This window comes from Ursus arctos, unplaced genomic scaffold (genome assembly GCF_023065955.2).
Source record: "Ursus arctos isolate Adak ecotype North America unplaced genomic scaffold, UrsArc2.0 scaffold_3, whole genome shotgun sequence".
NCBI lineage: Eukaryota > Metazoa > Chordata > Mammalia > Carnivora > Ursidae > Ursus > Ursus arctos.
The window spans coordinates 100,888,072-101,176,429 of record NW_026622985.1 but is presented as its reverse complement, the minus strand read 5'-3'; the positions used below and the strand labels follow the sequence as shown (position 1 = coordinate 101,176,429).

General features: G+C 50.0%; 2 protein-coding genes and 1 non-coding gene across 13 annotated transcripts; 1 reads left to right on the top strand and 2 right to left on the bottom strand.

The window, feature by feature from the left end:
- Window positions 1-34,678: 34,678 nt before the first annotated feature.
- DNAJB6 (DnaJ heat shock protein family (Hsp40) member B6) lies at window positions 34,679-106,080 on the bottom strand. Of its 10 annotated transcripts, none has more exons than XM_057304206.1 (11): window positions 105,949-106,080; window positions 80,882-80,972; window positions 78,337-78,446; window positions 76,210-76,269; window positions 75,337-75,447; window positions 65,048-65,179; window positions 63,133-63,274; window positions 62,553-62,623; window positions 45,543-45,758; window positions 37,453-37,556; window positions 34,679-35,822 (listed from the first exon to the last, which is right to left on the bottom strand). In XM_057304206.1, the coding sequence occupies exons 2-10, from the start codon at window positions 80,944-80,946 to the stop codon at window positions 37,495-37,497; spliced, it is 969 nt and encodes a 322-aa protein (XP_057160189.1). In that variant the 5' UTR covers window positions 80,947-80,972; window positions 105,949-106,080; the 3' UTR covers window positions 34,679-35,822; window positions 37,453-37,494. The 10 variants fall into 10 exon arrangements, with proteins under 10 accessions (XP_057160189.1, XP_057160190.1, XP_048068810.1 ...); XM_057304207.1 differs by having other exon boundaries at window positions 37,494-37,556; XM_048212853.2 differs by lacking the exon at window positions 105,949-106,080 and adding an exon at window positions 88,484-89,097 and having other exon boundaries at window positions 34,679-37,556.
- On the top strand, window positions 57,547-57,652 carry LOC113241542 (U6 spliceosomal RNA). The gene has a single exon (XR_003311619.1). It is a non-coding gene; the product is annotated as a U6 spliceosomal RNA (small nuclear RNA).
- Window positions 106,081-160,072: 53,992 nt separating the features above from the next.
- UBE3C (ubiquitin protein ligase E3C) lies at window positions 160,073-277,513 on the bottom strand. Of its 2 annotated transcripts, none has more exons than XM_026479227.4 (23): window positions 277,041-277,513; window positions 254,055-254,108; window positions 250,178-250,252; window positions 249,625-249,771; window positions 245,897-246,012; window positions 245,327-245,484; window positions 241,590-241,743; window positions 240,730-240,950; window positions 239,985-240,139; window positions 236,304-236,491; window positions 228,254-228,340; window positions 223,823-223,980; window positions 223,440-223,672; window positions 214,681-214,785; window positions 212,623-212,710; window positions 211,450-211,547; window positions 210,248-210,380; window positions 205,261-205,508; window positions 184,281-184,493; window positions 176,660-176,848; window positions 176,499-176,565; window positions 169,457-169,587; window positions 160,073-161,860 (listed from the first exon to the last, which is right to left on the bottom strand). In XM_026479227.4, exons 1-23 carry the CDS (start codon window positions 277,104-277,106, stop codon window positions 161,690-161,692), a joined length of 3,255 nt encoding a protein of 1,084 aa, XP_026335012.1. In that variant the 5' UTR covers window positions 277,107-277,513; the 3' UTR covers window positions 160,073-161,689. The 2 variants fall into 2 exon arrangements, with proteins under 2 accessions (XP_026335012.1, XP_048068749.1); XM_048212792.2 differs by lacking the exon at window positions 277,041-277,513 and adding an exon at window positions 269,699-269,853.
- Between the last annotated feature and the right edge of the window lie 10,845 nt (window positions 277,514-288,358).

The window sequence follows — 288,358 nt, the reverse complement described above, 5'->3', positions numbered from 1 at the left end:
CCACGTACTTCTACGTAATCGCGAACGCCCTTTCCCACCGAATGTGCGCAGACTCGATGGGGACGTTCTCACCTTAAAAAGGTCCCGTATTTGTTCGGCAGATGCGTCTGCGCCTTGCGGCCCCTGGAGACACGAGGCACCTGTGCGCGGACCCTGGCCCTCCGCCCACCCCGCGGTCCTCCGTGTCGGGCTCAGGTGCCACATTCCGGGCGCCTGTGTTTGAGGCCGCATCTTACTGGATCCGCCCGCAAGCCTGTGTCGAGTGCCGGCTGCGCTCGCTGCCGGGGACAGAGGCGAGGGGCCGACGATTCGGAGAGAGGAGCCCCCAGCGCGCCCGGCCCCCGATGGTGGCGATGCGTGATTCTGCCCAGGACACTGTGCCGCCCTCACCTGCTCCCACCACAGGGCGCCAGACGGGGTCCTGCCGGGGGCCTGCCCGCGAAGGCTTTAGGCGACCTTGGGTTAAACGGGGGCCATCTGGCTCATCCCCTGCATTTCCACAGCGTATGCAGAAATAAATACCATCAGATTCGCCTGATCCAAAAATCTGCCGGGAGAATGGGGAGGAAGCGCCCGCCATCAGGATCTGGACCTAGCTGGATAATGAGAAAATGTGCATTTAACCCCACGGAATGAGATGGGATTCGGTGGACCTGGGCTGCTGGTTCCAGGAATATGTGTGACGGAAAGAGGGGGGGCCGCTACACACACCACGTGTCTCAGGCACTGGAGTCTGACTCAGTCCAACAAGGGCACGTCCCCAGGAAGGGACCACCGAGGGTCTCACCTACAGCAGCTCTCCTCCGCCGTCCCACTCACCGGAGTGGGGGAAGCTGGCTCTGAGCCCCAGGTACATGTCCCCTCCTGCTTAGGGGGACACGCCACATCCAGAAATGCCAGACCCCCAGCGACGCCCTCCCTGTGACACCCCACTGTGACGGCTTCCCTGTGACGCCCTCCCTTCGATGGCTTCCCTGTGACACCCCCACTGAGACATCCCCATTGTGACGCCTTGTCTGTGACGCCCCCGCTGTGACAGCTTCCCTGTGACGCCCTCACTGTGACACCTTCCCCGTGACACCTTCCCCATAACGCCCCCACTGTGACATCCTCTCTGTGACACCCCCACTGTGACGTCTTCCCTGTGACGTCTTCCCTGTGACGCCTTCCCCGTCACACCCCCGCAGTGACGTCTTCCCCGTGACGCCTTCCCCTGTGATGTCCCCCTGTGAACTCACGCCCCAGGGACGCCCTCACCGTGATGTCCCCCCCAGGACGTCCTCACACACAAGTCTGGTCTTCGTCAGTGTCTCCAAGATGAAGCCACCATCCAGCTCCCCTAAGTGTTGGTCTACAGGCCACTGAGGACCCCTCTCCCTCAGCACCTGCACCCACAGCCCCCAAACCTACGACACTCAAGGTTGCCTAGAGTGAATCCTGCGGAAACGGGGTGGATCGGGAACAGGTGCTCACTTCCACTGCAAAAGCACCGCTAAAGTACCACGAGGGCTCGAGCATAAGGAGAGGAGAGCAGAGCGGACACAGAATGTGGTAATAGTGGCTTATGCTGGGTGCAGTGGGGTGTGGTGGGGTGTGCTGGTGTACAGTGGGTATAATGGGGTATGGTGGGGCATAATGGGGTATACTGGTATATGGTGGGATATAATGGAGTACAGGGAGTATAATAGGGTGCAATGAGGTGTAATGGGGTACAGTGGGATATAATGGGCTGTGCTGGTGTATAGTGGGATATAATGGAGTGCAATGAGTATAATAGGGTGCAGTGTGGTATAATGGGGTGTCGTGTGGTTATAATGGGGTGCAGTGGGGTATAATGGGGTACAGTGGGGTACAATGAGGCATAATAGATACAGTGTGGGAAGCAGTCACTGGCACTCTTGGGATTGAAGACTGGGGTGTGGTAAGAGCGTGGAAACCTGGCCGGATCCCCCGTGGAGCCAACTATGAGGTGGAGATGAGGTGGCAGGACATTTACAGGTGACCCTGGATCAGTAACTCTGGATCAGTAACTCTGGGTCAGTAACTCTGGGTCAGTAACTCTGGGATCAGTAACTCTGGGATCAGTAACTCTGGGTCAGTAACTCTGGGATCAGTAACTCTGGGATCAGTAACTCTGGGATCAGTAACTCTGGGATCAGTAACTCTGGGATCAGTAACTCTGGGTCAGTAACTCTGGGATCAGTAACTCTGGGATCAGTAACTCTGGGATCAGTAACTCTGGGATCAGTAACTCTGGGTCAGTAACTCTGGGATCAGTAACTCTGGGTCAGTAACTCTGGGATCAGTAACTCTGGGATCAGTAACTCTGGGTCAGTAACTCTGGGATCAGTAACTCTGGGATCAGTAACTCTGGGATCAGTAACTCTGGGATCAGTAACTCTGGGTCAGTAACTCTGGGATCAGTAACTCTGGGATCAGTAACTCTGGGATCAGTAACTCTGGGATCAGTAACTCCGGAAGGCAAGGGAGGGGCTGGGTGTGGTGCAGTCCCCAGAGCCCCCGCCAGCCTAGCAGGGAGGCGAGAGGCCCAGAAGAGCCTGGAGAGCTCACCCAATTGGGACAAGAGAACAGGTGGCCCCAGGACAGAGGGCTGTGGCCCCGAGGGCAGCTCTCCCAGCTGAGACCGTCCAGATGAGGCCAAGACCGCCCAGACGAGGCTGAGATGGGGCACGTAGCAGCGTCCAGCACAGACCCCCAGCCTGCACAGCCAAGACCCCACCCTCCCGCCCAGCTGGAGACAGGCTCACCTTGGGACGGCTCCCGGGGGTCTCTGGGCTCAAAGACACCTGCAACAGCTGAGGGCAGGGGACAGCTTTGCTAAAAGCCTGCACACTGAGTTATGAACCCCTTGCCCTTCAGCTTACACAGCAGACAAGATTGGTGGGCCCCTCTACAAAACACAGGTCATCGCAGGGAGAAGAGCTACAGACATGGAGATCCTGCGGGGGGATGGCGGGTGTCCCCACCCCCGCCCCCACCCCAGGCCAGCAAACTTTGAAGAGCCTGACCCTTAAAATCCACGTACATCCAAAGACGCCCAAGCTTTGGGGGGAGTTGTTTATCTATTTATTTAAGGAAAGCTTCATAGAAAATATAATTAGGATGTTCCGAGAGACAAGAGAAATATCATAGCCGTGGAACAGAAGCAAGGTGCTATTTAAAACAAGAAAGACTGGGGCGCCTGGGTGGCACAGCGGTTAAGCGTCTGCCTTTGGCTCAGGGCGTGATCCCGGCGTTCTGGGATCGAGCCCCACATCAGGCTCCTCTGCTATGAGCCTGCTTCTTCCTTTCCCACGCCTCCTGCTTGTGTTCCCTCTCTCTCTGGCTGTCTCTATCTCTGTCGAATAAATAAATAAAATCTAAAAAAAAAAAAAAAAAAAAAAAAAGTCTAAAAAAAAAATAAAAAATAAAATAAAAAAAAAATAAAACAAGAAAGACTATTCAAAGAACAAGAAGGAATTCCTGTGACGATAGAAGCAAAATTGTTAATAGAATGGAAGGAAAAGCTGAGCAAATCTCCCCAGAAGTGAAACTAAGAACTCAAATAGGACAAAAAGGTAAGGAAAGTGGATTCAGCCTAGGGGGTCTGACAGCGTGAAGTGGGAGCTCCGGAACAGAGACTGGCAGGGTGGGCAGGAGGCTGTCCGCACACGCTGCCCAGGGGAGAGCGCGAGCTGTCCCTCTGTGCCAGTGAGCGCGCGTCACCACAGAATCTCCAGCCGCCGAAAAGCAGACTGCGGGGGAAGGCAGGGACGCGGGACGGACTTGGACGCCTCCACGTAACCCAGGAAGCTCGGAGCACGCAGGGAATGGCCTCCGGGACTCCAGGGGAAAATCTCGTCCAACCTAAAACTACATCCTTGGGCAAATAACAGTCGGGGATGACGATAGAACAGATATATTTAGACACGCAAGCTCTCAAAGCATTCAGCTCCCACGCAGCCTCTCAGGGAACATCGGATGTCCCATCAGAACGAGCAACCAAACAGGATTGCAAGGTGTGGATGTGGGGAGCAGGTGAGGCTGGGGAGGGAAGCCCCAGAGGGGCCTCTCACGGCCGGCGGAGGACACAGAACGCCCAGGACTCACCGTCAGCTGTGAAACTGAGGTGTCGGGACGTATCTGGAGCAGCTGCTGGGGAGCTGGGACCCCGACGGTGCCCGACACATAGAAAACCAAGTTTTTTTTTTAGAAAGAGGGAGCACTCATTGATTCCGTGAAAAAACAAGATTTAATGCAAGAAATGAAACAATCACAGTATATTAAGTGGCCTCAGTTCTGGAGGATTTTACAATGTAATTCGCCAAGCATTAAAAATTACATTACAAGCTCCTCGGGAGTGCAAGAGAGAGGTGAGAGCAGACGCTTCCCAACGGAAGCTGATCGGGAGAGAAGGTCTCAAACAGGAGGGTCGAGAACGGCGACACAAGCTCCTTACTTACTGATACAGACAGAAATAGCAGGAGAAACGAAACGTGCCTGCCTCCTCCTAAAGTGAGTTTACTTTGTAAAACTATGTCTCTGCATTATTTTGATTAAAAAGTAAGTGGTATAGGTCAAGAACCAGCTGGAGAGATTTTCGGGCTGCAGCTGTTGGGGGCAGGGGAGGGGTGCCCTCTGGGGAGCAGGGGTGGGGCGGGCTGAAGTCATCCACCCCGTCACCCAGGCACGGGAGCCACTGGGGCCGCTGCGGCCACACACCCTCCCCTCAAGGAGCCTGGTGAGCCAATGGGCACTCGCATGGGGGTCACCCCATCATCGAGTCCCAAAGGGAGGTGTGCAAAGTGGGAGTTGATGTCATTTCTCTGCCCCTGAACTTGTATGACCCAGGTTTCGTGATTTCAAGAAGACATAAACGGGAAGCTAGTCACTGATCTGATGTTCTTTGCGGACCTGGCCAGCTGCTGAGGACTGGATCGGGCCGGCATGCTTGCGACGCGCACGGGAGAAGCCCGTCACCATCCCAGCGCTCGAAGGGTGCAGGGTCTCCTGCCTGCATCCTCAGCAGCGTGGGGGAGGGATGGGCATGGCTGTGCTGCAGGAGGTGGGAGGCCGGACCTGGCCTGCAGGCTGCAGCCAGCAGCCAGCAAAGCCCCGACTCGCTGTGTCAGGACGGTCAGAACGGTCCAAGGACATCTCCAAACAGAGTCGCGTTGATGGGCCCCTGAGAACGTGTTTGCGTCACAGTGACTGGATTCGGATGTACTCCTCTATTCTGCTGTGGGTTAGCGCTCACCTCACTGGCAACAGGGTTCGAAATGACTTGTCTGGCCTGCGTCGTGCCCCCCGAGGCATAACTGGCAGCTAACAAAGTGCACTTGATTTACGTTCACGGCTCTTGGCAAACGCAGGGCCCACTTAACCGCCATGCCGGTAAACACCTGCTGTTCCCAGCCCTCCCCAGGACTCCCGGCCCGCCGGCCGCCACTCCTGAACTCGAGGACCGGGAACGGCACGTGGATGGAGCCCTGCGTGAACGTCCCCGTGTGGGTCCTGTACTCTCCGCCAGGGCTAAGGCATTTCAGTCCATCCCGTGTGGGAATAAACCACCGGTTTAATCCATCCGCCATCTCTCGGGCACCAGGTCGTAGCCAGTTTGGGGCCGTTCCGGACACTCGTGTGTGTGTTCTCGGTGAATATCTGATCTTACTTCTCTCAGGGGAGGAGGAGGGCTGGAAGTGTGGGGTCTCAGCCTCGGTTTACTACCTGACTTCCTAAGAAGCCGCCAGCGCCTTCGGCTGGCCCATTTCGCAGCCCCAGCAGCCGCGAGGGAGTCCCGGCAGCTCCACACCGCCGGCTCCGGGTGTCGGTTTGTCTAACTGCAGCCGTTCAGTGAGCACAAGGCCGGGTGACCTCTGCCGTCTCTCGGCTACACCAAGGCCTGCAGAGGCCGGACCAGAAACAGAACGTTCTCAGCCCGAACAGGAACAGCTGGCTTACAGTCAGGAAAAGTACACCCACAGCGTGATGCTCAGGGAGGGGTCTAAGCCAGGTCGCCGGCACCACGGCCTCCTCTCACCCGCTGTCCCTGCGCTGTCGGGGAGCTGGCTCTGGGGGGCGGGGCGCAGCCGCACACACCCGGCAAACACGTCCCCCGGCTGCCTCCTGGCGAAGGGGACTGCTGGCCCTCAAATGCTCTGTGAGTCCATCCAGACCCGCCCCACACCCGAGTCCTGCCTGCGCCCCACACTGACGGCCTGAGGCTTTGCAAACACGTGTTCTGTCAACAGCTACGTGAGACCCGTTGCTCAGCTCTGGCCCAGCACAGCGGGCGACCCCGACACCCACGCTCCCCAGACGGGTGCCCCCGGGCCCCAGAGGAAGTCCCACAGGGCCTTCCCAGGGCCTCACGGGGCTGCGCCTCTACCCGGGCTGGCAAGGCGGGACCTTCGGTAAGAGCACAAATTCATGAACGTGTCCCACGTTTCCTCGTAGAATGCAGGAACGCAGAGGTAGGGACAACTTAGCGCGGAATCACGCAGCATCGACCCGTCCTCCTCTCGAACGTGTCCGCGAGCAGGTGCAGCCCGCGTGGGAGACCCGCGGCCCCCCCACGCCGGTAACGAGATGGCCGTCGGGCCGGAAGTGTCTTTGCGACATTAGCTAAGAACAGCTAATTATGCAGTGTTTAAAATTAAATAAAACATTAAATGTATTTCAATAATTTTTAGTTAAATTTTTATATTCTAGTTTGCATTGAGCCTTTTATTTTTGACATAATTTTAATAATCTAAAAGCAAAAACTTTTTGAAGACATAAATATCTTCACATTTTAATTTTTACATGTACTTTAATTTACATTTTTAATTCAAATTTGGTACCCTGAACTATAATTACATCTTATATTTTAATCCTTTTGGTCATTACTGTCAGTAGAGTAAGGTATGTGAAAATTTTTTATTACAACATGATAATTAGTTACTTTGCTGAAATAAAGGGAAGAAAGAAGAACTCTGTGGAATAAATACGTAACAAGTTATAAATTATATTTGCCTTTGAACGTCCCCGGCCTGGGGGACAGCGGCCCACCGACAGAGCGTCCAGACGTGCAGAATAAGAAGCCGAGTCCCCTCGGATGGCGCGCAAACTCCCGGTTACAGCAAAGCTCAGCGGCTCGTGCCTCCCTCTGAACCCCACGTGCTGGGGGCGGAGGGGAGCGCGGGCGCCTCGCTGTGCTCACCCCCAAGGGCGTCTCACGCTGTGGACGAGCCAGAGGCGCAGCCCACCCCGAAGCCCTCAAGCCCAAAGGCCCAGGGAGCGCGGCGCGGCTTGGAGCCAGCCTCCGGGCCCCTCCTCCAGAGGCAGGCTCTTCTCTCTCCCCTCCCCCGCCGTCTCCACGGCCACCAGGCCACCAGGGACAGCAGCCAAGCAGAGCCGACACCAGTGGTCCCCACGCGGTGCTGCACAAATGGCTCCCCGAGGCCGGCAGCACCCGGGCTCTCGGAAGCCACGGCTCCTCGCATCAGGCCTCAGGGAGGCTCGGGGACGTTCTGGGCGAGGCCGTCAAGCCCGGCCTCCAGGCGTCAGGAGCCACAGCGCCCTGAGCTCCGTGATCACGGCCCACAGCTGCCGGTGCGTCGGGGCACATGGAGCCCTGCAGCCGCGCAGGAGGAGGAGGGCGGGAAGGAGGAGGCAGGTCGCCGTAGAGGTACGGCCACGGAGGAAGGCTGTCCCACCAACACAACACAGTGTTCCAACGCTGCGAACGCGAGGGAGACAGACACGCGTAGATAAAGGCACAGCTACGGAGGGAATTTTCCGTGGATCCTTTGAAGTTCAGCCAGAGCACAACCCCTGCCCACATCTAGGGCTGCCCTTCGCCAGGCTGGGCCCGTGGGCACCGGCCAGGCCTGCACGGCGGGAGCCACAAGGCAACCGGCACCCCGAAACGTGCTCGACGAAGCGGGGGTCCCGCTGGAATTCCTCCCTCACTGGGAGTCGGTGGGGAAGTCAGGTGAAAATACCCACCATTCGTTCATCATCAGTTTACCCTGTTCAGTTGAGCAAGAGAAGAGGGACCTGCCACGGCAGGTGTTTGTCGACGACGGGGTGTGAGGCTCCCCCCGGACTAGGGGCAGCTTTGTCCTGAGGCCGAGGCCCCAGGTCTTCTCCTCCTCCACGCAGCGCCCTCTCACAGCCCCGGAGAAGCGGGGGCGTCTTCAGTTTCTCTCAAACCGTGAGCAAAGCTTGTTTGGGGCACTTTGCAGATACATGCTGACAACCATGTGCTAAATAACCTTAATTAAAATTAAACACCGTGTCTGAGTCGGTACAGGTACACAGACACAGAGTCTTAGAAAGACAGACACGCTCCAGCCGCTGCGCAGGGTCCGTGGTGGGGGGCTCCGCGGTCGGAGCGCGGCCACGTCTCCATGGCTAGTCACCACGTCCCTTACAGAGACGCCCCTGACTGGCCAGCAGGATGGCAGAAGCTGGCATTCAGTCAGAGCTGGGCGCAGGAGCAGGGCCTGAACCCTCAGGGGTGGCCAGCCACCCTTGGCACTGTGTCCCCCGTGCCCTCAGCACATGGCGCATAGAGCTGTATTAACTCCCATGCCAGCCTCAGGGAATTAGAATAATTTGCTGGACTGGACCAGTTGGCCTTTTCTCTATCTATGAGAAGAGTCTACTCGCCAAATCGGTAATAGATAACATCTGCAGAGGTTAATTTTGCCTTATTTAATAAAAAAAAGTTTAAATGCCTTAAGAAAGTAGTTGACGCGACTGCCTCAGAGCCTCGGGGTGGGTCCGCTTAGCACCCGTGTCTCATGTCCTGTCACCTGCACAGCGGTTAGCGACTCAGTGCCGAGCACGGTAGAAACCGCGAGCATTCACGCGGGAGCAGGGAGACAGGCAAGTATTCACGAGGACGGAAGTGGGTCGGGAAACCGAGAGACACGTCCCAAGTCCACACCAAGCACTGAGCTCAGAGCCAGTGAGAGGAGGCCCCCCGATCCACAGAGCCGTCTACACGGACAGCGGCTCTCCGACCTCCTCTGCCCGCGGTTGCTTCCGAGTTCCGCCCCGAGTCACAAGGTACCCCAAGAACCAGCCACCGGCAGAGCAGCCTGTACACAGCAGGTGCTCAGCAGATGCTCGAGGAGCAGATGAACACACACAGAGGGCAGCCACGTGGGGACACACGGGAACACGCCAGCGAGAGCGGCCCCAGGAGACACCAGCCCCATGACAGCGGCATCTCAGGCCTCCAGCCCGCAGCCCAGAGAGAGAAGGGTTTCTGGTGTTTACGCCCCGGCCTGTGAGATTGGGCCCCAGGCCCACAAACACTGGCCCCTGGGAGAAGGCCGCGCTCACAGTCCCTCCCGGGGCCATCGGGGGCCTCCATCGGCTCCCCCCGCCCCTGCATGGTAGGGGAGGCATCCACAGGAGTTCTGCCTGCTCCGGGGACAATGAGCAGCACGCGGGCCTTGGGACGGCAGGCCACCGTGCAGGGACGACCAACGGGCCCCATGGAGGCCGAGCCTCAGAGTCCCAAGGCTGGGGCCGGGGAGAGGGGCAGGCAAGGCTCCAGGGCTCAAGGCCGTCAGGATGTTGTCAGCCATGGGCCCCAGCAGCCGAGGTGGGCTCCTGAGGATGAGTAAATGTCCCCCGAGCTCACGTGCTCCCAGCCGCCGGCCTGGGAAGCAGGCGTTTGTCTGAATTTACCCAGAGGTGAGGGCGCTCAGGGAGCAACTGCTGAATGAACGAATGAATGAATGAGCAGGGGAGAAATCCTGAAGACACAGAGAAAGTCTCCAGAGAGAGGTCACGTTGCCCCCAGCCCACACACCTGCCCCACCGCCCTTGCGGAGCAGGGAATGAGGCTAGGGTCCCGGGAAGGCGGGGAACGCCCGTCCGCCCAGGGGCTGTGTGTGCGGAGACGCTTGCATTCACTTGGGCTCTGTGCGATGCCTGGAGCTGCCGGCTTTCTTGGCCCCGAAGCCGAGAGCGGTTGCCTGCAAGCCGCGGGCACTGGGAGGCGCCGGTAGGACGGGTGCTGGAACGCTAGAAACGTCACCACCACGATGAGTGCAGGTTGGCGCGGCCTGGGTCCTTCCGGGCGTCCTGGGAGCGGGACACGTAGGCGGGGGGCACCTGATGTGGGGCCAGGCGCTCACGACTCCCCGCGGGTGCTGGGAGACGGCCACGCACGGGGCTCTGCCACCGCGGAGAGCAAGCACCCACAGAGATGTCCTGTGGCCGTGGGGCCTCGCGCTCGGACATTAGAGTCGCCTGTCAGCTGGGCGGAAAAAAGCGGTACCGCAGGCCGGCGCAGCACCCCGCACAGCATACCCCCGTCTGGCCCTGGTGCTGCACAGCCGCCCGCCGAGTGAGCCGCTGGTCCAGGCAAGATCGGGCTCAGCGCGGGACCCAGCCGCCTGCCCCCGACTCACAAGGGGAGCGCCGCAGACCACGGAGGGCCACTCCCGCCTCCTGAAAGCTCCTCTGCTAACAAAAGCCGAGAAGTGTGTTTAAAATAAACCTATTTTTACATGTTCTGCTGAGGTACGGATGGAGAAAGGGAAACTCCCTGCAGTGGAGCGAGAGAGGCTGAGAACAGGCAGGCAGGAAACGGGGCTGCCCTCTGCACCGCCGCTGTCCCGGCCCGGCCTGGCATCGCTGGCCCTGGAGCACAGTACACGGCCACGGGCCCAGGGAAAACGTGGAGGCCAAACCACCTTCTGGACCCCCCAAAATGTCACCACCACTAAAGGCAGAAAAACACAGTTTGAGGGACTATTCTGGAAGGGAGGACCCAGGAGAGACATGAGCAGTAATGCAGGTCATTGCATCTTTGATTTTAAACATTTAAATAGTTTAAAATATTTAAAATATCTTAAAAGCATAAAAAATAAAATGTGTTAAATTATTTAAAATAATTCCTACAAAGGAGGTTATTGAGATAATAGCAAAACTTTGAAAATCACTGTATAGCAAATAAAAGTACAACTTCACGTTTCCTGCACGTGATAGTGTCATTGTGGTTACGGAGAAGCTCGTCTTCGTCCTCAGGGTACACGGTACTTACACGCGTCACAGTGCTCTCACTCTCCAACGGCTTAGCCAGGAAACACACGCGCACTGGAAGCAGATGACACGGGTCAAAGCGGCAACAGCAAATCCAGGTGGAGGTTAAGATGTTCCTGCGGGTTTGCAATTTTTCCAAATAAAACTTGGAAGAAAAGTATGCAAATAGATAAAACTTCTAATGGGGGAGATGCCCAGGAAGGAAGAAGCCGGTCAGGAGAGAGAGGCCTTCATGAGTCTCTGGGGATGAAGGTCAAGATCTGATGGTCAAGAGCAGCGAGTGTAAGGATGAATGTTTGGGGTGGGCTTGGAAACAAACAGAACTACAACGTCAGGCGCGAATGCCACAGGGGAGGGGCGCACGCGGCTCAAGAGAGCGTGGCCCGTGGTCCCCACAGTCCCCACGGTCCCCATGGTCCCCACAGTCCTCACGGTCCCGACAGTGCCCATGGTCCCCACAGTCCTCACGGTCCCGACAGTCCCCATGGTCCCCACAGTCCTCACGGTCCCGACAGTCCCCATGGTCCCCACACTCCTCACAGCCCCCACACTCCTCACGGTAGCCATGGTCCCCACACTCCCCATGGTCCCCCACGGTCCTCACGGTGTAGGAAGGCAGCCAGAGCGCTACCGCAGCCGCTGGACATGCACGGGCGCTGCGAACAGAGCAGGAATCCCAGGTTCTGGGGCCGTGGCTGGAGAGCACGCCCCGGCCGTCCAGGAGGAAACACCACGACAAGCCACACAGAATGAGATTGTAGAGAGAATCCCAATCGTCCGTGATCCCCTTAAAGGTCACTGGATTTAATCATCAGATAAAACAGAATCTCAAATCTGAAGTTTTTAAAAGACCAGTTTATAAGAACAAGTCTAAAATAAAATAATTTGAAAAACTGAAAGCAAAGAGGCTCAGAAGATAAATCAGGAACATACTGAGTATGTGCAGCCCGGGTCTGGGGGTGGGGGGGACAAGAACTCGCTGCAGAAGGCACGCCGCCAGCAACCTCAGAAAGTGGAAGCTGGGGGTGCCTGGCGGAGCCCCCCTCGCCCACGGGGTCAGGGAGCGAGCTCTGCGAGGCAGGAGACGGGCAGAGTCACTGCTGGCTCCTCCAGTGGCCAGCGTGGCAGGCAACGTGGGCCACCACAGCAGGACAGCCCCCTTTCAGAACAAGCAGCACACAAGTACCGGGAAACCAAGGCAGAGAAACAGCAGAAAGCATGAAGTCCGCGCAGACACCCCGGCTTTGCGTGGCGGCCGGAGCGTGGAACCGCACTTTGGACACCGTGCACCGTCCATGGGGCAGTGCAGGGGACCACAGACCAGTGGGCACGAGTGCACCCTCCTCCTGGCCCGCAGCTTTCCCCGACAGCACCGTCCAGCAAGCTGACTCCACCCTGCACTTCCCGCAGTCACCAGACCGCTCCTGTATGTCCCCCCGATGGTGGCGGCCGCAGCCCGAGTTCCCACGACCACGGCACCAGCAGAGCTGGCTGAGCCTTCGTCCATCCGTCAGTCCGTCCGTAGGCCTCCTCCAGAACTTGGGGTTCCAGCAGGTCTGACTCCCGCTGTGTCTGCAGCCGGCGCTCGCCACCATGGGATACTCCGTGTCCCCTTTTGCCGTCGTCGTCGTCTTCTTCTTCTTCCTCTTCTTCCTCTTCTTCTTCTTTTAATATTTAGTTGGCCATTCTTTTAATTAGCCTTTCTCTGTAAAATGGCTGGTGTGTTTTCCGTCTGTGCTAGACCCTGGACCTGCCCATGACAGCCACATCTGCATGGCTCTCAGTGGAATTCCCAGACAGAAGCCACCTACTTGCCCTCAACTCTCTGAAAACCCACGTAGAAAGATGTTTTAACCCTTATGGGGCCGGGCCTCCCTGGGGCCCGGGCCTGGGGTCCGACAGCCCTTCCCTTTTGTTGGTAGGTGTTGGGACCCCCCGTCCGGAGTGGAGTCCGTGCTCTTTGGAGCCAGGAGCGGCAAGGTGAGGGAGTGAGCCCTCCAGGTGGCAGAAGGGTAACTACTGGTATGAACTCTCCTTTGTCACACGCCTCATCCTGTGATGGGGCTCCAGCCCCCGGCTCCGTGCCCAGTGGCTCTGACCCCAGGCCCGTCGAACAGCAGCGGCACAACCGGCCCCCACACAGGCCAGTCCCAGTGACAGCATCACAGCTCCTTGCAGCACCTGCTTGTCTTACCGAGTGCAGGAGCGCAGGCGCGTCCTGGGTTCTCAGCGGAGCCGAAGGGTCACCTCTGCGGGTGCAGAAGCTCGCACTCAGTGGCCTGGGCGGACCATCCTTGACTCTTGTGTCATTTAGTTTTCACGAAAAGAAACGAGAGGGCACAAGGCTTATTTCTTAAAACATCATTTTCCTGCACGTCGCGTCTGTACAGAGGCTCCAAACCCTCACAACGCCACACACCTACCACGTGGCATCCTGAGCCCCACGCAGTCGCCCGGGAGCCTCAGAACCGCCCCCCAGCAGCCCTGCCCCTGCGCCGGGTGGTGGCCGCCCCGTGGCCGCGGCTGCAGGACAGGGGAGGCAGACAGACGCAGGCGGGAAACAGTCGCCCTGCATCACCCCCCTCCCTTCCCTGGGGTTTGCCTGCTCCCCCAGCGATCCCGCCGCATCTCACGACACCTTCAGGGCACAGACACGGGGAAGCCGAGTCCTCGGGCTTTTCTCTCTTGCTGCCTTTTAAATTCCAAGACTGTCGCTGTTCCCAGTTATTGCCTCTGGGTAGGGCCCTGAACAGAACAGGTGGACACCATATTTGCACTAAAATAGCGCCCGAATTGAGCCCTGAATTGGGCTCCCTGCTCAGCAGGGTGTCTGCGTCTCCCTCTCCCTCCGCCCCTCCCCCTGCTTGTGTGCGAGCTCTTGCTCTCAAATGAAGGAATGAAATCGTTCTAAAAATAAATAAATAAATAGTGCCCGAGATTCTGGAAACACAACACCCGTACGTTCCCCCAAGAGAAAGAAAGGACGGCTGGAGCGTCAGACACCCAGGAAGGCCTGGAAGGGTCTGAGTGGACTATTCCATTAATCCATTCTCTCCGTGACCCGCGCCTCTTTGAGATTCTCGGGGCTGACCCAGCCACTGCTCAATCAACATTAATACTGGGGCGACAAATGTAATTTTCACCTAAACTGCTTTTTCATCATTCTGGAATAAACACGTTGCTTCTTTGAAGGGAAGTTCTTTCTCTCCCCTTTCTTTCTCTTCATGATTGTGGGCCTCTGACGGAGGGCGAGGTTGCCTGCTGGCTGAGGCAGGTAATGGCAGGTATTCTCAACCGTCCTGACGCCAAGCTCAGCGCTTCTCCAGAAACTGGCTCGTTGCTCTTGGTGGCATTTGAGTCCCAAAGCTGGCACGTTCTGCCCCGTCCCTGTCCACTGAGCTTGTCGCTTCCGGCTCTGAGGAAGAACGGGGACCGGTGGGACGTCAGCATCCTCCTGCTTCCCGGGGTCGGTTCCTCCAGTGAGGCTGTCGGCCGACCCCGCTGACGCACCTGCGTCCTCCTGCGTGGAGAGAGCCAGAGAGAGAGAGCGTCCGGCCACCATCTGTGCCAATGGGGAGGCAGCACGGACCCGCTCCCAGCCCCCACCGTGGGGAGGGAAGGCCCCCCCCTGCGGGACGGGGCAGGCAGGGGACTCAGCCCCCTGAGGTCCAGGTGGCGGGGCATCCATGCACCTGGCGTCCAGGCACCACAGGCCCTCGGGAAGGCGGTCCCAAGACAAGAAGTGCGAAGCCCCCTCCAGCTGAACCCCTGGAGGGCCCCCGCGGCGGGGGGGGGGGGCACTCTGCAGACCAGAGGCCCGGGGCATTTTCAGGCAAGCAGTTCTTTGCCTCTGGGGGTGCAGGTGGGGTGGAGAGGGGGCCAGGGAGGCAGAGAGAGGGTCCTACAGGGGGGCCCCCAGCCCCTGGCACCGCAGGCCCAGAGGGAAAGTGCCCAATATTCAGCAAATGCCACTTCTAGTGTTTCCATCCCGTTTTGTCTCTGATCACACACAAACAAGAATGCCCCCAAAGGGTCACAGAGTTCAGTGAAAATCCTACAAGCTTTTCCAGAACAAATAACAGACACTGACCCCTGGCCCCTCTTTGCATGAGAATTAACATCAGCAGGCCCAGCCGCTAGCAGCAACCGGGCTTCGTAAATGCCAGCTTCTGATTTAAAACTCTGATTTTTTTTTTTCTTAAGAAGCCAGAAGAAAAGGGGGAACTTGGAGCTCATCTGCATTACAGATCAGGCCTCTTGGAGAAAATCAACCATCCATAATTCATTACGTGTTCCTGCAGGGGCTGCAGAGAGCTGAGATCCTAGCAACAGAGTCCTGGCAACGCGGGCGCAGCCAATCCGCGCCGGCCCCCTCCCGCTCCGCCCGCAGGGAGGGGCTGTCGACTTCCACACATCTGCACAGGGGCTCGTTATGGACAATTCGTGGGTGGGCATGGGGACGGGAGGCAGCAACCACGGGCTCGGCCTGAGGAGGGAATTCGGGTCTGTGGGACAGGAGCCACAATCCAGGGCGTGTCCCGGTTTTCTAGGGAGCCACGGAGCCGTGACTCTGGTCCGGTGGCGGAAGAACCAGGCCACCTCTCACCTGCATGTGGGTTTTTACAGCCGTAAGGCCCCACGGCCGAGGCTCCTGACCGCCACTCGCAGAGGCCGCGCTGCGGGTTTCAAGGGGTGGCCGGGTGAAGCCAGCCAGCGTCCCCACTCTGCACATGGCAGCGCGGCCGTAGGGCTCCGCCGAGAAGCCTTCTTGATGTGGCTTAACCGCGGGCCAGCCCCATCACCAAACTGAGAGCCCCTCCATTCTGACGTTTGATCGAGATGGGGCGCAAAGCAACATGAGAAGAGCATGGCCTGTTTCCCCCCAACTCTGCCACGGCGGAGAGCGCGGGCAGGAGCCCTGTGAGCCCCTGGAAACGGCTGACGGCTCGTAAACAGAAAGGGTGGGAGTCTGGCTTTGGAAATCATGGGTTCGCTTTGTCTTTTAGAAAGACTCCTTCAGGGGCGCCCGGGTGGCTCAGTCGTTAAGTGTCTGCCTTCAGCTCAGGGCGTGATCCCGGCGTTCTGGGATCGAGCCCCGAATCAGGCTCCTCTGCTGGGAGCCTGCTTCTTCCTCTCCCACTCCCCCTGCTTGTGTTCCCTCTCTCTCTGGCTGTCTCTCTCTCTGTCGAATAAATAAATAAAATCTTTAAAAAAAAAGAAAGAGGGGCGCCTGAGTGGCACATCGGTTAAGCGTCTGCCTTCGGCTCAGGGAGTGATCCACAGCGGATCGAGCCCCACATCAGGCTCCTCTGCTATGAGCCTGCTTCTTCCTCTCCCACTCCCCCTGCTTGTGTTCCCTCTCTCGCTGGCTGTCTCTATCTCTGTCGAATAAATAAATAAAGTCTTTAAAAAATAAAAATTAAAAAATAAAAATAAAAGAAAGAAAGAAAGAAAGAAAGAAAGAAAGAAAGAGTCCTTCACGGCAACTGTCCAATCTCCAGCTTCCTCTTGGTGTCACAATAGCTAAACTTATACCTTGGAGACCACACGGTCCTCCAGGAAGCAGGCCCTCCAGCCACTACACAGCCACGGACGAAGCCCGCGCCCACCGACAATTCAAGCCGCTGGGTTCCCGCCACAACTCTGCCGCGGTTAAGTCTGGCTGTCCAGCCTTGCAGCTCCAAATTTCTGCCATATCACACACGGGGAACACGCGGGTAGCACCCTTTCTTGCTTTCACTCAAAAGTACTGAGATGATCTCTTGTCAGCTCTGGCCGGCGCATTTAATGTGTCTGTGCTGGTGAAGACTTCCAAAGAAGGCCAGCCCAGCCGCCTCCATGCCACCCAGGGGGAGCCTGCACTCCCGCTTCCCAGACGTGCTCTGGGGCTGCCGGGCCGGGCTCGTGGGACGGCTGCGTCCGTCTCCTGGATAAAGGAGCTCATTGATCTGCCCCGGACTCGGGAGCAGCCAGGCCCATGAGCAACGGGCGGCGGCCTCCACCTGAAGCCCTCCATGTCCCGTTCACGCACACGGGCAGGGAGAGCCAAGACAACAACATGCTTTATGGACACTTCACACTTCATTTTGGGACCCATTGCCCTATTTTGAACTGTACTGAATTTAAATCAGCAAGAGCCTGGGCAAGCTGCCAAGGACGAGAAGGAAAATGCAACATCCTTACGGGTCCGCCTCTCGCCCCAAACACCCCCCCCGAGGGTGTGGGGCTTGCCTTCAGAACCTTCCTGAAAGTAGATTTCATGAGAGATTATTCCCTCACTCAAACTCATACCGATGGGTCTTCTAATCCTACTGGAAAAAATCATCTCATCTCTGAAAAAACTGGTGCTTTTTTCTTTGTTTTAATGGGTGCTTTCCCCTCAAGTCGCGTGGAAACGTCACCGGCAGCAATGACAGATCTAAAACCACTCTGAGATTTCCGCAGAGGTCGACTGGACCCCACAAAGCTCACGGCACCTTCGAGACGAGACGCACAGACAAACATAAACACGACCCACAGACCACACTGACCATGGGCCCGCGAGAAGCTGCGGGGCGTCGGAAAGCACGGCCGGGCCGGTCCTGTTCCGCCCCGCGCTTAGCCACCGAGGGAAGAGGATTTTACACGGCAGGTCTGACTTTAAGAATCCCCCGGGCTGGGGGGCCAAAGCAGCACGTGGCCTGGGTCGGTCAGGGCCATGGCCCTTCCTTCACAGGGACGTCTTCACGCAGGCGCGGAGAAGCACCAGGGTCACAACAGTGAATGCCCTTCTTTTCCCACTCATGTTGATAAAACGTTTTCATGCGAATCCAGAGATATCTGCCTTTTTTTTTTTTAAGATTATTTATTTATTTGTTTGTCAGAGAGAGAGAACAAGCAGGGGAAGAAGCAGGCTCCCCCCGAGCAGGGAGCCCCAGGCAGGACTCGATCCCAGGACCCTGGAGCCGAAGGCAGACGCGTCACCGACAGAGCCACCCAGGCGTCCCCCTGAGACATCTGCTTTTTAAATAACTGTACGTTTCTTGTTATCAGGGTACGTGTTCCCTTAAAAAAAGACCAAAACCCCCTGAAATACAGGCAGGAACATAACAGCGATTGTACACATCACCACGGTGAAGAGAGTTTGGACGCGCTTAGTCTACGATGAAATGTGTGGACGGGAACGTTGGCAGATCAAGGCTGCGGCCCCCCCAGGAAAGGTGAACCACGGGACCTGGAATGCTGTCGGCCGAAGTCCCCGCGGCCCCTCTCCACTCCAGAGAGAGGAAGTGGGAAACCACAGGAGGGGCCATGTAGACACATGTGCTGCTGGCCACAGCTGGCGGCCCACGAGGGGCCTCGATCCCGAAGGGAACTCTGTCCCCACCGGGTCACTCCCGTGGGTTTCTCGTAACTGCCACTTAGGGCCGCTCAGCACTTCTGGAAGCTCTGCCAGCATGGAATCCTCCCAACCAGGGCAGCTCCAAGCTCCAGCCTTCCAGAGAAGCCCGTCGAGGACTTCCGTGTCTCCACCCACGCCTGTGTCCAATCTCATGCACACGTGCACGCACACTCGAGGGCACACACACCCATGCACACGCACGAGGGTTTACTTCTCTGTCCCTGGCTTTGACATGCACACGCACGTATACATGTGAGCACACGTGCACACGCACACACATGTACACGCACACATACACACACGCACATGAGGGTTTATTCTCTGTCGGCTGGCTTTGTCACGCACAGAGAGTATCGTTTCCCCAGGCTTGTGGGGGGACAAGCAGGGCTTGGGTCCCCCAGCTCACAGCCCACTAGGACACCTCCAAAAAGCAGGACCTCCACGGCACGGAAAACTCCCACTGTGTGCACTTCCACGTGGGAGGCCGGCCTCCAATCCGTGTGCAGGGCTCCACCTTCGTGTGTAATGAACGTGTACACACGGGAACTACGCTAGCTAGTCAGAGGTGGGAACTGAATGTTTGGTGCATTCACCACGATGCTCCCTGGCTGGCGAGGTTACAACGGCCCTTACAACTTCTTTCAGCTTCCCTGTTTCCCAGCTTTTCTTTAATGAGCATGTGCCGTTAAAGTGCCATTAACCAGAGCTGGAATGTAAGACACTCACCTTCCTTCAGAAAGTTCTAGAATGACTATGGACTATGAGAAACAAACTGAGGACTTCAGAGGGGAGGGGGGTGGGGGAATGGGATAGACTGGTGATGGGTAGTAAGGAGGGCACGTATTGCATGGTGCACTGGGTGTTATACGCAACTAATGAATCATCGACCTTTACATCAGAAACCAGGGATGTACTGTACGGTGACTAACATAATATAATAAAAAATCATTAAAAAAAAAAAAAAAAAAAGAAAGTTCTAGAATGAGCACCTGGGCAGAGGCTGACAGAAGTTTCCAGAGGAACTGGGAACCTCCCACACGGTCTGCAAGGCCTGAAGGCAGAAGATTCCCAGCCCCCAGTAGCGGGTGCCTCGGGGGCCGTGCAAACCCCACAGGCCTTGCTCTGCTGTCTCAGGTTGTATGTTCTAGAGAAAAGCTGTTGGAGAGAGAGGCCGGGCCCTGGCCAGAACCAGACGGAAGAGGGGTGTCAGACCACAACCCCCCCACCCCCCCAGCCCTGGGGCCCTCGCACAGGGTCTGCAGTAAAGGAAGTGGCCTTGCTAACTCTGTTCCTGCAGGCGACCACGTGGCCCCTGTCCAGACACTGATTCACTTCCTTCCAAGGCCCAGGGCGTCCTGCCGTCCCAGAGTGACCCTTCATCTCCTTCCTCCCGCTCACATTCTTCCCTGTGCCCTTCCTTCCCGTCTGCCAGCAAAGCTGACACTGGGAGCCTGCCTGCCGTGGGGCTGGACAGGAGCCCCGGGAAGCCTTTCCCCCGAAGACAGACAGATGCGAGGACTCTGGAAATGGCTTCAGGCGGCGGCGCCTGCCTCCCACACACCAGGTCTCTGTCGCAGGAGGAGCGCACGAATTTTAATTCTTCCTAGCAGAGGGATGCTGAGAAAGTGACCCTTAACCCGTGGCTCGGCGGGGGGCCGAGGGTCAGGAGAGGTCAAGAAGAATGGCTCTGGGCCGTCCTCTTCACCGTGGGCCTCGGGAGTGCCATCAAGTGGGATTTTAGTCCCATCGCTCTCCCGCCCCCTCCCCCAGAAAGCTCGCAGCAGACAACACCCAGCCCACGTGCGGCAAGGCGAGTCTCAAGTCTCTGACCCAGAAATCAGAAAGGAAAGTGGAGAAATTAAATTAAACAAATCAGTACGAGGCACGGAATCAGGGGTGCCCACCGGAGAGGCGCAATCAAGACTCCGAGCCATAGATCGGGAAGGTTCTGATTAAAGAACAAATTGCCAAAGTTAAGTTTAAGTAGCTTCTGGGCGCCCTCCTTTCTCAAGCGCCGCGATTCCTCCCGGTAGCTCACGGCGCTGAGCAAACAAGGATGACAGGTGATGAGCAAACTCTGGGGGCAGCTGCCACCGCCATCCCCCTCCCTAGCAGCAAACACAGACCTGCCCAGACCCCCCAGGGGCCCAGTGGGCTCGGGCTCCAGGAGGGACAGCAGGGACAGCTGCCCGCAGGGCGGTTCAGAGCCTCGCAAGTCACCCCCCTTTCTGGAAGGTTGTTCCGGGATCATAATAGCAGATGAGGACAATGTACCACACGGTCAACGTCCCGGTCATCAGTCAGGGACGAACAGGACATCTCACACACAGACTTGGACAAACAGGGTGAGAGAGGAGGGAGAAGACCTCACCTGGACCGGCAGCTTCAGGAGAGAGGTGGGCCTGGGGGAGGCTGAGGTCCAAAGTGGAGAGGCCGTGGGGGGACACACAGAAGCTGGACCCAGCAACCTTCAAGACTGCTTCCACGTTTAGCGACAGCACAAAACCCAGCAGACGCCCGTGTGCCCGCAGGCCACTGGGACTCCACGTACTGAACTCCTGCCCTGTGCCAGACGCTGAAACGCGCGGGGCAGAGAAGGGGCCTGCCCCCAAAGAGCAAAACCCACCCGCAGCAGCGCTTCCCGAGAAGGGCAGCGCCGGCCGCCAGAGGAAGGGAGCAGGCTGCCCAAGCACACGAGGTGGGGACAACACTCACGGCACAAGGACCACAGCACGGACGTGAGAACATGCCAGGTGTGGGGAGCATCTCGTCCTCGGGGGGTGGGAGCACATCCGCAGGGGGGAGCACGTCCACAGGGGGAGCATGTTCGTAGGGGGAGCACATCTGTAGGGGGAGCACGTCCACGGAGGAGCACTCTGCAGGGGGAGCATGTCAATAGGGGAGCACTTTCTAAGAGAAGCACGTCTGTAGGGGGAGAACATCCGCAGGGGGAGCACATCCACAGGGGGAACAAGTCCGCAGGGGGAGCACGTCCACAGGGGGAACAAGTCCGCAGGGGGAGCACATCTGCAGGGGGAGCACATCTGCAGGGGGAGCACGTCTTTAGGGGGAGTGCGTCTGCAGGGGGAGCACATCTGCAGGGGGAGCACATCTGCAGGGGGAGTACATCTGCAGGGAGAGCACGTCTTTAGGGGGAGCGCGTCTGCAGGGGGAGCGCGTCTGCAGGGGGAGCGCATCTGCAGGGGGAGCACATCCGTAGGGGGAGCACATCCATAGGGAGAGCACGTCTTTGGGGGAGCACGTCCACGGAGGAGCACTCTGCAGGGGGAGCATGTCAATAGGGGAGCACTTTCTAAGAGAAGCACGTCTGTAGGGGGAGAATGTCCGTGGGGGGAGCACGTCTTTAGGGGGAGCACGTCCACAGGGGGAGCACTCCACAGGGGAAGCACGTCTGTAGGGGGAGCACGTCCATGGGGAGCACTCTGCAGGGGGAGCACATCAATAGGGGAGCACTTTCTAAGAGAAGCATGTCTGTAGGGGAGAATGTCCATGGGGAGAGCACCTCCGCCCAGGGGAGGGCCAGGGCCCACTGGGAGCCGTGGGTTTAGCTGTTATCCCGTAGCCGACAGGAGCCACTGAAGAAGTCCCAGCTGGGGGATGAGAGGATACATCTGACCCCATGGACCAAGATCGGAGACCTGGTAACAGAGAGATGACTGGTGCCCGAGGTGGGGCCTGCCGGGAGTAGGGTCAGCCCCTGGTGGGGGCTTGAGGCCCAGAATCTTTCTCCACAGGTACGAGAGTCACCTGTCTGCCCTGGATACACAACACGGGAAAAGACGCACAAGGTGCCTGGAGCACGGTCCCCGGGAGCCCCGCTCACTCCCCACTCAGCCCTGCATTCACTGGGTCCCAGCGCCCCATCCCCACCAAGCCCTGCGCCGGGCTGGAGATACAGCAGGTCACGTGGCAGAGCTCCATCTGGATCCTCCAGCCTCGGTGACTTCATGGACTGACTCCACAGGCAGATCAGCCTGGAAGGTTCAAACCTTTCCAGAAAAAACAAAAATAGATACATTCATTACACCACCACACGCCCTGATACCATAGGGCGAGGGAGGGATAGTTTAACTTCCACGGAGAGGCTCTTCAAGAGGGAGGACCTGGGCTCCGTAACCTGTTGGATGGGACACTAGCTAAGCCCCCTCGGCATGGGGACAGAGCTTAGACACCCAGATGCATCCCAAAGCCAACATCGATGGCCCAGGCATCCGCATGGAGGGTAAACGCACCCCCCTACTCCCTGCACGCCTGTGCTCCCTTCACCAGACAGGGGGACGGGGCGTGCTGGGCACTCTGCACACCCACACTCAGCCCCTGCCACCTGGGGCAGCAGCTGGGCCCATGGGGCGCCAAGGACGCATGGGAGTCACTGCTCTACATCCCCTGGGGCCTCGGGCACCCAGAGCCCCCGCCTGGACTTCTCCGGAGAAACTGGCAGGTGGAGACCCAGCCAGGGTGTCGCAGGAGGCGCAGCCCTCTCCCCAGAGGGTCACGCCCTGCTTCTCCGCCCCCCCGGAGCTCCCAAGAGCCAGATTCTTGGTGTGAAGGCCGAGCCCGCACCTCCACAAGCGGGGTGCGCCCAGCGCCGGCCTGGGGAGCGAGCCTCACGGTGACGGGCACCTGGCGGGGTCTGTGCACGGCGTGGTGGGAGGGGTTCTGCCTTCTTTTCCACCCTTGCCTTCCCTCGAATGTTCCACTGAAGAAACAGCAGGACCGAGAGAAAGTTAATTACTGAACAACATCAGCTTTAAAAAAAAAATCTTAAATAACTGAAAATACTCAAATCTCTCCTTGCATCCACCGCTGGGAGTTCAGGCTTCCACAGCAGGGGAGGCCCAGGGAAAGACAAAGCAGAAGTAGCCCCTCCCCAACGGCCCCTGCCCGGGCGCCCGGGGCACGGTGCCACCGGCTCAGACACGGCTCCTTCCTCGCGGCTGTCGCAACACAGCACAGCGGGGGCTCACGGACCCGCCGCCCCACTGAGCCCGGCGCCTGGGTCTGGGGGCCGACGCTGATGCCAGCAGGGCAGCGGGACCCCCTGAGGCTATGCTCCTGGCTCGAAGATGGTGGCCTCCCCTCTGTGCCCACCCTGGTGTCTCTCTTCTCAGGAAGATGCTGACCCCGTGGGGTGGGGCCCACGCTGTGACCCCAGTCACCTTAATCACCTCCCTCCCATCAGCATGGGGGTCAGGGCCCCAACACAGGAATCGGGGGACACAGCTCAGCCCAGAACCCCCTTCCTGGGATGAGGACAGCCTCACCTGCACATTCCCCAAGTGGATCTCCAGGGCCCCGGGTCTCCCCACAGACCTGCCCTGTGGTTCTGACGGCCTCACCTTCATCTGAAATTCTGAATGGCCCCCAGGATGCCCCACAGGAGGGGGAACGCTGGCTAACTCCACCCTGTTCACACCCGTCCCCACAAGGAACACGACGCTCCTGGATTCCTCTGCTCAGGGGGTGCTGTGAGCCCCCGCTCAGCTACGGCTGGACTCTTGACGCTGGCTTCCTACTGAGCCTGCGGCCCCCTTGCAGCACCGTCCACACGCAGAAGCAAAGGAAGATGTGAAAGCTTCCAGAACGTTCTAGGGGGTGGCGGTGAGCTGCACCCAGCTCTAGAACCATCCACGGCCTTCCACCGTCTATAGAACAAAGCTCCAACTTTTCAGCCCTTTCAGTGCCTCTGGGCCTGGGCCCCTCCCATCCTTTCAGCGCCTGTCCCCTCGCACACCTCTTCCCCCCGCAGCGTCCCCCTGGGAACCGGACACTCACACCAGCTCTCCTACCCGGACCCCACCCACCCTTCGCCTCCCGCACGTCCAAGAGCTTCCAACTGCGGCTTGCCCAGCCGATGGGGCCCACTCTGAGACCCCTAGCTCCTGGGGGTGGGGGGACAGGGACAGACACACGTTACATGCCCACAGGACCTCAGAAAACTGGGCCAGGTCGGTATTGTACCTGTTTACTGAGGCATGACCACAGCATCGAATGATGGGGCTGTGATTCAAAGCCAGGGCCGGAGGACAGGTGGTTGCAACTGCTTTGGGTGACGTTTGGCTCCATCTGCGAAATGCAGCCCATACGTCCCCTGGAGCTCGGCCATCCCCAGGCGGACGCCCGGCTTTGGGGAGGAGTTCGAGGCTCCACCAAACCCTAGGGGCAGCATGTTTGCCGTGGCCCAACACTGGGAGATTGCTGTGGAGACAGGACAGCACCCCCAAAGATGCCTACGCCCTGCCCCCTGGAACCTGGGAACAGGTTAGACTCCGGGCAAAAGGGGTGTCACCGGTGTGAGCAGGGTCCACCTCAAGATGGGGAGGCTCTCCCAGACTGTCTGGGAGGCCTAATCACATCAGGTCATACCCGGAGCCCTTGAACACCGAGACCTGGGCTGGGCTGCCAGAGATGCGGCCAAAGGACAAGTCAGGGGCGTCCATGCCACCAGTGCTGGAGGGGCCGCTGGGAAAGCACAGAACCAGGTGACCCTCCCCCACCCCCGTCCCAGCACCAGCGAGCCAGGCCCTAGAGGATCGGAACTCAGCCCACAGCCCTGGGACCTGCAGAACCCGTGAGGCGCTGCGCCCATGTGGCAGGAAGCTGCAGAAAGTGAGCGTGGCGCCCAGAGACGGTCAGCAGCGCCCGGAGACGGTCAGCAGGGCCCGCAGACGGTCAGCAGCGCCCGGAGACGGTCAGCAGCGCCCGCAGACTGTCAGCAGCGCCCGCAGACGGTCAGCAGGGCCCGGAGACGGTCAGCAGGGCCCGCAGACGGTCAGCAGCGCCCGCAGACGGTCAGCAGGGCCCGCAGACGGTCAGCAGGGCCCGGAGATGGTCAGCAGGGCCCGGCAGCGGGGGCAGATCTCACGGCACGTGAACAAAGGACACCACACCGTGCATGATCCCACAGAGATGATGAACGGTCTTGGACACAGCACATCCATGCTGGTGGCAGAATGGCGGTCACACGGGCCTGCCATGTCTGCTCTGGTCCTGGGTGCTGGCCGCACACTTTCGTACGTGTATGTTCTGGGGTCTGTATTGTACTTCCATAAATGTTTTTTAGAAGGCTGGGGCCAGGGCCCGCTCTAAGGCCCGCTGCCTTATAGTAGCAGACGCCGGGGGTGCACAGCGCACCCACCGCCCCCGTGAGACGGAGAGAAGCCTAGAGAAAAGGTGAGGAGATGAGCAAACCGTTCAGTGGGTGAATTTCCCTATTGAATGGAATCTCTGAAGTTCAAATTATTCCCAAACTGGAAAAACAGTGCTCTTACAACAGCCTGGCCCCAGCCGCGGAGCCAGACCAGCAGTGGCCCCTGACCCGAGCCCTTCCCAGGGATGCTTGCGTTGAGGTTAGCGCTAGTCTCAGCAAGAAGAAAGGACAGGCCCCCAGGTGCTGTTGGGCGGCGGGGGCACCAGGACCTGCCCCAGCTCCTCTGCTGTTTACCTGGCTCCTGCCACCTCCCCTCCTGGACCAAGGGCTCCATCCCCACAAGGCCCCTCAAACCTCCCCTTCCTCACTTCCACTGTGTAGCTGCCTAATGACCTGTTAAAGATACATTATTTCATGACTTTTCATTTAAGAACATAAGTTAAGGGGCGCCTGGGTGGCTCAGTCGGTTGGGCGGCCGACTCTCGATTTTAGCTCAGGTCATGATCCCAGGGTCCAGGGATTGAGCCCGTGTTGGGCTCTGTGCTCAGCGGGGGGTCTGCTTCTCTCTCCCACCCCCTCTGACCCTTCCCCCAGGTGCACTCTCTCTCTCCAAAAATAAATAAAGAAATAAATAATCTTTAAAAAAAAAAAAAAGTAAGTTAAAACCAAAGAAGAAAATCATCCAGTTCAAACTTTTCTTAAAAGACGCATAACAGCCTTTTTCAATCATCTGAGAAAAATGCATGTTCTCGCATTTCTTAACAACTTCACCTGCGTCATCCTGACAATTCGAGGCCGAAAATTAAGCCTGGGCCATCTAAGTGGCTCTAAAGGCCTGTGTTCCCTCCCACGCCACCTGCACCCCCGAGAGGACACCCGGGCCCCAAGGAGACGCCCTTTGTGTCCCAGCACTGATGAAGGGCCACCGGGGAGACGCCTGCCACGCACAGTGAGGAGTGTGCAGGCCCGTGGGCAGACCGGGCCCCAAATCAGCCCTGGTCCTGCAGGGTGTGCCCTCAAATCTGAATGCACAACTCGGCTTCCGTTCCCTCTGCCCTGGAGCTAGCACTTCTCCAGGCTGTGGGCTGAGCAGGAGAAAAGAAAACAACTCTCCCAAGAGTGTGAGCAACCAGGGAAAAGCTGTGATGAAACCACCAATGCTGCCGAAGGACCAGAGCCAAGACAGGGAAGGACCCTGCTGCCCACGGAAATACACACCAGCTGAGACAGAGCCTCTAGATCAGCCCTGCACCCTGAGCCCTGCTCCTGCGCCCTGTACCCTGATCTCTGAGCCCTGCTCCCTAAGCCCTGAGCCCTGATCTCTGAGCCATGAGCCCTGCACCCTGAGCCGTGAGCCCTGCACCCAGAGCCCTGAGCCCTGTACCTTGTGCCCTGATCTCTGAGTGCTGCTCCCTGAGCCCTGCACCCTGATCTCTGAGCCCTGAGCCCTGCACCCTGAGCCCTGCTCCCTGAGCCCCGCACCCTGATCTCTGAGCCCTGAGCCCTGCACCCTGATCTCTGAGCCCTGAGCCCTGCACTCTGATCTCTGAGCCCTGAGCCCTGCACCCTGATCTCTGAGCCCTGAGCCCTGTACCTTGCACCCTGATCTCTGAGCCCTGCTCCCTGAGCCCTGCTCCCTAAGCCCTGAACGCTGAGCCCTGCACCCTGATCTCTGAGCCCTGAGCCCTGCACCCTGAACCCTGAGCCCTGTACCTTGCACCCTGATCTCTGAGCCCTGCTCCCTAAGCCCTGCACCCTGAGCCCTGAACCCTGAGCCCTGATCTCTGAGCCCTGAGCCCTGCACCCTGAGCCATGAGCCCTGCATCCACAGCCGTGTACCCTGTGCCCTGTATCCTGAGCTCTGCATCCCGAGCCTTGAACCCTCAGCCCTGAGCCCAGCCCCTACACCTGTCATGGGCTCACCCCACATGACCTGTCACAGCAGAACACCAGGGAGAGCGGCCCTGTGTCCATGTTGCCGCCCGATGCTGGTCCCATGTGGGCCACCATAGCGCAGCACCACAGACTGGGCCGTGGAAACAGCAGCAGAAATGTCCCACTTAGTCTGGAGGCCGGAAATTTGTGACCCTCAGAGGCTCCAGGGAAGGGCCCTTCCTGCCTCCCAATTTCTGGTGGTGTCGGCCATCCTCGGCTTGTGGCCATGTCACTCCAGCCTCTGCCTCCATTGTCACGTGGCCTTTTTATAAGAACATCAGCCATGGGATCTGGGGCCACCCTGCTTCATCAACCTTGTTTTGTCACAGGTCATATTCAGAGACTCTGGGGGTTAGGACTTCACCCAATCTTTTTGTAGGACATGACGCAGCCCCGAGCAATCCCACTCCCAGGAAAGATGGCAGAGGCCCCGGGGGGTCGACAGCCAGGTCTGACCTGGGCGTCAGGAGAGGGTCTGGAAGACCCGCCCTCAGACCACTTCCAGCTCTGAAGACCCTCATTCTTTCATCCACACGTTCCCTGGGGGGCGGCCACGAGCCCTGACTGAGAGTGGACGAGGCAGGGCCTCTCTGGGGGCGCAGTGGGCAGTGAAGACATTTCTACCTCCAAGAAGCCAGGAGCCACTGGCCACGGATGATTCAAGGCCACTGACACGGCCACCCTTGCAGACAATGGCATGCCTTCAGTAAAAGGTCAGTGACGGTGCTCGGGGCTCGGGAAGGCTGGAGCGAGCGAGGCTGAGCCAGTCAAGGCGGTGGGAAACGGTGGCAGGGCTCCCTGGTGGCAGAGCACCCAGGCTCTGCCCCCAGGACCAGTGGGAGCTGGTGGGCGCTGCAGGCTACGACCCCGAGACACACTCACCGGAACAGTCTCCTCCACGCGAGGGGGGTTGGGGTCCTTTCATAGTCCAGACATTTCTGGAACTCTCTTTCTAGGCTCTGTCCTTTGAAAACCCAATCGCATTGTTAATCAGTTTAAAGCCACTTCCCTTAAACCCCTTCTTCTCTCCCGCCATGCTTCCCCGTCAGGGCAGGGCAGTCTGTCCCGCCACAACCCGTTCAGTAATTTCACAGATTTGGTCGTAGGCCTTACAGTGGCCGCGGCCCTGCGCTAGCAAACACGCGGTGTCCCCATCACTCTGCCCGCCAGCCCCATCTCCAAATAGCTTCTGGTGGCCGCCAAGACCAAACACCGTCCCACGACGAACCACAGCGGCCCCTCCTGATACTTGTGCTCGGCTCATCGCTGGGTCAGCGCGTCCCCTCCGAGGCGACGGCTTTGAAGGCACACGTGAGGGTGCGTAACTCAGCCTCGACGTGCGCGTGTGTGAGAAATACGGTTGCCCCCTTGGCTCGCCCCAGCGGGTGCCTGGCACCTGGACAGACTCCCCAGAAACCAGGACGCCTGAGGATGGACACATGTTTCCCTTTCACCCGAAGGAGGACTCCTTACTGGAACCTGCAGCAGAATTCAGGGGCGCCCCCCTCTTCCCCTACGGCCCCCAGGCTGTGGAGGTGATTTAAGGCCGCGATGACCTGCCGTTTGCCCTGCGCCTCCTCGCAGTGCTGATAAACGGCCAGGCTTCAGGCTGACACCTGAGCGCAAGATCGCGCCATCAGCGCGCCAACGAGACGCAGTCGGTGGTCCCGACGTGACGGCTCACGGGGGCTTCACCGTTCCACCAGGAGCAGAAACTCTCCTCTCTCGTCATGATACCGGTATTGCCTGCACGCCCATGAAGAGGCTCCGGTCACCTGCAGACGGGCAGGGGGTGCCCAGTGCCGTCGCGGGCTCCTGCCGACGACACACACGACCGCACCTGACCGCCCGGACGGCCAGCGCCCTACGAGAGACGTCTTCGTGCTGGTGGCTCGAGGCGTCCAGGTGGGCAGCTCCTCTTCTCGCCACGGGCTTCCTGTACCCGTACTTCCCGCACAAATTCCCTCCGCACTGAGACAGACGTGTTTTCACCGAAAACAACGGGGACAAAGGGGCCAACTGCACGCGCTCCCCACACACGCCATCCCGGGCGCGCTCGTCACGGCTCATTGCTTGCAAACAGCATCAGCGCATCGACACGGAAACTGTCTCTGTGTCATCAGAACCCAGTGCAGAGGGCGGAGACGAGGTCCTCAGTTTGGGGAAATTCCTGAGATCACCGGTCACTGTTTTCCTACGAGTCTCCGCAGACGGCGTGCGACAGACGAGGAGCCCGCTGCCGTGGAGGCCGTGTCACTGCGCTGGCTGCCCAGGCCACGTCATGCCACGTGGCTGCTTACTTCAAAGAAGATTCCTGCCTTTTTAATCAGATTTCAGTGTCTTCCACATGATCATATGAACTCTCAGTAAATGGCTTTTAAAATTCAAAGAACAATCAGGCGTGAAATCCGCGCGCACACCTTTCACAGGACTGTTCTAATGGACGGTTCCATCAGCCCCTGGCAATGCCCCAGACCTCCGATCCTAGGATTTCTTGCGGCAGCTAGAATACACCGCCGTTCACATCAAATTCAAAACTTCTAGAATGTTCGTCTGGGTCCCCAAAAGTGGAAATAAAAGTATATATTTCAGAGCAATTACCACCTCGTGCAAGGGATCTTATTCTAGGAAATGCTTGCCTGCTAAAGACTACAATTTACCTTCCGCACTGTCGTCCAAGATCTGACATTTGAGGTGTTCCCTAATTAAATCCAACTCTTCCGAACCGGGCTGTGGAAAATGCCGCCCGCACTGAGCTCGCAGAGTCACTCTGACAAGCCTGCAGCACACAAGGACCGCACGGGGGTCCTGTTCCCCTCGCTCCCCCCAGCGCCGTGTCAGCTGTGCAGACTGCAGGTCAAAGTCCATAAACGCAGGGGCAGCCTGGTCTGGAACAAAGCCGGCCGTCCTGCTCTAGCCGGGTGGGTCTGGGGGGCAAATCTGACTCAGGCTGACATCCTCCCAGGACAACTTGCTGCTTACCGCTCGTGTCAACGCAGCTAAAAATGAAAGGAACGCAGATTTGAGAGCCCATAAAAGGGGTGGAAAGACTAATTTCTTTCTAGACCATGTTTTTATTTTCTGGTTTCCAGTTCTGGACGATGGGGTGCAGGGCGACCAGCCGGCGTCGGCATCCGGAATGGCCGGCGGGAGCCCCGCGGGGAGTGTGCGTGCCCCCCGGCTCAGCCCGCGCCCCGACGAAGCACGCCTCTACCACGACGCTGGAGCCCTGCCGCTCCTCACAGGGTCCTGCTCTCACCTCCAACAGTTCTAAGTAAAACGCTTACGTGAACGAAGCCGAAACCAATCATAACGGGAAGAACATGTCCCCTGGACGGTGGGACCACCGTCGGTGACCACGGTGGGTTTTCTTGGGTGTCCGTCACCGGCTCAGCTTAGACGGCAGATTCTGTTCTGAGCGAAAGAGGCGGCGGCGGGCACATCAGAGCGCGTGATCCCCGCAGCCGCCGCGAGGGTTTCACGCAGGAAACGGGGGCGAGGGAAGGCTGGCAGCTTTCCCTTGAGTGTTAGTGGGATTGGGCGCCTTGGGTCTTGACCTCTGTTTCTTTCCCTTTCTTTCTTTCTTCCATCGGCTTGAGGTTTTGCCTTGGTTTCAATAATGGTTTGGCAGGAAGTGAAGGACAGCGGGGGACGCGAGAAGTCCCATCTCTGACGTTACAAAGCGCCAGGAGTGGAAGACACCGTGAGCTCAGGTGTCTTCAAAAGCAGACTCACACTCTTATCAGGATCTCACAAATCGTAAAAGTCTGGATTAACGAATCAGCTACGTTTCCCACCAAGGGCCGCCACACGATTCCAGGACAGGTCCGGTCAAGCGCAAAGATGAAAGGACTTGTCCGTCTGCTCTCAGGCGCTGGGGTGGCCTGGCACGTGCAGGGCTCCCGTTCACATCTGCTGGATCTGAACTTTCCTCCCCATCACCACCTACTGAGCGGCGGGTGCATGGCTCCGTGGGCGCCAGAAGTACTAACGATGATTTTATTTTTCCCTATTAGCCCAGGAAACCATGAATTACCATTTGTCAGGTGTCACGGAGGTGAAAAATGTGGAAATATTCTTGGCATGTGGGTGTAGGAAAAAAAATCCCAAACTTTTGGTGCAGCCTAATTTTATCTTCTCGGATTGTGTTCTTGGAGCCCTTTGATGTGTTATTTATAAGGTTATGAGACTAGAAGGTAAATGTCCAACAAGAAAACTCCCCACTCGGTCAAACTAATTAGTTTATTCTACCAAGTGTCCCCTCCCCCTCCAACCCACTTTAGTGTTGATTAATTTGAACATTAAAGTTTAAGCCTAATTTACTCTGCCACGTGTGTGCCGTGTGCGTGCGTGCATGTGTATGTGCGTGCATGTGTGCGAGCATGTGTGCACACATGTGCGCGTGCGTGTTGGGGTGAGGAGGCACTTTCGCCCAGTCCTGGTTTCCTTTATGGAGGCGCCCTCCTGTGGCTACAGAAATTATTGCACCGTAAAAATACCATCTCAAAATAAAGCACTCACACCAACGCACCGTTTATGCTGCCGTTTTTCCTCGCGAGGACGTTCGGTAAAGAAAAATTCCCACTAAGCTACATCAATATATGGAAATTTCTCAGAAAATATCCGGTTTGGGGCTTTAGAAGCTGGGATGCTCCAGCATTGAGCCGCGGAATCCATATTCTAAGACGAATTTCTGAGAGCAAGGTCCGCACGCCACTTCGGTCGGACGGCAGCAGCGTCTGGGGCGCCCCTCACAGGTCATCATGCACTGAGCACCCACAACGCTGGAGCTTGTCCCCCTGCTATCCCCAAAGCAGGACCGGAGCCCCGAGGTCTGAGATCCACGCTCCCCGCAGAGGTTCCCCCTTCCTGCCCTTTCCAGCTCCTGGCGCCCCCAGGTATCTCGGGGCTCGTGGCTGCATCACCCAGTCTTGGCCTCAGCCTCCACATGGCCTCCTCCTATCCGTGTCTGTGTCTCAAGTCTCCGTCTCCTTCCCCTTAGGACACCTGTCGCTGGATTCCCAGCCACCTTAATCCCAATAATCTCGAGATCCTTGACCGGACCATGCCTGCGAAGGGCCGGTTTCCAAACAACATGGCACTCACAAGTCCCGGGTTAGGATGCGTACTTCTGGGCCCACATCAACCCCCGCAGATGACTCGGGGGTCTCGGGGAGGGGCCGGTGAGCAGTCAGCTGTGACCGACTGGGGACAGGAGGAGACGGTACTGGACTCTGCGAGGTCTTCTGCCCAGGGAGCTATTAATTCGTCCCTCAGACTGCCCTGCTCTCAGGGCCGTCCTCTGCAGAGCAGCCCTCCCTACTGCTGCGTGCAGTAAGACTCCAGTCCCTGCTCAGTGCCCACCAGAGGTGGACAATGTGGGACGCGCCTGAAGCAGGGAGAGCCTTGCGCAGCGTGCAGTCTGTTCCCACCAGGGGGGGTCGGTGAGGGGCTGTCCCCACGCTCACAGGCTGATCACTCTGGGTTGGCTCCTCACTGGCTGCTCCCTAAGGCGCGGTCCAGGGGTATGAAGGACAGGAAGAAAGGGCTCAGGACTCCCAGAGCAAGGGTGACAGGTGATCCTATCAAGTGACAGCCAACCGTCAGGTAAGAGATCTGCCGAGTGCTCACCATGGACATGGTCCTCACTCCAGGCCCATCACTGGCCCAGTCCCCCACTGCTCACTCAGCTGAGCCCATGGGCCTGGCAGGAAAGTGGCAGCCCACCGTACTCTCCTGGACCCTCCGCGTCCAGGCCAGGCTGGCTCTGCTGGGCTCCAGTGATGCCATGTGCTCTACATTCAGCACCAGGTCCAAACTCTGGCTGTTGCTGGAGGCTGCCTCAACCTGACCCATCCCCCTGCCAGCCTCACCTCCTCCTGCTTCACCCCAAATCCTCCCCTTCTGGGGCTTTACCTCGCTACCTCCAGCCTACATCCCATTACTTGGCTTAACCCATTCTCCTTGCCTACACACCTATCTGGCTGCTTCTGCCCTCCCAAACCCACCTGTGAAGCTCCTCGATCCCCCCCACAGCATGTGCCCCTCTGAATTCCTCCTGTACTAACCATCTGAGCCCATGGCCAGGGGCATAACAAGGGTAGGGCTGGGGATGACTTATCCTGCCTGTGGACATCACCTCTTGTCCCTTCTGCAGGATGGGGCTGCAACTCTTACAGCTATGTCTCCAACGTGCTTGACACATGTTGAACATACAGTGTGAATTAGATGGATGGACAATGGGTGGGTGTATGCACGGGTAGATTGATTGGCGGACGGATGAGGGATGAGTACAGGGATGGTGGATACATGGATGGATGGTTGGGAAGATGGGTAGATGGATGGATGGACAGACGATGGATGGTTGCGTAGATGGATGATAGATGGATATAAAGTAGATGGACGGATGGATGGATGGATGGACGGATGGATGGACGGATGGACGGACAGGGAGATGGATGGGTAAATGAACGGGTGGATGGATGATGGGTGGGCGGATGGGTGGACTGATCCACTGTTGGTGACCCCTCCTCCACTAGACCAATGGCTGTGGGGATCTGGAAAGAGCTGGTGGCAGAAGCTGACCCAGGAAGAGAGAAGGGTGACCTGGTTTCCAGTCTTTGTCGGTCATGCAGAAATTAGGCCTGCTATTCCTTGGGCTTGCAGTTACCCTGAGAAATGAGAATGTGGGAGTTGTGCTGCCTTTTCATTCTATCTGTAGAGCCCCTTTTTCCCAAAGGATTTTAATGTCTCTGGTCCCTGAGCAAACTGACCTCCCTCTCCTGGCACATTCTGTTGTCACTGTTGGGGCCACCGTGCCCTCCTGAGGGATGGGGCATGCACAGGCCAGAGCGCTCTGCTGAGCCTCTGTCATACAGGCACAAAGGCCCAGGCCAGCACCCAGAGTCACTCCGAGTCCTGGAATAACCCTTGTTAAATACACATGTCCTCATGGTCACCAGTATCGTCATCCCTCTGGATAGATAAGGTGTGAGATTCAGAGTGTCCTGGGATGTGACTTCAATGGATGGAACACAAGAAAGATCTTAAAATGCGTAAGTTCATTAGGGGGTTGGAAAGAGAAAGCATTTGGCCGCCGTGCTGTCCTCGGAGGGAGCCAGAGCGCCAAGTGTTACTCGGAGCCCTGGGAAGGAAAGACGCATTTATCAGGATTCTCTGTACAAAGTGCACTTCACACACCCAGAGTGGACCCGGGAGAACTCATCGTTATAGCGTCCCCACCCAGAAAGCAGAGGGATAGCATGTCGGATATGTGGGATACAGCATCTGGGGTTTGCTCCTCGCCCGGCTCTGTGGACTCTGGGAAACGTATGTGACCTCCTGGGGTCTGGATAAAGCCGGATATCCTTGGTGCCCCCAAACCTTAAAAAACGTGGCATCAGAGTCCACACGACCCCCAGGAGGGAAGTCTGCCCTCCCAGGCAGCTGCTGGACCCGGGCCTGCTGCCCTGGGATCAAGGCATAGGGACATGGGGAGGTGGCACTTCCAGGGGCAGGCAGGGGGCTGGAGGGCTCCCCTCCACTCCCATCTGGGCTCCATCAGGCTGAGAAGAGACGTCCCCAATTAGGCTGTTGGCCAGGAAAAAGCTCAGGATCTCTGTAAGCCCAGCCGCATCCTTCCAGACCCAGACGGCTGACTGCTACCCCATCCATCAAACTCACTCTCGGGAACAGGGAAGATTCATTGTCTTGTGTCATCCGGGGCCACCCTGTGTCACCGTGTAATGGCTAGTCGGTCAGAGAAACAATAATTCTCATGCCATAAAAACTGAATTCCGTTTGTTCACTAAGAACGAATGCTGTTGATCAAGCAAAACCTATAAAACCCCAGAGACAAAAGGCAAAGAATGAAGGCTGATGCGCTGGCTGCTGACAGGCCGCAGCTAGCCCGTCCGGCGGCCAGGGTGAGGGCGCACAGGCGAGGCGGGGGCCAGGCGTCGGGGGCCGGGTCTAGAGCCTGAGCAGACGAAGGCGGCGTGGGTGTCTCCAGGAACACAGCTCGTCCCTCCCGACACGGCCGCTGTCCGGCGTCTGGGAGGGGGACCCGCTGCTGCCTCGGTGGCCCTGGCACAGTCCCAGGCGGGCCTGGGGCAGAACGTGGTTGCGGGATGACTCCCTGACTGGGACACGATGCTGGAGCTGTTTGCGGATGAACATCGATGGCGTGAGGATCCCTCGGAGAAGCCGTAGGTCAGAGGCAGTGACGAGCCAGACGGCCCTCCGCTAAGGGCGCATCCCGCCTCGGGCCGTGGCGAAGCCTGGACCCTTGACAAGGAGACGAAGGCATCAGCCTTATCGCCCACGCCACGCCCAGGCTCTGAGCGCCTTCCCCCCGGGGCATCTTGGGCGGGCACAGCGCTGGGAGGAGGCCCCTGGCCACCCCAGCCCCCGACATTCAGCTGAGAACCATGTGGACCACGACACACGTGGACGGGACGAGGACGGGAACGTGGGGGGCCCTAGCCGGCATCCCAGCTGCAGGCAAGAGTGAGTAGGACAGCTGGGGTGACCTTCTGTGCTGGTCAGCAAGCAGGGTCTGTAGGAGCCAGAGGGACACGGAGCGAGCAGATCCAAACCACAGAGGCCTGGGAAGGGGCCCCGAGCGCGGCGTTGCCGCAGGGCCCAGACGGCCCGTCCTGCTGCCCTGCTGGGAGCCCAGCATCGGCGGCTCCTTGGAGGACCATCTGAGCCCAGCCTCATGGTCTCCCTGGCACCGTGGGAGCCAGGCACGGGCAGCAGGTGCCCAGAGCGGGTGTGGGGGGCAGGCGGCCCTCGAAACAGTGAGCAGACAGGTTCTGTGCCTGAGCCTCCATTGTGCTAGGCAGGAAGAGGCCAAGTCAGGAGCCCTGGGGGTGGACTTATTAACGTCAGGACCCGCTTTTCCAGATGGTACCGTGTCACGTTCCTGGTTCTGCTGCCACCCTACCGCTCCAGGGACAGGTGGGGCCACACAGGACCCCTGGGTGCTGTCCGTACAATTTCCCGTGAATGCGTAAGGATTTCAAAATAAATGTGTGGAAGTACTTGTTCAAAGTGAGATCTGCGGCCCTTAATCCTCCAAACACTGGGGCCAGGGGGTGGCAGATGGCCCTGGGGTGTGGGGGGCGGTTCCTCACAGGAACCCAGTCCCACAAGCTCTGCCCCCAGATGGGCCCCCTCGGGGTGAGGATGCTGCCCTCCACTACCCCTGATGCGTGCCCAGCACCCAAGCGGCCCCTCCAGGGGTCACCAGGCCCTTCGACAGCCACCTGCTGAGACCCGGCCACGGCACAGCACCCCGCGTTCTGAGGCGGTGGGGCAGATGCCCCAGGAGCAGGGGTGTGAGCTCCCACGCTCTTGCGCACGAGCCGAGGGACCTCGGTGCGCCATCCGTAGCCGGGGCCAGGCCTGAGCGCAAAGTGGCGAGGAGACACAGGTTCTACCCCCAACCTGGGGAGCAGGCACCTACACTGCTCCCCGGGCCGTGGGGCATCCACTCACTGAGGGACGCGCGAGGGGGAGCAGACTGTGGGTGTGGACATGGGCTGCCCGTCCGCAGGGCCACGTGAGGACCAGGGGCCCTGGAGCCGGACGGAAGCTGGCTCCAGGCGAGGCTGGAAGACACCAGCCCACAGATGCTGCGTCCGACGGGACTGGGCTCGAAGCACAACGAGGGGCAAAGGCTATGAAACGTGCCTCACGCCCTCCCCAGGTGCCAAGAGCAGATCCCTGTGTGCGAGCACACGTCCCCTTGTGAGAGGCTCTCGGTCCTGCGAGTGCGTCTCTTTATCCCAGAATCGCATGGTTTACAGCGTGGCCCTCATCACGCTGCACCCACGGCCTGGACAGGCCAACAGTGCGTGTCCCCCACGTCCTCCACTGTCCCCCTCCCGGCCAGCCAGGCCGCCGGGCTCACGCGAGGTCAGCTCAGTGGGAGTGTTGTCCCTCACACGACACCTCACTCATCGTCTCGTCCTCCCGAATCCAGCCTCCTGCCCCAAAGAGCGCTGGGCCTCATAACTGAAATGACAGACAGGAACAGTCTTTACTCTTAATTACTGACAGCAGGGCAACATGCAGATATCAATAATGATGTCACGTTTGAGCAGAGCATGCTGCGTTTACATTTTATTTACGTAGGTAGCGCTGAAAATACATGACGCCTTCATGGGCGCATTTCCCACAGTGAGCAGTCAACCCCAGTCCACACCACCTCCCCGCAAAGCCAAACAAAGCCAGCTTCTCTGTAAGTCGTCTCAAAATCACAAAGGCTGCCTCATTTCTGGCTCTCACGCCCATGACATGGCCACAGATGCAAGCCACTGGCGCCCCTCGACCCCATCCAGGTCCCCCACTGCCAAGCGACGTGAGCACGCCCTCGTGTCAAGGGGGCGTGGCCCGGGCAGGGCGCGTGCGGGGAAGGTGAAGGCAGCGCAGGACCGAGTCAGTAAAACAGAGGGTGAAGGAGCAGCTGGCGTGCAGAGACATAAGCACAGGAAACCACGCAGAATCTTGCCAGGAAAAAACATGATGTTTGCAAAGGAGTCAATGTTTACAAGCTGAGACACTTCGTTCAGCCTCCTTGTTCCTATCTGTGTGTGCGTGTGTGTGTGCGTGTGAATACCTCACCTCTTCCTCCCCAGCATGACCCAAACTTAGAGCCAGAGATGGCACCGACCCAACAAAATTCTGTAGGATCCTGTGCGTGTGCTAAGAAGAACTAAGGGTCCAAGCCAAAAAAGATGGGATTTTGCAAAAATGAAACAATATTTGAAGTCAAGTTCAGGCTAGAGATTAAAACTACGGTAAGTATAAGGAATGGCTTTATATCTAAAGTGACTCACCCCCGGGGCCCCATGGACGTGGCCAGGCCAGTCTGTAGAGCTGCTTGAAGGTCTAGCCCCCCCAGCCTGAAGGACAAGCACCCTGGCGGCTATGACCCGATACACGACAGCACTCGGTCACCCTGCCCTTAACTACGTGCCAGCTCCCAGAAATCTACGGCCATGAGGAAGGGAAGTCATTCCGTGAACACACACTCGTTACCTGCCTGCACCTGTCACACCTCTAAAGCTCTAAGTATCTCAGGAGTCGGTGTCGTGGTTGAAGGGCTGAAAAGAAGGCGCTGGGCCCCTAACCACTCCAGAGGAGACGCCACCGGATTTAGTGCTGGGAGAAGCGAGGACAGTCCCGGCAGGCTCCACGCCTGTGCCACCGCCACCCACGACCGTCACTCCCGTCTCCTGCCGTCCCTACGCTGCCTGAGGCGTCATCCGCGTCCCGTGCTGAGCAGGCGTGGTCCTGGGACAGTGGCAAAGCGGGTGGCGCTACCTAGCGCGGGCGCACTACCGCGGAGCCAGCCTGGGCGCCAGCTCGGGCCACGCGGGCGTGGCGGCGAGTCCGTCTAATGGTTGCCTTTGGTCGACTTCTTCTTCTTGGATTCCTCTCTCTGCTTCTGCTTCTTCCTCTTGCCACCTTCTTTGAATCCTAAGGAAACACGGCTCGTGAAACACTGCGCAGAACAGTGGCTGCTTCCCCACTAAGGCAAACATGTCTCCAAATACTCCCCCGTGTTGGGAGAAACGAAAGAGAAGAAAAGACAGAAAGTCAGGCGTCTCGGCTTCTCTCGGGGCCGCGCCTGAAGCTCAAGACCACCAGCTGGGTCGTCGCAGGCACACTAAGCCTCCCACACGGTTCCACGGGCGCCACGGCCTGCAGGGGGCGGGCGCTCAGCCCACGCTCCCCTCTGCTCACCCTCCACAGCCCCACCCCACGCCCCCGAGAGACCCTGTGCACCCCTGCGCGGCCCCCACAACCACCCGGGCAGGGCTGACTCCGCCCCGGGGACGGGCTCCCGGCAGCCCCGGCCAGACCAGAGTCCCGGCCGCAGGGGCGAGCCCTGCTGAGGGGTGGGCTCATTTCCACGGGCTCTTGGGGGCTCATTCCCATTCCTCATCTGAGGATGAGAACCTGCCATTGTCCCTTTGCCATGGGCTTCACGTGCGCTTGGCCGAAGGTGAAGGAGAGACAGGTGAACACACGCCGCCTCACCCTCCGGAGAGCCCGGCTTCGGCTCTGCAGAAACAACCGGTGCAAACGGTGTGGTGGAGGCACGGCACAGACGAGCCGGCAGGCGGGCGGGACGCGGGTCTCAGGTAACCACGCAACAGTGCCCAACTGGACAGGACGAGGGGCAGAACCAGCCCGGTCACTGTGGAGCTGGGCCTGGACGCACTCGGGCCCCCGAACCTGCCCAAGACCATGTGAGCGCATCGGGATCTGAAAGGACACAGCCCCGTTGTGAGCACCCTCCCCCTGGGGTGGGACTAAGACGCGGCTGTCAGCACACGCCAGGGGGGCACGACACTCGTCCTTCTGCAGAACCACAATCCCAGGCACGCGGTCCCGTCAGTTACATGGGGGCCGACAGCCAACGTACAAGGAGCCCCAGACACCTGCCCCGGGCTTGGCTCATGGCCTCACCACCCGCTGCCAGGGGACGCCTACGAGGGCGGGCTGCTCACCCCACGACAGCACTGAAGGAGCCCGCACGCCACACCTCAGTAACACCAGGCCTCACGCGACTGACGCAGGAGGCCCTCCACGCCCCGGTCCTTCACCACCTTTCCTGCAGCCCATGCACCCGAGGTTCCACGCAACCTGCGTGTCTCAACTGGGGGCTATTACACCTGCCAGGCGCTAAGTCACCCAGGGCCGTGTGTGTAGGAAAGCTGGCTCAGAGTTCTCCACGGGAGGGAGAAGACGAAGGGCTAATGCACTCATTAGGGCAAGGGGGAGGGAAGGCAGAGGGCTCACCCACAGCCACGCCCGGAGGCAAATCTAGGGAATGGGCCCAAGCGGCCATGATTGAGGGGGGCAAGGGAGGGAGAGCAGCCTCTGAGGCATCAAACAGGGAATGAGAGCTAGTCTGGGGACTCGTCGGTGGGTCCATTACTGGACGTGGTTACACACGGGAGGTACAAAGAGGTGACACCAAGATGGCCCCATCTGGTCCCAGGTGGGTCTTCTGTGGAGAAACCTCCACAGGGAATCATTCCCATCATGGGCTCCCAGGCTGGCCGTGAGTGGTGCAGGCAGCGGCCAGCAGCTTTGAAGGGACACACAGGGAGTGGGGTTCAGAGGCCTCACGTGTGATCGTCAGAGGCTCACCCAACTGTGGGGCCCTGGCTTCAGACTCACTGTGGGCATCATTTCTTAGAGGGGAGGATGGCCTCCTCTCCCCCAAGATAAGATAACCCAAGAAGAAAAAGAAAAACCCGCTAACCTACCACTGAGGGACAGACTCTTCCTGTCCCTGGGGCTCGGGACGCCGGTCAGAGCAAGGTCAGAGAAGTCCCGTCCCCGCTATGCTCCCTGCGCCGCCCAGGCACACTCTACCAAGCTGTCGCGTCCAGGCTCCATGACGACAACCGAGGCTGAGGGAGCAAGAGGCCCCAGAGGAACACGGGGGCCATGGGGCCGCCTGCTGTGGCCCCTGACCCTCTCCCACCTCCACCACAGAGCGTGGCGGCCTGACCGCCCTAGGCCCCACTCCAGTCATGGCCCAGAAGGGACCCTGAAGCCCCAGGGCACAAGCCGGGCAGAGCTGGGCTCGGTGCAGCCGCCGCTGCTGCAGCCCCTCCCCCAGAGAACGCCTGCTGTCACAGCGCAGGGGCGGGGTGTCGACGCCTCAAAGTCCTTATTAACACGACACTTCTGCCACAGTGCTTTAAGATGACAACAGAAAAATAACTTGGGGCAAACTAAAGGCATTTCAGCACAAATGACAAGATTCTGGGGGTGTGGAGCTGGTCCACCTGTGACCCAGCTGACACGTCCCAGCCAGCAGGTGCCTGTCCCATGCATCTGGGGCACGTGGGGGACATCGCCCACCCCGAGGCCACAGATCCGGCCAACCACCTCTCCCGGTTATTCCTTCGAAGACAGCTGCCAACGGCCAGCAGAGCCGAGGAACCCGGGGCTCTCCCGCCACCACAGAGGCCAATTCCCAGAGCCGACCAAGAAAAGGAAGCTTAATTTACCCCGACAGCCAACTCCGTCTGTGGGAGCGCCAACAGCGAGGGAGCCAAGGGCCTGGTGCTCGGAGAGGGCCCAGGGCAGAGGCTCCACGGGGACCAGCCTCAGACGCCCGTCTGAAAGCGCGGGGCCCCATTCCCAGGTCCCCCCCACCCTGCCCCAAGCCACACCTGTGGCACAAACCTCGAGGGGCGTCCAAACAAACCCAAATCCACCTGCTCCCCACCCAGCCGGGCAGCGGCAAAGCAAGCTTTCACCACACGCACGGCCCTCCCCCCAGGACAAAGCGGTAGTGTGGTTCTGGGGACAGGGACACCCTTTGGATAATAAGGATCTAAAACTGCAGGGATGGCAGGGCAGGGCCAGGACTCCAAAGAGCCCTGGGACTTAGCGGTGGATGCCCAGGTCGTACAGGTGAGGCGGATGCGCCCAGGCTCCACGAGGCAGTGGACACACAGGGTCTGCGGTGAAGCAGAATCACTGGGACAGTTTCGTACAGGACCTGGGTTCCAGGACAAAGCATACAAGAGAGAGGGGCCTTCCCACCACCCAGAGTTCCTGCACGGCTGCTGCGTTCACGGACGCCCCTCACCAGGACCATCAGGCGGGCTGTGGACGGGCCAGACTGCTAGCGCCAAGGATCCCTCACGGAAAGACACGTCGTAAAGCCCTGGTGAGCGTTCTCGGCAGAGAAGCGTGTTAGGTACATAAATTAGTATCATTAAAAAGACCGACTTCAAAAGCTGCCCAAAGCAGCCACCAGCGTGCGGCGCCAGGCAGCCGAGCCACGGGTGCCACGCCGCGCTCTGCAAGGCCAAGCGCTCCACAGCAGGCCCGGCTCGCGCGCCACCTTCAAACCCCACGCACGGAAATAAGATAAAGTTACAGGATCGATTCTATTCTCTCATTCGTGGAGTTTTACGTTGAGTAACTTTACTTTTCCCTCTAAGCAGCTCCATGTTTCTGACACACCCACAGTCTGTGCGGGATCCACCGGGAAAAGCACGACCCCTTTCTCAGTCCCGGACGCCGACCATCTCCAGGAGACGTGCCATGCGCAACCCCGATGTGCCTCTGTCCCCTAAAATGCAGCAGGGCGGGCGGGACAGGAGGCCGGGAACGCAGCACGCGCACAAAACGGCCCCGCCGGCCCATCAAGACCACACCGCCTGCCACCAGCATCTGCACGGCCGTGGCCATTCCCGCCTCCCGAGCACGGACACCGCTGTTCCCTGCGCTGCCCCCGGATCCTGAGGTCTCTCAGCTGTGCTGGCCGCATGGCAAGCCCTCCCAAAAGCAACGAATTGTGTCGTGAGGAGCACAGCTCAGGGGAGAGGGGCCTTCAGCCCAGAATAATCCCTTCCCGGAGCTGCCGGGCTGCCTCCCCACCGCACGGCCACTGGCGGCCTCCCAGCGGCCCCTCTGTCTAGTGGCTGCTCCGGCCTGGAGGCGCCCAGGGAACCAAGTTCCCTACTGTGTGCTTGTGCTTAAGAGGAATCACCCAGGGCTCGGAAACACGCACCGAGCCACCGCGTGGCACACACAGGGTGTCCCGGAGGCGTCCAGGTGTCCCGAGACGAGGGCTCTTGCCGAGCTCCCGGCAAGTCTGCCCGGAGAGGAGGCCCAGCCCTCCTTTGTTACTGGCTGGCACCCAGATCTGCACCACTGGACCAAGAGCTGCAAATGGTCTGTGCAGGGAAGCGAAGCATCCTGCCGGCAGGAAGGAGACCCTGAGAGGTGACGGTCTTACTACCCTGGACGGCATTCACCAGCTTTGTGTCCAACTTTGCCATTTTGTGCCACAGTTCGTCTCTCACTTAGTCTGCTGACTCTTCCTTTCGGGCTGCTTCGAAGGTCAACCAAAGTGTCTGGCATGAGCTCACTACACATCTGTATGGAATTCATACCTTTAATTTCTGGTGACTTAACTCTGACACTCTTTTCAAGACTCCATTACTCACTGTGACTCGACAGCATCAGAAACCCCCCTGGAAGGTGCTCCGGCCATCCCGACCCCAGCAGGGAGAGGCTTCGCTCCGGGAATACAAGGCAAGCCTCCAAGTCTCTCCACAGCCCAGGAAAGGGGGCTGGACACAAGGGAAGTCCGTCCCCTGCGTCTTCTAAGACTTGTGCTGGGGTCAAAAACAGTGACTGGAGGGGACCTGATGGTGCGGAGCTGACCAAACCATGAGGTTTCAGGGAGAAGAATGAAAACCCCGCTAACCCAGGTCTGCAGTAGGGCTAACTCACTCTGCACTCACCTGCTAACCCAGGTCTGCAGTAGGGCTAACTCACTCTGCATTCAGCAGGTGTAGTCTCTGGGGGTCTAGAGCAAAGCAGCAGCTTCGCCTGGGAAGCACGGGTCTGGTTCCAAACTCAGGATATGCCCTTTGGGCCCGCTCTGCTGCTGACAGTCCCACGTCCCGGCCCGGGAGCCTGGCCGTCTGGCGAGTTCGACTCCACCAGGGAGGCTCATCTCTGCACACCTTACTCTCGGGAACTAGGATATTCCGAAACAGTACGTAGGTTTACGGTGTCCTTCCAACCAGACAGACGTTCAAACGGTGATTTGTTCAAGCACACAGTCTGCCCCCTGCCACGACCCCTGACTACCACACTGCCCCCTGCCCAACGACCAGTCAGTGTCAGGAGCTATCAATCCCAGGAAAATGTCCACATGTCCATTCAAGGCAGAATGAGTTGCAGAATTCAATTGCCAATGCAATTCAAAGCAGAATTCAAACGGCGCTTCCAATTCCCCCCATTTTTCATTCAATAACACAGGAAAAGGCTAATGTCTTTCAGCGGTCCGTCTGTGTTAGCACCACTCAAGGCCCGAGCTGGCGGCCACGTCTACACAACCCCGTGTACACTCTCTGCTGTGGTTCGAAGCCCCAGGACACCCACGGTCAAGTGGGTGGCACATTCCTTCTGTCCTCCGCAAAACCCTACAAACACCCCCGGCTTTATCTGAGGAGGGCCAGAAGGAGCTGTGAGGGACCAAGTGCCTGACAGAAAGTTCTGGGGGAGGAAGGGGACAAATCTCATCCTTCTCATGCCCGGCTGCGATGGCGTGCTCTGCTGAGACCCCCAGGATGAGCCTCGCACACACCTTGACGTCACCCTGACACAGGGGACCGAGGATGATGTCTTCCTCTACCCCGTAGCACGCTACGGTCACCGTGGCTGCTCCCCGTGGCGACAACCGAGATGGGCACAATTGCGTCAAACTCATGAATAATTCAAACTCATCTGACACCGGACTTCAGAACACAGGTCAAAGCTACAGCACAGCCATACTCTCAGAAACGACCCAGAACTTTCTATGGGGAATTCACTTCAAAGACCCATCTGGGCTCTATGAGGAACTACAAGGCAAGAAGCTGAAGGAAGGCAGAGCCAGGGCTCTAGAGAAACGGGTCGTGAACAGCCCGCGCGCCCAGCGGCAGGAAACACTGCCAGCTCCACCTGGGAGGAAGGCGGCAACAAGCTGTCCAGGAGGGGTGCTCTGTTCTGTTTTTAACCAAGCACACGTGAAGGCACCGGGGCTAGGAAGCAAACGCAAAACACTGCATCACCGAGACTGCAAGGTGCCCACGGGTTCAGTGAGCGGCTCGGAGCGTGTATCCCATCCAAGCTGCAAGAGCTCAAGCATTAAGTGCAAAGTGACAAAATGGAACATTTCAAGTAAAAGCAGCCCCTGTCATCCATGAAGATAACACACTTCATACCATCGTGGAAGACTGGCACCCCGTTTTAATTGGGGGACCTCACGGGAGGGGAGCCGAGAGCAAGGGGCCTCCTCCCACCGCCACCATGCTCTGAGCAGCCTCTCATGTGCCCCCGCCCAGCCCCACCCCGCTCAGATCAGGACACAACAGCACAGGAGCGACTTCGGTCCTCTCTGGTCTCGGGAAGGAAGGGAGGCGTCCCCGCGGGGAAGCTCCGCATCGGTTTCCCTTTGCACACCTGCAGAGAGCACGGAGGGGTCCCAGGGGCTGGTGGTGGCCCGATGTTTGCCTGGCTCGTCCTCCTCTTCACACATGTGCTGAGACTCGGGTTTGGGCAGGGAGGCCGGCCTGTGTGACCTCGGTGAGTGACCGCTGGTGCTGGCGGGCTGGGAGGGCAGCGCGCTCTGGCCTCTACGCCGGCACTCCTCCAGGAGAGCGTTCTCATCGGCCACACCTGCAAGCACAGGACGGGGCGGGTGTGAGCTCACACTGCTCCCCTCTCCACCCCGCACGCAGCCCTCTCCTGGGGGCCCCCACGCTGCTGCATCTGAGTCCAGTGCCTGCACTATCAGGGCCTGACCTTCACCTTCTGAGAGGGACGGGAGCGGACAGGCCCCTGGGCACAGCTGCTCCTGCCCACCCCTTCACGCACACAGACGACTTCATGCGTTGTCAGGAAAGTACACGTCCTACTGAAACCCGTCAGGGGCCACACTGCCCACGACAAATTCATCAAAATTGACCCAGCGGTTATCACCCTGCAAGGAAAAGCCTCCAGATGCAGCCTCCCATCCCATTCCCAGGCAGTCTGACTCCTAGCACCTGTCCATCTAAGGTGAGGAGGGGTCGGCTGGCGGGGGGGTGGGGGCCTGATGGCCCATTTCCCTGCCCGCTCAGAGCCATGGCCCCGCCCACATGGGTCATGTCACCCCAGAGACACATGCAACATGGGACAGTCCTCATTGCTCTCAAAATTGTGTGTCTACTGGTCATTTAAAAAGTAGAAAGCAGTTTTGCACATTAGGTAAACACTAGGAATAAAACCAGAAAACAAATTCTAATCGTCACTGAAGGATGGCATATTTCATTCTTTGAAGGCTCTTGATGACCAGGCGCACAGGTTAGAGAAAGTCGGTGTTTGAAGTTCAGGAACGATGCTGTCACACCCATCTCAGGGAGCAACGGACCCAGGGGGCGTTCCCTGAGCCTCGTACCTACTCTGCCCCTTAGAGGGCAGTGGGGGCGTCTACCATCCAGGGAGCGACCGTCATCAGACACCCAGACAGCCAGCGCATAAAACCCCAGGCCCAGGGAGGGAACCGAAAGGCCTCCTCCCTCCAAGCGTGACCTCCACAAGCCCGGCACAGCGCATGACCTCCCGTTCCCACGATCCTCGTCGGAGGAGCACGCGCTGTGGAGATATTCCTGAAACGCGGTGTCAGGACCGCCAGCTTTTACGACCACGGGTGTTGGCGCACCGCCCGCTCGTACCAGGTGCCAGGCTCAGCGCCGCACGAGAGCGCCCGCCCAGATGAGGCTGCAGTGCGCCCAACTGCTTCTCACGGAGCAGCTTCTGAACCGCAAGGACCAGCCGCCACGCCCTGGCGGGACACTGGCCTCAGGCAGGAGCGCCGGCTGCTGGAGTCACAGCCATTATGGTGAGAGGCGGAGGACTCCACGGTCTCAGCACCCACACCACGCACAGAAATTACTGCAGAAATAGGAAGTCTTGGGGCAGCCCGCGTCGTGCCACTTGCATTTTAGAAGTTTTTCAAGGTGAGTCTCTAGTTACGCAGGGAGCCTCTGAAATCCCCCGGAGCTCTGGACACACTGGCACCCAACACGTGCGCTCCGTGATCTCTGGCACTCGGACCCCCAGCCCCGCAGGGAGGCCTGACTAAGGACCAGCGCCCAGTTCTCTCCCGGCTACCACGCACATGTCCCACCTGCTGGCCAAACGGAAATGCTAGCCTGGGGCTGTTTAAGAGGCAGACCTTCATGCTGGGAGGGAACCTTCAGCGGTCCCGTGCATGAGGCCTGGACAGACTTTCCCATGAGGACCTCTGAACCCACTCAAGGTGTCCCAGAATCAAATCCAATGACTGAGAGGACAGGGACGCCCCAGACCCAGCAGTCACATGGCTCTGGGGCAGGCGCCTCACCCAAGGACCACCCCTTGTCTGCAGCAGGAAGGCGGTCAGTGGGGCACCCAGGAGCAGGGCCAAGGTCGAGGCTAGGGGAGCACTCGGGGGGAGCCCACCTCTCGGTGGGGGTCTGTGGTCTGATATGTGGCACTGTGTTGTTTTTGGCAAATAAAACAGAAGTATCACTCCCAGATACATGGCATAGGCCCCATGGAGCTGGCGATAAGGAATCACCACTAGATGGTGACCTGACTTCCAAGCCTGCACTTGCAGTGGGAAGTGGAGAAGGGCGGGCAGCCAGGACCTCGGTGTCTGTGGGCACCCTGGCTGCGAGCCGCACTCAGGGAGGGGCCTGTGGCCGTGGCACCTGAGCGCTGGCCAATAGGGTGACTCTTGACACCACAACCAGCTCTGGGCCCTGAACGTTACAAAGGCACATGCTCAGCTTCTCTCCACCTTGTAAGGAGATGGGAAGCCTCTGAAGGCAAACGGGCTGCCCCTCCTGGCCCCACACCACCACACCTTGTAACCTACAGTGGAACACTGGAGAAGATGTCAGCACGCGCTCAGAACACAGTCAGTACTTCTCCGTGTGGGCTTGGCTCTGTGAGCAGCAGGCCCGGACGTGGCAGAGCTGGGACCGGGCATCGGGGCACATGGGGGAGCCGCACCCTTCCCAGCTTACTTACCGCACCTCAGGAACACTCAGATCCGAGTCTCCCCACCAGCCGTTCCAGCACACGCCAGAGAAAGAGGCACCTTTTCCCTGCCACCTCAAGCACCTGCAGCCACAGCTGCCACAGACCAACCCCCACAGAAGAGCAGGGAGCTTATCTGCGCGCAGACAGCTGGCCTCGCGTCCATCACTTCCAGTGCAGAGGGGGCCCACTGCTGCCGGACACAGGCCTCCACGAGCTCGAAGGCCGCCGCAGGACCACACAGGCCACTGTCTGGGGAAGACGGACCAGGCCTGGGCCGTCCGGCCCGCCCTCGGTTCTCTCTGTACCAAACCCCCCCACTCTCCCCAGGCCCAGGCCGGGCACACACACCGGCTTCCAGGGCCACGTCGGGTTCTGGGTTTGCTGTGTGGTTAGAAACCAGACGTCTCTAAGATGTGAAGCTCGACGACATTCTGAGAATGCCTCGAATATGCAGAGACAGAAAACAGACACGCGCGTGTTGAAGGTTTCTGTCCGCTGCACAGATTCTGGGCAGGGGCGCCGCGTCTCCCACGCCTCTCAGATCCGGACACACTCGGCGCATGGGAAGCCAGGGTATTTGCGGCGGGGGCGGGGGGGGGGTCCCAGGCATGAGGCCCCCGCCCAAGTGCCCGAGCCTGCCCACCAGCTCCGGCCAGAGGCTTGGCGCCTCTCTCCCCCGTCTCCCCGCACCCGGCCTGGGCAAATCCTAGGGCCACTGCAGTTCAGGCCTCGAGCCCCACTGCACAGGCCCTGCATTGGGAATTCCGCGTGATCAGGGCAGGTGGCCAGGGCTGAGCTGGGCTGCCAGGTCCACACAGCACTTTCTGAAATAGGGGCAGGACACGCAGCTGAGCACCTGCTGTCCCTCAAGTTGCTCTCTTCCTGATCCACACGGTCGACCCTTATCGGGGACACAGTGACTTCTATGCTCCCCCAGGCCCATCACGCCACGCGGAGCTCCTGAGGTCCTCGGGTCTGGAGCAGGGACAATCATGTCACTGACCCCACGAAGTTCCCACAAAACTTGAAGGTGTCTCACATACCAGGAAAAATGATTTAGAGAAAGGAGATAAAGGACGAAAATGAGAAACAAAGATTACATTGTGGTCTTAGCCTGAAATCTTCACTGGAAAATTTCTACAAGGGCTCACTCCACATGAACTCCTTCAAGCACTCACTGAGCCCACTAGGTGTGCGGTATGCTCGCAGGTGTTGACAGGTTTATGAAACAGGAGGCCCCCATCCTCTCCCTGTTGGTGGCACGTACGACCCAAGTTTGAGGAAGGGGATGCAAGTGCTGGTTTTAAGAGTAACGAGGGTTACAATGGACTTGGAGCGTTTGGAGACCCAGGGCAACACCATCCCTCCGCTGCAGAGCCTGCGAAACCCTCAGGGGCTCTGGTCCTCACAGCACGGCTCAGGTACGGGGAGGGAAGGAGAGAGAGGAGCGTCTGGAACGAGGGCTGCCCGCGCCCCGTGTCAGAATGGACGGTGTCACAAAGGGGAGGTCAACCGCTCGTCAGGTCCCCACCGCTCCTGCCTCACGGGGACCAAATAGGGAGCTTCTGAGGGAGGGTTAGGACCACAGGATCGAACTGGCTCTACCTTACCTCAACTTCAAAGAAGCCCCGTTTACCTTCCGAAGCATTGAACACAGCACCCGCCTGCGAGACCTGGCGAGAGCACCCCCGCCTCCCACCCCGTCTTCAGAGCATCTGTTCTGGCACCTCGGCTCCAAAGCCCAGGGATGTGGCCGGGCTGGGTCCCTGGTGCTCCCACTGCCAGGCCAGGGCCGCAGGCCACACGCCCGAGTCGGCTGCGCGGCACGCCGCTGGGCAAGATTGCCTGCGAAGTAACTCGCCATGCGACGCCAACGAGCACCTTCCCGAATCCTCCGGATGCCCTGGCGTGACTTACAAGTTCCTGAGTGAAACCCAGACTGTGACGGCCACCCCGACCTCATCCCCTACACCCGTCACTCTTCCTGAAAGCAGCCTTTCCCTTCTCTCTTCTTACAGCCTTCCCCGAACGCTCCGTACAGCTTCCTGAATTACTAGACCCTTCCTCTTCTAGGGCGTCTACCAGGGTTTCAGCACTTTGAGTTTACCAGTTTGTACCGTCAGAAGGTAATACAATTACCTGGAAAACAGGAAGTCACATCCAGTTCTCCAGCCCACACAGAACTTACTATCTTGGTACCATCTCTGCAAGCCTTTTTGTGTGTGAATTCACTAAACTTCATGATGCTCACAAGAGTCCAAGCATCTTTGTCACTGGGGGAGCTAAATATACCAGAATCGGTCCTGCCCCGTAGCACCGAGTTATAAAATTTAAAAACAAAAACACGGTCTGCCGGTCTCCCGAGCCAAAGCTCACTGAAATCATCGAGAAGCTATGAGAGGAATGTCCAGCAGCTGCTCTGCGCACACAGCCGACCCATCCAATGCCTCCACTCTTTCCCCAAATGGAGTCCAGACACAGGGAGCGCTCCAGCTTGATGATATGCAAATGAAAACAAACTCCTTAGATACAAACAGAATCACTTTTCCCAAATAAGTACAATCCAAGAAGCCCTGGTTGTGGCTGCATTTCCGTGGGGGTGCAGGCAAGGCGGGGGCGGGGGGGGTTAATCCCATACTTACTCAAATCATGGATACCACGAACACAATGTGAGATTACACGAGCATCCAAAAATGCACCATTGGCCCATCAGAAGATTCATTCAAACCTCAAAGCCTGGTCTGTGCCAGGCACTGGAGACCAGCGTGGGACACGGCTCCTGTTCTCACAGAGCTCAGTGGAGGACACTAACAGAAGACGGTACCACGAGGAGGTCAGCAACACGGAGGCCCACCAGCGAGTGGGCAGTTCCCCCAAGGGGCACAAAAAGGGACATGGGAACAGCACAGGGAGCAGCATGGACCAGGACGTGCCTGGGACGTAGGGCAGAGTGGCCATAGAGAAGCATGGGACAGGAACAGGAAAACACAGGCACCACACAGAATCTAAAATGTGTCCTAAGCCGACAGGGTCCCTGAGCGGTTTTCAATAAGGGAACAACTCAATTCTAGCCAGCAGAGGGTGGACACATGACACAGGGACAACATGCAAGCCGGACTGGGAAGGCAGACGGGCACGCCTGCTCATGGAGGGAGGCAAGGACTAGTTCGCCAAGTAATTGGACGCAGTGAAAGCACACCATGGCCGATTACATGAAGGGAAACCACGTCACAGGGGGGCCCAGGCCCTGGCAGGGAGGGGCTGTAGTGCTGGGAACTCGAGTACGTGGAACCCGGATCTGGGGTGAAGGCCAGGGAGAACACGGAGGAAATTCCTGCCTAGGCCGCTCTGCACAGCAGACACGGAGCGCACGTGAACCACGTGGGGGGCCATGACAAAGTAGCCTACAAGGAAGCTGGGCCCTGAACCCCAGTGCTGCTGGCTTCCCCACTTCAGCTGAAAACCAAGGACAGAGCTCCTTCACCCGGGCCCCAGGGAGCTGCAAGCCTCCATGGCGTGGCCACCATATGCCACCTCTCCCTCAGCCAGGCCTGGCCAACTGTGCATCTCCCGTGGCTGGCAGGCAGGGGTGGGTCCTCGACGGGCCTCTGTTAAGACCTCAAAGGCTCGTGCGTGGCGTAGGCCTAATGGTGTTACCGACAGTGCAGCCGGGCAACCTCCTGATAAACACGTGGTTGTGGCCAAGGCTCGGGACACTTCGTGAAGTGGAAGGGCCTCCCGGCGAAACCACACACGGCACAGCCATCCGGAACGAACCGTGTGGATGGGCTAGGGGGACCAGGCTGGATTCCACTTACCCCGCAGCGCCCGCAGCCCCAGTGGAAAGTGTTAGAGTGGCAGGCAAGCCAAGGGCGCCTGGAACACGGGGCCATCAGCTGGGATTCTCCTATCACCATATCCTGTGGCGTCCGGATGGTATGAGGACGATCCTAAGCCAGAACCGAAGCCGAACCAGCTAGCGCTTAATTTTCTCATCTGTGGCTTGTCTACCTGGGTCCATCTGAAATCACTCTGTCTCCCTCCCCGGAGCTGGCACCGTCTTGCGACTAGGGGTCACGTCTGGAGCCCTGGCCGCAGGAGGCTGCGACCACCTGCCTACAGCCCATTAGAGGACGGAGGATGACGCCAAGAAAATGGTGCGAAAGATGGAAGGCCCCCCGCGCACAGCCCCGCGGCCCTCTGAGGTCCATGCAGCGATCCTGGCAGAGGTTCCGGGGCCACAGGGCCCTACCCCCGCTGCAGCAGGGCCTCAAGAGGACAGGACGTGGGGAGAGAGGAGGAAAATGCCACCCGAACTGTGAATGGAGCCCTCGTGCCCCGCGCGGGCTGCCGGGCCTGCGTGCCTGCCCCACGTCCTCAGTAACCGCAGCTCTGAAGCAAGACTTCACGGAGATGGAGGACAGCTGACATTATTAACAGTAACTGAAATGAATCTTGAAAAGACACATCATAAAGCAGAATAAACATTCTGCTTCCATAGGTTCAGATACTCATAAAATCTGATTTTTCTAGTTTCTTCTCAGTTACTCCATCTTCTGTGAAATATTGACATCTGTTAAATCTTTCAAAAACCTATTTTAGATGAAGCCAGGTCTGTGCCAAGAACTCCTGCAGTCATCTGCGTCAGGACGATGCACTGCGAGCAGACCCGGGGACTGCACTCCCCCCACCCAGGGAAAAGGCACACAGCGCCAGCGCGCTCCCTCCGCGCAGCCTCGCGGGGCCTGGGAGCCCAAGCTCAGCTCCCGTGTGCACGCAACAGTGAGCACCACTCACGTACAACGTTCCTATGAAATTCTCTCCAGAAGGAAATGTAAAGCAGAACTAGGGGACATACTGATTTTAAAACTCGGTGACCCAGAGAATCGTGAACGTGTGTTAGAGCCTTTCTTACAGCTCACACTACACAGAAGGCACTTCTCCCAAGTCGAAGTCGGCCCCAGACCACACTGCTCAGAGAGCTGAACGCTTCGAGTTAAGGGTATTCTCTCTCTAAAAATCTGTAACAAATTTATTCAGTGTAGGAGAATGCTCATGAGCGATTTCAAAAAAAAAAAAAATCCAAAGGCAAATTATTTAAGAATTACATCACATTTCACAGTGGGGAAAGGACAGAATAGCCATTCATATGAGAAAATAAAAACTAGACTCCATACTTCACTAAAAAATTCTAGAAGGATTAGTATTTTAAACATTTTTAGAAGGTAAATAAATAGGGACAGAAATAACTAAACTGAGAGGAAAAAACACAAAGTCCACAGAATCAACTAGGTAAAAACCTGCAGTTTCTGAACGCTTCATCCCAAACAGGTGTTTCATATTTTATAGATCATAATCTGAATGGAAATAAAAACACAACAGACTTAAAAATCATCAGAAATGAAGGATGTTTCATACATTAAACTTGGAAGTAATTTTAAAAACTCCAATTTGTGAACAAAAAGGCTGTAAATACTCAGCAGAGCAACTAACAAAGAAAACAGAAAAACGATAAAATCAGGTGTCCATTAATAGGAAAGTACTAAAAGCTAGTCTTTCCAGAATGAACAGATGTGAGGAAAGAGAAGCAACTCTCGCCACAGACTGACCAGTGGCTCCTAGGCCTCGACAGGACAGCCATTCCTCGACAGGAAACACAAGCTGCTCAACCACAAGGAGAAAACGTAAACAAACCAGGAACAGCAGAAAATCTGAAGATACCAGTAACTGGAAAACGGGCCAAGAGCAGAGGACTTTGCAGGCAAGGCACCTCTCCTCGTTAAGGACATAGCACAGAAGGTGTCCCAGTGAAACAAAGACCAGGACCGGACCTCCCGCACACTCGGGAGCCCTAGAGGACTTCAAGTCAGAGAATCCAGCATTACCACCCAGCTCTCTCATTTAACAGGAAGAAAAAGCTGCAGCCAAGCACATATTCCCACAAAAATCAACTACTAAAACCAGACTACTGAGAACAAGAGGAAATACCCCTACTCTCAGTATTAACCATTAGGTAAGAAAAAATGGGGGGAGGAGGGGACAGGAGAAAACTAGTAGGGCTTTCTAAGCTATAAAAAATTGATAGTTTTAAAAACAAGAGTAAGCCAAGGGGCGCCTGGGTGGCTCAGTCGGTTGAGCATCTGACTCTTGGTTTCGGCTCAGGTCTTGATCTCAGGACCTCAGCCCTGTGGTGGGCTCCACACTGGGCGTAGAGCCAGCTTCAGATTCTCTCCCCGAAGGCGCCTAGGGGCTCAGTCGGTGAAGTGTCTGCCCTCGGCTCAGGCCATGATCTCAGGGTCCTGGGATCGAGCCCCGCATTGGGCTCCCTACTCAGGGGGGAGTCTGCTTCTCCCCCTGTGTGCTTTTCCCTGTTCGTGCTCTCTCTTGCTCTCTCGTGCGCTCTCTCCCCCCCTCCTCCTCTGCCCTTCTCTCACCTCTAAAAAATAAAGTAAGATGAAAACAGAATAGGCCAAAAAGCACAGTGAAGGGACCAGATAAAAAGGCAATAGAAAAACTTACTTTCTCACTCAGGTATACACAACAGCCAGTTGGTAAGGAAATCAGATAGGGGTGGGTACCCAGAGGTGACCGTGCCTTTCGTTTCGAAGCATATGGAGCACCCGAGATAGGTTTGAATACAAGCTGCGCCTTCTGGCAACCACTACAAACCGACACGGGGTGATCCTGGCATAAAATAGGACCAAAAGAATGAAAGAGAGGAGTCCCAAAACAGCTGTATGTCTAATGGAAATGTGTAAGAGGAACACGGAAAGACATCTGGGAGAAAGTCAGATGTTTTCAGCACAGATATTCCACGTAAGTTAAAGAAGCAAAGACACAAATACCTGTGTAAGTACAAGAGAAAGGGAGAAAACTTGGTTGTGGAAGATGTAGCATATTAAACCAAAGGTCAAAACAAAGCCAGCTTTTTGAGATATTAAGACGACCACAGAATAAGTCCAATGAACAGATGACCACTGCAAAGGGCCACCCCCTCCACAGAACAGGCAAAGGACTAAGACCCCACCGTGACAGGAACCTATGGATCCCAGAACCGGGAAAAACATAGGTTATGCTCCACCCAATTCATTAACCAAAGAAATGTCCAGTTTAGAAATCACTGACAGTCTTTACAAGTTACGTGAGGAATCCATTGTTGACGGGGAAGTATTCTTTGTGGAAAGTGATGCCTGTCAATTTTCATGCACACGTTGCAACCCAACTATTCAACTTCTAGCAATCTAATTTAGCGCAACTACTCCTGCAAGAACAGACTGGGGGTAAAAGCTGCAAACCACCCCTACTGGGGTGCACAAGATAATCAGGCCAAGGCCACAACAGGCGCAAAGGGCGAGTGAGCACACAGCACGCACTGGGCCAGCCGGCCCAGCCAGGCACTCTGGAACCAACTGGGAATCCAATCCCTGCTGGACAGATGACTGGCAACAACTCGTAGGACAATGTGGGAACGTTTCCTCACGCCTTCTAAACAGTCCTTCATGCTTTCCCAACGCCCTTGAACACATTATCACAGATCAACGCACTCTGCAGGGACCCTTCCAACGGTCCACAGACGAGGGAAACAAGGAGAGATGGTGGGCGGGACACGCAGAGCCCACCCTTCCCTCTCTGCCAGCTCTGGATTTGATGTTAGTGCTCCGGCACCCTATCGAGCAACCCCAAAGTCTCAGATAAGAGGTAATCTGCTCACATAAATGGTTCTGGGAACATTGGACAGCTACATGCAGAAGAATGGAACTTGACCACTCTCTCACACCGTACACAAAGATAAACTCCAAATGGTTGAAAGACCTCGATGTGAGACAGGAATCCATCAAAATCCTAGAGGAGAACATAGGCAGCAACCTCTACGACATCAGCCACAGCAACCTTTTTCATGACACATCTCCAAAGGCAAGAGAAACAAAAGATGAAATGAACTTGTGGGACTTCCTCAAGATAAAAAGCTTCTGCACAGCCAAGGAAACAGTCAAAAAAACTAAGAGGCAGCCCACAGAATGGGAGAAGATATCTGCAAATGACACTACAGATAAAAGACTGGTATCCAAGATCTACAAAGAACTTCTCAAACTCAATACACGAGAAACAACAAATCATAAAATGGGCAGAAGATATGAAGACACTTTTCCAATGAAGACATACAAATGGCTAACAGACACATGAAAAAATGTTCAAAATCATTAGCCATCAGGGAAATTCAAATCAAAACCACACTGAGATACCATCTTACGCCAGTTAGAATGGCAAAAATTGACAAGGCAAGAAACAACAATTGCTGGAGAGGATGTGGAGAAAGGGGATCCCTCCTACATTGTTGGTGGGAATGCAAGTTGGTACAGCCACTATGGAAAGCAGTGTTGAGGTCCCTTAAAAAGTTAAAAATTGAGCTACCCTATGACCCAGCCATTGCACTACTGGGTGTTTACCCCAAAGATACAGACGTAGTGAAGAGAAGGGCCATATGCACCCCAATGTTCGTAGCAGCATTGTCCACAATAGCTAAATCGTGGAAGGAGCCGAGATGCCCTTCAACAGATGACTGGATTAAGAAGTTGTGGTCCATATATACAACGGAATATTACTCAGCCATCAGAAAGAACGACTTCTCAACATTTGCTGCAACATGGACGGCACTGGAGGAGATAATGCTAAGTGAAATAAGTCAAGCAGAGAAATTATCATATGATTTCTCTCATCTATGGAACATAAGAACTAGGATGATCGGTAGGGGAAGAAAGGGATAAAGAAAGGGGGGGTAATCAGAAGGGGGAATGAAACATGAGAGACTATGGACTCTGAGAAACAAACTGAGGGCATCAGAGGGGAGGGGGTGGGGGAATGGGATAGACCAGTGATGGGTAGTAAGGAGGGCACGTATTGCATGGTGCACTGGGTGTTATACGCAACTAATGAATCATGGAACTTTACATCAAAAACCAGGGATGTACTGTATGGTGACTGACATAAGAGAAAAAAATAATAATTAAAAAAAAAAAAAAAAGAGGTAATCTGCTCAGGCTCAGGGGTGATTAGCAGCGACGTTCCTAACATAGGCAGTGGGCAGAGTGGCCAGGCAGCGTGGCTTCGTAAGGCCCTCGGCATGTCCTCCCCACCACCTTGATGCCAAAGAGGGTCAGCTCACCAAAGGGAGAGCTGAAGGAAAAGACAACTGAACAGCTTTGTTCTGGTGGTCCGATTTTCCTAGTATCTTTGTTAATGTATGTGTGTAAGTATAAAGCGCATATGATACTGTGTATTCATGACATTTATGATGGAACACACCATCAATATGGGAAAATACCACTACTTCATATCCTTTTAGGGGAAATTTACCTCCAAACGTTAGGCTGGGAAATCAATGAAAGAACTGTTCAGAGTGCTTGCTCTGGCAGCGCACAGACTAACACTGAATGATACAAGGATGATTAGCATGGCCCCCACTCAAGGAGGACCCACAAATTTGTGACACGTTCCATAGTTCAATGAACAGAGGGTAAGGGAAGGAAAAATAAGACAAAAACAGAGGAGACAAACCGTAAGTGTCTGAACTCTCGGGAACAAACAGGGTTGCTAGCAGGGAGCAGGGAGCAGGGTGAGGGGATGGGGTAACTGGGTGGCGGGCATTACGGAAGACTGACAAATCACTAACTTCTACCCCTGAAACCAATAATACACTATATCTCAATTAACTGAATTTAAATAAAGAATGTAAAAATGAAAAAAAACACTTTAGGAAAGAACCACAACCACATAACTTGGTACATTAAAAACTGTACACAAACAGGAATGTTGGTGTACTGATACTCAAAACAATCTAAGTCTATTATCATAGAAACGAAATGGGGGAAATGCCTGAGAAATGAGCCTCCCGCAGGCTTCAGACCCCACACAACTCCCAATTTCACTGCATGCGTGTTTGGGGACGGAGGGACAGCGCCAGGAGCCACGCTTTTGCTCAGGCTGCCTCTGGAAAAGACTGAAGTCTAACCCACATCCTACCATCCACCCGCCCCCACCACACCAGCCTGTGCACTCAGTCCTGTTTGTGGGCGCGGGGCAGAGGGTCACACCACAGTAAGGTGGTCCTCCCAAAGCAGGAGAAAGGAGCCAATCCGACTTCTGCAACATCACCTCCAGCTCCAAGGTCCTTCCACGAGGCTCCCTGCCACCTGCTAACGAAGGCCTATGTTCTCTGTGTTTTCCTACCCATGTGTGGAACGCTTTCAGATTCAGGATGCAGTCCCCAATGGTCAGCAAAAGAGGGTGGTGGGGTGGGGAGAAGGGCATGACAGCAGACACACTTTCCTGACACATATCAATCCCGTATGGAATAAACTGCAGTTCACTGGACTGTGAAACTGAACATTTACTAGTCAGGGGTACGAACTGCAAAGAAATGTCGTAAACCAAGATGCACCCTCAAGCCTTCCGAAACCACACCTGGTCATTACTTGGCACGAAGGAGCAGGGGATGATGCTGTCCCAGGTGAACAAGGAGGAATGGAGAGGGACAGCTACTGCCATGCTGGGCTTACTCCTCGAGCACCAGCTCAGTGAGTGGTGCCCCCCAAAGGGCCTCTACTCTTCCGACGGTTCCAACCCCAGAACAGATCCTCCGTTTTCTGAATGCTCAGACACAAATAAAAGTACCAACAGTCCCCTTGGGGTTCCCCACTAAATGATTCATCGACCCAGGTAGTCTAAAGATTGCCTGACACAAAGGCAAGAACAAAGTATTTGCCACCTAAGGTCAAAAAGCGAGCTGATGGGCTTCTTGGTGCCCACGTCCACTTCTCCCTAACAAGGGAAAGTCCAAAGTCCCTGCCAGTCCTGGTCTCTGGAAATCAGTGATCGCTTTAACTTCTAGATCTCTGACTGATATGGCTGATCAGGTTAAGAGCTGTTGTAACTTTCCCTCCCTTTACCCTCCCGAATGTCAAGATGTAGGAACTAATTCAGCCAAAAAAACCCTATCTGGCCTATTGTAGTCCCAACTGTTAATCATACTCAGAACCAAGGTCTAGATCTAATTAATGCAACTCACTACAGCTCAAGGAATAGCATTCTCACAGCTGATGAAGAACACGAGGTCACCCATATGACCAGATCGGGAGAAGTATCTAAAATCAAAGCAGAAGCATTACAACAGACTGTAAGGAAACAGGAAATGTGGATGGAGAAGAAAGTGGAAGTCGATGTTTCCTGAGGGAATGGCATCACTCAAGCGCCGGATGCCCAAGCACTGACCACAGAAACACCTGCGGCGGCACGAGAACCTCCTATCTTTGTTTTTACGTGTAAGCCACTGGGTCATACAGGTCAACCCCTCTTGAGCACAGTGTCAAGTGTTCAATTTACCAAGCAATTCTGTGCTTGAAAACCTCCAGGAACGGTTAACAACTACCTCTATCCTGTGACTGCACATGCTGGTGGCTAACTTTTGCCACTACTGAGAAGCAACAGCAGAGACAATACAACCAAGTATCAACTACTGTTAGATTCTCTGAAAATGAAAATATTTTCAATTCACTATGTAGTGCTTCAAAGAAAAACAAGAAGAGCAGTCCCTGAAGAGGTTGGTGACAGCTGGAGGTAGGCAATCAAGGAGAAACCTTAAACCTTTAGAAGATACACAGGAACAACAACTGACTGGAAAGATGCTATCGCCCCCTCGAGCTTTGCCATTCTGCAAGCAACAGACGTCAGCAGACTAAGTACACCGATTACAAGAGCAGCTTCAGTCAATCTAAAGCTAACCCTACAAACGTCTACAATTTGCCCCTGAAAGAACTGCAAAGAAAAGGGAAGAAAGACAAATCGCCATTCGTGCAGCCACTAACATCATCGCCCCTTCACTATAAAGTCACTGAGTTTCCAAACTCACAGCTGTATCCTCTGGAACTGTAAAGGACAGGGAGAGAAAGCAAAATCCATTGTAACTCAATCAGACCAACTGAGGGACCACCACAGGGGAACAGGGAAATCGAGCAGCCTGACATCCCCTCAAGACTGTGCTGTCCCATCTCCCATGACGATAAGGATTTCTGCCCCCAACAAAGATATGCAGCACTCAGCAGACAGGACACACAGCGTGTGACAGACAGTGCACCCGGGACACAGGCATGTCAGGCTGGGCGCCCCGCTGCCTCTTTCCAAAGGCATCCAAGACTACAGCAACACAGAGAAGCGTAGGGACCAACAAATGACCAGAGCCTGCCATGTCCACTACAAGCTGTCCTCGCACGTCATTCCTCATGTGAGCGATGCTGCCGGTGCTGGAAGACGCCTCACGGCTCAGGGTGAAAGGGACTCCTTGAACACCTCAGCGACAGGTAAGCTCCCCACCCTATTAACTAATTCGTAAAAGGAACGTTCCTACCAACAACACAAGTGCAGAACAAAGGCCATCTTCTCCGGTGCCAATGAAGCACATTTGACGGGGATGCTCCCCACAAAGACATTTCAACAGACTCTGACGTCAGCAACCTTCTGCCTGTACCATGCGTCGTGAGGGTTTACAGCGGGAGGTGCACCCTGCAGTCTCAACCACCCCCAGAAGGTTCACAAACTTGACACCACAGTCTAGTGCAGTGCCTCCCAGGAGGCTCTAATTAATAGATTAGGAAGGACTTCTTGTCAAGCACCTGGTGTCCCTAAGGGACCATCAAGCTGCTCTATCAGGAGGTTCATCCCACCCACCCTTAATGACAACCGTAAATTCCACGTCTGCTCAGTTCCAGGTACTGACTGCGGTTCCTCAATGACAAAGAAACTGTCTATCCTAACAGCCTGAACAAAAGTAGGCTTCCTACTATCAGATTTTCAGTTTGTGAACCTACGACGGTCCTCTCTGTGTGACACACCTCCAGGTCTCTCTTATCCAGAGGCCTGGAGAGCTAGGACAGCACCTTTCCGCACCTTCCGTGGCTTCCCCTACACTTCAACGGTCTTCAAGAGCTAACTGCTTTTTTTTTTATAGTTTCTATGAAAGTTTCTACGATATTCTTTGTTTTCAACAAAAACACAATTGATTCTGTAAAAGACTCTAGAGTACTTGGGCCTTCCAATTGGGCCTTCACAGACAGAAATTTGTCTGTCATGAAGAAACCACCCTTGGTCCCCTGTCTTTCTGGCAGGACCCTATGCTTAACCAAAACAAAGTTGAGTGGGGTCATTCAAATGCAAGCCATGACCAGTTTAACAACCCTTTGGCTGGAATTGTAGTTGTCCGTGGTGACTGTGACAAATTTTACACATTAAAAAAAAAGACCTTTATTTTTCTTCCCATCTAGGTCACCCCACGACTTTGCCATGCATATCACATCTTTAAATGAGCTGGCATCAAACGTGTCCTAGAAAACTAGAACCTACTTAGAAAGAATGAAAAAGTTGTATAGCCATTTCTTCCTTCCCCGTAAAAATGTTACCATAGGAGAAGCTTCAATAAACTGCTAATCGTTATATAACATGAACAGGAAAATCTTCACCAACCCTTCAAATACGCTGAGGAAAAGGAATGCATGTCACTCAGTACCGGCGTCCACCCTGAGGAACAGAACTCAACAGGAATGAAGGGACACTGGAGGCCCAGGCACAAAATCATACACAGACACAAGAAGGCTACAGGCCCCACTCAGGAAAGAATGCACCAAACACATTCGCATTTATTTCTTTTTTAAGCAAATGACAAAGACCCAGTTTACCAGCTTTACGTTTTTAAACCTAAGCTTAACATTACATATTTAAACAATTGTCAAATCTTACTAAGTTGCCAGCATTCATGCACAACTAGAAAAACATCCTCAATTTATTATTAAACGAGAAATGTATTACCATTAATGCATTAATATCTCTCACTACTAAATACTGAAAAAAATTGAAATTATTTTTTGTGGAAGATTCATCCTGGCAATGTTAACTTCACAGCAGGCTGACTCTACTTGGCTCACGTTTCAAACACAATGGAAAAGCAGGTCCGTGCTGGTGTTAGTGTACGAAAGAGTCACGGCCACCTTGGATTACGTTTAATAAAAAAAGCAAAGTGCATACAGAGATTTACAACAATTTTAAAGACAAAAAAAAACCAAAACAGAACAAAAACAAAAAAACAAAACAAAACAAAAGCCAAAAACAAAAAAAACCCCAAACAATGGTCCTATTATGTGGTCCCAACAATAAACTCAAAAGTCTATGACAAATAGGGCTCCGGTGAGCTGTGTATAAATACTTTAGATTAGGTACAGTTATACGGAAAGTTGAGTTCGTTTGAAATCTTCAAAAAAAAGCGTTCCTGTCAGTCCTCAACGGTGCCCGTTACAGCTAACATTCCTGCTACACGCGTGCGTTGTTACTTGTTATCCAAGCGTAGCAGCTGCTCCTTACCATTTATCATTAAGGACTTTAACTGGCCATTCTCTTCAACTTCCACTCTTTCTTCACCATTATCCACAATTCTGAAAGAAAAAATGCATTTCAAACCTTTCTTTAAAGTCAATACATGTGATGTATCTATTTTAAAAAACCATTAATTCCCATTGGCATATATGAAATCACTAATCTTGAGGGTAAAAACACAGGTAAAGCAACCTGACAATTCTTTTTTAAAATGCATTTCGTCTGACAGATACTGCACAGCTCAACACTGCATACGTAATACTCATGAAAATGGTAGATGTTTCTGGGTTTTATGGCTCTAGCAGCGCTCAAAGTTACTATACATTACGATGTTGTTACACATTTTAAACGTGGCTCTACGTAAAGATTACCCCACTATAGAAATATTAAGCAGCAGTTCAAAAGGCAAAGCTCTGACATTAAAAGTAAAAAATCCCACCGGTGCCAGATTTAACACACAACCTATACTTTACACTCGGGGCGTGTGTGTGTGTGCACGCGCAATGGACATGTGGCACCTGTGAAACAGTACACCTACTGATTTAAAAAGTATAGATAACCACCATACCTCTTTGTAGTGATTTTTCTGCCATTAACCATTTTAGTAGAAGTCGATATAGATTTGAAGCTGCCCATCCCGCTACCACCAAATGCCGTGGAAGAGAATGAAGTGATGCCCCCGTGACCTGGTGACGCGAAGGAAGTAAATCCTGTGGGAAAACAGGAAGATTAGCGACCAATGTGTCCAGTACTAACGTAACCAAGTATGAGTAATGGGAAAAGCACGGAGGAACGGATGAAACCAAGGAGAGCACTGCCTGAGCAGAGCAGCCTCAGAACCACAAGGAGGAAAGAGGGCATGTGCTCCTCTGGAGGCTGGAGAGCAGGAGAGTCCCCCTCCCCTTCTTGCATCCTATTTCCTCCCCCTCTTTCCCCAGCACTCTGCTGAGCCCACTGGCAGCTCATCCCAGAGACAGGCGGCCAGCTCGGCACCACACGCCACAGAGGAGTGGGATGGCAATAGGCATCGTTATGTCGCAGGGGCAGAGCGGCTTCGCCAGCACAGAATGCCAAACCCAACCTGCTTACCTTCTCCTTGCAATGTGACCAGGAAGGGGTGAAACTCTGAATTATTAAAAACCTCAAATAATTTTAGGAAGAATACCGCAAACAGTTACTAAAAAAATATGGATCTACGTAATTCATTTGTGGACAACATTTTCAATTATGGTAATCACGCTACAGACGCTAAAATCCCTGATTTCCACAAGTTACACAAAAGCAAACCAACCTCTGATACTGAGAATGGTTTGCTTGTTTCAAGAAACTACTTGTCCCACTTTGAAAATATTCACATAAGAACAGATCTCCATACTCCCTAAACATGACTCTTTACAAGGCTCCCAGAAGTAGGGTCTGCATCCACACACCCCCCTCACAACACATTAGCCACGCATTTCTTAAATGAAGTACCGTTCTGTGGATGTACTCAACCAGCTTTCTTGGACTCCCCCTTCAGCCTGAGCAAATTCACCTTCAGCAGACCGTGCGGGCCCTAAGGAAGGTCTGCTGGAGAGAGGCCGTCGGCAGGAGCCCTCTGCACCCAAGTGCAGTCAGACCAACCATTTACCTGCGTGGGGCCAGCACACGCTTGAAGGGAACAACACTGAGCTGTATGTTGCAGGGCAGCCTTCGTAACAAGCACTGCCAATTCTTCCCATGTAGCATTTGAAATAAAAATCAGAGAATCAGAAAAAACAAGAGCTCCTCTATTAAGAGGAACTATACGAACTTCAAAGAAAAGATTCTAATTCTTCAGATAAAATACATAATTATATCATGCCACATGAATATTACTCTGGTCGATGAGCTGACTTTTTTTAAGATTTTTTTTTTACGTAACCTCTACACCCAACGTGGGGCTCAAACTCACAACCGTGAGGATCAAGAGTCGCGTGCTCCACTGACCAAGCCAGCTGGGCACCCCAGATGAGCTGCTTTTCAACAGCCCGCTGCCGCTGTGGGGCAGGGCGCTCGCACACAAGGGCGCCCCCAGTGCACTCTGCGTGGCCACGGGCACTCACACACAGTGTGAGAGCTGCACCTTCTGATCCCATCAACCTGGACCCTCCTGGAGTACTACCTACTGTTTTTATAGCTGCCAAGAAGTTAGACAAAAAGGATTCAGGGAGATTGTCTACAAGTGGGTTTTTTCAGAATTACTTATCCCAAATCAAAAACTCGTTTTAACCAGGAATTTCATTAAATGTTAACCTTTAAGAGTAAGATTAGAAGTGGATTTTCAAGTAAAACATTCTTAGGAAAACTGGGGGGCAGTACAGGTTACAAACTACAGATCTTGTACACGTGAAACTACCGACAAACCTACAAAGCTATTCTAACCAAAAGAAACAGACATTCTTCGAACTGCTCTAACGGAAACTGCGATCATGTGTCGGACATTAAATCTAAGGATTTAATACCTGTATCAAAAGAAGGAAACCCTCCTCCAAAAGATGGAAATCCACTGAAGGCAGAGAAAAACGACCCCGTGCCTCGGTTCCTGCTTCCACGGGGGCCTCTTCGACTCCCAAAAAAGTCCTCAAATGGGTCTTCTAAAAACAAACAGATACAGTTTGTAAAGTCTTTATTCCAGCTTACTTTTTCATGGGAGAGCTGCGATAAGGGGAACTGGGTTAACACCTCATGTTATTCCATCAGAAGAAAAAACTTATCAACAAGTTGTAACAAAGCTTATCTACAGCGCAACCAAAGTTCATCTAATAACCAGCAGCTTTACTTACTCGTTTAATTCAACTACACCTAGAATACATTACGGAATAAATAGCCAGACTGTTGATACAATCACTCTATATAACAAATGTAGAATTCGGGATCACTCATGTGCGCTTCAAACTCAGGGAGCGGAGTTATTTTTGTGTTTTCTCCTGTCAAGACTTTATTTAAATTCAAGTTAGCACAGATACTATCGGTCTCAGAGAGAGAATTTACTGATTCATCAGTTGCATACAACACTCAGTGTTCTTTACGTTAAGTGTCCTCCTTAATGCCCATCACCCAGTTACCCCACCCCACCCACGTTCCCTCCAGCAACCCTCAGTGCGTTCCCTGGAGTTAAGAGCCTCTTAGGAAGCTGTTTGTTTTTTAAGATTTTATGTATTTATTTGAGAGAGTGCGTGCGTGCATGAGTGGCAGGAGGGGCAGAGGGGGAGGGAGCAGCACTCTCCCCGCTGAGCAGGGAGCCCAGCATCATCACCGGAGCAGATGGCACCGTCACTTAGCTGACCCACTTAGCTGACCGAGCCACCCAGGCGCTCTTAGGGAGCCATTTTAATATGGCCTCTGAGTCACAATAATCAGACACTGTCCCTGCTGCCACCACTGGAAAGATTAAGGTGGCTTGACACTAACGTGACTGTATTCCATGGAACCTGGGCTACCTTCCCCAACGTAACTAAGAAATAAACACAGAAATGGATTATTCCAACATTTATTTACGTAACACAGAGACTGCTGTAGCAGTGAGGCAAGATTTAAGCACCTGCTGATTCTGGGACACAGGGTTCAAGAATTCCATTTATTTTCCTGTAAACTTGATGTCTCAAAAAGAAATCTTAGAAAGGATTAGTCAACGTCAAATCTGAATAATGTTAACTGGCAGACATCAACGATGTGCTCTATTTTAACAGAAAATTACTGATACAGATAGGCGTAGTATTCCCATTAGACATACCAAATGCTCCTAAAAATAAAAGTAAGATTAGCCCTGGTATTTTGTTTGGTTATCAATCAATGGCTACTAACTAAAAACATAGGAATTAATACAAACTTTTTAAAAATGCACTGCAGTTCTGTGAATTATCAGTGTTGTAATTTTTTCGGGGAAATAGAAGAGCTCTGCACGAAATAAAACAAGGACTCCTGCTGAGTAGTAAGAAAAAACACACGCCAGAGAACAGAGACGCACCGCACGACGCACCGAAGCTACTGAACCGGGATGGCATACTACGTACGCCTGGGCAAGAGTGACCAAAGCAGGGAGTTCGCGGAGCTGAGTGGAGACAGGAAGGCGCTACGGCAGTGAGCACTGGCCCCACACAGAAACGGAGTGCACAGACACGCGTGACCTTCATGGCGAACTCCATCACAGTTCGCAGGGACACGAGGAGGACCCGCGAGTGAGAACAAGTGGCTAGGCAAGGCTGAGAGGCAGCTTCGAGAAGCTCAAAATAGGGCCTAGGAAAGAGCGCGGGCACAGTCTTGGCCTCTTAGAGCTGTTCTCAGTGAAAATCGGCTGGTCTGCGTTACCTAATGCTACGTGTAGGAAGATGGGCCTGAAGGGCACATTTAGAGAACTGGTTACTGGTGCCTTCCTGAAAAACCTAGAGAGGAGGTGCCAGAGGAAGGAGGAAGGCCTCTGTGCAATCCCGGTGCGGAGACATGGCCCCATCGGCCCCCAAGGAGCCAATGCGAGAGTCACAGAGGACGCTGCGTTAGAACTGCTAACTGCGGGCAAGTCAACCCCCGGACGGCTGGTAGTGCCACTTCACTCCCCAGAGTCCACAGTAAACGCTGCCCTTCACAAAATAATTTTTAGGACAATCATTTATAACCTACTACTTTGTAAATGGGGCTGGGCTTACAGTCCACTGTCGCAGAAGTATGAATGCAAGTTCTTCGTGAACTTTATCTAAAGCTAGTTAATAGCACTTTGTGAATTTCTCCAGAGACTCACCCTATTCAAGTAAAACCCAAGCATTCTGTTCAGAAATCACTCTTCACCTTAATACCACAGCCTATACAACTGCGATACCAAATTTTGTCAGAGCTACCCTGATGTCCACCACACATGTGAAGAAACAAACATTACAAATGCAATTTAAAACCACTGTGCAATTTCTGACCCTCCCCTAAAGCCACCTTAATCAGTAAGAACTTACGTGGCCTGCTTTAGACTTTCACGACCCACACAGGAATCCCTAACACCATGCTGTTCTGTACCTGAGATTTCATTTACACTGAATCCTACCGTGTTTGTTCTTCTAACATACTCAGTCCTAACTTCCGGAGGCTCACCTGGCGATCAAATCCTTAGTGCTGTTCACAGGCTTGAGTGCAAGATCCAGGGGCCATATGGTACCACCATCAAATACATGGGTTCAGATGCTCACACTCTAAGCTAAATGAAGACTTGCATAATTAATTACACAATTCCAATCTTTAGAAGCTACTTCGAAAGCTGGTTTAGAAGTAGGAGAAAGGCCAGTGGATTTTCAGTTTATATATTTTTTTAAATCTTCTATCTTTTTATTTTTTTGTTGATACTGTACATGCTTTTCTACAATTCTACAATTCTACAATTCATATAGTCATTTTACTCACAGAAGTTTATGTAATTTCAAATACTAAAGTTACAAAAGTTTAACCCTGAAAATGAAAAGTCTCAGTTACAACAGTCACAGTCACATGAAGAAACATATTTACCATGCTTATGTTGTTAAAAGTTGCCACTGTGAAATTAAGACAAATCTTTATTAAGAGTTTCTTATCACTGGTATTACTGGTTTGTACGCTTTCAAAAAGCAGTTAAAGAGTGTGTACCATGACCTTTCAAAACCTTCAGCCCCAAACTAAATACAATCAATTTCTAAAAACTCTTCAATCTAGCAATTCTATTTCAGGGAAATCACTCATCTCAAACAGGGAAATACTTCACCACACCAAGAGAATTTAAAGCATTAATTATATACTGAAAATTGAAAATGAGCAAACTTTCCAAAAGAGGAGGAGGTAAAAAAGCGTTTTAAATGGACATTTTTAAACGGTCATTAAGTTTAGGCTTTAAATAAAGGCAGAAGAGAACATGCAGGTAACACGTTACTACTACAATATGTGAAAAATGTTAATTGTTAGCAAGACACATGTTCATCACCCCCCCTCGACCTCGTCTATAGTTCCCAAATTCTTGAGGATGCATCATTTTTGAGATATATAAAGGCTAAATATTTTATTTTTTAGTAAGAAAACTGTAATAAGACAATGTAACATAACCAAACATGCTACCAAGTATGGTTTTATTTTCAGCCCAGTGGGCACACAAACCACAGGCAGTGAGGTGTCCAGGCTGAGGACACAGGGACTGTGCACAGGAGGAACAGACCCCTGAACAATGTGGGGTTGGGGGTGCTGACCCCTCACACAGTCAAAAATCAAAGTTTAACTTCTGACTCTCCAAATGCTTAACTGCTCACAGCCTACGGCTGACAGGAAGCCTCACCTAGAACACAGGTGGTTCACATGTTTTGTATGTTGTAGGTATTCTGTATTCTTTCAATAATGTAAGTTAGAGAAAACCAAGTGTTAAGAAAATTATAAAATACATTTACAATACTGTAATCTATCAAAAACCAAACAAACAAAAAACCTACCAAAAGTGGAGGCACGCAGTTCAAAGCTGTGTTACTTACAAACATCAGCTGCAACCACACGTGACCCCTTCAAGAAGTGAAGGCTGCCGTGAGTAGTCCCTTGTGCTGTTACGAAGGTCTGTGCACACGTTTTCATACGTTTAGCAAACGTCGTTTTCCCACCTCTCCTATCCCCTTACCATGTAACCTAAGACATACACTTCTAATCACAGTATTTCAGGACCCCACCTCCCTATCAGGGAAAAAGGTTAGTGCATTTTTGGGCATATAGAGGATAGCTATTCTCATGCTAGGGAAAATTATGACCGTGCTATTGTCTTACTTGGAGATTGAGACGAAGTATAGTAACTTAAGGAGAGGAGTATGGGTACTGAGTTGACAGAGGGTGGGCCTGTGGTGGTTAATTTCACATGGCAACTTGAAGGGCCCCCAGGGTGCTCAGATATTTGGTCAATTATTATTCTGGGTGTGTCTCTGAGGGTGTTTTTGGATGAGATTAACATTTAGATCAGTAGACCGAGTGGGCACATATTGGGCTCCCCAGTGAGGGTGGGCCTCACCCAATCCCTTGAAGGGCTGAAGAGAACAAAAGGCCACCCTCCCCCAAGTAAGAGAATTCTCCAGCCTGATGGGTTTTCAACTGGAACACTGGCTCTTCCAGCTGGATGGCCTTTGGACTCCAACCCAGACAGCAGCTCTGCAGATCCTGAACTTGTCAGTCTCCATAATGGAGTGAACCAACTCCTTAGAGTGAAACTTCCTCAGATATGGATATACAGTTGGAAAGAGAAGTATGTAAATGTAGACCCCCCCCCCATGTTGCTTCTCTCTGGAGAAACCTAATACAGATTTCAGAAAATAAAACCTGTATTCTCGATCATTTATCTACAAGGATCTTTGGGCAGGGGAGCTACCAAGGCAACCTGAAACAGGCACAGGTCTGGAGTGTGAGCCAACATGGTCCCATCACGGCTCAAGGCACCCGAGCTCGCACGTGTATCAAGTACACCTCCTCCACCTCAGAGATCCTGCTAGTCCCTCAGAAATAGGAAACCAAGTCCTTGAAGGGGTCAGTGATACCACACTGTGCTCTCCCCTAGCCACAAAGAAAAACAGGGAGGGGGGACCGAACAAAACAAAATAAAAAACACAGCATGGGCACTTCGAATAGAGTGTTGCCCCTGTTCGACTTCCCTACACTCTCCCAGAGCTGCAGCCACAGAACATCTTCTCCAGGTTCCAAGGAAGGAAGCGGTTCCCTCAACTAGAGAGACCAAAACTTCATGTGGAAGACATGAGGAGCCAACCTACGAGACATTCCGGAAACTGACCCAAGCAAGGCCCACAAACTGCACTGAAAGTTTAAGAACCAACACAAGTCAAGGCTCTGGCTTCCCTTGGAAAGTGAAACCGCACGTGGAGGGCCTGGCTGTCACGTGATTCAAACACAGCGTGCAGACCCTCATTACGGGCTTCCACATCCGCAGGGGGGTGGTCAGCACGCTCTTCTCCTGGCCCAGAAAGCAGTTCTCAGAACCACCTTCTCCAGAAGCCAGCCATTTCCTCTCCCCGCTGAGGGTGCAGCTGAGGGGCTGGAGGGAGTCACAGGAGCAAACACCCCGAAATCCCTCCCAAGCACATACTCAAGAACTGAAAAGCCGAGGTCAGTAGCACAGCAGCCACCCTCATTCACCAGCATAAGTTTAAATGAAAATCAACTATTTCCGAATGCCAGCTCCACAGAGCAAGAGTTCTCCAATACGCACATAACGCTATACTGTTATGTTCTCCAAGAAAACCGGACCAGAGCACTAGGCCTCCGCCAAAGAGGAACAAGTGGAGAAGCCAGAGGGGCAACACTGACCCCCCCTTACTCATTCAGGACCATGGGCTCTGTGGTCGTTACACAAGTTACATGAAAACCGTCTTTACTATGGCCGGAAACCAGTTTAACACGTTACATATCTATGTGGATTTTTAAGTCCTACTCCTTGCCTTCTTTCAAATTACGCGTGTGCAGGGATGCCCGAATATGACATTTCGTCCCTAAGGAATTACGGAGGGCACCCGCGCCTCTCTCACCTCCGCACCTCCGCCTTCTGGTTTCTCTTAGCACATCTCACATTTCAAAGGCTTCCCCTTATTTCTCCTTCCAAAATGGGCTGCTTCTAGGGTATACAGACAAGTCTTTAGGGAAAACTACTTTACTGGATGGCTTGTGGCCCTCCAAAATGATGTGGAATCCCAAAGCCCCAGACTCCATGAGTGTGATCTCATTCAGAAGGAAACAGGGTCTCCGCTGGAGACAGAGTTAAGATGAGCTCGGTAGGGTTGGTCTGAATCCAGGAGCACTAGTGTCTCTATGAGGGGGAAATGTGGACAGTGACACACAGGCAGAGGGAGCACAATGTGCAGACACAGGGAGGAGACAGCTACATGCGAGGACCACCTAAGGCCGCCAGAAGCTGCTCCCTCCCAGGACCTGGTCTCCCGCTCCCGGCCTCTAGGACCAAGAGGCATCAGTTCCTGTTTTCAGCCCCCAGGCCCATGGAAGTGTTTCGGCCACCCCAGGACACCCCATGGGCCTAAATGCACGGGCTTCTCGTTCTACAGGACAGCCAGCCTCTGGGAGCTGCCCCGCCTCTCCTCTGGGGCATCCACCCCTTCCTTGTTTCCTCCACTCCCTCCAGGACTGCTACACTATCTAAGCAAGGACTGTCTCAGGCACAGTCAGTAATGCACAAACATTTTATTCCAAACGCGCTTCCCGTTGGCCAGCCCCCCGCCCCCCCCCGCAAACAAGGGCACCCCCACTCACTGCCCCACGGGCAGCCCCTCCAGCTCCGGCCCGCTGTCCTCGCTCAGCAGCTCCTCGCACTCCTCGCTGAGCTCCTCCACGTCCCCCGGACTCGCCTCATCCTCACTGGACACAAACTCCAGCTCCTCACTCGGAAGCTCGCCCTGGCCCCGGCTACAGCCTTCACTCGGCTCATCTTCACTACAGATATCAAGTTCCTCGCTAGAGATCACATCCAAAACCTCGCTGTCCTCTTCACTCTGGGCGTCTTCCGCCGAGTCCTCAAACCCGGGCTCCAACTCCTCACTCGCCACCTCCTCGAACCCTGGGAGAGCAAAATGATGGGCTCACTACATTAAAGTTAGATCTGGTTCAGAACAATTAGCTATACCCTCCTCGACAAAATTCCACTTCCCTCCAAAAGCCCGCTTTCCCTGAGCTGACAGGCCCTATCCCGTCTCCATGGCCATGGCAGTTTCTTTCACAGACAAGGCTTACAGGATTGATGCCCTTACGATGGGAAAATGGGCTGAATTGAATGGGCCCTCAGGGAATGGTTTTAGGTGTTAAAGTTCGGCTTTTACTTTCTAACAGGAGAATAGAAGTAAATAAAAATGTTAGGTTATACCCAGACAACTCTTCCAAACATATTTCTGCTGGGGCTGCAATGACTACGAGACCCTAATATTAGTTACTGGTCCATCTTAGAACGTTGAGGAATGGTGTCCTGTAAAAGTAAACAATGAACAGATCACCCTAACTCAAGTTAATGCAATCCCTTCCAATCGACGACTGGACAAGAGCTCATTTTGGTATGCTCAATATTTGGGGAAGGATTTAAACAAAATCAGCTGCCCGCAAACCTATCACTTGCACCCTCTCTCAGGGCCAGGGAGGGCTCCATGTAGGTTGAGGAATCCACATGACTACCTCTCCAGGGGACGGCAGTCGTGGTCACCGGGCCTTCAGCATCAGCAAGGCCCCAGGCCCAAGCGCTCTACCACCACCTGACAATTCTCACTGATTGGTCCTGGGGCACAGAACTGCGTACAGTCTGTCCAACACCCTTCACACCTCAATCCTTCCCACCAGCTCACTCACTAGCTCTTTCAAGTTTTGTCCCCTTTCATTTAGGGAGTCAGACATGGAATTTTATATTCTGATACCCGCAAAGTGCAGTTCGGAAGGTCTTAGATTCTGACCTACTTTTCTCAGAAGGCAGAACAGGAGAGGGGAAAAAAAAAAGTAAGTCATGTGAAAAAATTAAGACTAAAAGTTACGTGCTACTACAAATGGACATCCTAACAGGGCTAAGTAAAAAAAAAAAAAAAAAAAAGATGCAGTTGCGGGCTACCATCAATGACACCACTGGCAGAGCAGAAACCCCCAGCCCTGCATGAAAATCCAGACCACACATACCCCCGGCAGGCTGTACCGTTACTTCGTACATGTAGTAGCCGTGGAGAAGCTTCTTTTCCTGTGTGTAAATCCTTAGAGCCTGAAAATGGAAGTCACCTAGAACACCTACAAGAATGGATTGAAGAAATATCACTGCCACACTGATCATGGGAAACATAAGGGAAATGCCTATTCTTAAAAACTGAGCATCTCAGTATCTAAAACGGAGGGCCCGGTGTCTAGAACTACAAGACTAGTTATCTCTTAAACAGGAAACAAGAAATTTCTGCTAAAATGTGCCCCGTGCCCACGACCTCAGTGAACTATGCGTGGATAAGACACCCATACACACATCTCACAATGTAGAAAACGCAGAAGTCAAGAGGTTAAATAGCGTATAGCGGGTAAAAAACTGAAATCACGTCCTCATTTACACCCAATTATCATCTCTACACCTTCTTCACTCTAGAAAGAACTGCTCAACGAACACCATTCTTGAGGAAGCTCGGCCTGTCAGACTATTTTCCCAAGGAAAACAAACTCTGGCTACGATTCAATCACTAAGGGACTCCTCCCCAGAGTACACCATGAAGATCTAAGGCGCGCCTGGCCTCTGGCTCACAGAAGTCAGTCTGCTTTGCCAACCCCTTCCCCCCCGGTTGAGGTGCGCTAGAACCGAAACCCTTGGTAGCAGAAGATCCTCCCTTGGCCACGAAGACATACACCCAACATGGCCCTGCTCCCCCAAAACAACACATGTGCAGTTCGCTAAAGGTTGTAATGAGACACAGAAGTAATTTTACCACAGGAAAGATCATGAAATTCTTTGTACTTTCCTTACGGTAAGATTTGTTACATACACGAAAGCCAATTAATAAAGGATGAATATAGTACCTCGTATGTTAATGGGGAGGCTTCCCGATCCATGCTCTGTGGCAGCAGTATTAAAGCAAAAATCTTCGAAAGACCAATTTCCTCTTCACCCCTAACTTACCCTCACTGTATTATCCGTGGATGAAAAAGCTAATCTATGCTGATATATATTTTACCACTACCCACCTCCCTCCATCAGCTACCCTCTTCAAGTCAGGCCATACCACAGTAAAAAATAAGGAAAACCTCTCTGAATCCCCATCTGAAATAAACTCAAGGGCCATACCATTTAAAAGGCCCCAATACCTACCGGACATGGCAGCGAATTACTCTTCTTCATGCCTAGGATGGGCAAGGGTCCACTCATTTCTCCCCTGTTAGGTGTAGACAGAAGCTCTCTTCTGGTTTCCCTCCTGGAGGGGTACAGGTGGTGCTTGGGCTCTCCAACCAGGTTCCAGGCCACAAAGGATGGAAGCACAGGCTGGGTCCCCCACAGTGAGCCAACACAGAAATGGCTGGGGCTGGACCCAGCGCGCCCTGGCCTCCGAGTTTCCCAGCACCCTGGGGCAGCTCCGGCCACCGCGGAGAGGGCACGCTCTCAACAGGCGGCGCACACGTACTCCCCACCCCACCTGCGTCGGAGACACGAAAACCTGGCATCAAGCATCGGTGCTAAGAGGTGCAGTTGATGGGACAAGCCATTCTGCAATGACACAGCAGCTGGAACACCACGATCTCCTTTAGCAAAAACTACTCTCGGCCATTAGCATCTGCACTGCCTTGCTCTAGAGATGTCTAGAGATGTTCTTTTCACCAACTGTGAACTCAACAGTCACAATGCACCATAGTTAGAGAAACAGAGACAGGTTTATAGAGCCAACGTCCTCTGAACAAGATCTGCTACAATGCCCAGTGTCTACCCAGAACAACTCGGGCCAAATTCACATAGAACTCCATGCTCAACAGCCAGCAGCACCTCCAAGCCCCCAGAACCTGCATCCTTACCACTGTCTGAGGGAAAAAAAGGGATGTTAATTGGGGCCATACATTATGAAGAAAATAAATACGTTCAAAGCTTTATTATTTTCATGTGCAAGGCGCTCGTTCAGAACCCTCTGCTGAAGAGGAGGAAACGGGTTTCAGAGCCCCTACACTGCTTCAACAAAGATGAACAACAGTGCACCATGGCGATGGAGCGGAAAAAGATGCCCGTCTCATCGGAGTCATGGACATGCCCACGGAACAATGAACTTACCGAAGAAGTCGAATGAAAACGGGTCCCTTCCACCAAAAAATTCCCTGAAGACTTCATCTGGGTTACGGAATGTGAAGCCAAACTCGAACGGACTGTCGAAATGAACTCCACCTACATAATATAATAGACCTTTTAGTTTCTGAATTCTTGCACTTAGTAGGCAGTTACTCATCTACACAATATTCTATAAATCGGGACCTAAATAAAAAAGTAAACGACTCATGCACCTGTGGCCGTTTCACAGCCTGTGCACCCGCGTGCGGCCTTCGCGCTCCTGAAGGTCACAGCAGCGTGGCCACTGGTACTTTCTCACCGTCTCTACAACTGCCATCCACACACAGGAAACACAGTTTTCCCTTCTGTCGTGAAGCGGCATGTACCCCGGGCATAAAAACATTCGCTCGTGCTTGTCACCCAGGTCTGTGCTCAGTCTGCAGCACTAAAATCCCAACGCCCGCTGATCAGGCCGTCACAGGGACTGCTGTCAAACACGCGCCCCCGTGTGAGGCCGCCGCCACCGGCTGTCAGGCTCATGGGTACCGTCTGCTCTCTAGGCCCTGTGAACATTCTGACCCGGGATGAGGTACAGATCTGGGAGCACTAACTCACAGTGCGGCAGCACAGGGTCATAACCGACTCCGCGTGCACGAAAACTACCTCAGCACACACTGGGTCGCCTAACACAAGGCTGTTCAATGTGGCCCACCTTGCCTTCCCGCCTGCAATCCAGCCTTTCCAGGCTGCATTTGTGTTTCCTGAAACATGCCCCAGTGCAAGAAAACTGACAAATCCAACCCCCTGTCAAGACCTCCCAGAGCCAGATGGCCTCCTTTGCTCACTACAAAGCCAAGAGAAAAATCGACATTTACGTACCTCCACCTCCACCATTTAACCCTTCTTTGCCGTATCTGTCATAGATGTCCCGTTTTTTTGCTATAAATTTAAAAAGGAAAATCAGTAAAGACGAAGCTCTTTCCCCTCAAAATTCACCTAAGTATTTCCAAATTGTAAACCAAAGAACCAATGCAGTTTTCAAGGTTTCACAGTTTTAAGGAGTTAGGCCTCTCTTACTTTAAAGAAAAAAGGGGAAGAGGGGAAATCCAAGTATATCTCTGTAAAAACTCAGGAAAATGTTTAAGTAGAAGTTTAAAACGTGATTATAAAGTATTTCTTTCAGCCTACTGTGCACAGAGCATGTGGCTCATGCATCCACTAAAATCACACTGCAAGTTATGAAACTACTCCAATTCTAGACGTGTACCTTCTTACTACAAGGTCCAACTGGGGGGACAAGATCTGTGGCATGGAGAGGAACAGGTGGCCTTGGTGAGGCAGGAAATCAATGTACTAAAAGCCAGATGAGGAGCCAACTTTAACCCCGCAGGCTTAATCCCCTTGGAAGAACAACGGCCCAACCAAGCCTTGATGATGCCTGCTGTCCTCTGTCCTCCATAGTTACCCTCTGGAACAATTGACTGCACTGCAGCCCTGGATGGACAAGCGCCTTCTTTTGATGCCATGCGTTTTCCCCCCGAATACCAGGTCCTACCAGACTGTGAGGTAAAATAACAGGCGTTATGGGGAACCGTGTACAAGCAAACCCTGAAAGTCAGTTTATGGTAACCAAGCTCTAGTAAGAATGGTAACCACACTATGAAGGACTTCCTGGCTGGAGGCTGCGTAAGAGAACGTGAAAAACACTCTCCCTCAGAAAAGGGGAGAAAAGAGAAACAACAGCATCTTTATGAAAATTTAAAGGTTCTCTTCCTGACAAATATCAAGTTTGAGTTCAATTTTTTTTTTTTTACATCACCTGACCAAAGTAAGAAAAACAGTTTGGGTTTAGTCCTCAATTTTTCTCATGCTCCTGGTCTGTGAATCCACAAATCTGAAGTGCTGGATCAGCACACACAAGGACCAAACAACAAGATAATGACACTGAGGTCCCACAGTGCTCCCCATCAGCCCAGTTCAGGAAACCGCTACCAGGGGCACCTGGGTGGCTCAGTGGGTGAAACATCTGCCTTCGGCTCAGGTCATGATCTCAGAGTCCTGGGATCAAACCCCACATCGGGCTCCCTGCTCAGCAGGAGCCTGCTTCTCCCTCTCCTCCCCACTTGTATCCTATCTGTCACTACCTGTCTCTCTCGCTCTCTCTCTCAAATAAATAAAATCTTAAAAAAAAAAAAAAAAAAAAAAAAAAAAAGCCTTTCTCTGGTGACCCTGACAGCGCGTGGACACTCGGAGCAAGCACCCGCACCCTGCAGCCGGTGCCTCCTACTCCAACCTGGTGCCTCTGCCCCGACTCACACCAAGTCATTCGGCGCTGCTTCCTGGTGAGTTCCTGGTGAGGCAGTGAGAGCAGATGACCAGTCTTCTAACAAGCTCCACACTGCTCTCCCAAGCCCAGGACCCGCACACTTCTCCTCACCAAGAACCTGCTGACGGAATCTGGTAACAGCTCCCCTTCCACTTGATTCAGGAAACCAGGCTAATGGATGGGACTTTCAAAAGCCTATGCTTTCCAACACCTATGCTCTCGAGCTGGGCCCAGGAACACACCCCTCAAAGTTTGGAAGTCTAAAGCTCAGCCAGATATTCCCAGAAACTAAGGAAGTCCTTGCACGCAGTGAAAAATCAATACATTAGCCAAGTGTCTTTAAGCAGAACGGGGATGAGCGATCACTGCACCACCAACAGACTGTGGCCGCCGCTGCCACACAATGACCCAGATGGGATTCCTATGCCCTGATCTGTCCTGTCAGTCCTCAGACCAGGCTGTCAGTCCTGTTTAAAATAGCCATCCTGAAAGAAACTGCTAGAAGCCAGGGTGCCCCACAGCACTCACAGCTAACTGTATCGAGTATCTGCCAGGAACATGAGTCAAAGCTTCACAAGAAAAGAAAGAAACTTCTTTTCTCAGTGCCCAAAACCTCGGCCAGCCACAGACATACTCCACTGGCCCTGGGGACAATCTGAGCTCAGGGTAGGTTAACTCACCATCTGATAACACCTCATACGCCTCAGCTACTTGTTTGAACTTCCTCTCAGCTTCTTCTTTATTCTCCGGGTTTTTATCTGGATGCCACTTCAGTGCCAGTTTCCGGTACCTTGAAAAGAGTCAAAGGGCAGTGGTCACATCCATGTGCAGAAATCCAATGGCTGTGGAACATCATGAGGCTGGGAAACGGATGCAGAGCTGTAAACTCGTGAGATGAACATCAATTTCAAGAGTAAAAACTCCCTTTCCCCCACCACGAAAGAAACAAGTTCTCAAACCCACCTAGCAGAATACAGGAACGTGAAAATGTGTGAAGACCAACGTGTGCAGAGTGAACTGGTCGTGCAGCTGCGAGAGCACAGCACACAGGGGCAGAAGGCAGCCCTGGTAACGGGGCAGGGAGGCCCCGCAGCACTGAGCCGCCTCGCTCGTCAGCGCGCCACAGGGGGGCTGTGCCAGCACCATTCACAGAGCACCCCGTTCTGCATTCAAGACTCACTGAAGGCTCCAATTAACAGTAACAATTACAGGCTTTATGTTTATTTTTTTACATGCTTTTTAAGCACGCACACACACACACAAAATCTTTTCTACTTAGCTAAACATAAGCACCCCACCTGTGGGGCGGGGACGGGATTAACACAGGAGGGGCATGCCCCTCAAAATCAAGATTAGATGACGAACCAGGCGGTCCTCCTAACACTTGACAAGTTGTTGACGTAAGGTTGCTGTGGGTCAATTTAATTGTAGCCTTTTCATCAAAAACCTTGGCTTGAACTTAAAATCTGGTTGACAATGGACACTGGACTCTACGACACTAAAACAGTACTTTTCTATCTCTGTGGACCTAAACAAGCAACAAGCAGACCAAAAGCCCTAAAGCGCTACAAATCCTCAGTAAAAACTGGCAGACCATGGAAAAGACCAAAGAGAGAGAACGGTCTGTTTGCACTAGTGTGTTGGTGTGAAAACAAAGTAATGTAGGAGAATCCAGGCAGGTTTTATTTGTATATACAGGTTTTGTAAAAGAGTACTCAGTTTGTTTTTTAAGAGTCAAGGCATAGCACATGAAGTGCGTAGCGTATCAAGTTGTCTCTCGCTGTCCGCCTTGAGACTGAAGCCTGGCTCCACACCAGGACTTGCGCATCAAGGCAGGCAGGCTGTCACCTGGAGAGAGGGAACACACAGGGCCCATGACTCCCAACACAGGTAAGACTGCGGGAGGGCAGCCACACAGTCACTCCTCCAACAGAAGTTTTTCTCATCACTGCACATGAACAAAGCCTGGAGTCCACAAAATGGACTGAGAACACGCACCACCCATGGGTGCAGTTTTGCTCATGAAAAATTAAAAAAATAAAAAAAATTTTAAAAAGGCTGGAGCGCCTGGGGGCTCAGCCAGTTAAGCGTCTGCCTTTGGCTCGGGTCACGATCCCAGGGTCCAGGCACAGAGCCCCATGTCAGGCTCCCTGCTCAGAGGGGAGTCTGCTACTCCCTCTGTGTGCCACTCCCCCTGCTTATGCTCAAGCATTCTCGCGCTCTGTCAGATAAATTTTAAAAATCTTAAAAAAAAATAAAATAGGGTGTCCGGGTGGCTCAGTCGGTAAAGCATCTGCCTTCAGCTCCAGTCATGATCCGAGAGTCCTGGGATCGAGCCCCGCATTGGGCTCCCTGCTCAGCAGGAGCCTGCTTCTCCCTCTGCCTCTGCCCCTCCCTCATTCGTGCGCTCTCAAATAAATAAAATCTTAAAAAATAAAATAAAAATAAGACTAAATTCAATCTAAGTTAAGTCTTTATTTAACCACACACTTAATGGGAAACTCTTACTCCATTTGCAGGTAACAGCATTTTCTAAGTTCATACATCAAAGCCATCCTGCAGACACTGACTGCTCTTGATTGCAGCTCAGATCGTGATCTCAGGGTTGTGAGATCAAGCCCTGTGTCCAGCTCTGTACTTCGCACAGTCTGCTTAACACATTAAGGTCAAGTGAACCAGACAGATCCAGTTCTCCTTGAGTACCACCTATGCCCTCGGCTTTGCCCCGCACAGGGGCCAGGCCTGGTCACAAAGGCATGGGTAAGGCTGACAAACCGTATTGGGGACCAGATGGGTTCTAGAGGTACAGGCTAGGGCGACTCGACAAGAATTTTTTAAAGCAACTATACCAAGGTATATAGCACCATACTCTAAGAATGGCGAGTGCAAGACAATCCCATTCCAAAGTCCAATGTCAATGTTCTCTGGGATTATTTCACATCCTCAGTGTTTGATGTACTTTAAGCAGCCAGCAGGATCCACTGTCCCAAGGCAAAGTAACAAAGGAAACCAACCTTCTTATCCCTCAATGACAAGTGACAGGCTGGGCCTAGGTCTGAGAAGGCAAAAGTTAATTTGTTAACTACTCTGTCTGAAGGTAAAATTAAACAGCAGCATTCAAACAGTGTTATGTAACATGGCCCATTTCAACATATAAAAAGTGACAACACCAAGGACCAGTGCACGGGAGCACAGATTCATTATTTCATAAATACAGTTACTTACGCCTTTTTAATATCCTCGGCTGAGGCATGTCTCTGCACGCCTAGAACTTCATAGTAATCCACCATGTTTTAACAGGCTGTTGGCGTGAATCCTGCAATTAGAAATCCACGGTCAATGACAGGATTGTCAAGGTTGGGTTCATCGTGGGGGAAGGAACACAGCAGGAGAGGGAGGGGCATGTCATCTCACCTGAGCACTAACCACTAGTCAGGCTGGGCCCTTGTCTGGGAACAGATTCCAAGACTTGTGCCCTAAGACCCTGCTCAATATAGAATAAAAAGCTCTGAAAGAACCTAATAATAGCTGCCTAAACTAAATAAAACGAACAGGTGACTCAGAGGCAGACATTCAGGGCCCACTTGACCACCAGCTGACGGGCCCTTTGTGAGTATCTTGTTTTCCTGACACGGGCCGTGCTCAGGGAGCTTCAGTTACCTCCTTCATTCAGTGCATTCCCGTGCCAGGCATTGGGCAAGACTGCACAGCCACCAGGATGAACACACTGTCCCTGCAACGTGGGAGCCACGCAAAGACTGGGAACGCGCTGACTTGCATCGCCCCTTCACCCTCCCCCAAAGTCTCTGGGTAAGAAAAAGGAAAGGTCTCTGACAACACAGCTATCAGAGTACCTTTACCCTCTGGCTTCAAACTCCCGTCCATCCACAAAACAAATGTGGTACTGCCCTGCTGTCAATCCGAATTAGAGAGCGTCCCTACAGATCACGCCTTCGGTGGGAAACTAGCAGCAGCCATTTGCCTTGCAGTTACCCGTGTCACTTCAGGGGGCAGGACAGTGAGAAGCGGTTCTACTTCTGCCACCTCTAACAGGGAGGGCCGTGGGTCCCACAGACCAGCCACAGGCATGCTACTTCTTTAAGTGAAATCTGATGAATGCACTTCTTCAATCTGGGTAAAACACTTCATTCAGCCACTGACCAAAAACTTACGAAGAAGAGGCCTACCCTCTAATGGTACACACACACTTCCCCCACTCAACTATCAGACCTGAGACACTCTGACTGGGAGTACATGCAGTCATCGTCTTCCTAAGGCCACCGTGCCGAGGCTGAACGATGTCTAGGTTACATGATGCCACAGCTAGCAATTTTTCCACTGCTCAAAACAAGATGCATACAGTTGTTGCCAAAGTTTGGGGACCAATCCATCGTTAAAAAAAAAAAAAATTTTTTTTTTAAATCTAGTATTACATCTTGACTCAGCATCTGCATGGACCAGCCAAGCGTTTACAGACAAACTGTTATTTACAGGGTCAGAAGGGGGCACCTGGGTGGCTCAGTCAGTTGGGAAGCGGACTTTCAGTTATGGCTCAGGTACCTGATCTCAGGGTCCTAGGATTGAGCCCCACATCCGCTTCCTGCTCAGCGGGGAACCTGCTTGGCCCTCTCCCTCTGCCCCTCCCCCGACTACGCTCCCTCTCTCTCAAATCTAAAAAGTAATAATAATAAATAAAGGGCCAGAGGAAACACATGAAATCTACTTGTTACTAATCCAGGAGCTCGACACAAGAAATAATTCAAAAATACCACAGGATGATCTAAAATAAACGAGATCCCCACCACCACCTTGAAATACCTAGAAATGTTAAAGTCCAACAAACACGTTTGAAGAAGAAAGCTGAGCTGCCAGAAACAACCAGGGAGTTTACACCAGAAGTGGTAATCCCCACATGGGGGAGGGGGTCCTGTGTTCTCAGGACAGGACCCGCTTCTGCAGCACAGGAAGAGCGGCTGCACTGAAGATACACACATACACACACACACCCTCGTATTGTGGCTCCCAAAGGGCTGTAACTGCAAGAAAGGGGGAGGAGAGAAACCCTCTTGGCCCCGCTGCAAAGAGAAGGAAAAGCCCCCCTGAGCACTTGAAGCCTGAGGGCTCACCCAGAGGTGCAGAACGGAATCTCAGGACCTTCTTACCCTGCGATGCTCCACGCTCGGCACAACCACCAAACACGACCCCGGATGGTGGGGCAAATGCAGGTGCACCTGAGCACTAAGTACCTCTACGGCTAAGTCACACACATGCCAGCAGAAAACACAACCCCTGCTCAACAGAAGCTGACAAACTCTAGATACAAGGAAAGCATCAGGAGGAGTGAGAACACCTCCGAGAATCTGAAACAAAAGACATGAAAGGGAACATATAAAAAAAGCACTCAGGGGCAGCTGGGTGGCTCAGGTCATGATCCAGGAGTCCTGGGATTGAGTCCCGCATCAGGTTCCCTGGGGCTCCCTGCTCACTGGGGCGTCGGCTTCTCCCTCTGCCCCTCCCCCCACACCCCCACACCTGTGCTCCCTTGCTTGCGCTCTCAAAATCCTTTTTTACAAAGTTAGTTAATGAAGACAGCATTCACAAAATAATCACAATAACCAATGGAAACCACACTGGAGGTGGAGAGCGATCTGTTCTGGAAATGATTAAATTATTAGCCTGCCCATTTAAAAGCAGATTAAACCGAGCTAAGGAGAGTTTGTGCTGTGGCGGTGAGTCCTGAGGAAGTTATCCAGACGTACAGGCAGGGAAAGGGAGGAAGAAGCTCACACACCAATCTAAGGAGAAGCAGGCCGAGACCAGCGAGGAGACAGAGGTGGTACTCGACCTGGCTACTCATCTCCAGAGCTGACAGAACCACAGCGTGGTCAGCTCCTCCTGTCCCAGCTGGACTCCAGTATGACAAAACCGTCGAAGGTGTACCACAGGTTTGGATAGACGCGTAGACGGTAAAAGGATTACAATGAAGTGAATTCACACATCCATCACCTTAAATAGATACCATTTCTTTTGAGAGGTGAGAACACTAAGATCTCTCTCAGCAAATTCCAAGTATTCGGCACATTATTAAGCAGCGGTCAGCATGCTGTACCACAGGAGGTCCCCAGAACTTACTCAGAACTGCAAGTCTGTACCTATGACAGACACAGCGGCCGCTTCCCTTCCCCAACCCCAGGTGACCACTCTTCCACGCTGTTGCTATGGAGTTCAGCTTTCTGAGATTCCACACACGAGATCACGCAGTGTTTGTGTCTGGCTTATTTCACTTGGCGTAACATCCTCCAGGTTCATCCATGGTGTCACCAACACCAGGGTTTCCTTCCTTTTCAAGGCCGACTAATATTCGGTTCCACAGGGTCCTTTCGTTATGTGTGGGGCGCGCAGAGCCGCACGCTGTCCCCCAGACAGCAGGAGCAAGCGGGCACGGAGAGAATGGCAACAGCAGGCCCGCAGGGGTATCGGCTACAGAAGGCACAAGAGGGGAGCACACACCAGAGGAGATGGGTCGTACGTGGAACGTGTAAGATCCCAGCCAGGGTGCTGGGAGAAGTGGGGAGACGCTGCTCAAGACGCGCAGACATGCAGTGAGGATTCTGTTCCGGAGTGTCACGCCGTCAACACTGCAGTAAATACTTCAGAGCCCCTAGAAAACGTGACCTGAAGTATGTTCTCACCACAGGAAAGAAATGGTTATTGTGACGTGACAAAGTGTTGAGGCGGCTGGGGACCACAGTGCAACACAGAAGTATCTCCAATCAATTCCATCTCCACAAAAACAAAGAACACAACAAGCACAATTCTACACGTTCTACTAACAAGAACTCATTTAATATTCAAATACTTCAGTAAACATAACTGTAAATAAGATTAAAGACATCTTAAAATTCTATTTTGTTTTTATTTCTCCAGTTTCACTGAGATACAACCAAACAGAACACTGTGTAAGTTTAAAGTATACACTGTGCACCATAATTTGATTAAGTTCTTTTAAAAGCCCCACTGTTTCCAAGAGACAGAAAAATCCAAACTCCCAGAACCTGAAAGATGCACAAGGCAAACACTAGGAAAGTTTCCACAGCAACGTGACTCTCAAGAAGGATCCACCAGAATGAGAACATTATCAGGAACAAGGACTTTGTGAGGGTAAGAAAAGGAATTCTGCAACAAACATGGCCTCAGAACACCCAACTGAAAGCAGCCGACAAGGCAAACAGAACTTTCCGAATGCCAGAGGCTGGGGGGAGGAACTAGCTAGCGTGAACTGGGCAGTTCTGAGGCAGGAGGGGAGAGAGATGTGGCAGTAGTATGCTTTAATGTCACTGACCTGCACACTGAAAAACTGTTAACGGTACATTTTAGGTTATATAAAACATAAACTATGTTAAGATTTATAAATAAAGGGGTGCCTGGGTGACTCAGTTGGTTAAATCATCTGCCTTCGGCTGAGGTCATGATCCCAGGGTCCTGGGATCGAGTTCCACATCGGGCTCCTTGCTCAGCTGGGGAGCCTGCTTCTCCCTCTGCCTCTCTGTGTTCTCTCTCTCAAATAAAATAAAATCTTTAAAAAAAAAAAAAGATTTATAAACAAAACCTTTTAAAAGTTTTTATAGATATTTTAAGTTATATACATGTTGTTTTTATAAATAAAACTTTCTTTTTTTATGGGGGGGGGGGAGCAGAAGCAGAATCCCAAGCAGGCTCCACACCCAGGGCGGAGCCTGATGCAGGGCTCCTGCCCACAACCCTGAGGATCACGACCTGAGCCAAAGTCAAGGGTCAGATGCTTAACCCACTGAGCCACCCAGGAACCCCAATAAAAGTCTCTTTTAGGTAAACTCTACCCCCAATGTGAGGCTCAAACTCAGGACCCCAAGAAATCAAGAGCTGTATGCTCAACTGACAGAGCCAGCCAGGTGCCCCCAAATAAAAACATTTTTTAAAAGGCCCATCCACAGTCATGTCATTTAACAAACCTCTTGTAGCTGACATAAAATAGGGCCCTGCAGCTAACAATTAGAAAATACACGTTCTTGGGACACCTGGCTGGCTCAGTCGGTAGAGCATGTTACTCTTTACCTCAGGGTTTTAAGTTTGAGTCCCACGCTGGGTGTAGAAATTACTTAAAAATATAATCCTTAAAAAGAAGAGGGGGGAAGGAAAAGGAAAAAGGAAAGAGAAAAATCCATGTTCTTATCAAACATGTGCCCATTTGGCCAAGCAAAACTTAAAACATCTAAGCTTTGGAATGCTTACAAAAACAACGGAATAAAAATGGAAAACAGAAGCACAAAACCAGAAACGAACAACTGGAAACAAAACTCGTTTTCAGAAAGCCCTTGGGTCAAAGATCTCATGAAGGAAATTAGGATATATTTAGGTGAAATATCCTATCAATTTGATCGCCTGACGGAGAAATTTAGAAAGGAAAGTATAACCTCACATACAGCAATAACAGTTCTAGGGGTTGGAAGGTTAAGAACTCAGAAAAGACTTGAACAAGACTTGCCATTTAAGAACACCGAAATATGTACTTTTCTCAAATAGATTCCCAGGATTTTTTTTTTTTTTTTAAAGATTTCATTTATTTACTTGACAGAGATAGAGACAGGCAGCGAGAGAGGGAACACAAGCAGGGGGAGAGTGGGAGAGGAAGAAGCAGGCTCATAGCGGAAGAGCCTGACGTGGGGCTCGATCCCGTAACGCCAGGATCACGCCCTGAGCCGAAGGCAGACGCTTAACCGCTGTGCCACCCAGGCGCCCCCCCAGGATTTTTTTAAATTACAAATCAGGGAGAGAAAACTATATGGTGAGTATTTTCTCGTAATTTCTTCGACTTAACGTTAAAATCCAATTAGCTGTGACAGACACATAAGAAAGAAAATGTTGGGGCGCCTGGGTGGCTCAGTCGTTGAGCATCTGCCTTCGGCTCAGGGAGTGATCCCAGATGGGATCGAGCCCCACATCGGGCTCCTCCGATGGGAGCCTGCTTCTTCCTCTCCCACTCCCCCTGCCTGTGTTCCCTCTCTCGCTGGCTGTCTCTCTGTCAAATAAATAAATAAAATCTTTACAAATTAAAAAAAAAAGAAAGAAAGAAAGAAAATGCTGCTGTGGAGGAAGACCTTCCTCGGCCCTGGGGTCCTTCCAGCTGGGCTCAAGAGCCACATCCACATTGACAGGAGAAAACTGCACGTGACAGGCATGGACAGGAAATTCCAAAGACAGTAAGGCAGCAGGAAGCTTGTAGGAGCTCAGGAGAGGGGAGGGTCTGAGGACAGGAAGGGGAGGAAGACCACTAGCAAGAAGGAGAGAGGAGAGGTTTGGAAAGACAAGGTTGCTCTGTATGCACACGAGTTCCTTAAGCAAAGGGGAGTCTCTGTTAACAGAGCCCTTCCTGGTGCAGGCTCTCCTTTCCGATGTAAACTGAGGCAGCTTAGGGGGAGGCAGAGGTCTTTTCCTGCATCTGCTGGGGTTTGATTACTTTTTACTCCAATATAGTCTCTCTGCAAAAGTGGCCCATCCTGGGGCAGCCTGCCATGAACCCCTACAGTATTAACAGGACAATGTACCCATGAGAACGTGGTTGTTCACAACATAGTTTTTGCAATTCTGTCTGAATATGTCCAACATAAAATACTGAACTATTTGAAATGCAATCAACTGCACAAGACAGGAGTGAGCACCCATTTTTAAAAGGTTTCCTTGCTGGTAGTTACAACATTCAAAGCATACTGGTCGGCCAGTGACAGCAGCCAAGTTCAGTCTCAAAATTACTAGCCACAGAAGAGGTCACCGATTCTCATGACCAAGAAGCACAGCAAGCTCGTATCTTCAGGAAGTAAACACCTGACCACTACCCACAACACAGCAAGGGCAGCCAGAAGCAGCAGAAAAATCAGCATCCTAGCATCCCTACTTCAAAGGGCTAATAATTAACTACGCCAGCTTACTGTCCCTTGTGGGCTCCAGCTGTTGCTGCACGCATCTGGGGAGCATCCTGGGATTGCCCCGCAGTGACAGGACATGTCAATCCACGGTTACCAAGCAGAACAGAGGGAGAAATCTCAGGACTAGGCTCCCAATTCATAACAGATGAATCATCACCAGAGCCACACGTGGTCAGAGGTCATCCACTGCATCAGATGCCACTGCCTCAGGACGTCCTTGGTACCACTTCAAAGCTGGTATGCAAGTCCAAACGGTTGCTCTTTATTTGCACGGATGTACCTGTCTCTGTGCAAATGATGGTAGCGTAGCAGCAAGATCAAGGCACTCAGTGCAGAAGTGGGTGGAAACGTGGCTTCAACATGCCATGCAGTAAATGCCCTGGTCACTTAACTACCGACAACATCCCCCCGGGACAGGCCTGGCTGGGGGGGGGGGGGGGGTGCACAAGCACCATCAATTAGCAGAACCTGGGAAACAAGCAACACTTGAATGACGGCTAGTCATCTTTCTAAAAGGCTGCTCCCTGAAGAAAACGCAAATGAACTCAATGAGACCAAGTATCTGGAGAGTCCAAAACCTCACCCTCCCGTCACCCCTTCAGCACAAGGCTGTTGGTACCGCCGCCACCTTTCTCTGCTCCTGCACCCAGTCCCGTCTAGCTCTCCCCAACACCAGTACCACCGCTTGAAGCTCACTCTCACTAAGGTCAAGAGGAAAATCTAGCACAGTTCGACTCCCCAAAGCCCTCAGCACACAGGGGCTTTCCAGTCCTGTCCCCGTCTTCTGATCTGCTCTCCCAACGAGCCTTGTGAACACAGGGTAGGGAAGCTAGAGTTCAGAAACCTCTTCTCATGCTATACTCACGTGTTTTCATCCACTCCATTATGCAAAAATACCATCTCTTTCGCAACGACTCCCAAATTTAAGCTCCAATCCTAGGTCTCTCTTTGGCACTTCAGACATGAATAGACAGATGACTACCTGACAGAGCTACTTGGCGTGTGACAGACCTCCCAAATAGAACAGGACCGAATTTCACTGGATGCTCCCTACTCCACTCCTTGTCTTTCTCTAGTAAATTCTGCCTTCCACTTCCAGGCTTTTGACTGGAAACTTCTGCCCTCATCAATACTGCTACCCACCCCCGACATACACACAAAGTAATCCACAGTTCTGTCTGGTGTGACTGCCAACTACCTCAAACCCCTTCAACTTTTCTCTATCTTTAATGGCACCAGCCCCTCCTCCTGCTGGAGCCTCTTAATCATACCCTCTTCTCTCACAGCCAAGGTAAGCTATAAATACACAGGGGCCATCACAGCAGATACAATATGATGTCCGCACTGGACACAACCAGCTACAAAGGACACGGTCAGCTCCACTGGGGATCACATGGAGTGAGGCTTGACTTCACTGGCAATGCTTGGCTCTGGGGCAGGAAAAGTACAAGATGAGCCTAGGACATGCTACTGAGCAAAAAAGTAAAGGTGCTAGCAAAAACTATAGGCCTGATCAAAAGAAAAAAAAAAGAAGAAGAAGAAAAGACCAGAACTATAACATCCTGGAGGTGACTAAGAATAAATGGCAACTAAATGCCACCTGGGCTGGTGTGTGGAGCAAGAGGAGGGCAATACTGGAATACTGGCAGGATGCGAATCAAGTTCATAGTTAACAGTATCTTAGTAATGCTGACCTCTCAGTGTCAGTAAATGGACTGTGGCTACACAGATTACTAAGGAAAGCTGGCTCAAAGGTAGACAGGAAATGCACATACTGTCTTGATGACTACTGTAAATCTGAAATCACTCCAAAGTTTAAAAAAAGGGGGGGGGTCAAAAAGAGAAAGTACAGCGGGGTCAAAAGGACATCAGAACAAGAGTGATGTAGCACACACGGACCAGAAGGGAATCAGACCACCAGAATGACGGTCACTCATTTAACACACACAGCAGCGTGAGAATCAAAGATTTCCTCTGCCGCCTTTCTCGTACAAACTACATTCACAACCAAATAAATGCCAAGCCAACATTCTAAAATTCCCACTAACAAATGCAGAAAAAAATGCTAGAATTAGAAGTTTCGGGGCGCCTGGGTGGCGCAGTCGTTAAGCGTCTGCCTTCGACTCAGGGCGTGATCCCGGCGTTCTGGGATCGAGCCCCACATCAGGCTCCTCCACTAGGAGTCTGCTTCTTCCTCTCCCACTCCCCCTGCTTGTGTTCCTTCTCTTGCTGGCTGTCTCTCCCTCTGTCAAATAAATAAATAAAATCTTAAAAAAAAAAAAAAAAAGAATTAGAAGTTTCCCTCTGAAGATAACCTAGTGCTTCTTGAAGCACAGACTTGGGCCAGCAGCACCAGCGTGTCCTTGCTAAATAAAAGGACCTTTAAGTAACCAAGTTTCAATTTTGCCTCATAAAGCATACCCACTACAATAACTACTAATTAGTCCAAACTTTCTCTGCCTGAACAAACTCTAGGGAGCAGCCATCAACGGTGGACAGTTACTGGATTCTTTACCCTGAACAGAAGGGGCTCCAGGGAGTTGTCACCCCTTGGTCCCTGGTTCAGGTTACACAACGCAGGCTCAATTTCTCTTTCACACAGAGGTCTTCAAACATTCAGGGGCTTTATCTTCACGAATTTTTCACTCTCTCGACTAATACGGCCTTACATTTCTTGGCAGTCCCTCCTAAGAACACGGCTTTGAGCAAGCTCCAAGGCTCCAAAGTCCTTAGTACCCAGAATCCAGCACAGATGATGCAGGGATGGTCAAAAGTCACCAACGAAAGGTAACAAGACTACCGTACTTCTCTGAACCTGGACCATCAGTGCTAGGTCAACTCTCCTAGGAAACATTCCTGAATTCAATCATCAACATAAATTGAGCTATGTGCCTTTTTGAGTCTCTCGTCACTGTCCTGCCTCTCATTACTGCCTCTGTGCAACCACGGCTCTTCGGACAAATGAACGTCAGAGTTTGCCCCATCTGTTCCACCTTGCTTATGCTGGCCCACTGTTCTGATCAATCAAAACCTTTCTGATACCAATTCTACCATCAACATAGTTACTCTCAATGAAAACAATGACATAATTCTGAATGAATTTAATCATACAAATTTACTATTTATAACAACTGTATGCTAGCTTTGGGAATAAGTCACCAAGTTTCAAAGTCAGACACGTGAACAACTTAGTCATAGACAGTTAACACAAATATGCGAAGAGTGTGGGGGAGAGGGTATGGAGACAGCGGGGCAAAGAAAGCGTGAAAGAACACTGCCACTTCCTGAAGAACTGGAAAACAGAAAGCAGCTCCCTGTGCAGACAGGTCAAACCTTCCCAACTGGAGTGACAGCACGCACAGACACAACTATGAAAGCACGTGGCCCACGGGAGAAGCAACAAGCTACGAAGGCAAGACTTTAGAGCCTACCTGGGAGGCTCAAGAAGATACAATTCACCAATAATCTTAGAACATGCCGAAGAAACAGGACTTTTCGACTATTAGAAAAACGGTTTTTAAGCAATGATCAGGGGTGTATTTGAGAAAATCACTTGTAAGCACAAGATAGGTCAACTTTTTTTTTTTTTTAAGATTTTATTTATTTGACAGGGAGAGACGCAGCGAGAGAGGGAACACAAGCAGGGGGAGAGGGAGAGGGAGAGGGAGACCCAGGCTTCCCACTGAGCAGGGAGCCCGATGCAGGGCTCGATCCCAGAATGCTGGGATCATGACCTGAGCCTAAGGCAGACGCCTAATGACTGAGCCACCCAGGCGCCCCAAGATAGGTCAACTTCTAAAGGAAATATGAATGGGTGGTGCTGGGGGAGATCCGTTAAAAAAATATCTCAAATGAAATGCGTATCTGAATCAGAAAAATAACAGTAGGAATGAAAGGGAGTAGTCAAGGGGCACCTGGGTGGCACAGTGGTTGAGCGTCTGCCTTCGGCTCAGGGCGTGATCCCGGCATTCTGGGATCGAGCCCCACATCAGGCTCCTCTGCTATGAGCCTGCTTCTTCCTCTCCCACTCCCCCTGCTTGTGTTCCCTCTCTCGCTGGCTGTCTCTATCCTGTCGAATAAATAAATAAAATCTTTAAAAAAAAAAGAAAGAAAGAAAGGGAGTAGTCAAGGGAAGAGAGATTCAGGAACCCCTTAAGGGTCACCCACTACAGCAATGAGATTTCGTTAACGGGGTTCCATGCACAACCACAATGAAAGCTTTTCTTCAATTTCTATTGAAAACAGTATTAAAAACGTTTTAATCCACATGATAACAAGTTTGTACTAGTGAGGTTACGTTCAGTTTAGTAATAATTCAGGCTGCGTTATTAGCCTATTCAGGAGGAAATGTGTCCCTGTCTCATGCCAGGCATTACAAGTACATATGGAATCACACCACAGCTGAGGGGCTCAAAGGAACAGTCAATCTGAATCCCCAGTTTGAGCGGAGAACTCTCCTATCAAGCTATGCTGTGAGTGTGGGAGCCAAACAATGCTATTCAAAGACATGCCTTACATCTCAACACTACCTCTTTAACAAATGCCAAAAAGATGAACAAGTTTTACCATAAATTCAAAAACATGCTCTATAAAGACAATAAAAGGAAAATACCCTAAGGTCTACAAATAAAGATCCAATGAGGCACTGAGGACCCTGGGCATCGCGTCGGGAAGCTGCAGAGCAGGCTCAAGTCCTGACACCACCGCGTCCACCCACAGTGTCAGCCCCAGGCTCAGTACCTCCCCCCCCCCCCCCCCGCGTCGGAGCAAGTAAGGGTAAGAGGAGTAAGTTAAACTTAACAAAATCCACCAATTATCGATGACTAACCTCAGAACTTTATACAAAATAAAATGCCATGTATACATCTGCATCGGTCATTTCCCTACAGAACGCGCTATTTTAAAATATTAACAGCATTTTCTAAAACAAGGATGTAAACCCATACACCAAACGTATGGCCAATTGTACAGTATAGGATAAAAGCAACCTGGAAACAGAAATACTACCCAATTCCAAAACAACTTTAACTGCTGCTAAACCAGAAGAGATGCAGATAAAATGAACATTTCACATACAGATTATTTCCTTATCCACAGATGAACTAATTCAAATATTTAATCAATAATTTTCCTAAAGCATCAAATACATTGATTCGCAAAAAAAACACCATGTGTGGCAACAAAACATTTAAAACGGCCTTTACCTACCTCCTAAGACCAGCCAACCGTCCTTGCTCCCCAGCTACAGCTGCAAGAACTCTGAGAAGGGTCATGAGGCTCTCACCTAGGACTCCCGGGACCAACACACATGCCAGAGCCCTACATTCCCCATCTGGTCTCCCAGGGGCAACTGCCATTACAGGGGACAGGCAATACCAGAAAAATAAGAGCCCTTGGAGGGGCTGAGACACCCACCCACGTGCCTTCTCTTCTCAGGTGTACCCAGCATCAGGGAGGATTCCTCCCGCTATCTGCAGACACTGCCAGGAGAAAGTGGCTTCTCTCCTGCATTCAGGTGCCAAAAAAGAAGCAAACGTATGTTGAAGAGCCAACCATGTAAACTAAAGTACAGGTGCCCACAAAGGCCTCGGGCAGGTGGAAACTGCACCCAGCACACACGTGAAACTGCGTCTGCCTCACGGGGGTGAACTCTTCCCAACAGGCAGCCATTAACCCTGAAATCATTACAATGAAACAATCTGAAAGCTCAGTCCCTTGGTCACATTAGCCACATTTCAAGAGCCCCACAGCCACATGTGGCTACTGATCTCCACTCTGGAAAGCACAGGCAGACACCAGAGCTTACAGCCCATGGGGCTAGTCTAAAACAGCCTAACAGAAATCAATTCAAGATTAAAGGAAATTTAGACGAGGAGTGGGAAAAGAATTCTCTCACTACATAATCTTTTCTAGTGCAAATTCTGAAACTTCTCTCATTTCCCACTAACAGGACCTACTACTATATTTTAAGGGAGCTACAGAAAAGCAACACTTTCTATTCTTTCAGTTAAGAACAAATACTTCTGGGGTGTCTGCCTGGCTCAGTCGAAAGAGCATACAACTCTTGACCTCGGGGCTCCAAGTTCAAGCCCCACGTTGGGCACAGAGATGACTTAAATGAATAAAAACTATTAAAATAAGGGGTGCCTGGGTGGCTCAGTCGTTAAGCATCTGCCTTCGGCCCAGGGCGTGATCCCAGGGTCCTGGGATCAAGCCCCACATCAGGCTTCTCTGCTAGGAGCCTGCTTCTTCCTCTCCCACTCCCCTGCTGTGTTCCCTCTCTCGCTGGCTGTCTCTTTAAAACAAACAAACAAATGCTTCTTAGGGCAACCAGTTTATTAATCCACGAAATTTCCAACAAAATCTGCCTGACCAAGGGAAAAAAATTAACTCCATCTCTTTAGTAAACCCACTAACCTAATCAGCATCAACCAAAAGGATTACACCTCCTCCAATAAGCTTCATAACCCACCATGCCAGGACTTCCAGAAAGCATATCACACAGGTCACTGGTAGCTAAACACAAGTGAGTACCATCTCTCCCTCTGTTTTTTTTGTTTGTTTTTTGTTTTGTTTGTTTGTTTTAGATTTTATTTATTTATTTATTTGACAGAGAGAGAGCTTGAGCAGAGGGAGCAGCAGGCAGAGGAATAAGCAGACTCTCCCCGCTGAGAGGCTTAATCCCAGGACCCTGGGATCACGACCTGAGCTGAAAGCAGACACTTAACCCACTGAGCCACCCAGGCTCTGCTCGATCTCTCAAATAAACACATAAAATTTTTAAAAATAAATAAATAAACCAAAGCATTCTGTTCTTCTAGAGGTCTGCCCTCAGGGGAAACTGTTCTACCAGAGCCCCATCTTCCTGGGGCAGGGAAATACCCAACTCCAGTCCCCTCGAGCCCTCCCTGGCCCGTGTGAGGGAGGGGAACTGGAAAACACTGGTGAAGTGGACCACAAGGCGAAGACCTACTCCTGGGACGGTGGAAACCTCCCTCTCCCCCCACCTGGCCTCCACATCACTGAAGGCCTGCAGGCAGCAGCTGCTTTTGCCCGGTCCATCACGCCCACCTCTAAACTAAACAATACAAGGCACACTAGAAGGCGAGACACAGTCTGACAAGCCTAACCAAGCATCAGGACAAGACAGACACAGCAGAAATGTTGGAATCATCAAACCAAGAATTTGGTAAAACTAGGATTAATACGCCAAGAGCTTAAATGGAAAACGTAGACACCTTGCTAGAATAGATGGGTAATGTAAGCAGAGGTGAAAATTCTAGGAGTGAAAAAGAAATGCCAGGGACCAAAACCCCAGCAAAAATGAGGAATGCCTTTGATGAGCTTATTTGCAAACTGGGCATGGCTGAGGAATCCGACAGAATGATGGGAACTCGGAAAACTGGACAAGGGGAAAAGCAGACTGACGATGGCATGCCAACAAGCTGTGGGACGAGCAGGGACCGGAGTGGGAGAAAGGAGTGGAGACAGTGCTCTGAAGCATCAGTCAGCTCTGAAGCAATGGAAAGCAATAAATGACTGACAACTTCCCCCAAATTCATGTCAGGCACCAAACTACACATCCAGAAGATCGGAGATCACCATGTGGGATAAATGCCAAGAAAAACGACACTTCAGCATTATCACGCTCCAACTTCAGAAAATCAAAAACAAAAAAATCTTCAAAGAAGCTAGAGGGAAAAAACACCTTACCTATAAGGAAACAAATATAAGAATTGCACCCATGCAAGAAAGAAAAGAGTGAAATAGTTTTACGGGGGCGGGGGGGGATGAACGGGACAGGGATGGACACACCAACCAACCTCCAATTCTGCAGCCTGCAAAATTATCCTTCAAAAGTTAATAAAGACTGTCTCTGACCAACAAAAATTGAGGGACTTAGTTGCCAGTAAATCTACCTTGCAAGAAATACTAAAAGTCCTTCAAAGAGAAGAAAAGGGATAGGAGAAAAACTCAGATCAACCCAGACCAATATAAGCAGCATTAGAGAAAGGGTAAGTGGCTATAAAATAAACTTTCTCTTATTCTTAATTAATCCAACAGAGAACAGTTCAAATTAACAGCAATAATGTACTTCTGCGAAGACATGTGTTTAGGTGTAAGTGGAGTGAACAGAACTCCACCGAAGGAGGGAAGAATGAGGAGCTGCTGTCATAAGGCACCTGTCACGTGACTGTGCACTTAGGTTAGTTGTAAACATACAACCAGTAAAAAAGGTAAAAAGGGTAACATGCTAAAGAAAGAAAATGGAATCACCAGCAAAAGCCATGAACATGAACAATTTGTCTGATGTTAATCCAACTAAATCAACAGTCGCCGCGGACGGACATCAACGGCCTGAATAAAGCACTCTGAAACCCGCCTGAAACAATGTCTCCTGTGCTACTGACTGACCCACTCCATTCTCAGCCAGCCTCCTCTCAGACACCCTGCCACGCCACGGGCTTTGCCCACTCACCCAGCTAACCACATCCGAAACCCAAGAGCTCCTAAGAGTTAACCCCCTCCCCCAACCTCCATTAACTATTCACCTACTAACCCACCAGTTACCCCCTCTATCTCCCGTACTTTTCCCTCTCCCCACCTAACTCCCATTTAACAGACTTTACCAATTTCTGGTCTGATTTGTACTTTTCATGCCTCTCACCTCCAACATTTTAAAAAATCAATTTATTAATGGGTATGCTGTAATATCCACAAAAACCACAAGTTAGAAATGCTAGTTATTTTTTTCTGCAACAATTTGGATGAAAAAAGTTTCATTAGTTTACTACCAAAAACTATCACGCACATCATCTTGCAGGGGACACAGCATCAAAGGCTGGCACCTGATTTCATCCTATGTGCAAACCAGACTTCGCCTTCTGTCTGCACTCTGGCCTGAGTGTATCCTTTGCCTGGAATGCTTACCGTGTGCCCCTCCCAGGTGCATTCTTCATCCACACCCAGAGTCAAGGTTACCTCCTCACCTGAGGACACACTTCCAGGTAGCCTTCTTGACACTGGCTTGCATCTTGTACATGCCTCCATTACAACGTCCATCAGCTTCTCATACCCATAGGCTCCTTGAGGGCAGGACCCACACCATATTACCTTTAGAATCTCAGTAATCCATCTCCCGACAAAAAATGAGGCTTACTGAACTAGTAGGTCCAGAGTTACTCTGCACTACAGAACTTCAGGGAACTAGTGAAGTTCCTTTATGTTCCTTATGTTCCAATAGGTGAATAAGCTGAAGATGCAGCTGTTCCTCAGTATGTATGCTACTCGGTAATGTGAACGTCGTCGGTGCACAGAGGGTCTGCAGTCCCTAATTAAACCTTCCAAAGGTTTCGCTTTTACGGAGACTTCAGCAAGTTAGCAAAAATCTGACTGGCTGTCACTTAGTCTAGACCAGGATCTCTTTCAGGTTAGGTGGGTCAGTAACACTCTGAGGACTCTCCGGAGGCCATCACGACCTAGTTGCCTGAAGGTCAATTCTTGTACCAACATAGGAAACACCCCATTTTTCCCAATCTGTGTACAGCCAAACGACACTGCATGTGACTTGAATGCACCCGCTGCCTATAAGGCTAAACCCAGGCAGTGAAAGCCATTTAAATTAGCATCTAATTAAACTTTTCAGAGAGCACCCAAAGTTGAATGTGGCAAGTAAAAAATACAAGTATAAAAGTATAAAGGTGTTAAGCCACACAGCCGTCATCACACTGCAATATACGAATGTATAAAGCCAACACACACACCTCCAACGTACATCATATGCCAATCTCATCTCAAAAAAATTAAAAATAAAGAATTCAGGATTAAATCATCACAATGAGAAAACATAAGTAACACAAGAACACACACGGGGATGTGGAGGCAACCAGAGCAGAGTTCCCCATCTGCCGGAGAGCAGCCAGCTGACGCTGCAGAGGCCCTTGGGCGGCTCAGACACCGGTGGCGCAGCTTCTGTGCTTACGGTGAGAACGGTGCCAGGGGGCACGGGCACTGTGGACAGTGAATACCCGGACACAGCTGACACCGGAGCCCGTCCTGTGTCAAGCACTAGCTCAGACACCAGAAGGGCAGGACTACTGTCCTTATTTCTGCGTCAGCAAAGCTGAGGACCCGAGCCAGTACCCACCCAGGGCCGAGAGCTGCCCACCCCAGTGCTGCTGCACCAGGGGTCCAGATCAGACCCCAGCCCTCCACGCAGGCACTGCCCTTGTCACCACCACGCTGTCGCACAAGCGTCTCATGAGGTGCGTGGGTACGTGTAGGACTTTCTGGGACAGAAAAATGTGTAGGATGCTGCCTACCCACCTTCCACAAAGGCTGCACCAATTTACATCCTAACCGGGGTCAGCAGCCTGAGTTTCCCCAGCCCTCGGACACAACACTAACCTGTTTAACTTTCCAACCGGTTAAGTGACGCTTGCTCTGTTCTGCACCCACAAAGCGAAGCACCTTTTAATGTTCAAGAGCTATCTGACGTGCTTCCCCCTGAACTACCAGGTCTACGTCCTTCGCCCATTTTTCCACCTAACTGTTGGCCTTCGTGATTTTTATTTTTTAACCATACAAAGGCCCCTAGAAACTAAGCTTTAACTATTCCCCAGCTGGGTACCACACATTGCTAGGGCTGAAAACAAGTGGTCAGTCAATACAGAGTGCTCCTACCCACGTAAGACGGAGTACAACTAGACTCTGCAAGAGTCTGGGAAGTACAGGGCAGGCACCACAATCTGCCAGCGCAGGGGCTCCAGAGAAAGGAGCACGTACAAACAGAAACCTATAAAGATGGCGGCCTACAGAGTCCTACTATGCATGGGGAAGGAATAAAACTTCTCTGAGGATTCTTAGGCCCGATCCAAAAGATGCTCTCTCACCTAACACTGTTGGCCTATGAATCTGCATTTTAAACAAGCACCTCAGCTGAGCGATACAAGTACTGATCTACAATACAAACCCAAGGTTGCCAGTCTACTTATCAGAAGGAATTCTGACTAGGCCAAATTAACAAAATATTTAAATGTTATTGCATGCCCAATATATGCCAGATACTGTATATCCTCATCTCATCTTCTCAAGGAGAAGCCTGCACCCATGACGCTGTACCCAAATGATCATGGACTAGTTTCTCTCTAGAAAGATGAGTTCCTACTTCATTTAGGCTACATTTCAACAGTCCTGTCAACACAGACACAAATCCTGTGGTCTAAAGCTTTGGCTCATCTGAGAAGACAGCTGCTGGAGTAAAGAGATTAGTCCTCACAACGCACCTGCCCACTAAGTGTGAATGCCTTCTCCTTCCCAGATAGTCTTTGGATTAAGGGTCTCTTTCGTCTTAACTCCTAAGGGTCCAACCCTGCCCATTAAGATTCTCGCTTTCTCCAAGTAGATGTTACAATTTTGAAAAATGAGCTGGGGTATAAACATACGCAGTACCCAAGATGCTCCCTCAGAGTGAAGACTGGTATTTCAAATACCATTTCCCTACTGTGGCTTGCTACTTTAGCCCATGTACCATGACCGGGATTCCGACACAGCGAGTTGTGATTCCCAAAGCAAAGCCAGCTACAATCTCCTACAATTATTCTACAGGTAAATTAAGCCATTATTATTTACGTTTACAAGTTTTATTACTAGAGAATTCTTGACGGTAGAATTCTGGGTAAACTAAGTATGGTCCTTTTTTCTAAGTATCTGAGATTTCTCCTTTACTATCAAGAGGAAAAAAATGCATAGATTTTTCTTTCTTTTTTTTTTTTTTTAATGTGTGCCCTTTGACCTACATCACTGGAATAGGGAGGTTTTTTGGTTTTTAAAGATTTTATTTATTTGACAAAGAGAAAGACAGCCAGCGGGAGAGAGAACACAATCAGGGGGAGTGGGAGAGGAAGAAGCAGGCTCCCAGTGGAGCAGGAAGCCTGATGAGGGGCTTGATCCCAGGACCCTGGGATCACGCCCTGAGCTGAAGCCTAATGACTGAGCCACCCAGGTGCCCCAAAAATGCATAGATTTCTCACCCAAACTGCCTTCACTAACTTTTATTCCTGGGTATCATTGAAGAAGTACCAGAAAGGCACTCTATGGGCTCCCAAACCTCTCAGTTACCTTCAAAAACTCACTTTATTCACTTTAAGACTTCCTCTGACCAATCTAACCACCTCATTTTCCTCTAAATACATGGATAATTTCTAAGAAGACAGCCCCTTGAATTAAGTACTCCTTATCATTTGCAGGCAACACTCTGCAGAAAAGGAAAAACTCTAGCTACAAAGAGAACACTCCTGCTCCAAAACAAAGATTTAAGTTCAATGTAACAAGATATCCAAGGACACCACTAAACCAGTACAAATTTACTACCCACTCCAAATACCACCTCCCCCTCCACCCCACCCCAGAAACAAGCCATAGACAGAAATGATCTCTGCGGGATAAGGCAAAGATGAGGAGACAGCATGAAGTTTGGTCTCAGAGAAAATGTGGGACCAGAACCCTCTCCTAATATTCCCTTCACCTAGAGGACCTTATGTGATTTCGGAGGCACTGCTTAGTTTCCATGTACTCGTCCATGAAACCTCTCTACTATCGGCTCTGACTATAAATACATCCGTGTTATTTGATGAGCTATGTGAGGTGCTCCCGGGTGAGTTAGCTCTAAAAAGCCAAGCGTTCTGCACAGCTTAGTTGGCCCCCTGCAGTTACGAAACCTTGCTTTTACTATTTTCTAAAAGAGAGAGAAACCTCAAGAACTCATGTGCCCAATGTGACTGCTGCAAATACCTCATCCTCCTAGACGTCTACAGACCACCCGAGTCAAGGTCCTCAAGTGTGGTATACGACTTAGACACCTTCACATTCCGAGGTGTTGTTACTCTGTATCTCAAATGTTGGCCACCCACCAAATAAGAGGTTACTGGACAGAGGTGACCCTCTTTCCACAAGACCTTTCTCAAATATCTCTCCACCCAACCTCTAACAAACCTTGCTCTGATTGCGGGGGGGGGGGGGGGGGGGACAAAAACCTCCTTTGTTCCTTTCCAGTATGAGACTCAACACTGAAAGTGGAGAAAACCCTCCTTCTTGCACAATGCCTTTTCTTATCCACCCACAGACTGCCGCTCATTATACAATATTTTAACAGAATTCGAGGGGAAGGTCATATATCCACTGAACACATTCCCCCTCTTTAACAACCCAGCAAATCAAAATACTCATTACTTCTACTAACTCAGAAAAAGGATAGGGACACTGGGCGGCTCAGTCAGTTGGTTAAGCATCCGCCTTCAGCTCAGGTCACGATCCCAGAGTCCTGGGATCAGTCCCGCATCCAACACCTTGCTTGGGGGGGAGCCTGCTTCTCCCTCTGCCTGCTCTGACTGTGCTTCCCCTGCTTGTGCAGGCTCTGACAAATAAATAAAATCTTAAAAAAAAAAAAAAAAAGGAATAATTGTAAAGAAACTTTTAATTTTTAAGATTTTATTTTCAAGTAATCTCCACACCCAACATGGGGTTTGAATTTACAACCAACCAGAGATCAAGAGTCACACTCTCTACCCACTAAGCCACCCAGGTGCCCCAAGGAACCATTTTTTTAATGTTGAATTCTTGTGTGGCATCAAGCTAATTTAGTGTAATGCTGTTTGCTTAATGGAAATGAAAGCCCGCAAGATGTTTAACAAGAAACAAATCTGGGGGCATCTGGGTGCCTCAGTCAGTTAAGTGTCTGCCTTGAGGGTCCTGGGACGGAGCCCTGCATCAGGCTCTCTGCTCAGCGGGGAGACTGCATCTCCCTCTCCTTCTACTGCTCCCCCTCTGCTTGTGCTTTCTCTGTCAAATAAAATCTTTTAAAAGGGAGGGCAAAGGAGGAAAAGAAGAGAAGAGAGAAGAGAAACAGATCTGGAGGAATTTCCTATGTGTCATTTCTTTACCTGAGAATTCCCATAAGAAAACATGGGGGGGAGGGACTCAGAGAAGTGAACTACTATCACTCCTTATCACAAACCATCCACTTGTATATCTATCTTGTTACCCAGTATGCCCTCAAGTATTCCTGAAACAAACAAGGAAACTACTTCCATTGAACTCAAGATCTGAGACCACTGATTGCCAAAACTGGTTATCAACTGTTAGACACTTAACAGGCACAACTAATTTCTTTTCGTTAAAATAAAATAGACACGTGCAAGTACCCAGTCCTGGTACTTGTGAACTCAAACTGGATATTTTTGCCCCCAACTTTCCTAAAGTCTGGATTCCATTATTAATCACAGGGGGTAATCAGGACAAAGAGAAACCATGAAGAATCCAAACCAAACACGGTTTTCTCAGCACTGTGGGTCTGGGACGACGCCTTAGGCACAAAAGGAGCACAGAGGTGATGATTCCAGGACTACCCTAGAGGAACACACAGGAAGGTCCTATAACCCTGTTGCTGGTTTAAAGGAGAATAAGAATTTTAAAGGGTACAAATCACATGCTACCAGAAGAAATCACCCTTCCAAACACAACCGATCCTTGCAACTGAACTTAAGAATCCTAAAATAACTGGAGTATTTTGATAAACAAATACATGCCAAAAAAATCAAACCACCACCCACCACCTCACAACCCATGAAGTTCTACTGCCTCACAACCATCCGTGGTGGCTGCTGTGTTTTACTTAGGATGGCGAAAACTCCTTACCAATGTTGAGAGGGTAAAAGTTTCGAGAAAACCAAGCTATGCCCAAATAAGCAAGAGCTTTTGAAACAAGGTATTAGAGATATAAATAAAACAAACTGCTTGCCACTTTGACATATAATACAACCCTTAGAAATTTAACTACCTTTATAATTTTTTTCAAGATTTTATTTTTAAGTAATCTCTATACCCAACATGGAGCTCCAACTTAAGACCCTGAGACCAAGAGTTGCACACATCACTGACGCAGCCAGCCAGGAGCCCCCAACCTTTATAATTTCTTTTTCAGAAATTAATTTTCCCCACCTTAAAAATGAGGTAGTTAAAGAAATAGTAAGAAAAATAATAGGTATTTTTAAACTTACTTCTTTCGTAGGTAGGATATTAATACAAAAGGGTCAACTGTGATTCTGCATGCCTCCCTAAAAACACGAAGTTTGAAAAACACCTATAATCCATACATAATAAAAGCATCAAAGTTATCCAAGCTGAGTTACCCATTAAGTCATTTCCTCCAATTAGGTTTTAAATGGTCTTTCCACACCACCTGGCCAACTCAGTTGGAAGAACATGTGAGGACTCATCATCCTGGGGTTGTTAGTTCAAGCCCCAAGTTGGGGGTAGAGATTACAATCAATCGTCCTTCATACCTACATTATCATTTCTACCACTATTCTTATCTTCACCAACCTTGCTGTTCTTCTCTTTACCTCCTGAATTTGAAGTTCTCACAAATCCTATTTATCAAAGGACAGCATTTGTTAATCCTTGCCACTGTCCCCATCCTAATTCCCTAATAAACCTGCAATTACACCCATGTCACCACTAGGTGGTGTCCTGGACAAATTAAAAGCAAACCAGATTTCTGACACAGACCACCCCCACTCTAAACTAGATTCAGTTCCAAGATAAAAGCAAAAAAAAGGGGGGGGGGGGCTTTTATATATTCTGTTAAAATATCAACTTACAAATAGAGGCTGATTCCATTCACTTGATCCTTACCAACAGACATCAGAAAAGGTATGTAATCACCCTTAAGCATTAACCAACACAGCAGCTGAGCTTTAATGGGCAGGCCCATCAACTGTACCCTCAATGGAAGGTACAGGAAACATCACCAAGGTGACACAGTCAGCATTACATTGCAACCCTGAAAAGCTGAATTTAAAATAACTCACTGAGGGCGCCTGGGTGGCTCAGTCAGTTAAATGTCTGCCTTCTGCACGGGTCATGATCTCAGAGTCCTGGGATAGAGGTCCAGATAGGTCTCCAGGCTCAGCAGGGGAGTCTGCTTCTCCCTCTGCCTCTGTCCCTGCCCACGTGCTCTCTTTCACTCACCCTCTCTCTCTCTCTCAAATAAACAAAATCTTAAAAAAAAAATAAATGAGTTTTAAAGTGCATATGCATACACCATCCCACCCCAAACCTGGTTTTTGAGTTTGCTAGGTCGGAAACTACTGAGGGTGGGAATTTGTATTGTATTTGTAACAACTGTATTTGCTTAAAACTGTCCAAAACGACTTTTAATACAGGGGAAAATGGGGGCGCCTGGGTGGCACAGCGGTTAAGTGTCTGCCTTCGGCTCAGGGCATGATCCCAGCGTTATGGGATCGAGCCCCACATCAGGCTCCTCCGCTATGAGCCTGCTTCTTCCTCTCCCACTCCCCCTGCTTGTGTTCCCTCTCTAGCTGGCTGTCTCTATCTCTGTCGAATAAATAAAGAAAATCTTTAAAAAAAAAAAAATACAGGGGAAAATGGTTCTCCTCTTTAATTCTTACGCCTACAAAAAATAATGGGTTTGCTGAAAGAGAAAAGCTATTGTATGCCATTTAACTGCAGGTACACTGTCATTCCATGTCCATAATTTAGTCTTCAGAATATTACTCAAACAATACTCCCCACCCAGCCCTCCAGATAAGTCTGTCCTGCAGCCAGAAATACCTCTCAAGTATACCAATGTCAAATCAAGAAAGTAAATTTAAAACACTGATGTTTTGGGCGCCTGGGTGGCTCCGTCAGTTAAACGGCTGCCTTCAGCTCAGGTCATGCATGATCTCAGAGCCCTGGAATCGAGCCCCACGACGGGCTCTCTCCTCAGCGGGGAGTCCACTTCTCCCCTCTCAGTCTCCATCTGTGTTCTCTTTCAAATAAATAAATAAAATCTTTAAAAAACAAAATAAAACACTGATGGTATTTTCTTTGAAAATGGTGAATTCATCTTAAATTCTTTAAAGCCTCCTAAACTCCCAATCTTGCCATCTTCCACAGCAACAAGTTGAGGCTGCTTTGGCCCAACTCAAAATCCAACTTCTTAGCCTGCACACCTACAAACCACTACACCAAGCAATTTACTTCCCGAATTCACGTGTGCGTGAGCTAGAACATTCCACAGCTCACTATATAATATGCATAAAAGGCACTCATCTTTTCGTTACACAGCATACAAATACCCAAAGAAGCGAAAAGTCTAAATTTACCAGAAAGGATCTGAGGGTGGGGTGGAGCCTGGGAGAGACAGGAGGGAAATACATAGTACTGAAAACACTTTTGATGAGCGTAATTACTAGAAAAAAATGATTAAACCTGAAAAATAATCAGCAAAAAGTCAAATGGTAAGGTTTTGTTATCTTTCCTTTTGTTGGTCGTTTAACCCGACACTTTACTAACTCAACTCCAAGTCTTCTCAGATGCCAGCCAAAACTGAAACAGAAACGCTGAGAAACGCAGCGGCCGCGATCCTCCGTGGTGGTGACCTTCGCCCACGGGCACTTCCCTTCCGAGCTTACGTGAGAAAGGGACAAGGTTTACATCTCTTACTAACAACCACGACTCCCTCAGAAAACCTTCTCGAGGCAACACAAAGTCTGCAATTGACTCTTCCTGAGTCAATTCTTTCCTTACTTGGGCAAAAGTTGATATAAACTTCAGTCTATAATATAAACTACGGTACACTTCGAAGTCAAACAAACCAAACTGACTTTTTCGGCTGAAATCCAGGCATTTTGCTCAACAACAAACTTTTGGAAAATCACAGGGAAGTTCCGGGAACGCGGCTTCGCGTCTCCTGGAGCCGCTTCCTGGTCTCCGTGCTTCGCAGCGCTGCCTCCCGCGAGGCTTCCACTCTTTTTGCAAACCTACCTCGTTTCTGGCTCTAGGATCATCCACGTGGGGCTTTAAAAAAAAAAGCAATAAGGAGCCCCTCACGCAGCAGGGCCCCTGCCGCTGCGGAGCCCGAGCTCGGGCCCGCGCCCGCGCCGGCCACCCGCGCTCCGCACGGGCCTTGGCCCAACCGCCGGCGCGGGGCGGGCCAAGGGCGAATGCCGCTCCCGACTCCCAGGGCCTCCGGCCCCGCACCGGATCCCCGTGCGCCCCGGCCCGACGCCCACCCCCGAAGCTCCCGGCCTCACGGCCAATGCCGGGGACCCGACGTCCACCCGCGGCCGCAACCCCCGCGCCCCCCGCCTGACGCCCACCCCGACCCCACAACGGGCCCCTGGCCACCGACAGGCATCCCAGGCAGACACCCACCCCGAAACCCCGGCCCCACAGCAGGCCCCAGGTCCCCGACCTCCGGCCCGATCTCCCTCACCGGCCCCACACTGGCCCGAGGCCCGACCCCCGCCTGCGGGCTACCCTCACCGAGGACAGGGAGCCGGTGGCGGGCAGGAGGTGCGGCGGGGCGGCGGCCCGGGTCCCCTCGGCTCCGGCACGGCGGCGCTGGCGGCGGTGGCGGCGGCGGCTCCTCGCGCTTTCCTTTCTCTCCTTTCTCCGACAACAAACAGGAAGTGCGTCACGCGGCGGCGGCGCGGCGACGTGCACTTCCGCCCGGCCCTGACGCCGCGCATGCGCCCCGCCCCGCCCGCCTTCCCGAAGGTTCGTCGAGGCCGGACTTCAGGCGGGGGTGGAGGGGAGGAGCCCCCGCGAGTGCTGTCCCGCGCCCCCCAATGCGGGCTGCGGCGGCCTGTCGTGGAGGCCTGTCCCGCGCCTCTGCCTCCGCCGTGGTCCGGCCCGCCGAGGCCGCCAGCAACCTTGGCTGGCGGGGAAACCCGCGGCCCGGGACAGGCCTCTTTGACGTTGATTTAGCCTAGGCGGTCATGTTTAAGAAACCGCAGGCACAGGTGTCGGTCTGAGCGGAAGCGATCCCTTTGTAAGCGGCCGTTGCTGGACAGAGGGGACGTCGGCGTCCGAACGTGTCCCCTCCAGTAGCAGGAAGAGAGGGTGACCTCGGCTCTGGAGAGCGCAGACCTGCCCCGCCTGCTGTGCTGCTCCAGCTCCCCTCCTGGAACTGACCCCCAGCCCCACCCCTGCGTGCTGTGCCTCTGCAGCTCGGCTCCTGGAATTGAGCCCCCACCCCCACCTCTCCTCCCCTCCTGGAACTGACTCCCCACCCCAGCATCTTCGGGTTTCCGCTCACGGGCGGTGTTGAAGGCGGGGTCTTGGGCCATTTCAGTGAGCAGCTCGGTTTTCCTGGGGGTCTCCTATGTGTGCAGAAGGTGCACACATTGTTAGACTTCTATGGGCTTTCCTCCTGTTACTGGGTCTTAGGTCCATTTAATTAGTAAAGGAGCAAAGAACAACTCTTCTCCCCCACTCCGCCAACTGATCTAAGCTCTTGGGATCCTTTAGTAAAAGATACTTTCAACGCTTTTCATTTATAACATCTGATTAATAACCTTCACTATAGGCATCTGGAAGGCTTAAGGAGCCCTGGCTCTCGTTTTTCCTACTCTGGGGGCTGAGCTCAGGCTGCCCAAGCTCGGCCTCTCTGGCATGAAGATTATTTTGAGCTGAAGGCAATGGAGAGACCCTGTGAGCTCAACAGAACTTTTTGCCCCTCCCTTAATTGCATGGAAGAATCTAAACTGGGAGTCTTTCCAAGAACAGTGGTTATTACCAGAGATAAATTTTATCTGAGTGACCCATCGAATGGCAGGACAAACATCTAATTAGCAAACGTTTGCTCTTTTTCTTATTGCCCTGTGAATTACATTCCTTCCCTTCAAAGTCCCAGACCCTTACCTTTTTCTTAATTCGGGATGATATATATACCTCATTTTGTCTGACTTGTCTCTGGAATTTCCATGTCTCTGTGGATGCCCCATGTGTAAACTACTAAATCTGATTTTTTTTCCTGCTAATCTATCTCATGTTAATTTGATCCTTAATCCAGGTAGAAAAACCTTGAAGAGAAGAGGAATTCTTGCTCCCTGACACTACTTAAAAACAAAAGATTGTTTGGGGCGCCTGGGTGGCTCAGTCTTTAAGCGTCTGCCTTCGGCTCAGGGCGTGATCCCACGTTCTGATCCTGGCGTTCTGGGATCGAGCCCCACATTGGGCTCCTCCGCTGGGAGCCTGCTTCTTCCTCTCCCACTCCCCCTGCCTGTGTTCCCTCTCTCGCTGGCTGTCTCTCTCTCTCTGTCAAATAAATAAAATATTTTTTAAAAATTTGTTTTATATTGTGTATATTCTTTTCTTGTGTTTCTTAAACATTCATTGTATCACTACACCATAGTTTTTAGCAAGTGACCTGTTAGCAAAAGAAAACAAAAAAACTTATTTATCTGAGTCAGTTTCCTAGTCTTTCTTTTAGTAGGTTATATAAATGGTTAAAAGGAAGGAATAATACAATATTTGCTTTTGGTATGGACACCTCATGATAAAACCCAAGATAATCTCAGCAGAGAATGGAATTTCATTCAGGTATATGCACAGTTTGGCACTGTCACATGTAAGGGTATATACCAGCCGCTGATGGAGTTTCAGGTCCCTTCCAGTGTTGACAGTACTATCATGTGACATTTCATGTTTAAATAAGTCCCTACAGCAAGTGTGAGCTAATCTTGAAATGCGGACAGGACAGAAACATGAATTTTAAATAGTAAGTGGCAGGCTAGCCATAAATAACTTGTTCATCCTCCCTCCAAAAAAAATAATAATATTTATTGAAACATCTGTCAGTGCAGTGAACTGTATTATCAGAAAAACCAAGTGGGAAAAAAAGAAAGAAAGAAAATGTAGAAAAACAAGGCTCCCGCCCTGATGGGATCCACATGGTGCTGCGGGTGAACAGGAATAAACATTAAATGATATGACACTAAATGACATTAAATGACATGGCAATATTTAAGTGACTCTTAAAAAAACTTTTAAGTAAACAACAGGAAGGATATTTCAAAATAAGATTGAGAATTTATTCCAAAGTTTATGTTAGCCCAGATGGTGATGCTATTGGAAACCCCAGGCCAGAGTGCAATCACCTCAAAATGGAACAGCAAGGACTTAAACTGGGGTGAAGCACAGTTAGGGCAGCGTAAGGAGGCAGAGTGCCAGCACGAAGTCAGCCTGCGGGGACAGGGGAGCGCCTGTGTCCGCTCGCCCGGACAGAGGATTCGAACCCCAAGGACGGGACGTAATTGCCTGTGTGGACGGCAAGGACTTTACCCCTTATCTGGTGGGAAAGGGAAGCCAAGCACAGACACACCTGTGGTTTGCAGGATGGGTAGGAGAGTAGGGGGACTTCACGACCTGGTTCCCTCATCTGTAAAATGGAGATGAAAGGCTTGTGGTGAGGGGTGATCGGACGCGCTCATCTCAGCCTGGCTCAGAGCAACAGTCAGTGAATGAGAGCTCTTCTATGTCACGGCCTCTTTGAAAAACTGATGAAAGGTACAAACTTCTCCCCAGAAAAACATGCACGTGACAGGAAGGAACCCGCAGACAGCACGCACACCCTGCCCAGCCCAGCCCAGAGTCCAAGAACCCAGCCGAAGGTCCTCAATGCCAGCTTGGCAATTTTTATCAAACTGTGAAATTCATGTTTGATTCAAGAACAACGTTTATAGAAATTTCCCTAAGGAAATAAATGCAGGAAAGAGAAAAAAGGGTACATACAAGGTTATCAATCACAGCTTTGCCGACAACCAGCTCCTCCTTACCAGGAAGTACCAGGCCAGCCATAAAGATAATTTTTATATATTTGAGAGAAAGAGTGAGAGAGAGAGAGCACAGGAGCAGGGGCAGAGCCCAATATGGGCCTTGAGTCCAGGCCCCTGGGATCACGACCTGATCTGAAGGCAGACACTTAACCAACTGAGCACCCAGGCGCCCCAATGTTGTTCTATTTCTTAACAACCAACATTGTTGTCAAAGATACATTAAGATAGTGGGTATAATATGAAACCGTCTTTATAAAATTATATTCGTGTGTGTGTGTGTGTGTGTGTGTGTGTGTAGGTGAAAAGTGACCTCAAACTTTCCAGTGGGTTCTTCTCTCCAGCGGGTCTCTTGGCTGGGGCGGAAGACCCTGAGCGCCAAGCATCACCCTGGTGGGAAGTGAAACTACCCCCTGGAGCATAAGGACTGCCCTGGCCCAGTGAGACCCCTGCGTGATTGACTCCAAGACAGGGATCCGGTTGACCTTCAGTGCCTGCGGGCACGGACCCACCCTTCTTTGCCCCACACTTTGCTTATATAAACCCAGAAGTAGTTCTAGCATTTCGTGGAGTCTTTGAGAGACACTAGACCGCTGTCTTCCCAGCGTTGGCCTCAGTGAAATAAATTCCTTTCTTCTTTCACTGCCACTCGTCTCTCTACCTTTGGATTTTGTCAGTGAAAAGTGGCCGAACCCAGTGTGTTTGGGAGCCCCGGAACCAGGTGCTCACGCACCCCCCAGGCCCAGCTACATTACGGGTAAGAGGCTTCTCTGAGGAGAAGAGCATCAGTGTCAAAGTTCACAAGCTTCCCCGATGACAGTGGGCAGCCAAGGACCGGGGCGGACAGTGGAGGCCTTGCAGAAAGGGCATGCAGCCCTAATGTGTGGTCACCAGACTTTTTCATTCCTTCTGTGACATCTCAAGTCGCAGCACATTATAACCTCTGCAGCCCAGGGTCTGCTTTGCAAGTGAAAGGGGACCTTGAGGAGTGAGTGTGGGGCAGAGTTCGTACTGAGGGGCAAGCAGCCTGCCGGGGGTCCCTAGAAGAAGGGAGTCACTTTAGAAGGAGACAAATCATGCTGGGACAACAAAAAAACCACGATGCTGACAGCTTTGGAAGTGTTCTGCACTCCACAAGGGCAATCATGAGGATCTGTGCTTGACCAGACATGGTAGGATCAAGGAAAGGGGAGATAAACTCCATTCCATACAGGAAAGGTTTCTAACCAGGAGGAGTTCCCATCACAGACACTGGGTGATGAAGGGGAGGGGCCGGTGTGGGCGCGAGAAGAGTGAAGCTGTGGGCCCTGAGGACAGAGGGGTGGTGAAGGGGGTGTAACGAAAACTACGGGGAAGACCATGTCACCAGTTATTACCTGGGGCTTCAAAGACCCCCTCAAAGCTGAACTTGTTAGGAATGAGTCGGACGGTCAGGACCGGGGTCCCCAACAAGAAAATATGGAGTGAGGGGTGCCTGGGTAGCGCAGTTGTTAAAGCGTCTGCCTTTGGCTCAGGGCGTGATCCCGGCATTCCGGGATCGAGTCCCACATCGGGCTCCTTTGCTGGAGCCTGCTTCTTCCTCTCCCACTCCCCCTGCTTGTGTTCCCTCTCTCGCTGGCTGTCTCTGTCAAATAAATAAATAAAATCTTAAAAAATAAAAATAAAAAAGAAAAGAAAATATGGAGTGAGAGCTGAGAGAAACAGCACGGACACCCCGCCATGCAGCTTCAACAGGAACCAACTAGCTCTGCTCTGCAGCCTCTGCAGAGAACACTTCTGCAAAACATCCTTAATCAAGACAATTAGCCACAAGGCGTGTGTCCCCATCGATGTGGAAAACAAAGGCAGAAGGAGACACGGACAAAAGTAAATGTTCTGATTGCCTACAGCCCGCTGACAAAAACGTGAGGCAGGCAGAGTACGATGCTCCTCCAGGAAGCTCCGTCTCAATGTGAGCGCTCTGCTGGGGGGAGAAGCAGCCAGGTCTCGGGTATCCTGCGAGTCTTCTCTACAGCGTAGGAAAGTCCTTTCGGAACTTCCCTTATCTTTACTGCCCCCAACCCCCAAGTATATGATCAATTACAATCACTTCCCAGGGCGGCAGCAGCTCCTGCCCACAGGTCCTGTCCCCGCATTTAAAAAAACCATTGTGCACCAAAGACATCTCAAGAATTTTCTTGGCCGTTGGCTCCGGACTCCAGCAAACCTCACCAAAAAACACTCAAAAACTACATCACCTAGCACGGGCAAGGGGCAGTTAAGACCTAAGCCCCCAGATGTCAGCCAAAAAAACCTCATCAGCATGTGGACAGGAACCTAATAGGTGGACAGATGCGAGATCAAAGCCCTGATTGGCATGACTCAGCACACCCTGCTTGCTTAAGAAAGTTCCAGGAAGAGCCATAACACCCCCGAACTTGGAAACTCCAACAGCAACCCTCTCGGGCCCCTCTCTCTCCGGGAGCTTTGTACTATGGCTCAGCGCACGCTGGTTTGCCGCCCACCACTCTCGGTCTGGTCTACCTCTTCGCGCTTCGAAGTGGCGTGAGCAAGAACCGCGGGCAGTAAGGCAGACAATTCCAGCAACAAAACCAAGGTCTGAGAGTCTGCTCACCTGGAAGGAGAAGCAGAAGCCAAGGCGGGACCAGCAGGCAGCAGGGCAGCCCCGGAAATGTGCAGCACTGCCCTCAGACCAGAAGGGACTTCCCAAAAAAGGCTGGGTTAATACCATCAGAAACAAAGGAGAAATCAGAACATTCAAGATGAAAGTGTCGGCAGACTTTGATGGCTACCCGCAGGAGTCTGGTCCCTGCCCAGGATGGCAGAGGGGTGCTTTGTGGGGACCCAGGCAGGATTAGGGGCATTTGTCCTGCAACAGACGGAGGAAGAAAGACAGCGGCTGGAGAAGGAAGGTCGAGGGAAGGCTTGGGTTTCTCCGGTTGTGTTTTGTTGTTTGTGTTTGTTTCTGGCCCTTGCCCCAAAGGCCCTCCAGCACATCTCCAGTCAGAGCCAGTGGGCACGACGGGACAGTAGAGGAAGGCAATCAGGAAGGAGTTCCTTCTGGGAGGGGGTGTGGAGGTTCAGGACGAAGCATGAACGTAGGGAACTCACTTTGAGAAAGAGGGATTTACATCGGCTTCTTCAAAACACACGGGAAGAAAAGGCCGAGACAGAGGTGGGACTGCCGTGAGGGAGCCGGCGCGGCGATGGGAGACGGACCCGGACTCTCTCACGATCGCGGGGGTCGCGAGACACGGTGCGCGTGCGTGGGAGTTGAGCAGTAGAGAAGTTCCCTAATCTTCTGAGAGGAAATAGTGAGGAACTCATCAAATCTTCAAGCTCTCACACTGCCGTCTCTGGGACAGTTGGGGTCTTTAGGGGAACGGGGAAAGAACAGAGGCCTAACCCAGAGGCCAGAGAAGGGAAACCAGCTGCTTTTAAGTAGTGGCCACACTGGCGTGATACCTGAATTTACCCTTCTGCCCCGCATCCCCTGAATGCCCAATAAAACATCAATGCTGATGATGCTGTGACTTTAACCATGCCGTGAGCCTCAGTTTCCCTGTCTGTAAAATACAAATAGTGAGAGCTACCATACCTTCCCATGGATGTTGGAAATAGTCCTTTGAGATCCCCAGATGAAAGGAGTCATGAGAACACAAGGTATTCTATGAGAATGGGCTATTCCACATACATATTTAAAGTATGTTCCTTTAACACAAACACCACCTCGGAAGCCTCAAGGAAACACATGTCAATCAAAAATCTCAAAGGCCACCCAAGACTTCATCACCCGCAAAGAAGCCTACATATATAAGGGGTTTACGTTTTAGATTTCCTGACTTCAAAACACATTGTCCTCAGCTTGTATCAGAAATAGCTGCTTAAGGGCTCCCGGGGGGCTCAGTCGGTTAAGCTTCTACCTTTGGCTCAGGTCGTGATCCCAGGGTCCTCGGGATGGAGCCCCGTGGTGTCGTTTGGCGCCCTGCTGGCGGGGAGCCTGCTTCTCCCTCTGCCTCTCCCTCTGCCCCTGCTCATGCTCTCGCTCTCTCAAATAAATAAATAAATAAATAAATAAATAAATAACATCTTAAAAAACAAAAACAAAAAGACACAAAATGGCAGCTTAATTCTTGGTCAAACACCTGAAACAGAGCCTATCCGCGTACTGCAGGGTTATTCAGACCCATCTACGCAGGGGGGGTAATCAGAAGGGGGAATGAAACATGAGAGACTATGGACTATGAGAAACAAACTGAGGACTTCAGAGGGGAGGGGGGTGGGGGAATGGGATAGGTCGGTGATGGGTAGTAAGGAGGGCACGTATTGCATGGTGCACTGGGTGTTATACACAACTAATGAATCATCGAACTTTACAACGGAAACCGGGGATGTACTGTATGGTGACTAACATAATATAATAAAAAAATCATTAAAAAAAAAAATACAGACCCATCTACGCATACATTCTTAGAAATCACGTTATCTTATCAAGACATACTACTAACTGGAAAAAAGCCAAAGTGTGGCCAGTGTGTGTGCCCTGCTACCTTTTGTGTGAAAAGGGCAAGAAGAAGCATAACTCCAATTGGCTTAGGGAGCTCGGAGTTCAAACCCCAAACCCTGGGGGGCTGGGGAGGGGCACCGGGAGGGCAGGACCGAGGGTGAAAACGAGACTTGTTCCTGAATGTTTCTCTAGCTAGACTGTTTAACTACTGAACGTCTCACCTATTGAAACTTTTCCAAAACCATTTTAAAAATAAAACATTAACGGGATAGATCTGTATGTAACCACAGGAGCTCCAACACACATGGCTGAGCTCGGAACAGAATGTACAGTATGACCCCATTGTGTACAAAAAGTGTACGGGGACGGCTGGGGTTGAGACAACAGGGGGCTTTAGTTTATATTTGGATTCTATTGGAGTTTTTCATGTGTCTTTTTTTAAAGGATTAGAAAGAAGAACCCAGTGTCTTTAGTATGTATTTCTCCCTGATTCCTTCAGACGTTACTGGGTATGTGCCGGTTACGATTCCGGAGAAATGAAGAGGAGTGTCCTTGTTTTCAGGGGCTGCACGTTGGAGGTGAAGTGTTGTGACATTTGTAAAAGTGCTGACTTTAAATGACACACCCCACACACGTTCAGCAAACACACACACGTGCTGAGTCATTTAAAGTCAGCCTCGGATGCAATGCGTATGCACAAACATATAAAGAGAGAAAATGTGGCAAGACGTTAATAATTGATGGGTCTAAGTGAAAAATATGAAATATTCATTCTGCTATCCTATAGCTTTAATATTTTCCAAAAAAGTTGCAGGACGTGGGGGGGTTCACAGGTAAAAAATGACCGGCGGCTCGGGCCTGGGAAGCAGAGCAGGGTGAGTGAAGATGTGAGGGGGTATCTAGATGCTTAGTGCTCGAATCCCGTACCCGAGGAGGTATCCAGGTGTAGAATCACTCGGCCCAGGAAAAGGGGAGCCGTGTGCAAACCCCAGTGATGCATCCTGCACGTGGTCATGCCTGCTAAGCATTAGCTCTGGCTGGTTACATATCTTTCTTTTTTTTTTTTAAGATTTTATTTTTTTGTCAGAGAGAAAGCGAGAGAGCACAAGCAGGGGGAGCGGCAGAGAGAGAGGGAGAAGCAGACTCCCCGCTGAGCAAGGAGCCCGATGTGGGACTCAATCCCAAGATCCCGGGATCATGACCTGAGCCGAAGGCAGACGTGTCACCCACTGAGCCACCAGGTGCCCCCTGATTACGTGTTTCCTGATTCCAGGAAGAACGTGTGTGGCGTCTGTCTGACCTTGGAGGGGGGTCAAGCCAGGCTTCGGTGGATCTGTGCTGTGAAGCTTCTGACTCGTGACACTTTACTGAGGATGTCACACTTTTCTCATTAGATGAGCAAGAAAGTTGAATTTGAAACATGCAAAGGACGAGCTTCCCGCAAGCCCAGCGCACTACTTCGTGTTCAGACTGCAGCAAACGGTGTCACCCCCACGCCTGGAAGAGTTCGAGCTCCTGACGGCCAGGAAGCGCTGGGCCATGGAAGGCCCCCTGGGCGTTCTGCTCTGGGCTCAGAGACCTGCTCATCCCTGCACAGAGTGACATGAAATATGGACAACAGTGATGACTTCACAAATCAACTCTAGATACTCAGCATGTCTACAAAGTGGGCGTAGAAAGGAACTACACACCCCAACGTCTAGAAACAAAACAGCGCACTGCTCAAATTTCTCTGTGGGTTCTTATAAATTCCAACTGCTTTTCTTTGATCCCTGTGTGGCTGACTAATACCAGGGCAGTCACATCACCAAACCATGCATTTGAGTAATTAAAGTGGTGAAAATATCCATGAAATGCCTCATTATCTGGCTCATCTTGCCCAGCAGTTGACCTGCAGACTGTGCATGACCACAGGGACATGCCCAGCAGGTGCGTCATTATACGCACTGGCTAATGCATCCCAGAGTCCCGGGGTGCCTCGGAGACCCAAATGTCAATTTAAATCCATAAAACCTCTAGGGGTGCCTGGGGGGCTCAGTCGGTGAAGCGTCTGCCTTCAGCTCAGGTCATGATCTCAGGGTCCTGGGATCCAGCCCTGCATCTGGCTCCCTGCTCAATGGGAAGTCTGCTTCTCCGCCTGCCTCTGCCCCTGCTTGTGCTCGCTCTCTCTCTCTCAAATAAATAAAATCTTAAAACAAACAACAAACAAAAAACCCAGAAAGGGAGTGTTGGTGAAGCTGTGGGGAGATGGGACCCTTGTGCACTATGGGTGGGAATGGGAATGAGAGGAGCTGCTGTGGAAAACAGTATTCTCATTCCTCGAAAAATTAAATATAGAATCACCATATGACCCAGCAATTCCACTTCTGGGTGTAGACCCAGAGAATGGAAAGCAGGCGCTCGAGGCACTACGTGCACACCCGTGCTCATGCAGCAGTATTCCCAGTACCAAGACGGGGAGGCAACCCAAGTGTCCACTGACAGATAGACAAGCGAATGTGGTCCATGCACATGATGGAGTAGGACTTAGCCTGAAAAAGAAGAAAAACCCGCAGCGCGCTGCAGCCTGGATGAGCCCTGCGGACCCCGTGCTCAGGGAAACCGGCCGCTCACAGGAGGACAAACACTCTAGGTTTCACTTTGATGAGGTCCCTGGAGCCATCAGATCCAGAGACAGGGAGTGGAGGGTGGGCGCCAGGGGACCGGGGGAGGGGACGGAGTCAGTGTTTCGTGGGGACAGAGTTCCAGTTTTACCAGATGGAAGGAATCCGAGAGATGGGGTGTGACAGTCGCACAACAAGGGATGACTCAAACGCTGCTGGGCTCCGGACTTAGAAATGGTTACGATGGTAAATTTCACGTTATGTGTATTTTACTACAAAAAAAAAAAAAAAACGGAGAAAAAATCTGCTGTGTGATGGTTCAGGCTTGTCCACAGGCAATCACAAGGCTTTGTCCCGCTCCTAGATTTCAGTCTTCACACTGGAGCAGCCGGCCAGACCCCATCCTGGCCCCAGGAGGTCAGCAAGGGAGGCACTGGCAGGCAGGACTTGCAGAGGCGGCAAGGCATTCCCAAAATAAGGAAGAGCTGCCTGTGGAGTAATGAGACCCCCATCGCAGGAAGCATTCAAAGAGTAAACTGACATTAGTCAGGATAATTGACAGGAGATTCAAGCAATGAGGAATGCACTGGAGGAGAGCCAAACATCATGACTACGTAGGATTCTGTGGGGCGATACCTCTATCCGTGGGTTCCCATGGCCCGATGCAGCCGGCTGGATTCCTTCTCGGCTCTGTATTTCTTTATATAACCCACATTTCCTCTTTCCTCTGTGTGCCAAGCCAAGCAGAACCAGTGAATGGCGAATCGGGCAACTGATAAGGACGTATAAAGGGTGCACTTTCTCCTGCCGGGGATGTACTCACGGCTCCGTGAGCACAAGAGAAAACTGCTCAGGTCTGTACTTTTGGAAAGCCATCTCTGGTGCTGGTGGAAAAACCCGTTTCTTGGATAGTGACATGAAGCACCGAGCTCAGACCCACTACCAAGCCGGACGCAATCCCGACTCTGCTCCATACAGTGCTCTCCGTTTTCCTGCTGTGGAAACACCTCCTGAAGGAAGTTGTAACCGACGAACGTACGCAAACTCCAGGAGCCGGGATCCTAGGAAAAGAGCTAAAGGCCTGCGGAGCCCCTCATCAGCTCCCTTCTCTCTCTTCCACGTACCATGAAGAGCCAGCTCTGCGATTAGGCTGCCCCACGTGGGCAGAGTCCGCTGGACTCCCAGCCAGACGGGGCCGTCGACCCCCGCACATCCAGATCCAGACAAGGACGCCCAGCTTCAGAGACACCGAGAAACGGATCCACAGGCCGTTCCTGGATCCTCCGAATAGGGAAGAAGTGGAGTCGTCCCAGGAGAGTCATGAGTTCAAGCCCTATGTTGGGCATGGAGATTACTTAAAAAAGAAAAGAAAAGAAAAATTGACAGCATGACATTTTAAGCCCACATTAGCAGGATGCTGGATGAGAAAAGGCAGCCCCTCAAGTTTTGTATCTACAGTCTGAAAGTAAATAAGCACATAGGCGGCGTAGGGAAGGGGCCAAGGATTCGCAGCACGCATCTGCCCTTGTGGGGAGGAGCCCCTGGTTTTACTTTTCCGTTTGCCATGTTTGGTGTTTTCTAGACCTTCTGCAATCAACAGGCATTGATTCTGAGGGAGACGTTTCCAAAGTTTCAAGGAGAGAAGAAAGAGGAGGAGGAGGAACCCCTGGGTCCTCCAGTGGATGCCCGGCTGGGGGTGTGGTGGCGTGGCAGAGGAGTGAAGGGTCTCTACTACGGGCACGGGCACCCGAGGTGACACAAGTCCCATCCCCCTGGGCTAGAGGTGTGGCGGTGTGCCGTTCCTGCACCCAGAGCCGCCTTGCTCATCGGTCCGCTTGTAAATAAACCCTGCTGGGCCTCTCATCGGAGCAAGCCTCTCCTCATGGGACACAGACGGAATCGGGCCCTCCTGCATCGCCCTCCCAAACCTCGTCCAGGGCTTGCTGCTCCTCTGGTCCGAGACACAGCACGTCCATTTGCCCCCTGGGAACTCTGGGGCCTCCACAGCCTGACACACAGTGGGTGCTCAGTGAACATCTGTAGACTCAGTGGGTGAAGAAGGGGACAGGCCGGAGAGGCTACAGTTTTGTACAAGGGAAACAGAGGCACGGGGAGCTCCTTACGGTCGGAGAAATCTGACAGCCAGCATGGGGCCAAGAAGGCAGCCAAGAGGATGGCGTTCTGCAACATCGTGACGGGCAGAGCCAGGGCCCGGCAAGGTCCACAGCCACGGTGGCCTCAGGGGAGCCCCCTGGGTCGTGCAGGGCCCAGCTCCCGGTCCCCACCCCGTGCCGGCCCCTAGTGTGGGCACCGCAGACACAGCGCAGGCTTCCAGGGCCCCATCCTCTGCTTTCATGCTCTTGGATGCAGGGAAGTGGGTCCCCGCAAGGGCCCCTGCCTGCTCGCCTCTGCGGTGCTCCTCTCCCTCTGCGCCCCGGGATTCTCAGACCCAGTGGGGACCGGGAAGAAGCAGGTAGACAGTTAGCTTCCAGTTGTTCAAAGATCCAACTTCTCCGGCCGGCTTTGACAGCTCAGCCCAAAAACCTGCCGAAGAGAAGCCCAACGGGGGTGAGTGCGCCATGTGACGCCGGTGTGCCCTGTCCTGCAAGCTTCTAACATTTCGCTGCACCATCGACAAAGGACTCGTTGCTTCTAGAAACGGCAAGGGCCTAGGGAACGCACGCATCCACCGGCCCTCCTCCCCTACGGTATCATCGGACTTGTGGGCTATTCCAAACAGGCCTCATCTGCGAACGTCACTGATGGCTTATCAGACGTGATGATACCCGAAACACCGACATAGTTGAACAAACAAGGACTGCCATTCGGGACAGCCATACTTTAAGGAAAACTCTTGTTTTTCTTCATCTGGTACTTTTTCTTCCGAGTAAAAACAGTTTCAAAGCTGGGAAGTCACGGCAATTATGCTGCTCATTCATAAGACATGAAATCATAATATTCTCATTGTTGCTTTGCCAGGGGGGCCAAGCGGCTGCCACTCTGCCCGGGTCAGGTGGTGACCGCGGCTAAGGAGCTGGAACGGCCAGGGGACGGACACGGTGCCACGCGGGTGCTCTCACTGGGCCCGGTTACCCACGGTGACCGCTGGACGCGCTCCACATCTCTTTCCTTTCTTACCTTCCGCTGCATTTGCAAGAGGCTCTCAGCAGGCTTGGCGACAGCTGCACCGCCCCCATCTTCCAGGCAAGTCTCCTCGCTCAGTTGGCAAATATTTGTGGTATTAGCAGGGCTCAAGGGTCAGGACAATAAAGTCAGAGAAGCAAAATCCAGTTGGATGACATTTAAATAATTTACGAGCGGAAGAGTTGCCGTTGAGGCCGTGAAGAAAGTCGACCATGGCCTTTGTGGGAAGGCGGGCGGGGCCGGCCTCCCTGGACAGTTGGCGGATTCGAGACTGCCCTCCGCGCACTCCATCGGTGGGTGGACCGCTCCTGCATCCTGACTACTGGTCTCTCAGGCCAGTAGGGAGCCCAGGGCACTGGGGTGGACACCTCACCCCCCTGGATTTGGGAGATAATTGTTTCCAGAGTGGATTTGTTTGGGACTGCCTGTGTCCCCAACAACCTTTGTCCCTGTGGATCACAGAATGAAACGCTCGAGTTCTGGGTTCCAGGAAGAATGAGCCTGCAGCCCAGCATCTCCGAAGCTAAGCTCAGGCCAGCCAGGTTCAGCATGGTCTTTAAAAGGCAGCGTCACGGCACACAAGGCGGTACCTTCTCTGAGGGCCCGGGGGCAGCAGAAGCTCCCCGGCTGGAGGGAGCCCAGAGGGCAGGGGTGCCAAGATGACCGAAAAGGGCCAATCGCTGGTGGCGCCCAGGACAGGGACGTGGCCCGGAGAGGGCAGGACCACAGCACCACAGTCTGTCCTCACCCCCAACTCCGGAGGGGCCCCAGGGTCGCAAACCCACCTTCCATCAGGCTCTTCACATGGCCCAGTGAGTGGAGACCCTGTAGGTCACGCTGTTGAAGCCAAACTTCTCTGACTGTGCGGCGTCCTAAAATATCAGTCTTTCTCTGTATCGACTGCAACTGTGCTCACCCGCTTACCGCGGCTTCGTCCTTCTGACCATCTGTGGAAGTGAATCCCTACGGAGGAAGGCACGTTAAAATACAGGGACACTGGCTGGCTCCGTCCATAGACCGTGCGATCTCGTGGTTGTGAGTTCGAGCTCCACGTTAGGCGTAGAGATCACTTAAAAATAGAAAAATAGGGGCGCCTGGGTGGCACAGCGGTTAAGCGTCTGCCTTCGGCTCAGGGCGTGATCCCAGCGTTATGGGATCGAGCCCCACATCAGGCTCCTCCGCTATGAGCCTGCTTCTTCCTCTCCCACTCCCCCTGCTTGTGTTCCCTCTCTCGCTGGCTGTCTCTATCTCTGTCGAATAAATAAATAAAATCTTAAAAAAAAAATAGAAAAATAAAAAATCTTTAAAATACAGGGAGTACTTTATGGAAGGTCAGTGTCCAAAAAGGCTATACATCAGCAAGAAGCCCACGGAAATACATGAAGTCCAGCTCAGAACTGTTCAGTTCAATTCAAGTCAGCCTTGTCTGTAGACTGTCAAGGTGACTGTCTTATGAAGTTAAGTGGCGTGGAGGCGCCCTGGGGACAGGGGACAGGAGGGGATGGGGTGATGGGGGACAGGGTGGGACAGGGGAGACAGGGGGACAGAAAGGGGACGGTCCGAGAAAGGGAGAACAGGGCTCCCTATGGTTCCCAGGACCATCACTGAGGTTCATGAACACAGGGAGAGTCAGGTGTGCCTGGCCGAGGTGACCGTGTGGCCGGTGACCCAAGCCACATGGAGCAGGAAAGCAGCTTCCTTGGTACAGATACAGGGAAGGCGAGGGGAGCAGGGACACAGCAGCCGAAAGCTCCCCGGGATGGTCCTATGGGGTCGCCGAAACCTCAGCGCTCAGTACCTTGAGAACAAGCTCGCTGCAGATGTAACTCGTTAGGATGATGTCATACCGGAGTGGGTGAGCTCAGGCCAATGGCTGGAGTCCTTCGAAGAAGAGAGACCAGGAAGACACCGGTGACGATCGGGGCGGAGGCAGGAGAGGTGCAGCGCCACGTCCTGGAAGGCCTGGGATTGCCGGCCGACACCCGAACTGGGAGTTGGCAGGGAGGATTCCCCTGGGAATCTCAGAGGGCGGACAGCCCGGCCGACGCCTGGATCCCTCACTTCCGGCCCCAGGACTGGGAGAGGTCGCATTCCTGATGCACTAGCCACCCGGGCTGTGGGTTCTGCTGCGTCAGCCCTGGGAACTAGTCCAGATGCTTACAGTCTTTCTGGAAGGTTAGGCCCATGTAGGACCAAAATTACCCGACCGTCCCGGCATCTGCCCTAAGCCTCATACACAGTCCCGGTGGCGGATCTGGCCCTTGAGAGTTTCGAGTTTCCTCCGTGTGTCGACGGTGCAGGCAGAAGCAATTTATCCAAATGCATTGATTTCTAACTTGGTTTTTGCTCTTAAACCTGTTTGTTCCTCCTCGGGGACTCGCTGAGTGTGCCTTCCCGCCCTGATGGCCTGCAGAGCCGGGTCCATCCCCACGCCTCCTCCAGGACACAAGCTGGCCCCAGAGCACAGCCCACGGACTGACACAGAGACTTGAGATGCTCAGGCAGGAGGGGTGTTTAAACCGAGCAAAACTGCTATTTCATTAGGTGAGAACTGTCAAATGTTGGTAAGAATCTGCCAAATAAATTTGCCGTTTGATACATCAAAACCCATCACGTATTGGCAATTTCATTGGGTTCAACCTCATATAGTGACTAAAATGTATGATTTTTTAAGAAGCCGAACTTTAAATAGTGCAAGTACTATAATAAGTCACGAGACAAACGACAGCACCCTGACACAGGCGTCTGTCCCCGCCGTGCCATCCACGTGTCCCACCACACACTCATCACCACTCAGAGGCCTCCAGAAACCGCCAGCAGCAGTGTCATCTCCAGGATCTCAAATGTCCCTTCACTTACGACAGTTAATCGTTAAAATTCAAATAATACATGAAAATACGCCAAAGAGGAGAAAGAGGAAGCCAGTCATGTGTCACCAGTCATATCAAACGAAACTACCATGAACATTGTGATGGGCATTCCACCTGCTTTTTCTCTATGCTTATAAAACAAACATATGCTGGGGAAGAAAAACTGTTCGTCTACCCTCTTAGTTCCTGTTTTGGGGGGGGGGGTCTGTGAATTAAACTGAATAAAAGATTAGCAAGAGAAACAGTAGACGTTTACCTGCGTAAGTACCTACAGGAGATTTTACAGAGAGATGTGCCCCCAGGAGATGGTTAGAATTTGGGCCTAACCTACTATCTTAATAGGGGAAGGGAGGCCCACGTCCAGGAAAACAAAGGGTTCTGGGAAAGATAAGCGGGCCCTTAGGAGAATGGACGGCAGATAAGACGGTATCAGTGTAGGTGATTTCTTATCCTGTTGCTTTCGCTTGCGACTTGTGCTCTCTGCTGATAGGAGTCAATCTTCCTGGGCTGATTTATGATAAATGTATCGCTGGTCTTTGCCCTTTTCGGGCACACAGAGCTCCAGAAACCCGTGGGATTTCCTAAGTGATCAGAGGGGAATGGGGACTTTATGTCTGCAGAACAAAGCCCCATCAGCCACACCTGAGCTCCTGGGAAGAGGGATTTGGAAAGCTCCTGAGGATGGGGGGGGGGGGGGTTAGTTTGGAACTTCCGCGTTGCCTCCACCTCCCCGGAAGGGACTAGACATTGAGTTCAGACTGAGCCTTTATAACATTTTGTGCCAACACTATCTCCAGGTAGATAATGTCAGAATTGGGTTAAATCATAGGACATGCAGGACACGTAGCTGGTGTCACGGAGTTGCCCGATGTGTGGGACTGGGGACCAGTGTTGTGCTGCGGAGTGGGGTGGACAGAGACTGTTGTGTGTGATGCGAATGTAAACGGTAGTTTTTCCCCACAGCACAACTGCTGGGTTTAGGGCCCGTCCTAATGCAAGGCGACCTCGTCTTCACTCGTCCCATCTGCAGAGACCCTACTTCCACATGAGGGCCCGTTCCGAGGCTCCGGGTGGACACGAATGTTGGGGGACACTATTCAACCCCGTGCTGCGTCCGATGAAGTCAACATCCAACTCAACCCCACCCCACTCCACCCCCCCGCCGAGGTGCGAGTGCTCGGGGCCAGGATCCCGTATCTGTTAAACAGGATACAAACTGTGGGTCCACATATTCTTTGGGGAACCTCTTGGGACCAAATATGATTCAGGAATTTCCCACACTTTGGAAAGGTAACGCAGCCCACGGATGGCGTGGTCCATCGCCTGCCCGACCGTCTGAACGTCTACACTGCCGACAAACAGCCCCACGGCAGCCTGGGCAGCTTCCACAGTGAGCCGTGAAAACACATATTGCATTTCAGAGCTTTTTGGCTTTCAACATCGTGAACACGTGGTCATGGAGACATACACGCGCCCGCGCGCCCACAGCCAGCTCGCCAGGACGCTGAGGACCCTGGCAGCCGGGTGCAGGCTAAGCCCCGACTGCTGGCTTTCCTTTCTTCCTTTCATTTTAAGTAGCTTCCTCGCCCAACGTGGGGCTTGACCTCACGACCCCAACCCGGGTTCGAGAGTCCACACTCCACTGACTGAGCCAGCCGGGCGCCCCTGGCTTTTCTTTTTTTTTTTCTTTTTTTTTTTTTTTTTAACATTTTATTTGTTCATTTGAGAGAGAGAGAGAGACAGCCAGCGAGAGAGGGAACACAAGCAGGGGGAGTGGGAGAGGAAGAAGCAGGCTCCCAGTAGAGGAGCCTGATGTGGGGCTCGATCCCAGAACGCCGGGATCACACCCTGAGCCAACGCCAGGCAGACGCTTAACGACTGAGCCAGCCAGGCGCCCCTGGCTTTTCTTTTTGTAAAGCAGGCGCCTGAGTTGAGCTCTGGTTCCTGAGGCGTCGGGAGTCTTTCCAGCCCCACCACGAGAGAAAGAGCCAGTTGCCCCCCGCCCCCCACCCCGGCTCCTTTGTTCTGAGATGTTGGATGATTTTGGTAACTGACCCCTTGGGCCACTGGGGTCTTTGTCTTTTCGCCCGCTTTCAATTCCCACTGTTGTGTTTTAAACTCATCCAGGATGTGGGAAACAAAGGGGATGAGGGCGCAGAAGGCAAGCCGAGCACAAAGCAGGAGCTGACGCCCCACCCCCCCAACCCCTGCAGGTGGGATCCGTGGGACACTCCTCCAAACTCGGGCTGCCTGAAAACAAAGGCAGAAGGAAATGCAGATCAAATTCAATGTCCTTGCAACCCGCAGCCCATTGACGACACTTGAGACAGACGGAGGATAGTGTTGCTCCGGGAAGCTCCCCCCATCTGAAGGTTAACGCCCTGCGGGAGGGAAAACCAACCTTAGCTCGACCACGGCCACGTCCCCAGCATCCTGAGGATCTTCTTTAGCATATGAAAGTCCCTTTGGACCCCTCCCTGTGTCCTTACCTCCCCCAAACCCCAAGTACATAATCAGCCACTCCTCACGACCCCAGCGCAGCTCTTTCTGCTCAGGGCTCCTGTCCTCGTGCTTTCATAAAATTACCTTTTTGCACCAAAGACATCTCGAGAGTTCTTTCTTGGCCTTCGGCTCCAGACCTCACTAGCATTCCAAAAGTACATCAAAGGCAAAAGAGAAATCTTGGATTTCCTTACTGCTTACAGCCCGTTGACAAGTCCTTGAGACAGGTGGACTGACCTTCCCCTAGAAACTCAACTGCCTGAATTTTGACACTTTCCTAAGGGCAGGAGGCAATCTGAGGCCGACCCCCCAGGATCCTGAGTCTACTTTAACATCTAAAAATCCCTTTGGAAACTTCCTTTTTCTCTGCCCCCCAAGATACGTGTTAGCCACCATCCTCCAGCACATGGCCCACCGGTACGCATCTGAGGGGTCTCATGACTGCGGTTTTACTGGACAGTAGTAAGTGGCCCTTTCCCTACAGCAGATAGACCCTCGAGGTCCTGGAAACCTTGCTTCCAAATTCCCTAAGCCCCTCCCAACTTGAAAGTGTGTAATGGGCCACTGCTCGTGACCCCCGCGCAGCTTTCTGCCCACGGCTCCTGTCCCCAGGCTTTAATAAAACCACCTTTTCGCACCAAAGACGTCTTGGAAATTCTTTCTTGGCCATTGGCTCCACAGCCCACCTGTGTTTTCCTCATCAACGTCGCCCCTGGTGCCAGCACCCACCGCTCTAAGCATTGACTGAAGCCACTACTTGTTTTTGGACATTTCATTTTTTGTTTCTTAAGATTTTATTTATTTATTTGACAGAAAGCACAAGCAGGGGGAGCAGCAGGCAGAGTGAGAAGGAGAAACAGGCTCCCCGTGGAGCAGGGGGCCCGATGTAGGACTCAATCTGAGGACTCTGGGATCATGACCTGAGCCGAAGGCAGACACTTAACCCACTGAGCCACCCATGTGTCCCTTTTCAGACATTTCAGTTGTTTCAACTTTTCTTCCACTGAAGCATGTTCTCCACCTTTTTTTTTTTTTTTAAAGATTTTATCTATTGGGCGCCTAGGTGGCTCAATCGGTGAAGCACCTGCCTTGGGCTTGGGTTGGGATCTCAGCGTCCTGGGATCCAGTCCCGGGCTCCCTGCTCAGCGGGGAGTCTGCTTCTCCCCCTCCCTTTGCCCTATTGCTCTGCCAGCTTGTGCTCTCTCTCTAATAAATAAAAAATCTTCAAAAAAAATTTATTTATTTGAGAGAGAGAGCTGGAGCAGGGGGAGGGGCAGAGGGAGAGGGAGAAGCAGGCTCCCTGCTGAGCAGGGAGCCCAGCGTGGGACTCGATCCCAGGACCCTGAGATCATGAGCTTGGCTGAAGTAAGATGCTCAACTGACTGAGCCACCAGGCGCCCTACACTGATCTTTTTAGGTCAGTGAGATCATAGTTACCAGATGAAATCGTGAAAGGTCTCGAGGCGGGTGGAAGGGGATTGCAGGCTCCCAGGGGTAGCTCGGCCTGTGGAGCAGCTCGGGCAACAGTTAGGCCTTTGTTGTCTTTGAGCCGCTTAGGACTCTGGAATTGTGGAAAGCTGATAAAGCAGTGGACGGTCCATAGAAATGTAGATTATTGTGCCCTGCGGGACGCCGCTGCTTGTTGTCCTGGGGATAAACCTCCAGCAAATTCATTCCAGAATTCCTTCTTTCCTGTCTGTGCGCTCTTCTTGGAACTCTTCTCAAACAGCCATAGCCGCTTAATTAGTGAGTGAAATAAAATCTTGACACACACTCACTTTATATCTACATACGATTATATCCTCTTAAAAAATATCTTTTACTATCTCCTAAGGGTACACTTCTAAAATAGAATTGTTGGAGGAAAAACAGACACATTTTGCATCTTAATACATGTTGTCATATTGCCGTCCCTGCAAATAGCTCCACTTCACACCCCCACCAAGCAATGCGTGAGCAAGCCTGTTCCCTCCCACTCCTTCCCTTGCTCTCCGCAGTCTGATAGGTGAAGAATGCCACTGGTTTATCTTGTTATGATTATGGGACTGTTTTTGAAAACGGAGAGTATTTTCTTCGCTCCAAGTGCCAGGCATTCCTCCCACTTTATCGGCGGTTCTCCAACTGTAATGTGAATTAGAATCACCGGGAGAGTTGTAAAAACACACATTTCTGGCCGCCGACCCCCAGAGTTTCTGATAGAGTGGGTCTGGGGCGGAGCCTGAGAATGTACATTTCTGGCACGTTTCCCAGAGGTTGCTGGTCCGGGGAACCTCACTTTGAGAACCACAGCTCTAAGTGTTCTGGAGGGTGACTAACCGGGTCTGAGAGAGCCTCTCAGGAAGTGAGTCAGTCGGCTGGGCAGGCCCAGAGTTTGCTTGGTACCTAGATGGAGGTTGAAGGGATCGGATATGCCACACCAAAATAAGACACTTTGGTAGAAAGATACACGAAGTGAAGACGTTTGAGCTTCAACGGACGCAGAGCCTTCCTGGAGCTTTCCTTATCTCACCGCGAGAGCTGACCTCTCAGGTACGAGGCTGCGAGAAATTCCGCCTCAGGGCACATCTACTCCCTGAATAACGAATAAGACCTCTCCCCAAATCCTTTCCCAGGAGAGCTTTAGGACCCTGAAGGCAGACAGAAAAGTCTGCTCATAGCCACGTAGACAAACATTATCACAAACTTGTCTCCCGTCGTCGGTTCTCCTGAAAACCACTTCTCTCTCCAAAGAGGCATTTATTTTCCCGTAAGGGCCCTTCTCCCTCTCCCCTTCACCTATTCACATGGTATATAAGCCCCAAGTTCTAACCACCCCTCTGAGGGACTCATCACTGACTTCTCCTGCGGGTATATGTGTTTGTTGCACATGAAAATAAAATAGGTTTTTTTCTTTCTGTTAATCTCTTTTGTCAGTTTAATTTGCAGCGCCCCAAGTTCTGAACCTAAGAGGGTAGAGGAAAAAGTTTTCTTCCTCCCCTGCAAGATCAACTTGAGCTCATGGGCCAGGGTCAGCTTTTAGAGTCACGAACACCAGTCTGAAACCATATCCTGAACAGACTGAGGACGACGCTAACATGTAAAATCACGATCCCTTCCCTAACGGAACTTACATCCAGCAACTTAGTTAACAAACAAACACCGCTCCTGATGGAGACTGGGTCAGAGCCGTGGTTGGCAACATCTTTAGAGGGAGCTAGTAATGGGGCCCAGACCAGCACGGCTGTAGGGGTTCCCTCAGTGTCCATATTCTCACCCCCTTTAGAACTCTGAACTGATGGTCATGCTTGGAGGTACGGGCATTTCTGGTTTTCGCCAAAGCCTTTAGATGGCGGATGCAGGGCTTTCTGGGATGGGATTTGTCTTGCTGGAGTTTGCACGCCTAGTCAGTCTGGGCCCAGAGGCACAGGATCCTAGGAGCAGAGTTCTTGCCCTCGTTTTATGAAGGCTTCACCCAGCTGCCCTCTGACCATGGGGCCGACCAAGGGACCTCCAGCCTGGTGGGCAGCAGCCTCCCAGTCTTCAGTCCCCTCCCCAGCAGATTTGGAAGAAGGCAGGCAGAGGCCACAGGCAAAAGGAGGAGGGGCCAGCTCTCTTGCTCCCCTGCAGGACCTGGGAGCAGGGAGGTGGGGGTCCCCAGGGCAGCTGAATTCCTCTTCCTTCTGCCTGGTGTCAGGAACTCATGACCAAATAAACGGAAGAGCTGTGCTCAGCCGGGTGGCTCCCATTACTCTGCCCTCAAAGACAGCCATGCCTCTCGCCTCCTGCCGGGCTCTCACCCCACCCCACAGGGGTGGTTCACAGGGCCTCTTCCAGCAAATTCCCAGGGACCAAGAGGAAAATGTAGACACCGCCCCTTATCTGTATCATTTTCCCATTGACCAAACCCTCTTCCTCCAAATTCTTTACTTGCCACTCCAAATTCCATATTACCAATAAATATTTTCTAGAAGCTTCATAATTGAAGTGATTTGTATTTTTATAAAACATTACCAAGAATAATGTCAGAATTCTGTGACTTCTAAGGCTCTTTTTCAAAAGTCTATCCTTGAGGCTCAGTTGGTTGGGCGTCTGACTCTTGATTTTGGCTCAGGTCATGATCTTAGGGTCATGGGATCAAGCCTGGAGTCAGGCTCTGAGCTCAGTGGGAAGTCTGCTTAAGATTCTCTCTCCCTAGGGCGTCTGGGTGGCCTTCGGCTCAGGGCGTGATCCCGGCGTTACGGGATCGAGCCCCACATCGGGCTCCTCCGCTATAAGTCTGCTTCTTCCTCTCCCACTCCCCCTGCTTGTGTTCCCTCTCTCGCTGGCTGTCTCTATCTCTGTCAAATAAATAAATAAAACCTTTAAAAAACAAAAAAAGATTCTCTCTCCCTGGGGCACCTGGGTGGCTCAGTCCTTGAGCGTCGTCTGCCTTAGGCTCAGGTCATGATTCTGGGGTCCTGAGATCGAGTCCCGTGTCTGGGTCCCTGCTCAGCGAGGAGCCTGCTTCTTTCTCTCCCTGCCCCCACTCGTGTTCTCTCTTGTGATCTCTCTTTCTCAAATAAATACATTTAAAAAAGAAGATTCTCTCTCCCTCTCCCCCCATCCCTCCCTCTCTTAAAAAAAGAGTCTATCCTTGTACAGAATGGCTCAAGGACACATAAGCACGTTCTAGAACGTGCTAGAACAAGGTGAGTAAGGCATCAAGGAAACCCTGAAACCAGCAAGAGTCACACTTGTCTGCCTGAGATCCAGGAAGACTCCAAGCACAGCATGAATGAGGGGGAAAGACAGAAGCAGGAGGAAGGCTGCGATGGGCCTGCCTGCCAGGGAGCCCTCCCCGCAGGGCACTGCAGCAGGGACGCGAGGCCCTGCACGTGGAAACCCGTCTGGATCCCGAGTCACTCTGAGCCAAGCTCCCCGACCTCAGTGCCCTCATCAAACTCGTGAGAATCTGCTCCCTGACGAAGAAATGCAAGCGACCAGTAAACGTCCAGAGGGACACCTGACTCCACGTGAATATTGGTGAAACATGGGTCCTGAGCACCTTCGGGAGAATAGGGGGTGGTGCAGCCTTTCTAGGGGGGCCGGATGGGGATGCCAGCATGCCTGTTCCAGGTATTCTTTGTTGGTGTTTTCATCGAGATTGAGTTCACATACCATAAAATTCTTGCTCTTGGTTACAATGAGTGGTTTTAGCCTGTCCACGGAGTTGTGCGACCTCACCGCTCTCCAAGTACGGAGCATTGCCACCGCTCCCCATCTCCCTCCCTGCAAACACACATCTACTCTCTGTCTCTGAACCTTTCTTTGCCTCTTCTGGATGATTCATGGAGAAGATGTCTCTTTTTTCGCCTTTTTTTTTTTTTTAAGGATTTTATTTATTTGACAGACAGAGAGACAGCCAGCGAGAGAGGGAACACAAGCAGGGGGAGTGGGAGAGGAAGAAGCAGGCTCCCAGCAGAGGACCCCATGTGGGGCTTGATCCCAGGACCCCGGGATCACACCCTGAGCCGAAGGCAGACGCTTAACGACTGAGCCACCCAGGCGCCCCTTTTTTTTTGCCCTTTAAACCAATTTGAATTTTGTCAGACCAGCAGCATCACCATACATGTGAAGCAGTAACACGTGTCCGTGCGAGCTGGTTACGCATCCGTGCTCGGAAACGTATGTAGCCTTTGACCGAGCAGCTCTGCTGGGAACGTCCTCCTCAGACCCTTGCACAAAGTTGCATGCGGTACATATGTGCGGAGACATCAGGAGCAAAAACTGGAACCGAGAACTCGTCACCGACCACTCGGTGGAATCAAGGGGCAGAGCCGAGAAACGGAAGTTACTCGAAAAGAGGGGAGATCATTACGCTCCGACTTGGGACTGAGCGTCATCATGGACGTGTGTGTTTATATTATAGGAATGGGAACGTATTTTAAAAACTGGAAATAAAAACCAAAGCCAACACCAGGGCACAGAGACCCACAAGCAGACGGATAAGGAAGCCGGCTCAGGACGCTCGTCTATGAGCCACATGGCGCGGCCTGGTCCAGACCCCGTCCCTGCGGTCAGAGTGGCCCAGCACGCGTCAGCGTGGTCACCGTTGCTGGGTGAACACAACCCCAGGCAAACAGAAGTGCAGGGCTCTGTTGACTGTTACTCTGGAGGCTGTTTGGTGTCCAGGACCAAGCAGCTTTCTCTCCAGGCGTGGAGGGACTGTTGACGGATTCCTGCCCCAGACCGAGTCCACCTCTTCGCGGACGAGGCCAGGTCAATGCTGAGAAGCTCGCTTTCTTCCACTTCCCCTTTCCTGGACTTGAAGATCACCCCACTTTTCTTCTAGACAAAAGCTCAAACTTTTCCACTGAGACCCTGTGTCAGGGACCGAACTGTGTCCCACGTTGAAGTCTTCTTGGCCTTGGCGGACTGGGCAGGCACCGCAGGGGGAGGCAGGTCTCCGCAGAGGAGGTCAGGTGAAGGGCAGTCAGCAGGGTCGTCGGGTCGTCAGGCTGGGTCTAACCCCACACGACTCGTCTCCTTATAAACGGGGGGAGTTTGGACAGGGAGACACAGGCTGAGGGAGGGCGCTGTGAGGACCCAGGGTGGGGACGGCCATCCACAGGCCAGTGACGGGCCTGGAGCGGTTCTCGCTCCCAGGCTCTGCAGGAACACCTTGGTCTGGGGCTTTGGGCCTCCGGACCCTGAGGATGTCCGTCTGCTGGAGCACCTGCCTTGTCAGGTTGGTCCCCGCAAGCTGAGACAGGCCCTATTGGCAAACCCAAGAAAGCTCTAGCATTTCATGTTCCCTACCGAGCTCACAGGACTTTCGGGTTCTGCTCCATCACATACACAGCTCGGTGGTTTTTAAAGGAGCAGGGATCCGAACTACCTACTGGTCACAGTGCTTCATGTTTATCCTACGGCTTCGTCGGCTCCCCACGCGCCACCCACACCCGTTAGCTCTTTCCTCAGCCGCACGGCTGATGCCTCTGACCTGGCGGGATGAGGGTCTTGCCGGGTCTTCTCTCCAGGTCGTCACAGACCAACCCTCATAGTTGTATTCATCTCTCGTCAATCTTACAAGTTTAATGGAACTTAAGGCACAGTCGCTTTACTGTTCCAGCCTCCCCCCGCCTGCCCGGGGGCTACCTTGGACCCTCAGGCGGGGGCCAGACAGGATTTCAGGCCTTTTGGGCTCACACGCAGTCTCTGTTGTATACTCGCCCTTGTTTGTTTGTGTTTTGCGATGCTTGGTGAAAAATATGGTGATGCTTCCTGGCTCGAGGGCGGTCCAGCTGCCTGAGCGCGTCTGGCCAGGACTGTAGCTCGCAGTCCCTGACAGGAGGCCGCCCTGGGAATTTCAATTTGTGAAGGACCAAAGGGATGAGAGTGAGTGCAATCCCGTTCGAGAATTCACCTGCAGAAGTAACAGGAGGCAAGGGGATGCCGCCTGGAGTGTCCGAGGGTCCTCCTACGTCAGTCCTTGTTGGGGGGGAGCCAGCGAGGCTTCCAGCAAGGCCTGCTGGACCCTCAGCCAAGCCCTCGCTCCAGCAGGCGGGTCTCCCGTGGTTCCTGCGGTAGAAACACGCGGTAGGCTGTTGTTGAGGGAATGAATGAATGAATGAGTGAAACGCTACTTGTCTTGGTGAGGGTTCTCCCAGGGAGATTTCCAGATCTTTCCTTCTGTCCACTCAGTGTGTCTGTGCCCTGCCCTCGGGCCTGCTCCCGGTAGCAGCTGGAGCTCCAGGGTCAGGGAGCCCACCCTGTGCGGTCATGGATCCAGGCGGTAAAACAGAGAAAGCGGAGAGCACTCCGTGGGAGCAACACGGGAACAAGGAGCAGGAGCTGCTACAGGGGCGGCAGGAACGTGCACGAGCCGCCATCTACTTCCAGTCTCTCCGACAGGCCTCATCCCGCGTGGATACGCTCCGTGAGGAACAAAACCAAATGTCCTGGGCACCGACTGGAGAGAAATGCGCACTGAGTTCCCACGAACACCCGCCCTGAACGCTCACAGCGGCCCGCTCTGCACTCCGCACTCGGCCGCAGCCCTTCCGCAGCCACGGCGTCCGCTCGCACGCACAGCGCGGCAGGAACGGGAAACGAACCGCCGACCCCGCAACGCTCAGGTGAGTCTGCAGACGCTCAGGCCGAGTGAGGAAGAGGGACTGGGTGACTCCGTTTATACAACAGTCTTGGAGTGACAACACTTTGGAGCCGGAGAACGGACTGGTGGCTGCCGGGGGTGAGGGACGGGGGTGTGGAGAGGAGGTGGGACGAGGTGGGAGAGCCTACCCAGGTGGCGAGGTGACACAGAAGGTGATGCACGCCCGTGCACACCTGGAGAACGGGGGCCTGGCCGGTGGTGTCTCTGGCAGTACCTGGGTTACGGTGGTCAGTATCCTGCACTGTCGTTTCACACGTTACCATGTGGGAAACCTGGCAAGGGGCACAGGGGCCTCTGTGTCATTGTTTTTGTAAGTTTATTTAAATAACTTCTACATCTAACATGGGGTTTGAACTCATGACCCTGAGATCACCGCCTGAGACAAAATCAGGAGTTGGATGCTTAACTGACAGAGCCCCCCAGTGCCCCAACAGAACTTTAAGTAAACTCTACCCCCACCGTGGGGCTCGAACTCACAACCTGAGACCAAGAGTTGCACGCTCCTCTGACTGAGCCAGCCCAGCATCCCCCGGTGTTATTTTCACAAGTGCATGTGAATCTACAATTATTTCAATAAAAAACAAAACCCACAAAAACCATTGCGTGAGGCCCCTAGGTCTGCCGGAAAAAAGTACCCCAACGGGGCGTATTTTCTTGGGTTCCGGGGGCCAGGTGTTTGAAATCAATGGGCTGGCGGGGTCGGAAGGGGGCTGTGGCCCAGGCTTGTCCTCTGCTTTCTGCTGGTGGCCGGCGGTCCCTGGCTTACGGACCGGACCGTGACTCCAGGCTCCGCCTCTGCTGTCACATGATCTCCCCGTGTGTCTCCAGGTCTAAACTTCCCTCTCCTTACAAGGCCACCAGTCATTGGATGTAGGGCCCACGCTCATCCAGCGTGACCTTATCCCAACTGGATCACGTCTGCACAGACCTCATTTCCAAATGAAGTCCCATTCACGGGTGCCCGGACTTCAACATGTCCTCCTGGGGGGACACCATCCAGCCCCCGACAACCGACGTCAGGTTCATAGGCCCTTCCCCCAGGCGGCACCCTGCAGGTCAGAAGCTGCTCCTGGTGGACTGCAGCCCCTGGAGCCTGGGAAGCCTCCTAACACGCACAAACGGGTGCTCAGAGCAGACGTGGACCGTAGGGGAGCAGTCGGTCCTGTGCCTGCATGACACAAAATTCTAATCGACAAAATACAAACTCTGTTTTTTTTAGAGAGGGGGAGGGGCAGAGAGAAAGGGAGAGGAGCAGGCTCCCCGCTGAGGGCAGGGCTGGATCCCGGGACCGGAGATCACGACCTGAGCCCAAACCAGGAGTCGGATGTTCAACTGACTGAGCCCCCCAGGCGCCCCTGCAAACTCATTTTTAAATATTACTGAATCCATAGTGGTTTCTGGGTCCCTTGGAATTCTCCCCTACAGTAAATAACCAAATTATAATTGCTACCCCTTGAGGGGCCATGATGATTTTTGATGTTAAACGTGGTCTTCATACTCGAAATACGGAAGAGGGGGCGCCTGAGTGGCACATCGGTTAAGCGTCTGCCTTCGGCTCAGGGCGTGATCCCGGCATTATGGGATCGAGCCCCACATCAGGCTCCTCCGCTGGGAGCCTGCTTCTTCCTCTCCCACTCCCCCTGCTTGTGTTCCCTCTCTCGCTGGCTGTCTCTCTCTCTCTCTCTGTCAAATAAATAAATAAATAAAATCTTTAAAAAAAAAAAAAAAGAAATACAGAAGAGCCCTCCTCACTGTCTCACACCTTCCAGGCAAGTACGTCACACTAGAGCTGTGTGAGACGGGCACTCTGGGGGCCTAGGGCCCAGAGAGCACGACTGCGACCGACGACCCACACCGCTCGCCAACAGGGGACTCCGGACTGGTAGCCCCTCTTTCACCCGAGAATCGCAACAAGAAAGCAGGACGACCCACAGATGACGGGGTTGGCGAGCCTCTTGCCTCGTGGGACGGCCAGCCAGGGAGAGGTGTATCTTGCCAAGTAAAATGACCCTGGCAGAGACAGGCTCCGCAGTCACAGCCCGAGGGGATTCTGGTAGAAGGGGTCCTTGTGTTTTGGTTTTCACAGCAGCTGGCATCTCCGGGGAATTCCGAGCTTGCCAGCGGGAGGACGGGAGAAATCCTGCTGTCACACGGGGTTACTGATGGCTCCCCCAGGAGTAATTCATAACCTCAGTCAGCGAGACATGGAAACTGCAGATCGTGCCCCCAAGCAAGGAAGCGCCAGGTGAGGGGGCTTGAGGAGCAGCGTGGGGCAGTGGAGAGTGGGGTCACAGACCCCGGGGCCAGCCCGTCCCAGGCTCGGCTGCCCGATCCCGCTTCACCAGGGCCCCCGTCCGCAGAGAGAGGACAACGCCCGCCTCATTTGATCTGTGGGACAGCGGCCGCCATCGAGGACTTGGTGTGTGCCGGGCTCTGCGGGGCGGGGGCACCATGGGAAGCAGAGGGGCTCCTTCGAAGATCGAGAGAGCTAGGGTGAGCGAGTGTTCTTTACATGCCTTGAGACTATCAACTGGTCTAAAACAGTGGTTCTTAGGATCTCTGCTGTGGCGTGAGTGGGCTCGACTGTCACCTGAGGGCTCCCACTCCCAGGCGGCCCCCATGCTGCAGAGGCGGCTGGGTCAGAGGCAGGGGTCTCCGCAGCTCACGACCTGTCCTCAGCTCTAAACACCCCGAGCTCCGTGTCGCCAGGCAGGGCTCCCAGAGGAAAGCGGGCATCCCGCTTACCCACCAGGGCGCCACCCACCGTGGCCTGAAGTCTGGGCAATGGAAGAGCTGGGAAGGGAGCGGAGGGTGGAGAGAGGCGGCCACGGGGAGGCACGGAGTGTGTGAAGGGCTGGAAGATGGACCTGTGGTCAGCACGCGCGTCCCCTGTCACTTCTGCAGGCTGGTCTGCGCTCTGCACACACCACCCCCCATGAGCTGCGTTTACGGCACTCTCCACGCTATATTAAACAGTTACTTGTGGAACTGTGTGCTCAGCGTCTGTCTGTCCTGGCGTGCTGTCATACTGTCCCACAGTGCCCGCCGCACACGCGGATGCCCCGCAAACTGCTGCTGAAGGGGTGCACGGTGTGCGAACCACGGGGACTGAAGGCGGCCCAGCCACGAAGCAGACAGGAAGTCTTGTCCACGGCTGGCGGGACACCCATGCTGCGATCACAGGCTCATCCTCACCACCTTTCAGTCTCTGCACCTGTGGATCTACAGAAGGGAGCCCTAAAAGAAGGGCCCCGCAAATGTTTCCTGGAGCTGGACCATGAAACCCCTGCTAGGGCCAGGGACTCGTCCTGCACCCATTCTGCAGCCGAGGCCCGCCCTCGCCCAGAGCCCAGGTAAGAGTGCGCTCACCTGGGCTCCAACCCAACCGCTGACTCAGAACCAGACAGGTTCCAGTTGCCGGGGCTGTCGCCCACGGTGACCTGGGAGGCCCTGAGGCCGGCGCAGGGGGAGGGGGCCTGCAGGCGTGAGGCCAGCTCTCCTTCTGTTTCGTTTCGCCCCGGGGATGGAAAGCACGGGGCTCCCCTGGGGACGGGCTGACCCTCCCAGCACAGGGACCCTGGCGGGAGTCCCGCGCAGGACCGGGGGTTTCTGGGACGTGATCTGGAATTACCGGCTGGGCTGCCACACCCTGCCGTCCCACACTGAGGGATCAGCAAGCATGACGGGGCCAGTGCTTACGCAGCAGTGACCTCTGCCAGGTACCGCTGTCAGCGCTCCGTCTCTTGACCCACGGAGCCCGCCCAGCCCTGCCACGGGCCGGCCTGACTGTGCGCCTCTGGGCTGTGGCTGGTCCCCTCTGCAGGGACAGCGGACAGTCAGGGCTCCAGGCCCAAAAGCCAGGGGGAGAGCTTTCAGGCCCGTGAGCCTCTGTCCGACCCCCACCGTGACTCCCACAGGCTGCTGTCCCCAGGGGCAGGGCTGGGCCGGCGGGACTGTGGGACCGCTGTTACATGCACACACACCGGCACACACCCACACTCATGCACGTACAAATACTGGCAGGCTTACATGTATGTGCGCACATGCGTGCACAAAGTGGCACACACGCACGCTCACGCACGAGTACAGTGACACACACGCACACACTCACATGTATGCACACACTGGCTCACAGACACGCACATACACGGGCACACATTCACACTCACACGGGCACACACTGGCACACACCAACACACACTAACATGTACACACGTGCACACTCGCACACGCACGCACATACACGTACACACGGGCGCACAAATGTACACACAGACACACACTAACATGCACACACGCGCACACTAACACACACATACATGTACACACTGGCACACATGTACACACTGACACACACTAACATGTACACACGTGCACACTTGCACACGCGCGCACGCACATACATGTACACACTGGCACACACGTACACACTGACACTAACATGTACACACGTGCACACTCACGCACGCACATACATGTACACACGGGCACGCACACATACACGTACACACATAATGGGCATGCGAGCAACACCTGCGCACCTGCACACCCACTTGTGTACACACATAATCACAACACTCAAACACACGTGCACACATGCCTACATGTGCACACATGCAGAGTGGACTCGTACTGCTCGTCACCGCGGATGGGGGCAGCAGGGTCTGCACGGCGACAGCGCAGACATGTTAACTTTCACCTTAGCCACGACTCCGTTTGACATCCTTTTAAGAATGATGCTTTGCGTTGTGACAGTCACTTAAGCCCAACGTAGACACCTGAACATGACGATGAGTCTGTACTCATCGCTGTCTGTTCGGGAATGTCTCACACACGACACGGGAGCGGAAAGGGGCGCTGTGATTTTTCCTGCCACACGGGGTGGTGTGCCGAGGTTGCGCGTCCTTGCCGCTGCCAGGGAGGGCCACACCGCCTCCTGGAAGTCCTCCGGTGGTGCTGTCCTATTCTCCTGCCCCCATGGGAGTGCCTTCTGCTCCACAGCCAGGCCTGCCCATCCTCCTGGACAAGACTCCCGGGGACGTGTGCAGGATGAGCGGCCGGGGGTGGCGCGTGCAGAGGGGGGAGCCAGGCGCTAACCTCCAGGGAGCTCTCCAGAAACCCTGATTTGAGACAAGGGCCCTCCTCCCACTAACACTTGTAGCTTTGGGATTTTTTTCTTTTTCTGTTTGTTTTGATTGTCACAAAACACACATAAAATTTACCCCTGTGACATTTCAAGTGCACGTTTCAGGGGCGATGAGGACGCTCATGCCATTGCCACCATCCACAGAACGTTTCCATGTCCCAAACGGTAACTGCACCCATAAACACTACCCTGTCCCGTCTACTGTGAGTTTGACCCCTCGGGGACCCATGGGAGGGGATCACACAGCATCCGTCCTCTTGTGACCAGTCTCACTCAGTGTCAAGTCCTTGAGGTTCGTGCTTCCCAGAGCGAGCGTCAGAGTCCCCGAAAGTGTCTGGCTGATAACTCTCGCTCCTCTTGTCCTTCTCTCTGCCTGGCCTGGAAGACCCGCGTTGCCAGGCCAGCCCGTGGCTCTGCTCCTTCACCCCACCCTCCCCCCGGAGGCCTCCCTCCCAGATGCCCCACCTTGGGCTCGCAGACACACTGCTCGGAGTAATTGTAAGACAACTGGTGACGTTTGTCCGTCACTTGGTGCTCAGGGTGCCTCGCTGGTGTAGACACTGCTCCCCCTGCACCCTCATCCCACACAAGCCGCAGGCTCCTCGAGGTCAGGGCATGTGGCCCCTCCCCCAAGGGAGCCATGGGAGAGGCTGTGACCTGCCACCTGCACCTTCGCGTGGGGCCCCCATCCAGGAGGGGCTTTGGGTGCCCACGGGGTCGCCTCCGGCACACCTGACCCGCTGCCTTCATAGACAACGTCCCGGCGGCGGCAGGCCTTCAGGTGAGCCCAGCGAGGCTGGTGCCCTCTTCCCGAGCACGTTTGCACGTTCACCTGGGGCCTTTGGTGGATGGCGCCGGTATCGGGCACCGAGCCTGCAGATGGGGCGATAGCCGGGGACAGAAGCCCTTTCAGGCGGCCTTGGCTTCAAAGGGCAGTTCTGCTGAGCGCCACACCCACCCAGGCCTAGTCTGGCATGGCCAGGCAAACCTGTTCGCTGTCCTGTCCTGACTCACTCCACTCTGGTCTCCTGCCTCCCCACCCCCACACAGGAAGGGCTCATAGCCCCCTCCTTGCTGCACCCCTGCTCCTCCACTCCTCCCGGCCAGGACAGGAGTGGAAGCCATCCCCACCCAGTACCATCGCCTGAGAAATCTCTCCCAAGTGCCCCTGAAGAAAACCCTCCTCCCGGGTGGGCATTCCTCCACCCTGCCAGGCTGTTAGTCATTCACATGTTGGTATGAATAAGCTGGCTTTGCTGTCTGGCTGGGACAGAGGGCCCCATTCAGGGAGAAGGCTTGCCCGGGGAGCAGGGAGGAGCCGGGCACTTCCCAGGGAGCAGGTCTGGGTGGGGCCTTGCACGGAGGCCCCAGATTTCCCCGAGAAACACCTGGAGGTGATGAGGCCTTGGGTGGGGTGGGGATGAGAGGGAGGGGGGACAGGCCTCTGCTCTGTCCAGTGGTTCTCCTGCCTGGGGACCGCTCTTCCCAGGGGCCTATCCACAGCCAGCCTCAGAACCTATGTCCATCCCTGTCTGTCCTGTGATGGGGGACAGCACCCTCTGCTTCTCTTGGGGTCCGTGCCAGCCAGGGGAGGGGGTCTGTCCGGCCTCAGACCAGCACTGACCACCCACTGGCCTTGCTTTGGAATGCCCCCATCAGACGCTTGCCTAACAGGAATCCGCAGTGCCCCGGGTGCTCCTGTCAGGGGCCGGGCCGCACGGCCATGTGCCGCTGCACGTCCTGTGAGTAGAGGCACCGCCTTGGTTCCCCACTGTCTTTTCCTGGAGACTGAGGAGCCCTGACCGTGCAGCGACGCCCGTCGTGCTCGCTCTGTGCTCTCGGCCACGGGGTCCTCCTGCAGGGCAGTGCCCGGCGAGCGGGTCGTGTCCCTGGGGGAGGTGGGGCTGAGGCAAGCTGCAGAACCCTCCAGGTGCGTGCCCCCTGCCACTGCTGGGAGGAAGGAGGACCCCATCTCTGACCGGAGCCCGTCTTCCGCCAGCATCCGGAGCCCAGGCCACTACCTGTGAGCCCACCCCGGGCTTATCACTGCGGGTGAAGCACTGTCCTTCCATGCGCCTGAGTGCCGATGTGTGCAGGGAGGGAGCACGGCCCCTTTCTCCTGCATGGGCATGGGGTTGGCCTGCAGAAAGTTCTAGAAGAGGATATAGACTCCAGGGCAAGAGCAGGCAAACTCTGGTTCACAATTTGCCATGGTCAGCGGACCCTACACAGCCGGCCCTCAACGGAACGGAGAAAGACCCTGTGGGCCCCGAGGGTTCTAGAAGGATGAGCCGCGGGCCCCCGTGGGAGGGAGGGCAGAGGACATGCTGTCTGCGGTGGGCCTGGCCTGTGCGGAGGCCAGCCGATCCTGCAGCAGTTCCTGGAGCAGGGGGTCTGAGCGTGTCTCGGTGAAGGGAACCCCCAGTCTCTCTGTGGGAAGCTGGATCTCCGGAGAAGAGCTTCCCCCTCCGGTCAGCCCTGCCTACGTCTGCTGCCTTGGCCAGACCCAGGGTGGTCCCCACCCAGGGACACCCCACCTGTCCTGACCAGAACAAGCCCCCAGACCGCTGAGGCCCCCAGGGCGGGCGGGTGGGTCCTGAGGGTCCCCTGGCAGCTTCCTCAGGCGCCAGTCCCCGCTCCGAGTGGCGCTGTCCCCTCGCTGGCTGCTCCTGCCGGTGACCGGCCCGCCCCTGCTGGACCCAGGGGGCACCTCTGCCGCTCCCGGTGTGGCCAGTGGCCCCCCAACCTCCTGGACGGGACGCCCCGGTGGATTAAAGTGCTTGCAGATACACCGTGATTGTGTAAACCTGCACGAAAGGCTCTCAGCAGCGGGGCGCGGAGCAGCGTCTCGCTAACGATCGCAAAACCGAGGCTACAGCACGGTCCCCAAACCAAGAACTAACACGCAGTAAAAACCAAGAAGGGTCACTCTCTGTATTAATTATGCATCAGGCCTGAGTTGTCCCTAATTTTTAATAAAAAGCAAATCTAAATAGAACCTATCATTTCTGCCTGTGGAGATGTCTTAGTGCCGCGCGTTCCATCAACCCAAGGGAAGGACACTGACGATCTGGGGAAGGAGGGACCAGTGCCGCTTGTCTGGTGTCCGCCTTTGCGGGGCCTACACGTATGCGGCCGTTCTCGAGGTGCGTGCGGCGCGTGGTGCTGGCCGGGCTGGGGCCTGCAGGGCCTCCCCAGCGGTTCTCGGGAAATACAGGTGTTTCTCCAAATCCCAAGAGAAATCACCGGAGAAACTGGTCGAACAGGAAAAAGGACTACAGTTCTCTTGCAAGAATTAGAACGTAACCACCCCACGAGGACGTGGTGGCTGGGGAACCCCCGGTGTGGCATGGGCAGCAAGAGCGCAGCTGTAAGAGGCGGTGTGGACGTTTTCGGGAAGCGGGCCCGTGCAGGGGGAGAGACTGTGAGATGGGGCAGCCGCCCCGGGAGCTGCTGTCGTGATGGAAATGCGCGATCGGCCGTCTACCGTGAGTCACGGCTGCGCCTCGCTCAGACCCCGGAGTCCCCCCACCCCAACGAGTGCTTCTGAGCCACGTGTGGGTCTGCACGGGGCGGACAGAGAGCCACGTTGTTCGAACGAGGCCCACTGGGTTTGAGCGCCTGCGGCAGGCGGCAGCTCCTCGGACGTCCTACCGAACGCACCGTGCCTTACTGAACTGAAACTTTAGATTTCCATAGTGATGACTCGAGAGTCTGAGAACTGTTGGCAGGATCTTAGGAAAGATAAAGGAGATCAACCACGTCCTGCCCGGAGCAGTCCTAAACCAGAGCGAACCGTGCGTTTAGCGTAATGTCTTCTTAAAGCAGAGCAGCCTCAATGTTTTAGTGTGACCCTATCACAGAAAAATGACTCACTCTTATTATCACAGGCAATCGATAGTACTTAAAGACATGAAAATACAGTGTTATTGACAAAGTGCCGGCTATGTGATTTCAGGAACCTGACCAGTGGCAGGAATTCTCACGTCTCCTTCCCGGATCCTGAAGACAAGCACCTGTCTGCGGCGTGCGGCCTGCCAGGGTCCTCCCTGCCTGCGGCTCCCGCCCCTCCCCCAGCTGTGCTGCCTCTAGAACTCCAGCAATGTCTGGTGCTGGCACGCGGTGTGGGTGGACGTGACCCCACCCGCAGGAGGACACAGGTGGGGGCAGCAGTTACAACAGGGTGGGCAGACGGCCGACTGGGTGTCCACGGGGCCAGGCAGCTGTCTACCAGGGCCCGGGTGGGGACACGGACGCAGGACCACCACGCGGGCTAAGCGCCCTTCTCTCCCCTGCCCCCCCCAACAGGCTCAGTGCTCTAGGTGCCCCAGTCCGCCTGGCACAGCGCGGGTGGGGAGCAATTAAAGACAACGCTATTAGATCACGGAGTCCGAGGCCCCACCCCAGCCAGCTGCAGCCCTGATTCACTCGGGGCGTGCCGCACGCCTGCGGAGCCTGAAGCCTGAGTGGCTGCCCGCCCGCTGCCCAGCTCCAGCCCCGCGAGGTCGGGGAGCCAGGAGGCCTCGGGTCCTTCCCAAGAACACAGCTACTGCATGGGAACAGCTGCTGTGTGCCTGTGCCCAGAGTCATCTAAAGGAGTTCTCACGGCAAGTCTGCAGGTGGATCCTCCCATCACCACTTTATAGAGGGGAAACTGAGGCACAGGGGGCCTGCGTCAACTGCCCTGGATCAGAACTGACAAGCTTGAGTCTCCTGGCCCCAAGCTGGATATCCCGCCACCCCTCCCCGAACCCCAATCCTTTAGGCTTCAGCCCAGCCCCCCGGAGGGCCAGGCCCTTCCTGCAAGTGCAACTCACCTCCCAAATGAGGGCCGCACCCTAGACAGGTGCCTCTGATGGCAGCCCAGGCACAAACGTGCCTAGAAAAATCTAGAACCTTCTAGAATCTGCAGGGGGGCTTTTCCATCCTGGCCTTTGTCTTCACTGCCAACCCGGCCCTCCCGTGGCGGGGCGCTGCATGACAGGATGTGATCCTTCACACCGTGCTGAGGTGTTCAGGGAACCGTAGCGGGAACCCAGCAGTAAACGGGTGTGGGCCCCTTCTCTTCCTAAGCCAGTTCCCTGGGGCCTTCCTCCCTGGCCCAGCTGTCCCCCCACAGGAGGCCTCCGCCCGATGGTGTCTCCGTCCTGGCGAGGCCGGCTTCCCAGAGGCTCAACAGAGGGGCTGGAAGTACAGGGCAGCTGGATGTCCAGCCGGGCCTCCTGCGTGTGGGGTTGGCCCCTCTGGCCTTCGCTCTGCCTATTTGTAACAGGGCATGATTTTATCTCTGCACATGGTCACTCAGAGGTGGCCTGCGGAGGGGGACTCTCACCCCAGCCGGCCAAGGTCCATGAGGGTGCAACACACATGGGACACGAGCCTCCGGGCCTCTTCCACGTGTCAGTGGGCTGGCTCTGCGGTCGGAACCCCAGCAGGGCCAGCCTCGTGGAGAGCCTTGTGGAGCAGAGTCCAGCGAACCCCAGCTCCCATGGGATCTCCCTCCTTCCTGCACCTGGGGGCCCAGGCCTGCAGGAAGCACGGGTGCCGTGGGCTTGGGGCTTGGGGCTGGGACGAAGGCTGGGCACACCCGGAGGCCTGGCCACCACCCCCATCCACCTCCCCGGGTGGGTGGAGAGCAGCTGGGGGCAGGACGCAGCTGTCTGTCTGGCGGGCTCCCCAGCCCAGTCGGCTCGCCCTGATATGCAGCAACGGCGAGCTCACCCTTGCAGCCATGGCAGACATCATTCATCCTCTCGGGCTGGGGGTCTGCTCACGCAGGAAATGCCCCTGGGGGCTCCCTGCCTGCTGCCTCCAGCAGCTTCAGCCCGACCACCTGGGGGCCTGCAGGTCCCAGGAGCCCATTCCCCCACAAAGGAGGTGCCTGGGGAGATGGGGGGCCCCACAGAAGAAAAGTGGCTAGAGGGGTGCCTGGCTGTCTCAGTCAGTACAGAGGGTGGCTCTTGATCTTGGGTTGTAAGTTCGAGCCCCATGTTTGGTGTAGAGATGACTTAAAAATAAAATCTTAGGGTGCCTGGGTGGCTCAGTCGGTGAAGTGTCTGCCTTCAGCTCAGGTCATGATCCTGGAGTCCTGGGATCCAGCCCCACGTCGGGCTCCCTGTTCCGCGGGGAGCCTGCTTCCCCCTCGGCCTCTGCCTCTCTCTCTGTCTCTCATGAATAAACAAAATCTTAAAAGAAAGAAGAAAAGTGGCTTGAGACATAAAACACTGTGTCCAGGAACTGATGGGAACGCCCAGGGAGGAGAGGTTTCCTTGACGGCCACAGAGCCGGGCTTCCAGGAGCCGCTGGGGGCGGGTCAGGCCCGCGGGGCTTCCATGGGACGGCCTTTGCTTTGGGACAGTTCATCCCGCCCAGTCTGTGCTCCTTTGTGTAATAAAAAGGGTTTTATTTCTCAGTAACCCTCTTCCCGGGGTTTTGTAGTAACAGCAGCTGCGAGGCTAGGGCTACAGAAGGCCGGCCGGGCGCCCACGGCTCCCAGCACCTTGAAGCATCCCGGGGCCCCCACAGAGGACTGGGGCGCCATCAGCCGAGGGGCCACGTTGGGCCGGTCCCCATGTCCCCCCCATCCCCTCCCAGGCTTCCTGAGACAAGAACCCTCCCAGACCCGCTCCTTCCTGCCTCCCGTCTCCCTCTGTCCTGCACTGGGCTTGTGCTCTGTCCCGCTCTGCCTCCCGTCTCCGCGAGCCCCACGTCTTCACGGGTCGGACCCCCCCCCCCCCCGTGCTTCTTGGGCTCATCCTGGCTGGGAGGACGCACGTGCATTTGTGAGGTATCAGACCCAATGACAGTGAAGTTCAGAGCAAGCACTGGTCTCACCAGGGACGCAGGGTGGACAGCACTGACCGGCCCTGAAGCCAGAGGGAGGAGGGACCGGCAGCCAGGGGGCTGAGGAGACGTCAACGGGACAATGAACCGCCTCCCTGAACCCCAGGCTGCCCCCACGGCCCGAAGTCCCAGAGACACCATAAACCTAACAAGTTCAAAATGTCTGCTTGGGGTCCCCGCGCTTGTGCCCGTCTCCGAAATGTCACGGGCCTCCTGGCCCTGGTCACCTCTCATGGAGCCCTGAACCCTTGTCAGGGCCTCCGCCGCCCCAGGAGCGGCCCAGGCCCTGGCTCCAGCTCAGGCGACGCCTCCCCCTGCTCCTCGGACCTGGCCCAGCCCCTCCCCCCATCTCGGGGCAGCCCCCCCCCCCCCCGCCCCCGGGCATTCCGAGAGGAACACCGACTTTCCTTCCCCTGCGTACATTGGTCCTACGGAGCTGTCCGCATGGCCGATGCCCCGGAAGCTCGCCCAGGGCGACAGCAACAGCGGGAGTACTGAGCATTCCTCCGAAGGGACAGGAAGGACAGTGTGGGGGTGGACAGTGCGGACGGCTCCATTACACGCGGTCTCCAGCGTACACGGCAGGGCCTGCGTGCGTCCACCTTCACCTCGTCGGGAGGGCCTGAGCTGCAGGCCTCACGATGCCCACAGCCGTGGGAGGAGGGCGTTCATGCTAACTTGGCTCTGGGACCACATCCTCCCCCCCACCCCCGCCCCTGCTTGCACCTGTCGAAGTGTGGCTCTGCCCTGAGGCACGGGCGGTGGGGGGGCCTTGCTGGGTTCGAGGTGAGCCCACGGACAGTGGAGTCTGTGCTGGGGGCTCGGCCTGTGGTGCCCCCTCCCCTCCTCAAGGGCTCTGGATGCAGGGGCAGAGACACCACTCCTGCCCAGCTGGTGGCCCCCCAGTACCATCTGGGGGTGACTCAGGGGACTGCCCCCCTGTCCTTCTGCCATGGCTGTGCTTACCGTCTTCCTTATCTCTAGCCTGCGAAAGCTCCGGGCTTACCCCCCAGGGCCCAGCTGGACGAGTGGCCCCGTGCCCTTTGGGGCAGACAGAGCTGACCCTGCGTCAACCTTCCACCTCTGACCTCCAGGCTCGGGCTGTTTTTACAAGAGCCGCACGACTTCTGCCATCCACTGCCTGACCTAGCCGGACCGGATCGGGTCCTCCTTGTCGGGCCAGTCTCCCTGCCTCCCGCACAACCCCAAGGAGGACCTGGAGGCCACCACGTGTCCCTGCGAGGCCAGCAGCAGGGGTCGGATGTCCTGGCCGCTGCCCTGCCCACCCCGTTTACCCGCTTGGGGCAGGAGGCCGGTCTTTGCTGTGTCCTCCCTGCTTTGGCTGCCAGATAAAATGCGGGAGGCCGGTGCGTGAGAACCTCAAGTGAACAATCCGGGGCACTGTTGGCCTGACATTCCCCCCTCGCTGGGTGTCCCACTCCTCAGGCGGGGGCAGCCGCCACCCCCCAGCAGGGCTGGTTCACAGCCTTGGCTCCCAAGGGGAGCCTCCTGGAAGGTGGCCCCTGAAGGTGCAGAGGGGGTGCCGGGGCCGTGCTCTCCTGCACCTCGACCTGCACCACGTGGGGCCCTCCCTGCCGCTGCCCTCCCTCCCTGTCCCAGAACGGTTGGCACAGACGGCAGGTGGCTCAGTGTGACTGGTGGTTTTGCTGAAGCAGCCGTTTCGTCGGTTCCCTGGAGGATGTGCCCTGCATCACAGCCCCACGTCGCCGTGTGCTGCCTGGTGCTGACAACTGGTGTGCCGGCCCGCGGGCTAAGAAGCTCGGGCAGGGGGTGTCCGGTGGGGGCCGGGCCCGGGGGCCAAGTCTCTGCTGGGAAACCACCATCGTCCAGTCATGTAGCCTCCAGCCGAGGGCCCTGTGCTGGGGGGCCCCGGCTTTGCAGCCAGCTCACAGCGCCCCTGGTTTCCACCCACCAGATGCCAGCAGCCCTCGCCCACCCCCCTCTCTGGCTGGGGCACCGAGAAGGTCCCCCGACAGCGCCCAGGGCCCTGGTCAGCCCCCCGTCAGACCCTCTGGGGCAGTGGGAGAGGCGGGTCACGGGCAGCAGGTCCCGGCACCGTGGGCCCAGGGCCTAAGGCAGGGGAGGCCGTGTGGGATCTGCCGGTTCCAGGAGGCCAGCTGGGGCTGGGCCCCAAGGAGATCGGGGTGGTTCCCTCCCAGAACAGGCTGAGCCACGCCGTCCTGCCCGGCCGGGCCGGCCCTCGGTGAGCCTGGGACCCCTGCCTCCAGCCCCCACCCCAGGCATGGCAGGTCGCAAAGGGCCGCTGTGGTTCCCAATTTCCTGAAACACTGGGGGAGGCGCTGCCTGATGGTCAGCCTGGCTGGCCTCGCGGGAGTGACTAGGGCTGCTGTCCGAGGGCTGAAACGGGCCGCTGGCCTGACCTTGGTGGCCCTGCCGAGTGTGCTCACTACCAGTTCCAGGGTGACCTGGTCCCTGCTCCTTCGGCGCCCACGTGTGCAGCCCGTTTCCCGGTGTTGCTGTGAGCCACCGACCGCGCGCCCAGCGAGGGGCTGAGGGCAGCAGGGGCGCAGCACCTCTGAACCGCTCCCCACACGCCTCCGTCTCTCCCCACCTGCCCCCACGGCCTCGGAGCAGGCCCCCTGCTGGAAACGCAGATCTGATCCCCACCCCCACCCTCCCTTTGACTCCTTCGGTGGCTCCCCAGGACTCTCAGGGCCCGTGTGGCCACAGCTACGTCCTCGTTCCAGGGTTGGTGCAGCCACTTCCCTGCTCTTCGTGGCTCTCGGCCATGCCGGCCCGTGGGCAGCGCTGGCTCCACTCAGGTTTCGGATGTCAGCTCACCCTTTGCTTGGGAAAGCGTCCTGACCCTGGAGAGGGACCCGCGCTGCCCTTTCTCTGCTTTCTTCCCGGATCTGCAAGCACGGGTGTGTCAGCTTGCGGAGGACGGTCAGCACCGCACAGCGCCGGCACAGGGTGTGAGCTCGGTCGGGATTTGCTGAGTGAAGGCGCAGAGAGAAAAGAAAGCCGCCCTCTGGGTCCATTCAGGTACGTGCACAGATCACAGGGGAACACCCAGGGCACGCTGCTGTGCGTCCTCGGGGCCGTGGTCTTTGGCCCTGAAAAGATCCCAGAGCTGAGTGTCCCATCGCCCGGGGACAGAGCGCACACGGGTTCCTGCAGCCCACCCCGCCATCCTGGACACAGGACCCAGATTCCGCCGTGTTCCTAGCAGACCAAGCTGGCATCACGTGCTAAGGCGCTCTCTGACTTGGGCTCCAGACACCTCGCCTGAGAAAGAAAAGGCTTGGAAGCAAGGCTTCCATGTCGCACCAGGACGCCAGTCGGGTGGGAGCCCAGAGAGGCACTGACCAGCCGCGTTTTAACGTGAGTGCCTCGCACCTGCGGCTCAAGGCGCGCTGACCCTGACGGGGTTCCTAACTAGCAGTCTGCACGGCCTCTGCCGCTCGTGGCAGCCCTGCTCGGATGGGGTTCAGATGGGGGCAGGTGGGGGCCTTCGTCCCTGCATCCTGTATGCATTACAGCTCCGATGTTACAAAAAAACCAGCTAGACCAAACACAGTGCGGGGATTCAGGGTGACCGGGAGGCCGGGGTCCCCTCCGGGGTGGCCCCCGAGCCCAGAGCACAAGCCCCTCACCCTGTTGGCTTGGGAAGGGCCTTGGACCCACGTGTTGGTGCAGATGTTCCTTTTATAACCAGGGAAACAGAGCCCCAGAGCATATGAGAGGCTGAAAAAATACTAAAAACTTAAAACCACCATCAAGACAGTGTGGAAATTATTTTGGGGTGTGGCGAGCTGAACGGCAGCCCCCAAGAGCATCAGTCCCCCATCCCCGGAAGCCGTGAGTGTCCCCTCCTACGGTAAAGGTCTGCAGACGCGATGAGCTTTAGGGTCTTGGGATGGGGTTACCCTGGATCGCCCAGCTGGGCCTGATGAAAGCAGATGCAGGAGGCCCCATGGCGATGGCGGCAGAGACTGGGGTGTGGCTGCAAGCCCAGGACATCGGTGGCCGGCCCCCACCAGCGGGGACCCCCCGCCCCGCCCCCGCGCCTCCAGAAGGAGCAGTGCCTTGGCTGTGGCCCTCAATTTTGATGGTGTGCTTCTGGTCTCCACAAGTGAGAGAACACATTTCTACGATTTCGAGGCACCCAGTTTGTGGTTTTGTCCCAGGGACCACAAATCCCGTGAAGGAGAGGAAAGCTCCGTGAGGCCAGGCAGCATGGGGCAGGGGCGCCTCGTGAGGCCCCATCTCCTCCAGCGGGGGCCTCTGGCAGCCTGGGGGCCCCTCCCACCCCATCCCTCCATGCCGGACAGTCTGCTGCAGCCCGGCCACGTGAGAAGTCAGCCTCTGGTGTGCCCACAGGGGCCCCCCCACCCGGTCCCAGGTGTGCTCTGCCTGCACCCCCTCCGTGGGGCGCCCTGGGGTGCCCACTGGCCTGCGTCCCCACTCTGTCTGACACCGGTGTGGGTTCTCCCCGACAGGAGTCTCTCTGTGAGGCCCTGTCTGCAGTCACACTCCCCATCCTGGAGCCTTGAGGCCAAATGGAGAAAGCCCCTCCCCAGGCGAGAGCCCCAAGCCCTTCCTGGGGGGTATAAGCTCCCCAGGAGGGGGATCCTGCACAGGAGGAATGCACAGTGCCTCCCCAACCCTTACCCCTGCCTCACACCACACTTCTGACATCCCACATTCAGCAGTTCTCGGACACCCCCGCTGGGGTCTGCTCTGACACTCTCTGGGGTCCGAGGTCCCCAGGACGCCCCCACCCTGGGGTTCGGTCATTTGCTAGAATGGCTCACAGACCTCAGGGAGACACGTGTGCCGGTGTTCGAGGTGATAAAGGACATGAAGGGACACAGAGGAGGAGCGGGCTGAACAGGTGGACAGGGCGCGGTCTGGGAGGGCCCCAAGCGTGGGAGCTTCTGTGCCTGTGGCGCTGGGGTGCCAGCAGCCAGAAGCTCTCTGATCCCCACGGTTTCGGGGTTTTATGGGGGTGGCATCACGCAGGTGCAATCCATCATCACTCCATCTCCAGCCCCAGGCCCTCCCTGCAGGACAGGGCCTGGGGGTTCCTGCTCTTTCTGGCGACCAGCCTGCCCTGGCGCCCACCGTGAGTCACTCAGACCAGAAGATGCTCCCGTAACCAGGACGACTTCCCGAGGGACTCAGGAGCTCTGGGCCAGGACCCAGGCAGGGCTGCAGAAAAATGGCACGTCTTCCAGTATCACTGTGATGCGTTTTGTCTCTTCTCTGCCCCCCGAGCGTGCCACCAGCAGCCAGCCTGCTGGGCAGCAGTTCCGGCCACTGCGACTACAGTCAACATGAAACACCAGAAAAAGGAGAGAAAACCGAAGCCACGAGACCCTCCATCAAGACACCGCTCACTTTCTGTCTCGTGCAGAGCCGGAAGCAGATGGCCCTGCTTGGGGCTGACAGAGGGGGACAGTCTGTGACCCTCCTGTCTCTGTGGTCCCCAGCGGGAGGAGCCCCTGTCAGGTGAGGCCCAGTTGGCCACCACCTCTCCCGACCCCCAGGCGCCGCCCCCAGCGGAAGGGCTGGGGGTCCCTGGAGGGACGCTCTGTGTGCGCTGGAAGCAACCCTGAGTGTGTGGAGGTGATTTCCTCCTGAGCCCACAAGGGAACAGCTGTCTTCTACGCTGTCTGTTTCGCGGACAGTGAAGACCTGACGCTGGATTGGGGCCTTTCTCTTCTGTATGTGGGTCCCTGTTCATGGGGGCGTCCTCCTCTGAGAGGGCAGTGCTGGGTGGGGCCGACAGCTCAGCAGATGGAGGGACCTCGCCCTGGCCGTCCCCTCTGAAGCCCAGGATCCCAGGGAGGCCCGGGAAGGAGCACAGGGGACAAGGGCAAGGGGACAGGACTCGGGGGACCTGGGCCCGTTGCCGTATCGTTTACTTGGCACCCCCACTCGTGTGGGCTCCTGTTGTGAGCCCGTCAGCCCCAGGCGGGCCGCTCTCAGCGGCGGGTCCCACATCTGTGTTTCCGGCGGGAGAGAACAGAACAGGGAGAATCACCCAGCCCAGGGGCCCTGCGCTCACCCGTAGAATGTGCCAGACGCACCACGATGGGCAATGCCCCCCCCCTTGGCAGGGCCCCCTGGGAGCACCTGGGCTCGAGGGCAGAGGGCGGTGAGGCCAGTCAGGATCCAGGGGGAAAAGGGAGGGCACCCAGCCCCTTCTCTCTGAAAACAGATTGAAAAGGAAGTAAGATAAGTCTGTTCCACGGGCTGGTCAGAACTTCCCAGCCCAGCCTTTCCTGGGGGGCAGCGACACCCTCCACCCGGCCGCCTGGAGCCTAGGGAGCCAGGACCAGGGCGGGCAGGATGGGCTACCCCCCAGGCGGGGGTCCTCGTCCTCCTCTGAGCCGTGCTGGTTCTGGCCAGGACCGGGTCGAGTTAACGCGTGCATGTGTGCGTGGTGTGTGCGCGCATGTGTGTGTGAATGCGGTGTCTGCGCACGTGGGCTGTGGGCAAGTTTGCGTGTAGCCCCAGCGCCCCCTGCCGGCCACATCGGAACGGAGGCGCGACCGGCCCAGGCCCGGGTCTCTGGAGAGGACAGACGGGAGGCGTGAACAGGACCACGGCCTGAGACCCCCTTCCCCACCAGCTCCCACGCGAGCAACGCCGCTGCGCGTCCGGGGCCATCTAGAGCTGCCTGCAGGACCACATAGCCAGCTTTGCGGTCTCTCTCCCGCCACACTCGGCATCCCTCTGGACTCGAGCCAGAGGTATGGGGCCCTCCCAGTCCAGCTCCGGCAGATCCGCCAGCCCCTGGGGAGTGGCCAGATGTCCCCGTGGGGCCGAGAACCGGGGTCCTCTCGCCGGCCCAGGAGCACAGGCTTCACACAGAGGTGCCTCCTCGGACTGGGACGTCTTCCACTCCTGAGCATGAAGTCACCTGTCGTCTCCCCTCTGGTCCTCAGTGGCCGTGGGGCAGCCACACGGCACCGTGGGTGCTGGCAGGGCCTGGTCCCGGCACCCGGGGTGCACTGTTCACCTGGCCCCGCTCTGCTGGGCCGTGTGCTACCCCCCACTCCCTGGCAGTTCCCAGCCCCCTTCCGGGCCGTGTCTCGAGGGCGGCTGTGGGTGTCGACCTCGTTGGCCATGGGCATGACCCAGTGCTGTGGACTCAGGCATTCTGTGGGACGTGACCCGACCCTCCGGCCACAGTGTCGCCTGACCGCGGCCCAGGTCCTCCCTGAGGAGCACCAGACCAAGGACAGAGAGCACATCATTCTCTCCGGGCTCCCGACACGGGCCTTCAGCGTCCCCACGGGAACCCCCTTTCTGCTCCTCTGTCGGGAACTGTTTTCTGTTCATTTCCATCAGAGCCGTAATTCCCGTCTCCTCCCGTGTACCCCAACGGCTTCACGGGTGTGAGCCGAACTTCCCCGCTCTGCTGCGGAGTTATTTATAAACGCTGGTCCCTTGTAGACGCGGATGCGCTCAGGTTTGGAGGACAGCGCAGCTTGCTGTCCGCCCTCAGACACCTGCATGGCTCCCAACTGCCTCTCGCGGCGCCAGCAAGCTCCTGGCCCCGACATTCACAATCGGCTCCAAGTTACGCACAAGCCATTTCCCCGACTTCCTGTCCAGCCGGTTCTCCTGCCGAGCCGACCTCCTGTTCTTCCTTGGAGGCCGGGTCTGCGCCTCCACGCCACCTGTCAGAGGCGCCCCCCACCCCCGCTCGTGGAAACCCACGTGCCCCCCAGCCCGGTCTGACCGGCCAGCACTGCCCCTGCCCCTCCGCAGCCCCAGCACACGCAGAGCCACCCCGAGCCATCTACACTGTGCGCAGCGGGGCAGCAAAAACTCGCTGAGGCCTCCTGGTTCAGGCCGTGGGAGGTGCCCTCCCAGACAGAGACCAGAAGCGCAGCCGCAGCCACACGCTGGTGAGCGCCTCCTTCCAGAGCGTCGGTCACCGCAGCAGGTCGTGCCAGCCACCTGGACACGGTCAGGGCGGGAGTGTCCACGCCAGGCAGACACGGGCAGGCGCCGTAAGCCGGACGCCGGCCAGCACACACAGCCCAGGCCTGCACTGCCCTGGATGAGGCTCCAGGTCCCGCCCATGCAGCTAAAGGGCTTGGGGTCCACGCGGATGGTGCAGGTGCACAAGAGGGTGCCCTTGGGAAGCCCGGCTTGTCCCAGCCCGTGTGTTCCAAACGTCTTGGGGCCAGGAGGAATCTGGCAGTTCTTGGAATGTCCTTCTGTGCTGGGACCTCAGGCCCGGCCACACGGTGCGTGCTAACACGGTCGGGTAAGGCGGTGCCCATCTCTGTGTGCCTGGGCCTTTGGGCCACGCTGGGCCAGTCCCCAGGGGGCTGCAGAATGAGCAAGGGAGCTCAGTGAGGGGGATGCCACATGCCTTCGTGACTGAACCTGTAAAAACCCCAGACACCCGGGCACCGACGAGCTTCCCTGCTGTAGGGCTCTGGCCCAGGGGCACCTGGAGGCTGGCACTCTCATCGCCAGGACCCTGCCCCACGCACCTTTCCCTCTGCTGGTCTAACCTGTGCCCTTCCGCTGTAGCGGGCCTGGCTCCGTGAGCTGTGTGGGTCCATCCTGTGAATCTCGGAGCCCGGGGGTGGTCTTGGGGACCCTGACCAGCTGGGAGAGCGTGTGGCCGTGACTTCAGGGGGAGGAAGGGAGGAGCCCAGGAGGCCCCACCTTGAACGGGCATCTGAGATGCTCACACATTAGGAGACAACGTGTTCTAGAAAATAACAGAAACTAGTGACCCAGACAGCCATGGGCCTAGTCACCATGGTGACCTTTCAGTATGAAATATGATACTTATGTCTGACCCATAAAAATGTAAAACATGTATTTCTCATCCTATTTATTTCACAGGGTTTTTTTTCTCTTGTTCCCATCCTACCCCCATGTGCTTTCTTTCCTTCTTAGAAATAGTTGCATCAACCACGCGCCAGGCATTGTGCTGAGCGCTGGGTACGGCTGTGTGATAAGCCAATCACACACACGAATGTCCGTTAACGAGCATGTGGGGTCCCGGCTGTGCCCACTGTGGAGCAAGGGCCCTGTGGCGTGGTCTGGGCATCGAGGGCGCCCCCTGGGGAGGGCACAGAGAGCATTTGGGTTGGGGAATAGGGACTTTGAAGAACCCTGATATATACAAGTGGGGGTGCCAAGTATGCTCAAGAGAAGGTGGGGCGCAAAGGGAAGTCCGAGCTGAAGACCTGCGTGTGAGACGCCTGCGTGTGGACAGGACATGGTGACCGCCGGGCAGAGAACAGAGGAGGGCTGGGGCCGGCCCTCCAGGAGAGCCCAGCCACGTGGCCGGGAGGACATGGCTGGGGCACAGGGGGCCCCATGACCCGCCTGAGCCAGGGTGTCATAGACACCCAGGGGAAGGGCGGGGGGAGTGAGGTTGGTGGCCAGAGGTCACAGGTCAGGGTGCCTGCAGGAGGCTTCCCGTGGTGGAGAAGGTGGGGGAGACTGGATGAGCCTGCAGGTGCCCGTGTGCTGGGCGCCACGTAAGACACTGTGGGCCCACGGAGGACACCGCGGACGTTAACTTCTCACCACTGTGGCCCCTGGGAGCCCAGGATGAAGGGGGCGGCGGACGGGGTGTCTGGGGAGAGTCTCTACCGGGGCTGGCACAGCCACCATCCTGTCGGGGGGCGCTCACCTGACGGGGGCGCGGGAGGGCTCTAGTGTCTTCCTGACTCCTCCCATCGTGGGGTCTGTGGTGAGCACGCGGGGAAGGTGCATGTGGGAGTCGTGTCTCCACAACCAGCTTTATTCAGTCACAGGGCAAGATGACATCAGGGTCACGACCCCAAACTCAGTGACATTTCACGACAGTTAACTCGGCTTCTGAGCCGTCACACAAAGCAGAGCACAAGACAAGGGGCAGACACACACGAGGCGAGGGGTGAGAAGTTAGGGAGCCACACGCGAAGGCGGGATGCGGAGGACCCGGCAGGGAGGATCTCTGTGTGTTAGAGACCCGCTGGCACAGCCTTCGGGGGCAGCCGCCCTTCCATGCGGGGACGGGGGAGGGTCTGTGGGCGAGAGTCTGTCCCTTGCGGTGGTCATTTCCGCATGCCTGAGCCGGGTCGGTGCTCGACCCCTGGTCCTGGCTGCTGGCACCACTTCCCGATGTGATGACTCCATCCTCGCGGCCCAATCACCTCCCAAAGGACTCCCTCCCGACACTGTCACCCGGGACTTCTGCGCTTGGCGGGCCGCGGCTGTGCGCACGGGCTGCGGGTCTCCTGCAGGAAAGCAGGGCCGTGGCGGGACGGACAGCGGCTCGGGACGAAGAGGGGCTTTCACGGAAGCACGGCCGCCCAGGCGAGGACAGAGGCACGAGAGGCGCGTGAGGCCCAGCTGAGAACCCACGTGGAGTCAGTCACAGCCGACTGTCTCCCGTGGACATCGTTCTGGATGCTCAGTGCGTCAGGCACAATTTGGCTGAGGACCTAAGGCTGAGCTAAAAGGTAGTCTATGTAAAAGGAGAAAAGATGCACCGATAAGCTGATGTCGCCTGTGCTTTCGGTGTTACGCCCAAAAAATAGTCTCTCGTCCATCAGTGGAGGGACATGCTTTTTCCAACTTTCGGCTGCTGTGAATAATGTCGCTATTAACGCCTGCGCACGGGCCCACTGAACATGTTCTCCCGTCTCCGTATAAACTAGGAGTGGAACTGCTTGCTCGTACGCTAACTCTGCATAATGCTTTGAGGAACGAAGGCAACGGGATTTTTAACTTTATCTAAGACTTTCATTAAAAGCCTTGCTTTATGTCCTATCATTTTAAAACCACCGCATGATGAAGACACAGCAGGATAACCCCGCTGGTTGTGCGAAGACGTTCAAGTTTCACAAGGAGTCACTAGCTCCTGACGGTGGCTGGGCACGGTGCTGTCACTCAGAGACCCGGACAGACTGCCGGACAGACTGCCGGCGTCCAAGGCGGGCAGGGAGGCCGGCTCCTCACAGCAGTAATCCCACAGCCCAGCCGCCACCACTAGATGGCGCACGTGCGCAGCCTGAGGACACGCGGACTCGAGGTTACCTGGAGTCAGCACTGCGGAGGGCCAGAAGGGCCCTTTTCTCGGTATTGCAGAAACAAAGTCCCCATGAAAGGCGCAGCACCCCAGAAGGGCCTGCTCTGGGGCCGGAAGGGCAGGGCAGCCTGGAAAGGTGATCAACTTCTCCACTACTGTTTGCAAAGAGTTTCCAATCCGGACCCAAGGATTCACACACTGCAAGTTCAGGGAGGCGTTACCTTGAAACTGACCTCGGTTAGCAAAACCTTTCTTGATTCACAAAGCTGGTTCATTCCACAGGTAATTACGGAGCCTGCTGTGTGCTAGGCGTTATTCCGGGTGTCGGTACAGAGCAGTTTAGACAAACTCCTACCCCAATGAAACTTACATTCTAGTGGGGAGGGGACGCAGAAAAGATGGTGTGAAGAGCATAATACGTGGGACAGGAACGAGTGTCACGGAGGAAGCTATAAATAAGGACAGGTCACGATGGGGACAGAGAGCGGCTGCAGCTTTTAACAAGGTGGTAAGGAAAGGCGACACTGAGCAAAGAACTGCCTGAAGAAAGTGAGGGGGCAAGCCACCTGAGTGTCTGTGGGAAGAGCGGTCATGTAGGGGGAGTGAGTGCAAAGGCCCTGAGGCCAGGGTAGAAAAGCAAAGCAGCCAGTGGAGCCCCGTTAGTAAGACAGAGGGATCTGGGTACTGTCACTAAGGGCTCCCCCTCTTACTGCGATGGAGGAAAAGCGAGGACTGGCTTAGGATCCAGGGTTTCCTTTGGCTATTGAGTTAAACACAGACTGGAGGGGAGCGAGGACAGAAGCAGGGGGGACACTTGGGAAGCAACTGCAGATCCAGGCAAATCCAAGTGTAGGGCTCAGGACAGGGAGGTGGCAGAATATGGCAATGAGTGGTCAGTCTGGCCATTCTGAGAGCAGCACTGGCAGGATGCACAGGGGAGCAGTGTGGGGAGCCGGTGAGGTTAAGAGAGCTGGGGCCCGGGTGGGGGTTCAGCAGATGTCTTGGGCTCACGGAGTCTGGGATGCCGAGTCCCAAGTCAAGGGGAGCTCCTGTGGACACAGATGCAATGTGTGAACTGTAGCTTGCGTCTGGACTAGGATCCCCGAAGACCCCTGCTCCTGTGTGCCCGCAGCGGGGGTGGAGGACACAGGGGACTGCTTGGCCTGTCTCCCAGGATTCCTGTGTGGCGCACGTGCACTGGAGGGAACTGGCCCTGCCCCCCAGCAGAGGAAACGGATCCCACACGCCTCAGCTGGGACGCCCCGCCGCCCCGGCCCTGAAGTGCTTAGCTGCTCGAGTTTCCGAGGTTATGGAACTGTTCTCCAACAGCTACCCAGGAAGGACTGCCTGGGACACTTTAAGAACGCAGACTTGTGAGCTCCTCCCCTGGGTCATCCTGTTCAAGCCCCAGGAACATGGATCGGCTGTGAGCCTGCATTTCCCTGATGGTGAAGAACAGACCTGCTCAAGGCTCTGCGGTTCCCACCTTCCAAGTTAAAGGACTCGCCTAGCACACTGTCCTGCTTTTGGAGGGAAAGGACAGAGGAGGTGGGCTGAGCGGCAGGAGCCCAACACCCCTAGAGCCTGTGAACGCGGCCTGACGTGGGAAAACAGGTCTCTGCAGATGGAATGGCGCGTCTTGCGAGGGGGTCACTCTGCGTTCCCGTGGGCCCTCGTTCCAATGGACAGGCGTCTGCAGAGCAGAAGTGCAGCAGAGGTTTGACACAGGAGCTGTGGCCACAGCCCAGGAGTGCCAGCAGCCACCAGGAGGCGGAAGAGGCAGAGAACCAAGTCTTCCCACAGGGAGCCGGGTTAGGACCTCTCCCGGCCCCCAGCACGGAGGACAGATGCTGTTGTTCCAGGCACGTCTGGGGTCACGTGACGGCAGCCACGGGAAGCTGATCATACGTTGAGATTAATTTTCTTTAAACAGATCCTCCCCCAAGCTCGAGCACTGTGTGCAGCCATGACCCTATGGCTGGCTCTGCTCTCTCGGGTCTGAGCCTGTACGGCCGGTACGGCCCTACCTCAAATTCTGCAGATAGCACCGTGTCCGAGCAGAAGCTTCTAGTAAGGACACTCACCAGTCCACAGGCTCCTCCTCCATCAGGAGTTCTGGCGGTCGGCTGGCGTTAGCTCCCAGAGGGGCTCAGACCCTGTGTTCCCAGTCGAGCCCCGCACGTTCTCACCTCCATAGCACGGTCGAGATCACCAGAGGCTGCCCTCTGCTCTGATTCCGGAGGAGCCCCCGCAGGTGCGCCTGCTGGCCTGTGCGGACCCCAGAGCCCCCGCCGCAGGGCGGGCATTGGCTCCTGACCTGAGCCTCACCACCGGCGCGGTCAACGATCTTCCGCTCACCAAGTGTTGACTGCGGAGAGGCCAAATCCTAACTCGCACAGCGCGTTGTGAGTCGTCACAACACAGGCGAAGGAGGCTGCCTTCCGAGAGGCGCTCACGGAGCTGACTGGGAACGGAGACGGGCGGCTGTCCTCTGCCCAACGCTGCTGAGGAAACAGCGATGGTGCTGATGGGGCAGCACGCTGCTTGGCAAGGCCGGGGTCGGACGGCTGTCATCCTGCTTCTGCAGTTCGTAGACGTGGCGTTAAACCACGGGAGACCACGGTTTAGAGTGAGACCCTACCGCGCGTCCCTTCATAACACCGCTGTGAAGATCACGTATCTAGATCATCCCCATCCCACAGACACATGAGCAGAGGCACAAAGCACTCAGGCTTTAAGAACCCCCCCCTCAGAATCTTCTGGAAGCAGAGAGCTTCGCATGGCCCATGGCCCTGGAGCCCACAGGAGCCTCCCACCTGCAGCCCACTTGGTCCTGCCAGCTCTCCAAAGCCTCCTGCAAGGACTTGTCGAGGCCGCCAACCCTGGCCGCCACCACAGCGCCAGGAGGGCCTCTGGAAGCTGAGAGCGAGCTCACTGACACACCCTTCCGTTTGGGGAGTGGAGGTTTCCAGGGGAAATCCGTGGTCCTGCGTGGTACGACGTGGCTGTGTTATTTCAGACAGCTTATTACTCACTTGTAATGCTTCCTGGCCTGAAACAGATGAATTTCAAAGAGCTGAATGTTTTAAATTTCTGAGTTTATGTCTTGGCTGTAAGAGATCAGCTAATTATTAGCTTTGGTTTGCTTATTTTAGGCTCCTATTCTAGGTTCCAAATTTCTACTTTATTTGCATTATCATATGCCTTTGGCTGTTCATCTTTCTTTAAAGTATGAGACAGCTTCAAGATAAAGTTATGTCAAGCTCACCACTCCCCTCTTGAGGAAGTTTCCGGAACCCCTCCTGTGCTCCAAATCCCGTGAGCATCCACAGGTCTGCGAGGCCCTGCCTCGGTTCTCCATCGCTGTGAACAGTGTGTCTGTGCCCGGAAGGCCTGTGTGGACTGCAGGTGGGGCTTGAGCACCAGGGGCCGTGTCACGTGGCTGCTGGGGGCTCCGTGGCACCCGGCTGCGCTGTGCAGAGGTGCTCACCGCACGAACGCCACAGGCGGGGCTGTCACCGGCACCGGGGCAGGACGTGGCGACAGACCCCCCGGCAGTGAGGACGCCGGCCAGAACCCATCTGCAGGCGACAGCATGTGAGAAACACCTGGAATAAGACCCCCTTTAACTCAACGTTCCGGTTTGAGCACAAAATTGCTAGCAGTGAACAAAGTAGAACGCAGCCAGGGAAAAGCCAACGAAGCACAGGAGGAGAGTCTTCCTTCACATGTGATTTTTCTCAACGATGTCTTGCTAAACCCACGGAAAGCCCTGGGAAGGTGGCGTCCCTCCCGGAAGGGGGGCCCTGGCTGGCGGCAGCCACGGGAAGGGCGCCCCCAGCACGGGCCGGGAGGGCGGTCCTGGTCCGCCTGCTGCAGCGTCTCTGTGCGCAGACGGCATCCTGTCCGGTCTGGTGAGGTCTCAGCCACACTCACAGGCGTCCTTACACCACGTTACCTGCGTCATTTACACACCCGTGACAAAACCATCATTTTAGCAACAGATCACAATGACTTCGGGTGACTCCAACACAGTCTTGGGGAGAAAAACATTTAATGCAAATATTTAACCACTGGAACATACAAATAAATAAATAAACTCAGAATAGCTGAGAAAACAAACCCAAGTAAGTGTAACTGCCCATCTCCCTTCAGTCCCAGATAATCCATTTTCAAAATACTGACAGCAAAATACACAAACTAATATGCAGAGAAGATACAGAACATTCAACATAAACCAACCTAAAATAAAAATAAAACCAAGGACAAGCCCTAATTATTTTATTTCTGTATATCAAGACTACAAATAGCATTTAAACACTTAATTTATTATTCAAATTATGAAATTATACATTTTGTTTTGATATGGTCATTGTCTTAAAAGTGTCATTCAGTTTCCCCGCATTTAAAAGCATATTGCTAATTCTGGTCAATTCCATAGGACAGTCCACAGCCCCAGTGACAGGAAGCGCAGGTGAGGCAGAGGGAGGTCAGAGAGAGAGCCCGCAGGCCCCCGGCATCAGCGAGGGTCACTCCGGCTCTCATGGCTGACGCTCCGACACGCCCTCCGTTCTCAGACCGAAACCACCCAGCTAACAAGGTGGGTCCTGGTAAAGTGCCTTTTTAAGAGAGTCACACCACTCCCCCCCGGACACGCATTTGGGACCGTCCAGTCCTCCTTCAGAGCAGCTCCGTCAAGAAGCAGAGGGTGCAGAAGCATGGCGCGCTACCCAAGTATCCGGGAAGGGGGGGCGGGCGCAGCCCCGGGGGAGGGGGGCGGGCGGCCTCGAGGCCCCGCCACAGTAGGCCGCGCCCCGTGCAAAGCCGCAGCCCACCACTTTGGTTCAAGTGACTCCAACCGATGCCAGTGTCTGCTCTCCCCAAGTCGCCGCCGATCGCAGGCCACGCGTGCTGCGGGAACCAGGCGAGCCCCTCCCCTCTCCCGGAAGCTCTGCGGCCACGACGTGGAGACAGGAACGGAAGAAGGATGAGGTCTCCGCTCACACACACCCACACACAAGGATACCCCGACCACCATGGTGCAGCCAGTGGTAAACCGACACAAGCATGCTAGTCCCGTTCAGGGGAATGGCTTAAAAAGCACAAATAAAATATTATCATTGTTGTATATTTGCCAAACCTAACCACTTTGGGAAAAGGCAGCAGGAGAGAAAATGCCTTTAGTTTTAACAATTAGGACTGTAAACAATTCAGCCACACGAGAAGCAGCGGGCCCTGAGAGGACGCGACAACACCTCTCAGACCCGGCGTCTCTGCAGACCGAGCAAACGCGCTGCCCCCCCCAGGAGCCCCCCGGCTCAGGAAGGCTCGAGTCCATCAGCAAAGCCAAAGCTTCATCTTTGGTTAATTTCACTGAGTTGCCACTAGTCTTAAAACTGTGCTCTTCTTGGCAAAACTACTAAAGTAGCCACACGGCACATAACATGTGTTACTCTAAGTTATTTGAAAAGCAGTGTCCATCTAAGTGAGTGACCGTGACTTAACGGACCATCTAGAGAACGGAGGAGGGGGACTGAGGGACGGGAGGCGCAGGAGAGCTGCAGGAGTCCGGCCCAGCGCCCTCGGCGGCCGGGGTGCTGCCCGTGGTGCAGGCACCAGAAGCCCCTCTGCGGGGGTCAGCCCCCGCTCCGCTCAGCTCAGCTCAAAGCCGGCGGCACATTCGATAGCGTAGAGAAGCTTACTCCGCAGAAGGGTCTCGTCATAGAACTCGGGCAGCTTCAGCAGGTTCATGCACGTGCTGGCCGTGGGGAGCCGCTCGAGGTCAGAGCCTCCGTTGTGAATGCAGAACGCGGGGTACAGCTCCTGAAAAGACAGCAGGTGTGCAGGACGCAGCTTTAACACGGGGGCCTTGAATGGATTTTTTTAAAAGCACACAAAACTTGCCTGCTTCAAACAGTAAAACGCTGTTGTGGTCCCATTTTCCCAAAAGACATCTGGTTTTTTATGATGCTCCGACTGAGCTCGGCAGAATACTGAGTACCGCGCACTGCACTTCGTGCTTGAAAACGGACAAGAACAATGTCCACTCACGGGAAATATAACCTCTCCAGTGAGCAGGGCCTCCATGGTTTTGTGTTTTAGTCTTTTAAAAATTTGTTTAAAATTCAAGAAGGTACGAGGGTGAAGACTTGAATATGTACACCTGTTGGCTTATGTTCGAACAGACAGAAGCCACCCGGCGGAAGGAGAGGGGGGAGGGACAGTGGTAGAGGGCGTCTTCTCCAAACTCAGAGCCACGCGGACGTCGCAACAGAAAAACAATTCACTCAAAAGGGGAGGAAAACAGCAATCTCAAAATATCGAAAGCAAAATTACACAAAGGAACCTATCACTGGTGGTTTAATCATACAGGGAGGCATTACTCTGAGTGGTTTTTTTGTTTTTTTTTTTTTACAATTTTATTTATGGGGCACCTGGGTGGCTCAGTCGGTGAAGCGTCTGCCTTCAGCTCAGGTCATGGTCTCATGGTCCTGGGACCGCGTCCCATGTCGGGCTCCCTGCTCAGTGGGGAGCCAGCTTCTCCCTGTCACTTCTCCCTCTGTGCTCTCTATCAAATAAATAAATAAAATCTTTTAAAAAAAGATTTATTTATTAGAGAGCTGGAGCATGAGCAGGGAAGGGGCAGAGGGAGAAGCAGGCTCCCCAATAAGCAGGGAGCCCACCCAGGCACCCCCAGCCCTGCAGAGTTGTTCTAAAACCACTACGTCTTTCACAGAACTGCTGCACACCTGTGCAGAACTGCCGCAGACTGTGGGACCCAGGGCTCCCTAGGAGACGAAGCAAAGGAGGAATTAACACCACGATTATCACTGGTAAAACAAAATCCAATATGAAATCAAAGAAATAAAAACCCTGGAAGTCTAAATTTGAATTGGAAATGTCAGTTTGAACTTGTGATGTATTTTCCTCTTAGGGGAAAAAAAACCCACCCATTTCCTAACGCCGTCCATTGTTTCCAAGGCCTGGAAATAATGACCACGTGTGACAATGAACAGCCCGATCGCCCAGATTTTGGTTTCTATAGACCTATTTCTCATGGGAAGGAACTGGGGCTCCTCGGGAAAATATGGGATTCCATGTGAAGCCAGGAAATGCACCTGACAAATGTCACCATGTGTCACACCTGAAAGCCAGCCACCCTGCACTCCCTGGGTTACGGGGCACACAGATGCACGCTCTGAATGCGAAAAGGAATACTTGTAAGCGACCGAAACACATAAAACGTTAAAGCCCGTGAGTCTGTGGTGACGGCATAGGGGCCCAACGTACGGCTGCCTGTAGGAAGCGTTAGTTAACCCACTCGGCGTTCCAAAAGCTGGTAAGTGGACAACGATTGCGATCTACTCTACCATCTCTGCACAGAGTCCGCGGGGTAACCAAACAATTGATGAGGAAAAATAAAGGTTTTCTTCAGAGGACATTTCAGCTAAGAAATGAAGAGCGGCAGCAGCTGGAACACGGCTGCTTTACAAGCACGCGGAGGAGCGTGTCCAGGCCGTGGCCGCACGGGGCCTCCACAGCCCGCGCACCGAGCCACACGCCAGTCGCGGCCCCTCCGGCCGCCGACTCGCAGACACTGGGTCTCTGACGCTGACGGAGATGATGAAAGCAGACGACGTCATCTATGCAACGTTACCGCCAAAAAATCTGGAGTCTGGTGATCCTCAAAAGGACCAGTTTCACAAGACGTACAAAGGAGCAACCCAGCTCCTCCAAGAAGCGACAAGGTCCAAGAGAAGAGGGCGGCGGACGGCGTGGCTCGCTTGTCCCTGGAGCGCTGGCGGTACGGAGGCACTAAGCGCGTATGTTTTACACGTGCTGGTGCCGCTCTGCTGTTTTCTCAGGCACAGCGCAGACCCTCTCCCCCCAGCGGCCGGCTCCTGGCCCACGAGCAGCCGTGCTCGGGGTCTTAAGCACCTTCCCACAGAGATTCGTGCACAGACAAGAAAGTATTCTTCCCCTCCCCACTTTAAAACAGAAAACGCTGGCACCATACGTACACTGTTGGGGACCCCGATCACTGTCTTTATGATCTTCCTGGATCAATCTAGCTCCCTCCTTCGAGGCTCTACGGTACCCTACTAGATGTCTGCAGCACCACTTGTCGCTGCACAGTTACGTTATTTCATTAGTTTTACAAATAACGATGCTGTGGGTGCGCCCGTGCTCAGTCACCTCACCCCTGTGCAGATGTGGGTATCTGTAGGTTGACCTGGTCAGGCGGGCTGAGTGTGAGACCCCTGGAAAGGCCAGCTCTTCGACAGCTACAAATGACCAGGGACTCTCTCTCCCTCTTACACACAAACGCCATTAGACACTCAGAAGTGAATGCTGTGTTCTCCTCCAACAGGAGCCTAACAAAGTGGAGACTGTCTTCCTCCTGAAAGCCTGAATCTGCCAACTCTCAGGCCAGCATGGTTTTAGCCCCATTGCTACAGGATTTCAGACCCCCAACTAGCTGCTGCACCCCTCACTGTACCGGAAACGGGGCCTCCCACAGGCGCCTGGCTGGTATCCGGAGCCAGGATGGCTCCACCCCCAGGTCAGTGCCTGTACACCTGTCACATGCTTCCTCCTCGGAGCTGTGACAAGACACCTGTGAGCGAAGGCTCACACCGACACCCGCTAGCACTGTCTAGCGGGATCCTCCTCTCCAAGCTGTAGCCTGGCCTAACTGCCTGCGAGGCCGGTCTGGCGGTGGGCTCGGGAGCCTAGACACACACACATCCTCTGACCTCCACTTCCAGGACTGCGTCCTAAGCAGACAACCAGAGATACAGATCACGATTTACGCACAAGGATGTTCCTAGCATCATAAGGAAAGAAGAGCTGTAAACACCTAATAAGAAACAGTAAGTCAGTTGTGGTCCAATTTGCATGATGGGACATTAGGAAGTTTTTTGTTTTTTGTTTTTTAAAGATTTTATTTATTTATTTGACAGAGATAGAGACAGCCAGCGAGAGAGGGAACACAAGCAGAGGGAGTGGGAGAGGAAGAAGCAGGCTCGCAGCAGAGGAGCCTGATGTGGGGCTCGATCCCAGAACCCCGGGATCACGCCCTGAGCCGAAGGCAGACGCTTAACCGCTGTGCCACCCAGGCGCCCCTAAGAAGTTTACTAAAAATATTTCAAGGATGTTTTAATATGAGGAAAAATGATCCTGATATAATGTTGAGCGAAAAAAAGCCTATAAAACTGAGCACATAATTAATTACCTTAAATTATATTTAAGAATTATAATCAAAGAGTATAAAAAATAATTACCTACTAACCACCGTCGTGCAAATGAGAGAACAGAACTAATGTCCCTCCTCGGACGGGGACCCCTGGAGCCAGCTGCATGCACCCTGCCGCCCAGCACGGCAGGCACCCAACTGGCCCCAAACTGCTTCTCAGTGGGTCTTATTTCATTTGTATGTTGAGTTTTGTTTTCTTGTTTTTTTTAAAGATTTTATTTATTTATTTGACAGAGAGACAGACAGCTAGCGAGAGAAGGAACACAAGCAGGGGGAGTGGGAGAGGAAGAAACAGGCTCCCAGCGGAGGAGCCTGATGTGGGGCTCGATCCCAGAACGCTGGGATCACGCCCTGAGCCGAAGGCAGAGGCTTAATGACTGAGCCACCCAGGCGCCCCTGTATGTTGAGTTTAGCATGGACTTTACAATGTGGGCAAAACTGAGGAACAGCACAGCCCACAAAATGCTGACTCAAGACTTACACACTTACTATCAGCCTTTGTACGTTTCTCACTGTTAAATTAAAAACTTCATTTAAACAGTATATGTGGCATATAATATGTGCTAAAAACCACTGTCTTTTAAAAAATTATAGTTCATACGCTATTTTAAGTGTCTCATAAAAGTGTCAGAAGAGGAACGAAAAGAGAAACAGAAAGCACATTAATTACATTCATTATTTCACACTCTGAGTACATGAAGGGCAATAATTTTCTCAAATGCTTGAATAAACTAAAACGAAAACATCACATCTTGAAACCCAAAAGGACCTCTGAAGGCAGAGTCTGCGAGCACAGGGGAAAGGTGAGTGACTGGCTAAATGGGAAGAGCCTGAAATACATTTTGAATTAAATGCCCCATTTTAGTGTTTCTTTCATAATGCTAATTGAATTTCCTACTTGGAGTCTTACAAGTAAAAAAAATGAAGTTCTTCATTGAAATCTGAGTCAAGGGCACCATTTTGTGCATAATTAAATAGAGCACAACGGGAATCTGCATTAATTCAGAGGGAGAAAAATCATCAATTTGTTATGTGGCCCGATGGCAACTTAACAATTTTCTACAGCGCTTTAATGATTTTTTTGTCTGGAACAATCACATTCATTGAACATATTAAACTTTAATTAGCTTTAGCAGATGCTATTCTTCTCCAATAATCCAGCACTAAGGAGTTTCATAACTTTTAAATTATGCGAGTTTGCCTTTGCTCTTTATAGGACTTGGACTGAAGGACGCTCTCACCGGGCATGCCGAGCCAACTAGAAAGCACAAATATTAAGGTGATTTTTTCCACCCTTGGAGCCTAACTTAGGACAACTGCAAAGATACTTGAAAACTCTAAATTTCACATTTAATATATTTTAGATCCTTGAAAAAAAATCTAACACAGAAAGCGTGTATCAGAGCTTCCCGATTTTTCAGGGTCCAATGACAGCTGAGTTATGATTGTGTGGGGTCACCAACAGGGGACAAGAGCGTGCTCACTACGGCTCCACGTGGGATTTTAAAAGCTAATGTAAACCCCTCACTCCTCCTTCCCTCTCAACTTGCCAACGCTCCCACAGGCGTTTTAACACAGACTCCTCCACTGGCTGCCCAAATCTCCGGAACCTTCCCCTTCTAGCAACACCCCTAATTCTTACTGGCCCTGGACTAAATTAATCAGAGGCTGGCAGAAATCTCTGGGTCCTCCACTCAGTTTTGATGGGAGTAGGTCTTCCAAATTTCCTTTCATGAAACTAGGTCCTTAATTTTCTTATCTCTAGGTTTGGTGTCATTTTGAAAGTGGAAGATTCTAGAAGCCTGGTCTCTCATAATAAAGGTTGCTGATAAAACTAGCTAATTGTATTATGATCTTAGTATGTAAGAATTTAACTTAAAGGACTGTTCACATGACTAGGTGATAAAACTTGGCCCCCAGAAGATCCTCTCCCTGGTCCCACTGGTTTGCGCACTCATGTGCCTTCCCCGCGTTCTTCCCACTCTCCAGGCCCCAACACGGTGACATCCCCAGACTTCACGACAGGCCCAAGAGGAACCAAAAGACATGCTTCTTTCGGGCTGTTGCCTGATTTTCTTTAGATTCACAGAGGCCTGTTTTCATATCTGGTCACGTGTGCCGGTGCATAAAACCATCCCATTCTTCTGGGGTTGAGAGCAGGCAGTCACACGGCAAACCAGGAACATCACTCCACCTTCTGAACCACTTTGTTTAGGTGACGCTCGTGCACAGCAGAGGTTTTGACCCTGTCTGACAGGTTTTCCCCTTAACAGACGAGTCTGTTCTCCGTACAGTCATTGTTGTAATGGTTCAGCCTCCTACGTGTCTATTTCATGATTCTAGTGCTTTCTGTGTCTGCTTAATGAAGTGGGTTCTCTTAGTCTTGTTGGGCATGCTTATTTTCCTCCTCTGATACTTGGGAAGACAGAGGAGTGACTTTAGTTCTAATGTCACTGAAAATTATTCACTGCTTCCAAACTACGACACTGTCCATAACGCAAGTCCCGTGAACAATAAAACCCCAGCACACATGCCACACCCCTCTCCCACTTCTCCACGTTACGGCTCTAGCTCTGATGGCACTACTGCGATGTTGTATGAAGCGACTGAGAGACAACTTTTTAAAAAGATTTTTTAAATTTTTAAATAATCTCTATACCCAACGTGGGGGCTCAAACTCACAAGCCCAAGATCAAGAGTCACGTGCTCCACTGACTGAGCCAGCCGGGCGCCCTACTGAGGTCAATTTTTAAAAACAGCCTGATTGAGGGGCCGTCTGACTCTTGACTTTGGCTCAGGTCATGATCTCTGGGTTGTGAGACGGAGCCCCGAGTCAGCCTTTGTGCTGGGTGTGGAGTCTGCTTGAGATTCTCTCTCTCTCTCCCTCTGCCCCCAACCCCCTCTCTCCCTCTCTAAAAAGATATGTAAGTAAAAATAAAATAAAAAAATACATAAAAATAGCTTGATTGAAGTGCAATTTACATACCAGAAATTCTTTGTTCAATTCTCACAACTTTTCTATACTTTAACAATAATTTCAAAGTAAAAATTTAAAGAAAAGAATAACTCCTATATAACTCACTCATTGAAGGTTATCAGAAGTACATGCCTCTCTCTAAGTTTTGCCAGCACAAGCAGTACTCAATGCTCATCTAATTTGATATTCTTCTATATTTATATATATATATACACACACACACATACCATTGTGTATTTTAAACTATTAATACTGCTTTATTTTAATAGACAATGAATAAGGGAACCACTAACTGTCCCCTAAACAATTTTAATTGCTAAAAATATTAAGCTGAATTAATGAGGTGATCACTAATTATCAGAAATGATAAGTAACATAAAATAAGTAATGGAACAACCAGGGAAATATATACCACTGACCCTTGAACAATACTGGTTTGAACTGCACGAATCCACTTATATGCAGATTTTTTTTGATAAATACAGATCAGTACCGGAAAGATACTTTCTCTCACGGTTTCAACATTTCCTTTCCTGTAGCTTTCTTTACTGTAAGAACGCAGAATATAATACATACAACATATAAGACGTGTGTTAACGTTATTGGTAAGGCTTCCCGTCAAGAGCGGGCTGTTAGTAGTTAAGTTTTTGAAGCATCAAAAGTTACCTGTGGATTTTCTACTGCACGGGGGGGGGGGGGGGCGGGGGGGCGTGTGTGTGTGTGTGTGTGTGTGTGTCAGCGCCCCTAAACCCACACTGTTCAAAGGTCAACCGCACTTTTGCTCCTACGTTATTCTCCCCAAACACACTACATCCCAATTTTTAGCTTGTGTTTTCTTCAGTTCAGTAGTAAAACTGAGGAGATGGTACTTTGCATCCCAGCGAGCCCAGCCCAGGGCCCCCCAGCCTGCAGGCCCTGGTCACAGGCCGCCCCGATCCCAGCCGCCGCACCAGCACGTCGGCACGGGACGGCACCATGAAATCACTGAATAACCAGTACGTGAGTGATCCGGCTGAAATACTTACTGTAGCTACAAACACAGAAAACACTGCTGTTACAAGCACCTCACCGTAAACGCTACCCCCCCCCCCCCCAAGAACTGTAGGCAGCGCACTACGTCACTGTGTCCCACCCCACGTCCTGTGGCCTGTCCTGCTGACAAGCAAACGGCACAGACGCTGCGTACCTTAAACCCCAGGAGGGGGGGTCGGGAGCAGCTCGTGACGAACTTGAGCAGCTTGCGCTTTTCTTCATCCGTGAACCCTTCTACGACTCTCCAGAAGACTTTGATCACAGGATGGTCGGCGGAATAGCCTCCTACGATAACAGGAACAAATGTTTTATCACAAACCAGGTAACTGCAAAGTGGGACTCTCCTAACAACACCAGAGCCACAAACCGGTAAGCGTGGTTCATTCTCGGCCCTCCGCTAGTGATGGACGCCAGCTCAGGGCTGAGAGCCAACTGCAGAGACACCTTTCTTTTTTTTTAAGTAGGCTCCACGCCCAGCATGGGGCTTGAACCCACAACCCTGACTCAGCACGGAGCCAGCCAGGTGCCCCTAGAAACACTGTTCATTCTGCTCCTGGGAGATGATGGACAAGCACGCGAGGGAGACAGGAACCTCTGAAGGATCCAAATACCAAAGGCCAGAACGAGGATGAGCCCTGGCAGCAAAGGATGCTGCGAAGGGGTGTGAGTTTTACGAACTCTGCTGGGGGTTAAAAACGAACCTGTTGAGTAGCAGACCCTAAATAATAAAGGATTTATATGAGAGCCAAATACCTGAAAGGTTCCAGAACACTTTGGGGTTATTTCTAATAGAACTAGTTATTTTGCCAACGTGATCTTAGTGTCTAAATTCATTTTATCACCTGTCCTTGTAACAGTAGGTACAGACCAGCACACGATGAGACCACTATTCTCAAGTGTAATATCTGCTACTTACAGCTTTTAATCTAGTTAAGTGCTTCCTAAAACTGAAATAATTGCTCTATATTGTTCCCTCATTGTTAATATACTACAGAAATAACATCGATAAAATATCTTAAGTGCATTAATTGGCACCAAAATGAATATGATAATATTTTAAAACCTATTTACTGGAATAGCTAAGATCATTAAAGGTATAAGCTTTCAGTGCAGATAGGGTAATGCAAACAACCCAAGACAATTTCTTGGCAAAGGAAAGGTTGGATTGATCTCATTTTTTTAAACTTATGACTTGATAGTGGGGACAGAGTGATCTTAGGTATTATCTGCCTTTACGTAAACACCAGAGTTCGAACTTACAGCAATAAAAATTAATGACAGGAAGGAGAGATACAGGCATACGTTTATGTACATGTAAATATATGCATATCGATATATTTATGTAAACAATGTTAGCAAATTTAGAGTTTTGCAACCACAGCCACAGTCCCCTTTGGAACACCCCCACTTCCTCAAACGAATCCCACGTTCCCTGCAGACAACGGCCGTACACGGTCCCTGGAGGTGCGCGCGCAGGGATGGCTTGTCCACATGGGAGAACATGCCGACATCACTGCCGCCTGCACTGCCTACACCGCCCACACCGTCTACACCGCCTACACCATCTACGCCTTCTACACCGTCTACACCTACACCGCCTACACCGTCTACACCGCCTACACCGTGCTCCAGCTCCAAAACCTCGTCAGTCACCTTGCAGGAAAGCTTGGGAAACAGCACTCGATAGGACAGAGTCTGCATAGGGTTCTTCAAATTGTGGTAAAATACAGAACATAAATTTCACCATTTAAACTTTTCTTTTTTTTCTAAGATTTTATTTATTTGAGAGAGAGTGAGGAGAGCGAGAGTAAAAGAGTGGAGGGGGAGGGGCAGAAGGAGAAGCAGACTCTCCGCTGAGCAGGGAGCCCAATGCGGGACTCGATCCCAGGACCCTGGGATCATGACCTGAGCCGAAGGCAGACGCTTCACCAACCGAGCCACCCAGGCGCCCCTAAACATTAAAAAAAAGAAAAAAGAAAAAAAGATTCGAGAGAGAAAGAGAGCAAGCGAGCGAGCGCAGCATGGGGAGGGGCAGAGGGAGGGAATCTCAAGCCACCACTGCGATTTCCTACAAAATGTCATCACAAACAGAAACTCTATTAAGCAGGAAGTCCCCACTGCCCCTTCCCCAGCCCCAGTGACCTCTAACCTGCTTTCAGGCTTTGAGAATTTGCCCATTCCAGGTATTTCACAGAAGCTGAATCCCACAATACATGTCCTTCCTTGGGTCTGGTCTATCTCACTCAGCATGTTTTCGCGAGTCATCGTGTCGTAGCAGTAGGACTTCATTCCTGTCCAAGACTTCGTAATACCCCTCCGTATGTGTGCAGAGACCACAGCTGCTCCTCCATCCATCCGCGGAAGGACACGCGGCTGTTCCCACCTCTGGGCGCCTGTGAAGAATGCTGTGTGAACACGTCTGTGCGAGTACATGTTTCAGTCCCTGCTTCCAATGCCTTTGGGCATACACTTCAGAGTAGAATTCTGGGTCGTATGCTGAGTCTCTGTTTAGCTTCCTGGGGAGCCACCGAGCCATTTTCCATAGTGGCTACTTTATTTACACCCATGCCAGCAACTACCACGGGTTCCAACTCCTCCGCGTCCTTGCCGACCCGTTACTCTCTATATGGTGCCTGTGCGCAGGCGTCTTCATGGACGTGGGAACTGTTCCACTGCTGTTCTGAGCTGCATCTCCCTAATGCCCAGTCATGCTGCACATCTCCACGAGATTACCAGCTGTTTGTGTATCTTCTTTGGAGAAATGTCTATTCATGTCCTTCTGCCATTTTTGAATGGGCTTGTCATCTTCTTGTAAGAGTTCTTGATATATTCTGAATACATAGATATGATTTCCAAATATTCTCTCCCTCTGTAGATTGGTCTTATTACTTTCTTGATAATGTCTTTTGATGTACAAAGTTTATAGTTTTGATGAAGCCCAATTTATATTTTTTCTTTTTTTGCTCATGCTTTTGGCATCATATCTAGGAATCCAATGTCAAATCCAAGACCATAAAGACTTACCCGTTTTCTCCTAAGAGTTTTATGCTTTTAGGTCCTACATTAAGGCTGTTGACCAACTTGGGGTTCATTTTTCTATATGGTGTGATGTAGCAGTATAACCATTTTTTAAATCATGGTAAACTTTTCCAAAGAGGCTCTACCATTTTACATTCCGTCAAGAGGGTTCCAATTTCTCCATGTATTCACTAATCCTTGGTGCCATCTGTTTGATGACCGACTTTCTAGTGGGTATGTAGTCATCTCTCATTGGGATCTGACTCTGCGTCAAACACTGTTCCTGTGCTGATCGCTTACTGGCCATTTATATGTATATTCTTAGGTGAAACTTTTTTTGGCCATATTTTTAAATTCCATTGCTTGTCTTACTAAGTTGTAGGTATTCTTTATATACATATTATACATATTACCTGAACACAGTTTCTCCCAATCTGTGGCTTGTCTTTTCATTTTCTTACCAGCATCTTTTGAAGTACAAAAGCTTTAATATTAGGAGTCCAAGTTTCTATCAATTCTTTTTTCTGGCTCATGCTTTTGCTGTACAACCAAAAATTCCATCTAATCCAAAAGCCACGCAGATTTTCTCCTTTATGTTCTTTTAGAGGTTTCATAGTTTTGGGTTTTACCTATAGGACTCCGATCCTGTTGAGCTAATTTCTGCATACGGTGGGAGGTAAAGGTCTAAGCTCATTGTTTTTCCATGTGAATGTTGTCCCAGCATTACTGTATCGTCAAGTGAATGGTCAACGGACTGTAAATATAAGCATTTGTTTCTGAACTCCTAATTATGTTCCATCGATCAATATGCCAATCCTTGTGCCAATACCACAATGTCTTGACTACTGTGGCCTTACAGTAAGTTTTAAATCAGAGTATAACTCCTATAATTTTGCTCTTCTACAAAACCGTTTCAGCTGTTTTAGGTCCTTTACATTTCCAAATGAATTTTAAAATCAACCTGTTGATTTCTACAAACAGGATTGCTGGGATTTTGATAGGGGTTGCACTGAATCTGTAGATTAACTTGAGGAGAATTACACCTCGACGACACGGAGTCCTCCGACCCATGACGAAGGGCTGTCTCCACCTCCTCTCGGTGGTGTCGTACAGTCCGCAGCGTACGGGTCTTGCGTGAACACTTACTTTGCTGTATTTGCATTTTATTCTTTTTGATGTTACTCTGAATGGAACTGTTCAAGCAATTCCATTCTTGGACTGTACATAAAAACAAAATTGGTTTGTGTGTACGGATTTGTGCTGAAATGGTTTTTTAGTTCTCATTTTGTCAAGCTACCTATGAAGAAAGTCTTCCTTCCTTTTTGGGGGGTGGAGGGGCAGAGGGACAGGAGAGGGACAGAGAATCTTAAGTAGGCGCTACACCTAGCATAGAGCCCAACACGGGGCTTGAACTTACGACCCTGAGATCATGACCTGAGCTGAAACCAAGAGTCGGAGACACTTAACTGACTGAGCCCCCCAGGTGCCCCCAGTTTTACTTCTTTCACTTTTCTTTTCCAACCTGGATGTTTTTCTCCTTCCTCTCCTCGCTCTCGCCTAGCTAGAAACCCCGGTCAAGTGCCTCTGACTTAAGCAGGTAGCCTTTAACCTTCCACCAGTGTGCCGGCAGCTATGAAGTTTCCATACGTGTCCTGTATCAGGGTGAGTTCCCTTCTGCTCCTAGTTTCCTGAGGGTTTTCGTCCTGAACGGGTGGGAGATGCTTAGGGGCTCAAGGGCTGCACTTGCTCTCCTCTTTCTCCTTCTGCATCTACTGAGATGACTATATGGGTTTTGTTCTTTTATTGCCAACACTGCATATCACATTAATACACTTCCAGATGTAAAAATAACCTTGCATTCATGGGGTAAATACTACGTAGCTGCTGGAATCAGTTTGCTAATATTTTGAGGATTTTTCCATCTATGTTCCTGGGGGATATTAAATCTATTATTTTCTTGTGTTACTGTTGTTTGCTTCTGATATCAGGCTAATAGCAATCTTTGAGAAGAGAAATCCTCTCCTTACTCAGCTGTAGCTGGAACTCCTGTACAGGATATGTTTTTAAGGCTTAAATACTGTTCTGAGAGAAATATTCATTTCATTATATTTAGAAAAGAGAGAAGGACAATGAAGAAAAGTTGCCTGTAATTTCATTAATTGTAAATGACTATAATCATTTTATGAAAACAAAGTGACTTTAAATTTTTTAAAATTTTTAACTTTTTTAAGTAGGCTCCACGCCCATGTGGGGCTTGAACTCATGACCCCAAGAGACCAACAGTCGCACGCTCCACCAACGGAGCCAGCCGGGTGCCCCAACACTGAAATGACTCTAAGGTCTTCTGGTTTGAAAAGTGAGTTACGCAGCGTATAACAGGTAATAACGAGAGGAATAGTAACACTTCACAGAAGCCAAGGTGCCTCGTCGCCCTGCTTAGCGCCTTCGCTTAGGTCTCAATCCCGTCTCCAAAGACGCGGTATCACATGCAAGCACTGTTGATCATCACCTTTATTTAAGGGTATATTTTAAACTTTCTAAGATATATAAAACAGTTTTATATTATATTTTATTTCTTTAAAAAGTAATCTCTACCCCCAGTGTGGGGCTCAAACCCACGACCCTGAGATCAGGAGTCACATGTTCTACCCACTGAGCCGGCCGGGCGCGCGGGTACAAAATACTCTAGGGGCACCTGGGTGGCCCAGTCAGTTAAGCACCCGACTTCTGATTTCAGCTTGGGTCACATTCATGGGGTCCTGGGATCGAGCCTTGTGTCGAGCCCCATGTGGGGCCCCACGCTCAGCATAGAGTCTGCTTGGCCCCCTCTGTCTGCTCCTCTCCAACTCACGCTCTCATGCTCTCTCTCATACAAACAAATAAAATCTTTGGGAAAAAAATAATAAAAAAATAAAACACTTTAAAATGTCCATGTGCACAATAAAGATAAGAATCAATGGCTCACAACTACAGATTTTTATAATATGTATTTAAGATTTGGACAGTTTCCTACGGATGAGAAAAAAGACTGAAAGGGTGGAATTATCCTCAGCCAAACTCAAGAATATATGCCACTTCCTAAATGTTAAATACTACTTGCCACATTTTCCCCTTGAGTCCTACTCATCCTAATCTCACCCCTGAAGTTGTCACACCCTTTAATAAGCAATTTAACTTCTGGGCTTCTCTCATTAAAAAAAAAAAAAGACCTTACACCTAGAAATATACACAAAATTATTTATTATAGTGGAAGGTTAAATAAATCATATATATCTATTTAATCTAAAAAATTAATTGCAAGAAGAATAACAGCTTGGAAATATATATATATACACACCTTTTTAAAAAAGGAGATAGAAATTTATTGATGTTTATTGAATGTACCTCAAGGGAGGACAGGGCAGCAGAGGAGAGGCTGTCCGCTGGAAATGATTTTTTTTTATTTCTGATGTGAAACAAACAGAATGTATACTATAAATCACTATCACCACAAACTAGAATGACAGACTACGAAAACTCACCAAAATTACAGTGATTGTTTCAAGGATGACTTTTTTTCTCTTTTCACTATTCCTAAGTATATATGAGGTTAATTTTTAAAAAAGAATGCCCAAAAGATACGCCAATTCCACCTCTGAACAATCTTATTATTTCTCTGACAGCTAATGTTGTTGACCATCTTTCTATGTGTTTATGGGCCATTTGTATATCTTCTTTTTGGTTTTTCATTTTCTTGAAGAGCAGAAACTTTTAAGTTTAATAAAAATGAGGTCTCATTTTTTTGTTTATTTTTTTTAATTGTTAGTGGTTTTTTGTTTTGGGTTTTTTTTGGCTAGCACTGTTTTAAAAGCAAAAGACTGGAAGCGACCCAAATGCATTAGCAGAGACTTAAGACGACATGGTGTGAAGAGAAAATGACAAGATGCAGAACCGTGTGTAAAAATGAGGAAAGTAAGAACTAATTTTGTATGTGTGTGTAAATACAGAAAGAACCAAGAAGAGCTGTGGCGGGAGAGGCGGAGGCAGGATGGGGCAGCCGGGGTCCCACCGTAACCTCGTCCGACATGCTGGGCTCTGAACCATGTGAGTGAATTACCAGACAAAAAGTACATGAAAATCAGTCTGGAAATACCATCTGTAACATTCTCAGGAATAAATAACTAGTAGTGACAACCTACCTGAATAGTTTGTAAAGGACTTCAGGTCCTCTAGACTTATGGGAACTTGTGCACCAGAAATTAATACCTGAAAGAAGAAGTTCAGTTCATCAGATTTGAGGTGCATGCTCAGAAAGCGTCTTCCTGTCACAAGAGACAAGCGTGACGGCCAGCGGCGGTACCTGAATCTCCTGCTGATCGAACATGCGCAGCCACTCCAGGTCCAGCACGTTGGCCAGGCCCTGTCGGAAGGCCAAGCAGTGCTGCCGGATCTGCCTGTTCAGCCGGTAGTCGGCGACAAGGTGGATATATGCGATCCGGTTGGCACTGGTGACGGGGATGTCTTTCCCGCCAAATTTCAGTTCGACCACCTGTAAATATTAAAACGAGGGTCTGAAAATTCTGACTGGAGCAAAACAAAAGCAAGAAACACTTACTTGAAAGAAACTTGACAGCACCGCCGTGTACACGAGAACCTAAGTGAAGAGCCGCGTGGCTGGTACGCACACCGGTCCACGTCGGGCGAAGACGCGCCTCTGATGGGGTGCTCCGAAGCCGGGCATCCTAGTCCGTCGTTAAGATCGTCAGCCACCAGTGCTTTCTCAGGAGCACTCAGGAGTGACTCAGCGTGTAACCATGGCAACGCTATCTCAAAGAATTAGGAATCTGGGGCGCCTGGGTGGCTCAGTCGGGGCGTGTCCGACTCTTGACTTCGGCTCAAGTCACGATCTCAGGGTCGTGAAATGGAGCCCCGCATGGGGGCTCTGCGCTCAGTGGGGAGTCTGCTTGAGATTCTCTCTTTCCCTCTCCCTTTGCCCCTCCCCCGTCACACACAGGTGCACACTCTTCCTCTCTCTCTTAAAAAAAAAAAAGTTAAAAAATTATGAATTACGAAGGGCAAAGATATGAACTAAAAAATGATGTCATATCAAAAGGGATTCATTCTAGAGAAAATACGGCCTAAGGAATGAAGACTGTAACAGAATGATTACTCATATTTGTACAAACAGCACATTCTTCTCTTTGTATCTCCACCATGTTGTTACCACGATGAAGTACTTCATTCTTTCATTATTTTTAAAGATTTTACGTTTAAGTAATCTCTACACCTATGTCCCTGAGATCAAGAGCCGGATGCTCCGCCGACTGAGCCGGCCAGGCGCCCGTGAAGTACTGTAAATAGGGCTCAGGGGACAGCGGTACGAGAGAGCACTGACCGGCCTGCTTCTTACGTATCTGCACTGAGTCCCAGAGGACAGCCTTCCGTCATCATGTGACCACGCTCGCACGGTCCGCAGGTCTAGCACAGAGCTGGCGAGCGGTCCTGGTAACGGGGACACCCGCAACTCACCTCGCCCCGTGAACTGCTTTCATTGATAAAATGGTGACAGCTTTGCTTTGTCTACCTTAGAACTGTGGTTATGTAAACTCATACAAACCAAAGATGACTGACAAAACACCACAGGTAATTATAAACGCATCGGCCTAATTTACAAGAATGCACTTTTTAAAGTGTGTTGACTCTTCTCAGATGCATCAGGATGAGGCCAGCTATGCTAAGGATAAAGAAACAGGAAACAAATCCACAGTAAGTGGACAAGACGTTCCAGAACGACCAAGCAGGTGGCAAACTTCCGGGGGTAAAACAGAGCACTGCCTGGACTGCGGGTTATGGAAACCGTGGGTCCGTGGGTCCGTGGGTCCGTCCTCCTCGTGGTTCTGTGTATACCCGGGGCATAACAAAGACAACACCTCCCCCGCTCTGGAAAAGGGCACTTCAGCCAGTTTTTTTACCACTTTACAGAAGGGCCACTTTACGATCTGCTGAAGCGCTTTACCGAAGTCACCCTGTGCCCAGCGGCCCCACGGCCATCTCACGCTACAGAAGTTACAGAGCTTTCTCAGATTTGCCTCTTTCCATATTGCATCATCTAGGTGATGCCTCCCTTCTCACTAATTCTCGTGCTCCGTGCAAGGCTCTGAACCCACATCTCCTTGCACAACTCTGCTTCGGGGAGGGGCCGCAATGCCTCCCGTGGTCGCCGTCCGCTGACAGGCCATCTGTTACCTGGGCCTCACGAGCTTGCAGCTCAGTTTTAATGTACAAACTACCACCCCTTACTTTAAGTGGATTAACAACAGGTAATAAATGAGCCTGTACTGAGTGATTCAAGGACAAAGGACCTGGGAAACGATCGGGTAAAAGACTTCCAAAGCCCCAGTTACCCTTCCTGATTGGATGGCTATGACGTTTCTAGCGACGGCCCAGGGACTGCGTGGTGGTCATCTAAACTCCTCTCTAGGCTACATCGAAACAACTATCCGTGTCTAAAATCATGTCAAATCCGTCCTAGGATTTCAGTTTTGAGGGCATATTTAAATCTCTAACGTGGAACTGGAGCAGTCCTTATACTGAGCGCTCTCTTCCCTGACACTCCTGAGCGCGGCTGCAGGACGCTCGGGGCTCGCGTTACTCACGACCTGAGCAAGCTCACTTCATCCTCGGAGCCACGCGGCACGGCCGCAAAACCAGGACTCCAATAAGGTCTCGGGACTCAGGTTCATGCTTTGCACTAACAACGATCACTTATGGTACCATCTTTTTTTTTTTTAAAGATTTTATTTATTTATTTGACAGAGATAGAGACAGCCAGCGAGAGAGGGAATACAAGCAGGGGGAGTGGGAGAGGAAGAAGCAGGCTCACAGCAGAGGAGCCTGATGTGGGGCTCGATCCCATAACACCAGGATCACGCCCTGAGCCGAAGGCAGACGCTTAACCGCTGTGCCACCCAGGCGCCCCTATGGTACCATCTTAAACCTGGAGCACTGTCCTCAGCAAAGCTACGTGTACAAATTCGTGGTCTAGAATTTCACGTGTGTTTTTAAGCGGGCACACAGCCATATCGACAATACCAAAGAACAAAGAAAACAAGCTGGGGACGAACACTAGTATTTTAAAAGGGAAAATGGATTAACATAACCTACCAACATAATGAAGTATTTGCATATTAGAGATCTTTAAATCACAGTATTTTATAAACTCAAAGGTGTACAGAGGACTACGTTTTTATATCTATCTCTGTAGAAATCCATAAGATCTCCCCCACAAATTAGCTGCGTTACCAGTGACTTTCTTAATTTTTCCTGTTGGGACTCTTTCGTGTAATTCTTCCTCTGCACTGTCATCCACAATCTCTTTATTCAGTGGGGATTTCTATGAATAATTGGAACATCGTAACGTCACACTTTTGCTTTTAATAGATTCCAATATTACCAGTGGTGCTTTAATGGAACTCTTACATAGGCTACACTTCACTATTATCATCTATCTCAGAAGGAAAAATGGGAAATACCCCCATTAGCAAAGGCCGTGGACAGGTCATTATAAAACTGACTGCCCTGGCGCTTTTATTTCATTTTTAAATCGTGCCACCAGATGGAGCGAGGCAGCAGGGGCGAGCAGCCTCACTCTGTGTGATCCCAGCGTCCTCACGCCAGTAACAGACCTCATCTTTCCCAAAAATCTGAATTTTGCATGTTGAAACTTCAGCTCTATGAGATGGAAGAGGCAGAAGCAAAAGCCACTAAGTAAGCTGTAACCAAACAGAATGGGGTTCTGTCCTCATTCTTACTTTCTCTCCCAGTGTTGAGGTCCGCCTTCAAGAACACCTAGAGGTGTCCGAGTAAGACAGGGAAGCAGGAGGCCCGAGGCGGTTACCATTTCCTTTATTCCCACTTAGGGTTTAATCCACACCTATTTCTTACATAGGTAGTTTTTTACCTTTTTTTTTTTTTAAAGATTTTATTTATTTATTTGAGAGACAGAGAGCGCGCGAACATGTGCGCATGCACGGTGGGGGGACGTGGGGGCAGAGTTCTGGAGAAGAGAGAGAATCCCAAGCAGACTCCCTGCTGAGCGCGGAGCAGAGCCCCTACCGTGGGACTCGATCTCACGACCCCAAGATCATGACCTGAGCCGAAACCAAGAGTCAGATGCTAGACTGACTGAGCCACCCAGGCACCCCATTAAATAGGTAGCTTTTTAAAGGCCAAGAAATAGACTAAAATTCAAATACCACGAAGACAGACATTCAAAAATACCCAGAGAGTTTAGAAGGAGGACGTATGAATCTGTGTGTGTGCTTGTCTTGGCTTCTCAAGACATCACTGGGGTGTGGGGGCCGTGCCACGGTTCTGCGGTCCAGGGAGGAAGCCAACACAAAGGTCTTAAATCTCGGAACCTTCCCAAAGCACTCTCAGGACTAGCACAGCACGAGATAGCACTTCACACACAGTAGGATGGCTGTTTTTTTTTTAAAAGACTGAGAGAGAGAGAAAAGATAGCAGAAAGAAGCGTTGGCAAGCACGGGGAGAGATCAGAACCCCTGTGCGGTGCTGGCGGAAAGACAAGACGGTGCAGCCACGGTGGAAAACGGTATGCGGGTCCTCCAAGAGTTAAACCTTAGGATCACCGTATGACCCAGCAATCCCACTTCTAGGAATACACCCACGAGAACGGAACGCACAGACTCCCACAGGTATTCGTACAGCCATGTTCGCAGCATCATTATTCACGATAGCAGAGACAACTCTAATGTCCATCAGGCGATGAACGGATAAACAAACACGAGCCATACCGATTATGGACTACTTGCCTGAAGAAGGAAGAAAGTCAGACATGTGCTGCGTCACAGGGGAACTTGGAGGACATCATGCTCAGTGACATAACCAGTCACAAAAGGACAGGTGCTGTATGGCTGCACACAGGTGCAGTCCTCACAGTCGTCAAACTCAGACACCCGCGGTAGAACAGTGGGCACCAGGGCACAGGGGAGGGGACAGGGAGTTCAGTGCAAGAATGCCCTGCTGGCCCCATCCTCCTCTGACTCAAATAAAACTACTTTGCTCAAGATACTGACCTATACCTGTAGAACGTAACTTTAAAAATGAGGATGATACAGACATTCTCTCGTTAAAACTTTTTTCATTGCTTAACCCCCATGTTGTAATTTCTCCTTATTCTGGACCACCTAACCCAGAACATAAGCAGGCTTCTCCTGGGTCCTGTCCTGACTTACAGAATCCAAATCTCAGCTTCCTGGGGAGGAAGGCTCAGGGTTTTTTGTGTTTTTTTCCCCCTTTTCTTTTTTAAGGATTTTATTTTATTTTATTTTATTTATTATTATTATTTTTTAAAGATTTTATTTATTTGACAGAGAGAGAGAGAGAGTCAGCAAGAGAGGGAACACAAGCAGGGGGAGTGAGAGAGGAAGTAGCAGGCTCCCAGTGGAGCAAGGTGCCCAATAAAAATATTTATTATTATTATTTTTTAAAGATTTTATTTATTTGACAGAGAGAGAGAGAGTCAGCAAGAGAGGGAACACAAGCAGGGGGAGTGAGAGAGGAAGTAGCAGGCTCCCAGTGGAGCAAGGAGCTCAAACTCAGAACCCTGGGATCACGCCCTGAGTTGAAGGCAGATGCTTAACATCTGAGCCACCCAGGCGCCCCAGGATTTTATTTTTTTTACGTAATCTCTACATTCAACATGGGGCTCGAACCCACAACCCCGAGATCAAGAGCCATGCTCCACCGACCAATCCAGCCAGTGCCCCTCAAGTGTTTCCTGTTACTCATTTTCCTGCTGGCTCTGAAATGCATCTGTTTGGGCCATCTTACCCTGACACCCCGAAATACTGCAAACCAGCTACGGAATGAAACACTGGTTCTCCTTCTGAGGGTATCTTTACCCTTTCTAGAGCCCAAGTCCTCTAACTGTTCTCCACGACAACAGGAGAAGCCCGGACTTGCTGGCATCTGCCTCCCTACTCTTGTACACCCGTACGCTTAGCCATGTCTAAGTGTGCTCACCTGCCTGGTGAACACCTTTCCACCCACCCAGCGTGTCTCCCAGGTAGCTCTCCACTTGGGGCTGAGCTACTGCTCACATCTGCCTCCCCTGTTGCAATGTGTATGCTCTCCTAGTTTAGGAAAAAACTTCCTATGCACAACATCACGGCTGGTACAGAATGGCAATGCTGTCTCATGAATGGACGAAGAAATATAGACGAGGCACGGGGGCAAGTAAGTAATATGATACAAAAATAACCAAAATTGCATTAACTCCAATTTGTTCAGTATATGTGTTTATCGAAACAAAATGTTAGTGCTGACAACCTGAGGGTTAGTTAAGGAGTACCCTGAATGGGCCAATGCATTATCAAAGGTGATTTGACCAAGTACACATTTAATATGGAGTTACTTTTAAGTTGGCAAAGCTGATGCCCTTTGAAAGGCTGAATTAAAAACGAATAACAGAAATTTACAAAGTTAGAAGGTAACAACTGTTTTGTAGTTAAAATACAACTACTAGATTCAGAAAAGATTATTGATCTACATAAGAATAGCAGAAAAGCTGTTTTTCCCCACAAAACAGACCTATTCGTCTGAAAACCAAAAATAAATTAGAGAAGCACACTGGTCACTTTAACACCTGATGAAATGAGATATTAACAAGTACGACTTCAAAGGTCCTCAAATAATTTGGTTCATCGATACACGTAAAAAAAGGTTTTGTAGGGGCGCCTGGGTGGCACAGCGGTTAAGCGTCTGCCTTCGGCTCAGGGCGTGATCCCGGCGTTATGGGATCGAGCCCCACATCAGGCTCCTCCGCTGGGACCTGCTTCTTCCTCTCCCACTCCCCCTGCTTGTGTTCCCTCTCTCGCTGGCTGTCTCTCTCTCTGTACAATGAATAAATAAAATCTTAAAAAAAAAAAAGGTTTTGTAAATTATGGGGACATTCGAACATATGCTAATGTAGACAAAAAAGTACGCCGAACGCCCACACCCCGACCGCCACTTCAGCAAGTCCCACCTCATGGCCAATCTAGCTTCTCTCCACCTCCACCCACTGCCCCTGCTCTCATCATACTGGAAGCAAATCCCAGACGTTATCGATTCTTCCACAGACATTATGTTGTATAAGAATGTTCATAGCATATTCTTTCTAACAGCTGAAAAGTGGAAATAACTCAGCTGTCCGTCAACTGAGAGAGAAAATGTGGCGTCTCATACAGTGGGGAGCCGCTCAGCCGGAAGAAGGGATGAGGTCCTGGCTCCTGCAACAAGGGGATGAAGCCGGTGACGACAGGCTGGGGGCTGTAAGACTCCAGGTACGGACCGTGCCTGGGGCAGACGAGTGCGGACAGCACACAGACCATGCTCACCTACGCTGGGTCGGAGGGACCTGCTAATGCGCTCACGGCTCCTCTGGGGAGACGGAACCATCCTGAACGGAGATGCTGGCGAGGGGTGCACACTCCGGGAACGCGCTGACCCACGCCGCGCTCTAAACCGTGCACTTTCTGGTGTGCAAATTATACCCCAATGATGCTGTCATTTAAACAATCAGTTTCAATCTCTAACATGTAGGGTTTTCTCTTTTAAAAAAGGATAAAGACAGCAAGACCAACCAGACCGATAATGAAGGCCAGCGATTGGGGTCAGAGTACCCGAGGTCCACCGAGAGTGGGCAAGGAACGGAGGCGCACAGGGACCCTCAGGGCTAACCACCACTCCCTGGGACCGACAGCCAGACACGCAGCAGCCCCGGGAAGAGCATCCCAGAGGACAGCTGTCACAGAGGACTGGGGCTCCTGCGTCTCCAGCCCCCCACCCCCCCACCCCCACGTCTAACCCTCAGCGCACTGGAAAGGCACTGAAGCACTTCCACATGGAAGGAAATCCTCCCCATCGCCGTGGGAACAGAAGCTGGTCAGTAACAAACCGGCGCAGGGCCCCCTCACCTGTGCCTCTCCCAGGTCATTGTTCACCACAGTGAAGTTCAGCCCGAGTTCCTCCACGTCGCCTTCGTAGCTCTTGAGAAAAAGCAGATTCTTATACACTTCAGGATCTAAGGAGGCTAGATGATGGATGTCCACATCCGCGCTGGTTCCAAGCAATTTGGACAGGAAGAAGCCAGCAAAGGGCAATTCTACCAGCATATTTTCATAGAGAGCCTTCAAATGAGAACAAGGAACAACGATTAGCATTTCAGAGGAATTCTTTCTTCACACTGCCTACCAATAAAAAAAGTCCAACCTGAGATTTAACAGAATCCTGACAGCAGATACGTTTTCTTCACAACGATGCTGATGGTGGAGGCTGGTGTTTGGCGAGCACTCACCACGTGCCAGGCCAGGTTAACCATTCAGCGCAAGCACTCAGCGTGCCACAAATTCTAGAGCAGACCACCAGCGCATTTTAGGGCTGACTCACAGAACGTGCACACCGATGGGGGTGTGCACGGCCACACCTCTTGCACTGCCACAGAGGTGGGCACGTGCTTTCTGTGAGGCTTTGCAGCCGTAGGAGTCTCCCAGGGCTGCTGTAACAAAGGACCACGCGCTGCTGGGGGCTGAGAACAGAAACTCAGCTGGGCCAGACGTCTGACTCAAGGTGGCAGCAGGACACACTCTCTTGAAAGGCTTCCGTGTCTTCTCGGATGTGGCCGAACAGACCTGGTGGCCCCTGGCTTTTGGCTGAGTCACTCCGAACTCTGCCTCTTCGAGAGGCTGTCTTCCCTGTCTGTGTCTGCTTCTGCCTCTCCCTTCTCTTACAGAGACCAGTCACTGGATTTGGGGAGCCGTTCTTAATCCAGGATGACTTATAGGCAAAGGTTCACTTCCAAATAACATCAGGCTCACAGGTACGGGGGATTAGGATGGAACATCATCTTTTTGGGGGTCACAATTCAACCCACGACAGCGGGCTGGACCGGCTGGGTGGCTATCCCTCCACTCGGCCTTTGCAGCTAAAGAGGAACACAGACAGCGTGTGGACAAGTGAGGGCAGCTGTGTGCCAGGACTGGATTGCATGTGATTCCCAATGTCAAGAAATACTATTCTGTAGATTGTTTCAGCCATCAGAAGGAAAAAGCATTCTTAGCACACTGACCCCACGACAACAGGGGGCAGGCAGGAGCCGGCCCACAGGCTGCAGTTTGCCAGGCCTGTTCTACACTGAAGAGACGGGGCCTTGGGACTCACAGGCACTTATGTGGACATGACGAGTCAGCACGTAGCAGGGCTGGCGTCAAACCCAGACGCCCTGACGCCCGCACGGAGTACGTCTCCACTCCGAGTTACTGTTTACTTTTGTGTGCAAGGGCCACACACAGAACTGTCTTTTCACTTGTGTACATGAAAGGGTAATTTACGTAGAGTAAAATAAAATGTACGACCTACGAGTACAGCTTGATGAATTACTGTATTTGTGCCTGTGCGGCGGCCCCCCCGGGGTTAAGACACCAAACGCTCCCCCTCCCAAACTCCCCGTGAGAGTCCCTCACGTCCTTCGGCCACACCCTCCCTCACGTTAACCCCCCTCTGTGGCCATCACCACGGGCAGACTCTGTCACCCCCAGGACTCCACCAACGGCATTAGAGAGCGTGTGCCTCCTCACAGCACGATGTTTTTGAGATTCGTCCATGTTACTGTTGGCTCTTTTACGTGAGGCCGTGTAGTATCTCCAGCCCGGGACCTGACGATGGACGTGTGAGCTGCTTCCCACTTGGGGCTGGGATAACAGAGCCGCTGCACCGTGAGCTCGAGCCTTTCTGTGGATCTGTGCTCTGACTTCTCTCAGGACAGACTTCAGGCCTGTTAACAGGGAAGCACTGGGCATGAGGTATGTTTAGCTGTATTAGGCAACGACATGCTGTTTTCCAAAGTGCAGCCATTTTCCGCCATGACCAGCAATGCAGGAAGGTTCCAGCTGGCCAGAACCTCACCGATTATTAGTGTTGTCAGTCTTTTTAAAGTTTAGTTATTCTGGTTGGTGCAATGGGGTATCTCATTATGGTTTTAATTTGCATTTCCCTGATGTGCAGTGGTGCTGGATAAATTAAGTGCTGGTGAATATTACTATATTAATCTCCAGATTCTCTATCCAGAGATTGAGGGGGGCACCCAATGATGCAGGTTTTCCAGCATGATGCTGGGGTTCATCTTGCATGATAAATACTCCTATGGCCTAAGGCTGTAAAACACAACAAGGAATCAGAAGTGGGCTGTAAAATCTTCAGAAACATTCTTATTATTTGACTCTAACAGATGGTGGACTCGGAAGCCCTGACAAGCCTGTCAAGAACGTTCTAGTGACACTGAGCTGCTCTGTGCTGGTGCTGCTCCGTACCAGGTGCCGCGCAGGGCACACGTCGTTGGTCTCATTTCCATCCGGCCGATCTGTAAGATCTCCTGAGCAGAAGGCCAGAGGCCCCCTCTACAGAAGCCCAGGGGAAATCTGGAATTCCATGACCCAGGCCATGACAGGGAGAGTGGACTCGCCACCCTCTCTCAGGAGGCGGGGAGCTGGAGGCATATGTTCTCACAAACCTTTCTCTTTTGGGGGGGCTGGCGAGGGAGCCCCGCTTCAGAAAGCACTCAGGGAGCTGTGCCGTGCCTGCTGTGCCACGGATGCATTCAGAGCTTTTCTTTAAGTCACTGCTGAAAGATCCAAGTGCCACCACGCTGCTCACGGAAGCCGCCATAAAAACAAACCGTAATCCCAGGGGTAGTCATCCGTGAGACAGCGACTTTAGAAGCCCCTCTTCCAGGAGGCCGTTCACCCGACTCCATCCACACACGCGAGATGTGAGACACGAGGCTCTGGTGACACACCTGTGTGAACGAACTCACAGGAGACTAACAGCAGCTTCCAGGGAGCAGGGGCTCCGGCGTCCGAGCCTCCAGCCCCCGCGCCACCCTTCACGTGGGCTCAGGAGCCCTTCCCTGGCGACGTTTCCCGACACCACCGCAGTGTTTACTCAGCGCATCACATCGGGTGTGCGCCACTTCCGCGAGGGCCACAATCAGCGGTGGCACTCATCCGTGAACCACTGATCCGATGTAAACACACCAGAAACGCGCCCGCACGCGAGTGCTTCCCTGCTCCTCCTACGCCTCCGGACAATGCTGAGGTCACCTTGAGTGAGACCCACACTCCACAGTCTCTCCACTCGCAGGACTGGGAGGAACCGGAAGAGAGCCATTAAACACCGTCCTGAAAGGAACATCCAGACTGCACTGGCTTCCCGTCCCAGCACGTCGCTGGCAGACAGTATGAATGAATGCTTCTTCCCAAGGTTAACACGTCTACGGACTCCAGGTTCACCATCCGTTAACTACACATTTCATAACATCCCCCTCCAGCTAAGACTCCAGATGTTCTCTGCCAGGGAAACCAAAGTGTTATGTCCCTATGCTTTTTATTTCTGATCTGAAGGCTAATGATTACCCAATTTATTCTGAAAACATGGCGAAAAAGGACTTGTGAATGAGAGAATGAGCAGTAAGATGGCGGCCAGCACTTAACTCATCTACTGATAATGCAAAGGAAGAGTTGTTTTGAAAAACCACAGTTTGCTTCGAGTTAAGAATGGCTAATACTATTAACCTGGAGCACTTAAAAATCCCATTACTTCTAAATGAAGGATGGCTTCAAAGCCAAGGACAGCATTCTACGCCAGAAGCCATGATTGATTCCAGGTGTTGAAGAAAAGCCTCATTTGTACAGCGGACTTTAAAGGAAGCTGGAAGTGTAAATCATGTGATGTTCGATATGTAAGGCCATTGTTTGCCATTTCTGCATTAGTAACAATAAACCAGTGAAATTCGTTAAATGTATCAGAGCTACCTGAATTTTAAACAGAAATCCCACTGTGACTCATAAATGTAAATGCGTAGGTATAATTTTTTACATAAGGCAGGTTTAAGCCTTTAGAGCATTTAATATACAAGCACTAATAAATGATAGCACTAAAAACTATGATTGCATCAGCTAAATGGATTATAAATTAAATTTCCATAATGTATGCAACTGCGATACAAATGTAAGCATAAATCAAGGTATTTTCTAAACACAGGTTAATTATACAATTTCAAAACTGCCTATTTTTTATGCAAAATAATCCACTTAGCATTTTTCACACTGGCCTTAATTCTCCGCCGGTCGCACCACACTTGCTCCAGAAGCACATCAATAACCACTTGTCACGGAAAAAACTGCAATAGGTATATGGAAAAACCTGCAACGTATTTTTCAACTGTCTGTCTTTTATGAGTGTTTATAGCTAGAAATTGTGCCAAATGATTTGAAATAAAAAGGATTAATTATAGTAGAAGCCTTTTAATATAAGTGAGTGCAGTCGCAATGCAATTAATGCAAATCGTGGCACTATCGGGAGAATAAATGTGAACCACGAGAGGCCATTTCTGTTTGCTGCCAAAGAGCGTCAGTAATTTACTACATTAAGAATCAATAAAAAAATAATGCTTTTCCAATGCATCTCTATCAATCTTCAGGTAGTTCTAAAGCGCACATTTATAACTTCATCTAAAAACTATATCAGAGTTGCCTTGGGTTAAAGCCACCCTAATTGAGCAAGAAGATAATAATTTTAATTATTTTAGATCATGCTAACCTTGGAGTTTAAAAAAATAAAAAAAAAATGTACCATAAGGATGTGGGCTGATAGTAACGTGCTACATAATAGTTGTGCTTCAAAATGAATGACCGCGAGTGGAAAACACGGTCTCTGACGGGGACTGCGGTGGACCTTTAGGACCATCAGCTCCCATAGGGCGGAAAACACACCTCATCCTTAATGCCCAAGTCTCCGCACAGCACGTGGCATCATCAAGAGACATTTATTAAGTGCCACCTATGCGCTAGGGACCACTTTCCACACTGGAATTCTGCAACCATGAATCTGTTTGCAAAAACCCATTCTCTTCTGCAACACTTCAGGTTATGCAAAACTACGTATGTGGCACGATTCATTTCAAACCCCTGGGTCTTCACAATCCTATCCCAAAGGTCCTTCCACACTGTTCACTCTTTTGTCAACGCAGTGGCAGCGACACTGAATGTGAAGACTGGCGCGACGGGGCAATGTCCCACATTCCCATGTATCTCCTGTGCACTCTCACCACCCAAGACGGCGAAGTAGCCCTTCCAGCTCCACACTCCCGCACACTCTTGGGCACCCTATAGCCTCCTCTAAATAGTGACTCTGGGGCGCCTGTGTGGGTCAGTCGGTTGAGCCCTTGACTCAGGTCATGATCCCAGGGTCCTGGGAACGAGCCCCATGTCGGGCTCCCTGCGGGGAGTCTGCTTCTCCCTCTCTGCTGCTCCCTAGGCTTGTGCTCTCTCTCTCTCTCTCTTTCAAATAAATAAATAAATAAATAAAATCTTTAAACCCCAAAACAGAGCCTCTGTCCATTCGCGATTCAGCAAATGTCCACCAAGCACAACTGAGTTAAAGAAAAGGAATCCCTGAGAGCCTGAGGCTCCACGCCAGGATGCTGGCACTGCCTTCCTCTTCCCTACAGAGGCTCCAAACTGCCAGTGAGCCGAGCGCCTGGGCCTTGCTCATGTCCTGGAGCATTCTTCTCTGAGACCCTCCCTCAGGCGCCTCCTCACACCAGAAGCACAGGAGGCTGGGCGGGGGCGCTGCTGGCTACACCACCCGCCAGCGCTGGAAGCAAACACTTCCACGAGGACAGGTCTTTTCTTGTTCCTCGCACCTAATGCTTTGACAGCTTTACTTTAATAGCTCTCCTTCCGAAAACCTGCAGGGATGCTGGGTGGGTGGGAGATGAGAGTTCACTTCTCAAATCCTATCTCATTGGACATCCAGAAATCAAGCCGTACGTGGAATAAACTTGACCAGCCGAGCGCTGAGGCTTCCTTCCCGTGTGTGCGTCTAACCGTGCTCGCCCAGGCCCCAGCTCCACCCAAGACATGACTCTCCTGCTCCCCCCGCCCCACTCTGCCCACAGAGGCATTTCTGGAAGATCAAGAACCGAAAGGGTTCGCCAAAGTGACAAATCACAAGAAGTAAATACCTGGGAGTTTTAGGACGTTGTTACATCCCTGCTTCTGAAAGATTTATCAGGAGTGCAGAAAAACATTGAGGCCCAGTTAAGGTACCCCACTCGGGAGAACCATTTCACTAACTAAAGGAAACATCTTTCAGGTTTGAAGATTCACCTACCGCACAGGGTAATAAAATACAGACTGAAATCTGCCACACTACCTCCCTAGAAATTTGAGGATACGGACGTCCCTCCAGGCTGAATAACTTCGTTCCTGCCAGGCGCTGAGAACTTTCTCCACAAGATGATGAGACACAGGACCGCTACAGCTCCTCTGGCTCAAATGACCACACCCGAAACCTCCACCCAGTAGCGAGTTCTCCTTCTAACTCCTTTGACCCTTTTTGTCTCTTACAAAATCACTGCATCGTACTATTTTTTTGGTAACAGCTTTATTGAGATATGATTCAGATAAATGACAATTCACCCATTTAAAGTAAACAATCCAATGGCTCTTATCGTGACTGAGTTATGCAGCCATCAGCACAATTAATTTTTGAACATTTTCATCCCCCACAAAAGAAACCCTTTACCTCTTCGTGGCCCTCATTTCTCCCACCCTCCCAGTCTGGGGCGGTCATTAATCTACTTTCTCACTTCATAGATTTCCCTCTCTGGACACTTCAGATGGGGGGAACCTAGAATGGCGATCTGCTGTGATCCGCTTTCTTGCAGTAGCCTGTTTTGTTCGGCGGTGTCGTAACGACTCAGGACTTTATTCCTTTTCACGGCCAAATCGTATCCTGTGGTATGGACAGGCCAGTTCTGTTCTCCTTCGTGACGACAGACATCTGACTCATGTCCCCCTCTAGGCTGTTACAGAGCACGCTACAGTGAACACTTTCTGCGTGAACACACGTTGGTTGGGTCAAAAGGGAACTCTGTAGCCGTGGCTCGTCCGCACGGTCTCACATTCGCTCTTTACCCTCACGCATGGGTGCCCGATTTCCCCACGTCCTTGCCAGCACTGGGTGTTATCAGTCTTTGTGACTCCTTCCGTCTCGTGAGCGTGAAGCGGTCTTGCACTGTGGTTCTGATGTGCATTTTCCTGATGACTAATGATGGTGAGCACCTTTTCATGTGCTTATTGCTCATCTACTGATCTTCTGTGGAGGAATATCTATTCAGGTCCTTTGCCCATTTTAAAATTAGTTGTCTTTTTATCACAGAGTCCTTTCTATATCCTAGTGCAAGCCTCTTATCACATTTGATTTACAAATACTTTCTCCTTTTAGTGGGTTGTCCTTTCAGTCTCTTGATGGTGTTCTTTGAAGCAAGAAAATTTTTGATGAAGTCCAACCTATTTTTTTTTCTTTTTGTATTCTTGGTTTCATTTCTAAGAAACAGGATTATTCCTGACAATACTGCAACATTTAGCACTGTTTGCAGGATGGGTTGTCCTATGCTTTTTTTCTTTTCTTTTTTTTTTTTTAAAGACTTGTTTACTGGAGAGAGAGAGAGAGAGAGAAAGAAAGAGAGAGAGAGAGAACACATGGGGAGGGGCAGAGGGAGAAAAGAGGACTCCGCCAAGTGTGGAGCCTGATGCAGGCTGATCCCACAATCCTGAGATCATGACCTGAGCCAAAATCAAGAGTCGAACGCTTCACTGACTGAGTCACCCGGGCACCCTGAGTGCTATGCTCTTCATATTCCTCAGCACCCTTCTCTCCTTTGGTCGTTGTTTGCTCTATTGCACTCGTGCACCAGTGGGAAAAGTGAGGTACGGACCCCTCCCTGTTTCTCACTGCCACTTTACACCACACCTGCCACCACCTGTCCATGGCTTTGACTCTCCTGCTGTTGGGCCAGAGCCCCCACTGCCAGCTCCCTGACCTTGATCCTGACTCAGGGCTGTCTCCTGCACACCTTGACCCTGACCCTGTGGCCGTCTCTCACACGCTCACCCTGACCCTGTGGCCATCTCCCGCACTCTGACCCTGACCCTGACCCTGACCCCGTGGCCATCTCCCCACTCTGACCCTGACCCTGACCCCGCGGCCGTCTCCCGCACTCTGACCCTGAGCTTGACCCCGCGGCCGTCTCCCGCACTCTGACCCTGTCCCCGTGGCCGTCTCCCGTCCACTCTCCTGTGTCTTTCTGTTACTCTGCTCCCTGCCGTCCTCTGCCTCGCCCAGGCACTCAGTCTTCAGGCCTGTCCTGGAACTGTTGCTGCCAGTAACTGAGCGCTCCTCCCTGAGCCGATTTCAACCACCCCACACTCTGACTCCTTACTGACCAGTCTGCGCGGCCCCCACTGCCAACCACAACACCATACCTCATCTTGTCACCTTCCTGTTTCCCTGCCCTCGGATCCTCATGAAGAGCCTCCTCTCCAGAGCCCAGGTTTAAAGGTTCACGGCCATAATCACCTCTCGTGCCCTTAATTCCCCTGCACCCAGCTAGCTCTTTATTATATTTGCCCGGCAAACACCGCCCACCCTGGGTTCAACCTACCGCCACACCTGCGTCTGTGTCTGGATCCCCCCCCAAATGATGCTGCCAGCCTCAAGGGTGCCTGAGGCCAGCTGGCGGTCCTGCTGTATTTCCCTGCCCGCAATCCTCAGACTCAGAGGGAACCAATGCGCAGGCTGCTGGGCCCCACCCCACAGTTCTGGGCCCAGCAGGCTGGGGACAGGGTCCACGAAAAGACCTGATGGACAAGCCGCACGCAGCAGCCCTACTGCTGCTCTGGGAGCCACCCTTCGAGACCCCTGCCTCCTCCTCATCTCACCGTCCCTCCCCACCTTCAACCGGCCAAAGGCTGCCTCCTGCCGCAAGACAGTGGACGCTCAGAAGGACAGCTCGTGGGCTCCCACCGCCCACAGCTGCGCCCTGCACTTGGCCTCCGCTTCCCGCACAGACCGCCCACACGTGTTCCGGACCGAGCGCCGGAGCCCTGCCCGCGGCCTCCTCTAGGCGCTCCTCCAGCAAGCGCCCGTCCCCACAGCCACGTCAGAAGCACACGAACCGCACGCCCTCTCTCTTTAGAACCATGAAGCTCCATCAAGCCCACACTGAAGCTACTGCTGAGCTTCTCTTTACAGAAACGCTCCTCGAGAGCTTCCAGCCCGGCCCGCCAACCCCCCGCCCCCCGGAATTACGAGAAGTCTGTTGCTGCAGAGTGCCCCACTCCTAAGTGTGAGCCCACTGCGTCAAAGCACCCGGTCCCCCAAAGAGGAACTTACCAGCACCCCAGAAGCCGCCCTTGCCCCTGACGAGGAGAAAGGATCTGACACCCAACAGCAGAAACTAGTTTGGCCTGCTTCTGAGCTTATGTAAGTGGAGTCCTACAGAATGTACTCCTTTGTTTCTGGCTTCTTTTTCTCAGCAGTGGGTCTGTGCCGTTCTTCCATGCTGCTGTGAACAGCTGTGGTTTGGTCATTCCATAGTTCACATCAATATCCCACAACGTGTTATCGGCTTACTTCCGAAGGGCATCTGGGCAGCTCAGTTTGGGGCTATATAACCGAGCGTTACTGGAGCCATTCCTATACACATGTTTTGGCAAATATACATACGTGTTTCTGCTGGGATGCAGCCACAGAGGAACAGGATTTGGTCCACGTGCTGAGGCTCTGGCCTCCCCCCTTCACCATGAATTCACACCGTGAATGCTCCCTTCTAGCCCTTATTGTCCTGACATATGAATAGCATCTGGCACTATTCATCAGTCTCTCTCCCTTGAAACACTGTCTTGATTTGGCCTCGGAAATACCACACTTGCCTGGTTTGCTCCCTACGTCTCCAGCTGCTTCTCCCGACCGTCACAGTCTCTGAACTCTCAACCTGGCCCCAGACTCGGTTCTTCAGTGCTTTCTTTTCTCTAGCTACACTCACTCCCTGGACAACACCGCTCAGTCTCACAACCTTAAGTACCCCCTGAGCACTGATGGCTCAGCTCAGACCTCGCCCCTCAACTCAAGGCCCACAGATTCAACTGCGACTCCGCAGGCATCTCAGGACCTAAGGAAAAACAAACATGTCCTCATCCCTTCCCAAGTCTCCCCACCATGGTCGACGATACTTCTAGCCTCTGGTTCTCAGAACAAAATCTGTGTAGCCCCACTGTCTCTCTTGCCCTTATATACCAGCATCTGATTTTTTTTTTTTTTAGCAAATCCCCCTGGGTCTTCTCTGCAACACTACCTCCCCAGGATACTAACGACCACGGAGTGCCTGGGATACCTCCGACTGGTCTCTCACATGAGTTCCCGTTGCCGTTTAAGCTATATACAAGAGCAGAGGCAAGGAGATCCGCTAAACGTAATTCATACCCCATCACTGCTCTGCTCAGTTCCCTGTTGCTGAAACCAGGGATCCCAGTCGGCCTGGTCTTACTCAAGAGCTTCAGCTCAAAGACCTCTTGCTGCTTCCCTAACAAAGTTGATCATAATTTTGGAAACAAGAGTAAATATGTCCATCTTTACCTGGTCTGTTTTTCATAAAAATAAATTTACTAATTCTAAATTAGTATTTTAAAAAAAGATTTTATTTATTTTAGAGAGAGAAAGAGCACACGCACCTGCGGACATGCACCTACTTGGGGAGAGGGAGAGGGACAAGCAGGTCCCGGATGAGTGCAGAGCCTGAGGCAGGGCTGGATCCAGCACCGAGGTCATGACCTGAGCTGCAATCAAGAGTCGGACGCTGAACCAACTGAGCCACCCGGCGCCCCCCCCCCCCCCCGCCCAAATTAGTATTTAAATGTTCAGAAGGACTGTGCTTGCTTTGGCAGCACATATACTAAATGTTCAGAAGGATTTAAATGGGCTTTACTTTATTTTTGGATATTTATTGTCCTTAATGCACAAATGAGGCCAAAGATAAGCAGACTTGAAAGCAGGACCAGCAAGTCTGTGTTTCTGATTTTTACGGTGACAATTTAACATGGCTCAGAGAAAGGAAAATGGCCTCAATATAATGATACTGATCTGCACTGAACTAGAGTTTGGAAGTGTTTAAAATTTATGAGAAGGGATATCTCAATAGTAAGCAAGCTCTACCTTATTCAGGAGAAGAATTTTGGTAAATATCTCAGAGAGGCTAAAACTACAACAATACTTTTAGGTAGTGGAGTCAACTGAATTGTGGAACATACTTGTTATTTTGTTTTTTTTAAAGATTTTATTTATTTATTTGACAGAGATAGAGACAGCCAGCGAGAGAGGGAACACAAGTGGGGGGGGGTGGGAGAGGAAGAAGCAGGCTCATAGCAGAGGAGCCTGATGTGGGGCTCGATCCCATAACACCAGGATCACGCCCTGAGCCGAAGGCAGACGCTTAACCGCTGTGCCACCCAGGCGCCCCCATACTTGTTATTTTTACCGTATGATTTAATTTATTTTTATTTCACATTTAATTTTGAAGAAATAAAATGAATTTAGATAGAACACTATGGTCCTGACCGACAGGAGGAGTGATCTGCAGAGGGGTGAGCACTTGGTTGTTAAAGGAAAAGACCGTAAACCGTTGAGTATGAGGGAGCTATGAAGGCCGGCGTGATCTTCAGAAGGGGCAAGAGTCCAGTAAAGTAACCACTTGTAAGTTATTATGGTCTTCAGTTTTTCTGCTTCCAAAAAAAGTTGAAGGTCAATAAGAGCAAACTCATAACGAACCATCCACTGTGGATAACGGGGAGATTCAGAGAAAGCCTGCTTGTGAAATTTGCTGACATCAAAGTAAAAAAGTCTTAACATTGATTGGAAGGCTTGCACTAAGCACAGAATGATCAACTATTTGCTGAATATTATGTTTAAAAAATCTAGGGGAAAAGATATATTAACTTTAGAGACAAGAGCACTTAGTCCAATGACAATCAGATGAAGAAGCTCAATTACGCTGACCCTTAATGAGTTTGAGAGTTCAAAACAAGATATTATAGAAGAGAAGCTTCGCCATTTACAGACCAAGGTGACTTAAATCACTAGTACTCACTTCAATCCACACTTTTAAAGGCTCAGCAAATTCAGTGAGCATTTTACAAAAGGACTCTAATGATATAAAAGAATAAATTTTCCCAAGTCTCAAAAATCTCAGGATAAACTGTTAACTCTTACACTCTCTGCTGCCTCAGCTGCACACTGTATTCTACAAAAACACAAAATTATAGGGCACATGGAAGTTTCAGGGTCTGCTAATTAAAGATTAGAAATACATGACTAGGATATTATCAAATAATCTGATTCATAGGCATCCTATTCCAATTAAATCAATATTCTGAAGCAAGGGGGGGAAAGCCATTTTCAAACAGAATTCAAATATGATAAAAGATTTCCCTCAATAAATTTCTGAACTTAATTGGCTTAAATGGACCTAGGTGCTTCTATCTGTAAAAAAAAGTTTAAGATGACATTACCACATCCTTGAGCTGTTTATTTATTTCCTGTCTAAAGCCTGATTTACAGGCGATAAAATGCAATCACGACCCACAGCAGAAGCAGGAATCATCTGCTAATGGAACTTCTAATTGAGAAGTGACCAGTGACATGAGGTAATTCTTTCTGTGCAGGGTTGCTCTGGAAGACCTCTTTGCATTTTATCACAGTAAACAATCACTAACATATGCATTAAAGAAAATTTAAATACATTATGACCCAATAAATATCATAATCAATCAATACACAGTTTTCTTCCCCTAAGGATTTAATGTGCAGATACCACACTATTAGGGCTACACTGTCACGCTCACTTAGATCTGGACAATATCTAACATGTTGGTACAAAGTTTAACCATTTGTAATCAGATAATAATCAGATGTTTTAGAAACCAGTATTCCCTTAGGAATTTCCAGAAAATGCAGATAATTATAGAAGTAAAATCTTAAATATGTGGAACTAAATTACCTACCATCCTCCTATAACTAGAGTTTTGTTACTGGTTCTATCTAACCTTCACTATTTTAAAGAGCTTTACTGAGATACAATTTACATAACTTCACTTTTAGGAGAAAGGTGTAGATTCCTGGAATCTGGTTTAAAGACATACATACTCCAGAGTAGAGGAGTAAGAGTAATCGACGGTCTGTTCTGAACCTCCGGGACTCCGGACAAAACCGCTTCCTCACAATAGCTGCAGCTGGGAGCAACAACTCAATAAACAGAGGGGAAAAATGAGTTTAGCCTCCCCAAACTTACATAACTACTGGCCAGAAAACTTCAGCGAGCCAGGATCGTTTCGCTATCTTGTCTCTGCATTAATCAAGATTGGACAATTTATATATTCAGAAAGAAAAAATAATTCCGAATTTTAATAAGATTTAACTCATGCAGGGGCGCCTGGGTGGCTCAGTCATTAAGCCTTCGGCTCAGGCCTGGGATCGAGCCCCACATCAGGCTCCTCCGCTGGGAGCCTGCTTCTTCCTCTCCCACTCCCCCTGCTTGTGTTCCCCCTCTCGCTGGCTGTCTCTCTCTCTCTGTCAAATAAATAAATAAATAATCTTAAAAAAAAAAGATTTAACTCATGCAAATAAAATCACTTCCTTTCTGTCTGTAACCACACCGTGTGAGAATGATTAAATTTAGGGGGTACACTTCAGGGGCACCTGGCCGGCTCAGTCAGTGGAGCGCGCCATTCTTCATCTCGGGGTCATGGGTTCAAGCCCCATGCTGGGGTTAGATAAAAATAAATGTGAGATATAGGGGAGTCTAGCAAAATAAAGGCTCACTATTATTATTTTAAAATTTAATCGTATTACTATTAATTTAGGAGATTCTTGGGCTCACCTTAATGGAAAAACTAGTGCATCATTTCAAAGTTTTTCATGAAATGAGTTATGAAATGTATTATCATCTGGGGGGAGCTGAAGTTGAGTCATGGGGACCACTGCCAGGAGAGACGGTATCTCACGGAGAACGGACACCAAAGCCAGCACACGGCTTCAGGTGGCAGAGACAGGTTATGTCTTAAAATGACTTAAAGTGAGAAAATGATCTGTCTGACAGTTATGTTAAGGAATTTAACACCAGGCCAATGTCTGAAATTTGTCTCTGAAATAATAAGGACAGCCTACAGAGACATACTTACATATGGTGAGGTTAGGTCAGAGCCCATTTCTAAACTTGAGCAACACTTAGAGTCTATGTTATTACAAGTAGCAACATTTGGAATCAGAACGATAATTGGGTCCCTAACCACGCAACTCAGACAATAACTGGGCCCCTAACTGCATGTCTCAGAGACAGTAACTGGGCCTCTAACCGCACATCTCAGAGGTACAAATAAAGGGGTACAACTTTCACACAGAGGACCTACTGGTTCCCTTCCACCACCCCTCTGCACTGCTAGGCCTGGGGCTCTATTACCATTCGTCATTAATAAGCACACACACAATACCGACTACACAGGTACAGTAATCAAAACAATGCCACATTGGCATATGACTGGACACAGAGATCAATGAAATAAAACTGAGAGTTCAGAAATAAACCCTTACATTCATGGTCAACTGATTCTTGACAAGGGAACCAGGTCAGTCTTCTTAATAAATGGTGCTGGCACAACTGGATATCCACATGCAAAGAAATCAAGTGGGACCCCTAACTCACACCATCTACAAAAATTAACTCAAAATGATATGTAACTGTAGAGAGAGGAGCTTATCTGGTCTCTGAAAACTTAAAAATAAAATCCTTAATTATACCATGAAAAAAGTAAGTCAAAATGGATTAAAGACCTAAATATAAGAACTAAAATTATGAGACTCTTAGAAGCACACATACAGGTGTAAATCTCTGTACCTTGGATTAAACCACGTGACCATGGATTCTTAGATAAGACTGCAAAAGCTCAGGCAACAAAAGAAAAATAAATGCATTAAGACTTCATTAAAATTAAAAACTCTGGAGCTTCAAAGGCCGCCATCAAGAAAGTGAGAGACAATCCGCAGAATGGGAGAAAATACTTGCAAATCATGGTAAAGGTATAAGGGACTTGAAACTAGAATATATAAAGGACTTAATATAAGACAAACAACTCGATTTAAGAAACGGACAATGGACTTGAAGGGACCTTTGTCCACCGAGGACACGAAGTGCACAAAACATTGCCCAACCTCGCTAGTCATCAGGGAAACTGAAAGCATGATGAGATGCTATTCACACCCACCAGGACGGTTCTAATAAAAAAGACAAAAATAAGTAAATAAAGTAAGTAAAATGAAGAGATTAAACAGACAATCTTAAGTGTGGCCAAGGTGTGGAGAAACCGGAACCCTGGTACATTGCTGGTGGGACTGTAAAAGGTCGCAAACACTTTGAGGGCAGAATCACCAGATGAGTCAGCACTTCCACTGCTCGGTACAGATTTCTCTTGGGTAAGAGAAATGCACACATATGTCCACACAAAAACTTGTACAGATGGTCCCAGACTCATGACGGTTTGACTCGCAGTTTTTCCACCTTACGATGGTGCGAAAGCGATACACACTCAGTAGAAACTGTGCTCCGAGTTCTTTTTTTTTTTTTTTTTTTTTTTTAAAGATTTTATTTATTTATTCGACAGAGAGAGACAGCCAGCGAGAGAGGGAACACAGCAGGGGGAGTGGGAGAGGAAGAAGCAGGCTCACAGCACAGGAGCCTGATGTGGGACTCGATCCCGGTACGCCAGGATCACGCCCTGAGCCAAAGGCAGACGCCTTAACAACTGCGCTACCCAGGCGCCCCCCGAGTTCTGAATGTGGATCTCTTCCCGGGCTAGTGACAACATGGTCTGCATACCGTGATGCAGACGGTGGCCGCAGCTCCCAGCAGCCACGTGACCACGATATACCGACAACCGTCTGTCCCCACACAGCCGTCCCGTCTATCACTTTTGGTACAACGTTCCGTGCATTCCAGATGTTCGACACTTTATTGTCCAAGAGCCTTCCTGTTCCATGACTTTGCCCAACTGTGGGCTAACGTGAGAGCCCTGAGCACACTTAGAGTGGGCTGGGCTACGCTGTGATGTTTGCTAGGTTAGGTGTGCGAAATGCATTTTCAATGTCTGATATTTTCAATTTACGATGGATTTTTACCGGGGTGTAACCCCATCCTAAGTCAGGGAAGGTGGGTACACAAATGTTCATAGCAGCATTATTCATAATAGCCAAAAGGCGGGGACACCCAAATGTCCATCGACGGATGAACGCATAAACACAATGTCTTATACCCACACAGTGGAATGTCATTCAGCTATGCAGAAGTTCTAACACATGCGACAATACTGAGGAACCTTGAAAACATTCTGTTAAGTCAAAGAAACCAGTCACAAAAGGCCATATATTGTAGGACTCCATTTCTATGAAATGTCCAGAATAGACAAATCCACAGGGACCGTAGATGAGTGGCAGCCTAGGGCTGGTGGGGGGTGGGCTGGAGGGGAACGGGGCTCCTGCACCAGTGCTCTGCGGTTCAGGATGATGCGACCGTCCTGAAAGTGAACAGCGGTGACGGCTGCACACCTTCGTGAATGTGTTAAAAACCACCCAACGGTACACTTTAAAAGGCTGAATGGTTGGAATGTGAATTACACAGTTCAAGAAAGCTGTTATCTGTCAACCCACTTATTTTTTTAAAAGTCACAAGAGCATAATCTGCTTTGCAGGCATTGATTTTTAAGTTGCTTCTCAAATGGGCAACTCCAAGGTGAACAAGGGCAGGTCTGCTTCATAGGTACAGAGAACAGAGAACAGAGCTACAAATCTGATCTGCAAGGAATTTTGTCATACAGCTGAAAATGATCATAGTTCTGGTTAATTCTCATAAAAAATAATGACGATAGCAACATTAATTTCTTAATCATTTACTTAAGGACGGCGGACTTGTTAATGACAATTCCTACATACTGAGTCCGTGCATAGCACACATTCAATTTGGCACGTGGCTTGATGTCACTGTAGTGGGCGCCACTGTGCCCCTCATGGTCCCCATCCTCCCAACCTCAGAGCAGGCGGTCACTGTTCACCCCTTGTCCTTGACACACTTTCTTCCCTCCTAACACCCCATCTTCTTTGATCTTCCTCCCCACACGGCCACTCCCCGCCGCCTCTCTGGATACCAAAGCACTAAGGGCTGAATCCTCAGGCTGGCTCTTCATCCTTCCACCAGCCAGGCACCCGAGCCAGCAACAGCCCACCTTTAGACCTTCTTACTCACCCAGTCTACACAAAGACAATCCCCCCACCCACCTTCCTTGCTCATGACGCCCGAAGCCAACACCTCCATCCATACTCCAGAGTCGCTCAACACCTCAGCCACCAGCCACAAGTGGCTGCTTACTGATGAGAACTGATGAGAACTACATTGTAAATGTGATTCCCTGAACCAGCCCCGTGCCAGCCAGATGACACTGCACCACGCAGACAGTTCTCCTGGAGCACAGCGGCTTGCCAGTCCCTTGCTGTGTCTTTCCCAGCACACTAAGCCATCCCTCCCATCTGGCTCTTTATCATCGACATTTCACCTGCACTGAGCTACCCTATCTTTGAAAACCAACCCACCCATTCTCTTCTGGAACTGTTCTTTCTTTAGGGATCCTCTCTCTCCTTCCCTTCAGAGTGAAGCCTTCTGAAAAGGCCACCGACACTCTTTTCTATTTTTATACCTTCCCTCTTCTTCAGCCCACAGCAAATTCATTTTTATCAAACCACTCCAGTAAAAACATCACCAAGGACAACTGCACGCCCATCTCAGCAGATGGATGGACAACAAATCTGGCTGTCACAGAAGGGACTGTGATTTGGTAATACCAGGAGCGAAGTGTGGACATAGGCTACACCTCTGATGACCCTTGAAAACATGACGCCGGGTGAGAAGCCGGTCACTAAAGGCCACGTAGGTGTGGTGCGATTACACAAAAATGTCCGGAACAGGACACTCTACGGAGACTAAAGATAAGCTAGCGTTTGCCTAGAGTCTGCGGGGCGGGGGGGGGGGGGGAGAACTGTTAATAGACACAGGAGATGAATGTTCTAAATTTGACGGTGGTGACAGCTGCGTAACTCTGAATATACTGCAACTACTCAATCATACACTTCCCAAAAATTCACTCATTCATTCAAGTGATCTCTACGCCCAACATGGGGCTCGAACTCATGACCCCCAAATCAAGGGTCACATGCTCCACCAACTGAGTCAGCCGGACACCCCTGAATCGCACACTACATGCGGACAAACTGCAGGGATGCGAATCATATCTCAATGAAGTGGTTCTAAGATAAAGCACCAGGGAAATAAAGACTCGCAGACCAATCCCGTGGTCACTTTTCAGTCCCCACTGACCTCACAGCATCACACTGCTGTGAGCAAGGCCAGCATTACTGAGGACTTAGGCCACGGTCCCATACTCTTAAATCTTAACTCCTGAGTCTCACCCTCTAAAATCCATTCGCTGCCTGCTGTCTCCTTGCAAATATAGTAAGTCTTGGCCATTTGCTCAAAACAATGATTTTCCATGACCCACAGGATGGAGACCAAACTTTTCATCATGCAACACAAAGGCTCTTTATGATTTGTCCGCTGGCTTAGCCCTATGGCAGGGTCAGCAAACCGTCCTGGAAAGGGCCCCAGAGCACATGCTCTATCTGGGCTTTGTCCAACTGCCACTGTAGGGAAAGCACCCAGACAATGTAAACGATGATGCCCGGTGGAATTCTAATAAAACCTTTTTTTCTTTTTTTCCAACTACAAAGAATAGGTGGGTGGACTTGGCCAGAGGCTACGGCTTGCTGCCCTCAGTTCCTGAGTGTCACCTCTACTCATGCAGACCTGCAGAAGCTGCACGGACTATGATTCTTGTGATACAATCCAACCTCTCAAAGCGTGCTGGACAGTAAATATGGAGTATCAGGCATTGCTATCCCACTCTTAAGTAGGGGAGACCAAAATGCATTCCCAGACTATCCAAACCCTAACGAACTTCCCCCAAATACCATGAAAAACATTTACCTATCTAGAACAATACACCAATGATTCTTGGGTAACATAAATTTATTTAATAATAACCTTATTACTGGATATGTTGTGACCCTTTACAGATCCAGATATGTTCCATCTTTATTCTATGCTGCAAGATACACCCTCAGTAATGAAAACAAACGAGGAAGATATCTTCTGAACTGGAGCCGAAGCCCCTGCAAGGAGCCAGCATCGCGCCACTGAGCCCTGAGCACCGTGCTCTCTCCAGCCTTCCCCTCGGCTCTTGGGATATTACAACTTCTGATTCAGACAGTGGGTTTGGGGTAAACCTGTGTCGCTGTCACCAAAGCGACCATTTGTCAGCAAGAGTATGAATACTAGGGGATCCTTGCACGCTGCCCCACACGCATCAGGTTTTCTCTACCGTGCAGTTACGATGAGTGGAACGAATCATTCAAAGAAAAATCAACAATCAACTTTCCATTTCCCAGGGAAATAACTTAAATGATTTCCCACCTCATTTAGAACAGTTTAGACCTAAGTCTCAATTACCGATTTTACTGGGATATTTGCCAGCTGCATCCTGCTAGGATTGGCAACTGCTGACACGGAATTTGTTTCAAGTACAAAGATGCAAACAAAATAAAACAGAGTAACCCAGAAATATAACCCTGTATATAAATATTCTGCCATTTAAAAATGTTAGTAATCAATTAAAAAGAAAAAAAACCCTAACCCCCCTCTTTGGACTGCATTTGACCCATGGGAGGAAGTCAGCGACCCCTGACTTAAATGGAGTCTCAGGGACTGCTGCTATTCCCCACCTTTGGCACACCCACAGGCGATGTCCCACAAAGTTGCTACGCTGCCGTCCGAACCCCCCGGGGTGATGGCATCAGGAGGTGGGGCCTTTGGGAGGTGATTAGGTCAGGTGTCCTTACGGAAGCGACCCCAGAGAGAAGGCTCTGGGCACGAAGCAGGACAAGGGCCCAGCCTGTGAGACCACATGGCATCCTGATGGTGAACTTCCAGCCTCCGGAGCTGTGAGAAACAAGTGTGTGTGATTCCTAAGCTGCCCCGTCTGTGGTGCTGTGTGGCCGCCCCATGGGGCTACCACAGGCCGGGACGACCACCGTTTCAGCATGAAACAGGACACTCCCACGAGGCTCCAGCACTCGTGAATGTTTTCCTCTCATTTACAGGAGGAGTGAATTGTGTGTGTGTAGCTGGCCGGCAGGCGTGTAGCACTCTGGTTACTAGAGCACTACTATCGTGTCACCTTTTTTTTTTTTTTTTTAAAGATTTTATTTATTTGAGAGTGAGAACGAGCGTGAGAGAGCAGGAGCAGGGGGAGGAGCAGAGGGCGAGGGAAGAGCAGAGTCCCCGCTGAGCAGGGAGCCTGATGCGGGGCCTGATCCCAGGACTCCAGAATCATGGTCTGAGCCGAAGGCAGACATTTCACGAACTGAGCCACCCAGGCGCCCCGATCACGTCATCCTCAATGGCCACTGTTCCTAGAGTTCGCACACAACATACGGAACACTTAACCCACGCCCAACAACTACGGTCTTCCACCTCGTAGCATTTCCCAAGTTGACGGAACCTTACAAGAACCACTTGAACACTATCAATGAGCAATGGGGAGACAGACAGTATTTCCAGGGTGCACACTGATGGCAACAGCTACCCAGAGACTTCGACAAACAGGATTTTATAGTATACGGTCCCCAGGTTTTCTACACTATACAAATAATTTATGTGTGTGACTACTGTGCATGCAATGTGTAATGGTGAAATGTTAATTATCATGTAAAAAAATACTGTTCAGGGTTCACCAAAATTACTTCGGCAATTTTTAAGAAACGTCTTCAATGAAACAGACAGCAACCACACAGAAAGGCAAAACTTCAACATCCTGTGGTCTGAGGTCCAAACACACCAAGTTACTTTACCTTTCCAAGCATCCTGCCCAGGAAGTAGTAGTGTCTGGCAAAGGAATCTCCCACGAGCATCTGGGCAGCCGGGCTGGGATACAGGAGCCCTTCATTAGTGGTCTTGAAGAACCCTTGGTTGGGGTTAAATCCTGACTTGAGCAGCTCATTCAGAAACTCTCTGAAAATACCACCACCGTCAATGCCGGCTTCGTCCAGGCCATGAGCATTGAGTAAGTGCACACGGATCCGCTTTTTCAAATCAGGCTCTGTTAAAACGAGGCGGGTAAAGGGGGGAGGAGAAAGGATTTTAAAAGAAGGCAATAAAATAAGCTGGTATTACAGGAAGTTTTGGGAAGGGGAGCAAGAATATGAGAGATATTTTAATGCTGGACTCAAAAAAAACAAAACAATGAGATTAAAAACAGATGATGAGATAGACAGACCCGTATCTCCCCCAAAGCCAACAACGGGAGAAAGAGAGAAAGAGGTTCATGTATCACGCACGGTGGTGAGGGGAAACGATGCTCAGGAGAGAATTAAGTTATCCCTTATATTCTACGGGATAGGACACTCTAAAATACTCTAAAATACGAGCAAAAGAGCGAGGGAATTCAGCACATAAGAATACTTGGGAACAGAAATTGTTACCAGGAAAGGAAAAACCATAAATGGGTAAAGGGGACATCAGTGCAATTAACAGCAGAGTCTCTTAGAGGTGAACGCGCGGGAGAGTCAGAACCCAGAGTCCACATCATCATTTGAAAGTGTTATCTCGTGTGCCACAAAGACAAAAACAAAAATAAAAAAATTTGCAAAATTGCTTAATTATGCCCGGTATTTTAGAGAAAGGTCCGGCCAGGTCCTCAAGAGGCCAGTACTGCTGGACTCACCTACGGGGACACAACAGCCTCAGGACACAGACACCGAGTACAAGCCAACGAAAGGGCTTCTGCCAAAAGTCAAAACCAGGCGGTCTTCATGGGACAGGCTTAATCAAGGTGCAAGTTTGTGAAAGTCACTGACACGGCTTCATCTTCTCCCCCTGCGTGCTGCGGGCATTCGGCATCTCAGCCGGCGGGGAGGGGCGGAGGCGGCCGGCCGCTGGGGAGTGTGGTGAGGTGCAGGGCAGCGTGGCCCAGGTCTGCAAAGGCGCCAGTGCTCCTGGGCTAATGAGCGGCTGCCATCTTTCAGACTTTCCATGCGGCCACCCCAAATCTCCCCAAGGGACAGGGGACCTCGAGAAAACACTCTGGAAGGGGGATTAGCAGCGTGCATGTCTGCTAGAGCTCCACCATGGTGGTGGGCGAGCGTCAGTACTTCTGAAGTCACAGAACCTGGCTGTGACTATTCTAGAACGTGGCTCAAACGGGGCCGGTACGAGTCACTGTTTGGACTGAGGTCTACAGCACTATGCCCAGCAGTACAGACGTCGTCTTCCACTGAGCCGGCTGGGAGAGGCCAGAAGCTGTGCCAGGCGAGCTCCGTGGTAAAGCCCACATCTCCTGCCGGACTAGGGCAGACAAATCTAAACCATCGGGTTACGCTTGCTCTTGTACTTTGTAAAGGAATAACGAGCATTGATAATTGACCCCAAGCCAGAATTTTACACACATTACTTCAAGTCCTTTAACAACTTTCTGGGTTAAGAATTAACCCCATTCTGGACAGGCTAAAAGGGTGAAGGGGATTAAGGAGGGCACCTGTGATGAGCGCTGAGTGGTGTATGGAAGTGATGAATCACTGAGTTCTACTCCTGAAACCAATATTACACTGTGTGCTAACAAACCAGAACTTAAATAAAAACGTGAAGAAGAAAAAATAGAATTATCCTCATTCTGCAGTGAGAAAACCAAGTACGAGGGAGGTCGAGTTATGTCTAACGACAGACAGCTAACACTGTAAAGGGAGTGCTACATTTTAAAGATACGTCTATTGCCTACAAAGCATAGGCTTTTATACTAAACCATATTCTCTTCTATTTTTAAAATTTAACCATGATTACATGAAGAACATGCTTTTAACTGATTAGGCTCCATGAATATGTTATTGGCATGTATTTTGGTTAATAGGATTACAAAACACATTCCAGCTCAAGACCTAGGTAAAATGCCGAAAGAAATCTAAGCAGATAATTACAGATGTGACACAAAAGTACAGTTGGGTATCTCACCTTTACATATTCCTCTTAAGACCCAGTTTTAAGGATGGATTATACATAAGCATTTGTTTGTCACATGTAATATTTCTCAAACTGATTGTCAGAAGTCAGCAGCGTATTTTGTAAAAATTCTGAGTGTACAAATATTGTACATGGGAAACCTCAGCTGTGGCCCATGCTTTCCCACACTCGTTCCACCTGTAGCAACAGTAAGGGGAACAGGAGTGTGTCACTCTCTTCTGCAGACTCAGCGGCCAGTCACAGAAATCACCCCTCTAATTTGGCTACAACTGAGATTCTGTGTTCCCTGAAGCTCATTTCTGTGAACAGCAGTATGGAATAGCACAATAATATTTTCAGAATCAAATCCAGCCTGAGATATCTTGCCACCACTTGTTTCTAAAGAAAAATTTAAAGTATCTAACTTATATAGGAAGGTTTCGGTGGGGGGAAAAAACCTAAGTAAAACGTTACTTTGATTTTACCCTATTATAGTTTCTTCTTCAGAAAAATGATGTAATAAATTCTGCGCATTACATGAAATAAAACCAACTCACAGACCAAAGCACAGACACGCGAGGTTCTCAGGAACCGATACAGCACGGTTCAGAGCCAGCTCTGGCGGATTCTCATCCAAGCTAACAGATGATGACACCAAGACCTACAGCAGTCCTGAGGGTAACCGTGGTCACTTCTCCACGGTCTCGCACCAGGCGGCCAGGGCAATGAGAGCGCGTGGCAGCCTGGGGCTGGGACCAGCGCGCCGGCACCTGCCTGGGCTCCCCACTAAGAAGAGAACCGGCTCCACCTCTCTGAGCTCCAACAACCTGCTCAATCATCCATGGGGCCAACACCCACACTCCAGAAAACTGGTCTGAGGGGCACTTGGCTGGCTCAGTCTTGGGGTCGTGAGTTCAAGCCCCACGCTGGGTGTGGAGATGACTACATAAATAAAATCTTAAAAAGAGAGAGAGGAAGACAGCCCTCCTGAGAAGACATGAATACGAGATGACAAGCGTCCATAAAGGCTATGGTGCGAGGATGAGACAGCATGTACAGCAAGCATATTAACATTATGTATAAATGATGAGTCAGCACAGCACCGCACGCCAATTCCCCACAAGTAAATGCAACATTCTGAGATATTTAATTTTACTACTCTCCCTAGCAAAATAACAATTTTGACAAATGGTTTAAAAAATTCATGTTACTAAGGCCTGAATTAGAACACATGTGCAGAGATGAAGAGCATTATCACATACATGCACATGTTACATGCATATAACGTACATACAGGTGTATACTGTTATACATGCTTTACATCTGCAGACGGTCTCTCCAAATCCCTCAAACTCAGTGCAAGCATCGGCACGCACCTGGAGAGTTAGGGTGTGATAAGCTTCTGAATAACTTTAAGCTTAAGGATTCATTAAGAAATTTGGGGCTTGTTATAATTAGATAGTAATATCTTTAAAAATCATCTCTATGAAATAGTTTTCAAGTTAATTTAAAATGGCTGATACGCGCATCTTCTCATCCAACTCCGGCATGTGGAGGAAGCAAGTGTGAGTACGATCAGCCATGTGTGAACGGCCGTGCCCATCACTGCTTCCTCACTTGCAGGACTGCCTCCCCCTCCCCAGCATCAACCACACCCCAATTCCACTCTCAACATTTCTGCGTCGATGGCACGTTTACCACCTTGTCTATCGACTGAGTCTTCCCCAGGCTCCATCACAGATCCAACACCCACCAAGCACCAGCCAGTTGAGGGGAACAGAGGAACAGCGTGCAAAGCCCTGGTCCAGTGGGGGACAACACGACAGCTGCAACAGCTGATTTATGGGGACTGGATCCCCACGGAGGGAGGCCTACTTTGTTTTCAAAAGGATGTTGGGCTTGAAGTCAGAGTACCAGATTTTTGCCTCGTTCACGCAGAAAATTTAAAAGCATGCTATGCTGGGCGAGAGTATGCTGGTGCCGTGGACAGCACACCCCAGGGCCAGGACGGAGCTGGTGGGGTCCGGCTGCAGCACACATTACAGACAAAACCACCGCACATGAACACCAAACCCTTGCACACGAAACCCGGGACAGAGAAGGGGCTGGTGACTGATGCTCACCGTCCTCCGTTACTCCCACGGTACAGCACAATTAGCTCTTTAAGGAAAAAATGACTTGAGGTTTGGCTCCCCTAGAAGAGGCACCCGTTCTTTCACTTCTCACACCATCCCATCACCTCCTGAAGCTGTGCCCGGGATCCCGCCAAGCTTCTACTGTTCATTCCTGCACTGATGGCATCCTGATTTAATGCAGTATCATGGATACCACATTTAACACTGGGTGTTGAATATTCACGAGGTAAAACGTGTTGCTGAGCTCTAAATGCGACCCAATCACTGTTTCAGCGTGACTCGCTCCCGCCACTGAAGGACACGCCCGTCTGTGCAGGGGTCTGGACTGCAGTGGGGTTTCTTCTGCTACGTTAAATACGGCTTAGAGTTTGTAATATACACATAAATAGATTCTCATACTTAACACGGAATGTCGACGGTTGCCCATCAACACTTTCAGAATTGTAAGTTGTCAACTAAATTTGAGACACAGACATTCGTGGGTGGAGCTTCTCGCCTAAAAAAAAAATCAGTATTTGAAAGGCTGCTGTTGGGATAATTATTTGTCAGTGTTATTTGGTAATATACATCTACCAAATCTGACACGTGCATTCCACTGTTACAAAGTCATTACAGAACAAGATGACGGACGCGGATATTTTCATGATTACCTCTTTCTAAAATAATCCCCCACCTCCCCCTGCCACATGCAGACACAGAGAATCATACATACCATTTTCTGGGGAAAGTTTGTCATAAGCATCTTCATAAATATAATTTCTTCTTATTGTGACATTAATTCCATCCAGAAATGGACCATCTCCTTGAACTTCTTGCTTATCTGCATAAATCAACCTTTGAAAGATCTAACAAACAGGGGAAGTTGTCAGGTTATCCGGAACAACAGACTTTTTGTTATAAACATAAGCAACAGAAGGAAAAACTGCTAAATAAATCTTAACTTTTCTATCTCCATAAATTCTGAAGCAAACTTTAAAAGCCGAGGTATCATATATGGACTTTATGCCTTCTCAGTAAATGTGTAGTATTAATATATTCGTACTATTGTCCCTTTCCTCCATTTTGTAACAATGTAAAAAATCCCATGCTGGAGTATATTTTCAGTATTTTCCTTTGCAAACCCTTTAGAAAAACCCAGGTGGTAGAGAGGAAAACAGAGAATAGCTTTGTAAAGCTGTATATCAATATTAGTAAGAATATCTGCCTAACAATAAGATTCAAGTAATTTTTTTGATGCTAAAAATCCAGTAGAGGGAGCTCAGGAACTATATAATGTCACATTATAGCTGTGCCCGCTTGCCCGTGTCTCCATGAAGAACACCAAAAGCTTTACAAGAAACTCACTCTTTTGCTCGTCCTATAAAGGAAGTGGGCAGGACTGAAGGTGTCCTCTCAAAGCTATTACTTAAGAATAAAGCCTAGTAGTTTTTAGACATTTGCTAAGTTGGTGAATACAAACAAAACATTTTAAATCTCAAAACAGAAATGTAAACAAAATTTTGTACACTGGTCAAAAATCACCAGGCAGGAAATTAAGGTACCTGTCCATCTCTCTTTTATAAAGTAGTATTTGCGACAAATAACTTCAACATAATGTACAGAAGCATATCTTCAAAAAAATGTGCAATTTCAAAAACAATGCAAAATTTACTAACAAAAAGACCTTCTACTCCCATTAGAAGAAGACAGTGGTGTAACTACGGATAGAAATAAGGAGAAACAATCCCTCGGGTCTACACAGAGGTGTTGGACGACACTTTTATGAATCACGGTCAACGATGACAACCTCGTGAGGAGAACCGCAATCCCATAACCGCCTGGGCACTAAGCACCTTGAGAGACTGTGTTTGCTGGTGTTAACTCTTTCACACTGAAACGATGTCATATGCAATCTACTGAGACTGAGGCGCACACCTTGACTCGCTCCTCGAATGGAACCACGAAGGGCAGCTCCGTCAGGATGGCAAGCTGTCGCTCCTCAGACACGGACAGAGGGGGGGACTCCAGACCCACTGCAACACACGGGAACACCCTCGTTAGGCTCCGCGCACGCGTGACCTCACCTCAGCGCACTGCGCGGACGCGGTGCTTCACTAACCAAAGGGCTGTGGGGACCCGCGTCGAGCACCGCCCAACAGCACTTGCTCACTTCCTGTCTCTGTGTCACATTCAGGCAATTCTTGCAGTATTTCAAACTTTTCCATACTTACATTTGTTATGGTGATCAGAGATTACCAGTCACTGAAAACTCAGATGACGGTCAGGATCTCTTAGCCAAAAGTAATTTTAATGAAGGTACGTACATTGTTTTTTTAGACAAAATGCCATTGCACACTTAACTTTTTTTTTAAGCAGGCTCCACACCAGCACAGAGCCCAACGTGGGGCCTGAACCCACAACATGAGCTCAAGACCCGAGCCGAGATCAAGAGTAGGACGCTTTACCGACTGAGCCACCCCGGTGCCCCTGCACCCTTAACTTTTATACGCACTAGAAAATGAAAAACTTCGTTTGACTCATTTGGGGACATTCACTTTGTTGTGGTGGTCTGGAGCCAAACCTGCCATGTCTCAGAGGTATGCCCGGACTTCTCCTTTCCAGACTCACAAGGCTACACACTATATAGTTCCATTTAAAGACATTCTGGAAAAGGTAAAGCTATCAGGACAAAAAACAAGTCAGTGGTTGCCAGGGGCTCTGGCTGGGGAAAGGGGCTGCCTACAAAGGCGCAAGAGATAATTTCTGGAGCGATGACTCTTTCTATGGGGTTGATCACAGAGGCAGACGTTTACAAAAATCACGGAACACTAAGGGCGCCTGGGTGGTTCAGTCAGTTGAGCATCCTACTCTTTTGATTTCAGCTCAGGTCATGATCTCAGGGTCGTGGGACTGAGCCCCGTGTCGGGCTCCATGCTCAGCGTGAAGGCTGCTTGAGATTCTCTCTCTCCCTCTGCCCCTCCCCTCACTAAAAAAAGTTTTTAAAAAATTTCAGAACAGTACACCAAAAAGAGTGGATTTCCCAGCATGTAAACAAAAGCCCATGACCCTGGGCTGATGGAGAAATGTGCCAGGACACAGAGAACTCACCGTCCAGGCTCGACTGCAGGGGGCCGATTCTCCCCATCCGCCGGAACCTCCACACGTGTCTGGAAGCCGGGACGTAGAGCTGGGTGACCTGCGGGGCCAGCAGCCTGGCTCAGTGCATCCCCGTGCCCTGGCACGAGCACTCACTGGCCACATGTGAAGTACAAGGGTGCTGGGCGTGCATTTCACGCCAGCGAGGTCCTGCTCTTTGACCTCAAGTCCTTTTCATGCACTCTCTCCTTGGTCGGCTGCCCGTTTACACTCTCACAACATAACTGTTTTCCCTAATACATCCCAAGGAAATCTCCACTTGTTCTCTTTAATGCTGTGTAATATCTGCATCTAGTCAACTGTCATAACATGATCACCATGCAAATGAAAACACATCACACTTAAAGAATTAACAACTTCTTCTTACTAAACACTCAGTGTCTCATAATTCTAAACACTTAATTGTTTACATCAGTTCTGCAGTAAGGCTGGGGTTCGTGGGCATTCTGTGAAGCTTGTGGTTCTATCTGCTCCCTCAGCCCTGGCGGTGGCCCCAGTCCGCTGTCCAGCAATGTTCCCCACCATCGCTAGCTGCGCCCCGTCCGTGTTAACGTGGGCTTCTGGGCTCTCCATTTCCCTATAAATGTGCAATTACATCTAGGGGTTTCATTACATCCAGGTTTGACTTTTGGCCAGAACGCTTCACAGGCAGTGTGCTCTCTCAAGAGGCTCGTGTGGTCGGCGATGAGATGGAGAACTTGTGCCAAAACTGGACCCAGTTATGCCACAAGACACGTCTGGTTCCGCTGGCATTCTTCCCACAGCCGAGCCTTCTCGAGTCAAGCAGCAGCACAGTGCCTGATATTTGGGCCCTGGACCCCCATCTGCGGGGGCTTCCAGCCCGGTCTCGGCAGGTTCCCGTGGGGTCTGCACCCCCGGGGCACTGCCTACACTGCCTACTCCTCCCAGCCTACAGACCGTGGGACCCCGGTTCTCGCACTACTCGTGGCTTCGACCCCACAAGGCTCTCCCGTCACCACGGCTTGCTCAGCCCGAGGCACATGAAGTCCATGAAGGACAGGCAGGCTCAGGCAGGATGACTTCTTTTTCCCAAACCAGTCTCTCCAACAATGAGGTGGTGCCTCTACATCCCACAAGAGGGCCAGTCTTCTTTTTTGTACATTTACGACCTCGCAGATTTAAGCCTATTTGAGGTTCAGTCCGCTGCACTTCGTCTAGAGGGCTGGAGCTCCCGTGGCTCCCATGCTCTCCAGTGACAGAACGCCCCATCACACCAAGGCTGTTTCTTTTTGGTGTAAGTGTTGTTCAGAGCCCCCCTCCGGGATCTGGCTACAGAACGTCCACCGCTACAAGATCTGGCAGAGTTTCTCAGCCCGACCAGCGCTCACGGCTAGAAGCCACAGGCTTCAAGATTCGTGCAGACGCACTATCTGAAACGGGTGTAAAACACCTCTGCTTTCTTTTCTTTCTTTAATGTTTCTATGGCCTTGTTTCTTCTACACCCTCCACTCTCTGCCCTCATCCCCAAGACTCTGAAATGAATACAGTCATGTACGCCTTTTTCTGACAAGAAACAATGAAAATTCTTCTTTGTCAGAAATTCAAATAGCTCATGACCTTTGTTAGTTAAACCTCTAAAAAATATTTATACCACTGAATCTACTTCAGGTCTAGATCTTAGTAATATTCAAATTTGTCTCTGTTTCCTTAGAAAATCAAGGACATGCTTCATCTCCTCTAAGTGCTAAACACACACTGATAACTACAACACCAATACAAGCAAAATCTCTTGCAACCCCAACAAAGAACCGCTAGGCTCCAATATAATCTGTGGTTAAATAAACTCAGGATGTATGTTTAAGTCAATGATACTGCTATATATCCCATTACATGACCTAAGAATTAATAATAAAAATGCTTACTGTTAATATTTAGTTACATAATAAGTAATAAATAAAACAATTTAGAAGAATTTATCCTTCTCCCCAGAAAGACAAAAGCTGAAAAAATATGTTTAACGAAAGATACTAGAAAGATCTTTCAGTAAACCTTATCTGCTTTAATATCTTCTTGTTCTGACAGCCAGTGATTTGGAGGACAGAAATTTCTCCTTGTGTCTCTGGACTTCAGCATTTTCACGAGATTGGTGATCACCTGCAGAGGAAGAACAGGGCTAAGTCACGTAACCAAGCTCAGGAACAACCCCTGCACAGGAGAAGCAACAGCCCCAGGCGGCAGTCAAGGACCCGAGCGCTCCCCACTACAGGCTGAGAGCATGTGCGCCTGGCCACCGAGGCCCACCCGAGGCCACCGCCAGATCAGGCCACAGAGAGTACCTCACCCTGTGATCACAAGAATGAATTTTAAGTACGAAGCAGTTAGTTACGTGCCAGTGAAGGAGGGAAAATTAACAGGAATATGTTAAAGGCGTACTACAAAGGAGGAAGTAATGAAGTTTTCAAACACGAATTTGGAAATGTATTAGCTCGTTTGAGCTGTAATACAAGAAATCTCCAAGTATATAGCAATTTTGTGGAAGTTTTTCCTACGGTAATAGCATTTCATATTTTTCTGAAAGACACTCTATCAAGGGCACTGAGGGGAAAAAACTGTCCTGACTGGATCTCAGTATTTCCCTTAAGTAAGTCTCCGGAGTTAGGCCTTCTTCTCACCAGAATTCTACACACACTCAGTCTGACTGCTTTGTAAAGCCTCCCCACCCCAGCATGGCCGATCTGCTCATTACTACTTTTGCAATGAGCACGAGTCCCTCCCGGGCTACGCAGGAAGCTCCCTAAGAAGAAAGTCCCGACTAACTACGTGGAAACTCAGTAGGCATTTGATGATTGACTTGGGATCAATAATTAATTGTAAATTTAAAGTATATGATTAAAGAGAACTGACGGCACTGCCTATTTAAAAGAGACCCAATGGGGCGCCTAGGTGGCGCAGTTGTTAAGCGTCTGCCTTCGGCTCAGGGCCTGATCCCGGCGTAATGGGATCGAGTCCCACATCGGGCTCCTCCGCTATGAGCCTGCTTCTTCCTCTCCCACGCCCCCTGCTGTGTTACCTCTCTCGCTGGCTGTCTCTCTCTCTGTCGAATAAATAAATAAAATCTTTAAAAAATAATAATAAAATAAAATAAAAGAGACCCAATGATGGGGGCGCCTGGGCGGCTCAGTACACTGAGCGTGCAACTCTGGATTTTGGCTCAGGTCATGATCTCACGGTCGCGGGATCGAGCCCCACGTTGGGCTCTGCACTCAGTGTGGAGTCGGCCTAAGAGTCTTTCTCTCCCTCTGCCCCTCCCCCCGCTCACACACATGCTCGGTCTCTCAAAATAAATAAATAAAATCTTTAAAAAATAAACTAAGCAATAAAAAAGACCTGACGTTCTGTTAAATACGAATGTACTTTGTAATAAACCAAGATAAACCAACATAAAATTGTAAATCCAAAGTCTTAAACCTTTACAGACAGGATTTCGTCACATAACTACTATGTAGTTAAAGTAAAACTACGACGATGTTTTCTGAAAAAGTCAGCCAGGCCTCTATACACACCGCCTCTAATCAAGTAAGATATCTGGATGAGAAATTAGGATAAAACATAACTTGAGTAAGGAATAAAATTAGGATAACGTGATAAATTTCCAAATATACCCACAAGACAGACAAGATAGCCTAATTTCAACTGTTAATAGAGATTTCCCCTTAAAATCTCAGAGTTCAGCATCTACAGATGACAGAAACACAAATGCCTCTTTTGTGACATGCAAATCCTTGGTATTCAGGGACACCAAAAACTCTGTCCAACAAAAATGGGTGGGAAAGGGTCCTTGGTTGATACCCTTAGACCACTAGAATGTGGACACACCACTCGGATGAGATGCCTGAGGACAGAGGAAAACGTGATGCGTGAGCAGTTTGGCCATGCAGACAAAACTACATCAGTACAAACGTCTCAAGGTCTAGAACTCCAGTTCTGACTGATGGGTATTTCCTACCCATGTAGCTGTGACATCCACCTTGTGGCATTTGAAAGCCTGTCCTAATACTACAGTAATATCCTTTTTGAATCAGCAGAAATGAGCTTAGGTCAGTTAACACGTAGTTAGTTATCCTTGACTCTTGACTCTGTTGTGCTTGCTCAGAGGTTAAGTTATACGCATGCAATGCTTTATTATTACCGATTTCAAGTGCAGCTGAGGTAGACTGAGAACAGCCTAGTTTGGGTTTCTACCTGGTTAACTTCATGGTCATAACAAAGTATTGTCATTGACCTAATGCACTTAAATCTCCGAAGTGTCTCAGTTTTGCTCTTCTAAAGAAAAGAGCAGATGTCAGTGAGTTCCGTTCCATGTGCAATTCTGTCTGGGACGAGGCCGGTCAGTGCACACAGAGCACATCACACATGCTCTTCCAACAGCAGAGACAGAAGCACCATCTTCTATGAATAACATCAAAGCCTATCTTTCCATTTCCATAACCAGCTATATTAATTAGTATTTTAAGTAAGTTCAGACTGAACAGATACTGGGCTGAAATTTACACAGAACACACAACTGTTAACAGAAGCCATGCTTTCTGACCACTATCCACGTGTGTTTATTTGCCTGCACCCGTTCACTGACGGCTTACGCACACTGTCCCACTGGATGTTGACAACCTTGTGGACTGCCCTTCCCCACGGCACAGTGGAGGACACTCAGCTTTGCTGAAGGGAAGAGACTCGCTCCAAGGCTTGCCAAGGGGCAGGGCCAGGGCTGCCTAACTCTAGAATAAAACTTTTTATCCACCTCCTGGTGGTCATCTCTTTCCAACCTATGGTTATGAGGTCATTTATTTTCTACAGGTCACAAATATTAAACTATCTATGGAGCAATTAATGCCATAATTTACTTTCTTCTTTTAAATTACTCTGAAATTAAACACTAAGAAGTTTCAAAACAGGGCACTCCCTTTCTTACTTTCAAATTCTAAGTATAAAAAAAGAAATAATCACATATTACTTATAAATGTCCTGGTATTGTGACCCCTCTTTAAAAAAAAAAAAAAAGGGAGAGAGAGAGGTAGGGAGGAAAAAGTGGTAGGCACAAAGTGACAGGGGCCTCAGGACGTGTGTCAAGGACGAGCTGTCCAGACGGAGTCGCTGTGAAAAAGCAGTTCCTAACAAGTTAAGACTTGACAGCAAGCCAGCCTTGACGATGAGTCCTGGACAGGATTACCAGAGAAAATAAAGGATACCTTATTAAATTTTAATTTCAGATAAATATCAAATAATTTTTTAGTATAAATATGCTCCAAATACTGCTTTTAAAAAAATGTAAATATACCCAAAATATTGCATGGGACATATTTTTATCTAAAAAAGCATTTGTTATTTATCTGAAATTAAAATTTAACTGGGTGACACGTTTTTATTTGCTAAATCTGGCAATATGAGCTCTGGACCAATTCCCAAAAAATTTTTTTAGAAATGTCAAATCCCATGTCTTAAATTCAACTAAAAACACTTTCCTCGTTCACTTAAACTAGTTCTGCTTTAAAGAAAAATGCAAATTTTAAGAAACCATGAAAATTTAACAGAGTCCACTTGTGACGTCAAAACACCTTTGATCACACCCCCTCTCTCTGTAGCCATTTTCAGGGTCACACACTCAACTGCTACACAAATTCTTAGTCCTGCGGAGGAAAGTACGTGGATGTAACCACTAAAATCGCAGAAATGGACTAAAGATTGTGAAAGGTAAGGAAAACCGGGGTCACAATTTTGAACTGGATCAACAGATAGCCAGTGTTGAGATGTGAAGGCAGTCTTTCTTTCAGTTAATTTTATTAAATTTTCTGGCACAGGTATGCCTACTGAAGAAGACTGTTCCAAAACTGAAGGAATTTTAGATTTAAACAGGACCTAAGTCATGGGTAAGCCCAGTTTTGCAAACTGAGATCCAAGGTTATAAACACCTGCCCAAAGTGACGTCTCCGTGCAGCGAGGCCTACGGTTCTTCACCCCTCCCTGCACCCTGAAACCTCCCACTGATGAATGCTCACGTAGAGGCACCGCCAACCGCGGATTTAATCCAATTCATCTGAGGCGAAGCCAGTCAACTGTTTGTAACTGCTCCCCAGGAGATCCTGAGATGTATGCAGTTAGATCCGAGAACCAGTGAGTTAAGAAATATGAAGTAAGATAAAACAGTAAACAAGCAAACACCAGAATAACTAGGTGTACCCAGCTCGACACACAGTTTCAGCAGACTTCAAGAGTTATAAATAGGACATATGACATTTATGTGGTGTTTAAGTCTTGTCCCCATATCATGGTCTTCCATGCCAGATCTAAACTTTAGATGACATGCGCGCTCAAGAACTCTAACAGTTATTTAAGTAAACATTCAGAAATACAACTGTTATCCATGTTCTATTGTTTGCCATTTGAATTAGGAATAGGTGATACATGGAAACAGGCTCCCCAAACCCAATGTTAAAAAGATCGAGTAGGTGACTGCTTAGAAACAGAGAGACCGCCCATAAAAACCACCCTCAACAGCTGTCCCAGGTCAAGATGGCAAAGTAACAGGCACTGTTCCACAGGACCCCGGTGTGTTTCTGAGTGCACTGGCTACGACGATCACACGAAGACCTAGCGAATCCAGGAAATATTCTTTTTTTTTTTTTTAAAGATTTTATTTATTTATTCGACAGAGAGAGAGACAGCCAGCGAGAGACGGAACACAAGCAGGGGGAGTGGGAGAGGAAGAAGCAGGCTCACAGCAGAGGAGCCTGATGTGGGGCTCGATCCCATAACGCCGAGATCACGCCCTGAGCCAAAGGCAGACGCTTAACCACTGTGCCACCCAGGCGCCCTCCAGGAAATATTCTTAAGTATGACACACGCTATATCGTATGCGTAATTAGCATTACATGTACATTAGGTGGCTGAAGGCTACTGAGAGTAAAGTCTGACATTTCTCAATGGAGATTCTTGACATTCAGTTAAATTACCATAACCAAAAAAAAAGTACATATTGTCAAAATTGTGAAAGGCAACTGCAAGACTAAATTACGTTATAATATAAAATAATAATCTCTTTTTACCTTAAATCTTATATGTAAATTTTGGTGAGTAGAATCAAACACCTCAGGTCATTCTTCAAGAAGGTTACTACAAAGCACAGGCTGCAGCACATAACCTACGGGCAGGGGAGTGTGGCCAACGAGCAACGTGCTAAGTGTCTATCCTGTAAGAATTTTCTACAAGTCTGATTTTATAATGAAGAATACACAGAAATGAAATAGATGGGGCACCTGGGTGGCGCAGTCGTTAAGCGTCTGCCTTCGGCTCAGGGCCTGATCCTGGAGTTCTAGGATCGAGCCCCACGTCGGGCTCCTCTGCTATGAGCCTGCTTCTTCCTCTCCCACTCCCCCTGCTTGTGTTCCCTCTCTCCCTGGCTGTCTCTCTCTCTGTCGAATAAATAAATAAAATCTTAAAAAAAAAAAAAGAAATAGAGAAACACCAGGAAAGTACCAGCTCCAAGAGCATCATCTCGTAGACCAGAATGACCATTTCCCTAGAGTAAATCAAAAGTTTCGAGTGACCTCAGCAGTTGTTTTTCCGTTCTGTGTGCTCTAATGGTACTGACCTCGTTTATCTTAATGTGATTAGCTGAATGTTTGTCTTTTTCACCACGTAAAAATGCTGAGAGAGCAAGGGCCGGGCCAACAGCACTCACGATTCCCCAGCGTTCCCGGCATAAAGCCTGCGTGCTCAAGGAACTGGCGAGAGCGGCGCCCGAATCCACAGAGGTCATGAAGCGTCTGAGAGGGACTACCCATGTCACAGGTGAACCAAGTTGTATAAAGCCCTGAGTTACTACTGGAGAAAACTGGTGTATTTTTAAAGACAACAGTATTCTCCAGGATGTTTAAAACACTACAAAATTATTTTTTTAAAGTACCCATTTTATTTAGTCAAAAACAAAACAAAAACCTTCAAAGATGGAAAAGGGCACGAGGCAGCTCTACGAGAACAAAGAGGGTATTGTCTCGTTGAACACGGATACCTAACGGTGCCATGTGAGGGCTATGTCAGGGTGTGGCTGTTGTTTTAATTTAACTTTTTAAAAAATTCTCTCTGGAACTGAAAAATGAAATCAGTCACTGAGAAAGCAAGCCAGACCCCTCTCTCTCTCCACATAGATGAGCACAGACGAGGAAGGCGTGGAGAGTCTCCTTCCTGCTCCCTGATACCCCTTCCTCCTCGCAGGGACTCCCACGTAGGCTGGTAGCCGCACACGAAGGCGTATCAAACAGGACTTGCTATCTCCTCATAGGGCTAAAGTAACTACAGCTATAAATTACACTTCAAGAGGAGTTTATAAATTTGATAAATGCATAAACTGTTTTAGCAGTGTCAATGCACGGCTCAGCAACTGACCTCCATTCTTATAGTGACAAAGAAAGATGACTCTATCCACTTAAAATTCTATGTTCTGTGACCAGCCAACAGAGCCTCTCACAGAAATTAGTTTGAAAGGACCATCATAAGACTGAATAATGAAAATGGTTGGTGGTTGAAGGAGTCAGGTCTCATCATTTGCAATTCTGTCAAAATCAGCGGAAGGCAGGAAATCATTGGCAAAACGCTGTTACCTTCTTTGGTTGATTCTACCTTGAATTCTTCAACTTAAATTTGGCACTAAAAATACACAAAAAATGCTAACATTCCATTTCAGTACTTTTCAGAGAGGGATGCAGAGCAGCAGCTGAGTTCAAGGGCCCGTTCTATCCCCCGAAGCTGTGTGACCTCATCTGTAAAGTACGGTAGTAACAGCACGTTCCTGGCAGAATTACCGTGTTCCATGAATCAGGATACGTAAAGCTCTTACAATACTGTCTGGGACACAGTAAGCACTGAGGGGGATTCTTTTTATCTCGTATTAAAGATAGTTTTTTCCTTAAAGAAAAGCTAGTAGCAGCTGAACCCTTCTCTACAATGCAAAGACTATGCCTTTTCATTATTTTTAGGGCTCAGCTTACCAGCAGGTAGCATGAAAAAAGTTTGGGTTTTTTTACCCCCCAAAGAACAGGAATCCTGTTCAAAAAATTGTCTTCAAACAATTCTATCCCAAACTCAGAAGGTCTTTGTAACAACTCAATTTCAAACCTAAAACAAGCCCATACCAAAAAGGTGGACCTTCTCCTTAATTCCTAAAACCTTCAACCCTTAAACAAGTGGTAATGAGTCATTCTGAGGCATAAGAAAAAGTTCACTACCAAATTCTCATTTAATGCTTAAGCAAAATAAAATAGGGCCAGGCGAAACTCTCTTCTACAGCATTATTAAATCCTGAGATTTCTAGGTCCTAAAGACAAGCCTGTCATATGGAAATTATGGAAGGCTCAAGAGGTGCTATAAAGTAATGAGATTATCTGACACTGAACACGAAACCTGATACCCTACATCACGGAAAGCTTTATTAACAGAGATCCCAGAGTTTAATTAAATACTTGAAGAAAAACACATATGCTACAATAATTCACATATCTAGTCAAGTTTCCCAAAGAATTATATGTTTGAAATAGGTTAGATAGCTTATTTTTAACTTAGAAAAGTTGCAAAGTTGTCAATCTTTAAGAATGGATATATTAAGGGTTCAACGTGTGCCCTTTAAAGTTTACCCGGGAATACAGAGATAGGTAATTAAAATAAATTGTGCAAACATATATTACATCAATCTGCACAAATTATAAATTCAATGATGCATTAGTACTGTGTTCAGTGCAATCAAAACATTATCAGTTACTCTCGCGGTACTAATGCTCATGCTCGTAAGTGAAATGTGTTGTAAAATCAGGGAGAATGGGCTGGATAGAGACTATCGTGCACTCGTCGGATGAATAAGCAGTCCTTAATTAGCCCATCAGGTTAAGTGCAAGCATTAATGGGCCTTTCCTAAAGTCTAGCTTGACATCTTTCTCCAAACATGGCCAAGAAGAAAGTTCCATTAGCAATATTAATACAAGCTTAGTTGATCATTTTCATTCAATTAACTTCTTTCAATTAAATAGATAGCTTGACAAAAGCAGTGATAAAAGACCTGAAGGGACAGCTGATGACTCGAACTGCACATTAGTGTGCGAGGGGTCGCGGGTATTAAACGGACTGTAAATCCAGCATTCAATTTGGAAAATGCACTTCTTCTGCTCTCACTCCTTTAATGAGCGATTTTAGCTGACTAGATGTGTTTGCTGCAGAAATTTCATGGCAAGTCAAGCACCCTTTTTCTTTTCTTTTTTTCTACCCCACAGTTATATTCTCAGCGGTGGTGACTTCCTGCCAGCGCTCCAGCCACAGTAACTCACAACTTCTCTTTCTGCATGGTTAAAAATGAAGATATTTTAAAATAATTTACATGCAACTTGCATTAATGACCTTATCCCCCACCTTTGTTAATCAATTTCTGAAAAGATTAAAAAAACAAAATCTGTAAGAGATCGTTCAGTGAAAACTGAAAATATTTTAAAATTTTATTTATAATTCATCTTGTCACTCAAAGTACTTAGAGCAACTTATAAAAGATGCACGTAACAATGTAAAAACAAGGGTTTCAAAGAAGGCAAAAAAGTAAAATGAAAACGAACTTTTCTTCATTTAAAAAAGTTTTGCAAAGTAAAAACTACGCCTAAAACAAACCTGTACTTCTATTCGTAAGAAAAGAGTCAGTCAAGTCAGAACACATTTGTACATTATTTGACGTCAGTAACACACATACACAAAAACAAAAAACCCCATCTCCTCTGTACCTTAAATAACTGAATCCATCGTTTCTGTTCCATCTGTATACACTGTTGCATTTCAGAATTAGTCGTAACTCCAATACTTTGAAATGCTGTAATATATTCTTCTCGAACTTCTGGTTTTGTTTCTGGATAAGCCAACTTGATGATCCCTAGGCAGGCGTCTCGAAGGCAGCGAGACAACATTATCAGCTCTTCTAGAGTAAAAGGCATCATTGATGATTGTCTTTGACCTACAACTGGAAAACATGATCCAATATTCTATCACACTTGGTTTTTCTTCATTTCTTAACACAGTGAAAGACTTAAGAGGCTTAAAACTTCTCTATCATCTATGAAAACGGATAGGCCATGAAACCAGCAAAACACAGATTCCTCAAAACTCTTACCTTCTATGGGATCTCCAAAGAATTCATTGTCATGGATGGAAATCAGCGAGTGGCTGAACAGAGAGCTGAACAGGTAGAAGAGAGGGATGATGCGGCTGGAGTCTTCCAAAGACATGGGGGAGCCCCTAGAGATCACCTGGAGCAGTGGCACCATAGACCTTGAAACGGCAGAGAAAAGTGATTTTAAGGTCAGTTTTAATCTGGGAATGAGTTAAGACGTGACACCAGACAATCATCATCAGGGAAAATAACATTCATGTTAGCAATTAAACTACTCTAAGGGAAAGGAAGATCATTCTAACAGTATGGGTTGGTAAACAGCTCCAATTAGGAAGCAGGACACCCAGCCACCACTCCTCACTAGCGTTCGCGCTCCCACGATCAACCGGATGAAGGCAGTCACTGCGCGTGCGCCAGTGGCCCCCAGACAGAGGGTTACAGGAAGTAATGCCACTACTTTTAGGTTGAAAACTGTCCCCCCCCCCCCCACCTAACATATTTAACAAAGTATCACGCTGGTCTCATGAAAAATCTATCCAACTACTTACTCAGGAACATTCAAAACTGCTGCGTGTTGAACCTTGATAAAACCTTCAGGAATAAAGTCTCCCCTCTTGTACCCTGGGCCTGGTTTCTACTAGCCACGTTTATTTACCAGCTCCTGTTACTGCTTCTGCCAGGAGTCCTGACACATCCTAAAGCAGCTCTAAAGGAAGGTGATCTTTAGAGAGCCCTGTCGTCTCTCTCACGTGTGAAGAGCCGTGAGCTATTAAATTTACTTCTCCCACTCGGCATCTGTTCTCTTTCTCCCTTGGTTCACTGTGGCTCCTTGTCTTGTTGTGCATTCGGTGACCAGAGGTTCCCTTGTGGGCTCTTCCCAGTCTATGAAGCCCCATGGTCCCCTACAGCACTCCTATCAGTCCTGAGCTAGCCGATGTTGTGGGCGAGATCACTCTGATCTTCATACCTGGAATACCCATTTCTACAACACCACAGATACATACTAGATGCAGACAACCAAGGATCCACAAATTACCAACTGGTTGCCCACCACAGCCAAAAGTTATGTGAGAGAGTAAGGCAGAAGATAAGAACAGGCAAATGTCCTTCTACTCCTGGTGGGGCTATGGTGAGCTGGGCGGAGCCACCTGGAGCTTTAGATCTCCGTGGGGCCCACTGCAGGGGCGAGCACTGCCACCAACAGGGCTGTGAGGACCAGGACCCAGATGTGCAGCCTGAACTCCGCTGTCAAGGAGAAGCCATCTTCGTACGTATCCGGGTCCTGAACGTGCCCTTACTGCTGGTGCAGCCCCAGCGCTCAGAGCTAGCTGAGAGGAGCAAAATAAAAACGCAGTGAGGACATATAAAAAGGGACAGAGTACAACTGTCCTACCTCACAGCCAAAGCCAGCATGAAAGAAAAAGGCTCTTGATGTTAGGATAAAAGAGGCATGGAGGCTCCCTTTGAACTGGCGAGTCTTGGGAGGGCAGGAGCCCTTCTCCGCCTCCTGAGTTACTCCACACCAAGCCTAGTACCAGGCCGTTCACACAGTAAAACTGTGTTGACATACAGAAGAAAAACAGTTTGTCACATGTTTCACTGGTATCATAAAAATGGTTTGTGTCTCTTGGTTCCCTCGCAGAACCACACAAACAACCGAGGACAGTGATGAGCGAAGGCTATTCAGGAGGATGCGGTACAGGTCGAGTTACCGGCCGCCAGGTGGAGAAGGTAATCCTGGACCTGGAAGAGTGACATGCCAGCCCCCAGCGGTCCCCCGTCACCAGTCCTGGCACTCAACCATCACCAGCAGTTTAGCACACACGTGTCAGTGTGTGCAACGCTCTCACACTGGGGTTCCCTACGACACGATGAGGGCAATTATTCAACATTAGCTTATTTTTTCTCCTTAACCCCCATAAGGCAAACAAAAGGAATGAATCATTTTCATTTAAATGACTGAATATGTGGTTGGCAAGGAGGGTCAGATGTGTGCCGTGGTCCCCTGCAGCAGAGACAGAAAGGACGCACGTGTGTCTGGATTCTCTGCTGGCCACTCTTTCTGCCATAAACACTGACTCCAACGTTCCTCTGAAAACAGGTCAGTCTCAAAGACTGATGAGCAAATACAAAATTGGTAATTGACTGTAATGGAAAAGACACTGATTCGGAACTCGGAGAGCAGGCTGGCACGTGAGCATCCCTGAGACCACAGGTAAACTCCTCGCCTCCGGACACAGCCTCTGCAGCATGGCTCCCATGCTGCGTTTGTGGCAACCACATCCCTTTCCACGAGAGTTTCTCTTCTACAAAAGTCGCTACTGAACGATTTCTTGCCGAGAAAGAATTTTAAGACTACTACTTAGACTACCGTAAGTACTACTTACTGCTGGTGTCAGCGTGACAAGAAACGGGCAGTTCACAGTCAAGACAGTCCGCACCGAGTGAAAGACAAGAAGGCCCATGCCAGCTCGCGCGAGGCTCTGGAAGCAGGGTGTCCAGCAGCAAAGACGAGCCAGCAGTCCACGTGGACTGCTCCTGCACCTTCAGCCGCACCTCAGTCACCCCGGAGCCTGGGAGGTCACAACCCCGGGCTTTTAAACCCAGGCCACCAGCACGTCTCAGGGGGTCAACAAGGAAATGCACATTTTCTCATGCTCCTGTGATGACCGTTACGCTCGCCACAACTGACAAGTCCCAGCGTTAAGTCTTGTTATGAAACTATTTCCAAATTAACTCAATGCCAGTTTCAGAAAAATCAGCATTTCAATTTTAAATCTTATTCCAATAGTAAACTCAAGAAACTTACATTGTATTAATACAACCCTAATATATATCCCATCATAAGTTTCTTGAGGGACTCTAATTAAACAAATGAAACCCAAATTCTCAAATTGGTTTTTAAGAAATAAAGAGTTTAAAAAATTTTGTGTAACTTTACAAACTTATAAAGTAATACTGAGAGTTTAAGTAGTAATACCTCATTTTTCTTTCACACACCATGACTCCATTTCCTTACCACGAGACAAACGCCATAAACAAACAGGCAACCATCAGGCACAGCCATGGCAGGGTGTCTGCTGCTAAGCTGAAACACTCTGAGGCCAACGGTAATTTCCTGTCCCAACGATCCCTCATTTTTCTCGCTAAGCACACCTGTCACAGGCCAAGGCTGGCATAGTCATAAGTGGCTGAAAGGCACCAGAAAAACAAACAAAACATACACAAAAACCTTACATTTTAATTTGAAAACGTAAGGATGTGAAAGAATTTTTCTGGACATTAGGGCACTGTAGGTCTCTCTCCAATCCCTGCCGCCTCTCCCTGCTCAGTTCACCCCTGTGAGGGTCAGCAGCCGCCGTGGCATCATCACTCACTTCGGAGGCGTGGACATTACATGAAGAAAACCAAGCAGGTCGCTCTAAGCGATGCCCCTAACAAACCGACACTCCCTGTTACTGTAAGACGAGTCTGTGCAGATGACCCAAATGCCGGCCCCCGCCACACAGGAGCGGCCGTGAGACAAAGGCCCGCAGTGTGAGCGTCCTTTCTGCACGCCACCATCTGACATGCCACAGACCCCACCAGCGTGTGCTCACAGTCCGCACACACCCCCCCCCCACGCACCAGAAATTCTTTCAACCGCCTATCAAGAAAGAAAGAGAGGGAGGGACGGAGTGGGAAGAGGGAGGGAGGAGAGGGGGAGACCGAGAAAAAGACAGAAGGACACTCCCTTCCAACTCTTGCCCTAAAACTGAGAGGTGTCTTTCCTTCATTGGACACTCTGCAGTCCGCTGTAATAACTACTACAGTTAGTTGTATTTCGGAAGTTTAGTCTCTGGTTACCTGAGTCACATGCTCATCTTTTCCTATCACAGCAGAGACGAGGAACCTTGGACTCCTGACAGAGGAGAGAGTCAAGGAGGCACTAGGCTAGGTCAGCTCACCACAAAGGCCGTTTGAATATTAAATTCTATGTTTAGTATTCATTCAATTAAAATATGTATATTAAAGATTCCAGACTTCAAGTCACATAATGGTTCAAATAAAAAAAATCAAATTACGTGAATAAAACGTTTCAAAAACCAACTTCTACAATATTTTATATGTTTTAATATCTGTAATGGGGTTAAATTTTCTTTAACTCCGTGTTTTCACTATCAAAAACGTAGGAAAGTCATATGGTTTTAAAAAAACGAATAGGATATTAAAAACAAATTTCCTCCCAGAGAAAGCCATATTCTTAATGTATACAGGAAAACAACTGTAAAATTAGGCATTAATTTCTTCTTTATATGAAATTGAGAGCATCTAGAATTTTTCCTACATAAAGTGTAAGTAGTACTTTAAAATATTGTCTTCGGATATTTTTAATTAGGTTGTCACTTTCCATGTACATAAGCTCAATCTGTAAGTCTATGTGATACATACCCCGTGGTCATCCGTGTTGTCATAGAAGAGATGAGGAACCAAAGATGTCTCAGAAACCTGGCATTAAAGGCTAAACTGTAGAGAAGCCTAAAAAGGGAATGGGGGAAAAAATAAGTGAGAATAAGCAGATATTCATTCAACATATTTCTTCAAAATTCAAGAAAGCTATAAACTGAAGGTAGTATACAATCCAGAAAACGTCTGTATTAACTCCACAAACAGCATGCTTCCTGCACCAGCCTGCTTGCTGGGGTAAGTGGGAAACATTCCTGCACCGTGAGCACCGGAAGGCATCAGGCCACGTGCGCGGTTCTAGAGCTCGACAGTCCTGAGCTGGGGCCGCGAGGTCCACCCCAAGAGAAAGAGACGAGCTGCTCTAAAGCGCGAGCTGAGTTTGTTCACCTTCTGGGTACGTATTATATTAATATGCTATAATATTATGTGGTACTAGTATTATTACTAATCATACATTTAAAAATTTTTAAATACTTAATTTTAAGTCACCATTCTTGAAACAGATAAAAATGTGTTTTTTAATGTTTAGCATCTCAAACAGAATTCAGATCTAAAAGTATATTTTAAAGGTTTTTAAAAACCCTCCTGTATAATATCAATTTGATTAAAAAGACTAAAACTCTGTGTGGATAAAGGGTAGAAGTTTAGGGGCGTCTGGGGGGTGCGGTCAGCTGAGCTCCCAACTCTTGGTTCCAGCTCGGGTCATGGTCTCAGGCTCCGTGCTCAGTGTGAATCTGCTTGAGATGCTCTCTGCCCTCCCCCCTGTGCTCTGCCTCGCTCTCTCAAATTAAATAAATAAATCTTTAAAAAAGAAGGGTAGAAGTTTAACTTTAACTCTGTGTGGTATACTGCATTTTTGTAATAGGATATACTTTTCATCACAGTGTTATCATCAGAACAAAAACCTGCATAAAACATTTTTATAAGTGTACAAGTCAAAAATTAAACTTCAAACTTATGAGACTAAACCACAGTAAAAAAGGTTTAGGATAGTAGGAAAACATGAGTGCAACCAGAGGGTGTGTTAGGAATGATCCGGAATGAAAACGTGCGGATAAAATCTGCAAATCACTTGGTCTCATATACTTTCTGTGGGATGCCGGAGCGAACACCGAATCGCTGATCTTCACGGTGGAAGAGAGTTCAGAGTCTGGCTCCTACCCCCAAGGTGCAAAGCCGGCCTGCGGCGAGAAGCAGCACGGGCTCCTGAGTCCCAGGCGGTTCTTCTGTCTCCTCAGTGGTGTGGCCACAGGCCCCTGAGGCCACACTTCTCTGCCTAAGAAACAGCCATCAACGGCCGGACGGTCCCAGTAAAAACACCCCACAGTGTGCACCCGCAGCTCTCCACACACGTAATTGTCATAGCTACTGTAACTCTTACGGATAATGGAATGTATAGGATCCGTAACAGACTACATTTTACGAGGAGTGAATTAATTTAAATGAACAGTTTAGACAGGAAGTCACTTATCAACACAAGTATCTCAAAACTGATTATTCAAGTCTTTTTCTGCATTCAATCCAGAATATCAGATACCTTCTTCAGTATTGGCATTTTCTGAGTACACAACAGGGATTATGGAGGACTGGTTTTAAAAAATCCAATCTCATTTTAGGGTGGTGCATTCTGAGATGTCCAAATGGTCATAAAAGCACAGTCATTTACAAACAAGAGACAGCAGGAAAGAGTGTGTGGAGTTGACTGGGAATCCTGAAACCCTGGCCATGAAGAGTCTCTTACATCACTCCGTCCCCCAGCTCTGCAATGCCACGGAGGCCACAAGCAGTCTGTGCTCCTCAGGACACGAAGGGGCTGTAGCTCAGACACATGATGATTCAAGGAGTGGGTTAGGTCTGTCATGGGTTGTGCTGGCACAAAGTAGGAACAACACGACCCTCATTCATAAGAAAGCTCAACCGGGTGAGTCTCAAAAGTAGTTAGAGAAATGTAAACCCCATGCTCTCCAACACGCTGAATCCCTGTCATTAATGTCTAGGAAATTCCCACCTAAACTTTCCACTTCCCAAAACAAAAGGATGCCCCTGTTGCACACTTGAGCTGTACTGGAAGACAGGACTGTGTGCCCATCTCTGAGATACTTAGAATGCTGGCCACACACCTAACACGCAGAGAGGGTTAAATCTGACTTTCCTGCCTTTATAGACCTTTATGTACTATGAAGGATGTCCAAACAACCACAGGTAAAACAGAGAGAGGAAAGCTATGAAAAACACAAAAGAATTCTAGAAGATAATATTTGCTTGCCTTATTTCTCTTCAATCAAGAAACTTGAGTTCTTTAAAAAAAATGAATTATCTAGTGTAATTTTACTGATAGAAACAAGATTCCTTAAAATTGTGTTACATATAAATACTAAAACTTAGCACTTAAAAAATCTGAGAAAGTACATATTTTCGATGTGTGTCTCCTTTGCTCTTTTTTCTTAAGAGCAACACAACGATATGATCTAAGAGCGTCAGCAACATTTCATCCCATCTTCCCAGAAATAACCAGACTTAATGCCCAGAAATAAATCCCCCAGATACTATGTGGACACAAACAGAAATGGGTTCTCCCAGTATACTCTCTTACAACACAGCTTTCCCCTTAAGGTTATAATTACCCTCTTTCCGTATATGTGTGTGTGTGTGTGTTTATTTCCGAAACACCATTTCAATGGTTACATATTTCAAAAGTCGTATTTCAAGTTAACTTTGAAACAATTGTATTTCCTAAATTAATCATTCAATAGGCAAAAATAACACAAATTATTAAACATTTTTATAAACTACTGAAGGTTATTTAGTTTGGAGCTTTCTTGCTAAAAGGTAAAGGAGTAACTGTTCTTTATGTATACTGGGATAGGTTATTCAGCTGAGATAACGCTGTGAGTTACTTAGTAAAGGGCAACGTTTTCGACTCGAGTCATAAATTCAGGCCAGCTGTCCGCAGGAACTATCAAAGTCACTAACGGGAACACAGCGGAGGATACAGCGCACATGCAGGCAGGAGAGGCGTTCCAGACACCGTGAAGGCGTCCCAGGTAAAGGAAACGCGACAGGTCAGCCACCCAAAGACCATGCTTCCCTGTAGCACAGAGCACAGACCTGATACTCTGTGTTCTCCTGCCCAAAGAATCACTTGTCTGACAAGAGCACTCTTAGAATACACACACACATCTCTCAGGTAAGATTAAAAATACATTCTAAATTTCCTTTATTAGTACAAAAAATTTAAGACGTATTTCAGTTTGAGGCAACTTGTCAAAGAATTTCTCTTCACAAACACACTGAGAACTAAGAGAAGGTCCAGACACACAGCTCTGTCCGGTCAACGATCTAGCACGAAAACCACAACCAGATTACACAGATAGTTCACCTCCTCCAGACGACTGCTTTTATTTAAAACTGAACTTTCCCTCATACTACAGTTTCACTCAAATGGGGAAAGCAGCATTCATTCCGTTGGATGCTTTCCTTACTTTCTTACTACCACTCTTAAAAGTACACGTAAGGTCAATGTAGGCAGCATACGTGCTTCTTCCAAGTTTACTTGTGTCACTCATAAATGTTTAGAAAATTCTTCGAAGTTTCAAAACTCACTTATTGCTAAGTTTGACCAAATCAAGACCACTTATTAATTTGATGTGTCTAACAATGATTATCAATTAGTTTATAATCTATATATGACTTCAAAATAGATTAAATAATAAAATCATTATGTATTCAAATGTTTAAAAGCTCAAAATCTTATTTGGCCTCTATCATAGAACATTCTAACATGAATCAAAAGCAAATTAAATGTATCAAATGTACTGAAAATATCATTGATAATAAAACAAGCATGAAATCACGGGTAAAAAGTAAATTTCTCTCTGTAGGTATCCAGCCTCAATATTTTCAAAAGAAATTATAAAAATTTGTTTACAAACACATGAGCAGTATAATCTGCAATACAAAACACAACACGAATCTGTGTTTTCCCCAGTGAAGTCACGTGCGTACTCACGCTGCCTCAAATTATTAGACGTGACCTTGTGAACCAGACCTAAAGAGTGTCCATTACCATGCGCACTTGACAGCGCTCAGAGAACAGGACAGCAGCCACGTGCTGCCAGGCACGTGATTCTCTGAACCACGATTCACAACACAAAATACAATTAAGCTGGCTCATTCTATTAGTTTTTGGTAGAAAAATGAAGCACATGTTGCAATAAAACTGTCTGTGAGGCCTTGTGATTGGATGTATTTTCAAGAAAACCACAGGCAAATTATAATACCAATCTCTGTGATCCCTAAAACACTACCTTTTAAAATTCCATTTCAAAGGTTTTAGAAGTCCATGCAACAGAAGAGCTGAGCACCAAGAACAAGTCCGTCCAGCACCCGGACCGTAAGCCCCACTCCTGACATTAGCACTAACAGGAAGTACCTGCCATAGAATGAAAATGTCACTACAAGTTGGAATTACAGGTGAAATCTCAGTGTGCAACTCGGGAAGGCCTCTGACAGATGATAACCTAGCATGAATCTAACAGACAAATAAGCCAAGAAAGATAAGACAAGGTGGGAAGATGCATTTTGGACAGGGTCTAGCAGAGGCCAAAGGGGACAGGCCTGAAACACAGGGGAGGCAGAAAGCCAGTGTGAGCACAGTTGGGGCAGAGAGGTAACCAAACACTTGATAAATGAAGGATACAGAACAAATCAATAAACTACAAAACATGAATTTTTTCCTGAAAGCAAAGGGGATGCACTGGCAGATATCTGAGTAGGAGAGTAACAGGGATACGTGTCTGGCAAAATTAGAGCATAAGAACATAGCACTCACATATCACAGTGACTGAACGCATGTGGTAATCACCAAGAAAGGAACGAATCTAAGCCTGAACTCTACAGCCACTCCGTCCAACAGAACTTTCTGTGATGCTGGGAATGGTCTACGCTGTGCCATCTAATATGGCGGCCACCGGCCAGCCACACGTGACCACTATGCACTTGAAATGTGGCAAGGTGCGTGGCCAAAAAACTAGGTTTGTACTTTCGTTTAATTGTAATTAACTTAAAGTGAAGTAGCCACATTTCACTAGGGGTTCCCCCAGCGTAACCCCCAGGTTTTGGGGAAAGATGCTGAACTCAATCTCAGGCAGTATGTAAGGGGTCGGGGGATAGCCCCTGTTAAGCAGCTGAACAGGAGTCTAGAGATCCAGAAAGTGGTTGAAGCCACTTCTATCACCCAGAGAATCAACTGAGCAGAAAAAAACAAAGAAACTGAAGGGAAAAGACGTCAAGGAAGTTGAGGCAACACTGAAACACAGAGACAAAGAGGAGCTCATGGAGGAAACAGAAAGAGAAGCCCAAAGCAAAGGGAAATTCATGAGAACCGCGTCTGCAAAGGTAACAGGTGAAAGAGGTTTGCGAAGAGGAAGGCCACGGAGGGCCAGGCTTGCTGGCGGGCCTGTGGGGTGCCCCCGGCCCGGCAGAGCAGGGTGAGACGTGACCAGAGGCAGGGGAAACGGAAGGGCACAGTCCTCAGCTCTACGTGTAACACTTCTGAACAGCACAAACCCATCCAATGACACACTAACCTACTATCTGCCAACTTGGATTCTAAGTCAGCCAGGGTTAAAGCTCAGCACTCGCTGGACACTGGCCGCCCTCACGTGTCCGTGTAAGTGCCCACCTTTCTGGATTTAGTTCTGTGGATACTGGGACACGACCTTCTTGTTCTTCCTCTCACAATACAACCATGTAGCATTTATTCATAGCAAAAATAGTGAATATGTTTCTGTAAGGAAAAAATAAATGTATATCCAAATATTTATTCAGAGTCCCAAGTCTAATGGCAAGATTTACAAATTTTCTCTGATAAAAGGAGCTGGCAACTCATTTATTACTTATTTTTTTCCAATTTAAGTACTTCACATGATCTGAAACTCAAAACCATATCAAAAAACATACACTGAAGGGCTCCTGGGTGGCTCAGCCAGTTGAGCATCTGACTTCAGCTCTGGTCACCATCGCGGAGTCTTGGGATCAAGTGCTCCTCAGGGGGTCTGCTTCTCCCTTTGCCCCTCCCCTCACTCATGCTTTCTCTCTCAAATAAATAAAAATCATTAAAAAAAATACAGTGAGAAGTCCACACTCTCCTCCACTCTTGACCTCCCCAGCACAGCCAGACATGTGAATAATCAGTTCTATGAATTTCCTGTGTACGTGTCCAAGACTTTTTATGGAAATACAAACATACATTCCTACTTTTTCCACCATTCTGACACAAAAGTAGGTTATTATTCACATTGTACTAAAGCTTCCTTTTTTCACTTAAACGTGTATCTCGGAAATCTTTCCATATCAATGTAAAAAGGGTCTCCATGTTCCTTTATACATCCTGACAATGTTAAAGAGAAATTAAAAGTGCAGAGGTGCCTGGGTGGCTCAGTCGGTTGAGCGCCTGACTCGTGATTTGGGCTCAGGTCATGATCTCAGGGTCCTGGGATTGAGCCCAGTCAAGCCATGCTCTGTGCTCCGTGTCCCCCACTAAAATAAATGAATCTTAAGGAAAAAAAAAAAAAAAAAGGAAAAAGAAGAAGAAATTGCAAATTTCTTCTATTTCAACAAAATTGCAAATCCCAACCATGAAAGTAAGAGGGAGTTGTATGAGCCCAGGGGCGCTGACAGGGAGTCCTCAGCCCTAGAATTTATTAATCATCTTTTAAATACCTTGAAACAAACAAACTTGAAAGCAGTGAAAATCTACCACAGTGGAAGTAAGCCTACTTGCTTTTCTGAGCTATGAAAAACATTCTAGCTACTTAAACCCTAATAGATTTAAGCCATAAATAAAATTCCTAGAGTAGTTTCTTAGAGGAAGTAGGTGCAGTACTCATAAAATCAAGGTTCCATATAAAGCTCCTTTACCCATTAAACACCTTTTGGAAACAGTTCACCAGTGAACCTCAGACCAGGGCAGTGACGCATTTAACTCCAGGAATTACTATCCGAAGTGATGGACTTTGTGCTACAATAAAGGCAAGTGTCCTCCCTGAGCCGCGATGATCCTGAGATCTCACATCCTGCCCGAATGCAATTAGCCAACAGAGAGCTAATTACCTAATCGAGGGGTCCCAGTCTCACTGACATCTTACTTCCTCCAACAGCAATAAACACCAGGGCGCTAAGACGGGACCTCATTAGTGGCTGTGTGAGTGTTTACAAGGGGGTTTCGGCTAGGGGTGTGCTCTCTGCATACAGTTCGTTTCAAAGAATGCTTTCCTAACCAAACCAACAGCTCTTTTCATGTTCTAGGACAGCATTTTATAAAAACAGAAGAGGATTCTTTAGGGACATAAACCATCCGACACAACACACGACCTACATTATCAAGAGACAGCACCTTTCGGCAGGTTGCCTACGTAACGTCAGCCCCTTTGTTCCTCCCAGAACCACTACTATCTTTGCGCTGTACTCTGTTAAATATTTCTCAAATTCTCAAGAAACCAGTGAACTATTACTCAAACTAGAGAGGAAAAATAGTTTAGCATTACAGTCACACTTACTTACCTCAGTACAAATAAGCCACATTCTAACTCGTATGTTTTGTTTTGTCCCTTTCAAAGTTTATTTCAAAGTTGTGAAAAGCAAAAATTTCAGAGTGCCAGAGTAAACCGTCGAGGGCGATCTGATAAAAAGAGTGCTGTGGGAAAGCCTCAAAGATATGTAACACATCGGTTCTATAACACAGGCATGAGTCCAATGTTTAAAAAGGTGGCTAGGACTAAACTCCACTCTCATTTCCAAGATACTCTAAAAAAATGAGTTTATTTCACTTGATACATGACAGGCCAGGAAAATGGATTCAAACAGTATCGGTCAGTTTAGGAAAGAAAAAGCAACTTTTATTCTCCATGAAATGCTTGAACAGCTGAACCCTCCATCATACACATTCTATCAGAAAACAGCAGGTGAAACCGGTCCCAAGGAAGGCCGAAACGAAGCACGGGGGGAAGGCTCACGCAGCGCCCACGACACTTGCCTGACTTTGGGCACCACCATCCGGTGCTGCACCATAAGCGTGTGGCCGATGGCTGCCATCAGAGTGAAGGCCTCCTCGCTGGCGGAGTCCCTCCACACCAGGTTCAGCAGGGCATTGGTCTGCTGCTTCGTGTCCAGCTTCTTCAGACACTCCTCTGTGATGTACGGGACCGACAGTCTACCATCCTCCTAAAACACAACAGATGCGCTGCCCTGAGTGAACGACGTTTTATTAGGAATGACCCTCTACGCTACACGCACGAAATCTGATTTTGCTTCAAGTGAAAATACAAGATAGGCATTATCTAAAAGTTACCCACATTACAATGGACAAATCAGTATCTCTCCAAATGCATCCATTAAAGTCATAGGAAATTCTCTAGAGTTCTACAGTCACTATCTCTATTAGGCACCAATTTTATCCAGCAGAAGACCACGGGAACTGTAAATACTCAGTTTTTGGCTACTGATATGACAATATTTCAGTATTGACATTGTAAGAAAAACTAATTTCATATTTTTAGATACCACTGTACTAAGCATACATGTGTAGGAATATATCATCATCTAGCAGAATTTCCATTTTAAATTATTTGGGAGATTACAGCTTAAGCAAAAATAGTCCTAATATTATATAATTTATTTTTTAAAAATCAAATGAGAGATATTTTATATCTTAATCTCTCTAAAGATCTGATTCACTGAATAAAACCTGAACGAAGACACTGTGCATTTACTTATTTGGGGTACTAACCAAAGATACATACTTTTTTCATATACGCACGTATATATCCAAGTACCTATAAATATGAATATCTAAACGCAACACTGGGTGCTGCTGACTGCACTGTTTGGAAACTTAAATGGATATAATTTATGTAATTTATAATAATCTACCAAATAAAACATTTCTTGAGATAAAAGCAGTAAATCCTGTCTGCCAAACTTGAACCTGTAAAGAGGATGCCCCTGATAGAAGGAGTTAGGAAAAGGCACAGTGGCACTAGTTTTGTAGTGTACGTACTTAAAGTAAAGTACACACCAACAATAGCTGATGATACAGAAACCTCGGAGCTGATAAACAGTGAAATCTGACTGGAAAAGCCGCAGTCGAACTAGACTCTACACAATCGCCACAGGAAGGAGAAGGCGGTACCTAAGCAGCCGTCAAGAGAGCCGGCCAGAAAGTGAGAGTCTGAGTCAGATCTGCCGAGCACCCGGCCTACAACTGGGTCACTGGTTCTGAACCCAAATGTGCACAGGAGGGGAGAGATAATAAATAATGCAAGGGAAAAATAGAAAAAAATGAAAAAGAGAATCAAAAGTACTAAGTCACATAATTCTAGTAACACAGACCTTGAAACCCTTGTATATTAAGGAAGAAAAATAAAGTGGACTAAAACTTCCCACAAATAAAAGTAACAAAATTAAGTTGTACTTTTTTTTTTTTGGAGTTCGTCAAAAAAAAAATTTAATGACTATGGGATGCCTAGCCCATGAAATGGCTCACACGTCAAAGCCTTACATTTAGAAACTTCAAAATAAAAGTTCTAAGCCATATTCATCTATAGTCTTATGGGCTTTTAAAAACATTTTTTGTAATTTAAATTCAATTTAGTTAACATACAGTGTATTATCTGTTTCAGGGGTACAGGTCTGTGGTTCATCAGTCTTATACAACACCCAGTGCTCATTCCATCACGTGCCCTCCTCAGTGCCCATCACCCAGTTACCCCACCCCCCACCTCCATCCCAACAGCAGCCCTCCGTTTGTTTCCTAGAGTTAAGAGTCTCTTGGGGCCCCTGGGTGGCTCAGTCGTTGAGCTTTTGCCTTCAGCTCAGGGCGTGATCCCGGAGTCCTGGCATCGAGCCCCGCATCAGGCTCGTCCGCTGGGAGCCTGCTTCTTCCTCTCCCACTCCCCCTGCTGGTGTTCCCTCTCTCACTAGCTGTCTCTCTCTCTCTGTCAAATAAATAAATAAAATCTTTAAAAAAAAAAAAAGAGTCTCTTATGTCATATGACTTCACTCATGTGGAATTTAAGAAACAAAACAGATGAACATAGGGGAAGGGAGAGGAAAAAAATAAAATAAGATAAACAGGGAGGGAGACGAGCTGCACTTTTTATATGTTGCAGAAGAGTAACCACAAGCAAGTGAGCCTGAGTGTTCTTCTCTGTTTCCTGCGTCTCATGTTCTGCTCTTGTGTTTGTGTCCACAGTGAGGACGGATTTCCTAGCATCTCTCCAGCAGACGCAACCCAGACCCTCGGCTTCACGTGCATACAAACTGTACTGTGTACAGTTTAATTTCACAGCTTCTCTAGAAGTAATTAAGCATTAAAGAAGTGTCTTCTAAAAACAAAAAAGTTTTATCTACATTCCATCTACAGAATCCCACATATTTTTTTACTATATAAAAAATTAACATTTTTGTGTGCAGTTCTGAATTCTGACAGATGCAAGACTTCCAGCTTCCACCAAAACACTCACTTTTGCCCCTTTGTAATTACCCCTTCCCTTAGCTATAAGGGGCAATGACTCATCTGTTTTCTTTTATCGTTATGACTTTTTTCATCTCTGCTAATGAAGCTATTTGTATCGGAAGGCACAGTGCTAACACATCCCTTCACTTCATAAGATCCTAAAGATTTATTTTCTCTGGAAAACCTGAGCCCTCTGGAGTACTCGTCCTGGGATTGGACTGAGTATTAATCAATGTGAAATTTCCTAACAAAAAAAATAGTTAAACCAATGACAGCCATATCTCAAATTATTTCAATTGTGTAATTAAAAGAAAAAGCAGCAGATGTATCACTGAAGACACACAAATTGTGTGTGTGTATAATACAAAGCTTTTTATTCCTTGAACAAACACAGCAAACCATGCTAGGTGAGCAATGGGAGAAAGGGGACCACAGAGATTATATGTGACAATAAATTCAAAATTCATCTTCAAATAAATCGTAACACTTGTCATCTACAAAACTGCCAAAAATTAACAGGAGACATTACTTGGTGTCCACAAGCTAGGGTAAGGAGGAACTTAACCTTTCTTCCCTTTGAGGCAGGGAGAAGGGGAGGGCGTGGCTGCTGACAGGAGCGGGTTTCTGTGCAGACTACGCTCTACCCAAGTGGTGGTGGCTGCAGGTAGGCGAGTATACCGAGAAATCACTGAACTGTACATCACTTTAAAAGGGCGAATTTTATGGTAAAGTATATCTCAATAAAGCTGCTATAAAAAAATTCTTAAAAATAGAACAGTGCTTGGCACACAGTAAGTGCCCTTCCTGAGAACTAGGAACTGATTAGCCTTTTAACCCAACAATTTCACTTCTAGGAAAATGTCCCAAGTAACAATTAAATTAGTATACAGCATGACCTACTCTGCATAAAAACCCACACAACTACGTATCCCCACATGTACGTCTGTGGATGGGCAGGAGAAGGTGTGGAAGAACACCCCGATCCCCAGTCGCCAGGACGGTCCTCTCTGGAAAGAGCAGGGTGGCCGTGGAGGGGAAGGGACTTCATCTGCAGTCTGAATGCTTTACGACAAGAACGCTTTAATGTACCACTTATAGAGTTAAAAATAAGGATGGTCACAAAGTGAAAAGTGACCTCAAAATCAGATGGGATGATGTGCAGTGTCACCCGCTGGCTGACCCCCGGGTCCCCGGAGTTACCGGAGCGCTCGGCTGCTTGTCTGCCTCTTCGCCCTCATCTTCCGAGTCACTGGCCGAATCCTGACAGCTTGTACCGGCAGGTGAAACTGGAAGCTGAGACAGAAAGGTCTGGAGCACCCGTAAATACACCAGCAGTCCTTCCTCAGAGAGGGTCCCTTTGTAAAACAGTAACATTTCATTAGGAGGGATCGAACAGAAACTGAAAACTCAGGCATCATTTTTCTTATATTCAGAGAGACATTTCTGACCACAGCTTATTATCAGAATTCTAACAATTCATGTACAGATGTATGAAAATATATCGAGAAAGATGCCATAATTCTAGAGCAGGCACACATTAGAAGTTCGGCATAAATGGGGATGATACCCCTGCACTCACAGGAGTTCTCCCATTCGACTTTAAAATTCTTTTGAATCTGTGCGGCCTTGTACCATGTATCTGAATCAGGCCCCCCCCCTTTCACAGTAATCTCTACACCCAAGGTGGGGCTCGAACTCACAACCTGGAGATTAAGAGTCGCCCGCTCCACTGATGGGAGCCAGACAGGCGTCCCTGCATCCGACTGTATGTGCCTAGAAACTTTTCCCCAGGGACCCTGTCTCGGACACAGACCTTCAACAAATACACGCTTCCCCAGAGGCCGCCCTAACAACATGTGCCTGCACTGGATTCCCTTCTCTTGACCTCCTTCTGCTAGTACTGCGTATGTGTGAGCTCAGGTGAAACCCGCCCTGTATGTCATACCCAGGTAATGCTCGCCAACAGTTAAGACAAAGAAGAAGAGCCACGGTGCCCCACTGCTTGTCCTGGAGCACCTGCTCTCCAGTAGCAACAGTGCACTCAGGAAGGGCTCATAAGGGAAAACAGTGTGTGCATCCGCTAAGGCTGGAATGATGAAGTGAAAAATCTGATCTGTAAAAGGTGCTGCCAACAACTCCTCAGTGAAGGCCCTAAAAACTTGTTGCCTGAAAAAGAAAAACGGGAGCTTTAATCAAAACATATTGTTCATAAAATCACTGATTAAAACTAACTTACAAAATATTCTTTTCTAAATTAACTGAAGTTAAGCATTCAGTATCAACAAAATTGCCTTGAAATTAACGGATCTTGTACCTTCCCTATTGAGAAAACTCTGCCATGTTTTCATACCTTTCATTAGCTACTAGAAGACAGGAAAATAACCAGATCATCAGAATTATAAATTTATATTAGGGTACAGGCCAAACAGAAATAGAAAACTTTTTCTTTCTTTTTTAAAAAAAAATTTTTTAAAGATTTTATTTATTTGACAGAGAGGGACAGCCAGCGAGAGAGGGAACACAAGCAGGGGGAGTGGGAGAGGAAGAAGCAGGCTTCCAGCAGAGCAGGAGCCCGATGCGGGGCTCGATATCAAGACCCTGGGATCATGACCTGAGCTGAAGGCAGACGCTTAACGGCTGAGCCACCCAGGCACCCCATGAAACAGAAAACGTCTTTAAACTGAGTCACATTAATAAAGTAAAAATCTGACTTTGAAGTCTATACATAAAATAGCATCCATGTAAAAGTTATTGTTAGATACAGAACCTGTGAACCTACAGAATCAGTAAGTATCCCATCCTCACCTTGCTCCTTCTGGGCAGGAGTTGTAAGTAAAGTGCAATGGTTTCACAACATTCTCTAGCAAAATGTTTGCTATAGGAACTCGAGATAAATCAGAATATTCAATACTTGATGGAAGCTTGCTGTTAATTAACAAATAGAGAGATCTATAATACCCTAAAAGAAAGGAAAAACACATATTTAAAATTTGCTACCTTAATCATAATGAGGAAAAATGTGTCAATTTTTAAATGCTTTTTATAAATCCCCATAGGTCCAAATTTAATTCTTCTTCAACTTTCCTTTTTTGTTAAATGTTACTAGTTAAATAGACAATGCCCCCCCTTTTTGAAGTTTATTAATTTTTTAAAGTAATCTCTACACCCAATGTAGGGCTTGAATTCATGACCTCAAGATCAAGAGTCACATGCTCTACCGACTGAGCCAGCTGGGAGCCCCTTCAACTTTTTTATTAAGGAAAAGTTAAAACATAAGTAGCCTGAAATGGTATATAAACTCCATGTACCCATCACCCACTCCTCCATTCATTGGGAAGCAAGTATAAAATATATTACTTCAGTGTGTCATCAAAGAACTTTATTTTTCTTAAAAATACCATTATGACAGCTAAAATAAATTAACAACAATTCCTTGCTATCGCAAGCATCTAGTCAGTGCTCCAGTCTCCAACTCTCTCTTGCTATAAATCTTATTTAACTAGTTTGCTTGAATCAGGATCCAGGTACGGTCCATATATTGTGATGGCTTTCATTTGCCTCTTAAGCACCCTCCAAGAATTTAACCAGTTCTGCGGTTTTAAAAAGCCTGTTGAACTCACGGACTTAAGCTCATTGACACACTGCACACTGCAAGCTACCGCAGTGGTTACCCTCGTGGACTCTCCCACCGTCCCGGCTCTGGGCAGGCCTGAGCGCCTCGGCTCACGGGGAGCATCTCCAGACTCACCTGTCCTGGCCTCCAGGAGCCAGGACCCGGCACCCACCAGCCTTTTCTCCAGGGCTTTCTTCAGTTCCTTCTAGAGGAAATGATGGCTTTGGAGACCACAATACGGGCACCAGGGAATTCAAGCTGAAGCACGACTTCCCTGACCTGACTAAGCTTTGGATGGGACCGCGGGGTGTGCAGTGAACACCAACTCTGGCACCACCGATGATCCGAATCCTACAGTCTCTTAAATATACTTGCCCCTCTCCATAAAGGGGTAAGAGCAATCTTCAGGTGCAGTTTGTGAACGTCTCATTATTGTCCAGACACATTTGGTAGCGCACATTAAAAACACAATCCATTTGGTTTACTTTATGAAAACAGTCCTACACAAATTTATGAAGAGGCCGCTTTTAGGCAACAGGTTTGAGCAATGGAAACTTGATGAGGGCACAAGGCCCTGGCTGAACACAGACAGGTCCATCAGGCGACATACCTCGAAATACCCACAGGCCCTAACTGACCAATGGGCTACTTACAACCAGGCAGTTACCAAAAAAGGGAGAAAATTCCATGTGTCCCCAGACCTCCTCACCTTCCCCCTTTACAAACAGCCCCCACCCATTGCCTCCAGGCAGACAGCCCAGCCTCTGCACCCTGAGGTGGATTCAATAAATTTCTATCCTTTTTGTTCTGCCTTTCACCACCCGCAGGGCCGGCTTCCACCCCTATCACCATTACCCCACAACTGGGAGCCCCCATCTGATCAGACAGACACCACAATGTGCCCTCGAGTCAGGACCACTAAACACTGACTGCTCAGTGCTCACGCTTAGGCCTATCTGTAACTCCCACTCCAACCTCCTCTATTTTGATCACTAGCGGAACTCGACAGAGAAGCCTGAATGTCCTCTGCTATGAGAAGATGGGAGTGGGTGGGACAGATGAGGGGGACTAAGAGGTACTAACTTCCACCCATAAAATAAGAAAGTCATGGAGATTTAAAAATAAAAATAAAATTAAAAAAGACAGCATAGGGAATACATCAAGATTTTTAAAAAATACCACGTCAAGAAAATTTTAAAATGTTATACCATTAATATGTGAGCGTCAGTCTCGGTAGGTACTGAACAGATTACCAGACAGCATGGCTGGAGGACAAAGTTCTGCTGCGTTCGTCAGGGAACTCCACATTAAGTCACAGAACATCATGTATAACGATACAAACTATAATCCGTGAACAGTGCCCAACTGCACAGACTCCTAATGCCGGGGAACCACGTGAACGGAACGAAGAGGAACAAACGTCCAGTGACGTAAGTCACAGGGATGAAAGCACAGCACAGGGAGCACAGTCAGTAGCAAACGGCGCATGCGACAGACAGCAGCCACACGTGCCGCGGGGAGCCCCGAGCACCGCACCGAGCTGTGGCATCACCTGATGGCATCACCGCGTGTCCCCACAGAAGGTGCCAGAAGCAGCAGTTTCACCCCAGGATTGTGACACACTTTCTACTTCTAGACACATTTCAAAATAATGCATTTCTTAGTTATGTTCTTTACACTTTTAGAAAACAAGACAAGTAAAAATTCTCAGGGATTGCTTAGCCTTAAGTCGATAGACACAATAACGCATCAACTGATACAAGGGATGATTTCTAATTACCATTACTTGGTTTTTTTAAAAGATCAAATCCCACAGGTTTCAATTTAACTCTAGTTGACTCCCTAATTTTTCAACAAACTAAGTAGGTTTCCATTTTTTTAAAGAAGATTTTATTTATTTGAGAGCGAGAGAGCGCACACGTGCATGCACATCTAGGAGAAGGGCAGAGAAGCAGACCCCCGCTGAGCAGGGAGCCTGACGCAGGGCTCGATCCCAGGACCCCGGGATCATGACCTGAGCCGAAGGCAGACGCTTCACTGACTGACCCACCCAGGCGCCCCCTCTTTTTTTTTTTTTTTTTTAAACCTAAGCTAAATGGTAAGGTTGAGATGTTTACGGATTTAATTTTTAGTTTTAGTACTGAGGATTAAATTAGCTAGGTTTAGCCTAGATTAGTCCATCACCTCTGGAAAACAAAAGGAAATTTATTTTTGGTTTTACCAGTGACTTCTGCCTTCCAGAACCACCTATAGCCCCTCTTATGACCAATAACATACATTTTTTTTAACGCTAATACTTCTGAAGTCCAAGCCCTCCAGTGTTTGACTTCCAGCTGTGAGATAACTGGCAGTCAGATTTCTAAATTTTTGTTTTACACTGCTTAATTCATCACAAAAGTTTTAGAAATCCTATGTATTTCATAGTCACTAATGTGTCCTCAGAGGAAGCTCGGATCCAGGTTATTATACCTTACACAATGCTGTCATTATCAGAAGAGTGTCAATGCATAAAAGCTTTAACACGCAGTCAGCAAGAAAACTCAGACTCCATCTCTTCCTCTCCTCTGCTGAACTGATGTGAAGACTGAGATCATGCTGACATGTGTCTCATACTTGCGGCACTACCGCTCTACCAGCTTGGGACACGGCTGCTGGCTCATCCGCGGGAGGACTGGATGCTGCAGGGACGTGTAAGCGAAGCACCCACAACAGTTTCTGGAAGCACGCATTCATTTGCTTCATTTTCAAGCAACAGGAAAATTTAAAGAGTGGGCCACATTTCCAAGTGTTTAGGGTGGGAAGAGCTGAGGACAAAGGTCGGCACTCGTGCCCCCAGCAGGCGCGCCCCTCGGTAGTGCCCTGTCACAATCATTCCGGGTGTTTAGGGCACGTGTGCCTACGCGCAGCCCCGACCCCACCTGCTACCTACCATTCTGAATCATGTAGTGCAAAATCTGTTCAATGATGGACACCACATAGCTAGCGTCTCGTAACACAGGCAAGTAAGTGTTCTCAGATGAAAACACCTCAAGCATCCTCATTGGAAGTGCAACATTCAAACTGTCATCATTACAGTTTTGCAATAACCTGTAAAAACAGAACAAAACGTATTTACATACTTACTGGATGGCAAATGTCATCCCAAGCTCCCGCAAATGACTCTCCTTCACTGTGGTGTTTGAGCCACTCTGTTCTAGTACCAGAGGTCTCTGAAAACAGGCATGACTCAAGGACACACAGGGCAATCACCACCCAGTCTGTCCCCCACACTTCCTCTGGATCACTTTTTAAGTGCCAAACAGCATGCTGGCACTGGGTTTGTACAGATGAAAATGCACAATCACAGAGGGAGAAACAGACGAGGAAAATCAAAGACCACAAATGTAGTGTGACAAGTGTTACAATCCATGCATCCCCCTAAAAGTGCTTATTAACTCCTTCAAAGAGCGCTTCAGGACTTTGCACACCTGTGAGAAGCTGATGACTTGATGGGATTTACCTGCAACAGAGGCTCATCAACCTCTTTAACTGAAGTAAACATGTAAGCCTCTCAGATCCATCCAACTGCCGGACAAACAGAGAGCTGTGTTTAATTAAGCTCTGGCACATCCATATCTGAAACAGAACATGCAGGTCACTCCCAATCCATAAAAAGCTCAGTTTTACAGTACATAACACTCCAAATTTCCTTACGTGGTAAACAGATACTTAATCAAAAGATGATAAAAAGTTTATCTTCTAAATCAGGCTTTATTTTGTAGTATATACCACACGTCTTGGATTTTCTATCTTAAAACAGCACATCAATATTAAGATAAATCACTAAATTTATTATTAAAACAAATTACACTTAAAACCCATCTAAATCGGAAAAACAGCTCATTTGCAAAAACCAGCAATCCATAGTGAAAATACGTGAGAAATACAATATTAATCGTAAGGTACACAAGGATATCTGTTTCTTCTTTTTACCTTTTGCCTTTGTGTCTCCAGCCCCTTTCCTTTTGGATACTCCCCTTCCCTAACTCCATGAAATTCTGGTATGAAGGAGGATCATACGGTTCCACTACGCCCAGTAAAAGCTAAGGTACGTAGTATGTGAGGCGAGAGAGACGAGACAGATCCTTTCATAATGCTGACATATGTCAAATCACCATGGCGTACCCTTTAAATATCTTAAAATTTTATTTGCCAACTTTGCCTCAGTAGAGTTGGGGAAAAAAATGGCAAGGATGTGCCAGAGTGACCAGACGCCCCGTTCTCCTGGACACAATGACGGGGCAGTGAATTCTACAAATGTTGGGTAAGATTTCTAACTTCTACCCAGGAGGCCTACCTGCTATGGACGTAGCTTCCATAAATGACTTTGAAAACTCAATACTTAACAAGGAATCTCTTCTACCTTCTGTACTATGTATTTGTAAAACTGACTGTTATTTGTTCATTTCATAAGACCCATTTAGAGCTAGTTAAAATTAAGAAAGCCTCTTAAGTGTGGCTACTTACAAACGTGCCACATTCTTTCTTTGCCTGTTATCTTTCAGGAATTTCTTCTCTGACAGACGTACTTCTTTCATATAAAATGTTATCAGACAAAATACTAAAATGCAAAAGCGTTTTATAAAACAAATTACAATAGGTCCTAGGTTGGGTGGAAATAACTCTGTGACCCATACCAAATACAAATTTTCCTACACACAAGCTTTCTTCTTGAGGTGTTTGGAGCTACCCCGTCCGTTTTTTCTCAGGAACCAACAGGATACAATACTTTCTGTACTCTGACATGTAGTTCATTCTACATTGCATGCCATCTTAACAAATAAAAATAGCAGATACAATAACTAAACATAAAAGTCTAAAGGGCAACTGTAGGAACTTCAAGAATAAGGCCATCAACATATTAACCAAGTAATTATGTTTCAAGTTGCTTATGAAATAAAAAAAAAAACCTCAAAGCAGTAGTGATACTTTACTTAAACATTCTCTGGACTGTGTTTTGAAGATTTTATTAATTAATAAATTTATTTATTTATTTATTTGAGAGAGACAGAAAGAGAGAGAGAAGAGAGAGTGCAAGAGGAGGAGCGGAGCGGGAGGGAGAGAGAATCTCAAGCAGACTCTGGGCTGAGCACGGAGCCCGACACCGGGCTTGATCTCACCATCCTGAGATCACAACCTGAGTCAAAACCAAGAGTCAGACGCTTAAACGACTGCACCCCCAGGCAATCGTGGACTGTGTTTTGATACTGTATTTCACAACCTGGACAAACATACCAACAACATCCAAAAAGTTGTATGATAAACACTTACTTTGCCTAATTTTTTGTTGTTACTATTTACTAAATGCAGATGAGTAAAGTTTTAAAAACACCTTACTCATCCTTTCTCGGGAAGTCAACTGAGGCTCTGTAACAATAAAATGAGAACATCAACCAGGAAAGCAAAAAGGTACTGGAATCAGGAGGGAGGATGTAAAGCTGAAGCAAGGCAAATGACTTTCCCAAGACAATGACACGAGAATTTCCTGGAATTCAAGACTAACTCCAGGGAAGCTGAGCACAGACTAGCTGGCATCTTTGATCGCGGACAATTATACTAGACAATTAGACGTTTTACAGTACTGTCCAAAGTGGAGGGCAACTTTGTCAAGAACAAAAGTAAGGCAATTACGAACCCCAGAATAATTCAATATAATCCGAGTACACTATTTTAGCAGAGACCCTAATTTAAAGTCATAATAATAAAAAATAATTAAGGGAGAAAATGCAGGAGACACAGCCATATATACCTAGCTTTGCACGGAGCATCTTAGAAAAACACAAAAGTGGCTTCATGCTTACTCCTGGGGGGAGAATCAGGGAGCATGGAAGACTGGGGCAAAGGGCCTCTTTCCCCACACAATTAATTCGTTGTTCTTGCATTTTTGTTTGCAAACTGAATACACATTCAAGTTCACTTTTCTTCTATTAGCCAGGTTGATGACATTTAATTCTGTGTAGGGTTTCAGAATCCACAAAGGAACACTTTGCTTTGTTTTGCTTAAGGGCTGGCGGCAAAGGTACATTCAGCCCCAAGCTGTGCGTGAATGGCCGCTAAAGCAGCCGTGTTCGGACCGCGGACCAACCCTGACACATGAGCAGGGCAGGAGCAGCTCTCCAGAGGAAAGGGGTGCACCCACATGTTGGTGTCCCTTAGCAATCTCTCAATCTGTAGGACCAGAGTACACGAAGACGGCAACGGACTGTTCCAGAAAGCAAGCCCGATTACCTGCTACTGTACTCCTCTGATTCATTTTCCCATGAACTACAGACAGAAAGCCCGGAAAGAGGCTACACTTAAGGAAAGTCTAGAATGGGCAGATGAAGCCACTTTACTGCCTCTCTAGACTGGCCCTAGTTTATGGAAAGTTCTTTGAGGTTCCAGCCTAGCTCAACTCAGGAAGGAATGTTGGCTTTTAAAGCCAAACACCAGATAAGCAATAAAGTGTTTCTGTCTTTACATTTCTTATGGGGATCTTTCTAGCATGTACAGTTGTGGTACAGAAGACTTTTCATTGTATACCACCTTTTAATGTAATTTGAGATTTCTATTACAAGTAAACAAGAATTCCTAAGAGTAAGTGTATTTTTAACCTAATAATTACATAGAAATCTCTTAATATTTCCTGAGAAACTGAAGTAACAAACTGCATTTTTAAAAAGTTTATTCATCTATGCACCAATCGGTATTTTCCAACACTGTTTCTCATCACTGGTAACATCAGAAGCCTATAAAATTTGACAGTCCTACAGTTATATTTGGGATATTTTAAGAGTGAGACCCTCTGTGCTAGAGAGTTCCAGTATTTACAGATTACAGGCAACGAGATTTAGGATTGTATCACAGTGACGGAAGGAAGGCACAGGTACGGAGGGCTCCGGGTGAGACAGGTGTTGACGACTACGGACACTGAGTCCTGGGTACGTGGCAGATGGCTTAATAGATTATTCTACTTTGTCTTATATTTGAAATTTTCCATAATAAAAAAAATGAAGGAAAAAAATCCTACTGATAATTTATTTCGCCCTCTACCAGGCAGAGCACATCACCACAAAGACGACCTATCATGGCGGGCTGAGGGACGTTCACAAAGGCACACTGGACGGTTATCTGACCCCGTTAAAAAAAAACAAAAAAACGCTGGAAAACACACAAACAAGGATAAGTGAAAGTGTAGCTAACACTCACCAAACGTTTTGAGTCTTCGTTCTGCTTGTAGAAAAACAGAAGCTGCCTCACCAGGAGGGTAAGGTTGGGCCCGCTGGCAATGGAGAAAGTGCCGCCCGACTGCGAGGCACCGGCGCAGCGATCGAACGCGCTTCTCTGGATGGCATGCTGGAGGCAAGACAAACGACACCAAGTGGGACGGGCAGGTGCGCAGCCGGGGCAGCCCAAGCGTACACCGGGGTTCTTGCGAAACGGTGAAATGAAACCCAGAAAACTTGGAATGAAGACCCTTCAATCCCCCAAAGACTCTTCCAACACTTCCATCTTTAGTTGTGGCCCATGTTTCTGTTTTACTATTTGAAAATCACTTCAAAACTTCCCTATCTATAAATCTTTATGTAAATATAAACTACTAAAATTAATCACTGGGGAAAACACTATTATCGACATTAACTTTCACTACACAGGTGTACTAAAATACCCACAAAACAGATTCCACTTCTAAGACTCCAAGGCCATATTTAAAATAAGCTCTGGCATGGCTAATTCTTTCTCAGCTTAAAAGCAAACTTACTTGCTGTTTCCGGTCTCTATAGCCTCGTATAAATGACTGTATAATTATTGCATTTTTCAATCTTCGCCTTTCCTCCTGCATAATGGAGGGAGGAAGGAATAATTGGTCATAGTGAAATGATATTAAGCTAGCAAAGATGTAAGAAAAAAAAACAGCTATAGAATTCACATATCACAAAATTCACTTTTAAGTGTAACATTTACCAATTTTTAAAATATACAAAGTTCAAGTATCACCACGACCTAATTTTAGAATACTTTCCTCACCCACTCCAAAACCCCCTGTACCCATTAGCACTCATTCCTCAACCCCCGCCCTGGCTCCCCCCATCTCCGGCAACCACTAACCGAACTTCTGTCTGTATGGGACTGCCTATTCTGGACATTTCTTATCAGGAATCATATAATATGTGGCCTTTTGTGTCTGACTTTCTTCACTTGGCACGGTATTTTCAAGGTTCACCCATGTTGTATCACGTATCAGTACTGCACTACTTTTTATGGCCAATTACTATTTCACCATATGGATGTCTCACATTTTGCTTATCCATTTACTACCTGATAGACATTTGGGCTATTGGGCTATTATGAATAATGCTGCTGTGGACATTCATGTAAAAGTTTTGTGTGGACAAAGGTTTTCATTTCTCTTGGGTGTAAGCCTAGGAGTGGAATTAACATTTGAGGAACCACCAGACTTTTCCAAAATGGCTACAACATTTCACAGCATAGTAAGACTTTTTTTTTTTTTAAGATTTTATTTATTTATTTGACAGAGAGAGAGAGAGAGACAGTGAGAGAGGGAACACAAGCAGAGGGGAGGAGAGGGAGAAGCAGGCTTCCAGCTGAGCAGGGAGCCCAATGCGGGGCTCGATTCCAGAACGCTGGGATCATGACTTGAGCCGAAGGCAGACGCTTAACTTAACGACTGAGCCACCCACGCGCCCCAGCATAGTAAGACTTATAATAACAATTATAGTTTTAAATATGAAAAGAATACAGACAACCCAAACATCGATTATAAAACCCACTTTGCTTTTTTTTTTTTTTTTTAAGATTTTATTTATTTATTCGACAGACATAGAGACAGCCAGCGAGAGAGGGAACACAAGCAGGGGGAGTGGGAGAGGAAGAAGCAGGCTCATAGCGGAGGAGCCCGATGTGGGGCTCAATCCCCTAACGCCGGGATCACGCCCTGAGCCGAAGGCAGACGCTCAACCACTGTGCCACCCAGGCGCCCCTAAAAGCCACTTTTCTTATCTCAAAGCATAAAATTCCAGTTTTGATTAAGACTGTCTTTGAAATTTTCAGTGACTTAGCAAAAATATTTACTCTTCACATCATCCTAACCAGTGCAGCTCCCACTGTTTGAAAACCTACTGTGTGCCAGCCCTAAGAGAGACCCTTCACAATCATCTTAGATGACTACTACTCCCGGTTTTATGAGGCAGATAAAGTGATGCTGAAAGACGTGAGAGAGTTGGAATTCAAAGCCTGTACTCATCGTACCGCATGACATTGTTTAGGCCTTCTATGAATGCCACCTGCAGGCTTTAAATGCACACATGCACACACACAGTCCTAGGATGACAGAACACTGATGAGGTCACGCAAGTGTACTTTCTGAGCTTCAAGTGGTTACAGCAAAGGAACCCCTGAACTTAAACCTAGTTTGGGAATCTACTCATTACTATGATTCTAAGACCACTTAATTAAAAACCCATATACGGTCCCATGAGTTTTCAAAACATTTATTTTTATTCATTCAGTTGTTCACTGAGGAGGACGGCTTGGTAGCATTCCAGCCTTCTGGCTGGGACAGGGACCTAAAGGCTCCATCATAGGTACACTGGAAATACACTGATCCTGACAAGGCCTGAAGACCAGCTGCAAACCAGCCAAACCCTGTATTAATTAAAGGTGACTGGTTCTTCTTCCTGTTGCCTGACAAAAGAAAATGCAATGCTCTTCAAAAACAGAGCTCTTTTGCTCTTCACTTTGCCATATAAACTGTTAGTATTCAACCAAAATAACCACACAAAAGACAAGAACTAAAAATCAAGAGGACAAACAACAGAAACAAACCCATAGGTGACCCAAAACTGGAGTTTAAACATTATCTTTAATAACCCATAATCATGTTCATGAAATTAAAAGAGAACTGGGAAATAAATGAAATAATAAAAGAAAATTCTAGAACTGGAATAAATTCTGAAATTCAGAATTCAATGGATATATGTAACAGTTAGACACTGGTAAAGAGATAATCTGTAAATCGGAAGTCAGGTCAGAAGAAAATATCCAAACCAAAGCAGAAATATTCAAAAGGATAAATATACAGAAGAATACAGGAGACATATATGACACAACGCGAAGGTCAACTATGTAAGTAATTTGAGTCCAAGAAGAAGAGCAGAGGAAGAACGGAGCTGAAACACTACTGAAGAGATGAAGACTGAAAAATTTCCAGGAGAGATGAAAGACATCAACCGATAAATACCTCTCGTTCGAGCAGTCATTTTCAACTGACAGCAATGTTACCACCCAGGGGACATCTGGTAATTTCTGGGGGTATTTTTAATTATCTCCACTGGAGGGAGGGAGTGCTGTAGCATCTAGTGGGCAGAGCAGAGGCCACGGATGCTGCTAAACACCTTTCAATGTACAGGATAAGCCCCCACAACAAAGAATTACCTGGTCCAAAATGTCAACAGCAGTGAGGATGAGAAACCCCGCCTAAAACTCTTTGTATTTGCTGTTTCCTTCACCAAGAAGGCTCCTCCTCCAGCTTTCCATAAGGCAGCTGCTTTCTCGTCCTTCAGTTATCAGCTCAACCCTAACCAACTCAGAGTTAGTCTTCCCTGAACACCCTTCCCTGTCACCATCACCTTGCTCACTGCCTTCATGGCACTTATCACCGGCTCAATATGTTGGTTAACATCTGTGCTCTAGAACCCAGCAAGAACATTATCCGTCTTGGGGCGCCTGGGTGGCACAGCGGTTAAGCGTCTGCCTTTGGCTCAGGGCGTGATCCCGGCGTTATGGGATTGAGCCCCACATCAGGCTCCTCCGCTATGAGCCTGCTTCTTCCTCTCCCACTTCCCCTGCTTGTGTTCCCTCTCTCGCTGGCTGTCTCTATCTCTGTTGAATAAAATCTTTAAAAAACAAAAACAAAAAAACATTATCCGTCTTACTCACTATCTATATGCCCAGCAAGCAGAACAGTACCTGGAATATATCAAGCTCTCAATTAATATTCGTTAAAGGAACGAATGAATTATTAGAAAACAAAATAAAACAAAAATCTGGAAAAGCAGGCCATAAAACACCATAACTGCTGATTAACCAAAAAAATAAAGCCATGTTTAGAAATTGTCAACAGAGAGATGAAATGTAAAATAAAGAATATATTAAACAAAAAAATAAAAATAAATAAAATAAAGAATAAAACAACAAATGTCACTAGCTCCATTTGTTTATCTATCTTCTTCACAAACAGTTAAGATATTTGCCTTAAGAGTGAGTTTTCTTCTTTTGCTTGGCAAAACGTGAACATGATATACTAAGTCTTTCTAGATCTTCTGGAAACCATTATCATGAGCAGGCAAGTGAACTTTATAAAAGCCTGTTTTCCCCATCTATTCTGAAAACTGCCCTTTTAGTCCATCTTTTCCACACTGGTACCAGAATAAATTACTTGTTATAAAATCCAAAAAATCCAGAAATGCTTTTCAAGTTTAATATACATAAAAATACATATATTATGTCACATACAACATGCATCTACCTATACACATGTATGCCAGTAAAGCCAAGACTTATTTAAATGCTATGGAAAAATGCTTATTTAAAGAGACCATTAACAAAACTGTTTTTACCTCTCTCTTTCTTCTTTCTTCCTGAGTACGATGTAAAAGAGAAGCCTTTTCTTCCTGGACACAAAAAGAGAGAAGATAAAGAAAGCTGTAATTTCAAATTCTAAAATACTCTCAAACAAAAATTATAGAATGTCCTGACCGAAAAAGGATTCTAAAGATCATACAAACATTCTGACTTAATGAGAAATCTGAGGCACAAGAGGTTAAACGGCCCCCTGCCAGATCACAGACCTAATTAAAGTTAGTATTTCAGCAGTTTTCTAAGAATAAAATCTGATTTCTTTACACCCACGAGAGTACAAGTAAAACCGGGAGTAAATGAATAGTATCAGTGCGTTATATCAATGTCAATATCCTGGCTGTGATTATCATGCTACAGTTTTGCAAAATATAACCCCCCAGGGGAAATCAGGCAACGTGAACAAGGGATCTTTCCGTATTATTTCTAACAGCTGCACATGAGCTTACAATTATCTCAATAAATTTTGATGAAAGAAAATTCAGTATTGTTACTGAATTTTTAAAAATTCTCTTTTCATCATAAAACTAAATTTTGAACAAACTTATTCGGTATGTAGAAGGAACCAAAGTAATAAATGGGAAACTTAAACATTTCAAATAAAATAAAAATACTTAAAGAGAACCCTCCTTCCCCCAGAACTGTTCCAGTCCACAGTGTGGGGGCACTTGATTTTTATAAATGTAATCCAAAAGAATATGAACAGTCCAGACGTTACATATGAATCATCATAAAAATGAATAAATGTAGATCTCTTAACAAAAACAAACAAAATATCAAAAGTGTCAGAAGGCAAGTAATTAAGCCAATTTAAAATTATACACTGATATGTAAATCAACAGTGTGCAGAATGAAAAGTTCCTCACTGACAAAATTTAAAGCCAAAGAAATAAATCCAGAGCACCTGGCTGGCTCAGTCAAAGGAGCTTCCAACTCTTGATCTTGGGATTATGAGTTTGAGCCCCACGTTGGGCACAGAGATTACTTTGAAAAGAAATCCTCCAGGGGCGCCTGGGTAGCGCAGTCGTTAAAGCGTCTGCCTTCGGCTCAGGGCGTGATCCCTGCGTACTGGGATCGAGTCCCACATCAGGCTCCTCCGCTATGAGCCTGCTTCTTCCTCTCCCACTCCCCCTGCTGTGTTCCCTCTCTCGCTGGCTGTCTCTCTGTCACATAAATAAATAAAATCTTTAAAAAAAAAAAAAAAAAGAAATCCTCCAGATGTTTTCCACTATAGATAATTTCATTTCTTGAATTTCAAATAAAAAGCCTTTATCTACCACACGACCAAAGTCAGAAAAATATTTTGTTTTAAATTTTAATTAATTAAAAGGGGGGGGCTAGAAAATTTAAAGTAAAAGGTGCAAAGTTATGACGGTCAGAATTAGGGAAAGCTTCTAGATAAAAACTTCTAGCCAATATCCTTATTTATGAATAGAACTGGTATGTTTGTGTCTATAATTTCTTTTCCTTCTATCTCCACTTGTCCAGATTTAATATATGTTCATTATTTGGTTATAACTAAAAAGCAAAGAGTCCTTAAAATAGTATACACTGTTACAACTATGAAAAAACACACCTGAGTTTGAAATCAGAGTGGGGGGATGGGGTAACTGGGTGATGGGCATTAAGGGCACGTGATGTGATAAGCACCGGGTGTTACGTGCAGCTGAAAAATCACTGAACACTACCTCTGAAACTAATGATGTACTGTATATTGGCTACGTGAATTTTAAAAAAAAGTCTGAAATTCAACAAACCAACATTTCACCTTAAAAACATGGTACATGCTGGCAAAACAGCCCCTACATTTACCTCCACACACAGGTAAGTTCCTAGTCCTCGCTCGTCTAAAAGCCGCACGGGCTCAAGGACCTCGTTTTCCACTGACCACTCCGTTGCTTTCATCTGACTCAACATCAGGCACATGTAGGTACCCAACATACACTTATGAAATGACTGAACGAACGTTTCCTTTAAGTCGAACAAAGCAGTGTAAAAGGAGGAGTAACCGTAACAGCGGAAAAGCACTTTGGGATACAACACAGTACCTAGGTTGCAATTTTTTAAAAATCAAAATAGGTACTCAGTACCAAAGAACACAGTCAGATTCTAACTGAATACTGGACTTAGAAATTCTATTTTCAGGGGCGCCTGGGTGGCACAGCGGTTAAGCGTCTGCCTTCAGCTCAGGGCGTGATCCCGGCGTTCTGGGATCGAGCCCCACATCAGGCTCCTCTGCTATGAGCCTGCTTCTTCCTCTCCCACTCCCCCTGCTTGTGTTCTCTCTCTCGCTGGCTGTCTCTCTCTCTGTCAAATAAATAAATAAATAAAATCTTTAAAAAAAATAAAAAAAATAAAAAAAAAAAAGAAATTCTATTTTCAGTTTGAAGCTCATGGTATGGGAGCGACGAAACCACAAGGGACAATACTGGATGTGTTGAAGGTAAAGATTCTTAACTTTTGATTACCTGTAAATCAAAATCCCTGGACACAGGACATCTTACAAATGTGAGGGTCACTTCTCTTACCTGTGCCCTAGGGCTATAACGTTTCCTACTTAAAAGAGAAATTTATTTCAAAAAAATAAAGTATAGCAATCCAATCCAAAATAATCGATTGTGTATCACATACACACACACACAAAAACCCTGATATGTAATTTCAACAATAAAATCGTATTTTGAAAATGCTAAGAAGGCCTTTCAAAGAGGACTTACGCCCTTTAAATATTCTGCAGACAAAAGAAAACGGTCTCCTGGGAGAGGTCAACCATTTCCTACGTCAGGTCAGGCACACCGCAAAGTCGACTCTAAGAACAGCAGCACCGGTACCACCAACACCAATTCGTCTACTGTGTCCTGGCACAGGAACGACAAGGAGAGGAGGCCACGTGTGCCACACACAGAAAACTAACAGGGACTGAAGGCTTCTGTCCACACACTAAGTAATATTCTAAGCCCCTGGCTTCGGTTAATTCACATATTCCTCAAAACGAGCCTATGAGGTAAGTACTATTATATTTTTCTGTTTACAGACGAGCAAAGTGAGGTGTGAAAGTGGTAGGTCGAGGATCTGAACTCAGATGGCCTAGAGCTTAACCCACTAAGCAGTATGCTATTTACTTTGAAAAAGATTATTTTACATTCTGAGAAATTTAAAAAATTCTTTGTCTTCATTATACATGAGTAATTTGGAAGATTATCAGAAAAGAGGGGAGAGGGAGGCCACAGGAAAAAAATTTGATCTTCAAAATTTGACAAGAAAGCATGAGGAGCAGGTGGTGTTGAGAATCATGGGACACAGAAGGTCTAGAAAAGGCAAACTAAGCAATCAAAAAGATCGGGACACAAAGACTGCCACGAACAGCCAGCCCAGCGCAGAAAGCAAAGTGTGCCAGCGCAGACAGTCGATGTCTACACATGATGTCAATCGTCAGTACGCGGCCCCTAAACACGTAACCCAATTCCGGATCAGAACCAGAGCCTCTTCGTATGTTCCCCGTCTTGGAGAACGTCTCCATTCAAAAGACATTCAAATGAGGCACAGGACGTGCATTTATCCACTCGACAAATATTCAGTGATACACGTATCATGCCAGGCACCAGAGATTTTAAAAGTAAGTGAGGCATTTGCTCCCAAGGAGTTCAGAGTCTGGTGGGAGAAAAAAGAAGCCCGTTTACTGAGTTCGCACTGTGTGCCGGACACAGTCCTAGACACCAGCGCTGAAGCCTGACGCAGGCAGACAGTCTTTGCCCCTGTGCACCAAGCCACGCACGGGGTATAAGCGTGGGGAAAGGAGAGGTATTCTGCCTCAGCGACCAAGAGAACGCTCTGAAGAAAAGGCAAATTTGGAAGGCAGTTTGGAAGGACGCGTTCAACAGGATGACAAGATGGGAAAACACCCCAGCAGTGGGAGAGAGCACGAGGTGGCAGGGCCGGGGAGGAACTGGACTCAGCAACCATCTGCAGAAGAGTCAGGTGGGAAGGAAGGATGAGCCCGAGAGCTCTAGTTCTGGCTGCGGAGACCGTCTCACCGCAGGGCAGGACAGAAGGGACACTGAGAGGCCTGAGGGACTGACGAGTTAACAGGTAGTAAGAACGACAGGGAGGGATCAGCCACCCCTTCAGCTTTAGCCCCTTCTGTGACTCCCCAACCTCTATGTACATCATCTCACAGAGGGCTGCCAACCCTTTAAAACCCGACAAAAAATGCAACCTCTCCTTAATCGTTTCCTAAAAGATCATTGAACATCAAATACAAGAATCATCTCTTCTCAATGCTCAATTATTTAAATTAACCCAATTTATGCAAAACCTATTACACTGTCCTTATTTTCCACTCCACGTTAGCCTATCTGAGGACCTAATCTGAGAACCACCAACGTGCTCAAAGGGATGAAGTTCAAACACAGCCATAGCACAGGAGTGTTACGGTCAGAACGTTTCCTCCTCTTTCTCCCGACTTCTCTTGCGCCATCTCCTGACGCTGCCTCAAGTGCCTCTCTCCCTCCAACTGTCCTTCAAGCCTCAAATGCGCTGTTCCCTTCTGCCCAATCTGGCCTTCCTTCCCTCCTGACACCAAAATACACACGTAGGACGCACCACTCGTCTTAGGTGAGACTCCACTTCAACGTCCTCTCTCCCATGAAGCTGTCCCTAGAAGACCACCATCACTCCTGCTCCTCCGCACAAGAAGCCAGTGAGTCGCCAATGTAATGAGACTGCCTTGGCAAAGAAGCCATTCACGGAAGCGTACTCAGCACAGAGGGCTTACCACTCTCCATGCAGAAAATGACTGTGTCTGCACTAGTCGAAATCACGAGGCCACATGGGTATCATCTACAAAGATGCTGCCTCCAAAATGTTGCAGGAGATCGCTCTCCAGCACACCAGGCCAGAGCGCTAGTGTGGGGACCATTATTCTGGAGAGGAGGGCATTTTTAGCCTCAGGGCAGAAAATAAGAAAACGCAACTTGAACTGCATCAGTTAAAACAGCAAGTAACGAATGATCAGAGTATGAGCAGATAGCGAGCGAGGCCTCTAAGCAGGAAAGAGCAGGCTGTGACTGCGCGTGCTGTGGGAGCGGAAGCAGCCTTGCGGGGCGACACCCGACAGGAAGAGACACCGAGGCTGCTCCCGTGCAAACCAAGCTCAAACCACACAAGCGTGCTGATACTAAACAGTTAGCAGGGTCTGGATTTACGTGCCTAACAAAGGCTCTAGGATTTTATCACTTACAGACATAACGGAGTGTAAAGAGAAAACCATTTTTTATTGTAGTGCACCCGGAGAGAGGAAAGAGTAAAGGTAATCTTAATTGTATTTGTTTCTCTTTCAGTAAATTATAAATTTCTTCAGAATAAGGCCTAAGTCTTATTCTTTATAATCCTGATATTTAGCATCATGTCTAATGTAATGATTGAAAGGTTAAATTTAGAAAGAACAGGGGCGCCTGGGTGGCTCAGCCGTTAAGCGTCTGCCTTCAGCTCAGGTCACGATCCCAGCGTTCTGGGATCTAGCCCTGCATTGCATCGGGCTCCCTGCTCGGCGGGAAGCCTGCTTCTCCCTCTCATACTCCCCTTGCTTATGTTCCCTCTCTCACGGTCTCTGTCAAATAAATAAATAAAATCTTTTAAAAATAAATAAATAGGGGCGCCTGGGTAGCGCAGTCGTTAGGCGGCTGCCTTCGGCTCAGGGCGTGATCCTGGCGTTCCAGGATCGAGTCCCACATCGGGCTTCTCCGCTGGGAGCCTGCTTCTTCCTCTCCCACTCCCCCTGCTTGTGTTCCCTCTCTCGCTGGCTGTCTCTCTCTGTCAAAATAAATAAATAAAGTCTTTAAAAAAAATAAAAAATAAATAAATAAATAAATAAATAAATAAATTTAGAAAGAATAAAGGTACAACTGGGAAATCTGAAGCTTGAAAGATTTTAAAGTAGAAAAAAAAAGTCATGATAAATTAAGAGAATAGAATGTAAAATCACTTACCTACTAAGGCTGACATGAGAAAGACCTACATCTCCCTACCATCAGCTACTGCCACCAAAATCAGAATACTGGCCAGACAAATCCTAAATCCAGTCAGTAATTCCAATGTTCTCAACTCCCTCAGGAGGTTGAAAAATAATTTCAAAAATGGTGTAAATTGTAAATTGTAAATCTCATCCATACTCCTTAATCAGTCACCCTTATAAATGTTGGTGAGCCCAATTCCCAATTCCTCCTGGGAAGAACGACTGCTTAGATGGACATGCCAGCTCCTCCAGGCACCAAGCTGCTCTTCAGATGCTGAACCCACCCTATAGAGACGCCTTCGGACGGACCATCAGAGCAAAATGCTGCCTCAGCCAGCAGAGCAGCTGTAACTAAGCCTACAGTTAGTTACAGCAGAAACCAGTGCGAGTGGGACCGCAAAGGTGGGGAGAAGCGACCACATCCTCTACGTATTATGCAGTAACAGGGTACAGAGGATGAACGGTCAAGGAGGGGACGAGGGAGGACCACTATCGTGACACACCTGGAGGGAGGGAGGAGGGAAGAAACGGGACTCACAGGCATGGAGGCCTCCCCTTCCCCTCCAACCAGACTACCACCCACACCAGGGTCTCAGAGACGCCGCTCGGCCACCTCCACAAGGTTCACCGTAGCTAGGCCACCTGCACTGTTACTCACTTAGTAGTATTCTTTAAACTGAGTTTTAAAACTTTTTACTTTGAATTAATTTTAGACAAAGTTGTAGAAAGGATACAGTGAGTTTCCTTACCCCTTCTCTCTCTAACCCCACTGCCCCTGCATAACCAGAATACAGTTAGCAACAGCAGGAATTTTAATGATCGCCTGACATTACTACCTAGACTACAAACTTTATTAGAAATTCACCAATGTTTATACTGATGATCTTCGCCTGTTCTAGGATCGCATCCAGGACCAGACGCCACACTGAATTACTATTTCTTCCTAATCCATACCAATCTATCACAGTTCCCCCACCTCTGTCTTTTATATCCTGGACTCTGCTCCTCGATTTGGGTTTTTCTAATATTCTCTTATGACTGGAGTGAGGTTATGCAATAACGATAGTAGTGGCCTTTAATGTATATGGTAAAATGTGTACCTGCGTCTCCATACTTACATAAATGACCAAGTAAATACATAAACGAGAGAGAAGAAAAATCTCTTCTCACAGAATTCAGTTAATAAATGGAGAAGGAAAGAGGAAAACAATCACCAAACACCTCACGGTAATAAACGGTGCAGACAACATCTACTGATGCGTGCTAAAATGAGTGGGCAAAGGCTGAGAGAAAACAGGATTCGTCTGATCTCGAAGTAGCTCCCAGGGTCTTTATCGACTGCTGAGGGAAGACGGCGAGCGCACAGTGCAGAGCCCTGCAGACGGCACGCAGGGCCCAGGCAGCCCTCACCAGCAGCGAGGCCCAGGACAGCACACACCCACGGGGTGACCCTCCTAAGTACACGCTACTCCTGGAAACAAACACAATGGAAACTGCACGGTTACATTTTAAATTAGGTTAAAAAATAAACATTGGATCACAAGAAAAACCTAATAAATCTATTTACGAAAAGCCCTATCAGAAACTAAGCCCCTCAAAGCAAAAGTACTGTTTATCATCACAACCAACAGGTATGAGGTGCTATGTAAAGTTTAAGAGGAGGATACGTCTATAATTTTATTTTTTAATTTTGATATTGGACAACACAGAGAATACTAACATATTTCTCATTCATCAGGCAAATGCTATTTAATTGCCTTCTCTGACAGAATGGCATTCTACAAATGAATTCCTAACCAGAACACCAAGTGTGACTTCGGTTCAACAAACTTAAGTTTCCAGAAAGCATCCAGGGCCCGATCTTCTGAATGTGTCCTTTTATTCACTACTATTCTCATGATAACTTTTACAAAGGGAGTGGGACTTGCATCTACCCACTCACCACACTCCTGGGGGCCATCACTCTTAACTTTGTACATATGGTATTCAGAAGACTTCTTCAAGTTGTTCCCAATTCTTTCCCCCACAATCAAGGTGTACTTCCCACGGCTTCAGGTAACAGGTTTACTCCACAAGACCTGACTTTCCTCTCGAAGTGACAGTCAAGAGGAGACCTTTCTGCTCTCAGTGCGGGAACAAGTGGGTACCTGTACTCACTGCTCAGATCTTCACAAAGCGAGAGGAGAACGTCACCTGCCACAGGAGTGATGAACTGACATTCTATTAGGTATACTCTTACATACAGGAGAGGAACAAGACTGCCTTTTGGATACAAAAGGGTCCAGTTTCCAGGACTGGAACACACTGGATCAAACCCCTACTGAACCACCATGGTGTTCTGTACCAACTCTGCTTTTCCCATGACATCACACATTAAGTCTGTGTTAGTTTGTTACAAAGTCATCAACAGATTTTAAAAGATGTCCTCTAGTTTATGAGTTAGACAAAAAAAGTCTTCATGGACTTGTTTATTCAGCTCAAGGCTGACGAACAGCAAAGGACGTGCTGATTTCACAACATCGGTGAGCTCCCTGGTTTGTAGAGAGCAGCACCAAGTCTGTCTTCCCTGGGAGATTAACAACTGGCCCTACTAGTTTCTAAGGGAACAGTGAACTAACTCACTGGACAAAGGCATCTCATCAACTATGTTATTTGTTTTGTTACTAATCACCACTTTTAATAACTTTTCATGTATTTTGCCAATGAGCAGCTCTAGCCTTTGCAATTAAGTATAATATCCCAGAGGAAGTATTCTCAGCTCTTCATTTTAACTCACCATCACATTCTGCACTTACTTGCAGGCTATTTAGAAATCTTTCCTGTTTGTTCCCAAAGTTTAACAGGTTGGGGGTGGGATGCCTTAATGGTTTCAAAATAAAGCTTGAGCGTGGTGGTTTCCCACTGAGATCTGGCTCATAACGGGATGGGTTCACTTTCTCAGCCAGTGCATGAAAACCCACGTTTCAAAAATCTTTTTTTTTTTTTTAAGATTTTATTCATTTATTTGACAGGGAGAGTGCACACGAGCACAGCAGGGGGAACGGGAGAGGGAGAAGCAGGCTCCCCACTGAGCAGGGAGCCCAACGTGGGACTCGATCCCAGGACCCTGGGGTCATGACCTGAGCCAAAGGCAGATGCTTAACTAAATGAGCCACTCAGGCGCCCCTCAAAAATCTTTATCATATTTGTCTGTGTTTCCTATGCAGGCTGTAAGTTTACGAGACTAAAAAGCTAGTTCCAGTGGGTCATTAATGTGGTCCTTATTATAAATGAAGACATAAGATGACAATCATAATTATCCTTAGTGCCTTAATTTATAAGACAATCTTTACCTTCAGGCTTTAAAAATGATACGTTTTCTGTTGTTATAAAACCTAACCCATGCATGTCAGACACAGCAGTCAGGTGGAAAAAAATAAAGGCACAGGCATGATCCTAATTTGCTATTACCAATACCTATGTGTAGCTCACACTAGTAAATAATTATCAACTTCTGAAAGTGTAATAACATCGTGCTGCTAGAAAAATAAACCTACAACAACGTACAAGGAGGGTCAGTATACAGAAATGCACACTAGCAACACAGACAATATAGAGAGAGCCCATATTATGTATGCATATGTTCCCTAGCTGCAGCCACGCAATACTGACGTGTCACTGGCAAGCCTAGCTTATCACCAAGCTCCCTCACTCGAACCTCATCATGAGCCAGCATTTCAGAGAAATCACAGGTTTGACACCCTAGTTATATTTTTCTGTTGGACATTGAAACAAACACTGTTCAGTTTTTAAAATGCTCCTTCGTACGCCACCTAAATCATCACACACTTTGGAACAGTGACCTAGTATACTAATGAGGCTAAAACGTGAATAGACAGGTCAACATCAGAGGGTCTCTGGGAAGACTCATATGGAAACAGTTTCAGCATGTGATAAAGGTGGCATTTCAAATCTATACAGGAAGCATACAGTTCGATAAATATGACAGGAAAAACTGCATGACCTAAATAAATGACAATGTATCTCTAGTCTTCACATCAAGAGATCCCTGACTGACGTAAGATTTGTGTGTGTGTGTGTGTGTGTGTGTGTGTGTAAAGCGCTATAAAAATATGTGAGGATAATATGAGAATTAAAAAACTCCCATGTGAGGGGCGCCTGGGTGGCACAGCGGTTAAGCGTCTGCCTTCGGCTCAGGGCGTGATCCCAGCGTTCTGGGATCGAGCCCCACATCAGGCTCCTCCGCTATGAGCCTGCTTCTTCCTCTTCCACTCCCCCTGCTTGTGTTCCCTCTCTCTCTGGCTGTCTCTCCCTGTCTAATAAATAAATAAATCTTTAAAAAAAAAAAAAAAACTCCCATGTGATGGGGCACCTAGGTGGCTCAGTCAGTTGAGCATCCAACTCTTGATTTCGGCTCAGGTCATGACCTCAGGGTCGTGAGATTGAGCCCCACCGTCAGGCTCTGAGTGCTCACTGAGGAGTCTGCTTGAGATTCTCTCTCCCTCTCCCTCTGACCCTCCCCCTGCTCATGCTCTCGCTCTCAATAAATTAATTAATTTAAAAAAAACCCCAAACTCCCATGTGAAATAGGACTTTCTCTAAGAAAGACATATCACACATTAAGTCTTGCTACTGTAGTTATTTAAGAATAAATTTGAGTGCATGAAAACTAAGGCACATATACAAAGATATGTACTGCAGTGTTGCTTAAATTAGCAAACAACGGACAGTAAATGGCCATTAAAATACATGACAGCTAAGTAAGTTATGAAACATTCATTACACTAATGATCATCCAGCGTTTTACAAGAATGCAGTCAATCCACCTGCACTGAACTGGAACTGTTTCCGCGATGTATTCTCAGGCGGTGAGAGAAGTGCCCTGGTCCCTTGAATATGCTCTGCCATGTGCTCATGTAAGAGAAGAGCATGCACAGACCAGCCGAGAGGACAGGGCAGGAGCTGTGACCGGGTCGGACCGTCAGGATGAGGGACCGAGGGAGTGGGAGGTGGGGTGGAAGGTGGGGACACTGTGACTACTTTGCATCGTTATTTTCTACGGCTTGCATTATTATCCATGCCCGTGGAATACTTTCACCTTTTTGGAATAATAAACTAACGAAGCTATGTGAGAATATAAATTTTTTAAAGGAGCTCAACATAACCAAGAATAAATTCATAATGAAGTGGCTGAGACAAAAAGAACAACAAAGTACCAGCAAAAAGAACATTCAGATTTGATTCTTAACAAGTTTTTGGTTCCAACTTACTATACATATACTTGAAAACATTTTACCTTCTAAATTCTACAGGCCTAGAAAAGGTAGGAATTTTAAGGGCAGTTATATACCAGTTTCATAGAACACACTCATCAAGTGTTTTTGGAATGACTAAGCCTGGTGTTGTCCGGGCGGGCAGGAGGCACACATGTTACTTTCAATGCTAATCTCACCTCCACAGCTGTGACACTAAACCTTTTCATCAATACGTAAACAAGAGTAAATTACAGCAAACTTCTCTATTTGATCTTTGAGCTTGAGGCACATTATCTTATCTTCTCTGAAAATTAAATATAGCCAAACTTCAAAAATACCATTAACAAAGATGTTTTTAAATGGGAAAAAAATGCTTTTTTTTTTAATGCAGATACATTTAGTAGCAACAAAATGAAGTTTTTTAAAATGTTAAGTCATATATAGTTTAAATTAGATTTCATTAACTATTGAAATAAAAAAAAACTATGGTCACTGAAGTCAAAGTACATTTATATAATATGACTTCCATACACCAAATGCTCAAATGGGCTAACCATTTATAAAAAGAACGTTAGCATGCTTATTAATATCTTGATTTCTAAAAACAACAGTTTCCTTTGTTTCACTATTTGGGTTATCTTCCTTTAGCAATTTACTCCATTTAACAGTGTAAATAAAATAATCAGTTTCACACCTGTTTTAAGTTAGTATTTTCCCACTCTCATGCACTAACATAATAACAACAGTTTTACACAATTCAAAGAATATTCAAGTAAAACACTTCTTTTGAGTTAATTAAAATGTTAAATGTTAGCAAAAGTATTATTTGTGAATACACAATCTATGATATGTGGGTTTTTCCTAAGAACCTCTATGAAAATATAAGAGCAATCGACTTCATGTACATGCAAAAAATATTTAAAGGTGTATCAAATATAGTAATAAGTGACTAAATATCATATTTATAAAACAGAATTACAAGATTCCTAATTCAAAAAATATATAGAAAAAGACTAGAAAAAATTTTACCCACATATTAGCAGTGTTTTATTTCTAAATGGAGGGTGGGGTTCCAAAGAGGTAGTTTTTCTTCATTTCAGTATATTTAAAATTTTCTAAGATAGACATTATAATTAGAAAAGAGCTCATTTTAAAATAAAGTATCCAAAGCAAAATGCAATAGTTTAATCCCATTACAATAAATTCTGAAAGATTTTCTTTTCTTCCATAAGAACTGAGTGGTAAATATGGCACCATTTGAATAGCAAAACCCCAGAAATAACCTAGACATATATACATATGCAGACACACAGACACACATATAAATAGGAAAGTGGTTACGTGACACAAATCACGTAGTGGAATATGACGCACCTGTGAAAACAGACCTACAGAGATACAACACTAAGGAGAAGAACAATATGTTCCCTCATTTTTATTGAAAAAGTGATGGGGGATGTGTTTATGTTTAGACTAAGTTATGAACAGACACTGAGGAAACTGGTACTAATGGGGAAATTAGGAATCTCAGTGAGGGGAAGGTTTCATTATAAACCCTCTAGATGGATTTCACTTTTTATAATTTTTTTCAATTAAGAAAAAAAAGTTAACATTGTTTCAAAGGCCCCTGTCTGGAGATTGGAAATGGAAACATTATTAAAGCAAGGAAGATCAGTGATAATTCAGTTTGACTTTCTCATTATCAAGAATTACGACTTTCATATTACAAGATGTGATAAAGAGAAGCCCAGAAAAGATAAGTAACTAAGTTGCAGACAGTTGGTTATGGAGATAAACATTTCTTCCAGTTTTTACTGTACTTTTTACAATTTCACATTTTGTAGTGAAGATGTGATACGAATCTTGCTGTTTGCCAACACACTAGAGTTTACTAATGTTCCTTAAAAACATTAGAGCATTAAAACTTCACTGTAAGAAAAATTAGTTCAAAAAGATGTAGGAATTTATCAGAGCCACCTTCTCAGTGCCTGCAGGCCATGTTCCTCGACTTCCCCCAGGCTAAAGGGGAGCGTAAGTAAAGCGGGAGACAGACGCGAGACGTGCAGGCTACACGACATAGCAGAGCATCGTGGAGAGCGGACCAGGGCTCCTGAGCTTGGTAGTTTTCACACAAGTTCTGGACTCGCTGGGCTCTGATCTCTCCCTTGGAAGGATGTGGCACGGAGTGGGGATGCCTCCAGGAGTCACAGAGAAATGAGAGGGCATAACAAGCCAAACACCCTGTGGGAGGACAGATACGGATGACAGCCGCCTATGGCTACAAGGAGAGAAAAGGGACTCCCTGGAGACAAAAATGTCCTCAGAGGCTGACAGCAAGGCAAAGATGTGCAGGCAGCACTTAACCACCCCGCCCAGGGAACAGACCTCAATACAATTTTTCTAGAGAACAAAGCACATCAGAAGCCTTTACAATGCGCATACTTTGACCAAGCAATTCAACTTCCTTAATTGATCCTAAAAAACAATTATAAATTGTTGGCTCTAAAGATGTTCACAATAAAATTTAAAAAAACCTAAACCTCCAAAAATAAAGCATAAATATATATACTTCATACAAAGTTTATGCAATGAGCATGTATAGTAATTTTTAAAAATTAAACAAAATTTTAATTTTAGAAAACAGATTGAATGAATTGACTCTCAGCTTTGGGATAACATAGAGTCAGAAGCAAGATAGAGAGGAATGGCTGGAGGAAAAAAAAAAGCCTCAAAATCAAACCTCATACGTAAGGCATGCGGTCCTCCGATGAGCCCTGCTTTCTCACACTCTGCCTCTGCTCGTTCCCTCAGTAATGACTGCTGTCTGATGGTGAGTGTGGCCACCCGTAAATGGACATACATACGGGCTTTCTGCTCACCAGGCCCTGAACGCATGCCCATTTCTCTGCTCTTTCTATAGATGTTGGCATCCCTCAGTTTTGTTCTGAGCCTACGAGTCTTCTCAGAGGACCACTTGCCAAGGATTCCGGTGCATCTCACAATTGTGACCATGTACTGATGGACTCCCAGCCTCTACCCAAAGGTCCAGACCAGCGCTTCCTGAACACCCCCAAGCATCTCACATTGCACAGTCCCCTAGGAATGGAACATCGTCTTGGTTCCCGGAGTCACTATCCACACTGGTAACCCCAAACACCTGAGTGACCCTCTCACTGCAGAGCTCATCAATTCTGCCCCCTCAACAGCTCCTGATTCCTCTCCACTCGGGCCCGCCGCTTTGCTTTTAGGCCCTCGTTACTCATCTGCACAACTGCAGCTGTCTCTCACCTGGTTTGCAACCACCTGCACTGCCCCACACTCAACTCTCCCAAAACCTCACTTCACTGCTTAAAATCCTTCACTGGCTCACCAGTGCGCCTGGATATGCCGAGTGTGACCCCCAGAACCCTTTATGATCTGGCCTCCGAGTGTCTCTCCCCAGCCTTCTCTTCTCCTACCCTGACTCCAGCCATGTTGAACGATCTGTAGGTGATTACCACTCCTGTTCCTTCTCACTGATGGCAACAATGTTCATACATAAACAGTAGAAAGAAACCCAGTCCAGCACACAAAAGCCTATGGCACTAACCTTATACCATTTGCCTGGGGTTCTGGCAATAGGATACAAACAGTACTAGAAGAAAAGGAAAACAAGCTTCCTCCCTTCATTCTGGTATAGGACTGTCTAAAAAAATCCCCAATGACCAAAAATTTACTGTGATACTCTCCTACTTCGCTCACCTCTCTTCCATATCCACACGTGTCTGCCTCCTGTCCTACAATTCTAATGGCGACAACCCAAAGACACTCATTCCAAAATTATCTATTCCCCCGGCCCAAATGTATAACCCCCCTTTTCTCCAAGGGTGGTTGGATTAAAGAGGTAAATGACCTAAGTAAATTCACATCGCTGCAAATAAAGGACATCTACTTAAGTTTCCTAGGCAGAGAGCTACAAAGTTTTCTCCGAGTAAACGCACTTACAACTTAGCTAAAACGGATACCCTCCTGTGGTGCTTTTAGGGCATTTCCACGAAGTCGGGAACGTCCGGGTGGTGCAGCTGGTTGAGCCACCGACTCTTGATTTCACCTCAGGTCATGATCTCAGGGTCGTGAGATTGAGCCTGTGTCAGAAGTCTGCTGAGATTCACCCTCTCCCTCTGCCCCTCCCCCACAAAACTGAGTGAGATGATGAGACTGTACCACTTTAAGCCGCCATGACGCTGGAATAGAGAACATTTTCTTCATTTGCTGGAAATTAAGAAAGTGGTAAAGTAGATATCACGACTGTCTTGTTTGTTGTTGTTGTTTTAAGATTTTAAGTAATCTCTATGCCCAACGTGGTGCTCAAACTTACAACTCTGAGATCAAAGTTGCATGCGTGGGGCGCCCGGGGGCTCAGTTGGTGCAGTGTCTGCCTTCAGGTCATGATCTCAGAGTCCTGGGATCGAGTCCCGCATCGGGCTCCCTGCTCAGTGGAGAGTCTGCTTCTCCCTCACTCGTGCTCTCTCTCTAAGATGAATAAATAAAACTCATTAAACAAACAAAAACAAAGTCACATGCTCTCCTGAGTGTGCCAGCCAGGTGCCCCAACATCATGATTGTTTAGATTAGTATCATTTAAATGCTAACTGCAGCACTGTTTTGTAATCTGCTTATTTTCATAAACAACGAATCATTTCAATAAATATAGATATTAATAAGCAAAAATCATGACCACTTTCAATGGTTGTACAGGGGTGCCTGGGTGGCGCAGTTGTTAAGCGTCTGCCTTCGGCTCAGGGTGTGATCCCGGCGTCCTGGGATCGAGCCCCGCATCAGGCTCCTCTGCTGGGAGCCTGCTTCTTCCTCTCCCACTCCCCCTGCCTGTGTTCCCTCTCTCGCTGGCTGTCTCTATCTCCATCAAATAAATAAATAAAACCTTTTTAAAAAATAAAAATTAAAAAAAATAAAAATAAATGGTTGTACAGTATTCCACTACACTGTTACATTACCATTTGCTTACCACATTCCCTATCGTCAGACACGTAGGTTGTTTTAAATCTGTACTATGATGACTATCGCCACAACCATCATTCCCCTACATCTTTCCTACGCACCTGTCAAATTAGTTCCTTAGCATAAATTTCTAAATGTACAACTACTGGATTAGAGAAGATGTACCTTATTAACACTTTTTTTTTTTAAGGTTTTTTATTTATTTATGTAACAGAGAGACAGCCAGCGAGAGAGGGAACATGACAGGGGAGTGGGAGAGGAAGAAGCAGGCTCCCAGCGGAGGAGCCCAATGTGGGACTTGATCCTGGAACGCCGGGATCACGCCCTGAACGCAAGGCAGACGCTTAACGACTGCGCTACCCAGGCGCCCCCTTATTAAGACTTTTGACGCTAAACTGCCTCCCCTTCCCTGCCAAGTAGGCTGTGCCAATTTACATCAACGGGCATGTCCATCTTTAACCTGGTTACCACGGAAGGCAACGGACTATATGGAGACAAGCCAACGAAGAAAGTTCCTGCTCCTGCCTTCCTGTTGACAAACGGCGAAAGTAAAGGAAGGCGTGAAGAGGCCGTGGCTGGAGAACAGGAACATGTAGAAAGCAGCTACTCTTACAGGGGCATAAAATAAAGGTCACTGTCGAAGAATAAGATGTCTAACTTCCAAACTTCTAGCTGTTTGCATTCTATAAAAGCTATAAGAATAAAAGGAAAATCACAGAAGAAAACTCCCTATTGCATTTGCAATAAACTCTTTTCAGGCTCTTGTGCACTCCTATGACACTTCCTATGTGTTACCTTAGTTCAGAGACTCAGTGGGCAATTAAGTCCCTAACCAAGAAAATCAGCGTAAGTGTGAACAGCCAGGCAGGGACTGGTGAGGCAAGCTAGGTACCTGGGGAACAAGATTTAAGGAGGTGCTTGCTCTCAGGGCGGTGCTGATGGAGGGCCAGCCATGAGAGTAAGGGCCCCCTTAAGCCCTGCAGTTGTACAACTTGAGTGAGTACCTCCCTGAATTCCGTGCCCTACGTGCCTTGAGTGCCTCACCGCAGGCCCTGATCACAAGTACAAAGGGAATTAGACAGTCTCAGCCCTTCCATTCTGCTTGATTCCCCTAAGAACCAGATCAAGAATTCCTGACCTTAGCTGCTACAGGGAACTACAGTGGTTTGGTTCCATATATAAAGGCTACCAACAGTTATGTTCAAAAGAACAGAAGTGGTACTGCTGGATAAAACAGTAATGTAATAATACCAGTCCTGACAGAAAATTAACATTTTAAAATCTGATCTCAGAAAACATTTTTACTTAATGCCAGATCTGTAAGAGTTTTACCTTCCACTGCAACGTACACAGAGTAGCAATGATAACGCATATACCAAGTGCCAACTTTAAAAAAAAAAAAAAAAAAGCATGGAGTGGCGCCTGGGTGGCTCAGTCAGTGAAGCATCCGACTCAGTCTGAGCTCAGGTCTTGATCTCAAGGTCATGAGTTCAAGCCCTGCACTGGCCTCCACACTGGGCGCAGAGCCCACTGAAAGTAAAAAGAAAACCACCCAATTAAAAAATGGGCAAAAGCTAACATACACAGACGGCAAATAAGCATATGAAAAAAGACTCCACACCATGTGTCATCAAGGAAGCGCAAATTAAAATGATGAGATACTACCACATACCTGCGAGAATGACCAAAATCCAGAACGCTGGTGCCACCAAGCGCTGGCAAGGGTGTGGGGCAGCAGGACTGCTCACTCCCTGCCGGCGGCAGGGCAAGATGAAGCAGCCGCGTTGGAGGACAGTTCTGCAGTTTTGTTTTTAAAGATTTATTTATTTATCACAGCGAGAGAGTGTGTGCGCACATGGGGGGAGGGGCAGAGAGAGGGACAGAAGTAGAATCCCCACTGAGCGAGGGGCTCGCTCTCAGGACACTGACATCATGACCTGAGCTGAAACCAAGAGTCAGTTAACCCACTGAGCCCCCCAGGAGCCCCCAGTTCTGCAGTTTCTTATAAAACCAAACACTCCTACCATATAATGCATGGGAGTCTGGGGGAGGATGAGTCAGTAAAGGAGGGAGGATTTTTAGGGCAATAAGCTATTCTGTATGGTACTCTAGGGTGGATAATATGTCATTATATATTTGTTAAAACTCATAGAAAATACGACACAAAGAGTGAACGTTAACGTATCAATATTGGTTTATCAGTTATGACAAATGAACCACACTAATGCAAGAGGCTAATAACGGGAAATGTGAGGTAGAGGAGAGGGGGCAAAAGTGAAATCTGTACGATCTCCTTGACTTTCTTCTATAAAACTCTAAAAAATAAATTCTTATTTTTTCTAAAGCAATGGACAAACATTAAAGAAATATTATTTCTACTGCCACTCTTCCTCAACTTTCTACGTAAAGTTGGAAAAGAAATTTTAATTTCCTTCCTCCTATCTATAAACTTTTCCAGGTGCGTCTGAGTGGCTCAGTCAGTTAAGCGTCTGCCTTCGTCTCAGGTCATGATGTCAAGGTCCTGGGTCCGAGTCCCACATCGGTCCCCCCGCTCAGCGGGGAGTCTGCTTCTCCCTCTGCCCCTCCCCACTGCTTGGGCACTTTCTCTCTGACAAATAAATAAAACCTTTAAAAGTAACAAAATAAACTTTTCCATATCCACATCCATTTCTTCCCTGTAAATCTCAAAATATTTTTCTCTTCTGCTCACACCTCATTCTTCCCACTTCCTTCCCCAAGGACTCCGAAAGCTCTGCAGTTCCTCCCCCTCCACCTGCTCCTTCCCCAGTCTGTAACCTGCTCAAGTTTCTCCCATCCCCCCCCCAAAACAAAACCTTCCTTAGACCCTGAATGCAACCTTCTTCAGGTCCCTTTCAAAAAAGATCTAGCCACTTTCTGACTTCTCATTCATTCCCTGATGTACTGCAATCTGACTTCCAAGTGCTACTACCCTGGACTATTGCCCCAAAAGTCACCCCGGGCTTCATATTTGTTAGTGTTTCCTCACTGCACCCCTGCAGCACCTGGCACCGTGGTCACTTCCCCCTCCCCGCCCCAGTCCCACGCCAGGTGTTATTCTCTCCTAAGTATTCTCCTCACTTATTAGATGTTAAAATACCCCACGAGCCATACACCATCCCAAACTCCAGTCCTTCCCCTAGGGACTTCTTTCTGAGTCACCTATCTGTTGGTAACTACCAAAACTGTAGGTTTAGCCAGAGTTCTCCCTCATTTCACACATGTACAATCAATAGCCTATTACACAGCTCTACCTATGTCCACAAAAACCTAGACACTCCATTCAACAAGCACTTCCCCCCTTGGAGAATCCACTCCCTACAACGCATACATCTAGACTGCTCTATTTGTACCAAAGATTCCAAGCCCCGTCCCAGACTCAGCTCATCAGGTGGGAAGCTGACCCAGTCCAAACAGATGTCCTCTCCTGAGAAATGGATTTGAGATCCAACAGTCTCAGCAGGACACCTCAACTAGGAAATCATACACTGCCAAGGTCATGTGCAAGTAAAAGGGAGAAAGCCAGTCAGCAGAGAGCCAAGAAGGAAGGAGACTGTGCAGCTCAAAGACAAAAACCACAAGTAACCACCTTGGTGTTGATGACTTGGTATCTGGGTATGTTTCCGTCCTTACATTCTTTGAGATACCATCACATTCTTCCCATACACTTTCCCCCTGCCACTAAGCAATTTTCAGTGGATTCTATACTTGCAATTGAATGGCCCCTAAGATATTCTTCTCTGCACTGTAAGAAAGGGGGAAAAAACAACATGTCCATGAACTATGTCATGCCACCAAGGTGTACCCTGATTTCAAAAATATTAAAAAGTAGGCAACTGTGTAACTCAGAACCAGTGGAATCTAGTCTATATTTACTCCAAGTATACTCTTCCACCCATCTAGAATACCTTTCTTGTTTCCCACTATTCTATCCATTCTTCAAGACTAAGCCCCAACCACCTCTACCCTTTCCTGGACCAGCCCCAATAGAAATCTAGAATGTAGTAACTATTCAATACTGTTATTTGATTTCTAATTGTTTAAGTCTTATCTCTCCAACGAGATTATAATGAGGGCATGGAATATCCTTATTATGTTTTAGATGCTACACAGAGCCTTTACAAATAAATGCTAAATATATTCATTTAATTTGGGGGAAAAATATGTATTCAAAAGGTAGCTATATTCAGTTTTCCACCAAGCTCAAGAAGGGAGGGAAAATTACAAATAATTTAATACATGAAGGAAAGACCATTAAAACCTTTGCCTTTTAAATGAGGGTAAGGAATTACATTGTAGCCAAAGAGAATTAAGGAAAATATGCATTTGTAGGTGCTCAACAATTTTGCCAGGAAACAAAATTAAAACTATAACTACAATGAAACTACATCCCCACCAGAACTGTCAAAATTAAAAGGGCTGACAACAAGAAATGTTGAAAGGAAGTGAGGCCACACTCTCAGACACCACGGGTATGCGCACTAGAGCCAAGTGTATGTATAACCCGGCACAGGAGCAGTGTGCCCTCCAGAAGACACCATACAACAGAACGCATCAACTGCTGTTTTCATACAATGCAACAAAACAAGGAGAATGGACTCCACCTCTCAGAATGTGGACTCAAAAAACAGAAACAAACTGTATGTGACTCCATTCACATTTGGGAGAAGGAATACTGAATGGAAGCGAATAGGGAGCCTATGGAATGCTGGGAATGTTATTTGATTGGCGGGGGGTGGTCACAAGGGTGCAGTCATTCCTAAAGATCCTTCCAGCTGAACCTGCAGCTGATTCCTCACCCAGATTCCAGGCCAGTGCACCCATCCCCCAGCCCCTGTGTGTTAACTACTGTTGGCTCCTTAGTGCTACCTTCCCAGGATAACTGCCCTCAGCCAAGGGCCAGCAGTGTCACACTCCCACTCTCACCCAAGGGGTGACCTGCGGCCAAACACCAACTGATGGGGGGGGGGTTACAAAATTCTAGCCCCCTTACCTCAAGAAGGGACAGTTCCCCAGTTCTTAAGTGGGATTGGGCTACAGATAAACTCCAAGCAAGAAGACCCCTTCCCCACCCACCACCCCCGCCCCTCTCCTTTTCCCTCGTTAATTTCATTTGCACCAACGTCACCTCCTCAAGCTCTTTTAGGGACACGACCGAAGACACATACACTTAATGTTTAGTCTATACCTCAAAAAAGAAAAAAAAAAAGAAAAGAAAAATTGTTTTGCACAGCTAAACAGCAAGATGTGTAATCTCCCCGAGATTCTGATCAATAGATAAGAATTTCCTCAGACCAGAGATGTGTGACTAGTTGAGAAAACAGCACCCGAGCAGGGCATGCAGGGGCACTTCTGTCTATGAGGAAAGTCACGAGAAGTGCCATGGATTCTGAGGTGGTGACCTGCCACCAGCCTGCTTGTGCATGTGCAATTATTCATCTGCTCGCTACCTCACCTGTACCCTACAACTGCCTGGCGGTGCCCCAAGGCCTCTTCTACCATCCAAGGGCAGAAACTCCTCTATCTCATTTGTAATTTTCATGACTACCCAAACTACTGAATGTTGCCCATGCCAACCCTGCCATACCTATGCAGTACCTAGTTCTAATACCTAGTTCCGCAGCCAGCTACCTTCAACAAATCACCATCATGCAAAACTCAAGGCTTGAAAACTATCAGCACAGTTCTCTACCAACTCCCTACTGGGTTCCCTTCCTCTAACCTAGGAAACCACCACATACACGCACACACACACACACACACACACACACACCCTGAGCACAAAAAAAAAGGATGTTCCTACTTGAATTTGAGCACCCACCGAGGATTATATGCCAACCCAGTTATTTAAGTGTAACCTACAGAGGTTACTAATAAAGAAGCAAAAAATAATATACAAAGCATTTAAAAGACATTTAAAAAAATTCTTTAGTGAACAATCAACTAACTAGATTCACTTAAACTTTTCAAACACGGTAAGCACGCAGACCACACTTTTATTTTTAACCTGACAACATCCAAACAGGCAGAAAAGGCACCCATGAACCAGGACAGCGGAGAAGGGGCGAGAAACAGGTGAAGGAAGCAACGCCAGCCCTGAACTATTTATGAGCAAAACCCTCAATCAATAGATGCCAGTATTAAGAGAGGACAGCAGACAGCCCGCAGCCCGTTCCCCCTTATTCTACACAATTAGAATAGTACAGGACCGAGCCTAACAGAAAACGGTCCTAGAGGCTCTCCAGCAATGTTTCCTGAAAGCTGGTGAAGAATAACCTAATAGCGCTGGATTCAAACACATGGCCGGTTATGAGTTCTGCCTCAATTTCAGAGATCGCTGACATTACCAAACACATCCGTTCACTTTGTACAACAGAAAATACTCTCTGGGGAGTCATCTAAGAGCAACCGCTCTGCGACGTCAAGGATGATCAAGTATCTAGAATCCATGTCTGAAAAAGAAACATTCGTCTTAGCCCGAAATTGGAAAGGCTGTGCACCTTCCGCAGCCCTGCAGTTTCTGGAACGAAGGGGTCAGACGACTGCCGAGGCCGGCCCACGACCCTGTTCTTCGCCAGCCCCGCTACAGAGCTTCAGAGGCAGGTGGCCGCCCCGGCCGGACCCCCGCCCGCCGCCGCTCGCCCGCGAGGGCCTGAGGCGCCGCACACACAGGCCGCTCTTACCTTCCTGCTGGCGCCTCCGAGGGACACCTTGGGCCTCGTTTTGAAATCCCCTTCAAAACTAAACATCTTTACAGCTTATCCCATCTGGGAGGAGCCCCCGACCCTGAGAGCAGCGGGGCGGGCGGGGCGGGCCCCCGGGGGGAGGGGCCTCCGACGGGGAGGGGTCTCTCGCGGGGAGGGGTCTGCCCAGAGGAGGGGTCTCCTGCGAGTAGGACTACGCCGCACCGAGGAGCGACCCCGAGCCCGAGCCCGAGCCCAAGCCCGAGCCCAAGCCCGAGCCCGAGCCCGCCCTGGGGACTCTGCCCGCCCGGCCTGCCCTCGAGGGAGGGGGGGAGGTGGCGACACTGGGGGGGTGGCTCCTCCTCACCTCCCCCCTCATCCACGCCTCCCCACTGCTCCGGCCGAGGCCGAGGGCGCCGGCAGGGCCGCGGACCCCGCACTTGCACCGAGAGCAGCCACCGGGAGGAAAGATGGCCGCCGGCCGGGGCTGGCGTGCGCGGTCCCGCTGGCGCGCGCGCGCCCGACGCCGACGCCTCGACCCTGCACCCCGCGGGCCGCCAGCGTGCGCGCGCCCGACGCCGACGCCGCGGCGCTCCCCGGAGCCCCACCAGCGTGCGCGCGCGAGCCCGCCATCGGCGCCGCGGCGCTCCCCGGAGCCGGCCAGCGTGCGCGCGCCCGTCGCTGGCGCGCTGGAGCGTGGGAAGGCTCCGTGTTGACCCGGCTCTGCGGCCGGGCCGCGTACGGAGCCCGGGCCGGGCCGGGCCAACACCCCGGGTGAGGGGCGGGGGGCAGCGCCGGCACCTGCTCCCCGGAGCTGGACGCGCATGTGCGCTTTTCCCGGCAGCGGGCTGGCCAATTTGAGTGCCATGCCAGACCGGGCTGATGTGAGACCGAAGGGCGCGGCCGCACTAGACCCCGGATGCCTGTAAGGGGGCATGCATTCCACGTGGGACCAAGTTCGTACCTCTGTGCGCATGGCGCACGCGCGCACCGTGCACAGAAAATACATACCGCGTGCATGCCACGTACACAGCACACGGGCATGAGTGTACATCCTCTGTGCGCGACCGCAGCCCAGGCTGCACACGCTCGTATCTGCCGTCACGGTGTGGCGTGCCCGGTCTCTCTAACGCTACTTAGACAGCTCTGAGCGCATGTCACAAACACGGTAGTGGGTTTCCTTCTCAGTTTGAAAAATCCTGCCATGTGCGCGCACGCGGTATGAACGAGGTCACAGCACGGAGAGTTTTTATCATAAATCAGCATCAAAGAACTTGGGTAGCCACCGGGAGAGGACTCGCTCCTTAGCAGTGAATAGATACAGCTACTTGGAGACGTCAAGAAATCCTAGATTTAACAAAGACATTCAACTTTCACCAGCCCTGAAATTTTCCAGATTTTGTAAATAGAGCATCATGCTTTTCTTTAACCCGTCAGATGAGCAAAGATTAAAAGTATTGGCGGTATCCAGTATGTGCCCTCAGTAAGTGACTCTGCTCAGAGTTCTCAGATTTGGCCTCAAATAAGCCCTCTCAAGGTCTAGACCAGAGGTGAGGAACAGGGTAGCCCAATTGCCCGAACACCAAGCCTACTGATGCCTCCAGCATCAGCTCTGCTGGGAATTACGGTGTGTGGCCTCCATCTGCTGGGTATTTTTCAAATGTTTTGATTGACTAGGACCGTGGGCAGGGAAGAGGGTTCTATTTTTTAAAAATCCCAGCATTGCTGTCCCCTCCTTTGGTCTTAGGTTCCGCCAGCCCCTGGTGGTTTGAACACTACTACACTGGTTTATCAGGTGGCCCCTTGCGTGAGCCAAGTACTTCCCTTGGTGCTCTGCTAAAGAATTAGTCATCTGTCCCCATGCTGGAGGAAAAAATGGCTTATCAAAATAGGATTCCTCCGAAAGATTTTCAAAGATTTTTTAAAAATACTTTAAGTAAAAAGTTTCAAGCTTAATAATGCAGAATATAAAATGGTATAATTGGTTCCCTTTATCCATCACCTGGCTTGGGGGATTATCACCTCATGGCCATGCTGGTGTAATTCCTGTCCCATCCATTAACCACTCTCCCCATTATTGTGAAGCGAATTCTACACATCATCTCATGTAAATGTGTCAGTATGTATCTCTTAGAAAGGGGGGAATTGTTTTTGAAGACATCATTCTATCATTATCGCCCTGCAAAAACTAACAATAATTTTCAAGGATAAATTGGGAATAAAAGATTCCCCACCACAGGTGCTGAGCCTAGAGCCTAATGCCCGTGGAATGGGATTCCCTTATTGTTCCTGTCCTACTGCCTCCTCTAGACTGCAGCTCCGTCAGGGCACAGGAGCCGCCGGCTTGCCCGTAGGCGTGCCGTCGTGCTGTGACAGGCCCTCAATACTTGTGCACTAAATCCGTGATTTCTAAAAGGCAGCCGTTACAACCGCTCAAATGTGACATAGTGACCGCACCAAATGCTGGCAAGGAGGTGGGGACACCCAGCCCTCCCTGTGTAAAATGTTACAGCCACTGTGGAAAAGAGTTTGGCATTTCTTTTTCTAAGAAAAATGAAACCCAGCACTTACCAGACGGCCGCATTCCTGGACATTTATCCCAGGGAAATAAAAATGTATGTCCACATAACAGTTATACATAAATGTTCACGTCAGCTTCTTCTAGCGGCCAAATCTGGAAACAACCAAAATGTCCTTTGAAGGGTGGTGGTCAGCCCCACTGTGGTGCGTCCTCGCCACAGATAGGGTTCGGGGGTCCCTCGGGTACCCTTACACACGCACAGCTCGGGGCCCTCAGGATTCTGCTGACCGGAAAAGCCACTCCCAACAGGTCACATACAGACTGGATGATTCCGTTTCTATGGCCCAATGACAAAATCATAGAGACAGAGAGTGGGTTAGGAGTTGTGAGGGGCTAGGGAAGGGGACGGGGGCAGGTGGGACTGCACAGGGGCCACAGGAGGGGGTCTTTGTGGTGGTGGAACAGTTCTGGGTCTTGGTCAGCGGCGGTTACATGCATCCACGTGTGATAAAATGCCACGGAACCGTGAACACGTGCCACGCTGATGTCTGCGTCGTGGTTTGGATCCCGTACCATAATGATGTAAGACACGCCATGAAGGGAATTATGTAAAGAGTGTATAGGACATCTCTGTACTATTTTTGCAACTTCCTGTGAATCTGTATCTCAAAATAGAATTCCTAAAAACAGCCTAAAATAATAAAACTCTTGAATGACAAAACACTGGAGGTGAGGTTTCCCAATGTTTGAAAAAGCCCTGACTGCCTTACGGTGCTCTCTCAGAAAACACCTGCTGTTCTCAATCTCTGCTTCCTTCCTTCTACTCTTTTGCTCCAAATGAATCTAACGTGAAATATGTACTATATTTTAAAGCTTTTGTTTTGGGAAGCTTATAAGACTCTCGCAGTTTATCCAAAGATTCGAGCTGAAAGTCACAGTTCGTTTCGGAAGTCCTTGTGCAGCTTGCAGGAGAGAAAGAGCGACTTCACCAGGAAAGCCGCTTCCTCACTTTCTTCCCTCATGCAACTTCCTTGGCTCAGTTACCCTCACAGTTTAAATATTTGGTAACAGTTGGGTTTTTTTTTAATTGTAAGGATTAATTATGTAGAATAAGTAATACATGTTAATTATTAAAATCAAAATAGGACCAATAGGAAAGTGAGACTTTCCATCTGCCCTACATTGCCCCCACCCTACCTTTGAGATGATCCTTCTGGCTTCGTTCCCTATCCCTGCTGTGACAAATCACCAAAAACCTAGTGGCTTCAACAACCCAAATGTATTACCTTACTCTTCTGGAAGCCAGAAGTCTTGCTGGAGGACACCTGGGGGCTCATTTGGTCAAGTGTCTGCCTTCGGCTCAGGTCATGGTCTCGGGGTCCTGGGATGGAGCCCCACATCACATCGGGCTCTCTGCTCAGCGGGGAGTCTGCTTCTCCCTCTCCCTCTGCCGCTCCCCCTGCTCATGCTCTCTCTCACATGTTCTCTCTCTGATAAATGAATAAAATCTTTAAAAAAAAGAAGAAGTAGTAGTAGTCTCGCCAGGCCAAAATCAAAGTGTCCACAGGGCTGGTTCCTTGTGGAGGCTGCAGGGGAGAATTCATCCCCCCCGCCTTTTCCAGTTTCTAGAGACTTCCCCTTCCTGGCTGGTGCCCCATCCAGCAATCCCATCACACCGTCCTCTGCTTCTGTCTTCAACAAAACCTTCCCCCTGCTGTCGCTGACAGGTTAAACATTGTGCATAATCCCTGCTTTCCACTTTCAAAGGGAAATCAAGTTTAACGTGTTTTCTTTTTCTTTCTTTCTTTCTTTCTTTCTTTCTTTCTTTCTTTCTTTCTTTCTTTTCTTTTTTTGCTATGAAGGGTCTATTTTTATTTATTTTATGTTTTTAAATTTAAATTCAGTTAATTAACACATAATGTATTACTAGTTTCAGAGATAGAGGTCAGTGAGTCATCAGTTGCATACAACACCCTGTGCTTATTACATCACTGCCCTCCTGAATGCCCGTCACCCAGTTACCCCATACCCCCAACCCCCCTCCCCTCCAGCAACCCTGTTTGTTTCCTAGAGTTAAGAGGCTCTTATGGTTTGTCTCCCTCTCTGATTTCATCTTATTTTATCTTTCCCTCTCTTCCCCTATGATACTCTGTTTTGTTTCTTAAATTCCACATATGATTGAGATCATATGATAATTGTCTTTCTCTGATCAACTTATTTCACTTAGCATAATATCCTCTCATTCCATCCATGTCGTTGCTTATGGCAAGATTTCATTTTGTTGATGGCCGAGTACTATTCCATTGTATGTATACCACATCTTCTCTATCCATTCATCTGTTGAAGGACATCTCAGCTTCTTCCGCAGTTTGGCTATTGTGGACATTGCTGCTATGAACACTGGGGTGCAGGTGCCAGCTCGGATCACTACACTTGTATCTTTGGGGTAAATACCTAGTAGTGCAATCGCTGGGTCCTCGGGTAACATGTTTTCTTATAACAAAGCATTATTCAGAAGCAGCCTTGGGGGGCGCCAGGGTGGTGCAGTCGTTAAGCCTCTGCCTTTGGCTCAGGGCGTGATCCTGGAGTTCTGGGATCGAGCCCCGCATCAGGCTCCCTGTTCCGCTATGAGCCTGCTTCTTCCTCTCCCACTCCCCCTGCTTGTGTTCCCTCTCTCACTGGCTGTCTCTCTCTCTGTCAAATAAATAAATAAAATATTAAAAAAAAAAAAAAGAAGCAGCCTTGGGTCCAAGCCCTGCCCACTGAGGGCTCTTAGCCCCACTGTCCTGGCTGTGTGACTTTGGATGAGCCAGGTGACTTCCTCAACTTCACCTGCCAAGTGGGCAAAAGGCCCCCTGGCTGAGGCGCAGGCTTTGGCCCAGATGGCTCTTGAGATCGAGGTCTTGGTGATGCGAATATCTTGAACGAACGTCATCATTGTAGACTGTTGTTAGTACTAAACATCTGCACTCGGAGGGCATTTCACCAAATGCCCTTCGAGCTTCGCAATAAGCAAAATCAGAAGACCAAGCATCAATAATATGCTGTTAACATTTTACCGATACTATTTTTATGCATTATCATCATCATCATTTTAATCACTTAAAAGGTTAGACAATTAAGAGTGTCAACAAGCAGGAGGCCAGACTGCAAATGCTCCAAATGGCCTTGGCCGCTGTGAGCTGCCAGGACCGTCAGGAGAGCTCCTCCTCCCTACACCGGGCGAAAGTATTAACCCTCCAAACAAGAAGCACTTACACTTCTGTTCGAAGTCACCTACAAATAGCTAAGTGCTAGAGTATAAACACAGCAGTGGAAAATAAAAGCTAGTATGTTTCAAGCATTCGTTTTCTGACCGGAATTACGGTATATGCCATATGGATTCTTTTACCCCTTCTCAAGGTAACCCTACAAGGTGAATACTACTATCCATGTCTTACGAATGCAGAAACCGAAGCCGGGACTCTGTAATGACAAGTCTGGTAGCGGTCTGCACGCCGGGGTGCAAATCCAGAGTTACTGTGTAGCTTCAGAGCCCTGTGTTCTCCCTACAATACGCTGCTTTATAATCTGCAGTCAGCCTGGTTCGTGTCTAGCAACACAGACGCAGTGTGCCTCAAATATTTCCGTAAACATTTTTTATTTGCTCTGGGGGAAAAAAATGCTGTAAGACAAGCCGAGATTGTAAAGACAATATTGTAAAGAGCACTTCACTTAAGTCTCTCCAATAGTGAAACATCACAGCAGCATACGCTGCCAGAGAACGAAGACATTTTATTTAAAATTACACCAGCGTGAGACCGTCCAAGTATCCTTAACATTTTCATTAAACTGAGATACAGATATAGTTAGAGTAGTAAATCTCTTCTGATACAAGGTGTTCATTTAAGAGCCAAGGCTCTAAGCAGCGGTGAGCCTGAAGGAAAATCCAGAAAAATCCAGGCCTTATTGAGAGCTCTCCAGGCCAGGCCACACGGCAGCCAGTTGTAATTCGAACGAGATCTAAGCAGGCGAACCCTCCAGCGATGACCTCCACAGGGTCTGCAACAGCACTCAGTGAGCGTTTGCAAGGGATGGAGAGAACCAAGCTGGGCGTCTGGTCTAGTAGGCTTTATTAGTCAGGCATGGTGAGGCCTACAGACAGGGAGAAAAGTGAAGGACAGTGCTAGATCCCAGGAAGAGGGGGCTCACCATGCCATGGGGCCCCATGGAAAGCACTAAAGCAAGTCAAGAGGCGAGGGGGGCAGGTGGTGGTGAGATGGGCAGGAACTTGTACTGTGGTTTCTGCAGGAAGGAGTGGGTGAGGCAGGCTAAATAGGCTTAGGACTGGTTGGTTTCAGTGACTTAGTTGGGCTCTGGGGCACAGGAGCTGCCCTCAGTTGTTGGGGCCTTGCTCTGGGGTGGTCAGGGCAGGTGGACGATGGCCCAGAGTGTGAGGGCCTGCTAGAGCAGGCGGTAGGGGTATGGGCTCCACATTGCTTGGTTTGCATTTGTGAAATGCTCTCACAGGTAGACAAGTGTTGACTGTGTCTAAGGAGTGGCCAAATGTGGAGAGGCAGAACCTCGAGGGTCAGTGAGACCCGAGGCGTCAACGCATCAGAACACAGAAGATAAAAGATACGGTTAATACAGAGAAGGGAGGCCTCCGGCCAACACCCAGGAGAGGGTGGCGTCTTGGAAGTGGCCCCTCCAGATCCAGTTGAGCCGTCGGACGAGGCTGTAGCCCCAGGACCATCTTGACTTCAAGCTCCCAAGAGACCCTGAGGGAGAACCACCAGGCGAAGCCATTCCCAAATTTCTGACCCACAGAAACTGAAACAGGAAATGTTTATTGCTTTAAGCCACTGGCTGTTGGGGTAATTCGTTAGGCAGTAATACAGCTCTAATACAAATCTGGATCTGCGTGGGGTTAATGAGACCAGGATTGTGGGTCTGACACCAGAAAAAGAAGTCACTGGATCCTGGCACTGCTGTTTTCGGTACTCAGACCCTGACACACAAGTTCTGCGGAGAAAATTCCAGAACTGATTCCAGTCAGTTCCAGAGGTTTCCAGATGGAGGTGTTGGTGGGCTGGAGTACTGTGTGTCTGTGTCCATTCTGCTACGAGGACGCCCACCTGGTTTGAAACGGCCGGTGACCGGGAAGGGGTTGTGGTGCCCACGGTGCCCTCCCAACCAGGGGCTGAGCAAGACACAGCGATACCTCCAGGCCTGCCCTGTGCCCAGCTTCACCCTGCAGCCAGGCTGGACGCGCAAGGACCCAAGCCTTTTCTTTCATGACAGTCATTTCCATAACTGCTTCTAAAATGCCTGTTCTGCTCCACTCACCCCACCCCCGACGGTCCCAGTGGGGTCTGATGAAGGAGCGGTGGCCGTAGGGGAAGGCCCAGCCGTCACACTCACAAAGCCACCCGAGGTCCCTGTGTCTGCGCAGAGAGAGAGCGTGTGTCAGAATGGTTTGGATTTATTTTAACTTTTAACTTTTTTTTTTAAAGATTTTATTCATTTATTCGACAGAGATAGAGACAGCCAGCGAGTGAGGGAACACAAGCAGGGGGAGTGGGAGAGGAAGAAGCAGGCTCCTAGCGGAGGAGCCTGACGTGGGGCTCGATCCCAGAACGCTGGGACCACGCCCTGAGCCGAAGGCAGATGCTTAACCGCTGTGCCACCCAGGCGCCCCTATTTTAACTTTTTAAAGTTACACGAAAAATTTGAAGCGTGTGGGGAAGTCCCAGCCCCAGTCGGAAGAACTGCATGCACCCAGACACCCTGACCGCTCACCTGTTGCGCTCCAGCACCCGCACCTGGAAGCAGCTGCTGGAACATTCGAGAGTAAGTTGGCGTTTTCGTCCTGGTTCAGAATCCAGCTGAGGAGCAGACATTACACGGAGCTGTTGTGAGTCTTAAATGTCATTTGCTCAGAATGGGCTATTTTGAAAGACTCATCAGGGAGCGGGCCCGGAGTGGACGGGGCCTTCCAGAACCACCTGCGGCCCACGGGGCCTTGGCTGATCGCCTCCCTTCCATCCCTTCCGTGGCCTGCTTGCTCACGAATTGAAGTATGGCCGTATGTGCCATATTTTGACACAGCTTTTTTCCCCTTAAAACACTGTGTAGGTCTAGAATTAAAAACTGTACCATAGTACTTTATAGCCAGTGTCCTCTTTGGTGTCCAGCACAAGTGGGGAAAGGAACTCAGGGTCGTGTGAATAAGCCTCCCCTCGGGCTGCAGAAGAAGCCCCGTCCTTCTCCAGTCCCCGCCTCACGGAGGCTTTAGAGGGACATGTGCCAGAGAACCATGGAACCTCGGGGGAGAAAGTGTCCGGGAAGCCTCACTCAAACCTGGCACCTTCCCGTTCTGGGGACCTCACCCAGAAATGGATCAGGATGGCAAACGGCTTTGCCCGCACTGTTGGGTCGATGTAGCATGCCCTCCGACCCTCTCTGTTCAAGTCGGATCTCTGTGGGGCCACCAGCAGGTCACCCTGTCTGTCCTGTAGTCCTCCTCTGTTGGCTCCCCCAGCCCTGCTTAGGGCCCATCCCGCAGCACGTGATGCTGTCTGCCACCAAGCCTGCGGGCTGTGGGTTCTCGCTCCCTCTCCTCCACGGTCCTCCCTTTCAGGTGCACGGAGCCTCCCCCGTCTCCGCATCCCTGAAAATGCTCCATCTCAGAATTCCACTCCATGGAGCAAACCCATTCCCAGCTAGCCTACTAGTCGACCAGAGTCCCCTTCGACATAAGGGTTCTATCCGAAAATCTCCCTGCCATTATGATCTAATTGAAAAGCAAGAAAATCCTTAGTAACAAACTATTGAATGTCACAGCGCAATGTATTCGAAATTTGAGGGAGCCCTTGTGCTACAAACAGAGGTGAACGTAAACGTGGCGGACTGTTTTCTGAAAAAGGCCACAGAACTATCTCCAGCCCCTCCTTCAGGACTTTGCCACCACCCCCTCCAGTCAAGGGTGGAGTCTAACGCATGAGCGAAACCTAGCCTGCTTTCGTACTCGTGAATTTTTAAATAGTGGTAAAATGCCCACAACAGAAAATTTACAGTATGTGTTTTTTTGTTTGTTTAAGGAATCTCTGCATCCAATGTGGGGCTTGAATTCACGACCCCGAGATCAAGAGTCGTCCTTCCCACGGAGCCAGCCAGGCGCCCGCACTTTAACCATTTTAAAGGGCACAGTTCTGTAGCATCAAGTACATCCATACATCAGCACTACGCATCTCCAGAGCACTCCGTCTTCCTAAACTGAAACTATGTCCCGTGAAGCACCAACTCCCACCCCACCCCCACCCGCCCTCCGCTCTCTGTGTCTCTGGATCTGATGGCTCTCGGGACCTCATGGAAGTGCAATGGTGCGGTACTGTCCTTTGTGACGGTCCTGTCTCACTCAGCCCACGCTCTCAAGCTTCACCCACGCTGAACCAGGTGTCAGGAGGTCCTTCCTTGTTAAGGCTGGTCATTTTCCAGCATGTGGATATATCCCTTTTAGTTTCTCCACTCTTCCTTTGGTGGACATGGATTGCTCCCGTGTTGTGACTTCAGCTATTCTGCCTTCTGGCTGTTGTAAATAATGCTGTTATGATCATCCGTATACAAGTGTGTTTGAGTCCCTACTCTCAGTTCTGTTGGGCACATACCGAGGAGCTGAACAAAACTGAGCTTTTAAGGCAAAATTTCCTCCCTGCGATGGCAAAATCACAGCCACAGGAAGGGAACATGCAATCGAGCACGCGCGCCAAGACAAAGGCTGATTTCCTTGCTTCGCCACCCATGACAACGTCTCAGAAAACAATCGCAAGACGGCTGGCTCAGGGGAGAGCGAAATTAGGCTCCACAAGCGCGGGCATTTCCCTGCTGAAGTTGGAAATTGTGATTGGATTCACAATCTATTGAAGAGCACACGCCCTTGGACTTCGTCATTTAAAAAAATTATGGAATTGATACGCAATAGAAATTTAAACTTAAAAAATTTCAAATAACCACCTGATCATATCCTGGAATCTGGGTCTTACAGTTACTTCTACACAAAAAACAGAGTATAAGAATAACTGAGCGCAGAGCCACGGATGAGCGGCCAAGCGCTCCGTACCGCGCCGGAAAGCAAGCCTGCGTAACCCACCGGCGGCGCGTCTTCAAATTAAATTTGGTAAGTAGGTTTATGATTATATTTTTCCTGAGGAAATGTGATTACTTTAAAATATTTAATGTGTTTTTGAGGTGCAAAGACTGACATACAGATATTAAACAGATCAATATTAACTAGCACAAAGATTGATAGCCATGGATCTTGTCCAACCCTCTCATTTTACAGATTAAAAAATTTGAACTCAGAGAAGTCAAGAAAATTACCCGAGTGTATGTAATTTCCAATTCTCACTCTTTACATTAGTATCACGACGCCCTGTTTATTATCCTAAAATTATCTCAATCGTGTTCAAAGAGAGCCTTTTCCCTCCCATTTCAGGACTGGGAGAACAGTTAGCAGAGGGCACCCAGCATTGGGCCAACGGCCGCCTGCCGCCCTCCCTCGTGGCGTCCTTGTCCTCTTTGCAGGACCTCCCGCCTCCGCCCAGGGCCCCAGAGTGCTGCGCCCCGGCCCCGGGGGCCGCTTCCCTTCAGGCGGGGCGCCTGTCCTGGACTCCGGTCCCCTGCACCCCTGGCCTTAGCTGCCGATCCGGAGATGAGTGGCGGTGGATTTCTTCATCTGCCCAGGTAACACCATGGAAATGTTTAAAGCTTCTTATGGGAGAAAATGCTACACATACGTGAAAGTAGAGAGCCAAGT

Coding starts and splice junctions, on each gene's coding strand:
- DNAJB6 (XM_026479231.4), bottom strand. CDS start 80,946: ATGGTGGATTACTATGAAGTTCTAGGCGTGCAGAGACATGCCTCAGCC. Junction 75,448..76,209: donor GTTAAATGGTGGAGGTGGAG/GTACGTAAATGT, acceptor TATATTATGTAG/GTGGAGTTCATTTCGACAGT. Junction 62,624..63,132: donor AGAAAAATCACTACAAAGAG/GTATGGTGGTTA, acceptor TTTTTCTTTCAG/AATTGTGGATAATGGTGAAG.
- UBE3C (XM_026479227.4), bottom strand. CDS start 277,106: ATGTTTAGTTTTGAAGGGGATTTCAAAACGAGGCCCAAGGTGTCCCTC. Junction 249,772..250,177: donor ATAGAGACCGGAAACAGCAA/GTAAGTTTGCTT, acceptor TCTTGCCTCCAG/CATGCCATCCAGAGAAGCGC. Junction 236,492..239,984: donor ACAAGCAGCCGAGCGCTCCG/GTAACTCCGGGG, acceptor GTTGTGTTTTAG/GAGGATGGTAGACTGTCGGT.